This window comes from Lepisma saccharinum, chromosome 5 (genome assembly GCF_977018435.1).
Source record: "Lepisma saccharinum chromosome 5, izLepSacc3.1, whole genome shotgun sequence".
Classification (NCBI taxonomy): Eukaryota; Metazoa; Arthropoda; class Insecta; order Zygentoma; family Lepismatidae; genus Lepisma; species Lepisma saccharinum.
In genome coordinates, this window is record NC_139233.1 from 72,586,391 (window position 1) to 72,874,748 (window position 288,358).

A 288,358-nucleotide genomic window follows, 5' to 3' on the forward strand; every position below is an offset into this window, starting at 1 on the left:
TATGACCTTTAATCTCCTTTGGAAGATCTTTGCTTGTTTTGATTCACAATTATAAAAATAACCCATTACCCTAGAGATATATAGCTGTGGTAGGGATTTGCACCCCCAAAGGGAGATAGCAACGTTTCATTTAAATTTATTGAACATTGGATGAACCGGTTATTGTAGAATTTTTACTATTTTGCCTACTAGATTTGAAATTGAAAAATATATGTGATGCTTGAAACCCTGAATTGGGTTCTGCTTCCCCTGAAGAAAATCACTGTCAATTTGACCAGAAAGAGTTATATTTCTTTGAAGTTTAGGTTCCATTTGATTTGCAGTAACCTGCAAAATATTGAACAACTGTCAATAATTCATTTTTTCTACAATCCATATTGAATAGTGTTCGGAAGATATGCAGCTGGATGTTCTCACAAACAGTGACGTTTTTAAAGGTTTCTGGCCTGTGCGACATTACGGAGCAATTAGTAAGATGCTGGTATCCTTATATCTTGTTTTTCGCCAAGAATGAAAGGGCATGGGTTCATATTCCACTATCTCCCTCCACTTTTATTTACAGTATTTTTTTATTGTTAGTGAGCTGAATATAGACTATTGATAATTACAAAGTTAATGGAACAATGTAGGGCCTCCCGATGGCGCAATGGTAGCGTCGTCGCCTTGTAATCAAGGGGTCCCGGGTTCGATTCCCGGTGGAGGCACATAGTGGTTCGGATTCCACTTTAAACTGTAGGTCCAGTCCCGATTAGCCTTACTGTGCATAAAGTGGACTTAAAACAACAAATCAATCCAATCAATTAATGGAACAATGCAAAATTTAACACGAGGCTTGCTTTGAGGAATTCTTCTTCTGCACAGTTTTTTATTGTTAATGCAATACTCAGCAGAAGTTGAATGGTATTCAATCGATTGCAAGAATTTAAGGTAAAATCATTTTTTCGCCTTCAATTGTCCTTCGTAAATTGCATTAATACAGACATTAGAACCAATTCATATATTATGAGAAGCATGCATACTTCATTTTTGACGGAAACACAAAATGGGAAAAAATACGCTACTTAATGGTCATATTTCATGTTTTTGAAAGGTGTGAGGTGCATTTTCCTATCATGTTTTGTGGGAAAATGTATATTTCATGATCATTTCGCATGACATTACTTTTATATTTCTTTTTGCAAATAAATATTTTGATAATAACACAACACACCTTACGATTTTTGTTGGCACAACGAAATAATTTTTGGCACTAACTATTTCTTGCATTCCACATATAATTTTTCCCCTTTATTTTATACACATAAATATTCGGACTAAGCTTTAATTTTAATGTGAGACAATTCTTAAAAATGTAATTCAGTGTACATTATAAAGTCAGTAGTATTAAGAAAATTGCTAATTTATTTTTCACATTCCAGCAATTTTGACAAGAAGGAGTTTACCATGCTCTGCTACATTGATTGCATTGGGGATTGAACACTTCATTGAATGGTTTATTTTTGAAAGGATCAATATCCTCATGAATTCTGAAATGATGGATCAAGAGAGATTTTTGGGGGAAGGATCTTGGTGATTTGAGGAGTCTAGGGGAAGACATAGATGCCTATCCAGGAGCTGTGGAAGTAATTGAACAGAAAGTAATGGATTCAAAGGAAAGTATAGTAAATTCTACACATTTGAAAAAAATCAATGATGATTCAGCATCAGTCATCATGGAGATAAAACATTCGAACAGCAATTTTGGAAACCATGAAGATATTTGTTTATTTGAATATAACGGTTGAAATAAATCCTTCCCCCAAAAATCTCTCTTGATCCAACATTTCAGAATTCATGAGGATATTGATCCTTTCAAAAATAAACCATGCAATGAAGTGTTCGATCCCCAATGTAATCGATGTAGCAGAGCATGCAAAAGGAAGGGGCATTTGGATATTCATTTGAGAAATAACAGTGATGAGAGTCTTGTTTTCTCTAATTGCAGGAAGACTTCGGGAAAGAAAGGTCTATTGATTTCTCACTTATCAAGTCATGATGGTAGACAGCATTTCACGTGTACTCACTGCAACAAAGCATTCACAAGGAAAGGTAGTTTGGTTTCTCATTTACAAATTCACGATGGTATTCGTCCTTTTGTGTGTACTCACTGCAAGAAAGCATTCACACGAAAATGTAGTTTGATTTTCCATTTACGAATTCATGATGGTGTTCGTCCTTTTGTGTGTACTCACTGCAGCAAAGCATTCACACAAAAATGTTATTTGAATTCGCATTTACGAATTCATGATGGTGTTCGTCCTTTTGTGTGTCCTCACTGCAACAAAGCATTCACAAAAAAAGGTGATTTGACTTCCCATTTACGAATTCATGATGGTATTCGTCCTTTTGTGTGCACTCACTGCAACAAAGCATTCACAAAAAAATGTGCTTTGACTGAGCATTTACGAATTCATGATGGTATTCGTCCTTTTGTGTGTACTCACTGCAACAAAGCATTCACACAAAAATGTAGTTTGACTAAGCATTTACAAATTCATGATGCTGTTCAGCCTTTTGTGTGTTCTCACTGCAACAAAGCATTCCCACTCAAATGTAATTTAACTGAACACTTACACCTACATGATGGTATTCGTCCTTTTGTGTGTACTCACTGCAACAAAGCATTCACACGAAAAATTTATTTGACTTCCCATTTACGAATTCATGATGGTATTCGTCCTTTTGTGTGTACTCACTGCAACAAAGCATTCAAACAAAAATGTAGGTTGACTTCCCATTTACAAATTCATGATGGTATTCGTCCTTTTGTGTGCACTCGCTGCAACAAAGCATTCAGACAAAAACATATTTTGACTTCCCATTTACGAATTCATGATGGTATTCGTCCTTTTGTGTGTACTCACTGCAACAAAGCATTCACACGAAAAGGTGTTTTGACTTCCCATCTACGAATTCATGAAGGTATTCGTCCTTTCATTTGCTCTCACTGCAACAAAGCATTCACACAAAAACCTATTTTGACTGAGCATTTACGAATTCATGATGGTATTCGTCCTTTTGTGTGCACTCACTGCAACAAAGCATTCACACAAAAACATAATTTGACTTCCCATTTACGAATTCATGATGGTATTCGTCCTTTTGTGTGTACTCACTGCAAGAAAGCATTCAAACGAAGAAGTGATTTGACTTCCCATTTCCGAATTCATGATGGTATTCGTTCTTTTGTGTGTACTCACTGCAACAAAGCATTCAAACGAAGAAGTGATTTGATTTTCCATTTACGAATTCATGCTGATATTCATCCTTTTGTGTGCACTCACTGCAACAAAGCATTCACACAAGAACATATTTTGACTGAGCATTTACGAATTCATGATGGTGTTCGTCCTTTTGTGTGAACTCACTGCAACAATGCATTCACATGCAAAGGTGACTTAACTGGTCACTTACGAATACATGATGGTATTAAGCCTTTTGTGTGCACTCACTGCAACAAAGTATTCTCACACAGAGGTAGCTTAACTGCTCACTTACGCCTACATGATGGTATTCATCCTTTTGTGTGTACTCACTGCAACAAAGCATTCACATACAAAGGTAGCTTAACTTCTCACTTACGAATTCATTATGGCACTTGTACTCAACCTTTCCTGTGTACACAGTGCAACAAATCATTCAACACAAGAATGTAGTTTGACTGTGCATTTACGAATTCATGACGGTACTTGTCCTTTTGTGTGTACTCACTGCAACACAGAAAGGTAATTTGACTTCCCATTTACAAATTCTTGATGGAATTTTCCCTTTTGTGTGTACTCGCCTTCACACAAAAACATATTTTGACTGAGCATTTACGAATTCATGATGGTATTCGTCCTTTTGTGTGTACTCACTGCAACAAAGCATTCACACAAAAAGGTGTTTTAAGTTTACGAATTCATGATGGTATTCGTCCTTTCATGTGCAATCTGCAACAAAGCATTCACACAAAAACCTATTTTGATAGCATTTACAAATTCATGATGGTATTCGTCCTTTTGTGTGTACTTACTGCCACAAAGTATTCACACAAAGAAGTGATTTGAATTTGCATTTACGAATTCATGCTAATATTCATCCTTTCGTGTGCACTCACTGCAACAAAGCATTCACACAAAAACCTATTTTGACTGAGCATTTACGAATTCATGATTTTATTCGTCCTTTTGTGTGCACTCACTGCAACAAAGCATTCGCAGAAAAAACATATTTTGATATCCTATTGACGAATTCATGATGGTATTCATCCTTTTGTGTGTACTCACTGCAACAAAGCATTCACACAAAAAGGTGTTTTAACTTCCCATTTATGAATTCATGATGGTTTTCGTCCTTTTGTGTGCAATCTGCATCAAAACATTCACAAAAAACCTTTTTTGACTGAGCATTTACGATTTCATGATGGTATTCGTCCTTTTGTGTGAACTCACTGCAACAAAGCATTCACATGCAAAGGTGACTTAACTGGTCACTTACGCGTACATGATGGTATTCGGCCTTTCGTGTGCACTCACTGCAACAAAGTATTCTCACACAGAGGTAGCTTAACTGCTCACTTACGCCTACATGATGGTATTCGTCCTTTTGTGTGTACTCACTGCAACAAAGCATTCACATACAAAGGTAGCTTAATTTCTCACTTACGAATTCATGATGGCACTTGTATTCCACCTTTTCTGTGTAGTCAGTACAACAAATCATTCACACAAGAATGTAGTTTGACTGCATTTACGAATTCATGATGGTACATGTCCTTTTGTGTGTACTCATGCAACAGAGCATTCACATACAAATGTAGCTTAACTTCTCACTTACGAATTCATTACCTGTCAGTGATGGAGACCCATTAGTCAAGTGTCAACTTTAGAGAAATCTTCCAAGATAAGAACTGTCAAGGGGATGTGTTTTTGTGTGGCTAGTTACCCTTGCTCTGTGTATATACAGGGTGTTTTGAGGCTGATGATACATACTTTCAGGAATGATGGAGAAGGACACATGTATCAATTTGAGATAAGGAACCCTGGTCCAGAAACAACTTAGTCAAAAGTTATAAGTGAAAATCAGGTGTATGAAGATGTAATACTTTTATTCCCTGCATAAGTTTCACAAGCTGCTACATTCACAACAGTTGTTCAAAGTGGCATCCCCCAGCTTTGCTGCAGGCATGACTTCGTCACACAAAGTTCTGGCGTACCCACTGGAACAACCCCGGGGTCGTTCGAACAATGTCACAGGCAGCGAGAATTCTTGCCAGGAGATCCTCTTCAGTCTCAACAGGTGTCTCGTACACAAGACTTTTCACATGTCCCCTCAATAAGAAATGAAGTAGTGGTCAGACCAGGTTACTGAGCTGGCCACGGAACAGGAGCACCTCTTGCTATCCACCTTTCATGGAACGTCTGACACAGATGTTCACGTACAGTATGTTCAAAGTGAGTTGGGTCTCCATCATGTTGGAACCACATACGTTGACGAAGATCAAGTGGGATATGTTCCAACAACGTGGGGAGTATGTCTCGCATAAACACAAGGTACACTGGTGCAGTGAAGTGGGGAGGAAGAAGATACGGGCCTATTAGATAATAATTAAATATGCCTGCCCACAGGTTTACTTCAAATCTGTGTTGATGGCTCGTCACAACTGTAGCATGGGGATTCTCACCGGCCCATACATAACTGTTGCGAGTATTCAGTACTCTGTCTCTCGTGAAACAGGCTTCATCCGAGAAAAGAACATAGACAGGAAAGTTAGGATCGACCATACAGCGTTGCAGTAACCATTGGCTGAACTCGACGCGAGGTCCAAAGTCAGCAGGAGTCATAGCATGTACTTTCTGACGATGGTAGGGGTTGTAGCTGCTGTTCCCGTATTATTTTCCACACAGTACTCTGCACGACACCCATTTCACGTGCAACTGATTGGGTGCTGATTGCAGGCTCCTCATCCACACGTGCAAGCACTGCTTCTTCCAATTCGGGAGTCCGTACGTATCGTTGTCCTCCTCAATCCTGGTATTGTGGTTCCACAAGTCATGTTTTCTTTAACCGTTGGAACAGTCTTGGAAACATGGTGTGGGTCGGATGTCTCCTACGTGGGTACTTGGCCCGATACAACCTTTTGGCCTCCTCCCTACTGTTTTCATTTGCTTGTCCATACACGAAAATCATGTCTGCAAAGTCAGCTACCGTGTACTCCATTTCACTACGGCTGTTCGACTGTTACACTTCAACTTGTAAACACAGACTGCAGTCGACCGACCTTCACATCGGGACTGACCATGTCTGAGATGTACACACCACGCCATCTGCAGTGCAGTAGTGGAGTTTCTTGTCCCCACTCCTCATGATTGTGTACGAGACACCTGTAGTAGTCTGAAGAGGATCTCCTGGCAAGAATTCTTGCTGCCTGTGACATTGTTTGAACGACCCCGGGGTTGTTCCAGTGGGTACGCCAGAACTTTGTGCGATGATGTCATGCCTGCAGCAAAGCTGGGGGATGCCACTTTGAACAACTGTTGTGAATGTAGCAGCTTGTGAAACTTATGCAGGTAATAAAAGTATTACATCTTCATACATCGATTTTTGCTTATAACTTTTGACTAAGTCATTTCTGGACCAGGGTTCCTTATCTCAAGTTGATACAGGTGCCCTTGTCCATCATCCCTGAATGGTTGTATCATCAGCCCGAAAAAACCCTGTATACAGAGGCTGTTCAGCGTATATTTGACCAAACGCGATTCCTTTCCTCTGCACTCAGTATGAACTCGCCCAACCTTGGTCGGGCATGTTTGTCAGTGTAGTGTCCTTTATGGATGTGAAACTTGGAAAGTAACAAAGAAAATTACTAAAGACCTAGAGACATTCATAAACAGATGCCTAAGGAAACTTCTGGGAATATATTGGCCAGATATTATCTCAAATGAAGATCTATGGAAACGTACGCAAGAGGAACCGGTGGCAATACAGATCAAAAGAAGAAAGTGGAAGTGGATTGGCCACACATTGAGAAAAGATCCATCGGAAATAGAGAAACAAGCATTGAGCTGGAATTCACAAGGACAACGTTGGAGAGGAAGGCCAAGAATGAGTTTGAGAAGGACAATAGAGCAAGAAATATGGGAAGCAGGAAAGGCCTTTTACGAGATAAGGAAGATGGCTGGAAACAGAGTCCGTTGGCGATGCTTCGTTGAGGCCCTATGCTCCGTAGGGGAGTAACAGGAAATAAGTCAAGTCAATCAATTAAGATGTCACTTGATATTTCCGACCGCCATGCAGATAAGGCATTAGAGTTGGTCAAGCCATTCTACACCTCATATTTGTGTGAAAAGGGATTTTCATCTCTGATTCAAGTGAAAATCAAGTGCAAAAATAGACTTCACACGCATTCAGATTTTCGACTTAAGTTAACCACCATTGAACCCAACATACCCCAGCTTATGCAGAAAAGGCAGCCCCAACCATTACATTAGTTTGGTGAGAGAAAGAAATGTTTTCAATTTCAACATGTGTGTTTAGTTAGATGTCAGACTTGAGTAAATTAGTCTTTTAAATTACATATTTACTTTTCTAGAATGTAATATATGTAATTTGTTATGTTAGGAAAAATAGTATTACAAACTGGATGCACACCTATGGGTCCCATGAAGTGTACAATATCCTTCAAGGTGGGTCCCGGACTGAAAAAGATTGAGAACCATTGGTTTAGACCATTCATGCAATCATTGAAGGAAAGCATTCACAAGTATAGAAAACCAGTTTTTTTGTTTGCATCCGTGTAGATGTATCTCCAATGAAGCAAAATCGTGAAAGTCATTAAAGATTGTTATTACAAATCACTGTTAAATAGAAAAATTTATATTGATTTAATTTCTTATTGAAGGGTAACAGTGTGTATTGAAAAATAAAAAATAAAGTATTATTATTTTCTTTCCCAATCTATACCTTGTCCCAGCTATCTGTAGAGCAAGTCCGCACATAGCATCAGAGAAGCAAGGGAAATCGAATGCCCAGAGCAAAGCAGTACATGCTTCTGGGAAGGCTGGTAACTGCAGTCGCTTTCCCCCACTCCACGCAATTACATCTCTCTCACATCATGAAACCTGTGTCATGAGAAAAATTGAAATTAATTGAACAAGATATTTTTTTCCACAGATACGTTGCTAGTTTAATTTAATTTCACTTATCTAAAATTTAATTGGAAATCAGCACAAAATTATTAGATACTATGGTTGGTTGTAATTTATGTAAGTCACTGGTGTAGAAATTGTCATAAATCTTTTTTTGTATAATTGCAATGAAATAAATACATGAAAATATTTCACATCTCCTCCCTTCCTTCCTTTCTTGTGAGTCTTTGGCAAGTATTCACACACCATGCATAATTTTCTTTCAGCACAGAATAGAAATGAATAGCATTGTGCCCATCAGGAAATGTTGTTACGCTTCCCCCAGGAGACTCGAGCCCAAGGAATGATTCCTTAGACTTCACATCATGGTGCGGATCCATGAATGATGTTATTGTGGCTCAATTTTAGCTAATGTTCAAAATAAATTATAGAAAGTTCAATCACAATAGTTATTTCTATTGATTGCCTTATGCGATCTTAGCTTTGAATATTCATTGTATGAATTTATCTTCGATACACCTTTTACTGGTTAGCATTTATATTTGACAGGGCATGTAGATTTTCACTTCTTCAACTTGCTTAAGAGGTAGTGCTAAGCAATCTTATACCAAACAGGGTGAAAAATCAGCGTCTCCACTGAGTCAAGTTATTTCTTTGTAATGTCTTTAATTCTTAAGCATATCAGTGTTTAATTGTATGCAGGTTTTTTTTCAATGAAAACAGAATTTTTAAAAGCTTTGAAGTTTACTTTGAAATATGTTGATATTTCATGCGAGTCAAAAGTGTATAGAGTTGAGCCTGAGTTATAAGTATGTCAAGGTGAAGAGAAAGTACTTACAATCAGATTTAGATACATTCTCTACAGTCTTGCAGAATTCATGGAACAATACAATATAACTTAGAAACATGCTCAATGTGTGTACACTTCACAAACAAACCTCAAGATAGTTGAACTAAACTATGTATTCCAGCATAATAATAAATGTTTTAAAAAAATAAATCTTATTCTTATTTTGATGCAAAGCCAATGTACTGAACAATATCTATTTTATTTGTATTCTCATTTTAATGATTCAAGGCCAATGCACTAAACAATATGTATTTTAATTGCATTCTTATTTCAATGATGCAATGCTAATGTGTTTTTATTTTTATTGTAGTGTAATGAAGTATATTTTTCAATTTTTACTTTGGTGTAGTGATGTAATGTACTACACAATGTTTCTTCTTTTTTGTTACGATATACTAAACTAAATACTATTTAATTTTGTATCTTGTATCTTTTGTATCTTTTAATCAAGGGTCAATGGAAGAAAATAAAATTAATTTCAATTTAATGTCATGTCATTGTCAAAATACTGTAAATGTATCTATTTTGAATAACAAGATATATATGTACAGGGTGTCCCAAAAGTCTTTCCCTGATTACAAACTTTATTCATATCCGCTATATGCAAGGTAGAGATGTGAAAGTGGTGCCAAAATGTTGGAAAACTAACCAAGTTTATTTGTTGCAGGTTTGAGTAACGTGGCTGTAGTGTACCAGTGTCAGTGCCCAGAAAACCGGAAATATTCACAAATCAGGAAAAAGCTCAGCATGTCCTCTGGTATCATGAGACCCGGTCACCAATAACAGTGACGAGGAACTTTCAAATGTACAGAATTCTTTCGTCTAGAATATCTGCCATCAATAGGTTGGTATTTAAAAAATGGAATTTATCTTCATTCCCAAATCCTGTCAAGTTCAAGAAACATTGTATGGAAAAATGCCACCCGATGTCAAGAGCATTAATTCCAGTTCCTTGCCACTGACACTGCTACACTACAGCCACATTACTGAAACCTGCAACAAATAAACTTGGTTAGTTTTCCAACATTTTGGCACCACTTTCACATCTCTACATTGCATATAGCGGATATAAATAAAGTTTGTAATGAGGGAGAGACTTCTGGGACTCCCGGTATATACAGGTTATTTCTGCCATAAAGTGGAAATTAACGAATCTAAAAGTTTAATTCTTAAATACATTACATTTTCCACTTTATTAGTGAACACTTTGAATCTGAAATACTATTGTATACATAGGCGTAACTTGGAGTTTATCTTCGGGGGAGGGGGGGGGGGTCCAAGTCGATGAAAAGCATGCATTGTATGTATATGTCTAGACAAACATACATACATACATGCATTGTGTGTGTGTGTGTGTGTATGCATTCATGCATGTGTGTGCGCATGCATTCATGCATGTGTCTGTGTAATGCATGTGTAAATGTGTATGTGTGTAGCATTGCTGTGTATCAAAATTTTTAGGGAAGTTGTGAAATTGACATATGTATATTCAGATCCCTACCAAAAATAGATTTTGGCACCCCACCCCATGTTTGAGAAAAATATTATATTCCTAAGTTACACTTCTCCTTATTATTTGCGTGCAAATAATAACTCTAGTTTCATAAGATATCCATAAAATATTATGAATTTTGTCTCAAGTACCTCTCGTTCCTCTACAGTAATATCTGTTGTTTCTCAGCTGCAGCAAGGAAGACTTATTGATGCAACATCGTCCTTTGATTTCCAAATACGCATTTATTCTCTGTTTATTGAGTAGTTTACAGAGCATTATTATTCCGCATATCGAGTGCAGAATACAGAGATTTGGTAATACATGACTTACAAAGAATTGTTTTGAAGTAGCAATATTAAGCACAGATTGATGTGACACGTAAATAAAGTGTGTAGTGCAAGAATATTTTTAGAATTATTTCTTTGCGAACTGAAAATACATATTATTAATTAAACAGGGCACTATTTTTTTATTTCACGGGTCTCAGGATGTTCATCCTTTACATTTGTTTCTTCTTCAGTGGCTTTTTTTTTTACCTCTGTATCGGCTTTCTGCCTTAACTATAGCTCTCTCTGTGTAAATAATAATTCTAAATGGTCTACGTTGGGAGTGAAAACTTCAATTTCTTCTGACAATTCACAGATTGAGATTAAGAAACGAACTTGCACTAAATTTCAGACAACTGCGTAGTTTACAGTTTGTACATTAAGACTTGGAAATGTAGTGCATAGTTGGCTAGGGCCATGAGGACAAATATGGGACAAGTCATCTGATTTGGTTACTCCAACTGTCTTAAAATTATATTATTTTTTATTTGTAATTTTCACACCATTCAAGTCCCTGGCATTGCATTTGAACGAAATCAGCCAAGGCGATTTAGGGTGTCTATCAAAATTCTTGACATTTTCATGACTTTTTTGTTTTTCTTACCCTTTATTTTTTCGATACCTACTTAGGTAAAGTTGAAAATTAGCAATTAGGAAAATAAATATTTATTTGATGGAAAAAACCCTACCAAAAGGTCAGTTAAGATGACCACAGAAGCTGTATTTAAGAGGCCATATCATGGGCAGCGGAAAAACAGACCTTCATTCAGTACACTTTTACTCGAAAACTCTTTGAGACATTTGAATGAGCTTTGTGGTGAATTGCTTAGAAAGGATGAATCTTAATAGTGAATATTGAAAATTTTTTATCACTTCTACCAGGTGTGCCGGTTAATAATTCTTAATTGATCCAAAAGAAAGCAAGTGTTTCTGGGGAGAAAGTTAACAAATGCTTTGTTCAAAGTATGCGCCATCGCTAGCTATAACAGTTGGGCTGAAAAGTTCGTAGGCTAACATAGTAAAAAATATTTTTTTGACAAAATTCTATTTTATTATTCAATATAGTTGCCTTCGAGGGTGATACAACGATTATAGCGGTCATACAATTTTTCGATGCCATTTTTATAGTACGATTTCTCTTTAGCCTCAAAATAGGCCTCAGTTTCGGCGATTACCTCTTCATCAGTGCTAAATTTCTTTCCAGTGAGCATTCTTTTAAGGTCTGCAAACAGGAAAAAGTCACTGGGGGCCAGATCTGGAGAATATGGTGGATGGGGAAGCAATTCGTAGTCTAATTCATATAATTTTGCCATCGTTTTCATTGATTTGTGACATGGTGCATTGTCTTGATGAAACAGCACTTTTTTCTTCTTCAAATGGGGCCGTTTTTTCGTGATTTCATCCTTTAAACGCTCCAACAACGCTATGTAATAATCGCTGTTGATGGTCTGGCCCTTTTTGAGGTAATCGATGAATATAATACCATGCGCATCCCAGAATACTGATGCCATAACCTTGCCAGCCGACTGTTGCGTCATTCCACGCTTTGGATTCGGTTCATCACATGCAGTGACTGTCGATTGGACTCTGGACTGTAGTTATGGAGCCATGTTTCATCCATTGTAATATATCGACGGAAAAATTCGTGTTTATTACGGTTGAACATCGCTAAACATTGCTCCGAATCATCAAAACGTTGTTGCTTTTGATCGATTGTGAGCACGCGCGGCACCCATTTTGCACACAGCTTTCGCATGTTCAAATATTCATGCACAATATGTCCAACACATTCCTTTGATATTTTTAAAGTCTCAGCTATCTCGATCAACTTCACTTTACGATCATTTAAAATTATTTTGTGGACTTTTTTGATGTTTTCGTCAGTAACAGCCTCTTTGGGGCGCCCACTGCGTGCATCGTCTTCGATGCTCATTTCGCCTCGTTTAAATTTAGCAAACCACTTCTCAACGGTTTATTTTCCTGGTGCAGAGTCCGAATAATGTTTATCAAGCCAAGCCTTGGCTTCAACAGTATTTTTTTTCGCCAAAAAGCAATGCTTTATTAACACACGAAATTCTTTTTTATCCATTTTTTCACAATAACAAAAGCTGCTTCACTCACAATGCTATATCTCAGGAACTAATTATCCGGCAGCTGTGAAATTTATACACGTATCTTTTGAAGGTTAGTACTAAGTAAAAATCACATGGATTTAATTCTAGTAACACCATCTATGAGTCAGCCTACGAACTTTTCAGCCCAACTGTTACATTGTGCCCATCTGTCCGTCAAATTGTGGATGCCCTTCCAGAAAAATCGTTCACATTTTGAGGTGATCGTCAGGAAGCCATTGTTCGACATCTTCGTAATTGTTGAAGTGTTGCTGGGAAAGTGAGCGAGACATCGATGAGAACAAGTGGTAGTCCGAAAGGGCTAAGTCTGGTGCATATGGCGGGTGGGGCAAGAATTTCCAGCCAAGTGCAGAAATGGTGTCTCTGATGCCTTTTGCTGTGTGTGATGAGGCGTTGTCATGCTGGAAAATCACTTTTATGTGTCTTGTCGCCCAATCTGGGTGCTTTGCGATCAATGCATGTTCAAATTGATGAGTTGTTGACGGTAGCGAACAGCATTCACTGTTTCATCTGGTTTCAGAAGCTCATGGTACACCACACCCTTCTGATCCCACCAAATGCACAGCATTGTCTTCCTTCCGAAGCGATTCGGTTTTGTGGTCGATGTTGAAGGTTGTCCTGGGTCAACCCATGACTTTTTGCTTTTTGGGTTCTCGAAGTAGATCCATTTTTCATCCACAGTCACTATCCGATGCTAGAAAGACTTTCTTTCATGCTGAGAAAGCAACACTTCACACACCGTTTTTCGCTTTTCCATTTGTCTGTCGTTCAGATGATGTCGGACCCATTTTCCTGCCTTCTGGATCTTTCCCATGGCATGAAGACGATCAGATATGGTTTGGCGACCAACATTTAACTTCTATGTCAGTTCTTGTTGTGTTTGCGTATCGTCTTCTTCCAACAGTGCTTGCAATTTGGCATCTTGGAATTTTTTCATGTGGGCCGGGCGATCATTGTCTTTCAAGTCGAAATCACCAATTTTGAATTGTCGAAACCAACACACACACGCATCTTGCGTTAGGACATTGTCACGGTACGTTTCCACAAGGACACGATGGCTTTCACTCGCATTTTTCTTTTGATTGAAGAAGAAGAGTAGGACATGTCGCACGTGCTCCTAATTTGGTTTGAAGGTCAACATGTTTCCCACACAAACCCAATGTCACGATCACTCACACTCGGTTGCATATCCACGGCGTTTTGACAGGTACTATCCTAGCAACACACTGACGTAACAGTTGAGACTATGCACCAACCCTTGCTTCCAGCGACAAAATTAAGAATTATTAACCGGCACACCTGGTATATTTTAAAAGATATTAGCTGTCAAATATCTCAGTTTTTAGATCGGCGTATAGAGCCCGATTCTAAGTTACTGTAAAAATTTAACCTTGTAAGGCTTTCTTGCATCCTTCCTGAGTAAACTTTTTTCTTTTTTTTTGTCTCAAATTGAGAGGCCTATTCTGACAATACGTCATTGCAAACATTGATGTGCATTTTCAAACACCATGTTATTTCCTTTGAGAATGTCTTTATTTGAGCCATAGCGGGTTCTGGCGGGGTTATGGTCAAGTCCTACAAGTTCAGCCGTCTGCCGATAGGTGACTCTGACCAGGTTTTACTACAGTTTTACTACCCACTCTTAACTTTTGTTGGCATGATATCCTACATTAATTTTACGAGACAAAACAAGATGGGATGGGACAAAGCTCTTCGAGATGAGACACAGGATGAGACAGCCTTTCCACGAGACGAGACGAGACGAGACAAGCCAAATTCTCATCTCGTCTCGTTCCGTGGACAATACTGGATGCACAGTATGAAAAAGAACTCAGTCTGAGGGACACACAAGCAACAGACAACACAAGCTGAATGGTTGATTGCATTTATTACTGAGAGCCAGTTACCAAGAGACATGTGTCGCTTGTCCCTTGTTGCTTCAATATGAAGTCTCCCTGAAAGTAAGCACCTTTTATAGCACAGTATGAATAGTTAGTAGGTTTCATTCATATTCTTTATTTCCGTTGACCCATGTCCATAGGTATGGAAATCGCCATATAACAATACATACAGTTATAAAATATTAATACAAATTTAGACAAGGATTACAGTAGTTTAAGAACTACTACATGAAGGAAATCCAAATACACTAATAAAATATTAATACAATTATAGACAAGAATTACAGCAATGATTTGAAGAACTTCTACGTGAAGGAAATCCAAATAAAGGAAGAATACACTATGGGAGTGAAATTTATCAGACTTATCATTCATTCATATCCTCAATTATCTCATCTCAACTCGCTTGTATTTCCACCCTTCTACATAGGAATTGTAGCTTTCCTGGCGTCGATTTAATCTGGCTGGTACACCTGTTCAAACCCTTTTACATCCTAAATTGAAAGAACAATCTTTCGTAATCATTAAACAGGATGGAATAAATAGCAGGGAGGCTTTTATAATATTAATAATTTGAATTACATCCCCATTGAAAATTGAGCATCCTCGATGATACAGTGGTAGCGTCATCGCCTTTTAATCAAGGGATCCCAGGTTCCATGCCTGGCCCAGTCCCGATTAGCCTTACTGTGCATTAAGTGGACTTAAAACACCAAATCCATAAATCATTAGGAATTAATTTTATAATGAATTTTGGGTGAAAGATTCAATATGCTAACCTCCATTATTAATTCAATGACTAGACAATTATAAAAAATTGGGGAGGGGGGTCTTTATACACACGAACGCTCAGGAGCCAATAGAAGTTTACAACCTGCAAATCGGGTTTTCTATACTGATTCAACAAATTCAATATCTCCAATGTTGTTTGTGTTGCACCTGATTCAAAATCGGTCATAATTTAATTCGAAAATTATTTTTGGAAGGATAAAGACAGTCTATAGGAGAGCTTGACTGCCGTTCGATTCCCGGAGGAGAGGGAGAGGAAAGTGGGCTCTCCCACTGCATGGGGTGCATCTACATACAAGTGACTCTACTATATAACTACGTGGAAACATAGAGACGATTTGCATCGCCTCTATAAATAACCGAGTCTATGAATATGTTAAGAGCCACCACCACCCACCCACCAATATGCCTTCAAAACACATCGCAGATGGGTGGCTTTACCAATGTCTTTCAAATACAAGTGGTGCACTGAGGAGTAGCTAGTCTAGCAGAGATGGATCAATCACTATCACATCTCTAATTATTTTCAAATCACAATATTTATTGTCTTGTTAAAGCCACAATTCATATGCAACACTTCTTTTTTCACACGCTTCTCGTCCCTCGGTGCGATCCGCGGGCAAAGCTGGCTCTTCCTCCGCATCACCAGTTCCATGTATAGAAACGGCCACCCGAAGGAGAAGAAGATTTCTACCTCTACCTCCCTTGGCCCCCGCTGCAATGGTTGAAAGCACGTGCTTTCAGGTCCCCTAGTCTATCTCCTATAGGACAGATAAGGGATTGGTTTCTCTTCGATTCCTTTGTAAATTCTCTAAAGAACTCAGGTGAAAAATTTCTGTAGTACTCATGTAGTCTGTATGTAGCTAACCTTTTACATGTTGTATGTACAATATGTATGTATAATATAGGATGTTGTTGTATTGTTTATGAAATGGGAACGTGTTATGTGCAGACAATAATGTTATGCCCTTTTTCTTTTTTTCAAACATGGAATATATAATGATTAAATTACAAATATGTGCTCAGGCTCTCTCTTTCACTCTAATTTTAGTAGCGTTTTATTTAACTAACTAACTAACTATCTAGCCTTCTTAAACCCGAAGGTTCATGGCTGCAGCAACACAGGCCTTCCTTCTGTCCCTATCTTGATCAAGATCTATATACACTTTTCCATCCCTACCGATTTCCTTTAGGTCCATCTCAACGTTGTTCCTCCATCTTCGTCTTGGTCTTCCTACAGGTCTCTTACCATCAGGTTTCCCAACAAGAATCCTGTGAACTCCTCTTTCCCCTCCCATTCGTGCCACATGGCCTGCCCACCTAAGTCTTCTTGATTTAATTATTCTAATAATATCTGGACATGAATACAAATTATGTAGTTCTAAATTATGTAACCTTCTCCACTCACCTGTCTCCTCATCCCTTTTAGGTCCAAATATTTTCCTAAGGATCTTATTTTCAAATACTCTCAATTTATGTTCCTCTTTCAATGTAAGGGACCAAGTTTCACACCCATATAATACTACAGGCAAAATTACTGTTTTGTATATTTTAACTTTTAGTTTCTTAGATATTAAACGAGAAGACAAAAGTTTATGAAGAGAGAAGTAACATGCATTTCCTGAATTAAGCCTACTTTTTATTTCCTCTTTAATATAATTTTCATTTGTTAATATTACTCCTAAGTATTTGAATTTGGAAACTGGTTCAAACGAGTTGTTATCAATAATTAGATATTGATTATTACCTAACACTTGGTTTCGGCCTGTAAGCATATATTTAGTTTTCTCTTTGTTAACTTCCAAACCTATCTCTTTAGCAGTTTTGAAAAATATTTTATTGTTATTCTTAATTGTATTTATATCATCCCCTAATAAGTCTACATCATCTGCATATGCTAACAACTGAGTCATACCATTTAATTTTAGTCCTTCATTAGTTTCTTTTACCTTCCTAACAGCATATTCTAAGGTAAAATTAAAGAGCAATGGAGATAATGCATCTCCTTGTTTTAACCCATCATGAATTGTAAATTTGTCAGACACATTAATACCCACACGAATTTTACTTTCTGTTTCACTGGTGCATATTTTTATCATACTAACAAGCTTCTTAGGTATTCCAAACTCGACTATTATATTATATAATTTATCTCTTTTGACCGAATCATATGCTTTTTTGAAATCAATGAATAGCTGATGGACATTTTGGTTATATTCCCACTTTTTTTCAAGTGTCTGTCTGATGTGAAAAATTTGATCTGTAGTTGATCTGTTACATTTAAATCCACATTGATAATCACCTATAATTTCATTAGCATATGGGATTAGTCTTGTTAAGAGAATGTTAGATAATATTTTATATGTTGTTGAGAGTAGAGAAATTCGACGGTAATTATTGCAATTCATTTTATCACCTTTTTTAAACACAGGAACAATTATGGATTCTTTCCACTGTTGAGCGATTTCTTCTTTATTCCATATTAAACAAATTAATTTATGAATTTGACGTATTAACGAATTCCCACCATATTTAATTAACTCAGCTGGTATTAAATCAATGCCAGGTGCTTTGTTATTCTTTAGCCTTTTAATAGCATCTTTAACTTCGGTCAAGTTAGTTTCTGGAACTAAAGGTTCTGCTGTGTGTACTTCTTCTACTTCTGATTTATCTCCTACATGAACATTTAAAAGGTCATTAAAGTAGTTCTTCCATCTATTGAGAATATCGCTTGGGTCAGCTAGAAAATCACCGTCTTTATCTTTTATCAAGTTTACTTTAGGTTGCCACCCATTTCTAACTTCATTTACACCTTTACATAAATCTCTGATATTTTTGTTTTTGCTGTTTGTTTCAATTTCGTTAATTTTGCTTTTCAAGTAATCTCTTTTTTTACTTCTAAATGTGCGGTTAACTTCTCGCTTTATTCTATTATAATTGCTTAGATTTGTATCATCAGAGTTATTTAACCACCTAAGTCTAGCCTGATTTCTTATTTCTATTAGATTATGACATTCATTACCAAACCATGGCTTACTTTTTCTTGGTTTATGGTATCCTATACTTTCTTTAGCTGCTGATTCTATTGCATTACGTATGTGCTCCCAATTCTTATTTACATCTGTTTCATTTATATTTTCCTCATCGTTTATATCCTGCAAAACATCAAATCTATTTGACAGTTTAATTTGGTAATCTTTCTTAATTCTTTCATCAGTAAACTTTCCTGTATCAAATTTTAGAACTTTTAGATTTTGTTGCTTATGATTTATCACTGCGAGTATTTATCTTAATTTAGCAATTACTAAATAATGGTCACTGGCACAGTCAGCACCTCTATGTGTTCGAACATCAATTATACTATTATACTAGTATGTCTTCTCTTATCAATGAGAATATGATCTATCTGATTATGAGTTTTACCATCTGGAGTAGACCAGGTATATTTATGGATATCTTTATGTTTAAAAGTGGTACTTTTCACAATTAAATTTTTTGAGGTTGCAAAAGTAATCAATCTTATACCATTATCATTACTTAATTCATGAAGACTTTCTTTACCAATCGTGGGTTTAAATGTCTCTTCTTTGCCAATCTGTGCATTACAGTCACCTACCAGAATTTTCATATCATACTGAGAAAATTTATCAAAGACCTGTTCTAACTCTGCATAAAAATCATCTTTAGTATCATCATCTTTATCTTCCGTTGGTGCATGTATGTTTATTAAAATAATTTTACACCACCTACCCTGTAAAACTGAATATGATATCCTATCATTAATAAATTCTACTGTTTTAAGAGACAAGATAATTCTATTATTTATAAAAATATCCTAAACTTTGAATTTAGGTCAAAATCAATACGTTAAAAAAATACACGAAACATACAATGTAGCTTGAAATGTACTGACAACAATGTTTTTTACCCAAGCTATCATTTTTCTTAGATGAGTTATCAATTACCGCAACTGTCTACAAAGGCTAAGAAAGCCGCAAATCATAAGTCAAACATGGCAGCAATTTTTAAACTAAGTCAAGTTTAGGAAAATTCTACCCTTACATATGGGTTACAACAACAAAAATATATATAAATAGAAAAAATTTGAACTTTTTGTCAATTATTATCTTCTTGGACCACATGGTATTGAATAACCATATTTTGCTTTATACCTAATATTAATTAAAATATGCAAGTTTGATTAAATTAGTGCATATATTGCATATCAGTGAAAGTTTTATAAAAATAGACCAAATACATTCACAGAGGTTCGATTAACCCCAGAGTTGGTTTTATGCAAGGATAATGTTGGAAAAATTTCCGTGTGAAATCATTCACACTGAGAATCGAACCTTGGTTTACTACGTGGCGGTCCGATGTCATATTTTCTCTGTTTTTCTCATATATCAGTTTATACTCAGTTCCATATTTTTTCACATTCAGAACATAAACATCCATGTCTTACTTGGGATTTGAACCTGGGACCCCTGCTGTCGTAGCATGCTGTGCAAACTACCTCGGCCCGGAGGTCAAATGCTAGACTACTGGGACTCCTTATTCGTTGAAGAGAAGCTTTCAAAATTATGTATGTTACAAGCCACATATTGTTGCTGCAGGACTCTATATTATCGTTTGTCTGGAATTTTGACACGAAATGGTAAGATCAGCTTTTGACAATGAAGATGCCAATCGACCCGAACAGCAAAACCTAGGACATGTATCAGGAAAGAAATTCAAGAGTTTTACGACCTGTCAATCACTAACTGGCCGGGTACGGTAAGAGGAGTGTTCTTGAGTAGCCTCGCAAAGTGGGACTGGACCAAACATCTGGTGGTGTCAACTCTGTGCACGCTCACGTATGTCAAGCGGAAATTGTCACATATTAATAAATTATGAAATTATATCTCAGACGTTTGCACATCGTTAGCACATGAAAGCACACTATGTATTTTAATAAGCACACAAATATTAATCAAGATATTAATGAGTTTATTGTGGCGATTCTGGCTTGATATCAAGATAAAATCGCCACAAATAAAAAAAATATATTTTTGATCAACCAAATTGTACTATCTTTTAGGCATTCGTTAGCACATGAAAGCACACTATTTATTTTAATATGCACACAAAAATTAATCAAGATATTAATGAGTTTATTGTGGCTTGATATCAAGATAAAATCGCCACAAATAAAAAAAAATATTTTTGATCAACTAAATTGTACTATCTTCTAGGCATTCGTTAGCACACGAAAGCACACAAATATTAATCAAGATATTAGTGAGTTTATTGTGGCGATTCTGGCATGATATCAAGATAAAATCGCCACAAATAAAAAAAAATATATTTTTGAGCAACCAAATTGTACTATCTTTTAGGCATTCGTTAGCACACGAAAGCACACTATTTATTTTAATATGCACACAAAAATTAATAAAGATATTAATGAGTTTATTGTGTCTTGATATCAAGATAAAATCGCCACAAATCAAAAAAATATTTTTGAGCAACTAAATTGTACTATCTTCTAGGCATTTGTTAGCACACGAAAGCACACTATTTTTTTTAATAAGCACATTATGTGTTTCGAAACTAATAATCTCTTGCAAAATTACATGCTCACTCTAAGCTTAAAAATTAATTTGAAATATCAGCTTACAAAAATAATGTACGTGTTGATTTTTATTACTATTGATAATTTTAACAGTTCGTAGAAAACAATATTTGCATGGAAAAATTTAATACGAAATTATTACTTTGTAAAATTTGTAAGTAATTGCTCAATTTTTTAATATCATGTAGTATGTGATACATTATATATGCATCAAATTGGGAGTCTGTCATAAAGATGTCTAGTGAGAGTATAGTCTCGCAGCACACACATTACTGTATATATAGCTAACAAAGGTGTTAACATCGAGGATGTTTAGATAATATTTTAATTAATGGAATAGAAATGGTTTTATTATTTGTAATGTATTGTTTGAAATTTATCCAATGATCTTTATCTATTGTAATGTCTTTTCAAGGTAACCTATTTCCTTTATTTTTGTATTATATGAGCTGAACATTATCTATGTGCTTTATCTTTGTGAAGTATTTGAAACTTCTTTTGAAATCTTGTGTATGTGACATTTTTTTGCAATGTATTCCTTGAAGATTACCTACATGTTTCATCGCATCTAATTATTACTTTGTACAGTCACGGACACTTCTGGGTTGTAACGATTCCACTGACTTCCAATGGGATTGTTACAACCCAGAAGTGTCCGTGACTGTACATATCATCAATATATTTTATTTTGTCTAATGGATCATTTATAACTTTAACTAAACCATTTATTTTTTGTAATGTATTCCTTGAAGTTTAACTTCATGCTTCATCTTTAATAGTGTATGCATTCTGACCACACAGATCTGTGTGTGTGTGTGTGTGCAGTTTGTTTGCATTGCAGCTATATTTGAGGTTTATATATGAGTTCAACCTTGTGGTGGTTCTTTCTGGTGCAGTTGTGGTTGTTCATTCATTATGGTATCTTACTGTCACGGGATAACGGTGATTTTAAGTTAGATGAGCCTCTAAGCAATTGGTTAAAGACTCTTGAAGCTTGACTGATAACATCACATCCACTATGGCCGAGGCCGAGAATATGTAGGATCCTACCTCTATACACCTTTTTAATGACACGGTACAGTTTACAGGGAATAACTTTACTTCTTTATTCTTTTCTGTTGTGTACTTGCCTACTTCCTTCCTCAAAATTATTCATTGAAAATTGTGTCCTACCTGAAAAAGATCCTACGTGTGCCCGTAATGTAGGAAAATTTAAAGGATATATGACAAGAACCAACCAACACAAGTCAATTTCACTTTCGAATTCAACACTCCCAAATCCATAGAGAACGCCTCTTGTGTTTGCGTCAGAAGGGTAGTTTTCCAAAAAGTTTCAGCAGGTGCCCTGAGTCGGTGAGCCTATGCATGGATACGCCTTTGGCCTACTTGCTGCATCCTTTGTGTTTATTCTTCAAAAGCTCCCACGTGTCATACATTTAATTATTTGCAATGTAATCATTCTTTACATGCAGTCAGACACGTATCCAGGAATTCCTTTCGGGTGGGGGGGGGGCTGAACATCATATTTTTAAGGGGTATAGATAGAACCTCACAATTGTATGTTTAAGGCGATTGGGTTCCAAACCGGGGGGGGGGGGTGCAAGAAAAGTTTACTTTCTCATGGTAGACAAGGCCTAGGATTAAGAGGCAAAAAAATGGGGAGCAACTATCCCCTAAGTTGTTGCCACTGTTTAAGGCTGCCATTTTAATCAGAACATGAAATCGGAACGTTTTTTACCACTCGACTCCCCTCTTTCCATGCATTAACATTGTGTGCCAGAACCATCTGAGTGTGTGTGTTTGTCCATTTCTTCTCATCAGGCATCAACACATCTATGATGTCTGAGTGTTTTTACGAAGCCGTTACCATGCACGGGATGGACAATCCACTCGACAACGCAAGATTCAAACTGTCGGCTACGAGGTGGACGCAGACACTTCTCGAATATTTCTCTGATTCGAGCCTGAACACTACTACTGTGTCTTGTCCTCCCATGTTTGCAGCTCTTATAAAAGCCGAAACCCACTAAATTGTTCATATTCAGGCCTCTGAAAACCCTTCAGTTCCCAACACATCTAATGTTTCGTCTTCCAATATGATCAAATGCTTACTTATTTATTTCTAGTGACGTGCCCAAGGGAGTATTGGTGGGCTCATAACCCCATTTGATCCAGTATTCCTTAAAAAAGGAACGTCAAAGACAGGAAATGATGGCAAAATGAGGACTGACTACCAAAAATAGTATTTGTAACCCGTCTCCCTACCGATAATCCTGGGTACGCCATTCTTTATCTCGGACACATTTTTTAAAATCAACTCACCAGAAGTTTTTATCATTTTGTATTCTAGACTTAGGTAAAATGCATTCTTCCTGCAAGTTTGGATATATTAACCTTTAGGGTGCTTTCTCCTGCCTTCGCACCTAACCTTAACAAAGCCCTAATTTTCCATCCTTGTGACTTGGATCTTCAAGACTTAAGTAGATTTCAGACCGAAGGAATACGCGATACATGACGTATGGAAGGAGCCAATCAACAAAAACGTTTCACACCGTAGCGACACAAAAGGCCTCACAAACCAATGTTCGACTTGTGAAATCCTCAGGCAACATGGTGTGAAATCTCCCTTAGTAGGCCACTGTCATCGTCACCTCGAAGCGGTAGCTCGCATTGACCACCGAAGAAAAATGTCTCCTCAACCGATGGGAATGGCCTTCAGATTTCTTCTTTCTCCTTTATTTTCTGTGCTTGTTAATAAAACTGGTAAAATCTTACAATTTGACATACACAGAACATGTACTATGTAGCCTATACATTTTAGTGCAAACTCAGTCGAAGTCAGTGGTGGCTCGGTGGCTCAGTTGGTAGAGCAATGGCATGGTATGCCAGAGCCCTGATTCGGGTCCTGATAGAGCCTCCAATTTCCGTTAAAATAACTACACATGCAACATCTTCTTGCTTTTTCTTCTCGACTTTCATAAAATTTTCGGCTGTCCCTTCATGGTAGTTATGTATTTGTGTGTGTGCGAACCCAGTAGGCTTAAACAAAATTATTTCTTTTATGCCATGAAATTCTCGGACTGCATACATGAAATTTTGTTCGGGCACAACTAAATCATCACTCAAAACGTTGATTTTCAGTTGCTCTGTGAAGCTTATTTCTGTTTTAATAAACCGCTGAAATATTCACTTTAGAGAGAGAGAGAGAGACCTTCGATCTCTTTGGCTCTCGACCTAAACTAGATCCACTACACTGAGGCTCCGGAACTTCCGCTGTCGTCAATGTCTTCAGCTTTGAACACAAAATAGTAGACTTCGTTACTTTACGATATTCAGTCCTTTTTAATTTCGAATCACTAGATCTTACAAAGCAAGCAATGGACACTCACAGATCACTAATCGACTGTATGAATTGCCATACTCTGAAAATTCTGAAGTCTCATTAACCAATTCTGTTGTACAGATCAACCGGTAAATTGAAGCCGCATATTTATATCCTCATTATATTCTAGAACGTTCCACAGATAAAACAATTCGTTAATATTGCCAGTAGTTCAACTCCTTCTCTTATTCAAGAACGTTCCCTCTCGTGCTTTCCAGGGATTGAAAATTACAGCGAATCGTCCTACTTGTGGCGCTACCTTTGTTGTGCAGCTTACAAAAAGTTCGCTGCGACAACACCGAAAGCGCAAGAAAGGTTTACGTGCAATATTATCAACAACAGGGTTATATAGAACATTCTCCATCTTTATAATTACGAATTTCCTTAAATTATCGTCACAGTATTCAAGAAGACAAAAACATAATTTTCAGCAGTGTAAACTGAAAAATTTCCTAAAGGGGCGGTTCGAGCCATCTGATCCCTATTTTGGATACATGCTATTAACAATAATAAATTTATAGACCATTCTCCGTTTTGCCTCTGTAATTATTACTCTCAAATTAACATCATATTATTCAAGCACTGATTAAATTAAATTAAATTAATTAAAACTGCTGCATATGTTTGCTCACCGTGGGCTACCCGCAGTAAACTGGATGCTCAAAGCAGATGAGAAACGAGCTCTCTCTAAGTCATGACGTATTAACATGGCGGCGGCGTGTTTTCAGCGCAACGCTAGTCTCGCAACTTTGGAAGTCTCGTTTCTGCCTTAAAGTGGAAGCAGAGAAACGCGAGAACTTGCAGGGGTCATTTTTCCAAGGTGTAGTTTTTAAAATTGTTGTAAAAAAAATTGAGTGAAAATGTCCATTTGCACGGTAATACTCCTGGATCCCACTGTACATATCATTCTTCAAATAAAATTTTCGAAATGCATTTCGCTCTTGCAAACAGCTCGTAATAAATTTTTTGGGAACGGTCTACAATATCCAGTGTTGACCATGAAATTTTGTGCATTCATTTATTAATTCCTTTATTTTGGACCTAACAGCTTTTATGCCATTTTTTGTCCATTACAATATACATAGAAAAAATACATAATTGTTTTACATTAAAATTATCAGTATTTCCCCCCTATTTTACAGATATTAGATTAAAATAAAAGAACACTTTCCCTTTTACAATTGTATGTTACATTTCCTTGAAAATGTTAACAAAACTATAACCCATCCGCACATCTGAATTGACAAATTTATTGGAAACTGAACCTTTAGATTATATGAAGTTTTATATAACATATCTCTCTATTATATTTTGTAGATTCCAGTATAATTTGTTACACGTCTGCACTTTCCCAGCCACATTCACATCTCTTATTGTTCGTTATTCCAATTCTGGATAAATGTTGCCTAGTACACAAGTGACCTGATCTCAGTCTATTAATTAAAACAATTACATTTCTTGTACCACTGACAAGATGAAACCATGGTTTGTGTAGTTTGAATTCAGCAAATGGTCTGTATGATTCTCCAACTGTTACAAGTTCATTTCGACACCAATCAAACCATTCATTAAAAATTTTCTTCTTTACTCTAGGGAGATAAGTATGGTATAATGATATGTTAGTAATATTTGGAAGTTCTGAGATACATTTTCCATTCCAAATTATTTCATTATTCACTGCAGAGTACAACACATAGGACAAGAATGCGCACTCATCAAGAGTTCGAATCCTGGCCTGGATTGTTTATGTGAGGTCCTTTCATCATATCATCACTCATCCTCATTTTCTCGATAACCAAATGTGGCAGAAAAGTGAAGTAAAATAAACCAAACCAACAACAATATGAACATGTGTTCTCTTGCCCAAATATATACATCCGTATGATTGTTAGAGACTGACATGTCCTTCCCGGACGTATGAACAGACTGTTGAAGTACACCATTCCGCCTGATAGATATGAATCTTGTGGCTGAGAGTTAGGAGATTAATGGAAGTGCATGAGAGAAAGATTTTGCTGTTACTGTGATTTTTATTTTTTAGTTTTCGTTATGATGTACAACTTTGGTTCTTTTTAAATTGCATAATCAAGATAAATAGATCCTGAATTCATATGTTAAAACGTGAGTTCTGTGTTTTTGTTTCTATTTACTGCAAATCTTAATGTTTTCCCGTGCCCTGGGAGGTATCACGCGTATACCAACATACAGTCTCATGTTGCTCATTCTCAATTTGTATTGAGATAAATATATTCTTATGACTATTAATATCCTATGCTTGAACCTGGCACGACCATGTCAATAATTTGGCACACAGAACGTGGGGCCACGAACACATTGTGCATTAGCTACGTTAATCTTTGGTAACGTGTTTTAGATTTGCAGTTGACTCAGAACTTTTGATGCGCAACAATTGAAAAGAAAATATTAAGAAGTGGAAGCAAAGCTTCATGTGTTGATGAAAGCACAGTTCATGTGTTTTGCTGTGAGACTACATCAAGGCTTGATGATACGTTTGTTTGCACTGAGTGTCACAATACTTTTCATTTGAATTGTGCAAAGCTAAAGTCACCAGAGGAAAGTAATTCTCCTGGTGAATTAATATGCCTCGCATGCAAAGAAAAACTTGCAGTTCCTGTTGTTCCTGTTACTGCTGATTTGCTCGCGTCATTGCAGCAAATGCTGGAGGCAAATTCCAGCAACCTGGAAACTAGAATCCAGAAAAAAATGGCAGAAAATTCTAGTGATCTCGAACTTAGAATCCAGGAAAGGATTACTGAAGATACTAGTAATCTAGAACTTAGAATCCAGGAAAGAATTACTGAAAATTCTAGTAATCTAGAACTTAGAATCCAGGAAAGGATTACGGAAAATGCTAATAATCTAGAATCTAGAATGCGGGAACATTCTGATAGCTTGGAGGCTAAGTTACACGAGAACTCTAGGAGGTTAGAGGACCAACTCCTGGAAAATAAGTATATCTTGGAGCATAGTTTACAACTAAAACTAGAAGAAAGTAGTAGAACTCTTGAGTGCTGGCTAGAAAGCAAGGATGGAGGAGAAACTGTCCCAGAGTTGTTCACAACTGGCTGCGTCCAATTCAGAGATGGGACAGAGGACCAAAAAACTGACTCTGCAAATGTCTGAGGGACAGCAGAAATTGAACGAAAGCCTTGAAATTGAGATGATGAGCTTACGCCAAGCATGTGAGTCAAATTCTCAGCAGCTGGAATCTAAACTCCATGAAACAGTTGTTCTGTTGAGGGAAGAAGCTGAGCAGACCAAGGAGGACTTCCGAAAGGAAATCACTGAAAAGCAGAGCGGCTTCAGGGAAGAAATGTCCAGAGAGTTGGACAACCATGTGACTAGTATGGAATATCAGCTGAGAGAAAACCTGAATTTGCGAGTTGAAGAGACGGTGGCAGAAAAACTTAGAAGCACAGAGGGGCCTAGAGAGAATGCCGAAGAGTGGGAAAATTATATTGAATCCAAACAAGGGAAGCTTTCTTCAAACATGCGTAATCTTTGTGACGAATTGGCTCAAATTTCAACCACTTTAAGCAAGTTGCCACTCTCCGGTGAACCAGAGTTACCGCGGGTGGACCAGCTGGGCGCGCCATTTCGAAGGTTGCTGTCTCCTAGTCGTTCTGAGGTCTCTTTGGGGCAACAAAACCATACACATGTAAAAAAAAAAACGCCACAGAGAGATCGTTTTCAGTTCTTCAGGCAGCAAGTCGACTTTATCAGAAAAGAGGAAAGAAAGAAAATCTCGAACCAATGCTACGCATGGTGGGATGACTCCCTGGATGGCTGACCTGAATTCCATGTGGAAATATGACGTAAATATTATAGCCACTTCGGTTGAGATTTATCTGAAAGAATTAGATACCATCCTTGAGATCCTTCAGATCCCACATAGATACAGGCTGGAGATTATTCCTCGTTTGCTAACGGGCATGGCTTATCATTGGTTCTACTCTCATAAGAATGATTTCCACACATATTCAGATTTCCGTAGGTCGTTTAAGAGACGTTTTGCTTCTTCGGAGGCAAAAGAAAGGGAGTTGGCATCTGTTAGGGCAAAATGGTACAACAAAAACAATGACAATAGTTTGGAAGAATATGTTTGGTCAGTATACTACGGCACATCGCGCTGCGATGCCAAGGTTCCCGGGTTCGAATCCCGCTCAGGCTTGGTTGTTTGTGAATGTCCATTCATCAATTTCATGACTTCATCACTCATCCCCATCTTCGCAAATTAGCCAAGAGGCACAAAACGTGAAGTAAAATAAATTAAATCAATCAATCAGTATACTCCGATTACAGAAACCTGAGTAGCCACTACACAGAGCAGGAGGTGGTAAACCTCATAATCAGCCAATTGCCTTATAGAGTAAAGCAATTGTGTATGGCCCACGCTCCCGTAACTGTTGATTTGCTTGCAGATTTTGTTAAGAGATACGAGCAAGCGGAAGAGCAGGATGCTTGGCGAACTGCGTGGAGGAAGGAGAATCCTACTCACCAGAACAACCGAGATATTCCAGGCAACTCCCCAAACAGAAACCCAAGGGTTCATATGGTCCTGAGGCAGAATAATTACCGTGAAAATCACTCTGCAGGTCCATATAGAAACGGCAATCGTTATCGTCAACAAAGCCAAAATAGGCAGAGACGTGAGTATGCTGCTGCCAGATACGAACCTTGTGAGAGACCACGAACTGAGAACCGTTTATCTTCACCAGAGCACAGTGAACCTTTGAGGAAAGGTCGTAGCTCTCCACGATTGCAAGCGGCGAGCAGTGGCTTACAAACAGATGCTGCAGTGTCGTACCCTAGTAACGAGCAGCAACAGAGCATCGAGCTGACCAGAAATTTTTGCTGGGAGAATGTAGCAAATCTCGACCAGGTGCGGGATTTTACCCCACGCCTGTCATAGAAATGTCCCCTTCTGATGTCGGGCGGTCTCAGATAGAACTGGGGCCTGCAGAAAATAATTCCCAGTCTGTAAATAATGATCTGAAGCTGGTGTTTATTATTAATCATGAAGAGAGTGAGTTTCTTTGTGTCAGGCTAGTCAGTCTAAAAACTTTGGAAGAGCGCCTGAGTTCAAGGGACGTGTAGCAAATGTTGATAGCACTTGTATAGTGGACACTGCAGCTGAAATATCTGTTCTGAGTCTCGAGATTTGGAAGAAAATAAAGCAAAATTTGCCAAGGGCCATGTTACAAGCTACTCCAGAGGTACGACTTATTGATTTTGCTGGAAAAAGTCGAACTCGAGTTGTGGGAAAGCGCAGAATCGTGCTGGAAATTGCTGAGATCACAATACCTTTAGAAATTTTTGTTGTGAAGGATTTGCCTTCAGACTTATTATTGGCTTATTCGTTCCTGCAGAAATATGAAGCAGAGATCAATCTCATCTCAAGCATAAAAAGTTGTATCTAATGGTGGATGGAGAACCATTTGAGCAAAAGCTAGATGATGATGATTCCATTGATAAGCAGATGAGCGTCCGGAGGGTTGAAGTTAGCTACGATAAATGGGCTACACCGCTAGAGGATATAAGAGAGAAGATTGACTTCAGGGAATTATTGGCTAAGGAACAAAGAGCCGAATTGTTCGAGATATTTATTGCACATAGTAAGGTGTTTTCAGAGTGACCTGGCACGGAAAAGGGCTTAGTTTGTGACATTCATCTGTCCAGTGACGTTCCAGTGAGTCAAAGATTTTATCTAGTTGAGTTGCAGAAATTCTTACGTTTTCTTCACGTGTATTGCCAGTGTGTCTACCTGATATTGTTCAAAATACTCTTCAATATTGTCTCATTGGTTAATAACAATTGCAAAGTGTTTTTATATGTGCAGTTCTATCCAAGATTGTACTAAATTTCCAGCCCGAATCCGAAGATGGTGAAAAAGACTGGCAGAGTAAGGTTGTTCCAGTGCAGTTAAGGGAACGATATGCTGTGCAGAGGCGGAAAGTGAAGCAGAACTTCCATGCTTTGCAGTTGAAGAAGGATGACCTGGTGCTGCTAAGAAGTCATCGTCCAAGTTGTTTAATTTGTGGACAGGATCGTTCATAGCTACCCAAGTGAAATTCAACACGACAGTGTTATTGGATACAAAAACTAGCAAGGAAGTGTGCAAGGTGAATATCGACAATCTGAAGATTTTTAATTGTTCTCTAGACATGAGGAAGATACTTTTAGAAGGTTGAATCCAAAATCTCCTAGACTGTGAGTGCTTCCACGAATCGTCGTCGATTTTGTTTCTCAATGGTGGGGGCGATTGACATGTCCTTCCCGGACATATGAACAGACTTTTGAAGTACATCATCCCGCCTGATAGATATGAATCTTGTGGCTGAGAGTTAGGAGATTAATGGAAGTGCATGAGAGAAAGATTTTGCTGTTACTGTGATTTTTATTTTTTAGTTTTCGTTATGATGTACAACTTTGGTTCTTTTTAAATTGCATAATCAAGATAAATAGATCCTGAATTCATATGTTAAAACGTGAGTTCTGTGTTTTTTTTCTATTTACTGCAAATCTTAATGTTTTCCCATGCCCTGGGAGGTATCACGCGTATACCAATATACAGTCTCATGTTGCTCATTCTCAATTTGAATTGAGATAAATATATTCTTATGACTATTGATATCCTATGGTTGAACCTGGCACGACCGTGTCAATAAGTTGGCACACAGAACGTGGGGCCACGAACACATTGTGCATTAGCTACGTTAATCTTTGGTAACGTGTTTTAGATGTGCAGTTGACTCAGAACTTTTGATGCGCAACAATGGAAAAGAAAATATTAAGAAGTGGAAGTAAAGCTTCATTTGTTGATGAAAGCACAGTTCATGTGTTTTGCTGTGAGACTACATCAAGGCTTGATGATACGTTTGTTTGCACTGAGTGTCACAATACTTTTCATTTGAATTGTGCAAAGCAGTAGAACTCTTGTGTGCTGGCTAGAAGCAAGGATGGAGGAGAAACTGTCCCATAGTTGTTCACAACTGGCTGCGTCCAATTCAGAGATGGGTCGGAGGATCGAACAACTGACTCTGCAAATGTCTGAGGGACAGCAGTAATTGAACGAAAGCCTTGAAATTGAGATGATGAGCTTACGTCAAGCATGTGAGTCAAATTCTCAGCAGCTGGAATCTAAACTCCATGAAACAGTTGTTCTGTTGAGGGAAGAAGCTGAGCAGACCAAGGAGGACTTCCGAAAGGAAATCACTGAAAAGCAGAGCGGCTTCAGGGAAGAAATGTCCAGAGAGTTGGACAACCATGTGACTAGTATGGAATATCAGCTGAGAGAAAACCTGAATTTGCGTGTTGAAGAGACGGTGGCAGAAAAACTTAGAAGCACAGAGGGGCCTAGAGAGAATGCCGAAGAGTGGGAAAATTATATTGAATCCAAACAAGGAAAGCTTTCTTCAAACATGCGTAATCTTTGTGACGAATTGGCTCAAATTTCAACCACTTTAAGCAAGTTGCCACTCTCCGGTGAACCAGAGTTACCGCGGGTGGACCAGCTGGGCGCGCCATTTCGAAGGTTGCTGTCTCCTAGTCGTTCTGAGGTCTCTTTGGGGCAACAAAACCATACACATGTAAAAAAAAAAAAACGATATCATCTGCATATTGAAGATAGTTGACTGTTGGAATTAATTTCCTTTTCATCTCGAACATACGTATATATGTTAAATAACAGAGGACTTAAAGGGTTTCCCTAAGGTAATTCTTTGCAGGCAAATATGGTCCTCTACTTTCATTGAAAAAGTGGAAATATACAGATCATTTACTAAATAACATTCATAATATCAAAACATAGTTGTGAGGTAGTTTTAGCTGTTGTATTGTTTGTATTAGAATATTAATATCTACATTATCATATGTAGCGCTAACATCTGAGAATGCAGCTAATACAAGTCTGTTTCTTTTTACTGTGTCAAAAAGGTAAGAGGAAAGAGTGATTAATCCATCCTGACATCCTAATCCCCTTTCGAAATCCTTATTTGTTTGTACAAATTTGTCCGGGATTGACCAGGAATCATTTGCCTTGTCTCGGAAGAATTTTTTATCTTTCCGGTATGCAAAAAATCCCGGAATTACAGTAATTAGTAAACGAGATTTTTTAAATCTGAGCTTCAATGCAAACAAAATGATAAATTTTATTGCGGTGAAGCAAAAATAATGCTAAATAATATGAAAAATGAAGACAAAAGGAAGTTCGAAACAAGTGCAAATGTTTTTTTTGAAAAAGCGCTAATGTACATTTCAAAGTGGTATAATTTTGAAGATTCAATTTTTAAGTAAATGGCGGTTTTGTCTTTACGCAACCCACCCACATGGGAAGAAATTGAGGAGTTGATTAACTGCCTGCAGATCATCATAAATTTAGATCAACTGGACGAAGAATTTTGTGTTCTGAGAAGTACAATAGACTCCCTCAATAAAGAAACCATGTAAGAAAAGTGGATATCTTTCTTTGAAAAAGCTCCAGAATGCAAAGAACTTCTAAAATTAGTATCATTTGTGTTGTCAGTGCCTGTTGGAAATTCATTTTGTGAGCGAGTGTTTTGTGTAATGGGCTATATGTATACGGACACGAGAAACAGATTAAGTGAGAATCGACTAAAAGCTGAAATACAGGTAAAAATAAACTATAACATGACCTGCATGGAGTTATACGATTATGTGAAGGGTAGGCCTGACTTAGTGAAAAGAGCCAAATCTCAAGATAAATACAGGTTTAAAGTATCAGCTGTGAAGGCTGCCCCTGCCACATCCAGTACGAGTGATGCAACATGCAACTGAAGCATCGCTGTCCCTGCATTTTTTGTAAGTATCAGTATCAGATTATTAAATTAGCTTAAAAATGCATTCGGACTTTTTTTTTAATACTTCTAAGATTGGGGGGGGGGGGGTTGTTCTTGTCCCGGGATTGTTCAACTCAGAGTTGGGATTACTGAAAGATGTTTTGACTTTGTAAAAACCATTATATTCTTTTTGTACCAGTCTCTCAAATATCTTTCCTATAACTGATGTCAGAGCTATAGGTCTATATGATTTACCTACTTGAGGGTCTTTGCCTGTTTTTAAAATTGGAATAATCAACTGTTCGGACCAATCTTCTGGTACTTTTCCATTCCTTAAGAACTTGTTAAAAATTGCGCACATCGCCGTTAATGCTATATCTGCTAGGTGATTAATCATTGAATATGCAATTTCATCCATCCCTGCAGCAGAATCTTTACTGTTGCCGATGATTTCATAGATTTCCTCTTTTGAAATTGGCATTGTAAAACCTTTCGCCAAATGTTGTTTTGGTGTATAACTATATAATTCATTTGGTGTTTCAATTACTTCATCTAATACTGTAGGTATAACTTTTTAAAAGAAGATGATGCATGTAATCCTTCGACTCCTTGAATCCAGTCATCTGCACAGAGCAGTCTGAGATAGACACTTCAAAACGATGTATTAGTCTTCCTTATACGTCCCCTCCAGTCACTGGCTGATGTTGAAACCGATCGAGATGGAAATTGTAAATATGTTGAACAACACATAAGTCGTGGTTTACTGTATTGTGAGTACAATTGGCATTAAAATATCATAATACTGTCCAATATTGTGTACTTTCCCTAAAATGATAGAATATATGAAAAATAAACCTGCATTCTGAAGTCACAGACCAAAAATTGAATTTTGGCCAGGTTTTCCATGCATCTGGACCACTGTGGGTGAGAGCATTAACCATTTAGGCTACACAGAACCCTCTATGCACTGTAGTCAGTATTGTAGTAAATTACGTTCTTAATACATTGGTAATCCCTATTTAAAATATGAATTGCAGAATAGCTTACACGACCAACACATGGATGAATAAGCAATATAAGTGACTTTTTCACATACTTTATTGGTTGCATATGTATAAGTGTATCCCAATCTTTAAAATGAAATGTGAATGTTGAAGTGATGGTCTTTGGGGGGAAGGGGAGGTGTGTTGAATTATCCAAGGTGTAATTTACTTAAAGGTAAGCTCAAAAACCTTCAAATTAATAAGTGACCAACAAAAACAAATCACAGAGAAAGGTACAATTTCTTAATAAGTAAAGAAAATACAATTCAGCATGAATTCCTAAGATATGACAGTTGACAAAGATGAATTGACTAAGCTTTACTGCAGGGTTAATTCTTGTTGAAAGAACTACAGTGGTTCAGATCCAAGGTTACTGTATAGCTCTTTATTAACTTCAATGTCTGCTTACATTCAGAACCACTCAGATGGATCCATATTTTCTGGAGAGGAGGGGAGGGAGCACAGCATGTGTACACATTATGTAATGTGTGCATGCATGTATACAGGATGTCATCATACATCACTTTCACAAGGAATGGATAACATGAAGACAAACAACTTTTCTTGATGAAGTTTTACTCATTTCTGACCTTCCCAGTGGTGCAGTGGTAAAGCTGTCACCTTATAATAAAGGAGTCCCAGGTTCAATCCCTGGTGAAATTTACATAGTGCAAGAGTACATTGACACCGTAAGTGGCAGGAATAACAACAATAATAACAAAGTAGAACTGCCCTATCATTACTTTTTTATTTTTCCTTTTCTGTTCGATTCCATTTATCTATATGTAAGTATAGGTGACTATTTAATGCTCAATGTACGTTTTTGTGTGTGTGTGTGTGTGTGTGTGTGTGTGTGTGTGTGTGTGTGTGTGTGTGTGTGTGTGTGTGTGTGTGTGTACATAATGTCATAGCAGATGAAGCAAACATTGAATATAGGAAACAAATTTTTAGCCAATTTGTCTCAAGAAAATAACATTGAGCATGCATTTATTCTCTTTTATTTATACGATATCTTGTATCTCATACTATCTATTGTATTTTACATTATATTATGCCTATAATTTTATAGATGTATTCTAAATGCACACGTACAATGTGACAATTCCAAACTTTTGTAAAGTTGAATGGATGCTAATAAATCAATCAATCAATCAATCAGTGGCATGGTTTCCACTTTAAACCATGGGGAAAAGTAATAGGAAAGTATGGAGAAGAAGTTATAAATAACAATGGAGAGAGACTATTGGAACTCTGCATAATAAATGATCTGATTATCACCAACACTATGTATATACATAAAGACATACACAAATATACTAGAGAAGAACCAAGTAGAAATGAAAAATCTATAATAGATTACATCATTGTGCGGAGAGATATGAAAAAGTTCATAAGAGATGCAAGAGTTAAAAGAGGGCCAGAAGTAAACACTGATCATAAACTTCTCATATTAGATATGACCACAGGGGTTAAAAGTAAGACATCAAGGATGAATAGAAGGAAGAAAATGATAAATTACAACATAAGAGAGAAGATAAAGGTATACAAGTTGAAAGAGAAAAAGGTTCAAGAAGAATTTAGAAAGAAAGTGAAAGAAGAACTAGCGAATGAGCATGTAGAAGAAAGAGAAGAGGACTTAGAAAAACTCTGGAGTAAATGGAAAGGGGCAATAATATCTGCAGCTGAACAAGTATGTGGAACATCTAGAGTAGGAAGCAAGAAGAAGATAACAAATTGGTGGAATCCAGAAATAGAAGCAGAGGTAAAAGATAAGAAAGAAAAATGGAAGAAATACCTGTCTGTGGGTACTCTGGAGGCATTTGAAGAATATAGAAAGCAGAGGGATAAAGTGAAGAAAGTGGTTCAAGAGGCAAAGAAAGAAATGTGGGAGCAATTTGGAAGAAATATGGAGCAAAATTGTAAGGAAAATCAAAAACTTTTTTACAAAGTTTTGAAGAACATGAGGAAACAAAAAGATTGCCCTTTAAAATTTATATACGATGAAAATAAGAAATTATTAACAAATTCTGAAGAAATAATGAAAAGATGGAAAAACTACTTCCAAAAATTGTTAAGTGAAAACGAAAGAAACATACCAAATGAAGAGGAGGAGGAAGAGGAGAGAAGACGTGAAGAACCAGATATACTAGATGTAGAAGAAGAAGTAATCACACGGGAAGAGTTAAAGAAAGCGATTAGTAGAATGAAACTAGGAAAGGCAGCTGGTCATGATGGCATTGCACCAGAAATGATCAAGTATATGGGAAAGGAAGGAGAAGATCTGTTGCTCAGAATAATAAATGTGGCATGGAAGGAAAAGAAGATAGTGAAGGATTGGGAAATATCAATACTAATACCAATATATAAGAAAGGAGATAACAGGGAATGCGGAAATCATAGAGGTATTTCACTACTCAGTGTGCCTGGCAAAGTCTATTCAAGAATTTTGGAAACTAGACTAAGACAAGAAATAGAGGATAAATTAGAGGAGACACAAAGTGGATTCAGACCAGGTAGAGGTGTCCAAGATCACATATTTACAATAAGGCAAATAATAGAGAAAGTTATAGAATACAATAGAGAATTATACCTATGCTTTATAGATTTGGAAAAGGCTTTCGATAGGGTGCCATGGCAAGAGCTATGGAAAACCCTAAAGAAAAACAATGTAAACAAACAATTAGTAGATGCAATACAAAGTTTCTACAGAACAAATAGATGTTATGTCAGAACTGGCAATAACAGATCAGAGGAATTCATAACATCAACAGGAGTAAGACAAGGTGATATTTTATCCCCATACTTGTTTATCATTCTAATGGATGATGTTCTGAAAGAAATAAAACTAAAGATGAGAAAATTCAAAGTAGGAAATTGGAAACTGAAAACTGTAACTGTATCTGAACTTTTGTATGCAGATGATATTGTATTGTTTGCAAATTCACAAGCAAACCTACAAAGAAATTTAGAAATAATAAATTGTAATATGTCAAAGAAATATATGAAAATAAACAAAGATAAAACAACTGTGTTAAGGATAGGGAGAATAGATAAACCCTGCATAATAAGCCTTGAAGATTCAGAGCTAAAACAAGTACAAAGTTTTAAGTATCTAGGTGTTACAATCAATAGTAATGGAAAAATAGATGAAGAATTAAACACTCGAATAAAGAATACAAACAGATTATACTATGCCATAAACAAAGGATTTTTAGGGAAAAAGGAAATAAGCCAAAAAACAAAAATGATTGTGTACAAATCAACTTATGTACCAACATTGATATATGGAAGTGAATCCTGGATAATTAATGAAAAACAAAAACAAAACTTACAAACAGTAGAAATGAAATATTTGAGGAGAACAGTGGGAAAGACCAGAAGGGACAAAATCAGAAATCAAACAATCAGAATAACATTAAACACACAACCAATATATCAGGATGTTGAGCAAGCACAACTCAGATGGTTTGGACACCTCAGCAGAATGCCTGAACATCGAATACCTAAACAGGTATGGGAAGCAAGAATGGGAGGATTGGATGCAAAGAGACCGAAAGGAAGACCACGTAGGACATGGAATGAGGGAATGAAGGATATCCTGAGCAGGAGGAACATCACGTGGAGTGAAGGAAGGAAGTTGGCAGAAGATCGTGACAGATGGCGAGCTCTCTACAAAACCTCGACACCAATCGGTAGAAGAGGATCGGAATAAGTAAGTAAGTAATTATGCCTATAATTTTATAGATGTATTCTAAATGCACACGTACAATGTGACAATTCCAAACTTTTGTAAAGTTGAATGGATGCTAATAAATAAATCAATCAATCAATCAGTGGCATGGTTTCCACTTTAAACTGTTGGTTGATGATTGATGAAGGGACACTCACAAAGAACACACAGACAGTGGTCTGGATCCTACTTTAAACTGTAAGCCCAGTCCTGATTAGCCTATATGTGCATAAAGTGAACTTAAAGCAACAATTCAACAAAGAACACCCAAGACCAAGCCAGGATTCGAACATAGTACCCCTGGTATTGCAGCATACCGTGCTAACCAAACCGCCATAAAAGTCTGCTCCCGTTCAAGGAAATCAGTCAATATGGCATTATGCCTGTCCCAGATGATTGTCACCATCACTTTCCCTGAGGACTGACTGAGTTGTTTTCACCTTCTTCTGTAGAGGTGAAGAAGTGTAATGTCATTCCATTGCTACATGTTTTGTTTCTCTGCCATGCAGGAACACCCAAGTACCATCCTCTGTCACAACATTGGAGGTAAACACCTCACTCTCTCTATCATAACACTAGGAAACACAATTTTTGTCCCCACTAAGATAGTGACTATGTCTAATGTATTTTGGTGTGCTGAATGTGAAAATGACACTTAAAATTCTCCATCACTCAATAATTTTTCATAATTTCAATTTTTAAGAAGAAAATGTAGGTAAATTATACAAGCATTTTAAAATAAGTTAAATTCTTTTGCCCACAAAAGGGCCTCCCCCATGGCGCAGTGGTAGCGTCATTGCCTTGTAATCAAGGGGTCCCGGGTTCGATACCCGGTGGGGGCACAAGTGGTTCGGATCCCACTTTAAACTGTAGGTCCAGTCTCGATTAGCCTTACTGTGCATAAAGTGGACTTAAAAAACCAACTCAAACCAAGTTTTGCCCACAAAAACCTCCTAAGGCGAAAAAAATATATTATTTGAAAAATAATGCAGTAATTGATGGATAAACATGAAAAATGTCATTATTCCATTTCCAATGACTAGGGAAAACATGGAAAGTTTTCCATTACAGAAAATATTCTTTCGTATCATTCAATAAACTGTAGAATGTTTTCTTCTTTTTTTCTTTCCTTAGTTTCCACAAACAAATGTAGAGATTTTTAGCATTTCTGTAGGTATTTTTTGCTCATTGACTCTTCCAAATCAAGTTTAAAGTCTGTATTTCTTCACAAAGGAAATATTTACCATGAATTACTTTACTTCATGATGTGGGTTTCAAGAAAATGTATGAAACAATGTCTGCTTTCTTAAAAGCTATATGAATGAATATGGGCAGGTAATCTGCGCTGATCTTAAGGTTATCACATTGCTTTCAGGATTGCAAGGAGGATTTAGAAAATATGCTGCTTTAGTGTCTGTGGAAAGAGACAATCAATATGTTGTTAAAAATTGGAGAAAGAGGGAAGCATAAGAAATGTGAAATATGAGCTGCTGATAGACCCAAAGAACATTCTTCTCCCCCCCTCTTCACATTAAACTTGGGTTAATAAAACATTTTGTGAAAACCCTGGAGAAAGATGGAAGTAGGTTCCTTTATTTTCACGGAATTTTCCCGATTCTGACAATAGTGAAATTAAAGGAAGGTATTTTTGTAGGAGCTGAAATAAGAAAATTCCTTAAAGATAAAATCTTTAAGTCAAAGCACCAAACTGTTGAATTAGCTGCCTGGCATTCATTCAAAGCAGTGGTGAGTGGATTTCTGGGAAGTAGAAAAGAAGAGACCTATCAATTTCTAGTGTCAGATATACTGATGACGTGTTACAAAGAAATGGGTTGCCACATGTCTGTAAAGATTAATCCTCTTCTCATCTTGACATGTTTCCACGGAACCTGAGTAATGTGAGCGATGAATAATGAAAGCAGTTCCATGAGGACATTTCTGAAATACAGAGGTTGTTCAGCATATATTTGACCAAACCTGATTCCTCCCCCCTGCACTCAGAATGAACTCACCCAACCTTGGTCAGGCATGTTTGTCAGTGTAGTGTGTGAGCTGTAAAAGAGTGGTTGTGTTTTCTCACTGGGCCAAAAATCCCTCCCAAACTGAGCTGATTTTTGGGAGGAGTGCGTTGTATAACTTTCCAAGTGTTTGCATTTTCTCGCTTGGCTGAAAATGCTGCCAAAACAGTTGCTTTTGGGAAGGTTATGTTGTAGCCTTTTATGACGTAAAGTTCAGTGTGTCAATGATCAGGAAGTAGTGTAAGAGCAAGAATTGTGACGTTAGTTTGACTTTATTCAAGAATGTGATCGGCAAGTATAAGGATTGCATGGCCCCAGCTTTCGGTTCTCCAACAAAGGGGACGAGAACACGTCCGTGCACACAAGCCACCACCAGTATGCAGGTGCAAGGTGCAGTTAACAGTTTCCAAAGACATATTTACATGATTTTCCATTTGTCTTTGGGTCGGTTAATTCTCTTGCATGCCCATTCTGCGAAGTTTCGCCTGCATACTGGTGGTGGCTTGTGTGCACGGCCGTGTTCTCGACCCCTTTGTTGGAGAACCGAATGCTGGGGCCATGCAATCCTTATACTTCCCGATCACATTCTTGAATAAAGTCAAACTAACATCACAATTCTTGCTCTTACACTACTTCCTGATCATTGACACACTGAACTTTGCGTCATAAAAGGCTACAACATAACCTTCCCAAAAGCAACTGTTTTGGCAGCATTTTTGGCCAAGCGAGAAAACTCAAACACTTGGAAAGTTATACAACGCACTCCTCCCAAAAAGCGGCTCAGTTTGGGCGGGATTTTTGGCCCAGTGAGAAAACACAACCACTCTTTTACAGCTCACACACTACACTGACAAACATGCCCGACCAAGGTTGGGTGAGTTCATTCTGAGTGCAGGGGGGAGGAATCGCGTTTGGTCAAATATACGCTGAGCAACCTCTGTAGAATTCCGTTACCAGGGACGATGATACCCAGCCATGCTGGGGGTTATTGCTGATCTCTCAATCAATAAAGCAACAGTTAACATAAGAGACAGGGAGGTATTTGACATCTATTCAAGTATGCATATATATTTTTCTTTCATATTTATTATTTTATACTTAGATTATGAATTTTGATAAATATTGGGTTGATGCAGTAGTTTGTACTGCTTTTTCACAATTGCAAAAGTTTTTTATTTGATACTCATTTGAGATGTACAAAAGACAGAAATTAATGAGTAATATATTTTCCTTTATTGTCAATGACTATCTACCAATGCTGGGGCAGTTTTTCGATTCCATGGCTGACAAAATCAGCTGATTTGTAGTTAAAGAAGTTGTCAAGCCAAGTTCAAAGAACATTTTTGTTATTAAAGGAGTTTATTTTATGATTGTTGGATAGAGTGTGGAAAAGGTGGAAATGTGAGGGTGAAAGAGAGAGGCAGCAGGGGGCAATGTAGAATAACCTCCCAACCAAGCTCCTTAATGGCAGCTTTTGTCATGTTAGTAGAGTGTTGCATTATCATATTTGCTAATTCTCAGGTCGACTGACGAGGATCATCGTGGATTAAAGCATTTAAATGGTCTTCGTTAAAGCCTGATGGTCTTCCAGAATGTGGAGAATCACTCAAGTCAAAAATTCCCTCTTTCAAATGACAAAACTATTTTCTTGACCTGCTTTTCCCGTTGGCATTCTCCCTGTACACGAGTCACCTCCACTGCCTTTGCTTCTCTGTTAAACTCAAACAGAACAATATGTCGGAAGTGTTTGTTTTTTTCTATTTGCAACTCCATATTCTTGGTCCACAAATAAAACTAACTTCCTTCAAATCTGGAAAATTCAAGTCGTATTCATAAACACAACAATGCCCCTACAAATGACGGACATTAAATGATAAACAAACTCCTAACACTGCAGTGTTGCCATACCAAACACAAACGCTGTGAACTTATGCATCAATCCAATAGTTTACTGTTAATTTCATTTCAATGGTGTCACTGTTTATTTAAGTGAAGTCCGGTTTTTTGCACTGTATGTTAAATTTCCCTAAATTCTGAAATATACATGTAGCAACTAAACATTGCTTGTCAGAGCATTTTTTTTTGGCCATTTCCGAATTCAGCACTCCCGTTTTCATAGAGGGCTGCTAATTTCGCCATTGAGACATCAAAAAAAGTTATAATTTGTTTCCTAGCATAACAGTCCAAGAGGTTCTGGCACATGTTCATCCATTTCCTTACATTGTTCATGGGTTAGGTGTTTAGGTGACTCGGGATCTACTTTGAACAAATTTTTCTATAGCTCGGATGGCAAATTAATGTTTCCATAGGACTTTTAGTGTAGCAGCAAGAGTTTTATGGTACCATATTAATGTGATTTATCATTTAATCTTACCATTGGTATCATATGTACACACCATTGTCGTAATAAACCTAACAGCATAAATATGCTATGTAAAGCAAATATATATATATAATTGAGAATCATATCAGCACTGATAAAACCCTGAAAATGTGAAAAAAAAAAAGAAACCACAAATTGAGACGTTACAAAAACCAGTCTTGACACTTGGAAGAAGCGATGATCACCTGTATTGTCCTCCCCTTTGATCCACACCTGTAAAGATATGACTATTCTCAGGTGCAGCTCCTGCATTATTTTCCTGGAGATTCACTGGTCATGTGACACATAATTAGTTTCTGCAAATAGATTTCCTTTGCCAAACAAAAGGTGGGGAAAGGGGGGGGAGCTTAAAAGGTTTGTCCAGAATTTTTTCATCTGAGAGTATAAGGTCTCATAGAGGGCTGAAACTACAATAAATTGTGCTTTTATAATAATTACCATAAATTACAGTGACTGAAATGAAATTATATGCATGTAACATATAATTTTTGGTTGACATTCATTTTCTAGGGGGTGGGGACGTCCGGACGTCCATGATAACTAATCAGAAATGGTCCTACATTTGTTAAAGGGAAATAGCAACTTAGACATGTGCATACTAGAAATCAAACCTGAAACCCTTTCATTGATACTAGGGATGGCCAGATCCGGATTTGAAATCCAGATCCGGATCCAGAATTTTTGGATCCGGATCCATTTGGCCATCCCACATGAGTGTTTCTTTGGAAAGTAAGAATGAGTTTATAACATATTGTTACCTGATAATATACATATATATTATATATATTATATATATACACACACACACATACATACATTATATATATACTGTGTGTGGGCGCGTGCGCGATTTGTAATTAATACACTTAAAAAGGGAGGTTATCTAAGTGTCCTCCTCCGATTTCCATGAAACATGGCAGGTGTATAGAGGGGCCCAAAGGAAGAAATATTTTTTTTTCGGCTAAAAAACTGTTTTAGGGGGCAACCCCCCCACAAATGTCAAGATGAGGACAAATTGAAGTGGGAATTAACCCCTGTGTCCCCCTCCGATTTCCATGAAAGTTGGCAGGTTTATAGAGGGGCCCAAAGGAAGAAATACTTTTTTTCGGCTAAAAAATGGTTTTAGGGGGCAACCCCCCACAAATGTCAAGATGAGGACAAATTGAAGTGGGGGGGGGTACAAGGAAAGTTTACTTTCTCTTGGTAGACAAGGCTAGGATTGAGGCAAAAAAAAAAATGGGAGCAACTATCCCCTAAATCGTTTCCACTGTTTAAAGCTGCCATTTTAATCAGAACGTGAAATCGGAACGTTTTTCACAACTCAACTCCCCTGTTTCCATGCATTAACATTGTGTGCTAGAACCATCTGAGTGTGTGTGTGTTTGTCCATTTCTTCTCATCAGGCATCAACACATCTATGGTGTCTGAGTGTTTTTACGAAGCCGTTACACATGCACGGGATGGACAATCCACTCAACAACGCGAGATTCAAACTGTGGGCTGCGAGATGGATGCAGAAAGTTCTCAAATATTTCTATGATTCGAGCCTGAACACCACTACTGTGTCTTGTCCTCCCATGTTTGCAGCTCTTATAAAAGCCGAAACCCACTAAATTGTTCATATTCAGGCCTCTGAAAACCCTTCCGTTCCCAACACATCTAATGTTTCGTCTCCCAATATGATCAAATGCTTACTTATTTCTAGTGACGTGCCCAAGGGAGGATTGGTGGGGTCATAATTCCGTTTGATTCAGTATTCCTTTAAAAAGGAACGTCAAAGACAGGAAAAGATGGCAAAATGAGGACTGACTACCAAAAATAGTATTCGTAACCCTACCGATAATCCATGGGCACGCCATTCTTTATCTCAGACACATTTTTCTTTTAAATCAACTCACCAGAAGTTTTTATCATTTTGTATTCTAGACTTAGGTAAAATGCGTTCTTCCTGCAGGTTTGGATATTATCCTTTAGGGTTCTTTCGCCTGCCTTCGCACCTAACCTTAACAAAGCCCTAATTTTCCATCCTTGTGACTTGGATCTTCAAGACTTAAGTAGATTTCAGACTGAAGGAATATGCGATACATGACGTATGGAACGAGCCAATCAACAAAAACGTTTCACACCGTAGCGACACAAAAGGCCTCACAAACAACGTTCGACTTGTGAAATCCTCAGGCAATACAGTGTGAAATCTCCCTTAGTAGGTCACTGTCATCGTCACCTCGAAGCGGCAGCTCGTGTTGACCACCGAAGAAAAATGTCTCCTCAACCGGTGGGAATGCCCCTCAGTTTCCTTCTTTCTCCTTTATTTTCTGTGCTTGTTAATAAAACAGGTAACATCTTACAATTTGACATACACAAAACATGTACTATGTATCCTATATAATTAAGCGCAAGCTCTGTCGAAGTCAAGGGTGGCTCGGTGGCTCAGTTGGTAGAGCAATGGCATGGTATGCCAGAGCCCTGATTCGGGTCCTGGTAGAGCCTGCAATTTCCGTTAAAATAACTACATATGCAACATCTTCTTGCTTTCTCTTCTCAACATTTTCGGCTGTCCCTTCATGGTAACTAAGTATTTGTGTGTGTGCAAACCCAGTAGGCTTAAACAAATTTATTTATTTTATGCCATGAAATTCTCGGACTGCATACATGAAATTTTGTTCGGGCACAACTAAATCATCACTCAAAACTTTGATTTTCAGTTGATCTGTGAAGCTCATTTCTGTTTTAATAAACTGCTGAAATATTCACTTTAGAGAGAGAGACCTTCAATCTCTTCGGCCCTCGACCTGAACTAGCTGCACTACACTGAGGCTCCGGAAGTTCAGCTGTTGTCAATGTCTTCAGCTTTGGACCCGAACTAGTAAACTTCGTTACTTTACGATATTGTCCTTTTTTTCTTCTTCTTCGAATCACTAGCAATGGGCACTCACAGATCACTAATCGACTGTATGAATTGCCCTACTCTGAAAATTCTGAAGTCTCATTAACCGATTCTGCTGTACAGATCAACCGGTAAATTGAAGCTGCATATTTATATCCACATTATATTCTAGAACGTTCCACAGATAAAACAATTCGTTAATATTGCCAGTAGTTCAACTTCTTCTCTTATTCAAGATTCCCTTTAGTGCTTTCCAGAGATTAAAAATTACAACGAATCGCCCTACTTGTGGCGCTACCTTTGTTGAGCAGCTTCCAAAATGTTCGCTGCGACAACACCGAAAACGCAAGAAAAGTTTACGTGCAATATTATCAACAACAGGGTTATATAGAACATTCTCCGTCTTTATAATTATGAATCTTAAATTATCGTCACGGTATTCAAGAAGACAAAAAAAACATAATTTTCAGCAGTGTAAACTGAAAAATTTCCTGAAGGGGCAGTTCAAGCCCCCTGATTCCCACCTTGGATACATGCTATTAACAATAATAAGGTTATAGATGGTTATAGATGATCTCAGTCTTGCCTCTATAATTATTACTCTCAAATTATAATCATATTATTTAAGCACCAATAACCTAATTTTATCTAACGTAATCTGAAAAAATTCCTGAAGGGGGCTCGAGCCCCCTGATCCCCATCTTGGATACATGCTATTAACAATAACAAGGTTAAAGAACATTCTCCGTCTTGCCTTGATAATTATTTATCTCCTTAAATTATCGTCACATTATTCAAGAAGCCAATAACCTAATTTTATCTAGTGTAAACTGAAAAATTTCCTGAAGGGGGGGGGAGGGGCTCAAGCCCCTGATTCCCACCTTGGATACGCGATATTAACAATAACAGGGTTATAGAACATTCCCCGTCTTGCCTCGATAATTATTTCTCTTCTTAAATAATTGTCACATTATTCAAGAAGCCAAAAACCTAATTTTATCTAGTGTAAACTGAAAAATTTCCTGGGGGAGGTTTCTCGATCCCCCTGATTCCCAACTTGGAAACGTGCTATTATCAATAATAGGGTTACAGAACATTCTTCGTCTTTCCTCCATAATTATTTCTCTCCTTAAATTACCCTCATTTTATTTTATATCACACCACAAGGAACAAAATAAAATCATTTTATCTAGTGTAAACTGAAAACTTTCGGGGGGGGGGGGCTCGAGCCCCCTAAGCCCTCCCCTTGGATACGTGCCTGTGTGTTTCCATTTCTAATACATTCGAATGAATACATATTCATTTCAATGGCATTTGCAAAATCACCTCCGACATTTTATGTTAAACAAGTAAGTTTATTTTTGTGCATGAGTGTGTTAGCCAGTGCGTAGCAAAGTATTTTAGGAACAACACTTGGAAAAAAAATCTTGTAGGACTAACTAATGAAAAATTTCTTTGTAATCGAAGAAATATTATAATGGGATTGAGATACGAAACTCTCTGATCTGGATCCGGATTTTCGGATCCGGAACTTTCAGATCCGGATCCGTTTGGCCATCCCTAATTGATACACAAAAGCTTTGTTCAAATTTGGAGCTGGTCGACCACCACACGCTTTATCTCTAACTTTCTTTCAGCGAACAAGGAAGTTTGTTTATATTAATTATGAGCATTTCCAGCAGTAATTTCATACCTGTGCGGACAGCAACATCTACACTGCATCAAATGACGTATCCTATTCCCTGCTTCACTCACAGCATCATTTAATACTTTCCAACAAGTATCCAAGCACTTCAAAAACTAACAATCTTGAGACATTGACAGTTTGACACCGAGCAACAGCGAGTCACATCTTCGCGCCATTCTTTCACTTTTGCAAACCCGAAGTGTTTCCACCTTTAAGGAAAAAACCTCTGAATGCATGCACAAGCTATTTTGGTAATGTATCTATTTTATTTTAATTCATCGCATCTAATTCCAGATTTTATGCATTTCTACTCATCCTTCTCTGCCACAATCTTGCATTTATTCCAAGAAATTCGGCACAAAAATGATGCAAGGACAAGATTGAATATGTAATGTGTGCACTTCAAACTTGAACCCTACAGGGTAGCACTGGTAGGGAGGAAGCAGCAAGAACGGTGCCTTGTGCCGTGGCTTCTGTAAGAGAACGAACTGTGCATGACTATTTCTTGGAGCTGAAGGTCCTGCAGTATCCTCTCGTGGGGGTTCAACTGAGGAACTGCACCAGGACAGCCGACTCGCTGTGTCTTCCTTCTCAGCAAAAGAGTTTGCCATGTTACGGACACAAATACATTACTTATAGTGTAAAAATGTTAGTGAAATATCGTGAAAAGGTAAGTACATTGTTTATTGTTCATTCTCGAGGTGATTACCATATATTACTGGGGGTTCACTGCTCTGTGCACTATAGGGCCAACTGCATCTGCTATTCTATAAGGACATTTTACTATGCAAAATGGCACTCTGGAACAGAAGGTAATAGATCAGCCCCACCACATAAGGGTATAAGGTATGATATTTTTAACTGTCACTGGCTAACACGTGTCTTCTTCAAACTGCATAGATGTGACATTCATTGCCTTCTTTTTTGTTGTTAGAGGCTGTAACTTTCCATCTGCTGGTTCACAATGATTGTGCATAAACCTATAGTCTCTTACATGGGAACAGGCAGAAAAGATATATGAAAATTTAGTAAAGTAAGTTCACAAATAAATGAAGGTTGCTATAGTTTTTATACATTTATTATCTTTACTTTTTTTTTTAAGGAAGTCATGCCTTCAGCAAATTTGTTGCCTAACTATGGTGAAGAACATATGCATTCTTCTGTTGCTCTCATCTTTCTTTGGACTTGCTACCACGCTTCTTGTGCTTCTCAACACTTTCCCTGTTAGAGACTTTCAAGGATGTATGACTTTCTCTCTTCTTTGAAGCATGCCTCTTGCTATGAGCTGCTAAGCTTGATTTGCTTTCCTTTGTTCTTTTTACTGTCTTGCTTCTAGATACATGTTGCTGCTCATTCTTTTTCCTTGTCTTGGAGGATGCTTTTTTGCTTTTAGATCTAGATCTCCTTGAGCTCTCTCTATCTTTGCTAGATTTCTTGGCAATAAAGGAGTTATTCTTCTCCTTGCTTGCTTTTCCTTGCACAGAAGGTTTTCGCTCTTTGCTTCCCACGCCTGAGGTGCTAGCACCGATACTTGACTTCCTGACAATCGGCTCACTACGTTTACACTTCACTGACTTGTTTGAGCTGATTTTTCTCATTCTTTCTGTGGTGGGTGGAGAATCCTTGCCTGACTTTTCTCCGATTGTGGCTTTTGGCTCGATACTAGCTTGGGCTTGTTGCAAGAATTTTGGATCTTTGTTTGGAGAATTGTTTTTTTCAGCAAATATTCTATTCATAGCTGGAGGATTTGTCCAAATGCTTCCTGGCACCACTCTTGAGAAATAGGTCTTTGGATCTACAAACCGTGACGTATGTATAGGACAGGTCAAATGTCTTTTGCTATCTAGATCTATATTTTGTTGCTGTTTATTTGTTGCCGGTGGAGGCCCCTGTTGAATATTTGCATGTGCTGGAGATGGCTTTGTTGTGTCTACCTGATGCACTGGCTGTGAATTTTGAGTAATCTTTCCTTCTACTATTATATTCCCTCCTGTATAGATAGATGTTTGCGGTTGTTTGTAAGCAAGTTCAAAGTTTCCAGTGCTTGCATTTGGATCGTTACGTCTATCAACCACAACTGTAAATATACAATAATTGTACAATTAGTCTCGAATTACAATGCAGGGTTTCAGAGACTAGTGTTCACATAATTTCTTAAATGTTTGCATAACCACAGTTGGGTCATTCCACATCAAATCAACGCAAAAAACTAAGATTTTGACACCCATAAATTCCGATTTCGATTAAATTTGGTATACACCCTTCCTTTATGGTTGAAAGAAAACCCCTAAATTTTTTTCACTCTATCTCAAACGGTTTTCATTTTACATCACTTTGAAATGTCATCACATCAGTGTTGTCTGTCACTCTTGAGACCCTCAACACAAGATACCCTTGCTTACATTTTATTTCTTTTCTCCTTAACCAATCATCAGATCTCTTTGAAATTTTACACAAAGTTCAATGAAATAATGAGGATTTCAGGAAAAATACATCAGCACTCAGAAATTTTTACAAATGCCTATAAAAAGACTAATAATGGATTTGTAACCTAATTTTTGTGGTGGGAAAACTAGGTTAGGAAAATCTGTATTTTCATCATGTGGGTATGATGGAACCAAAAACTTTTGATGTTGAAAATCATTGCAAAGACATGGTCTTTCTCTACAGAATATAACATTTTTTTGTTTTTTTATTCCTTCTAACGAAAATTTTATGATTTTTGGAAATTGCCTAAAATTTCAGTGTCAATCCGTACCAAATTGTCCAGCACTGGTCGTTCGACCATTTTCAAATTTTTCACTTGTTTGTCGTTGTAACCCCTGTACAAGGGTAGTTCAAAACAGGCATAATTTTTCTAAAACTAGACTTCGTTTGAAAATGGCGGCAATTTTTGTTTCATGACTTGCAACATTTTTGGCCTATGCAGACAGTTGGGATAATTATGATAACTCAGTTAAGAAAAATTGTAGAAATGTGGGGTAAAAAACACTGTTTTCAGTACATTTCAGGCTACATTTTATGTTCCATATCTTTTTTCACCACATCTAATGCAAATGGCTGAAATTTAGGGTCAAAACTGACTGATATTCAATTTTGAAGGGAAATCAATGTATAGGATATATTTTTTTTAGTAAGTAAGAAATGAAATATCAGTTATAATTTTTTTTAGAGGAAACATTTACATCCAAAGTTTCAGCAGAAAATATTTTAGCTCTGTTACTGGTTTCCGCTCTTTGAAAATGCTCATTTTTCTCAAAGGTCTTCCCGATGGCATAGTGATTACGTCGACTTTTTGTAACCAAGGGGTCCCAGGTTCGATACTGAATGGAGGCACATACTGGTTTGGATCCCACTTTAATAAACTGTAGGTCCAGTCTCGATTAGCCTTCCGTGCATGAAGTTGGAACAAAACTGAAATCAAACCAATATCTGGTTAGGAACCTAATAAAATTTGATATTTACGGCATAAAGTGGTAGCTGTAAAAAATTTTGAGATTGATATTATATGATAACAAAGTTACAACAGGGGGAAGTTTGGCCAAAACAGACAAATTTACGTTATTAGTTACAATTATAATTATTTACTTTTAATTAACTATCATGCAATTACAATTATTGTACATATTAATTAATTGCAACATACGAATGGCATAGAAAGTCCAGTAGTAGCCATTATCAAAGAAAAGGCTTGTACAGCTGTGTGTCAAATATTTTCTGCTGAAACTTTGGATGTACATGTTTCCTCTAAAAAAAATTATAGCTCTGATATTTCATTGCTTACCTACTAAAAAAAATATATCCTATACATTGATTTCCCTTCAAAATTAAATATCAGTCAGTTTTGACCCTAAATTTCAGCCATTTGCATTAGATGTGGTGAAAAAAGATACGGAACATAAAATGTAGCCTTAAATGTACTGAAAACAGTGTTTTTTACCCCACATTTCTATAATTTTTCTTAGCTGAGTTATCATAATTATCGCAACTGTCTGCATAGACCAAAAATGTTGCAAGTCATGAAACAAAAATGGCCGCCATTTTCAAACGAAGTCTAGTTTTAGAAAAATAATGCCTGTTTTGAACTACCCTTGTACAGGGGTTACAACGACAAACAAGTGAAAAATTTGAAAATGGTCGAACGACCAGTGCTGGACAATTTGGTACGGATTGACACTGAAATTTTAGGCAATTTCCAAAACTCATAAAATTTTCGTTTGAAGGAATAAAAAAACAAAAAATGTTATTTTTTGTAGAGAAAGACCATGTCTTTGCAATGATTTTCAACATCAAAAGTTTTTGGTTCCATCATACCCATATGATGAAAATTCAGATTTTCGTAACCTAGTTTTCTTATTTGTAAAAATTTCTGAGTGCTGATGTATTTTTTCTGAAATCCTCATTATTTCATTGAACTTTGTGTAAAATTTCAAAGAGATCTGATGATTGGTTAAGGAGAAAAGAAATAAAATGTAAGCAAGGGTATCTTGTGTCGAGGGTCTCAAGAGTGACAGATAACACTGATTTGATGACATTCCAAAGTGATGTAAAATGAAAACCGTTTGAGATAGAGTGAAAAAAAATTAGGGGGTTTCTTTCAACCATAAAGGAAGGGTGTATACCAAATTTAATCGGAATCGGAGTTGGTGGGTGTCATGACATCGTTGATTGACCCAGTTGCTAATTATTAAAGATAAAATACGGATCTTGTGGCTTACCTTGTATGCCACACATAAGTAAGATCTGTATTTTATCTTTAATAATTAGTGATCACATATCTACAGGTGAATTTCCGATAAAGGCCCTTGTAGGTGACTTCAAAATGTTGAGAGAAAGTCATTGTATTATACACATGAGCAATTGCAAATAATTTTCAAACTGAATAATCTCCTACTTCAGGCTCACTTTCTCCAATGCATTCACATGTTGCTTTTGTTGATTATTATTTAAGAATTATCTGTGCAATGATTTACATTTAATGATACAAGACACTGTATTTTGTCTTGTATGACAGAATTCATGCTATTCCTAAGTTAATATAACAAAAAGAAAGAAAGAGAGAGAGAGAGAGAGATTTCTAAAATTATAGAAGTTATTTTATGATTTGGTTCAGACTGTCCACTAGAGGAGGTTCGTGAGTCGACTTTGGGTATCAGAAATTTCCGGGATGACTCGAACAGGTTAGGGTACAGGAGTGAGAGGTCAGCTGAAACAAAATAAGTGAGTTCTGTCCAGGCCCTATGAGGATTGTATAATATTTATATCTAAAAGGGGTACCAGATAATTAAAACCAATTGTTCGGAAGGAGTAGAAAACGTATTAAAGAGACTACAAGGTTTTTCTTGTTAGGAGTAATGGCATATAAAAGTTTGGTTTATTGTACTCAAGGGAGACGTGCGGGAGGGTTTTCAGTTTGGAATTTTTATGCAAAAAAAATTAATACATTGCTCATGAACCGCTTGTATAAGGTTAATATGGTTTTAATTGGATGTAGCCAGTTGGTTACGGGTATGGTAACAGTGGTAAATATCCCTTTAACCTCTTAACTGGGTATGACGTAATACTCCGTTCTGGCTCTACTGATTTATAATGGGCATGACGGGATACTACATTCTCATGTTCTTACTGCTGATGTCTGTTGTGTATGACGAGATACTTTGTCAAATTACTTTCTTCTTTGTTTCACCAGATGTCTCTGACTTCCAGACTGTTGTAACCGTTAGAGTTAGCGGGAAGCAACGAACACAGCTCGACGTTCAGTTCTATCGCGTATGCAATAATGGCTCAGGCAAATCGGAAGCGACGGCGTGTTTTTCCTGCCGAGGAAATCCGAGATATATTGTAGTTGTAAATCTCGCATATTGTAAAAAGTACAACAAGGACCAATAAAAGAATAAACAATACCTAAATGGTATGCCATGGAGCACAGAAATATTAACTAAAATATTGGTATACGAAATTCATCAATTTATCAACAAAAATTCCCAGGGCAGATTGGGCTTTCGACGAGGAAATTTCCCAGTTAAGAGGTTAGCACTGCATCCAAAAAAAATGAGAATAAAGACTGTTATTGGGAGGTTAGTAACTAAAACGTCATGCAGCGGAATTTCGCAGTCAAGTGATTTGTTCAATTCCTGTAGGGCCAAATCCATCTCAGTCCACTTGGGGAATACAATACGGGTGAAGTTAACAAACTCGTTAGTAAACATTTTAACTTCACGGGGTTTGATGTAGGCATTGACCATAGGTCGGGTATACATTATTTCATCGTCAAAAATGAGTTGATCAAATTGACTGTAATTTATAAAAACAGAGTGACCGGGAATCACTTGAATTGTGGTACGTGAATGGAGATTGCTGTTTATCAATTTAGCGGCAGCGAATTGACCAATGCCTGCTATGAGAATGCCATGACGGGTACGAGTTTTACGTAATTCTTGATGCGAGGTGGACTTAACCTCAAAGGCCAGGGGCAGTGCCAGGAGGGGTCGAGGGATTGCTTGTGCACCCCTTCATTTTCTTCAGCACCCCTTACGTTCAACTGAAAACACTAACCCTTAGAGTGTCATATTATGTCATGTCGTCATATTGAGCGCCGAATGTTAGGCACTGAAGTAAGACCCTTGTTATTGTATGCAACAGGCAAGCATTGATACTACTCTGAAGGAGATAATAATAATAAATTTCTTTATAATAATAAATTTTCTTTATTCAGGGGGCGAGGTTCAGCCAAGGGCTGCTCTGCCACCTAACCCTTGTCAATGCCGATATACATACTTTCCTGTACTGGCGGCAGCCTCTATAAAGATCAGCGGCCGTTTTCTTTCCTCCGTCAGCATTGTTGTTATGATTTTTTTCTTTTGTTTCTTTAGGTGGTCTGTTTGTGGTTCTCGATAATTGCCTATTTATTTATTTATTTATTATTTATTTATTAATGCCTTGTTTTAAATGGCGGAGTTAAGGCCGTACAAAGCCTTTTCTTCCACTCAACCATACATTTAAAATTATACATTATTATATTATACACAAAGTACACTAAGTCATTTCACATAGGTCCACACACACACATTATACTCATACACACAAGTCTTAAAGCCCTGAATATAACACACAAAATACAAAATATATAATACACAAAAAACTAAATATGGAATGAAAGAATGCAAAGTTTAAAATTGTATTTAAGTAACTGCAAGGTATTTTAAGAATTCGTTCACTTGCACATGCTTTTTAGTCTGCTTGACAGGGGAAGATCTAACGACTACTCTGAAGAGAGTGGCGAACACGTCTGCTAAAGGAACCGACGGAGCTTACTGCTCTAGTGCTTTCTGGCAACTGATTCCATAGTCTTACAGCCGATACAGAGAAAGAGTTGGAGAAGAAATTTGATCTGTGGATGGGAATAGAGAGAGACGAGGAGCTGCGTGATCTGGTGTCGCGATCGTGAAATTCGTGAAGAAATTGGAAGCGAGAGAGGAGATAGGAAGGTGACTTGAGGTTGAGAACTTTGTAAAGTAAAATCAGAGTGTGCAGCGTTCGTCTTTCTTGCATACGTAGCCACCCCAATTTGAGAAAATAAGGTGATAGGTGGTCCCAATATTTTAAATTAAAAATGTATCGTACGCAGGCATTTTGAACACTCTGCAGACGTCTAGCTGACTCACCTGTTAAGCCGGAATACGCTACGTCACAATAATCTAAATGGCATAAAACTAGGGACTGACATAGTTTGGCCTTGATAGAGGTGGGGAGGAACTTGCCCATGCGTCTTATAGAATACAGAGATGCGAAAGCTTTTCTACACGCCGAACTTGTGTGATGTGACCATGATAAATTTCCGTCTAATACAATTCCCAGATCTTTAACAGTTTGGTTAAATGGAATGTGAGTAGAATCTACAAGAATGGAAGGCAGAATGTTAAGATCTACGTAACGTTTCAGTTTATCGGAAGCAATCAAAATTGCTTGTGTTTTATTAGGGTTAATATACATGCCATTGTCTAGCGACCAGTTAACAATCCTCTCTATATCTTCATTAACCTTGGAAATACCATCGCTTAACATTACTGGGGGTGCAGAATAGTACAACTGGAGGTCATCGGCATACATGTGATAACGGCAGTGTTTCAAGATATTTGGCAGGTCATTAATGTATAAAGAAAATAATAAAGGGCCGAGTACACTTCCTTGCGGAACGCCACAAGTGATCTCAGATAGCGCCGAGCACTTGCCATCATAAACCACCCTTTGTTTACGTCCAGTTAAGTAGGATTTGACCCAGTCGGTTGCAGAGGTGGTGAAATTAAAAAATGATTTTAGCTTGGAAATGAGAATATCATGGTCGAGTGACTGGAAAGCTTTCGTGTAGTCCAATAAAACTAAAACTGTCGCCTGTCTGCAGTCCATAGCTTGTCTGACGTCGTCGGTTATGTGAGTCATGGCGGTGCTAGTGCCGTGATTAGGTCTAAATCCCGACTGAAACGGACTTCATTTGTATGTCGGCTGATTTGGTCGTGAGCAATGTATTCTAATGCTTTCGATAGCGCGGGAAGAATACTGATAGGTCGGAAGTTGTCAATGGAAGTGGCGGGGTCAGTCTTGGCGAGAGGAAGAACGTGTGCTATTTTCCACTTATCTGGAAAAATACCAGAGCGCAGAGAAAGATTAAAAATGTCAGTGATGTATGGCAATACATGAGGTAAAATCAGCTTTATTAGTCGCAATGGGAGGTTGTCGGCTCCTTCAGAACCAGATTTGATCCGACCGATTGCAGTTGCAACTTGGAACTCATAGACTGGGTTAAAATTGAACTCTATCATTTCTGTTTTGTGGTTTGCTATAGCTCTAATAGTAACATTTTTAGCATCGTTATTCATTGAATTAGAGAGAGAGAAATGTGTATTTAATTCATCAAGGGACGAAACACGAGTGGGATCTACGTTCCGTTTCTCTCCTAGCCCTAGATTTCTTAAGTTATTCCACAACATTCGGGGGTTGCCTTGCATATTTAATAATTTGTAAGAGAGCCTTCTCTTTGCGTTGCGCACGGCCTGATTACATCGATTTCTCAACACGCGGTAGTTATTAAAAGTATTTAAAGTATTTGGAGATTTGAGGCGCTTGTCAGATTTAAACCTGCGGTGAGCCGAATCGCGCTCCGCCATAAGTGCGAGAATGCTGTCGGTCATCCAGGGGGAAGCAGGCCGCGTGACGCGTTTTTTCTTTAGTGGAGCATGTTTGTCGAAAAGGTGTAAGATTAGACTATTTAATTCATTAAGCTTATCGTTAATATTAGTGAAGCTGTTTATTGAATTCCATGGGGTTCTTGTAGCATCTTCGTTTAGTGAAGCGGGGTTAATTTTCTTTAAATCGCGGTATTCAATTATGTTTGGCTTGGATTTCGGAACATTGAGCGAGTAAGCAACGTAAATAAGATCGTGGAACGAGAGACCGCAGGCGCTCGTTTGTCCATGTTTGGTGATTCGAGAGCAGTCTCGAGTTAAGATGACATCTAGCCAAGAATGCGATGTAGCCGTGTGGAAGGTAGGATCGAGCTTCAAAATATTTAGATTGTAAGAAGAGATAGCAGCGCGGAATTTATTTACTTCAGGTTTGTCAGTTTCTAAATGAAAGTTCAGATCGCCCAGTAATAATACATGCGAGTACATGGGAATGAGTTTAGCCAGTTCCTCTTCACAATTTACAAAGCACGTTCCAGGTGGACGGTACGCAACAGCCAGCAGTAGCTTCTGTTTGTTGATGGTAAGTTCCAGGAAAAGATATTCTGTCATTCGTGCGTAGTTACCGTCAGATTTAGCCACAACCACCGCAGTAATGTCTTCCCTTATCAGTGCCATCACCCCGCCACCTCGTTTCCCCAACCTGTCGTTTCGGAAGACGTTGTAGCCTCGCAAGGAGACCATGCTGGAGGGTGTGAGGGGATTAAGCCAAGTCTCCGATACAAGAATGCAGTGGAGATTCAGGGGGGAGAAAATAGCTTTGAAGCTGTCGAGGTGCGCTTCGATGCTCTGTGCATTCACGTGTGACACCAACAGTGAGTTCGGACAAGTCTTCAGCTCGTTTCCGAGAATTTCGGCTGTGCTGACCGCGGGGGGCGGAGTGCCAGGGCAATTAGCAGAGCGACGACCCTCTTCAGAATTTCGTCCACTGTCACCGAGATGCGTTGTTGCCAGATTAGCCATTTTTAGAATTGAGGTTTAACGAACAGAAACAAGATCGGAGAAGAAACATTAGCATAGCAAAATTAAATTTAGAATTATTACTTACCCTGTCAAGCAGAATAGCATGGAGGAAAGCATCAGGGAATGACACACACACACTCACATTAAAAAACGATAACATAAACAAGAACCCGGACAAAAAACTCACACTAAACACACATGATTTGAACACATCACACACACAATTATTCATACACAGCGTATCATAACGACAAAAGTCGCATATGGTCTTCATTACACTTCATACTCAGTTCGCGTTTCACCCCATCTCAAGGGAGAACGTCAAGATCCTCGGGGGAAGATATAAGGTAGCGACGACCTCCGTGAGATACGAAAATGCGCCCATCTTGGCTCCAGGCATTGCGTGTCCCTACGCGATCCTTTGCCACCCGCAAAACCCTCTGTCTGTTGGGAGTTAGCGACTCTGTAATTAATAGGGACGAGTTCTTTAGCATCTTCTTCGACTTCCACACCTCGTTCCTGGAGCGGTAGCTTACAAATTTCACTATAATGGGGCGTTTTCCCGATCTCAAAACTTCCGCAGACGATCTTTTCGGAGGGCCAAGCCTATGGCACCGGTCAACGTGCTCTAGCTTGATGTGCTGCAACTGAAGCTTATTTTGTAAAGTCTGGAGCACGATGCTGTCCACGTCTTCGTTGGTGGTTTCGGGGACCCCATGCAGCAAAATGCAGTTCCTCCTAGAGTACTGCGCTAGGTCATCTATTTCAATGGTGTTCTTGTGTATCTGCTTGTTCATGGTCTCTAGGTCTCGCCGCAGCTCTGTCATGGAGTCGCTCGTCGATCTCTTAAATTGCACAAACTCCTCTCTGAGGTTCAGGAGTGACTTGCGGAGGTCAGCATCTTCTTGCACCGATCCATGGTTGTCTAGTAACTCATCAAGCCGTTGCTGGAATGCTTCCATAGTTTTGCCTATTTCTTCCACTTTGGTCGAAACAATTGATAGTGTAGGCTTGGACATGATGACAACCCCGAAGATCCACACGGTGAAGCAATTGACCTGGCGGAAGATGTGGCAACGTACAGCGGTGGAGAATAGAATGCCAGGCTAGCTGAGGGGTGAAAGCGCGGAGCTCTATTCAAGCACGTCCATCCACTACAACAACTGAACATCTTATTGTTAGGTTGTTTTCTTTTTCCTTTATCTTCTTGGCATTGTTGATAAACAGTTTATTTTCCACCTACTTGATCTTCCTCACACTAGAGCAAAAATTTCAGCTTCTTTGAAGGTATCACCAAGTCGTGCTCAGGAAATTATTTATTGTAAGTTGTAACGTGAAGGGCAGTTTTGTTGTTAATACGTTCTATGTATTTGTTTCCAAGCAACATGTCTAGTAAATGTAACATTTCAGGCTTTTTCAAAAACTGTTAGGCAGTAGGCTTACCATATTTTTTTGGGTCCAACCCAGGACATATTCGCGATCAACTCGTTACTGCTGAATTTCAGTTGTTTTTTTTTTACAAAAATAAATTCATATTACTTAAAAGCCTTAACATTTTATTGGAACATTAAACTATAAATTGTACAAGAGAGAACACTAACATTATTTTCTAAAATCAATCAATTAATTTTCAAATATTTAATTGAATAATACATTTTCTGATGTTTAGGAAACCTCTCTGTTCTAGGTAGCATTATCTGTTAGTTGACTCAGTTTTGCTTTTCACTACATTATGATGTAATCAAGGGGTCCTGGGTTCGATTCCCGATGGAGGCACATAGTGGTTCGGAACCCACTTTAAACTGTAGGTCCAGTCTCGATTAGCCTTACTGTGCATAAAGTGGACTTAAAACACCAAATCATTTAATCACTAGATATGATTTTTTTTTTCAGAAATGGCTTTTTTTTTTAATACCATCATAAAATTCAATATTATATGAATATTCAATACCGGTAGCTATTTTCATGTTCAGATTCTTAAAACCCCGGATATTTTGCAATCCCTGACATCACCTCAGACAGCACTAAAAAACCAGGACTGTCTGGGCTATTCCCAGACATATGGTAAGCCTATTAGGAAGAGGACCAAGGGTCATGAAGAAGTTTTACAGTTTGATGTTGGCAATAGTGCGGCAGAAGGGATTTTAACGAAGACAAAGTTGCTGTGCACTTTGCATTTTGTGCTGAAGTGGCAGACGGAAGGTACAATGTGCTTTTGTATCTCCATGGGTTATATTGAAAAGGTTAAAAAATTGTGATTTTAGAGACAAGAATAATTTCATTTTGTATTTCACTACATAGTTTAATAACTGCAACGTGTATCTGAATGTTTAGGCTGTACGACCACCTTCTTGGAGTAAAAGACTTAATACATAGCATCATGGACGTCCAGGGAGAGGGCAAGGGAGCACAGCCTTCTTGGAAAATGAATGTCAATCTTAAGTTATTATATTTCACTGCAATATTAACTGCAATTAGAGAGCAGTTTATTCCTGCTTTTTGCTATTTTTGCCTCCGCATTATGCTAAACCTTATCTTCCAAGGGAAAGTAAACTGTCCTCCCCCCCCCCTTCCATTGTGGCACCTTGCTCCCTTAGTTTTGAAAGGTTGCATGCGTGTTTCATGTTTTCCTTATTGTCTGCATTGCACCCCCTAAATTTCTCTCCGCACCCCCTCAGCACTAGTGCCGCTGCTGTCAAAGGTGCAACCTTCGGTAGTGTTGCGGTCGACCAGATTTTGCAGACATGTGACGTGGGTATGTATAGAAAGCTCCGCATGGTGGCAAACATAAAGGAAGTTCGTGAATTTACAAGCACTGTCTATGATTTCCACGAAACGGGGCACACAGTTATGGATGACCTTATAGGTCAATTCTGGGACTTTAATGCGGGACCAATGGCTGGGCTCAAAGGTGCCCAAATTGATTGCATGGTACATAGGAGAAATCATGTCCAAGGGAAGCAGGGGAGTCTCGAATAGGAGATGGAAGGAGTGAGAGTCCACTTCATAGTTAATAAGGAAAACATTTGTTAGTAAATAAAACAAGCCAACATCGGTGGAATACAGTGTGTTCTTAAATAAGGGGTGCCCCTGAAAAAAAAAATACGAAGCCAAGTTGGGGCAAGCATATGATATGACAGTTTATTCAAGGAAAGTTCCATTATTAAAAAGTCTATACGTTCAAAAAGCTGTGAAGCTTGTAAAAGGGGCGAGAATGTGCCTTTCTTCGTTATAAATATTACAGAATTGAACTATAAGGTCCTCCTTTAATTCCAGGATGGAACATTTCAAAAAACAAGTTAAAATTGCTGAGACCAGCACTAGAAAGATTTAAAAGATTAAAAAGAATTGAACGCTTTCCTCTAGAATGTACGGACGAATTTGCCCGAGTTACACCCGAGCCGTGTTCCTGTACTAAAAAAGAGAAAATAATCAAGCTTGGTGGCAGCACTGTCCGGAATGTATTCTCCCCATACCCGAAACAGCCATGCTGCAGCTGCTTTAATATAAGAGTAGTCACTGTGTCACTATGGCATGTCGTACTGAGGTGGCATCCAACATTGAAGTGTGCTCCATTGTCTAATTTTTGTGGACACAAAGGCATAATTAGAGTGAAATACATCGCCAAATTGTCAAGGTGTATGGTGAGAATGCAATGTCCCCCCTTGATCAGGAAATGGTGCCAGATGTTCGAATAGGAAAGAACGAACATGAACGACGAAGAGTGTGTTTGGCAGTCAGCAACTGTGAACACTATCGACAAAACGGAGCATGTTAATGCAATCATCCTTGCCAACGGCAACATGAAAATTAAAAGAGATTGCAAGTGAACTGAACATATCATATGATAGTGTATCTGTGCTGATTCATGACTAGTTGGGTGTATAGTAAACTGTGCTCTCACTGGATGCTGTGATTGTTAACCGATGAGCACAAAAGTCAACTCAATTGAAATTGGATGGAATTTTTACACACAAGAAATAAAAAAACTGGTCACACGATTCAAAAAGTGTTTGGAATACCTTGGTGACTATGTCAAAAAAAATTAAATGTTCATACATTTTTGTCCAATAATAATTTTCTTTCTAATGTTTTTTTTTATACAGGGGGGGGGGGGTGTAACTTACTTTTTGATCTAGTAATAGGATATATAAAAAAAAAAGCCGTATCATGCTGAAGGCGTGACTCCAACCCACGACCCCAGGCATCATAAATCAATAAGCTAATCAATTCGTCAAGGGGTTCAGCCAAAGCGCTGGCAGTTAGCATCTTACAAGCAGATTACACCAGTGATTGTTAGTGGAGTTGTAAAACTCCGCTGTCACGGCATTAGGCCGGAAGAATATGAAAATAAGTAAACACAGCTTTATGCTAACAGCACCATTGGCGACAGATGCGGTCTCATCAATGGTTTTAATGATCAGAAGTTCAAATTCCATTTAAATAGTTCGCGTGAGAATATCTCACCCTCAGTTGTTTCAGTTTTACCTCAGATGTAATAATTGCAATAGAGTTCCGTAGTTGTTGCTAGAAAAGGAAAGAGTTGTCGGGACGTATAGTTAGAATACTGGGACTATGCTAGTGTTAGGAGCATAAAGTTGCACTCCCTAGAACGTTTTATATCAGGGTAGGACCTCGTCTACTAGAACCAGCGGAGAAGATCATCGCTACCAAACTACAGGCACGAACATTCCTTTATCATGTCCTCACCCTGCCTGTTCAGTCAGTAGAAGTGTTTTCTATTTAATGTTGTGAGTTTTCCATCATTTATCTGGGGTGTCACCCCATATGCTTTGCGTTCCTCTTGCTAAGCAAGCGAGTTGCCTTAAGTAACGATCCCCTAAAATCTACTTTAGATTTAGATGGTATAGGACAGGTCAAATGTCTTTTGATACCTAGATCTATATTTTGTTGATGTTTATTTGTTGCCAGTGGAGGCCCCTGTTGAATATTTGCATGTGCTGGAGAAGGCTTTGTTGTGTCTACCTGTGAATTTTGAGTAATCTTTCCTTCTACTATTATATTCCCTCCTGTATAGATAGATGTTTGCGGTTGTTTGTAAGCAAGTTCAAAGTTTCCAGTGCTTGCATTTGGATCCTTACGTCTATCAACCACAACTGTAAATATACAATAATTGTATAATTAGTCTCGAATTACAATGCAGGGTTTCAGAGACTAGTGTTCAATAATTTCTTAAATGTTTGCATAACCACAGTTGCTAATTATTAAAGATAAAATACAGATCTTGTGGCTTACCTTGTATGCCACACATAAGTAAGATCTGTATTTTATCTTTAATAACACTGTTCAACAATGGTTTTGTTAAAAGTAAAATTTCAGCGGTTCTTTATGTTTTGCCACCTGCTGATTCCGAAAATGAAGTCAGAAATTGTCAATCACCCACCATTTTTTTGTAACAATAAAAATATAATTCTGCATTATTATTGCAGCATGCAGTCCATAATTAGCTGATTGGTAGGCAATATTTAAAATACTTTTATGTCTTTGCTCCAACAATACACTAGTAACTATATGCCTTTGATGTCTGCATGAATGACAACAATTAAACTTGTTAAGCAATCCAACTGAAAAATTTGACAACGATTAACTTTTCAACACAATGCTGTGATTTAAATGTTATGTCTACTACTCATATTAGTAGCAAGTTGTCTGGAGGAAAGAAGCTTTTCCTGAGTGTTCTTCAGTTCCAGTGAGTGTTTCGAAGCAAAGACAGAATCATGTCAAGAAGTTGCGTAAACGACAGGAACATTTTTTGTTATATCTGTGGTGAGTTGACCTTAAAAGCAAATAGAAGAACATTTACTCCTCGTGTAAGAAGAGCTTTTGAGTGTTACTTTGACAATAAGATAGACGAAAACAAGAAATGGGCCCCTGATATATGTTGTGCGAACTGTGTAACGCTTTTGAATATTTGGCTGAAAGGATCTCGTTATATGCCTTTTGGAGTTCCTATGATATGGCGGGAACCTAAGGATCATATAACAGACTGCTATTTTTGCTGACAAATATATCTGGGATAAATTCGAAATCAAGGCATACAGTGAAATATCCATCACTAGAATCAGCAACAAGACCGGTGCCTCATGGACCTGGAGTTCCCATACCTGCTCCACCAGATGACATAAGTGTAATGGAAGAAAGTGAAAGTGTTCCTAACAATGTAGCGAATTGCATAATGATCCTGATTTTGTGGGGAGAGTTTCAACAGCTGAACCTCACTTAATAACTCAAGAGGATCTTAACGATTTAGTTCGAAATCTAGAGTTAAGTAATGGTAAAGCAGAACTGCTTGCATCGCGATTAAAAGGATGGCATTTGTTGGAGAGTGATACTAGAGTTACTTTTTCCGGCAACGCCAAAAAAACTTTGTAGATATGTATGCTGAAGATAAGGACCTTGTTTTCTGTTGTAAGATCGATGGTCTATTAGAGTCACTACGTGTTGTCCATAAAAGTGAAGAATGGCGTTTGTTTTTAGACTCTTCGAAAACAAGTTTGAAAGGAGTGCTACTGCACAATTGAAATAAATATCCAAGCATTCCCGTAGCATATTCCTGGGGCTTGAAGGAAAGTTATGAAAAAATGAAACTGTTATTAACAAATATCCAGTACTGTAAATACTCTTGGCAGATATGTGGAGATTTAAAAGTTATTGCTATCTTCTTAGGATTGCAACTAGGTTACAACAAATTTTGCTTTTCCTGTGTAAATGGGTCAGCAGAGATAGAAAAAATCATTATTTTAAAAAGAACTGGCCGAAGAGAGAGTCCCTCATCGCAGGACAGGAGAATTTTGTTCATCCACCACTTGTAAGTTCAGACAAAATACGTGTTGCTATTATTACTGCATCCTCTCCACATAAAGCTTGGTATGATGAAGAATTTTGCAAAAGGAATGGCCCGTGAGGGTGGTGGATTTATGTTCTTCAAAGAGATGTTTCCGCAAATTACTGAGGCAAAAACTAAAAGAGGGAATATTTGTTGGCCCTCAAATCACGAAACTAATGAAAGATAATGATTTTGAAAAGAACCTAAATGAGCTGGAATTGGCTGCTTGGCAATCTTTCAAGGAAGTTTGCATAAATTTCCTCAGAAACTACAAGTCAGAAAATTACAGAGAACTTATCAGTAATTTGATTCAGAACTATCATGCTATGGGGTGTAATATGTGTCTGAAAATACACTTCTTAAACTCCCACCTCGTTTCTTCCCGCAAAACATTGGGACAATGAGCGACGAACATTGAGAACATTTCCACCAGAAAATAGGTGAAATGGAAAGGCGATACCAGGAAAAATGGACTCCAAATATGTTGGCAGATTATTGCTGGACACTAAAAAGAAATGTTCCTCAGGCAAAGTACAGCCAAAAATCAAGTTCGAAGACATTCTAGATATGCCATTGTTAGGGGCATGCATATTTTTGCCGAAAAAACGAAATTTGAAAAAAACACATTGTAGTGTTAAATTTTCATGTTTTTGAAAGGTGTGAGATGCATTTTGTGACCATATTTTGTCACGAAATAATGCGAAATGAACTGCAAAAAGCGAAATTAACTCTTAAACACGAAATTTAGGGTTTATTCACCGACGCGACACCTTCTGAGGTCTGAATTATCCTGAGAGTTATGCAATTCCCGGAAAATTGATTAATTCTGCTGTTAATATTGGAGAAGCAAAAATGGACTCCTTTACACAGAAATAAACTTAATACTCTGATAACTACATAAATGTGCTATTAGAAGTGAAATGTTAATTCTGTAGAATAAGTGTAGTTTTTTTAAATCAAATTTAGGATTATATCCACAATTTTAAAACCAAAATGTCTTTTTATATACCACTTTTCATCCAATTTTTCACCGCTATAACACCGATATTTTATTTTATTTACCGCTTTTGAACCTGAAATTGACTCTGTTTTTGTACCGAAATTTTGCTTTTTTATTTACCAAAAATATGTGCCTCTAGCCATTGTAAATAATATTGCATCGTATCACTATAAAGCTATATAAGATTTGTATGTACCTGATATTTTGTATGTACCCTGTTACTCAAATTTCATGGGTGATAGATAAATTCTGTAATTAGATTTGAAATCAGCACATCAAATTCAATTATAATCACCCACAACTTCCCTTTTAACAGACAAAAACTTCAATTTTGTTGGACAGTGTAATTAGTGTTCACATATCTACAAGTGAATTTCCGATAAAGGCCCTTGTAGGTGACTTCAAAATGTTGAGAGAAAGTCATTGTATTATACACATGAACAATTGCAAATAATTTTGAAACTGAATAATCTCCTACTTCAGGCTCACTTTCTCCAATGCATTCACATGTTGTCTTTGTTGATTATTATTTAAGAATCTATCTGTGCAAGGATTTACATTTAATGATACTAGACACTGTATTTTGTCTTGTATGACAGAATTCATGCTATTCCTAAGTTAATATACAGTATAACAAAAAGAAAGAAAGAAAGAGAGAGAGAGAGAGATTTCTAAAATTATAGAAGTTATTTTATGATTTGGTTCAGAGTGTGGTGTGGAGTAGTTGGTTTGTTTGCACACAGGATTTGTAGTAAAATCACAGCTCTGTTGTAGGATCGATCCCCACCACCGACAAAAATAAATTGTTCAAGTGAACACAAGAGAAAAGGTCTTTTCTCGAAATGCAGTGTTAGAATTGATGTAAGCAGTAGAAGCAATCAGGGCCATTCCTCCATGTACGAAGTGAGGAACTTCCTACAGTTTAATTATACTTATTTCCAGTTCTGTACTTTTTAAGAGTTTAATGAGCATTATAAAATTACGATCGTGCAATGTAGGTTCGCTACTCAACTGTCAAGAGTCAATCTACTATCTTTCGCTATTCAACTGTCTAGAGTCAATCCACTATCACTTTCTCGCTCCAGATCTGTTGCTTGCCGATGAGGGGCTGAGGAAGCTTTCTCGAAATACTACAGTCAGAAGGGTGAGGGGCACAGCAAGGGAGGGAGGGGGTTGCCCAGTTATATGTTCTGCGAGGAAGCTCCAGTGGTTTCCTCAATCAGTGATGCCAACCCAGGCCCGTAACCAGGCAGGGGATGGGGGCTCAGCCCCCCCCCCCTCCTGGCACTGCCACCAGCCCCCTTGACATTAGGTATTTGGTATTCTAATTTCTTTGATGTGAAGAGTGAAAAATGTAGACAGCATATATTATTTTGTTCACAATTTCGCGAGGGATAAATTCACAGAACATGAACAGCGGCTATTAGATTTGTTCATCTTGTTTGTGAGCAGAAGTCCAAGTACTGGCAAGTGTTTAGAAGATTCTCTAGTCTTTAGAATTTTTTTTTAAAAAGAGAGCTTCTTTATCTGTAACTTCCCTGCCCCTGTTGCATCCTCTCGTTTGACAAATATCTGGGACTTTAACGTCATCATCCACTCAACGTCCCTTTCACAGCTGCATCAAATGGCAACAGATCCATAGTTTTGGGAACAAAGAGGAGTTTTATTGCTTCGGCCGGGGCACGGTAGGCACTATCATTGAAGTGAATATTGTACATTTTTACTTGTGTGATATAAATGCCTGTATCATAAATAGTATAATGTGTGTATTAAGGGATGATGTCAGTAGCAGTCAATTAACACTTCAATAGATGTTTTAGAAGATCTAGAAAAAACTGTAGTATTTGCATGATATTTCTAAATTTTGTGTTTTATAATAATATAATGCCCCCCCCCCCATTTACCTTAATTTAATACTGTTAAACTTTTGAAAACTGGACTTCGTTTACAAAGGCCCCCCATGATAACCCATGAGCCCCCCTGGAGATCAATTCTAGCTACGGGCCTGTTCCAACCCCAGCATAATAGTTCTAAAGCTAGCAAAATTTGAATTTTGTTGGCACCTAGCACTCTGTGTTTGGCATAATGGTAAAATGCAGCATCATCTCAAAAACAAGCATCCCAGGGAAACAGAGAAATTGTATTCTAATTAAGACATTTTGAGAAAATATATATATTTTAAAAATCTCCAGATCTTGTTTGTACTTCTCCAGCGGACTTGTTTCCAACAAAAGGAAGTATGCTGACCAAGGGATAAGTTTTTACAGGCCCTGGTGTATTGTGGAGCATAATTTTGTTGCATTTAGCATAATTTAACAGTTAAAACAGCACTTTTTCTTATTAGGTGGCTTTTATTGGCACAGCTGTCCTCAATCCACACATGATAGACAGGGAGGGCCTGAAGCTAACATTATAAATGACTATAATACAGTCAACGAAGTTAGTAATAAGTTGTGTTTTATACAGCATATATTGATGCAATTGTAGGTTGAATTGTATCTTCTACAAATATGCTGTATAAAGAAGCAAACTGCAGGAGTACTAAGTGAGATGAGTGTAGAAGGTACAAGCGATACGTGTGACTGTGTAATTGAATGCATTTTCAAAAACTTTCCTCAGTCTGTTTACCATAACTTCCTATACCAAAAAAAATCCACGAGTCGCCACTGGAAGCAATGGATGTCCAAATATCACTGCATGCTAATTAGTAATATTATCAGAAAATTTATTGAACTCTTACGTTTATATCACCTGATACCAGTTGTATATATGTAGCACACACATAATATGACACACACCTACTTAGAATAATTAACCTTTTTTTGGGCATTATGTAAAAACAAAAACAAAAAAAAGAAGCCCCTAGCCATTATATAATACCTTTAACAATATCTTCAAGACACTGTGGGCACATTTTTGCAGTAACCTTGGTGCTGTGAATCATGCTTGGATAATGATTTATCTCAAGGAGCCAAGGGTTGAAATCTTCGCTCAGCATGAAGTCGGCTCCGTACAATTCAAAGAAGTTGTGCCTCCGATCCAAATGCTCTTGTGAAGCCAAGAGAACGGCTATCAAGCTTCTCTTTATTTTCGGATACACACGGAATTTCCAAATTTCCGGCTTCCCTATTTTCCTTGGGTAACAAATGAAAACAGAAATTAAACTTCAGTGATGACTATTATCACATACATTGCTCATAGCTTTGTACAGGCATCATATATTTTGTTGTGGTTAGTAATCAATGTTTTTACCATATTGACTGTTTATGCAGTTCGTTATGTTTGGAAATTATACACTTTTAAATATGTAGGTCGGAAGTAATACCGATTATCCTGTATATATATATTTGTTATTTTAAGTTATTCAGGATATTTGTAATTGTTTATGACAACTACACCTTATCAATTAAGAGTTTTGCTTCAAAACATTGATACATTCACATATTAGATAATATTATAGCCAAGGCCCACCAAGCAGCTTTACTATGTCAGTGCATCAAGTACAATTGTTGCTGTTTTCTGGATTTCAAGACTAGAGTCCACTACTATTAATTTCAACTAGCTTCACCCATGATGCTCAGTCAACCCAGAGATTTTAGAGCACCCACTGGCGATTGAACCCAGGGCCGCTTGCAGCAAAAGTGAGAGAACTAATGATTTGACTATATGGCAGCTCATGTTTATTGCTCTATGTTCTTAATTTTTCAAATCCAATATTCCAAAGTTATGTATTATTGCCATTTGCTACAACATATTTAGTTTCATTTTACACAAAATATCAAGGATGTACGAGGTCTATCCTGAAAATTCACATACTTTTTAAATTACGGGCCAACTGATATAATTGAATCTGAATGCATCTTGGACAACCCTGTAGCGGCAAGTTTTGTGTACTGTCTGCTGAAATCAGTTTGATCTATCCTCATTTGTTGCATTACGTTCATTTGTGTAAACACATGTTGACTGCGTTTTGTGATTTTACTTTTGAGGCTGAAATGAGTGAGTCAGAGGAGCAGCAGATTTGTATGAAACTCGGAAAATCTTTTATCAAGACACTTCAGATGTTAATAATAGCATTTGCAGATTCATCTTTAGAAGAGACTGCAACACAGTGGTGGAAACGTTTTAAGGAATGGTACACTTCTGTTGAAGATAATGCCCGTTCAGGAAGACCATCAATGTCAAAAACTGATTCAATTGTTAAAAAAATATAATGAAGTGATTCGCTCCAACTGTAGCCTGACATTTCATGAAGTAGCTGAAGAGGTTAATATCTCAAAACTGTGTGTCATGAGATTCTGGTTGCTGACATTATGAAAATGCGACGCCTCAGGGCAAAATTTGTGCTACAGCTGTTGTCAGAGGATCAAAATCAGATATGACTATAAGAGAGTTTTCTTTTTCCCCAAGAACTCGATGCCGCTTGTTCCCCAACCTCCATATCCACCACACTTCTTATTGTTCCCCTAATTAAAATCCACTCTCCAAGGTTATTGTTTTGAAGCCACTGACACCATTAAGGAAAATTTGCTACAGGAGCTGCGCAGCATCCCAGAAGAATCATTCCTTTCATGGCAGAAATGCTGGATTTGGTGCATAGACTGAGAAAGGGACTACTTCGAAGATGACAAAACTGACTAGCTTACTCAAGATACTCCTGGAAAGTACTGATGTCCCACATATTCTGAGTTGGTAAAGCTGGATCTCGCTCACCATTCCTGTATTTGTGCTGGACACTGTTGTTGCACAGATGCACTGATTCATGAAAATCTTTCAGGCTAAACTGCTGAGAGCAGAAACGCAGGTAGCATTCCCTGAAAGAAATCATAGCTTTACGTACATGAACTTTGCTGAAATTCAAGCAGGTCTGCCAACACTGCATTATACATACACAAAACATTATCTTTGCATTATATACAAAAAAAACCATATCTGTTAACAACGTACAATCACAGCAATCGATACCTATACCAATGGTGATACTCACTTTTCACCGATACTGATATTGATGCTTGAAAAATTCAAAATATTAAAGAATTACAACAGAATATTAAAACACCTGTTATGGAATCACAAAATATAACTTTTCACACAATATTAGTGCAAAATAAATGGAAACTTCAAGTTATGCACAATTTACAGAATAATTTGACTCTGCAGAAATGTCACATGAGATTTTTACAGACCATGTGAAAGACAAGGACACCGGAAAAGCATCAGGTGGTATCAGTAAATAAAATCCAACCGATACTTGCCAATATTGATACCACTGGTTTCGGTTGATACCGTTTGTGATATATAAATCTCGACTCAGTCTTAGATATAATAGTTTACTGCATATATCAGCAATGTTCTGTTTCTATATTCTCCCATTTCTCAGTTAAACGTACACTACTACTATCAAAATCTAATTAATTTGTCTCCAGTGCATACACAGCACTTTTATCAAATGCCAGGGAAATCCAACGCCTGTGTTGGTGCAACAAGATCTTATAATGCAGATAATAATAATTAGGCACAGACTGATACGAAATTACCTTGACCAATAAACTACAAAATGCTTGGATCTCAATAAAGTATCATTAGAAAATCTGCTGGTGCTGGTAACTGTTTTATGAAGTGCTGCCACATAGGCATTCAAGGCTGTAAACTACCGGCACTGGGGCAGTACATTCTCCAACCCACAGCTGATTAACAGCTTATCTTTTTTTCCTCTTACCAACACGACAGTAACAATATTGCACCGATATGACACACACTTCATGAAAAATATTAACAGGGAGTTTTAACCATGGTGAATTCTACACATATTTATTCAAAGTACGGTTTTTATTTCATGTCACTGTACTACGAGGGTGAATCAAATATGAACGAGCCTTGTGCGGGAAAACAAAATTTATTGAAGGAAACGGAGACATTGCCACATCCTATTTTTCTACATAGTCTCCGCCCTTAGTGATACATTTTTCCCAACATTGTGGTAGGTTCTTGATGCCGTTGTCGTAGAATGAAGTTGGGCAGGTAGCCAACCAGTTGCGCACAAAGGTTTCCACCTGATCGTTGGTCGCAAATTGCTCGCCCCCAAGTGCTTCTTTGAGGGGTCCGAACAGGTGAAAATCACATGGTGAAAGGTCTGGGCTGTACAGTGGATGCGGAAGCGGTTCCCAGTGCATTTCCACCAGTTTCTGCTGCGTAACACCTGCTGTATGGGGTCTGGCATTGTCGTGGAGGAACAAGACCTGGCGGATGGGACAGCCTCGTCGTTTGCGTCGATACTGCACCTTAACTTGATCCAGGAGGCCGCAGTAGTAGGGTGCGTTGATGGTCCGACGTTCGTGTAAGAAATCCACCAGTAGGATCCCCCTCCAGTCCCAAAACACCGTGGCCAACACCTTCCCCGCAGACAACCAAACTTTGCCCTTCACGAGGTTTCCTTCGCCTTTCCTCCTCCACTCCATGCTGGCACGCTTGGATGCTGGGGTGTAATGATGCACCCATGTCTCGTCACAGATAACGATGCGATGCAAAAACACTTCCCCTTCCACATCAAAACGAGTGTGAAGCTGGCGAGCAATGCGAACTCGGTCATCTTTTTGAGCAACATTCAGCAGCTTGGGAACCCACCGAGCTGTGATTTTGAGGAAGCCCAAATGCTTTGTGATGATTGATTGGACACTTCCATAGCTCACACCAAGTTCTGCCCCAATTTGCTTCACAGTGACTCGGCGATCCTGTTCGACAAGCTCACGAACACGAGCCATGTTGTCATTCGTCACACTGGTGCAAGGACGACGGAGGTGCACTTCATTTGCAACACGTTCACGGCTTTGCTGGAATTAATTACACCACACTTCACTCTTGCCCACGAGAGGGTACCATTCCCAAAGTGAGCCTGCAGTCTTCGGTAAATTTTGGCCGGTTTGACGTTTTTCTGTGTGAGGAACTTGATGATTATGCTTTGTGCAACAGACACTGGCACACTCTGCTCACTCATCGTGAGAGATACTAAACGAAGCATGCGACACGCCGGCTGTTATGGTTCCTGTATCATGACAGCCCCACCTACCAGCCGCACATGCCCAATCACACCCTGCTACCCATTCTGATGCTTAGCCAATCAAGGCTCGTTCATATTTCATTCACCCTCGTACCTTTAGGTGAATTTTAACAATGAGGATGAATGACAAATTGTTGAAATAGATGAAAGTACAAGCAGCAATATTAAACATCCACATGAACAAAAACAAATCTCTGCGCAAGTAGTGGCGCGAGTTGGCACCACCAATGGACACGAGAGAGGGAATGGGATTGTGTGGAGGGGAGGGAAAGCAACTGCAGTTACCAGCCTTTGCAGCAGCTTGTAATGCTTCGCTCTGCCCACTCGATTCCACACTTCCCTTCTCCGCTGCAATGCATGGTCTTGCGACAGAGAATAGAAATTTATGCAAAAAATGACTTGAACCCAGTTCTCTGGCATACAGTGACTAGAAGATACTGATCACATCATCAGATACATAGTAATAGATAATAGGTCCTGTCAACATCATCAGTGTTTCAAAGGCAACACAACCCATTGGTAGGGACATGAAGTTTTAGTTTTATTTTCCCCTAAATTTCGATGTTATTTTTTACTGCAATTTGGTGTTATTTTTCACAGTTTAGGGCAAAACTCGGTGTTATTAATTTAAAATTTGTGTTATTTTTTTTCGTGCATTTTTACTATACCTTCTATGCTTAATATTTTCTTTTTTTAGTTCTGGAAAATTGAGACAAATTTTAGTTTTAAAGACAAAAGAATATATTCAAGGCTTACCTTTGAGAGAAATGACCAAATTTCTTCCATTTGGAAAAATATTTCATCTCATCAGAAAGTAAATATGTAATGTTTATTGAATGATATCACCCAAATCTTTGAACAAAGTCATATACAACACATTTCCCTAACAATACTAAAAAATCTGCGACCTCAAAATACCGTTTTGTGTACACACGCGTACATGCCCATAACCCCTAAAGCCCTCCCCTGCAACACAACTATGAAACTTCCCTTCTATTCCCAAATTCTATTTCAGGTCTGCGCCAAACTACAATAAATGAAGCATGACAATCTCTTTTGAATCAAACTTTCACTAGCTAGACTTGAAACGACAGATATAATCGCACTTCAGGTAGTTCTTTATGAACAGAAGAATTGTTATCCCCAGTTTATATTGCATTATTCGCGGCGTTTTTCATGTTAAAGTGAAACATTCAGTGTTATTCTGAAAAATGGCAAAATTCGCGTTATTTCACGATTCCAAAACACTGAAAACTTGCCTCCTTTACCTACCCAAATACATTTTAAACACTTTATTTTTGCTTTCCTCAACTTTTTGGTGTTATTGTTAAAATGAAAACTTCACGTCCCTACCCATTGGGTATCACACTGAGGCAATTCCACACAGGTAAAACAGAAGAAGTGAAAAAAAATCAGGTGAAACCAGGGCTGCATAATATGACGGAGAACCAAGGTTCAAGTCCTGGTTGACCCTGCATTTTTTTTATTTTTTTGCTTATGAGCCCATGACAACATGGGAAACAAAGGAAATTCTTGCCAATAAGAAATCTAAAATGAATTTTACGTTTCTGCACAATAAATTATTTTGAAATGTACTGCTTACTTGTATGTCCAGATAGTGAGAGGGTGTGTGTCTGTTAGAAGAAACCACTGGCGTACATCAAACTTGGTGTTGTAAACCAACAATGGCCGTTCTGAAACAAAAGTGCAATTTTTTTTTTTTAAATCATGATGGTATTATCAGAAAATATCAGTTTCTACCCATTATCTTATGATTTACATAAAATGACAACTTAGACTTTCACAGAGCCCAAATTATCCTAGGGAGTGCAACGAACACAAAATTTCATGAACGAATGACAATTATTTTCAGTTTTTATTTGGGTTTTGGTTATTTTAGGTCACTTTACTACCTCTTGAGCTCATCTTGGCAGGTTTTGTAGAGATTAAGTGTCAGTCCCTTACTGGAACTCTGACGTATGAAATCATATACTGTCTTCTTCTTGGCCATTGCAGTGTACAAGGCTCATTCAATATATAATCAGAAATATGTTGTAAACGGACATATGTTACAAGCACCAAAAGAACTACACTACTATGTTTCAATATAGTCCACCCTAGTTCAATCCACCTATCCCAGCACTTGATAAGGACACTGATTCCACAGGAAAAAATTCTTTTGGACGCGTGCGTAACCACTCATGCATCGCTGACTGGACTTTGCCATCATTCTGGAACCTCGATCCACTTAGTGCATCTTTCAGTGAGCCAAAGGTGTGGAAATCAGAAGGTGCGAGATCAGGCAAATATGGAGGGTGGGGTAAGCACTCAAACTTTAGGTTCTTGATGGTAGACAATGTGACATTGGCAGTTTGTGGTCTCGCATTGTCATGGAGCAAAAGCACACCAGTGGGCACCAGACCACATTGTCTCTGCAGAATGGCTGGTTTCAGTTTTTCACGCAAAAGGTTGGAGTAGGTGGTACTGTTTACATTATGACCTCTTGTAATGTTGTAATATTACCTCTAGTAATGTTCAGGAATTGGCCTCTTGTGATCCCAAAACATATTAACATGACCTTTCTGGCACTCTGTTGAGCACACACCTTCTTCGATCTGGGAGACGAAGGATGTCGCCATTCTATTTTTGTCTTCTCAACCCACTTGTACACTTGTGATCGACTCATACAGTTGTCACCATACTGAACTGTCATGTGGAGATGAATTTTTATCGGTTTCACACCTTCACTCAACAAAAATCTCACGACACTTCGCTGTTCCAGCTTGGAGCACTCTTGTAAGGGTGCCGCCATCTTGTGTAACTGTTTCCCAGCATCCCGTGCACGAGGCAGGTGTGCCAGCCCCAGCTGTGAATAGCTTACAGATGCCTTCACAAAATAACAAACATATAACCATCACGGTTGAATTTTAGATTTTTAATACTACTTTTACAGTTATTTATTGAATGCACCTTGTAGTTCCCATATTTGCTTGATGTCGTTCTTGCCACTGTTGCAGTAATAGGCCATGTTAATTGGTTTATACACTGAATCTTGCAGGGGGGATTCCTGATTGGCCAATGTTTGTTTCCTGCAATTCACCCATAATCTGTACCAGCAGGATGCTGCTCAACTTTCCTTTTCCGTTCTAATTCACTGTCCATATCATTTGCATTGTCACCCATCCATGTGCTGTCTGAAGGGGACTCTGCTTGACTTTCTTCGGCTTCTTTCTTTGTGCAAGGCTTATGCATCACTGGTTTTCTTGCTGTCTTTATGTTGTCCTATGAGATTTACTAGCTGGGAAGTTTGTATATGTTCCTTCCAGGATCACATTGTCCAAGTTAAGCAATTGTTGGATTCACATGATGCAGCTGGGCTGCCCAGAACTTAATCTTCTTCCTTTGCATAAAATGGTGGAGTCTCCTGATTTGTCCCATCATAGATCTCCACATTTGGTGTGATGCAGATTACATTTGGAACTGGTTCTGACATTTACCTGATTCCTGTATGTTATTATTTAGTAGATATAAGGTGCATTTTTTGCATGACAAAAATAAAAATGTTAATAGAAACGATTAGGATTGAGCCAATACCACTTTGAACAGATACCTATGCTGATATATACTTATCAATTTCCACCAATGCTTAAAAAATTGTAACAATTAGAAGTTGTTCAAAATATTGATTCATATTAGTGTGTGAGTATTGCATTCCAATCACATGCTTCAATTTACAAAGAGTTTTGCTTTAAAATATTCAAGAATTACAACATTATGTAATCACAAAATCCATTTTTTTTCACAATACTAGTGAAAAATATATGGAATATTCAAATTTTGCATAATTTCCAAGATAACCAAACTCCACAAAAGTGTTGTGTGGCATTTTGTGGACCCCATGGAAGATCAAGATTTCAGAAAAGTATCTGCCATTATTAGTAAATAAATTTTAAAAAAAACTTTCTGAATCCGATGCCAATACATGTGCATCATTTAATGGATCAGTTCTAATAAAATTCCATTTGATCATAAATATGTTGGGAGATTTCACTCGGATACAGAATCAGCTATGGTTTGAGATTAATTTGAAAACATTACAATAAAACAAATCTTCAAAACCACATTCTTAGGTTATTCTTATACAATATTGGTACATCACTGTATTGTGTTTAACAGTTATAACAATCTATGACCAAACTTTTCGGAATAAGATTTTAAGTATCAGAACTAATGCCAATATTATGGATTTTTTTACAGATTTTTATAGTATTCATTTTGGCCAATATTCATATATCAGAAATGAGCTTCTCATATCGTTAAATAAGTGTATCTATCAATCAAGCAGCAGTATTGGGTCGAATTAATCTTGGCTCACCTCTGTTCAGAATTTTTTTTAAATACAATTTTACAGTGGATTTAATTTTATGATGATTTTCTTATTCCGCACCATATTCAAGCTCTGGAAACAAATGGGTGGCACAAACTCTAGAGAAAAACAAATTTTGAATTTATACAAATTGTCTGAGGTTTTCATCTTATTTAATGGGTTTCCCCATGTGCTTTGTTTATCACATGGACATCTGAAATGGAATTTGATTTTATGAAAAATCTGCACGTCATATCCATAAAAAAAATTACATTCTATTGCCCCATTTCAACACATGAAACACTTTGGTATGTTGAATCTTCCTTGAATAGTATGATTATTTCATTCCCCCACATTTTATGACTTATTACACTTAATATGGTAGTTCTTATTATGTATGTATTACTTACAATGAAAAAAAAAATGTTTAATTTATACTAGTTACAAGCAAGTAAACATATCTTTTTATATAAAGTTTTGGAAGAATCCACTGTAACTCCAACACTGATAAACTACAAATATATTTCTGATGTAGGGAGCATGTGTTCTAAAACGTTACATCAACAAATGTGTTTACATGCATGCAACAACCACAAATTAAAAGAACCAAAAATCTTATTAGTAGTAACAATGTCCAAATACAAAATTTTATCAGGTATCCTAAGAGATTTTTTTTTACTTTACTGAAAAGAAAAATGTTATTACCCCAGGTCTCTATAAGTTACAGCAGCTAAGATAATCAAATTTCCAAAAAGCTATGAAGTAGCAAAAACTGACTCATATGATAGAAGAAAAGTGACTGCACCCACTCATAAATACAGAGCATTCCCTGACATTCGCTATGAGACTCGGCAGCAAGCGGCCTAGCGTCAGCGCTTTTGTTTCTCAGTGAATGGGGTCCGCGACAGTCACACGCTACAGTCTGTTTTTCCACTCTCTCTGTCTTCACTCTCTTTCCCTTTCTGTTGACATTGAAGACTGATGCCAGTATAATCCTCCCTCGGAAGTTGCGTTGTGTCGTGTCCGTGTGTTGAAGATTGTGGCTTAATATGGCACCACAAAAGTTTACATTACAACAAAGGATTTATTTTGTGGAGTGTTACTTCGGAAAGAGGAATTGTGGAGAAGTGCGACGATGTTTTGCAACAAAATTTGCTGGTGTTCCCGTTCCACATAGGACCACTATATTAAACCTCATAAAAAAGTTTAGAGTAACAGGGTCAGTTCTGAATAAAAGTGGAAAGAAAAACCAACGTGAACTTACTGAGGAAAAACTCGATGAGATAGAACAAAAGTTAGAACAGTCTCCTCGGAAATCTATCCGCCACCTCTCACAAGAAACGGGTGTTTCAAAAACCCTCTAGGTCCCCCGATTTGTCAGCCTGCGAATTTTATTTATGGGGAAATCTAAAAAATAAAGTATACAAAGACAATCCGCACACCAACTGTGAGTTAAAAGAGAGTATTGTACGAGAAATCGGGAGAATTACAGTAGACGAACTTTCACATGTAAATGCCAATTTCCTTCGGAGATGCCAGGAATGTGTTGCAGCAGAGGGACATCATTTTGAACACCTTCTGTAGTCAAGGTTACTACACAATATGAAAACTGTAATTTTAATAGCCGACTCTACCGACTGTCATGGACCCCGTTTGCCGGGAAAGACAAGCGCTATTGCCGGGCCGCTTGCCGCCGAGTCTCATAGCGAATGTCAGGGAATGCTCTGTAGAAACTACTAGAAATTAATATAGATGTATTTCAAACCATGCACATATCAGAGTAACACAGAAGAAACTGGAATTTATAAAAATAGTCGAGCAACATTTTTCTCTTTAACTGGACCACTTTGTATGGAATGACCCCATTAATTAAGTTGCTCCTACCTATATATTTCTGAACTACAAATCCTTGTTTTGGAAGTTGTGAACAATTAATAAGAATGTCCTCCAGTTTTGAATACAGGTGAATCCCACGTCCTTGGGTGCTGGCGTGAGGTTTCACTATCCAAATACTGAGCACCCCATCGATATTCCACTGGGTCCAGAAAGGCTTGGATTTATCCAGAATCACCTGAATGGCTTGTATGTGTTCCTGAAATAAGATGTAATATACAATCTATTCCAGACAAGGTAAAACAGGCTGCATCACACTTGATTTATATCATGTTTATATTATGTGCAGGGGAACTGAGTATCCAGGCACCCGAACCAAGTGTCTCCCACAAAAAAAAAGTTATATAAAAAAAGTTTATAGTTACACGATAATTATACTAAATTAAATAAATACTAATGAAAATATATGAATTAATTAATGAATATTATATTGTTATAATTACACAAATAGGTTAAAAGACAGTACAAGATAAGATATATATATATGAGGGTCATCCAGAAAATAAAGACCGTTTGGTTATACAAAATTAAAAAAACAATATTTATTGGAAAAAAACAATTCTGTTACATACCTGAAGTTTCCTTCACTTCTCTACATAATCACCTCCTACATTTAAACATTTGTTGTATCTGGGCACGAACTTCAGAATTCCCATGTTATACTCTTCTGCCACCAGTTCATTAAGCCAGGTGGTCACTGCATTCTCCAACTCTTCATCACTTCCAAAACGTTTACCGCCCAGAAACTCTTTCAGCTTAGGGAAAAGGTGGAAATCGCTTGGAGGAAGGTCCAGACTATAGGGTGGATGATCAAAAATTACCCCTCCCAATTGATCCAGCAATTCTTGAGTTGCACCAGCAGTGTGAGGGTGGGCATTGTCGTGCAGAAGCACAATTCCTCCAGAAAGCATTCCTCGCCTCCTGTTTTGGATGGCTCGCCGTACTTTTCTTAGAGTCTCACAATAACGATTTGCATTGATCATAGTGCTTTTTGAAGGAAATGCTCGAGCAGTCTTTTGTTTGAATGCAGTGACCACCTGGCTTAATGAACTGGTGGCAGAAGATTATAACATGGGAATTCTGAAGCTCGTGCCCAGATACGACAAATGTTTAAATGTAGGAGGTGATTATGTAGAGAAGTGAAGGAAGCTTCAGGTATGTAACAGATTTTTTTTTCCAATAAATATTGTGTTTTTCCTTTTGAATAACCAAACAGTCTTTATTTTCTGGATGACCCTCGTACTATATACGTATAACAGCATGTATTCATTAATTTACCTGTAGTTAAAACCGGTATAATTTGCATAAAAACAAGTGCCTTAGCAAAGAAATTAATGTCAAATAGTTGAGGAATTGAATATTTATTCAATTACAAAAAAGGTTGTTAGATCGAGTTGGCAAAAAGTAAAGTTGCAGATTAAAATTTTATGCATATATCATCAATAGTAGTGTGCAAGCATAAATCTTTAGTATTGTCCTTCAAAAGTCGTATGATCCCAATATAATCCTTGCCTTTTAATAAGTTTAGAGGAAATTAATAAGCTCGGTTATACAAGAAATGATAAACAAGTATATTTTCATTATTTCATTTTAGTACTTGGTAAATCTTTTAGGGATGAGTCCAGACTGTTCATAACAGTTGATAACAAAAAATATGAACATGCATTAATATAGCCCCTTACTCAATGTATCCCTAAGCTGTAACCTAGCAAAGCAATAATAACAACCCCATAATACATTAGAACTCAGTCTCACCAAATTGAAGTGTTTTTTTTTCTAATTCAAAGTCCTAATAAATCATTGAATTGAATTGAAGTTTTAAGTCCACTTTATGCACAGATAGGCTAATCGGGAATAGGCCTACAGTTTAAAGTGGGATCTGATCCACTGTGCAATGTGCCTCCACTGGGTATTGAACCCGGAACCCCTTGATTACAGGGCGATGACATTACCACTACACCATCAGGGAGACCATCATAATAATTCATCTTGCAGATTTCATTCTGAAGTCTGAGAAAAATAATATTCATGCTGTCTTCATGAGTGGAAATAAACGATACAGGCACATTTGGTGGAAAGCTTAAAAGGATAGAGATACAATTAATATATATATAAGGGTAGTGCAAATGAAATATAAACTGGGGTGTAGACGTTAACACTGTTCATATGCAAGAAAATACACAATATCACAAAGATAGTGTACTGGTATTACTTCGACAGAGGCTACAGATAAGCAGACCCACTATTCAGGTAACTGTCCCAACGCTGAACAAGTTTCTGGATACAGTCTGCAAAGAAGGATGCTGGTTTCATGTTGAACCACTCTTCCATAGCATGTTGAATCGCTTGATTGGAGACAACTTGCTTACCTTTCAGAGTCTTCTTCAGCGGACCAAAGATGTGAAAGTCACTAGGGGAAAGATCTGGGATGTACGGTGGGTGTTTCATAACATCCCACCGAAAATGGTGCAGAGTGTCCATTGTTGCATTGACAGTGTGTGGGCGTATGTTATCATGGAGCATGCTCACACCTCATGACAGTTTTCCTGGCCGTTTATTTTTGATGGCCCTTTGGAGTTTCTGTAAGGTGCCACAATAATGTGTGCATCTTTTCAAACATGCATCCGTGTACACGACTTGCTTTCACCGAAAGATTTCACTCGTAGACATGAACTTCTTTGGACATGAATTGAATGACACCCCATTGTACATTCTTGGATGTATCCATTAAACATGCCTTGTACTTTCACTTCCTCCTCTACTCAGCAGATTTATGCAACAGACTGTTCATGTTATGTTCTGATACTATGAACCACCAAGCCCTATAGTGCTACCACAATATAGCTTCCCTGTCAAATACTTGCAGTGTTGTCAGCTCTGTCTATGTTTCACTTGAACAACCCTTATCTCTATCTCTATATACTAGGGTTCATGGGCGTCCTGAAGGGGGGCAAGGGGGGGGGCACGGCCCCCCTGGAAAATGAATCTCTATTAAAAATTATATAATTCAGACATAATTTCATTTCAATCACAGTAATGTATGTAAATTATTATAAATTCGTTGATGAAACATGATAATTTCAGACTGAAACAGTGTTTTTTGAGGGTACATCACTATTTTTGAGGAAAATATGTGTCCTTTGCCCCCCCTGGAAAAAAATTACCTTGCTCGCCCCTCCCTCAAAAAAATCCTGCGGACGTCCATGCTAGGGTTATTTTTTAAGTAAGGTCCGTTTTGCAATAAAAACGAAGTAAGTACATGTTTTTTTTTAAAAAAACATTTATTTTCTGAATTTACATACACTTCTCTATTTTTCTACATAATTTCCTTGCTGGTTTAAACATTTATCATAACGAACTACGAGTTTTTGGATACCCTCCTCATAGAACTCTGCCGCCTGTGATGATAGCCAGTTACTCACAGTCGTTTTCACTTCTTCATCAGCGCCTAAATACTTGCCACCCAGGAAGGTCTTCAGAAGGCGAAGGAGGTGGTAGTCGCTAGGTGCAAGGTCTGGACTGTATGGCAGATGATCGAATACCTCCCAGCCAAAAGATTTGATCAGATCTTGAGTGTGAACCGCAGCTTGTGGCCTTGCATTGTCATGAACTGACACTGGCTGACAGCATTCCACACCGTTTGTTCTGGATTGCTCGACGAAGTTTCCTTAGGGTCTTACAGTAGGAAGTTGAGTTAATTGTTGTTCCTTGAGGCAAAAAGTCTACTAAGAAAACACCCTGCCTGTCCCAAAACACAATTGCCGTGATCTTGCTCTTTGAAAGTGTCTGTTTTGCTTTCACTTTGACCAGCGATGATGTGTGTCGTCACTCCATCGATTATTGTTTTGACTCAGGAGTCACGTGGGACACCCATGTCTCATCTGCTCTGACGATATGATTCAAAAACTAATCACCTTCCTCGTTGTAGAGGGTCAAAAATGTTAAAGCAGTTGCCAATCTTTTCTTTTTGTGTTCCTCACTCAGTAGTTTAGGAACCCATCGAGAGCACAATTTCTTGAACTGTAAGTTCTCAGACACAATTTTAAACAAAACTGACCTTGAAATTTGTGGGAATTCTGATGATAACTTGGAAATTGTGAATCTCCTGTCTGCGTGAATGTGGGTGTCAACTGCCTGCACCAACTCGTCAGTGATTACAGATGCCCGACCAGCGTGCGATTCGTCATGGATGTTTTCCCGACCTTCCTTGAACAATCTCACCCAGTTTTGCACTTTACTGTCACTCATTGCATGTCTCCATAAACTTCACATATCTGGCGATGAATATCCACAGGTTTCATGTTTCTTGCTGTTAAGAATCAGATGACTGACCGTATTTCACAGTTGGTGGAGTGCTCAATTTTCTTAAACATTTTAACGAAGCATACAGACTGACGTCGTGAATGCAAATGGTGCCGATGCTGCTCAACGAATGCCGGGAGCCTGCATGTTCACTCATTCCCACACACACGCACCTACACAATTTCAAATAGTATTCAAACAGACCTTGCGCCTATCGACTACTATTAACTGGCTATCATCATAGGCGGCAGACTTCTATCCAAAAACTCATAGTTCGTTACGATAAATGTTTAAACTGGCAAGGAAATTATGTAGTAAAATAGAGAAGTGTATGTAAATTCAGAAAATAAATGGCTTTTTGAAAAACATTTACTTACATTTATTGCAAAACGGACCTTACTTAAACATTAACCCACGTATATAAAAATGGATGTACATATATGTATGTATGTATGTGTGTTTGTTCCAGCATAACTCTCGAATGCCTGGAGCAATTTCAACCAAACTTGGAACACGTATTACTTGCAATCTCAAAAGAAATACTGTAGGGGTAAGACACCCCTGGCACCCATAGGGGTGGGGTGGGAGGGGGTGACATGTAAAAATAATAAAAAACTACCAATATTAGTGTGAAATCCATATTTTTCGGGGTCACTAAGATGAATAGTGACACTGCTAATGTCGTTCCACTTCAAGTTCATCACTTATCGGGATGGGGGTGAGAGGGGGTGAAAATTAAAATGTCAAAAATGACCAAGATTACTGTCGAATCTATAGTTTTTGGGACTCGCTAAGTTAATTGGTGACATTCACGATGACCAAACTTGGTACACACATGACTTATAATCTGTAAACAAATACTGTGGTGGCAAGACACCCCTCGCACCACTACGGGTGGGGGTGGGAAGGGGCTGACATGTAAAAATAATCGAAAACAACTGATATTAGTGTGGAATCTATAGTTTTCGGGGTCGCTAAGATGAATAGTGACACTCCTAAAACCATTCAACTCCAAGACACCTCTAGAGGTGGAGGTGACATGTAAAACGACCGATATTAGTGTGGAATCCATAGTTTTCGGGGTCACTAAAATTAATAGTCACTCCCAATGCCGTTCAATTTATTTATTCTTCCGATTGGAGGTGGAACTAAAAATGTTGTTCATAGATTGTTGTTAAATTTATATTATAGTGAATTTGTAAAAGATATTACTTTATAATTTGTATACTGTACTTATACTTTTAAATACCTGTAAATAAAATTTGTTACATTTTACACTATAGTTAGAATTCATTAAACACCGGGACAACGCCGGGTAATCAGCTAGTATATTATAAAGGTTACAACACAGGCATAAACAGCCCAAAACACATTACAAGTGGTATCATTTCACAAATATTTTGTTTGTTTTTCAGACCTAATGGTGCAATACCTACCAATTAGTTAGTTGAACAATATCCAAAACAGGAAAGACTGTAAACAAAGACATGTTACCTCAGAGTTGTCAATTATTACATTTTTCTGTGTGCTAAAAATCCTAATTTTCTCTTCTTACATGTACCAGTTAAAAGAATCACACTAGCTTTGAAATATGTAATCAGTTGATACTGTAAGTTTGTCAAATTTTGAAATTTTGATACGTCTATTCGTAGAATATAATTGCTGTAAAAGTGTCCAGAGATATGCAACTAGTGTTACTGCAGGTAACAGCAAAATGTGAAGAATTAAAAAGTTATTCAAATGAAAAAGCAACATTCTTAAATACGTTAACAAACAGCGTTCCCGTCCAACTATATTGCAGAGGGAATTTTTTCTGCAGCCAACAGAAGTGAAGAGGGAAGCCGGTTCAACTACCCTGGAGAGGTAACAGGAGGAGAGGGTGCCAATGCAAGGCAAGACTGTGGGTTATTTTGCTATACTCCAAAGCCAAGGCTGTATTTAACTACAACTGAGACCGGTTAGGTAATAGACAAAAAGATAGTTCCTTGGTGTGAATCGTGGTGTGGACAAACCTTGTACCAAAGAATTAAGTTGGCAACAGTAGTACGTACAGCTGGACTTCCCTTCTAAAATTTGACTGTCACTGGGGGAGTGAAATTCTGTCATCTGCTCACCCCAACAAACTTCAAACTAACCCGAGAAATTTGTGTTTTTTCTTCTTCTCCTTTCCACCTCAATTGCAAAGAGAAATAGAGATGAAGAATTAATAAGGTTCGACCACAATTCATTGGATTTTCGCGATAACTGTCTCATAACAGGTAGTTCTTTCTAGGACTATAAAACGTCTAAATCACTGAGCAGATTGAAAAAAGAAACAAAAACATACTGAACAAAAATCTAGATTGAAGGCATGTTTGTGTGTGTGTGGGGGGGGGGTTGAGATAAAGTAAAGTGCTCCCCTGTGCTTAGCACCATGTCATGAAGGCATATAGGGGGTGTGGATGATGATCCGGTCATGAGTGGGGGTGATGTGATCAGCATCATGCCCCTGACTGCCTTTACCCCCCAGGGTTTCCCCCAGGTACCCATGTCATTGGGTGCTGGGTGGGCGCCGGGGCCGCTTCCAAAGTTAGAAAAGTTCCCGGATTTGAACCGGCCGGGGATCGAACCCGGGACCTTGAGCATGGTGGTCAGATGCGTTACCGACTGAGCCACCATGGCTACTTGAGATGATAATGGATAATTTCTAGCAGGCATAATTGCCGTACTGATGGCCGATAACACAAGTCACGTCACACCACTGCCACTGGGTGTATGTAAATCAAACAATGAGGAGACAGATTAATTCAAATGCTGTGCACAATGTAAATTTGCAATTGTTCATTGCACATACATGTGGCTGTAATCCAGGAAGTCAAAATTATTCTAAACGAAAGTGTGAAATAAACACACAAATCTTGTGTTGCAGAACTGTTTTCTTGGTAGGAGCTAAAATATCTTAAATGTTTACCTCCGGCTTCTCGACTGCACAAACTTCCACTCCTTCATGAACAGCTAAATTATAATTCATAAGAAAAGTGGACCACTGCTCCTCTGGTACTTCTTGAACAGAACTTCCATCCAAATCCTCATTTCGTGCCGAACGCAGAAATTTATGAGCTTGCTTAAAAGCAAATTCTATAGTCTCCCATGGCACCTATTAATAAAAAATAAAGTGTCAACAGTTCATAACATTATGTAGAAGATAAAACACAAGGCATATTATTGAAATATTTTCAAGGAATTTCATTATAATGCAACTTTGTACATTACATGAACATTTATTTAGAAAAGCATGAGTGATCACATTCAGAAACTAAAATCTGTGTTACTCTGGCACTGCATCTTGAGGCATATACCAAATGATACAATTGGGTAACATATTACTATGCTAAATTCAATAAACACTTGCAATAGGGGTAAAAATATATAGAGGGAAAGATACATGAGCATCACCAGAAGTTGGATAGCCATTGATATAAAATTGAATGTTATTATAATAATTATTATTAAAATTAGGGCTGAACCTATACTGATACCGATGTATTGGTATTGGCCAATACCAACAGTATCGGTAGAAATTTTTCCACCAATACCAGCCGATACCATTGATTTTGAGTCACTAGAAGCGTGACCAAAACAAACATTTTCTTTTTCAAGGGTTCGTTCACCTTTTCCAACTTACCTTTGACTTTGAAGAAAAATGAAAAATAGGTATTTGTACATTTGTTAATTGAACGTGGACTCAAGTTGCATGAACAGCAAGTACGTAACAAAGATCCATACCCAGATAAGACTCGTGGTCAAATATCTTGCAAATCAAGGGTAACGTGAAATTATCCTCATTGGAGTTACTTCGAAGTCTATCAGGCTTTGTTCCTAGAGATGCGTTCTCGTGTAACAATAATCCCAATGAGGTCCCAGTAGCCAACAATGTACATGGTGTATTGTGGACATATCTCTCTTTAGATAGCTCCCACAGTCAAAACAGTCATGTCATCGCCCATGTGAATGGTGGACGTGTCTAAGACATAGTACATAGCATATTCAAATTCCAATACATGGGCTAATCCCTCTTCTCCTTTCCACCTTTAGACTTTTGTTTGTCCCGACCTAGATAACTTGGTTTCAATAGGCATGTTTCGGTACAGGGAACACGGAAAGGGAACAATTTTCCATGCAACAGTTGATGGCACTTACTTTCTTGAAAGTCTAGTGATGGGTTTGGATTTCTTTCCACGCCAAGGGAAGGATAGAATAGACCTATGCATTTACTTTTTTTTTTAGAAATCATTTGCCGAAAGTATATATGTCGGAAGCAAAGTCACGTTTGAATATCATTGTACTGAAGTCAATAGAAGCAAGAGACTGGTAAGTTTTCATTCTCTCCTTACATTATGTCTAATCTTTTTTATTCTCCTTGTTAAAGGCCAAAAAATAGACAAGGTAGGTTTTACATTACAGTTTTACTGTTAGATTTAGATGTCGTATCCATGGCTGGTAAATCGCCAATTATTCTTGTGTCCACGGATGATTTAATGCTAGTTTGGGAAGAGATATCCCTTAGTTGTAGAAGAGGATGAAGAGGCATGATTTCATTTTTCAACATTTGGGTGGGGGCAACATGATCGCCTCGATCTTAGCGTCTCATAATATTTCTCTCATATTTGAAACATCTGATCGTTTGTCACTGATCTATAGAAATCTGTAAAGTTGAGATTTATTGTTGCAAGGGGTGCAAAGGGGACAATTGCCTTTCCTAATACTCTTACTTAGAAATTTAGTGTAGAGAAATCTTATTACCATTATTAAACAATATTATTCTCTTCAAAAAATAAAGTATTTTCAAGCCGACGAAAGTTCCAAGCAAATACGGTGGGTTATTTGCTATGTAATTGGATTATCTCACTTCGTTCTCCAGCAAATTATTTATTGTTAAGACTCATGCATTTTATTTGTTTAGCCTAGTTGTGCTGGCAGAATAAATTGGTCACACATTGTAAGTGAATAAATTATGTGTAGTAGTTTTGATTCTGCTGTACAAGATCATCTTTATATGTAGTTTGAACCACAGGAAAGGAAAATAAAGGGGGAGGGGAACAGAGGCCATGGAGGCTGAAATTCTTCTAATAAAGTGATTTTCAGCAGGTTCGGACACACACTATGCACAACATGTTCCATACCCATCAATACAATAGAACAGTGAGATGTAATGGGGGGCTTTTCTTTCTCTGACTGAGGCTTTTGGCCCCCTTAAGCAGAGGGTCTGCACACGCCTTTGACCTCTGATAAAGGGGTAACAATATGCGAACTCTGAACAAAAATGTATCCGTCTGCTCAAGGTCTAGGGTTTGTTTTTGTGATGAAATAATGGAAAGGAATATGACAAGTTGGGCAGACGGCAGAGATTATATGCACCCAGTGAATTTGAGATACAAAATATCACTCACGAACCGATCACACAACACTTACCGTTCCAGTTGGAGTGAACTTGCTATCTTCTTGCTCAAACAACCACTTCAGAAGACTGAAGCAAGCAGTCAGACGGTAGTTATGAATGAAAGCATTGACTTCATTATCTTGAGTGTTCAAGTTGAAACATCTTGGGAAGAAAGTATCGACATTCCCAGAATCATGAAACCAGTGTGCACGTTGCAAGACTCTATTCAACCCAGACTGCAAATGTACAAAAATGTGTCATGAAGGTAGCACTATAGGCCAGAGGCAATACTGATTCTGATGTATTGGAAAGTATAGGTGCAAATTTAATCACCAATACTGACCAATACGTTTCAAGAGTTTCAATATCCTGTGGAGTTTGTATAAACACAGTGCAATGTTTTCGCAGATCTAAATAGTATCCTGAAAATTATATAATATGTACAATTTTAATTTTTTTGCAATAACATTGTGGGGAGAAATATGTTTTTTGATTAACTGATTATTTCATTAATATTTTAACAAAAAAAAAAAATCTGGGAGCTTGATATGATATAGTTCCAATTAAAAACTATATTTTAAAACTTACAGTGTTCTGCACCATTTATATTTATTTCAAGTTTCTAAGTATCCTTTTTTATTTTTTTAAGTATCGCCATCAGTATCTGTGGGAATTGATTAGAATATCAACTTTGGTATCAGTATTGGGTTGAAAAAGTAGTAGCTCAGTCCTATACCACTTCTATGAAGATATGCAATAATTCAGTATATTACAGACCATGTGTCCACCCTGGGACTGAGCGAGTTAAGTGATCAACTTTCGATTTTGCCACAAAAGTTCCTGGGTTTGAGTTGCAGCTTGGGCATGGGTATTCTTTATGAGTGCCTCTGCATCAATTTCGTCTTATCATCAATTCTCTGACATATTCATTTCTCCACACAATACTGGTGAAAAGTTAATGAAAATTATGCATTTTGTATTCTTTCAAGAATATTTAACTATGGAAAAGTGTTGTATGGCATTTTATTGACCCTGAGAGGCACCAGAATCAGTAATTAAATTCAAGCTGATACTGTGTGACACTGACAATAACACAAAGGTTTTAGTACCTGCTCAGTTCTAGTAAATTTCTAAATTCATAGTTTCTACTTGAGATATTTTCATAAGCAAAATAAAAACAACTTTTGTTGTAAGGTCAAAAAGAAAACAATGTGAGAGACAACTTACAATATACATATACATACATACATTGGTGCAGTAGCAGCTTCTGCCTATTTGCACATTCGCATGTGCACACCCAAATAAATCTGTAATGCTATTTATTTTTATTATACTTATCTAATTTTATTATACACTATCTAATTCAAAACATCAAATGTTCCCACACCCCATCACCAGCCATGCTTGAATTGTGACCAGTCAACATGTGAATTGTGATTTGGTAGTAACACGGGTTTTAACAGTTTTTATATGAGTTTTAAGGGATTTTAAAATGTGGGTATAGTCCTGTTTTAGTCATTTGTTATCCTAGCATTCAACCTTTCCACGTAAAAACCTATATCCTTTCTAAATGACGAAGCTTTGTGGATTTCCTTTGCTGTTTGAATACATAATTCTGCCATATAAAAGTATAATGTAAAATAAGAACTTTTGTTTTTTAATAGCTTAAATTACTTAATTTGCTCAGCGTTTCTATGTTCTAATTTCAAGAGCTAAGAATGCAATAAAATGTGTGTTACAAAAAATAATCAGTAACAATTTTATAACAATTAATGTAGAGTGAGATGCATAAATATTACCAAGCAAATTGTCCATCACCATGTTTGTTATACCCAATGAGAGTTGAAGAATTTGAAAAAAAAAACACCAAAGAAACTGCTGAAACAGCATACATAAAAATCCATTCATGAAAAAATGTAGGATGCAAGAGAAAAAATAATGAAAATAGTTATGGACAATTTGCCAAGCAATACTTATGCATCTCACTGTAAATGATTTTGAAAGCAACCAGCAAAGGAAATTAAAGAATTTAAGGCAATAAAGAAACAAAAGCTCTTATTTATAGTATTATTAGTAAATTTTACATCTAAGACAATTCCCATCAAAACAAATGAAGATCTATAAATTTTATATATCAGCACTTAATGAGTATTGGTCCATTCCTATTTTGCATTTATTCCAATAATTTGCAATCAATCTGCTTGACTTCATAATCTAATGTTAAATGTTTTGAAATAAAAATATACCTACCTTAGTTGCGAAGCATGATGATGGATACCGGCTGATCAGCTGAAATTTATCAGAACTAATCCATTGTCGAGGATCTTTCATTGTCCATATCAGATCAGGATATACATGATATGCCAGATGTGACATCACTAGATTCTCTAGTTGATCCTTGTTTTGCGCTTGACTATAGAATATATCTAAAAATATAAAATCAAATCATAACAGAAAACATGATATGATCCATATGTTGGTGACGTCATCACTTTAAAATATGTCACCGATAAATTTTTGTGAAAGAAAGCGTAATTTTTGTATTATTATATGTAAATTGCACCTTGTTTGTAATGTATATCATTTGTTTAATATTTATTGTATTTTATGCTCGATTATGAGTGATTCAATGTATCTTCATATTTGAGATAGAGCACTGTGTGAATTTGTATCTCTAAACTTGTGTAGATGTCAGTTGGGAGCATCTTTTTGTAAATAGTGAGTGATTCATCTGTACTTGATCTGTGATCTTGAAAGAGTATAAAAGCGAGGATATCACATAAGAAATGACACACATTGGTAGTTCAGGGTGCAAGCTAGGCCTGTGAGATCATAGATATGCCGATGGCCATACATTGATGCTATGCACAATACTACAACAACCATTCTACGCTAAGAAATAAAGCTAGCCTCAGGATTAATTTTGAATAAATGGCTAAGAGCAAACGTTAGCTCAGTTATTATTGCATATCTCTTGGTGTGGTAGTTTGGGTTGCAAGCTAAGCCTGTGTGATCATAGGCATGCCGATAGCCACGCATTGAGGTTATGCATTTTAGTTAAGTCAAGACATCGTCAAAGCAAAATCCTCACCTTCGTACTAAGCCTGTTTGCATTATAATTGCAATAAATAGAATAAATCCTTTCATTTTTGTCTACTGCAATAATGTGGATTTATTCCTCTGTGCTGTGAAGCATTGTCTTTGCCTAACACTATCCCTGTACCTGAGAGGAGTACTTCACCGAGTCTCGTCGCTGAGTAATACTGAGTTATTAATAATACGATTAATATAACGACATAATACCAATAATCTAATAATAATTGAAACATCTTGTGCTTTCACCTTGAACGTACATATCAAACATGCATATTGTAAAAACTAGGACTGAGTAAATACCACATTGAACCAACACCCATATCAATATCGATTTTCTTACTGATGAACTGATACCAATGCTTGAAAATTGTAACAATTAAAGGTTGTTCAAAAATATTGATTAATATTAGTTGGTGATTATTCCACTCCAATTATGAACATCAATTCACCACAGTTTTGCTTTAAAGTATTGAAAAATTACATCAGAATAGAAAAAAGTACCTGTCATCTAATCACAAAATACATTTATTTTATGCAATATTGGTACAAAATAAATGGAAACTTAGAATTTTGCATATAACTTCTAGGATAATTAGACTTTAATAGTGTCACATGGAATTTATGTGGACCTCACGAGTGATCAAAGCACCAGAAAAGTATCAGCCAGTACAGTTAAGTAAAATCCAACTGCTACCTTTCGATAGTGACACCACTGGCATCAGCCGATACTCATACAGTAGCATGAGCATCGGCTCAGGTGTAGTAAAAATAAATATGCCAATCTTTTTACTGTGCCCTTATATTCTTTATTGAAAAGTTAATTAATATTTGAGACTCAACGCATGATTAAACCTGAGATTTCAGCATTCCATGCCAATGCTATATCAAGCCAAACTCTAGCTACACCCCAAATATCTGGACATAGTATCTTCAGATTAATTGATTGATTGATTTGCTTTATTTCGACTCTCTGGACTGGTAAACAGCCTGAACGAAGATTGTGGTTTTATGGTCATTTTCTTGTGATGCTTTCAAATCTCCTACAGCTTACCCCTGGCTTGTACGTATGAATAGCCGTTTCTATACTCTGATCCAATATAAAATTGGAAATATTTTGTGAATAATCTGAAGGATTTCTTCCTCTCAGGCTCTAATGTACTTTCCCTTAGAAAAGAAACTGTATATTTGGGCATTTAAGTTATTAAGTTATGGCCTTATGTTGACAAGAAAAATAAAAAAGGGCAGAATTGATTACTCAAACACTGGAAATATTTCATTAGGGAATTATTTTCGAAACAGGACTGGACCAACAGTTTTAAGTGAAAAAAAAAAAACTGCACGATGTGCCTCCAATGGGAACGGAACCTGGAATCTCTTGATTACAAAGCAACAGTGTTATTATACTATCATAGAGGTCCTTAAAATTGACAATTCTACCCACAATCTCATACTGACAGCCTGTATCTGTATATCGAAGCAGCAAATTTGTTCCTGTGCTTACTCAACATATTACCTAAATAAAGTAAAGAAAACCATAAACTACTTAATAGTATGAGAAGTTATTTTTCAGTCACCTCTTACACAACATAAGGCACGGGAACAATCATGAACTCCATCTTGTCCATTGGTATTTGGCTGCAAAGAAACAGAAATTATTTTTTGAAAATCATAAGAACTATTTTAGCTTTTAAACTGAATTTTCTTTCTTGTATCATCTCCTGAAGACACCATATTAAGGCAATGAAAATCGGGAATTAAAGAAAAATAAGGCAAAGTTGCCACAAGGTGCCAGAGTTTAATTTTTCTAGCTATTGTATTTTCTGAAATAACAATGGTCTTTTCTTTCTTTATTGTGGTTATTTTACATCACTTTCTGCTACTTAATAGTATTAAACTTGTACTCACTTTACATGCGAAACTGTTTTTTCTTCTTTGTTCTATTAATTTCAGTGGTGACTACCACCATCCTCGTTGAAACTTATTGGCAGTGGCTACTGAAATTAATAGAACAAAGAAGGAAAAAACAGTTTCGCGGATTAAGTTAGTACTAGTTTCTCCGTCTTTATCTACTACCGCGTCTATTTTATCCTAATTATGAATTAATAGTATTGATAGTCAATAAAGTGCTTGCAGTAACATGTGTTGGATGAAGATGAAATACATTAAAATAAGTTAATTTTTAATATACGTTCCTCTTTGGCAAGTTTGATATTCCTGTATCCTATAGCTTCAACAATGAAACACACTTAACGTGACTAATATTATACCACTCTATCCCACAGTTTTCCTTTTCTCTGTTATTTAGCATTGCTTTTCTGCCACTTTTGGATAATAACGCTGATGAGAATGAGTGATAAATAGACAAAATTATGATATTATGAATACAAGGGCATGTTTAACATGCATGTATACATCAGTAATTTATTTTCCTAAGGTAAAATTTGTGTGACTTTTATTCATACAAAAATTTTCACTACTAACTATAGATGGGAGTAGGTGGAAGCTTAAAAAAAGTAAATGGAATATTTTTAATTCCCCATTACCACATTCCCTGCCTATATATATTTCTTCGAGTGGTAAGTAGTCCATGCTCTGAATAATAAAGTTGGAAGGTAATCGGAACATGTTACTTACCATGAAATCATTTGCAACTTATATCCTATGAACATATTTTAGGTCTTAATGTTTCTTACAAGTACCTTCAATGCAACAATACTCCACAGTAACACTGAAAATAGTCAATATGATTGAAGGTAAACAGTGGTCATGAAGAGAAGGTTGAAAAAAAATACATCTACAGTGTGCTCAGTCTAAAAGAATACTGGTAACTAAACTGTAATTATATTATAATCATTTCCCTGTTTTTAATTTATGCTGCGTTGCTTAAAGGGGGTGGGAGTGTCACTAGGTTGCTTTTGCTTTTGGTAGACTACGAATCAACTGGTTTGCTGGTTCAGTAGGTAAGTGTTAAGTGGCTGGCATAAACAAATGTCTGGTAGTACTCACTTTAAGTTTTCTTAGTGCAGGATTATGATGCATTTAAATACTCAGGATCATATATTTTGTAGAACATTACTTCAGGATGATGTTCTGTATGAAATGTCAACAGATGTCTAGGTCATAATGGTCCATTGACTACCATTTATAGCATGTTGACAACTCAAAATCTTTTATCAAAATCATTCTGCATCCCCAAAAAGATAAGGGTGCTGTGTCTATATACAGAGTAATGGGACAACTGTTTCTGGCACTCTGGATGCAAATGCATGGAAGGATTTTCCCACTGAATTAAGATTTGTAAACAGAAAAAGTTATTATGCATCGCATTTCTGCCACTTTTGTCTAATTATGATGAGGATGAGTGATGATCAGTTGAAAATAGTGAAAGGACACTTTCAAAGAGCACCCATGCCCAGACCAAGATTTGAACCTGAGAACTTTGGCAGTGAGATTGAAAGTTGACCACTTAACATACTCGGGAGCTGAGCCAGCATACTGAAGGGAAATAGCCTGCCACAATCAGATAAGCATTACTGAAGTTTTGGAGAAATCATATTTTGAAGGTTTGTCACAAATTTATCTGTATCACTCAATGGAAACTAGAGACATGGTTGCAATATTGCATTGTAAGTAAACATATGTAAAGTAGCTCAAAATATGTGAAAACATACAACATGAAATTTACGTCATTCCTAACACTGCAATTTGCTGACATTTTCCATTTTCACTTGGTTACATACAAAGGAAGTGGCCACGGTGGCTCAGTCGGTAACGTGTCTGACTACCATGCTAAAGGTCCCAGGTTTGATCCCTGGCTGGTTCAAATTTGGAAACTTTTCTAACGTTGGAAGAGGCCCCGGTGCCCACCCAGCATCGAATGACATTGGTCCCTGGGGGAAACTCTGGGGGGTAATGGCAGTCAGGGGCATGATGCTGATCACATCACCCCCAATCATGACAGGATCAAGAAAGTGTTGGGCGTTACCCCCACACCTCCTATACACCTTCATGGCATGGTGCTAAGCACAGGGGAGCACTTTACCTTTTTTTACATACAAAGGAAAAAATATGTAATTACATAAAAATTTGGGTCCTAGCTATAACAGTTATGAAAATGTAAATGATATTTATTGTGCTAACTTTAAAACTTGGTGAAATAATTTATTTATTGTATTATACTTGCCGTGAGAACAAACTGGCTTGCCACCAAGATAATATACCTGTTGATTATTTAATTTCTCGATCCACCCTCTTTCTTTTAATGCCCTTCGCACAGCAGGATATGATGTAGGCATAACAAAAATCTTGTTAGCCTGAAAGTAAGAAAGAATCTTATGTGTGCAAGAAGTATGACATTTTGGAAATAGTTACTCTAATTTCAAAACACAGTCACATGCAAATTAAATCACTGGTAAAAAGATACTTCTTTAATTTGAAATTAATATTATATGAGTACACAAAAGTTGTTGTACACTAAGGTCTTATATACAGTTGAGCCAATCCCACTTTGAACAGATACCCATACAATGCCGATACTCTTATCGAAACCCACAGATACAGATGCAATAATTGTAACAATTAAAAGTTGTACAAAATACTGATTAATTTTCATATGTAAGTATTCCACTCCAATTATATGCATCAATTTATCAGTTTATTGCTTTTAAATATTCAAGAAATTCATTAGAATATTAAAATATTTGGTAAGGTCAATAAATAACCAGATTAATGCCATGAAAAAGCGAGAAAAAAAAAGTGACAGAGTGATGAAACTTATGGGATATGTAGGCCAGGCTTGGGTACGCCACATGTTGGGGAGACAAGTTCCAGACCATATTGCTAGGTGACAGCACTGGCAGGGAAGGGAGGTTGTGTATGTGCAATTTACCTCCAAGGCACCAGTCAGTCATTCAGTGAGGTGAGTCATGGCGTGCACAGTGCCATGTACAGGGTTCCCACGCAAACTCCAAATCCATTTTCCCTGAAATTTCCCTGAGTTTTCCAGTATCCTCATATTTTTCCAGAGTATTGAATGCACAGTAAATGACTACTATAATTTTATAATGGCCTCCTCCATTTCCCCTCATAGCCATACCATCCTCACCTTCTTTATTACTTTTGTTTTCTGATGCAAATAACAAAACTAGTTCAATAAAAAAGAAAAATTACGCTTCTTTGCATGTAATTAAGAACAAAGATGACCAGTTTTCTAGAACTTTAAAGAACTCTGAAACAATTTCTAACATATCTGATATAGAACATTCAAATATTTTCACACTTTTCATAGATGTTCATAAATGGATACAATATCAATTAATCTGTAATGCGTACAACAATAGTTAAGACAAACAAATTATTGGAATTTTTAAAACATATAAAAATGAAGTGACAGTTATTAGTACCGATTTAAAAAGGAATAATAAGTTACTGAGACTGAAATATAAAACAAGAAATGTACATAATGTCTGACACAGCAAATTAAGAAACTTTACTTCTCAGAAGCTTCAAGTTTCTTTAATTGTTCTGCAATAGCCTTCCCTTCTTCTTGCATCTTTTGTTGTTTGGCTTGTAAAGCACGGATCTCACTTGCTTTATATTTCATTTCTTTCCTTTTGTCTTCCTTGTGATCACATTTCTTTTTCATCTTCTGTAATGCTTCTTTGTATCTAATATGTGCACCTTTAACACTCTGGATCATATCTTTGCTTGCTTCTACATTTGACACTCCTCCTACCAGTTTCACTGCATCTTAAACTTTCCGAATAGCCACAACAGATTCTTCTTTCAAGTTTTCTATTAAAACCTGCTTATTTACAGAAAACAAACTTTCCACAAATGCATTGCCATGTGATAAAATCAAAACCAACTTAACAGTGCTCCATAACTCAGAGAAGTCATCCTTGCCCTTCATGACACCTGTAAAAAAGAATCTAGTGCATCAATTTTGATTCAAAAGTTACAAAACTTCTCTTTCAATTCCTTTCCACTACTGACATTGTGCACCAATGTCTTAAACTGGCGAATTACTTTATCACCAGTTACAGCCTTCATTCTCTTTCTCCTGAGAAGTTCCTGTATCAGGTCTTCCATGCACTGAGCACATCGCTTTGGAAACTGAGTCATTTGCTTCGGAACTAAACAACTAGTGGCTCTCACCAACCTGAACTTAAGGGGACTACGTTCCACAATCTTCTCTGTTGTTGACTGCAAAAAATTCTGCAGCTAGTAAAAAACATAAGCTTCTCCTTTTCATTCACCTCTTTAGCTTCCAAAGCAGCTTTGGCACCAATTCCAATATAAATCTTTGTCAAAGGAATCAAGTTGTCAGAATTCCTGACATCAATTTGCATTAATTTAAAACTATTTTTTGCATTGTTCAAGATGTCACTTTTTATGAATCTCCCCATTACATCTCTAACAACACTTTCTAGGGAATCATGAAGAAATGGGAACATAGGTTTGGTGGTTTGGAACATTGTCAAAAAAGGCTCAAATGAGCTAGCTAGAGTCATGAAGAAATTGAGCCTTGCAAGCATAAAACGATCATTAAGCCCAGCCATAATTCTTGACAAACAGTATGATCCCTTGAAACGTTTACTCTGGTGAAAATACTTTTTCAAGTCAGAGAAAATGGCTATAGCTCTTTCAGCAACAGCTACATTTTCAACCCACCGAGAAGCACAGAATTTTCGAGGCAGATCAGTCTTGCCAGTAATTTTTGTGTAATCTGCACGCCGAGATGGAGAATCTTAAAAGAAATAATATATGCATCTAAGAAATTCATGGACACTCCACCCAGATTTCTTGTGACCATGCTGAAAGGCACCATGTATTACATGAAGACCACAGCTACCAACTCATAGTAGCTCTGGATCTTCTTCATCTGAAACCAGATGTTTAGACCAGTAGCGAAGCGTGGTCTTAAGAGGAAGGAAAGCAATGCAGTACTCCGAAAAATGAGGGGGGTATATAAATTATACAGCCCATTGCCCCAGTTTTTCTAGGAAAGAAAGGACATTTTAAATAATAATAATATATCCATGAACTCCTCTCTCAACGGCCATACTGCTAAGTTCAAAATATCTTGTCACTTTATTGATAATAAAATACTTGCTATTACTTACAGCTTCCTGTACGCAATTTGAAATATCCATGTTTGTTTTGGTAAATTCACAACACACCAAACAAAAGCGAACACTCACTTCAACCACTCGTTCTTCCCACACAAATGGAAAATATTCCGAAAAGCTCAGAAGCTAACAGAAAAGTGATGTCAACCTCGTTGTAAAAATTAATGTTCACGGGGGAGTAAAAGAACTGACTTGAAGCTTAAAATTAATTAAGCTTTCGAATAATAGGAAGAACATGCGCTGGTTCTTCTTTTTAATAATGTATTATATTAATAAAAATAATATTTCGAGTTGGATAGCATTTATGACTTAACGTTTTTGTTATTTGCAGGTCTCGGGAGAGAGTTTCATTGCTTTTTTTGTTTTACATACGTTTTATCGAAAAAAACATCAGTTCATTGTTTTTATGAAAACTTACGATAAATATAGTGTAAATTATTTGGTAGTTGTCAACACTGGCGTGTGTTGTAATTTGAGACAAGAGAAGTGTGAAGCGGACAACAGCCAGCTGTTCTGTAGATTCCAGCGCTCCCCAGTGCCGGAACACCATGTTTGTCTTAATCCCTGAACGTTGACATTATTGACACGTTTTACAAATCTTGAAACTCAAAGTAATGCTTTAAAGTTTATCTACATGGAATTTGGAACAGTTATAATAATTTATTTCAATAATTCTGTGTTTATAATGAAGCAAATATACATCTTTGAGATCATGTTAACACTTATATGTTTTCTGATAGTAGTGTCTGCTTTCTGCTTGGCTCGGGTGTTTTCGAGAAGCCGAAAAGCTCCGAAAAACAGAGCTTTTATTAGTGGTTTGGGGACCGTACCTTCACCAGCATCTACCCTTCGCCATATGATACTTGAGAAGCGTTGGTTTCCCGCACAGTGGCTGCAAGCAGAGAGGTTGCTGCTTGCCAACGGGCTGCGGAGAGAATTTGCGGCCGTAAAATTTCGCGAAATCGAGTGCGATAGAAAATAAATAATGCACTCAACGTTAAGTACATTAAATAATATTTTAATAGTGCAAGCAGTGCTTGCTTTGCTTGTACTATATCTTCGCCACTGGTTTAGACAATTCATGGAGAAAAGCCCAATTTACATTTGGTCCATCCATTGACACTTCAACCATTTTTTGAACAGGCAGAGACGACAAAGCTTCTAGAAACTTCCCGAGAAGATCTTTGGCATTTGCATGATCCAAAAATACTGAGGTGAGGTACCGGGTGGACACTTTATTATCAACTATGTTCCAGTACCTCAAAACAATGTCCATCTGTTCACGTTGAACAATCTTATTCAAAGATTCATCAAAGCACACAACAAAGGAGGAACTCAACAAAATCTCATCTTTAAGAAAATTGGTGAAATATGGTGCTAATCCATACAAAATTAAATATGAGACTTTCGTAGGACCAAGTGTAAACTGCTGAGCAATCTTGCTATCTTTAAACATCTTCTAAAAAATGTCTCCTAAGCCTGCCTGAAAATTAAAGGAACAATGGCCAATGACCATTTTTAGAAACCACATAATTTCTGCTGCTCTTAAATCTTCATTCACAACAAAATTTTCCAAAGTAGATTTTGGTTCGCTTGGTGAAGGAACTGAAAGTGTTGACTCTTCTAACTCACTTTTTACTGCAGCACTAGAAGGTTTATTTTGGTCATCAAACTTTGTGCTTGGTAGGAAATAATTTTTCACAGATCGATGCAACTGAGCTTCAGTATTTCTTTTGTGTGCAGCACTTTTTGAATGACTTACTATAGCTTCACGTCCCATGTTACTAAGTTCAAACACTTTTTTACAAGTTTTACACTTTGCTTGTGTCCGACTGTCCTTTACGTCCTCTAGCCACTTAGACCACTCTGGGTTGACACATGGATCAATCCACCGGGGATTAAAACTAGTGTGAAAAGTAGACATACTTTTCCTGAGCCTTTAAATACCAACTCTACAAATATCCTGCAAGAAAAACATGCTTTAGAATTGGTAATATTATGAGTGACAGTGATAATGACAGGAACAAAACAAGCCCAATCTAAGATGAAAAAGTGAGGAATGTTAGTACGTAATGGTAAGTTAGTGACAGTTGCAAGTGCAAGTGTGATGGGAGGATAAGTATACACCGCTCGACTGCCCTTCACCTCATGATATTCAATTTCTGGCATATCTGTTGAGAAAACTATTTCACTACATGATATTAATGTAGATCTGCTGGTACTACAAGTAATTCCATTTTACTCATATGTGAGCTTTTGAGGCATGTAAAAATTCACATGTCATGTCATGACTATAACAATAGTTGAACATGATCAAAAACTTAAAATATGAACAAGTATTTATGAACAGTACATAATTCATATGGCACTAGTAAGTAAATATTTAAAATTCTGTTCTAAATGCAGTAAATACACAATCAACAATATTGTACACAAAAGATGGCAGAAAATAAATATTTCCCTAAACAGGATACTCCATTTTTTATTATTTTGTAAAAAATAAAAGGAAGAAAAACTTACTCCCTAATAAGCAAAATCAGATGAACACTGGTTAACTTTAGACAACAGGCTATCTTTATTATGCGTTTCCCACATCTTGAAATATATTTTACGTCATGTAAAAGATCGAAATCTGCTAATTAAATTTTAAAAAGTGCAAAATTTATGAGGGTATACACTTGGTCACCAGCCCTGGAATCACATTTAAAAATAAGAAACAGACAAACAAATAGATATGAGTTCCTTGCTGAAAGAGAAATGCTACAACAGCCTGGATTATCCACAGACAGGAGCATATTATAATCCCTCAGTTTTGCTTCATTGTGAACCATTAATCAATTACAAGATTTTCCCTGAGATTTGTATTTTTTCAAATTCCCTGAGATTTTTTTTTTTTCAAATTCCCTGAGTTTTCCAGGTTTTCCAGGTGTCTGGAAACCCTGCATGTAGCATTTTTGCAGACCAACTCAAACTCCAGAAAAGTATCAGCCGATGCCAATACATCAGCATTGGTGCTGGCTCATCCACATTATTTTTGATAAATAAATGAAATAAACATCCAGGTATTATACCTGACAATTTTGTTCACATTAATCAGAAGACACCTCTTTCTGAAGCTGAATGATAAAAAAGATAACACAAATGTATTGTAAAATGGTACAAATATTTTACAAACATCCTGAAGAATGGCTCGGCTTGACTGTCATGCAGAAGACCTGTGTACACAATCTTTGGTTGGAATATTTCTGACAATTTTCCTGCTCTGAGGCTCAACCAGCCACAAATCAATGGGTACCTGGTGGCAATCCTGGGGGCCAGAGCATGCGACATCACTTAAGCTATGTCCAAGATAGAGAAACTGGGGAAATGTCCCCCCACCCCTCCCATGTGACTTTATGACAAGGTGCAAAACACAAGGGGCACTTTACCTTTTCTTTTTACCATCGTGCTCAAAACAGAGCATATAAAACATGGTAAGTGACATTTTGGTCATTTTTGAGTTACAAAGTAAAATGTGCCATCCTTCAATTTTCAAGTGAAATTGCAATGTCATACAATTTGCATTGGAATCAGTCTTCTGAAATTGGTAAACACAACACGAAAACAATTTTTCTACAGTATAGCTTGTGATATCATTTTTACTTAATGAACTCAGAAATAACCAAAATGTCACTTACAATGTTTTACACCCGAGTCCTTCAAAGAGTAAAACATATTCTTAAGTATGAATAAATATTAATTGCAAACATACCTTAATGGCATCATCGACTTTATGCTTCAGTTCCATATATCTTTCATAGTTCAATCCTCCAAAATGAGAAAATATGTTCGGATAACACCCTGGAAACTCAAACTTTGATGGCTGACTCATGCTACTTCTTACTGCCTTTTGTTGCTGTGTAGTGAGGTTTACTGAAGCGTTCTGTGTAGCAAATGTTGGTACTGTTGGCAAGATATTCTGTTGAGGTTTCTGCATTTGATTTGCATCTGGAGGCCTTGCTGCAAGGTTTGGAGCTTGAGGTTTCGGAGGAACCGCTGTAGCAGATTTCACTGTGACACTTGTATTCTGGCCATGCATTTGAGGATGTATTACCGGAGGTTTTGAGGAAGGATCTGAACCCTTCCCCTGCTTGCTGGGGTCCATTTTCTGTTGAATCTGGTCAGCTTCTATTTGTAGTTGTATCTTGCGTCATTGACCTTGTATTTCATGAAGTTGTTCCTTTATAATTTGTTTCCTCTTCTTGATGGCAGACCTCACAAGCCATTGCCTTTGGTTGGTTTTTCCAGTTATTTCTATTATGAGAAAATGTAAGTTTACATACTAGTAAATTTTCCGTTTCTTCATTTTTTAAATCTTATATAAATTTTATGTAGTGAATGGCCATATCTGAAGCCATAGAAAGTTGCTGTGGCAACTGAAGTGCTACCCTTTTGAATTGATTGTATGGAGCTTAATTGTTGTGAATAGCTTAATTTATTCTTCTACTTGGCAACAGCACACATACCAAATGGATTATAATTTCAGGCCAGAGAGCAAGCAGAACAGTTTGCAATGCAATATGGCATGACAAGTTTAGAGATGAAATTATTGAACAAGAGTATCCATCCTTAACTACAGCACAGGAAATTGCTGCCGTACTTAAAAAAAAAATTCGACAGAAAAGACTCCAGGAATAGATAAAATAACAACGCAGGATCTAAAAAAATATGGCACAAGAAAGCTAGTGGTGTACATAACAAACATATTCAACTCTATAATTTAAAAAAATATTTTCCAAATCAATGGAAAACAGTGCTAGTGATTCCTATATTGAAGGCTGAAAAAAAAACCTGTTTCCCGTTAACTACGGACCGATTAGCTCAAAGAGTCTCAAAAGTACTTGAAAAGTACTTGAAAAAATACTACATGCCAGAATTAAAGCATTTACCAATGAAAGGAATGTTATACCAGACTTTCAACGTGGATTCAGATCACAGCATGGCACTATCACGCAGCTGATGAGAGTGGTTGATCACGTAACTACCACTGCCTGCTGGATCCCGTTGTCTCATCACTGTCTCTCATGCCTGGTCATTCAGGTGGAAATCGCATATACGGGGTTGCAAGGTTCTGCTGCTAGATGGCAGGCCTTATCCACCTTCCCCACTTGGCTGCTTACGTTTGAGACATAGTAATTTAAAGGGAAATTGCACTTTTGAACATGAAAAATGTGGGTTTAAAAAAAAAGTAATAATAGTATATGTGAAATGAAATACTTCTTTAATTTCAATAGAAAGGAAACAGTGATCAATTCAAGAATAAAATTAGGTGTACCCTTAAATACATAAAAGAAAGTAACGCAGGATTTCGAAGTAGGGAGCTCACAGTTGATATGTTTGTAGCATTTTCAACAATTATTCATCACAGTATGCCATTCATGTAATCTTATCTTTGTTTACAATACTTGGAACAATATCGGAACCTTTCTTCCTAGAAAAACACAAAGATAACATAATAATTATTGTTATTAATTGACCTGTTAAATGACAACAATAGTAATATTAATAGAATATTAATCTTCTTAAGCTATTAGTTATAAAAGTTATTATTATTATTATATGTGAAACACTTGGTTCGAATTCCTCTCAATATATATTTCTAGATATGTACCTGAGCATGAATGCTTCCAATAACCAGACTTGAGATGGTGAGTTCGTGTGTGGACGTAATCATGTAGTTATGATTATAATGAGAGATTTAGCTGTGCTGTATCAAGATTTCTTTCCTCATCGGTTTCTGAGCATGTCGAATGTTCCTTTATCAATTTCATGTAATCATCATTCACTTCATTGTCACAATTTGTTCTACAACACCAGGGGTCCTAAGTTCGAATCCATGGATTTCTATTCGCTCTTCATCTATTTTATCGGTTCATTATCATTGTCGTGATTAACCTGAAATCAGCGTAAAATATCTAAAATAGAAATAAAAGATACATGAAAGAACAATGTAAGATAATAACAAAACATTTATATAAGTGAGGTTGGAATCCAACATGGTTTAGGAACGAGTTATAAGCTCACGACTAGTTCATGATGAAAGTGAAATACACCTCTAGGTAGGATTATGGGAGGGTCACTGGCAGTCGGGAGATAGTCCTAGGCCCTTACGGGCTGTAGAGCCACGGGTAATTTATTATTATTTTAATTTACACTAGAATTGTATAAAATACATTTGAAATTTATGTATTTACCAATTTCTGTATTGAAATTGGGAAATGATTTGCCATCAATGGAGGCCGATTTCAATTCTCTTCTGGATTTCTTCCACGAAGGTTGCTTGTATGATGGATATATTGAGGGAAAACACTTGGTACAGAACCAACCTTGAGTTTCTTTATTTTACAATCTTCCCTAAGTCCCCACTGGTGAAATGCAAGCTGCTAACGACAGAGTGGTCAGAAGGAATCCATTCTGTTCCTCTCTTTCTTCCTTCTCTGGATATGACTTTCAACAACAATCTTTTTGCACACTTCAATGCTCGATGGTGTTTATGAAAAGATATACTACTGTAGTCTGGTTCTCCACGCTGTGCCCTACACAAAGGCACACAACAATATACCATTTTCAGCACTATAAATTAATAAAACAAGACTTCTTGCACCTCACTTCCCATTGTTTACAATGCTATCCACTGCCTAACCATGGGGATCTTGTGCGGCCGAATTTGGCCCTACCCGTATATGCTCTGGACAATTAAATTCGGCGAGAACGACCAGGCATGTTAGAGGGAGCGAGCGACCGGAATCCAGCAGGCGGTGATAACTACGAACCACAACAGGACAGTTGTTTTCCTGGACATAGAGAAAGGGTTTGCCAAAGCATGGACAGAGGGATTATTATATAAAATGCATCAATGGCAGTACCCATGTTTTTTAATCCAAATCCTGGATTTATTCCTTCATGGGCACATGTTAACAACAATGTTCAATAACTGCATGTCAATGGCTAAAAACATCACAGCTGGAGTTCCACAGGGTTCCATTTTATCACTAATACAGGACATACCACTCTCGGTCTTTGCCGATAACACAGCAATTTTTAGCAACAGTGTAAATTTCCGAATGTGTATTTCCAAACTACAAAGAAACTTGCGAGACTTCCAGAGATGGACAGAAAAATGGAGAATCAAAACCAATCCCAATATGAGTCTCTCTGTTTTGTTCACAAAGAAAAGAAAATGTGAGCCAATAAATTTAAGACTGGGAAAGAACAATATTTCCCAGGAAAGCAAAGCTAAATACCTTGGAGCAATTTTGGACGAAAGTTTAACCTTTAAGGAACACCTGATAAAAAACACAAACAAAAGAAATGCAAGAATAGGGCAATTGTATCCACTTTGGAAAAACATAACACTAACGGTTAAAAACAGAATTACATTGTTCAATGTCTTGATAAGATCTATGCTGACATATGCTTGTGTAGTGTGGCAACATTGATATAAGTTCTAGAGCAAAGTGTGCGGAACAAGACCTTACGAATAATAACAGGTGCAGATAGATGTTTCAAATATACAGATACGAGACATGCTCGACAAAGAGTCTCTATTCAACTTTATGCAGAGAAAAAAAAAATTCTGGATGAAACAACTTCACTATCCAAACCCTACAATCCACAATATAGGTCAAAGGGAACCAAGAAGACATATCCACAAAATACCGCATCTTGATCCATAAGAATATGCAACTAAATGTAACTTCACATACTATCAATTAATTAAGTACTCCATCTAAATGTAGAATAAATTGATCTGGTCTACACCTGTGCATATCTGACTCTGTCATGCAATGCGTATATTAGAGATTGTCTAATATACATGTTGCTTAATATCCTGGCCATGCATCATAGGGAAAAATTTTCTAGTAGCATGACAGTTGTGTGAAAGAAGCGTTTCATCAAGAATTTCTATGTAGCAAGCATAAAAAAAGGCCAAAATTCATAACTCGAAGGCAGAGCATAAAATTTGCTGAAACTCTAATTTAAACAAAACCTCCATGTTAGTTTTGATCTTCATCTGAAGTAGCTTGAAATTTACAATTTTTGGAACGAATAGTTAAAATTTACATATAAGATCACAATATATAAGAATAATATTATATCTACATAAATTGTAAAGTCTCTGGAGAGTTCTTGTGGGGCACCATGAGACGATTCAAACCATATCTTTATGAGTGTCGAAATTGTGAAAAAACAAAGAGAACTTCTTGAAATCATTACCAATAAGCCAGGGTGACAAAAGACGAATGCCACAATGAAGCATGCCAGGGTGGAGATAGAGAGGAGAGGTCTTTGGTTCAAATCCTGAAATTGATACACAAGAGAACTAGAATATACCCACACTACCGACATGACTACCAGGCCCGTAGCCAGGAGGGCCTCAGCCCCCCTGGACCTGCCATCAGCCCCCCTTGACATTGGGTAAACTATTTTGTGTAATTTGTTTCCAGTGAAGAGTGATAATGTAGACAGCTCACAACTTTAAGGATAAATCCACAGAACATGAACAGCAGCTATTACATTCGCTCATCTTGTTTATGAGCTGAAGCCTAAGTAGCTGCAAGTATTTAGATTATTTGGACTTAGTAAGTTATTTCATAGGGGGGTTTATTTATCTGTACCTTCACTGTTTCTGTTGTGACCTCCAGTTTAAACAGAAATCTGCGACTTTCATGTCATCATGGAAATTCCCTTCGCATCTGCTTCAAAGGTCAAAAGCTGCCTAGTTTCGGGAATGAAGGGGAGTGTCATTGCTTCGGCCGGGGGTGAAATGTACTGTAGGCAATGTGATTGGATATTGTGCATTTTTTTGTGTGTGATATACATATCTGTATCATCTAACGTAGTATTGAGTGTGCAGTGGTTCCCAAAGTGTGCACCGTGGTGCCCTGGTGCACCATGGCTGGGTTTTAGGGGCACCGTGAAATGTTACATTATTTTCACTGAAATGATTATATTGTTCCAAATATTTGCTTATTTAGTACTTTTTACATGTAAAATGTTTCTGAATTTGAAATATGTGTATATTTTTTTTAATGAAGGCAAGCGACTTGGGCATTGCAAGTGCAAGATATGTCCACATTCTGAGTAGGGTGCCGTGGAAAAATCTTGAAACAATAGGGGTGCCGTGAAACAAAAAAGTTTGGGAACTTCTATTGTAAGGGATGATTTCAGTATCAATCAATTAACACTTCAAGAGATGGTTTAAAAGATGTAGAAAAATGTAGTATCTGTATGATATTTATAAATTTTATATAAGTTAATGACCCCCCCCCCACACACACACACATCTTCAATTAATAATGTTATGGACTTGGTTTACAAAGCCCTCCTGATAACCCATGCCCCCCCCCCCACCCTAGAGATGAATTCTAGCTACGGGCCTGATGACAACACAAGGTAGTGAAATTAACTTGATCATCGTTACGTGTAGAAACTGAAATAATGCAAAAAGAGCCAATAACCAAATTGTCAATTTCTCTTTCAATATCAATTCCCTGTCACCTTACCGATTCAAGAATCATAGTGAATTCTTAAGACAAGTAAAATTCAAATTACAAAATAATAACAATAATATATCAACATACAGGGTGAGTTTATAAGTTCAGAACAGGTTAATAGTTTCAAAGTGGATAACAAATTGCACACATAAACAATGTCACCTCACTAAACTGCAGAGGGCAATTTGAATGGTGGTATTTTGAAAATTTGTTGTGCAGGTCGACGGGCACCATTTTTCATATTCTGCTAATTTCAAATATTTTTTTTAATTTTCCCAATGAGGTGACATAATTTTATGGTTTCAACAAGTCTCTAATTTCATAACAGGTTAATATGTTTAAAAACTAAACAAAACTCCATGGTGCAACAGTCTTCTAACAGCCAAGACCTGTCAAGTTTTTCGTTAGTCAGAACATTGAGTCACATCACCACTGTTTTCTGGCTTTTCAGACTGAAACCTGCTACTTTTTTGCAAGTAGCTCCTCAATTGTCGTCACGATGCTGGTTCAACATCGATTTTTATTAGCTCCCATCAGGAATCAAATCTGGGACTGCTTGCACCAAAGGCGAGTGTGCTAACCAATTGGTTACATGCAAGACCATTATGTGAAAAACATTACAAAATAATAAAAATAATAATTATTATTATTTCCATGTCATCATATGCAGCACGTTGATTGGTGGTGATATGAAAATTCCTGGTGCTCCCATAACTAGCATTAATCCTGAGATTATTCTTGTCTCGGATTAATTAAATGATGAAAGGTGCACACAAATCTACACTTCCTGCGATTCAATGCAAGGCCCTTCCAACAGAGACAAATTCTGGGATCTTGGGCTTGAATCTCAGATAAGCCATCTCCATTCCAATTTAGCTCAATGTAGAAAAACAATATATAACAAAAAATAATAAAAAATCAATCCTATATTTATGTGAAGATACTAAATAGAGTTTCATAAATAAAAAAAAATTTATTATTTATTACACTATCAGGTTCAAATATTTTGTCCCCAAAATTTCTATGATGCCTCCCCCCTTTTTTGAGCATCGCTGTGCTCTATAATACTTTAACATAATAATACTAAATATTTCCACTTTGCATACTATTTGAATAAACCAGACACATTCAGATTTGTTGAAAAATAAATTATAAATAAAAAATGAGAACCTTTTTATATAATGTTGAATCAAGAAGGATGTTGCAGGAAAAATGAAATTGTTCTTAGTATCTAATCATAGTAAGTAAATATATATACAGGGGATGGACAAAAATATGGAAACACCTGCAGAAATGCACATTACCTTTATTAATATCGAGTAGGACCACCTTTGGCACGCAGAACGGTCTGCAGTCGACGTGGAATGGACAAATACAGGTTGCGTATGGTTGTCAGAGGGATGTTGTACCATTCTGCCTCCACAGCAGCTGCAAGTTGTTGTAGAGACGATGGTGGTGGGTAGCGGGCTCGCACCTTGGTCTCCAAGACAGACCACAGGGGCTCAATAATATTGAGGTCTGGTGATTGTGGAGGCCATGGCAGATGTGACACTTCATCTTCGTGCTCATCAAACCAGTCCTGGATGATGTGAGCTGTATGAACAGGGGCTCTGTCATGTTGAAACACGGCATCACCATCTGGGAACAAAGTTTGCACCATGGGATGCAGCTGGTCACTCAAAATGGTTACGTAGTCCCTGGCAGTGATATGTCCATGCAGGATGATGATGGGTCTGGTAGAATACCAGGAGATGGCTGCCCAAATCATCACTGAACCACCACGATGCTTCACTCTCAGTAACAGACAGTCTGTATCCTATGCTTTTGCTGGTGTTCTCCACACGTACACTCAGCCAGCAGTTGGAAACAATGTAAAGGAAGACTCATCCGACCAGATTACAGTCTTCCACTGCTCCATTGTCCAGTTTTTATGGGCGTTGCACCACTGTCTTCGTCTAGCAGCATGGTCAAGAGTCACGAGTGGTTTGGGAATTGCAGATCTGCCATGAATACCCTTCTTGTGGAGTTCTCTTCTGACTCTTTTGATGCTAACAGGGTTTGTAAGCACTGTATTCTACTCAACAGTGACTTTTGGAGCCGTGGTGATCTGCTTGGTCACAATCCTACCCAATGTGCATCTGTCTCTGTCACGCAACACACACTTGCGTCCCCGCTGGTGCTTCGCTGATGCAGTTTTTCCGGAAGTCTCGTAGGCAGTCATGATCTTCGAGACTGTGCCTCTTGATACACCAAACATTTCCGATACTTTCATCACAGAAGCTCAAACCATACGTGCACCCACAATTTGCCCTCTTTGAAACTCTGTCATCTCAGGCATGATTCACGATAACCTGCACGGACCAGTCGATGAACTGTAACTGGCCCATCTGTCAGGTTGGCCAGGGTGCATACCTCGCAGGAAGTGCCAGTGACCACAGCGCCACCTACCATTCAGACGCAAATCGTGTTTGAAATGATGACCTGTTCTATACCAGGTGTTTCCATATTTTTGGCCATCCCCTGTATATATATCTCATATATATATATATATATATATATATATATATATATATATATATATATATATATATATACTGTATTTATTTAATTACCACAATATGACAACTAGGTACATCATTATATCAAAAAAGGAGATACAAAATTACACAATTGACTAATTAATTATAAAATAATACAATGTATCCTACAATCTTATGCATCATCGTAAGTTCATATTGTAGCTTTCCACAAGTTCAGCTTTTAAACCTCTGGCCTCTTTGAGAGATATTAGAATGAAGATATTTCTTGCATTCCATCTGAGAATTTTATAAAATATTTTATTCAAAATGAATTCATTATATAATAATAATAATGATAATAATTTCCATGACTTTCTCCAGGTTTGAAAATTATAAAGAAATTTCATGATTTTTTAAACTCCTAAGTTGATTTCCAGTACTCCATGCAGTGGTTTATCAACATACTCACCTAGCAGCCTCTCCCTTGACAAAAAAATCTTCATAAATTCCTGATTTATGGTATTTATCATGCTAAATTTACCATTACACCCTTCTAAAATCATCCCTTCCCCACTAGATTTGCAAATTCTACATAAACCCAAGATTTCAAGGCCATGCAAACCACCTTTTAAGACTTCTTGCACACACAAGCATATTCCTAATAGTATGAATATATTAATTATTGTAATATAGCTAATTAAATATACTTTAGAACCAATTTGACTACCAAAATTTACAGCAGTGGAACCTTGATTTTATGCTTTTTTCATATTATCTGTCCAAAATAGAAAAAAAATTCCCAGATTTTACATTTTTTACTGAAATCTGCCTTCAGTGCTAGGCATGCAGTGAAGGTAAGATTTGTAGACATGTATAATTGAAGTGTTAAATGATATTGTGTTGTGTGTTATATATTGGCAGTTTTATTTATAATAAATAATGCAAACAGATAAGCAAGCACTTCTACACTTCGCATCACCTCCATTTCAAGTTTGTTTCCTATTGGATCTGTGAAAAATGTAAAATCGAGGTTTCACTGTACTATATAACCAAAGCAGACTGACTGACTACATTTTTAGTATACAAATGTCTAATTTATCTGTTAGTAACAAATGTATTGGTACTTCCAAACAAATATTCATTCTTGTATATCCTGAGCTTATGCTTACAATATTTACTATTTATTTTCTGGGAATATTTGGATCTTTGTACCATATCTTGTATCTTGTCTTTATGCATCCATTTACATGTGTTCCCTGCTTTTCCTGATCCTGGTTTTAGATCTTTTATCCATTCTGTTTTCCTCTTGATCACTATTCAATAACTCCCCTACCACTCGCAATTCTTACTTTTGGCATTGGTTACAAATCATAGTCTATCCACAATGTATCATTGTTAAAATGTGTGAAAATTTTAGACCATAGTTGGTTATTGTTTTTCAGGCTCATTTCGTCAGGTGTCACCTTTGTTGTTACAATCCATTTGTCAGGTTTCTTATTTTTATTATTTTCTTTAAAAATTAGATGTCAAAATTAATGTGCTTGTCCTTGGTCTGTGTTGAATGCTGGATTTTTGTGAAGGGTCTCGTGAAATTCCATAACACATTAGAATTCAATATTCCATTAATGTGTAATGTATGAACTCAGCAGAATGGAATTTAGTACAAATTGATTAAGTTGGTGTCTTAAGTCCGCTATATGCACAGCAGGGGCGGTCCGTGACTTTTACAGCAAGGGAAGCACATGTCGTAAGAAATTTTAAAAAAGCATTATTATTATTATAATTATAATTATTATTGTTTTTGTTATTAATTATTATTATTATTATTATTATTATTATTATTATTATTAACACCTCCTTTATGAATTCTTATATCAATAGATTGTAGAATTTATCTTCTGCATTTTCACTTCAGTTTTAGCAGCTTCTTCTCAAATACTGTCCTTAGGTATTTCTACCTAGGTACATTAACTGTAAATTTGGTGATATTATGAAAAGATCGTTCAGCTAGCAGCAGAACCGGGAATTGTTTAACCAAGGAACTTAACTTGAACAATTTAAAAAAGCTTTTCTTCAAGTAAAACAAAGGTTTTTGTGCTCCCATCGAGATATATTAATGTGAGGATTAAGTGACACTTAGTTCACTTCTGTGATGAGCCATGTTAAATGTTGATCATAACTCAATTTCAAAGAATAGAAACTGTCTTCAGGAACACTTTTTTTGCGTTCTTTTTATCAACTAATTGTACAAACTTTAATTTCTATTTTTGATTCATTATCACTAGTTTCCTCTGTTGATCTTGTTGCAAGTTTATTCTCATAGTTGCAAATGTTGTCAGGTGAATTTCAGCGAGGATTTGAGTTTGCCGATGACGCTGTGATGTTTAAGTAAATTGTTCATGTCATTTAAACCTGAACTGCTCCACCCATCCTTTTCATTTGAAAATAGGTCCTCTCAGATGGTAGAGTGGTAACATTGTCGCCATGCAATGAAGGGATGCAGAGTTTGATACCCTGAGGAGGCACATTGAGGTTCGGATCCCACTTTAAACTGTAGGTCCAGCCCCGATTAGCCTGTCTGTGCATGAAGAGGGCTTAGGAGCAGAACTCATTTGAATGGGACACAAAGTCAACAGTAGATGTTTTAATGCTCTTCTGCAACCACCTATTATTCCACATTGGTCTGGAATAAAATATCGCACCCATTTTTTTTTCTTTATTATAACCGCAATATTAGCTAGCTGTTGCAAGACCCGGAATGATTTTTAAACCTGTTTTTCATACAAATTCCAGAAATAACACTCATGAAATTCACTGGGAAAACTGACAACACAAAATTTGCTGAAAAGAAAGTAAAAATTTTGCAAAATATCTTTTTTAGGCCGATTTAGTTTTGAAAGAAACTGTGAAGCTGGAATGAGTAGCGGTCATGCGTTCTCTATGCCAAAGACAGAACCAAAGATCTACGAAGAATGGCGAATGCTCCCTTCCTTTTGCTGAGGGTGAGCGACACGGACACTGATGGTCATCTGCTGGCTACCTAGTAGGACCACGGTGAGGACACATGCCTCGCAGTCTTCACAACAGCCCTTAGAAGTAGATATAATAATAGTTTCAAACTAAAAATAAAGTGACCGACCACATAAACACACTTAATACTTCTACTTTGTAAGGGAATGACCCATTCCCTTCATTTCATGGAATAACCGCCCTTGATGCACAGTAAGGCTAATTGGGACTGGACTTACAGTTTCAAGTGGGATCTGAACCACTATGTGCCTCCACCAAGTATCGAAACCTTGATTACAATACTTTATAGCCCTTCCCATAATAGACCAAAAGAGGTAAGATAAGGACTTATAGGGGCAACGATGCTACCTGAAATTTAGTACAGAAAAGAATGAAGCCAGAAATGTAGACAGAGTAAAATTGGGGAGGAAGAGTTGAGGATTGGAGTGTTTCAAATATCATACTGTTGACATTTACACTATTTCAAAAACACCTCAAGCATTTTGCCTTTGACATATAATATCATTTCAATTTTACTTTTCTTTTCTGATAACACTATCACTCTCAAATAATGAATTCATTAGAAAATAAAAGCAGGTTTCTAAAATCATATTTATTTTGCCATTACATTTGTGAGTCTTGCAAATTTTTGTATGCAGTCAAACTATAAATTTTTCAGAAGCACATTAATTTCTGTTTTGTACATACTTTTATATATTTTAATCAGATCGACCTTCATTGTTCTAATTACTCCTGTGGTTACTTTTCAACTGAAAATCCCCTCACTAATAAGTCTGTTCCTTTAAAAGGAGGCACTAATGCAGGCTCCTGTTTGTAAATCAACCCAAATCTGCCAGTGTCCGCATCTCTATGCCTGGTCTTATCTATCACAACTGCAAAGTAACCATAATATGTTAGTGTCAACTTTGATCCTAATACACTACTAATATCATGCGTAACTGCTGCACAGAGATTACGATTAGAATTCTTCAATGTCTTTTGAACCAAATACAGGCTGATAATGAAAGTTACATTGAAATGCACCTTTCAGAAAAATACACGAATGTGTAGTCTAAAAATTATGGATTTTTTAAAAAAATTTCTTACTGAGTGTCACTGCCACTTGTGGCTAATAATAAAATATACACCACCAATATATGTGGTGATGAGAATGAATGACAATTAGATGAAATTGATGAAGGAACACCCATGGACTCGAACCTGGGACTGTCGGTGGCGAGACAGTCCAGCATTAACAAGCTTGGTCACTGAGGTAACATATTTCAGACGTGACCGATTAGAAGCTAATAATGGTTCATCGACAAAACTTGATAATTTAACTGCTCTTCATTCCTATAAACAGTCTGTAATCATGGTGGTGTTTGTAGATGGAGATGAGGGGAAATTAGCATCTCTGGGTGCTTGCATCCCCTGGGGAACCATATTTTTTGTGGGGGGAGCATATAAAGTAGTCCTTATGGATGAAAAGCAATTAAAATATTACATATTGAATGTATATTCACTGGAACCTCAATTTAATGTTTTTCAGGGGACCACAATTTTAACAATGTAAGTCAGTATAATTCAAACTCAGTATCAGCACAATAGGTAGTAGCTATGGTGCTATATTGAAAAGGAAATTTAAATTTGCATATACTAATGAATAATGTTTATGTTCAAACAATAATAAATAACTTTATAATTATTAAATTGATAAAAGAAAACTAGAAACAAGAAAATTACAAGAGCATTTATAACATATCAATGTTATGCTTGAGAAGAAAATATCTCCTTCCGGGATAAAGCAAGTCCTTGTATTCACAATTCTGAGCTTCAGTTTTCAAGATTCATCATCTGACCAAACCACATCCAAACGTAGAACATATAAGTGTCACTCTATGCAACCATCCTCCAAGCACTCATTTGAGGAACTGTAACCTTTACAAGCATGCTCGTTAAGCCAGATGAAAAGAGATACCTATTCACTGCTTCAAAATCAACATGGCATCTTTTATACATATCAGTGTCATTCCATAACTTTCGAATCTTTATAAGATTATATCATGATCAAAGTTCATTCAAGTCATAAAAGGCTTCTATCTCACTTAAACATCCAAGTTATTATAACGTTGCCAAGTTTAATCTTTAAAAGCAACAATTATTATACAAATATATCACCATCCCATATTGATATATCTGTCCTTCATTCATTCATTCCTTTATTTGGAACCTAACAGCTTTTATGCCGTTTTTTGTCCATAACAATACACATATAAAATGTACACAATTGTTTTACATTAAAATTATCAGTCCATCCCCCCCCTATTTTACAGATATTAGATTTTTTTTTTTTTTTTAAAGAACACTTTGCCTTTTACAATTGTATGTTACACTTCCTTAAAAATGATAACAAACTATACCCAATTCTCACATCTGGATTAACAACTAAACTTAACAAATTTGTTGGAAATTGAACCTTTAGATTATTTAAAGTTTTATACAAGATATTTCTCTCTCTATTATATTTTGAGCATTCCAGTATTATATGTTGTGCATCTGCACTTTCCCAGCCACATTCACATTTCTTACTGTTCGTTATTCCAATTTTGGATAAATGTTGCCTAGTACACAAATGGCCCGTTCTCAGTCTATTAATTAATACAATTACATTTCTTGTAGCACTTACATGATGAAACCATGGTTTTTGTGTTTTGAATTCAGCAAATGGTCTGTATGATTCTCCAACTGTTGCGAGTTCATTTCGACACCAATCAAACCATTCATTCAGAATTTTCTTCTTTACTCTAGGGAGAAGATCCGTATAGTATAATGATAAGTTCGTAATATTTGGAAGACGCACTGCTTTCTTTGCACATTCATCTACATGAGAATTACCTGTAATATTACTATGTGCTTTAACCCAAGAAAACTCAATGGTTTTTCCAGATTTTTGTATTGTTTGAACTAATTGTATGCAATTTATAATATAAGGGGATAATTTGTAAAGACTCTTGTAAGAAGATTTAAGAGCCTGTAATACACTTTGCGAGTCAGTAAGTATTAAGAACTTTCGTAAATTTAATTTTTGGACATATATTAAAGCTTGGTAAATTGCGTAAGATTCTGCTGTAAATATTGAACAGTCTTGTGGAAGCCGAAATAATAGGTCTGTTTTATGTTGTGGATCGTACACTGCACATCCAACTCCTGACTCACTTTTAGATCCATCTGTGTATATGAAATAAAAACTTGGCCATTGAGTAAAATATTCCGATATGTGCGAATAACTAGGGAAATGAATATTATCCAGAGACTGTTGAGGATAATCTAATGAAAAAACAGGCCGGGAACGCATCTGTAGAACATCCTGGTATTCTTGACAAAACGAATTATACAATTCTATCCACATAGCAGATTTTCTGTTTGTTATTTTTCCCGTTTCATATAAGTGTATCATATTTGTTAGTATATTGTTGAAAGGATGCTCACAATATGATTTCACTTTGAACAGCATATTTGCTGATAACATCTTCTGTCTACATGAAATGGAACATTCACCCGCTTCCATGTATACTACTACGTTTGGAGTGCTGTTCATAACGCCTAAACATCTTCTCAAGAATTTCCTCTGTATGACATCAATGGAATTCAATTTTCCTTCTGTCAAGTTACACATTGCCAGTAGAGAATAATCTATCATAGGCCGAAAATAATTCTTGTAAAATAAAAGCATAACTCGAGGATGACATCCCCACTGAGTATTTGCTATTGCTTTGAACAAATTAAACACTTTTTCTGATTTGACTTGTATTGCTTTAATTTGGTCCTTCCAAGTTAGTTTTTCATCCAAGATGACACCTAAATATTTTACTCTGGATGTAATGGGAATTCTTGTTTTTCGGGACATTGAGTGAACTATTGGAGGTGTTCCCTTTTTACTAAAAATTGTAATATTAGATTTTTCCATTGAAATGGAGAGTTTTTTACTTTCAAGCCACTTTTGCACTTCCAATATTTGTTCCTCTAAAACAGGAAAATCAGTATGAATTTGTGTCGTGGACATATAGATACAGATATCATCTGCATATTGAAGATAATTGACTGTTGGAATTAATTTCCTTTTCATCCCGATCATATATATGTTGAATAACAAAGGACTTAAAGGACTTCCTTGAGGTAACCCTTTGCAGGCTGAATACGGTCATCTACTTTCACTGAAAAAGTGGAAATATACAGATCTTTTAGTGAGTAACTTCCATAGTATCAAAACATAGTTGTGAGGTATTTTTAGCTGTTGTATTGTTTGGATTAGGATATTAATATCTACATTATCATAAGCTGCGCTTACATCTAAGAATGCAGCTAGTACAATTCTGTTTCTTTTCAGTGAGTCGAAAATATACGAGGAAAGAGTGATTAATCCGTCTTGGCATCCTAATCCCTTTCGAAATCCTATTTGTTCAAACTGAAATATATTTTGGCTTTCTAAAAACCATTCTATTCTTTTTTGTATCAGTTTCTCAAATATCTTTCCTATAACTGACGTCAAAGCTATAGGCCTATATGATTTACCTACTTGAGGGTCCTTGCCTGTTTTTAAAATTGGAATAATCAACTGTTTGGACCAATCTTCTGGTACTTTTCCATTATTTAAGAATTTATTAAAAATTGTGCACATCGCCGTTAACGCTACATCTGGAAGGTGATTAATCATCGAATAAGTAATTCCATCCATCCCTGGAGCAGATTCTTTACTGTTGCTGATGATTTCATAGATTTCCTCTTTTGAAATTGGAGTTGCAAAACCTTTCGCCGAACGTAGTTTTGATGTGTAACTACATAATTCATTTGGTGTTTCAATTACTCCGTCTGACACTGTAGGTATGAGTTTCTGAATAAATTCAGTCTTCCAATTTGATTTCAAAGGGACCACATTTGCTGTACGAGGATTTTTGAGCGACCTAAACTTATTCCACACATATCCTAATTTCATGGTTGGGTGTAAATTTTCACAAAATAATTTCCATGATTTTCTTTTTGCTTTTATGCATAATCTCTTTGATTTGGCCACAGAGCGTCTGAATGCTATCCAGTTCTCCGGATTTGGTTGACGTGAGTATATTCTTGCTAATTCGACTCTATGTAGTTTTGCTTCAGCACACTCCTCTGTCCACCAGTATATCTTTGGGAAGTGTTGCTGACTACTTTTTATCACCCTGGGACAACTCAAGTCCATCGCAGCCGAAATGATTTTTACAAACTCCTCATATGTAATATTATCAGGTTTTAATCCATCATTCTCTGAGAAATAAATATTTAAAAGTTTAGTATAATTAGACCAATTAGCTTTGAATACTTTCCATTTGCGAATAGTTACTATTCTTTCATTTGTTGCATGGCAATAAGCCAGATAAAAATAACATGGATAATGATCGCTTGTTCTCAAGTCCACATCGGCCTCCCATGTAAAGTCTGCACAATACTTTTCTGAAATTAATGTTAAATCTATAGATGATGGATTACTTCCATTTCTAGGCATATGAGTAGGTGAACCATCATTTATTATAGTTAACTGTTCCGCCTCCATCCATTCAACAAGAGTTCGACCCAACTTATCTGCTTCCTGTCGACCCCACAATGGGTGGTGGCAATTGAAATCTCCAGTTATGATTAATGGAGTCTTGAATGAACTAATCATAGACCTTAAATGTTTCACTGCAATTTTTTGCGATGTATAGGAAGATGGTATATAGATCGAGATAACGGTAAATATTTTATTCAAAATTTGCACTTGTATTCCCACTACTTCCACCCGATATTCTCGAAGAATCACTAAATTGGGATTAAATGATATGGGTTTGAATGCCAGACTTTCATGTACAAATATACCCACTCATTTTCCGCCTTTTTGATTAATTACTGCGTGATAATTTTTTATTTCAATTGAAACTCTTCCATCCCCCCATACTTCACATACACATATAATGAGAGGATGATGCTCTTCTATCAGTTTCATGAGTTCAAGTTTTCTTGAAGGAAACGAGCATAAATTCCATTGCACAAACAAAAACATATTTTGCATGTAATAACTTACTGATTATTATATTTAATGTTGAGCATCTTCATATGATTCAAGCTCTTCAATAAGTTTCAATAACTGTGAAGTTATATTTGCACAATCGACTAGAATATTTTTAATTCTCTGAAGATTATCATCCACAGTTATGTTCGACGTTAGTTTTGCCATAACTTGTAACAAACTAATCATTATTTGCTTTTGAGAGTCATAATGTGGGATGCTAGTCCGTAATTTTCGTTTTTCCGTTGTTGTCACTGACGTTGGACTGCTTTGGGAATTTAGTAAAATATAATCTGGTCTTTCTTGTTCGTTTTGGGTTTGAGGATTGTCACACGACTTTAGATTTTGCATACCTTTATTTTTCATAACTTCTTTACTTTTAAATATCTTCCCAAGTCTTCGATCAGCATAACTATTGTTCATGTTGTAAAGATGAGGTTGAGAAGATTTCCACGAATATAAGTTTCTTGATGTCCCTGATTCCTCATCTCTTAGAGTGGCCAGCACCTCATATCTGTTACCTGTTGTAATTGCTGAACTTGGAGCTTGTACAAAGGAAGACTCTGCTTTAGTTGTTTTTAACTCTGGGAAATCTTGTAGTATGTTTGCATAAGAATAATCGTCTCTTTCGGTCATAAATGAACTACTAGAACTAACTTTTCTCTTTGCTTCTTGATATGAACAGCCCTCATATGCTATCACCTTCTGAATTTCTCTTTCCTCTTCCCACTTACTGCACGACCTCTCAGTTGCAAGATGATTTCCTGAGCAATTTATGCATTTAGGTACTGCAGCACATATATCATCATGTTCATAATCACCGCACCTTGGACATATCGCTTTGGACTTACAAACATCCTTTGTGTGAGAGAAACGGAAACAATTCCTGCACTGCATCACAGATTTTATTTTAGGTTGTACCTGAAATATGTTACTGAGTAGCTTTACATGCGAGGGCAACCTTTGTGATTGAAACGTTACGCTGATCAATTTGGTCGGTTTGAACTCAAATTCCCCATTTTCTTGATAAATCTTTTTTTTCATTCTTTCCATTTTGATTATTGGAATATTTCTCTCAGCCTCTGCTTCATCTTGTACTTCTTCTAAATTTATATGTAACGGTAACCCATATATTAGTCCCATTCTGTGTAAAAGACTCTTCGGGATTTTGACATTTACCTTATATTTCTTCTGAAACTCTTTGTTTAAGTAAAAGTCATTTGCATCATTGGATGTTAAAAAGTAAACCTTTGCACGATTAGGACCCGATGCCTTAACAAAATTCACCTTAATTCTAGCTTCTCTTAAGTGACTACCTAACATAATAGCACTAAAGCTACCAACATTGTGTTCCACGCCTTCAACAAGAACAATATATGGGCCATCGTGCCCAGGATAGAATAAGTCATTTTTATTCACATTGTCCTTTGATTGCATTGTACGCTCTAATACGTTTGCTTTGAAAATTTTTGGAGCATTTATAGATTCCTCCTTTCCACTAACTTTTGCTCGATTTCGTTTTGAGTTCTGACTTTTTGGTTGCTTAGCAACCAATTCAACATCCATATTTTCTCCGTCTTTATTTGAAGACTTGACCTTTTTTACTTCCACTACTTCATTCATCTCCATTTGGACGTCCTCTCTGCTTTGATTAATAATTTCCTCGCTAGACATTTTCCCTCACTTGAATGAAATTTGTTGAATTTCTTACAAGCAGAAAACTTTATCTGGATGGCTCAGAGCCTTCCATGCTATCCAGATTTAACACTGATTTATCTTCTAAATCACAAGATTATTTAATATTAACTTACGTTTCAATAAATGTACTGTCTTGTAATAACACAGAACACTTTTACAATAAAAACGATGATTAAATCCACAATTTAAGCTTGAATTTGTCTGTAACTATATATTACGTAACTAGCTAATATTTCACCACAGACTATTCTCATATCTGTCCTTATCTTTGTTCCATCCTCAGCTCCTTTCAAAGTCACAGACAACTAGTATCAGAGCAACTAGTTCAAGCCACATTTTTTAGTATGTGCAATCTTCAATTGTTTTTGTTTTATATTTTTGTCCATAAGTGCTTAACAGCTTGAATGTTTGTGTTGTAAATGTACATATTTGCTCTGTTACAGCTATTTTACTATGTATATTACAATATACTTATCTAATGATTACAATTACCATTTTTTTGAATGTTGATACAAAATACCAAGTATGACATCATATTATACATTGAACAATTTTAAAGAGTTGACCTTTGTATATACACCTTGAAGCCAATGCAAATGTACACAATTTGAATAAATTTAATTATAAATTTGAATATATCATATCTTTGTTGTCTGAAAGAACACATATGATTGAAGATATTTGTTTTTCATATTGCCAGTCAAAAATAACTGTTATGACTAACATATTATAAATATTGCACAAATGTAGAACTTTGAACTTAGCCTAACCTTTTTGAAATGTTGTTATGACAATGTATTATTTATATTGTCATACAATGAAGAAACTTACAATGAAGGAAAATTTAAACTCAGGGTGGCCAATCTAGGACCATGATAACATTCAAGTAAAATTCTCGGAATTCAAGGAATTTCCGGTAAGTAGCAACCCTGGAAATCCAGGAAAACTTTAAGCATGTTGCATCATTTGGACCATGAAGTTTGAATGTATAATGCAGGAAAATATAAAATCGAGCTACACAAAATCAGGGTTCTGCTGTATTTATCATGGTGAAATCTGAATTACCTTAAAAGGTCACAGCATGAAACAAATGTAAAATATTGAAAATGAAGCTCTAAGCATTTGACCCTTTCTCAGGAAGGGAGAGGAAGCAAGTTTGATGGCATCTGCTGAATATTTGGTTAGTTCTACAGCTAGATGTGGCAATAGCCCGGGGAGGGAGGGAGAGGGGAGAGAGAGAGAGAGAGAGAGAGAGAGAGAGGGGAGAGAGAGAGAGAGAGAGAGAGAGAAGAAAGAGAGAGAGAGAGAGAGAGAGTGAGTGAGTGTGAGTGAGTGAGTGAGTGTGTTTCTTTTTTTGCTTTTATTGTGAGGTGCCTAGTAGATAATTTTTGCTTAAAGCTATTCTTACCTCTTCCTTAAAATCTCTTTCCGATAACCTGTGAAAGTATGTTGGCGTTGTACAGCTATACTCTTTATAAATAAAATATCTCAAATATGGTGTAGTCTAAGACATCATGCCTTGGGCTCCGGCTATGGGATGTGCGCAGGTTTGTCTTTCTTGGAGGAACTGCAGCAACATTTGCTGAGATTTCAGCCTGTGTACAGGATCAGTGGCTACCCACCATGGTGAGGGAATTGGGAAGCTACAAATGAGTAGCGTAACCTGGTCACAGAAACTAACAACAATGACTGGGAGATCGTCACTCTGACCACATATCACCCTGTAACTGATTGGATGATCTCCCACCTCGGCAGGGAAGTTTGAGGCTGGTAGTCCGTAGGTAGGCCCTGGCCCTCGCGGGCTGTTGCAACATGTGTTATTACTGCACACACAGAAACTGATGTGAATTTACATTACTGAGTGCTTCCACATACTGTTAATTCAAGAACCTTACCCATTATGAAATAATATTTTCAAGGAATATTTCAATTCTTACCTTTAAAAACATCTTCCAGGCATCTTTCATATAATGTACTAGTTACGGTACAAGCTTCTGTCATTAACGGATTGCTATTAATTTCAATAAGCCATGGATGAAAATCGTAACTTAAAACAAAATTGGCTTCATATAGTTGAAAGCAGTGCTTCCTGTTTCGACAAATATGTTCTTGAGAAGTCAAGAGAGCTCCAATAATTGCAGTTTTTATCCCAGGAAATGTCACACTCCTCCACAAGCCAATTTCATGGGATTCACTGCAACGGAATTAAAGTAAGGTACATTTAGAATAGCATCAGCAGCCATACATGAATAGCAGAGTTGATCCAATATTACATTGCACTTCAAACTGATACTTGAAAATTGTAACAATTCAAAGTATTTCAGAATATTTATAATTTTAATATGTAAGCTGCATATGAATGATTGTTCTCAAATATTAATAATTTAATGAGCTAATTTAATTATAATAGCCATTTCTCCATGCAATTATTTTGCAAATAAATAATAAATAAAATTATGCATTTTGCACAATTATCAGGATATTTAGACTTCATGGAAGTGTCACATGGCATTTCCAAGGACTCTGCATGACACCCAAGCTGTAGAAAGTACCAGCTGGTATCAATTATTACATTTCAATCAATACTTTTCGATTCCAATACTATTGGTATTGGTTGATACCAGTACATGTGCAGGAGTAATTGTACATTGAGACATGGCAGACCAACTTTGGGGGGTACAATGTACTCCTGTACCTCACCCATATTTTTTATAACTTTGTAAGAGGGTGTTCGGAAAAACTATACTTAAACCTATATATTAAGTTTATAATTCAGATATCCAGATAACTAACTGACATATATGAATATATTCCAGCTTGCAGCTACGTTTTTTTCAGCTGCATCGCTATTTTGGGGAGAAACATGCTTCATTTGCTGCACCGCTGGAAAAAAGTGCCTCGTTTGCCTCACCCCCGGAACAAATCCTATGGATATCCATGGTGTAAAAGACACTAAAATGTCATTAATTGCTGTGTAAAAAACAACTTGCAATGCAAAACGAGCGATGTTTATTCTGCTGCACTGACAAAGGAATAGTGCCAGCAATAAATGGTTCAGTACGTTAACAGCATTGACCATTGTCAGTATATATGATCTCACCAGCAAGAAATTATTGTTACAAGAATGATAGAGTTTTTGGAATTACAATTATTTTCGCGATAATATTTGTTCACAAATTTTAAAATACAATACGTTTAGAACACTCGGGTTTACATGACAGTTTCCTCAATATATTGTATCATATTGTAAAAAGTACGTATGAGTTATTGACTTTCCTGCAGAAATGACAATTTTCTTTAGGTAAAATACATAGTTTTCAAATTTATGTATTTTTCCTACTTTTGCTTAACTTTTCTGTAACTTTTACTAATCATGACATCATCATCCTTCGCCGTTTCCTGCCTTTGGCTGGGTCGGCATAGAAGTCAAGCCTCTCCATTATTTCCTGGTCTTCCACCACTCCTCTCTTTTCACGGTGTTATAATCTTGTCCTCTTCTCCTAACATTCTCTGCTATCTGCTCTTTCCACTGACATCTTGGTCTCCCCCTTGGCCTTATTCCCACTCCTTGTGCAATATAATCTTACTGGTAGTTTTTCTGCATCCATTCTCTTCATGTGCCCGAACCATCTCATCCGTGCCTGATCTATCCTGTCCTGAAGCTTCACCACACCCACCATCTGCTGGATCTCCTCATTCCTTATTCTATCCCTTCTAGTCTTCTCCCATAGACTCCTTAAAAATTTCATATCCATTGCCTGCATCTTTTTCTTATCTCTCTATGTCACGTAATTATTGGCACATAGTATGTGTTATATATTACCTTCTTGCATTTCATAGGTACATCCCTGTTCTATATTAATCTTCGAATGCTTTGATATAGTCCACCACCCATTTGTGCTCGTCTGTTTACCTCCTCATCTATTCTTCAACTCTTCTCAATCATGACAATGAGGATGAATGGTTTATTTAATTATTCTCTTATCTATGGTCGCTTTCTGCCACTTTCGGCTAATTGTGAGAACGAGGAAGAATGTTGAATGATGAGCAGTGTGGGGAATGGAGGAGCAGGAGGATCTCATCCTCCCAACTTGGCGTATTTCCTAGTTTTTGTTTTGAGTCCATTTTATGCATAGATAAGCTGATCGAGACTGAATCCGAGCCACTATGTGCCTCCGCCTTTGTAAACAAAGAGCCCCAGGTACTTTTCATTTAAAATGCTGCCTTCATATCAGTCTATTAAAAAATGAAATATTTATTCTCAAGAAAAATATGTTGATGTGAACATAAATACGTAATTATACCAAATTTCATTGGTGTATAGTTGTAATCATTAATTTAGGTAACACCCTATTTGCAATATTCATATATCAAATTTGAATTGAAATGCCACTTGCATAGGTATGTTATTCTCAAAAACTATAGTAAAAATAAGTAACTGAAGTAACACTGCTATCAAAATTATCGAATGACGGGAATCATGATAATAAATAACAGAATCTATTTACAAGTAGTAGGGGATTTTTTTAATATCCACATGGTTATTTTTTAATTTTTTTATGCAGAAGTAGCGCAAAAAGTAGGGAAGTAGCAAGTAGCGAACAGGAGTAGCGTAGCGAGCTACTTTTTGGTAAATGTAGCGGTAGCTGTAGCGAAGCTACATTTTGGAAGAATGGCTGTAGCTGTAGTGAAGCTACTTTTAAAATGTAGTGTTCTGATCACTGTATATATGTTGGTGTGTGTGTGTGAGAGAGAGAGGCTGAATTTTTTACTCCCCATATGAAAAACGTTCCTGCGCCACTGATATGTACTCAGCCCTATTTGAAAATCTTTGAATGTCATGACATACAGCTTACTTAACAAATCTACATACAATACATGAATAAGAAACAAAATCACTTAAATATATTTTATGGCATATGGCTGGTTAAAGCATGTTCTTGCTTTTGAAAATCAGCATAATAAAAGGAACCCAAATAATACCATTGAAAAACAACAACAAATATTTCAAATATTTTGTCAAGAAGGAAGGAGAAGAAGACTAAAACGAAGTTACACAGGAGAAGAACAGTTGATGCCTCAACTGTGTACCGTTTTGCCCTTCTAACCCATGAAACATTCTCCAAGATTTTAACAAGTAAAAGCTATATTTTCATCATAACATCAGCCCAATTTACAATATAAAATTAACTAACACAAATACCCAATTGTGTACTGATCAAGTATTGATTATCAAACAGTTTTTATCAAATGACACTATAAACTACTAAAACAGCAACATTTTATTTTGCTTTCTTGAACATTTAATCATGCCAAATTCAATAAAATTTGAATTGAATTGAATTGTTGTTTTAAGTCTACTTTATGCTCAGAAAGGCTAATCAGGACTGGACCTATAGTTTAAAGTGGGATCCGAAACACTATGTGCCTCCACCGGGTATCAAACCCGGGACCCCTTGATTAGAAGGCAACAACGCTACCACTGCCAAATCCAATGAAAACTCTGTGAGAAAGAGTTGAAGCACTTCCATATCATGCACTACAAAGCAGTTTAATAATATAAAATATAAACATTAAAATTTGAGGACTAAGATGATATGCAATTACCCACCTTGAAATTGATTCAACGAACTATGCATTAACAAGTGTTTTTCTTCCTACTCTGGTTCTGATGATGCAAACGAGAAATTTGTGAAATGTTATTGGTTACAGAACAGAAAAATATAGTTCTTTAAGTACTGTCACTCATACAATGCTGAACATGAATCTAAGAAAAGCAAGTGATTTTGTGAACTTGGATCGGCATATGAAACACTGTTAATTGTGTTGTATAACTTTTCTATATTCCATAAAAACAGAATATGGAAAAGTTATACCAAACAAGATACTGCTTATATATGCAAATCAAAGTGCACTGCATGAACACTGTGGTGTTCACAAAGAATTTTGAACAGTAACCAAGCTTAACTAATTTTAATTCTTACATGAGCTTTGATAGAAATATATAACCTTCCCAGATTGCTTGTTCTTCTGACAGGTTGTTTTCACTGATGAGTTTGTGATGAACTACAAGCTTTGAAAGATCTACAGATTTATATACATCTTCAAGATCATATGGTTTTGAGCAAAACTCAATGTAGAAGTCACTGTAAGAAGAGAGGGGATAGTAAATTCACATGTTAAAATTAAGCCTGAAATTACAAATCAAGAGTTCTTAGTCATTTTTCCAAAGCAAATTCCCTGCCTTTTGCAGGTGTCCATGGATTTTTAAATTAATTTTCAGACCACGTGTACTTGTTTTAACTTAATTCTGTTTGCATAATATTTTTGGAGTTAAATAATAATAATAATAATAATTTGGCTCCAGTTGCAAGAAACATTTTCCTAATCAAGGCTACAAGTATGCTAAATTTCATGAAGAGTCATGTGGGTGGGTGACATTTCAATACATAATTCGGTGAACTGATATGGAAGGACTCGTACAAGTTTTCCACTAGAACTATATCTTAGTAATAAACCAGGATTTTGCTGTAAAACATTTTCACATGAGATAATTATTTAATTACAAAATTAATTCTTCCCTACGACGTTGTTGCAAAAATAATTAAAATTATGCATTTTACATATTTCTAGGATATTTAGACTTTGCAAAAACTGTGCATGATATTTTCGCAGGCTCTGGAAAAGTATCAGTTGGTACTGGTAATTAAATTCCAAATAATACCGTGCGTCCATTTCGATCTGCAGCCGAGAGATCGGGAGAAGCGTGGCGGGCGGCGCTGACGGAGAAGCCGACATTTGCGGCCTGTAATGCCCGCTTATTTTTATAGACATATGCAGACATTTATATAAATATTGCAAAACGATCACTAACCTGTGTTATAACACGCAAAAGTTCTTCTGTAATTCATCCAAGTTCTGCTCTTATATACACAAATAAATACGCTATAGAAACGATGTTAAGAGCCACAGATAAAAAAGCATTTTAATCATGGTTTTGATCAGTAACGTCCTGCTTAAGTTTATATCCTTGAAAGAGTTTTGTGGCGATGGGAATCGTTTGGAGGTTTCAAATGTGCAACACTGTATCAGGATTACACTGCAGACGAAACCGATAAAAGTGAATGGTTTTCGTGAGCTTCCTCGCAATCCGAAATATCCGAGCTCGAGTTTTTTGTTCCTTCGCGACTAGATGAAGACAGAGTTGTAAATATAGTGGCGAGCAATGTAAACCAAGAGCGTGTTAATTTCGTACTGTGCGCAAGAGTGTTATTCTTGGTTACTTGCAGTTACTTGTTTGTGTTATTGTAGTGTGTATGTGTGACGTGTCAGTGAGACGATTGGAATGCCAGCCGCAAGATTCACGTTAGAACAAAGATTTTTTATGTATGACACATACCTACGTGAAAACAAACTCGTGTAGAGACGTGTGTAGGTAATTTGTACAGAAATTCCCATGCGTTTCAACTCCACACAGAGATACGGTTAGATATCTTGTCCTTAAATTACGAGAAACTGTATCGTTAAATTTTAAAACACCTAAGCAAAAACGACGGATTCTAACCGAAGCAAAACTCGATGATATTGGTGCAGCGTTAGAACGTTCTCCAAACAAACCTCTACGCCGTGTTCCACAAGAGGTGGGCGTGTCAAAATCATCGGCACATACAGTCACTAAGCTACTAAAATTAAAACCATACTCTTATAACACAGGTTAGTGCTCGTTTTGCAATATTTATATAAATGTCTGCATATGTCCATAAAAATAAGCGGGCATTTCAGGCCGCAAATGTCGGCATCTCCGTCAGTGCCGCCCGCCACGCTTCTCCCGATCTCTCGGCTGCAGATCGAAATGGACGCACGGTACTTTCTGTTACTGACACTACTTGTATCAGCCAATATTGATGTATTGGTATCGACACAGTCCTAATAATTTCCTAATTTCATTCAGCTAATTTCAAAAATATTTGAAGGAATTACAATGAGACAAGTTCTACAAGTGTTGTAGAACTGATTATATCTTTGTTAATTGGATAAATATACATACTTGTATATCCAAATGGTAACCGACTCCATGTTTGTGACCAGGAACCATATCCAAATATTGAATTTTCTGCCACATATCAGATAAGGCCTTTCTGCAATATAAAAATATACTGCACTGAATACTCAGAATGTGACAAAGATATGGTAAGCACCAGTACTAAAAGTCTTACCAAGTCTAGCCAATATTTGAACATTGTAACAGTTCATTATAGCAATTTTGCTTTGAAATTCATTTATATGCCAATAAAAATATGAATATCGTTAATTTAATTTTGAAGCAGCCTTCAGCACATAATTGTGGAGTGGAATTAATGAAATACGATAAAAATCGAGATATTCTCAGATGTTTAAAGTTACAGAGAATAAGAAGGATTAGATGCAAGAAAAGGATGGCGAAGGAAAGGTTGCCAGAGGATTTTAAGTGCAAGAATACATTTGTCTAGGAGAAATGGAAGATGCAAGCAGATATTTCAGTGAAAAATTCAGGCTCAACCAGGACTCAGAACCTGGGTCTCTGACATACACTAGCAATTGAGCTACCGAGCCAACCCTGGTTTGGAATCACTAAACTGAGAAGGTTGGATGAAGTGAGGAAAGATTTGAAAAAAAAAGAAAAAAAAAGAAAAGAAAATCAGAGAATGGCAAGAGAAGACTGGAGGTTAACAAAGCCCACATAGGGCTGTACGACCACATGGTAAGTAAGGTAAGATATTAACAATTTTGCATAGGTGCAAGAATAGTTGTAAACCAGAAGTTTATTGGTCAGGATTAGGGATGAGCCAATACCCATGTTGAACATGTTCCTTAGCAAGTCCAACTGATACAGATACCAATGCTTGAAAATTGTAACAATTAAAAGTTCAAAATATTGCTTAATATAAGTGTTAAGTATTCTACTCCAATTTTGTGTATCAATTTACTAAGAGTTTCGCTTTAAAACATTCAAGAATTACAACACAATTTTAAATCACATGTTATGGAAACACAAAATCCGGTCTTTTCATACAAAACTGGTGCAATATAAAAATAAACTTCACATTTTGCATAGTTTCCAGGACAAGTGTTGCATGGCATTTTTGCAGAACCTGTGGAAGACCAAAATGCTTGAAAAGTATCAGCCAGGATCTGTAAATAACTTTGAACCGATACCATGGGTATCGGCCAATACTGATACACTGGCATTGGTATCAGCTCAGCCCTAGCCATGAGTCGCGAGTGGTGATCAAATTTGAACAATAATTTCCAATACGCGTGATGCTGGCTGACTTTGATTTCAGTGTAAAAAACATATCATACTATATGATTTATTTTACTTCATTGTCCTAAAAAGTTTTGACTAATATCTGTAACATGTTATTATGGGGTGCAGTGAACCTATACACAAGTTATTAATAGAGTAGAACCAAGATTAACACTCTTCAGGGGTCTGAAAAATGAAATGTGGAAAACTGTAAAATGTGGGGGAGTATTTTTAATAATTTGTTGTATTGGAACATTGAAAATGAAATTTGAAATGCAGGAGAATGTAAAATACAGGACCATAAAAATTGGGGTACACTGTACATAGTTGCTAACACCAAGTTTTATGATTCTCTTTATGTATACTTCTCTTTTATTTTGACACATTGATAACTTGTTTAACTGGTCAAAATTCATAGAATAAGAGTTTAAATCAGGGTTCCCTAACTTAAAGATCTTATAGAAGTCTCAGAAACAGAAAACATGGTGAGAAGTTAACATAAAACAATTATTTATCCACAAATCTATTAGTTTTATTCTCCTAATTTTGGTGACCATCATCGTCAACAACCTTGGAACTTGTTGGTTAAGCATCTTGGGTTTCCCATGTGTTTCTGCTGAGGGGCAGTGGTAATGTCATCACCTTGTAATGAAAGAATCCTGGGTTTAATACATGGCGGAGATATATAGTGTTTCGGGACCCACTTTAAACTATAGGTACACTGGAAATCTAAAGAAACACACTCCCTTATGGTTATGCAACCAGTAATTTAATATCATGTAGTTTCGCCTTGAAGAGCAGCTCGCGAGAAGTGTAGTGTTTCCAACTCTTGAATCTAGCTACAGATTCACATGAGCAGGTGGGGATCTAGCTTTCCTCTTGATTTGATTTCAACGGACAACACGTTTATTTTGAGAATGTCTCTGGTAATAATAACATGTGTTATTAACCTTTATGCATGAGTTTCTTATTATTATTTTACCACTTCCAAACGAATATTTGAAGAAAGGAGGTATCACGGATTTTGTTATCGCTCGGATACTTGACACCTCCCATGAGAGTCATGCAGACGAAAATTTAGCATTATGACTAATTCTGTTATCTATTTCAGAAAAAAAAGCCCCTTCCAATAACCTAAATTCGCCTTGTAATCAAGTGGATCTAGATACAATTACCACTGGTGGTCCACCACTCTAGATCTAAGTTCAGTTTCCATTAATGTATCTGTGTATAAATTGAAATAAAAAAAATTCTTAAAAATTTACGTGTGCTCGGAACAACACTTGAAAGGCAAAAGTAAAATGAAGTGGAAGTTGTGATTGGTTTTTTAGATCACTCGCGCTAATGCGGACCCCCGAACTCCATTGCTGCAGTTATTCTTTTCAAGATCTTTTTCTCGTTGGTCCTGCCACCATAGGTAAGTCCAAAGAGAGGATTCTGACCCGATAACCAGCCCCTCCCCATTCAGTGTACCTATGGATGTCACGCTTGTCTTTTCCCACTGTATCCTATTTGCACCCATTACACTTTTTTTTTCATTTTGCAATAACGCGTTTGGCATTTATTTTGCCTTCTCTTTCACATTCCTTCGTGCATATTTTCGTTATATGGAGGACAGAATAACGAAAATATGCACGAAGGAATGTGAAAAAGAAGGCAAAATAAATAGCCTATGGAAACAGCTGGAAAAGAATGGCTATGAGAAGCAGGATAGACTGGACATAAACAGAAGAAGGAAGAAAAGAGGGAGAGGAGAATTGGAAGAGAAAGAAAAAGAGAGGTGGTTTGGAATAAGGAGTATGGGGGAGACCACAGAAAAGATATGCAAAGTGCTTAGGAAAGTGGGCATTAAAACTGGATTATCTACGAAGTAAAATGTAAAGAATGTCAGAGTGTGTACATAGGAGAAACGAAAAAGAGGCTGAAAGATAGGTTGAAATAACATAGGGATGATGTACGACTTAAGAGAGAGAGAAATGCGATATTTAAACATACAAGAGAAACAGGACATGACATAGAGTGGGATGAGGCTAAGCAGATAGGAAGGGAGAAGAGAATGCTAGTGAGAAAATGGAAGGAAGCCAAGGAAATAGAGAAGAAAGGTGAAGAAGACACAATGAACTGGAATGGGGGACTGAAGTTAAACGAAGAATGGAAGAAAGTGTTAGAAAGAGTGGAAAGGACAAGAGAGAAAGAGGAGAGGAGAAGGAAGAAAATGAAGGAAAAAGAGCGTGAGATATAAAGCCCAATCCACATTCTATATGAAAGTATATATTTTTCGCCTTTTAGGTGAAAGTACAGTTCAATAGTGAAAGCCACCTGCTAGAAAGTTCCAAAACAACTTTCTAATAGTCTGGAGGGAGTAATGTTTTGTGTATATATAATGCCCTGTTTTTGGTATCTTGTTACTTTTGTACTTGATACAGAGTCTGATGAAGACCTTGCTAGAAGGTTGAAACGTTACGTTTAGTTTATGTTTTTAATAAAATAAATTACTGCCTTGGTCAGCATATTTTTATTTTTTCATAATAATGGAAACAAGGCTTAATGGTGTTATAATATCTCCATATGCAACTTATCTTTCCAATTCTTTCTTATTGATACAATACCTTGGTTTTCATGGTGACTTTTTCACACACCTGCACCATTATATTATATTCTATAATATTAATATCCACATTATTGACAGATTTGATTCACATAAAATTCAAATGCGCAGCACACATGCACCCATTTATAATATTTAACTATTAGTTACATTACACCCCTCATGTTCTAAATTAGGGGTGCCCAGGGGAGCGGCATTATGGCGCAGACTGTGATGGAAATTTGACTGAGTAAACAGGGCACATGTTGAATTACGTTATCAATTAGCCATTGCTGTTATACAAATAGTAATTTGTAGATTGTCAGGGGAATTGTTACGGGTAATAAGTAATATTTGGGGGGGGGGGGGGGCGATATCCAACTCTTACATATTAGGCTTAGATTGATAGGGAAATTATGGTGGGCGATTAATGAATTTAGAGGGAATTTCAGGTAGCGGGATTGATAATGATTTTGAGAGGCAAGGAATCCAACTCTTGTGTATTACTATTACGCCTTAGATTGATTTTTTTGGAGGGAGCAATATCAACAAGAAGTCTAAAATTGGCATTGAAAATTTTGTTAGGAAGATTGAGTATTAAATTTGAGGTTGAGGGAAGGGGAATGAAGTTTTGATAAAGTGTTATGTCTTAGATTGTGAAGGGATTTTTGAAGATTAAGAAATAGACAAAGGTCCAGGTGGGACTCAAACCTGGAACATTCGGTGGCTGGATTGTTAGTCCACCACTAACCGTGCTTGGCGGCAGAGCCGGTTCTCTTTGGTGGCCAAGCGCATTAAGTGGTCCATTTCCGATACCACAAAATTTCCAGGTTCGAGCCACGGCTTCAGTTTGGTATCATGGTATCAATTTAATCTAATCGTCACTCATCCTCATTAGCCAAAAGTGGCAGAAGAGCGACTTAAAATAACAAAAGATACAAAAACAACTTTAACACTCTAGTAATTTCTGATCAATAGATGCATATTAGCTTTGATTGTTGACTCATTAATGATAAGCTTATAATTATTATTCTTAATATGAATTGCCGTCCATCAACAGAAGGAAGGACCAATCGATCATTTAATTCATGTCGCTCTTTTTTGTATTTGTTGTCCCTTCGGATCAGCTTCGAAACCTAAGCAAATTCTTAGATGTTTGTCTGAAGTTAGTGACAATGGTTCTTTAAATTCCTGTCGCTCTTTCAGCCAGCGTGGGAACCACCGCGTTTACTTATGAAGGAACTCGTGGTCAATCAACCAATTAGGCCTACCGCTTGGGCAAGAAACAATAACTTTACAAAGCCCCCTTCCCCGAAGCAGCCAGCAGGGAAACAGGATTTTGTCAAAATAACTCTTCTGCTCTGTGAATGAACACCGGTTCTAACAGTGTTTCTACTTAATTGGACAGTATCCATTGTTTTTCTTTTTGATCGAGTATATATTCCATCTATATATTTCGAGACATTTCAAGAGAACACCTCTTCTCTCATCTTGAGGCGAACAAATTTTGCTCTGTCTGTAGGGTGATTGGAACTATGACAGTCCATGATTTTGATCCAAATCCGGTCCGCTAAGCAACAAGTCTTAGATGCCCATTCGAAATCGACAGCTATAGAGCAAAATATGTTTGGAGTGAAGAGTCTTATTGAATGAAACATAGCTCGACTCACCCTCACATTTGAAATTTTTCAGATAACTTGCGTGCAATTTCGTATAGAAGGCACCACGAGACTGAAAATTCACACTATTTGGCATGACAAATAGACCTTATTCCAGCTTTGCTGAAAGTTTGATGTATATAATAATTGTCACTCATTAAGTTCAACGCCCTCTGCACATATGTTGTGATGGGTTACAGTGTTCCAATTTTCATTTAATTCCATTTCATGCTCAGAAAGGCTACCGGAAGTGGGGCCTACAGTTGAAAGTGGGATCCGAACCACTAGGCAGTTGTGTCTTTACCAGGAATCGAACGGGACTCCGTGATCATAGGGGGTTAACATGTTCATGGCTTTAGAGTTTGTGTGTGTGTAAAACTTTCTAGCACATCCATCTTCCTACCTTCATTTTATCATCATTACTTTGAATTTTGCACCAGTGATTTTTCACTACGTTCTAGGTCACGTGACTTTGAGTTGTAAAGTATTGTCTGTAATTCAGTTTTAGTATAGTTTGTAGCCTCTCACCCAAGAATTTTTAAGGTGGGAGAAGGGAGTGGGGCTCAACTTCTGAAAAACAAGTGTGTGTTCAATTGAGAATAAGAAAATTTATCATAATGGTTATATTGCTACAATATCTTCAGGAAAGTAAAATGTAAAATTGAATTCTGCCTCATACATCACCTCTGAGTGAACCCATGATATTGTTTATGTTTGAAGGTAATATATTGTACATGACTATCAGCATAACCGAATGCATATAATGAGATGATTTATTAGTGTTACCAGGCTAAAGGTGTGGTGTGCTGCCTGTTGTTTCTTTCATTACGGAATTCCACATGTAAAAATTGATCAGCTGTTATTGCGAGTAACCATTATAGGCTTCAGTGACGTGCGGTGACGTCTACACTTGGGGTAGCAGTCAGTGGCGTGCTCAAGGGGGGGGGGTGTTGGTGTGGGTCACACCCCTTCTCCCTTTAGGGCCCAGTATTCCTAAAAAAAGTGCACGTAACCCCCACCCATACGAAAATAAAAAACGATTTGATTTTACTCTAAGCCAGAGATCCTGGGTTCGAATCTCGGCTTGGCCATGGATATTCTTTGTGTGTGTCCCTTTATCAATTTTATCATACCAAAAGTGACGAAAAAGCAAAGTAAAATAAACCAAATCATACAATCAATCAATGATTTGATTTCATTTTTGTTCCTTAGCGTCGCTTTTTTGTCACATTTGCTTAATTGCGAAGATGATACGATAAAATTAATGCCCAGGTCTGGGTTCGAACCCGGAACTCCTGGTGTCGTAGCGCGCTGTGATAACAACTCCCCGACGGTTGGTTGATTTGGTGTTTTAAGTGCACTTTGTGCACAGAAACAAAATAGGTAAGAAAACACAACACACTTTTTTGTAGTTTCTTCAATGATATTCATTTGACTTTTTGAGTTCTGAGATACATTTTTCATTCCAAATTATTTCATTATTCACTGCAACACATAGGACAAGAATGCGCACTCATCACGGGTTCGAATCCTGGCCTGGATTGTTCATATGAGGTCCCTTCATCAATTTCATCATATCATCACTCATCCTCATTTTCGCGATAACCAAATGTGGCAGAAAAGCAAAGTAAAATAAACCAAACCAACAACAATATGAAAGCGCTTTCTCTTGCCCAAATAAATACATCCGTATTTATGACTGTTAGAGGCCAAGATTAGTATATTTAAATGAAAAACTACTACAGAGAGCCTGAGCACACATTTGTAATTTAATCATTATATGTTCCATATTTGAAAAAAAAGAAAGACAGCATAACATTATTGTCTGCACATAACACGTTCTCATTTCATAAATAATAAAACTACATCCCATATTATACATACATATTGTACAACGTGTAAAAGGTTGTGTAAATATAGAGAACATAAGTACTGCAGAAAATTTTACCCTGAGTTCTTTAGAGGATTTACAAAAAATCTATGAGAAACCAATCCCCTATCTGTCCTATAGGAGATAGACTGGGCGACCTGAAAGCCTGGGCTTTCAACCATTGCAGCGGGGGGCGAGGGGACAAGAGAGGTAGAGGTAGAAATCTTCCTTTTCCTTGGGCCGGCCGTTTCTACCTGGTCAGGCGGAAGAAGAGCGAGCTAGGGTATCCAGCCAGCTTTGCCCGCGGAGAACACCGATGGACGAGAAGAGGGTGGAAAAAAAGGTGTTGCATATGAGCTGTGGTGGCTTTAACAAGACAATAAATATTGTGATTTGAATATAATTCGAGATGTGAGATTGATTGATCTATCTCTGCTAGACTAGCTACTCCTCAGTGAACGTCACTGATAGGCTTAGACCAAACTCTGGCGTTTATATTTCAATTCACTTCCTCAACAAATCCTTTCTCAATTGACTAGATTTCAAGAGGAGCGTCATTCAGTTGTGTGTGAATGTTCTTTTTGCAGCAACAGCAGCTCACTCGCACCCACAGGGCCCCGCCCACTCATCGAGATACGTTGTCTCTGTGCAGACAATGATGTTCTCTAACAGTGTTGCTTCTTTATTCGACCTTTGTATTCTCTGTTGCCTGCCACTACACACACATTTCAGACAATTCTTCCCATACAACAAATAATGGAAAAGCAGGCAGGCAACTGTTAATTGGCTCTTTTCTAGATTTTGTATTACCACTTTTCATGGTCAAGATATGTTAACTTGGTTCTGTTTCGTATTCCCACCATTTGGCTTCGTGCAGTAGGGGTTTATATTGCAAGCTAAAGAAAAAAAAACGTAGGCAGGTATTTTAACATTTTAATTTTCATCCGTTTCATGATTGTATGAAAGAATATGGTGGTAAAATACACTACTTGAGACAATATCACTAATAGTAATTGGCAGCTGCTGTGCCTGAGTGTGGAGCGTGGTAAGCCGTCGGCTTTTGATCTTGCTGTCGAAATTCCCGGGTTTGAGTCCCGGCCTGGGTATGATTGTTTATGAGTGTCCCTTCATTAATTTTATCATACACTAATCCTCACCGTTGCGATTAGCTAAAAGTAGCATAACTGCAAAGTAAAAGAAAGAAATATAATAATAATAATAATAATAATAATATGAATCTAGTCCCCCATTTTTCCTTTTTTACTGTCAGTTTATCAATTTCGTTGAGTCATTATTCATCCTCATTGTTGCGATTAGCCAATAAATGGTAGAGAAGCTGCGAAATATAAGATGTAAAATAATAACAGAATTGTCTTACACATGGAAAAATAAATGCTCCAGAAAACATGCAATACAGGAAATGAGTGTCCTGTAATGTGAGTCTGTAAACAAAATATAACTCACGAATGAAGAAGTTTACGTGAAGGTTTCGTCCTCTACGAAGCAATACAGGCTTCAATGGCGCAGCGGTAGCGTCGTCGCCTTGTAATCAAGGGATCCCGGTGGAGGCACAAAGTGGTTCGGATCCCACTTTAAACTGTAGGTCCAGTCCAGATTGGTCATACTGTGCATTGTGGACTTAAAACACCAAATCAACAACCAACCAAGCAATGCAGGGTTGGAAAAACTACGGTTATAGGGTTGGAAACACTGCTCCTCTCAGGAACTACTCTACCAGGCAAAACTATATATAATAAAATTTCGGATTTCATAACCGTAATAATCTCATAGCATAATCTCAATCTCATAATCTCTTTAGATTTCCTGTGTAGAATCCCGATTAGACGTTCTGTTCATAAAGTGGACTTAAAACAAAAATTCAAATTCATATTTTGCTGTTAGCTGCTCATGGGTTGAGTGGAGAAGGGGGGGGGGAGTGGTGTCAACAACTGTTTGTGTTTTAGTTGTTGCAGCAATGGTATCAAAATATGTAGATCCCACTTATTTTGGTGAAGCAAGTTCCCAGACTTTTCCTCGTCTTCCAGGTGATTTTGTGATTTTAAAATAAATTCCAGACCATTCTACAGTGCTAATAAACGAATTTTAGGTGTTGACCTGCATTCGGACTTCAAGAGAATCAAATTTATTCAATATTGTTGAAGATTAATAAGCAAGAATAAATTATAAAAACATTTTTACATAGAATAATCTTTGGTCAACAGGCTAGTTTCAAGAAAAAGGTTAAATTTGTTTTCATTCTCACAAGAACCCCCCCCCCCCAAATCGTAACTTTCCAGGTTTTTAGATGTATTTTCAAAATTCCCTGAGTCTGAGTCATAGTCTGATATCCCTCTAGGTCAATGGGAAATATAAAATATAGTGTGTTTATCCATAATGGACTTTCCTCATGAATTAAAACATTTACAATGAACAAGTGTAATATATCTGAATACTGTTGTTATAACAAAACCCAACAGCTGTAGGCAACCCATCGAACTAGTCACAGCAGTACACCCGGTTGTTCTCAACAAGACATTTCAATCCAAAAGCCTACGTAGATGTGAATCACATTCCAAATGGAGCTGAGCCGATATTAATGTTGATGTATCAATACAGGAAAGTATGAGATGGAATTTATTTACCAATACCGGCAGTTTTGATCCTTAGTGAAGTCTGCAAAAATGCAGCATGACACTTACATGAAGTCTAATTATCCTGAGTGTTATGCAATCAAAGAGGTTAGTTCATTACTGCTAACACTAAAGATATTTTGTAGCACACATTTCAATTGGTTTTGTACCAATAGTATGTGAAAACTCTGGTAAATTGATGCTTATAATTTGAGCAGAATACTCACCCACTAATATTCATCAATATTGGTATCAGTATTGGTGAGAATCGGAAAGAGTATCGATATCAGTATGAGTATCAACTCAGCCATAGTGATATTATTCACATTTGTGAATAAAGTAGGCAGTTGTTTTGGGTCTAAGTGCTATCAATTAAATATATTAAACAAGTTCATAAGGTGGACTCACCTATATATTTCTGTATCACCATTCGTGGTCCATGTCGATTTTCAGCAACTGCAAGGATGTCATTAAGTTTGGTACAGATGGTTACATTACATTGTTTCTTTGGAAAAACAGGCTTCAAAATCCAAAGATTCAAACTTCCTTCCATCTCTAACTGAGGCCAGAATATTTTCAGCTTTTCCAATGTGTTGATTGCAGTGTGAACACAATCCTGAAATATATATATATATATATTAAACGATTTAACATACAAATTACCAGCATTTTAAAATTAAACTGCAACGTTCTCTTAGCACAAATAAAAATTCAAATTTTTGCTATTCATAGATGAAAAACATGTATTCATGATTGATGCGATAAATGCGGTTTAAATATTACCTATGTGAATCAATTGTGCAATGTGGAAACATAAAACTTCGCGTAGGTAATAACATACACATTGAAGTAATATTGTGTTTTCATGCTTTACACAAATATGCAGCCAGCAATAACTGAGTAATGAAGTTAATGTATTTGAATTTTTGTTATTTTACATTGCTTTTTGACCGCTTTTGGTTAATTGCAATGGTAAGATAAAATTGACAAAAGGACACTTGCAAATAAGACTTTGAACACTTTAGAGCAGTGAGTCCCAACTGGAGTGCCATAGCATGTTATGGTGCTGCGATATATTTGAAGAAAATATTATTAGGAAGTAGACAAAAGAAATATAAAGTCGAATTACAAAACAATGGACGTAGTTTTGCCCTTTTCAACTTCATATTTATGCGAGCATGCTATCTCTGCTATGGCGACAATAAAATCCAAAGCAAGCAATAGACCACATAAGCTTGAGGATGATATGTGTGTTTCGTTGTCAACTGTAAGGTTTGACATCAAACATTTGTGCTCTAAGAATCAATCGTCTCACATTAATAAAACAAAACTCTTTTGAGTGATTTCCATTGTAGTAAACTGTATTCTATTCTGATGTTTTTTTCAATAAATGAATATTATTGGTACTGGAGTAGGTATTTATTTGACAATAAATTTAACTTGCTCCTGATAACATATTCCACTTAGATTTAAGATTAAAAATTGGGAAAACATTCTAACAAGGGTACCTCAAGTTTTTAATGTCATTCTCAAGGGTGCCACGAAAGTTAAGAGGTTGGGAATCCCTGCTTTAGAGTAACAAGGTTAAGTTTGATTTTCTAGCATAATAATATACACACTCCAGAAACAGCTGGCCTGTAGTATTTAGCTAATTGGGAACCAACAACCAAGGTAATTGGTTCCCAACCATATTTAACTCCCCGTTCTAAACCATGGTCTCCCATTTATACACCCCAATTATCAAATATACATTTTACAAATTTGTTATAAAAGGTATTTCCAATATTTGGGTGCACCATAATAACCTTTCAAAATGCATATAATTCAATTTTTTTAAAGTTTTTGTCTACTAATGTTTTCAAATAGCTGAATTTTATTGCATAATAAACTTCAATGTTAAAGTGCATTCATGATTTAAAATGTGGTTTTAGTTGAGAAAGGGATATATAGGGAGGGAGGAAGAATAGTCATATCTATGTACAGGCATGTATTGGTTTATGTGATACGCTTATCACAAACAAACTGAAGTACAATAATACAACAATTTCATACACAATGATTGGTGTTTCTGGTGAATTTGGATGATTTCCAATTAATTTCAAAGGTGCATTGCCTTCATTAACTGAGGATGCAGCAGTTTGAGGAGTTAGAGATGTCAGTTAATGAAGGAGTGGGCCTTCGAAATTAATCTGAAATCATCCATATTCGAAATGCAGAAACACCAATGTTTGTGTATGAAATACTAAAACTAAAAAAAAACTGCACTTGATTGGCCCAGCACCTACACCATACTGCTCCCAAATCAAACACCCATGTAACCATACCCCAACTATTCTCTCCACTTCAGTCCTTGAAGATGAGAGTGGCTTTAGCTCTCGAAAGCTCAGAAGCATATCTGGAAATCACCTGGCTGATATTCTGAGAAAACTTCATCATTCGCCACCAGGAAAGCTTCAAGAATTACATACTACTAAAACCTTGTTGGCCTTGTCCACCATGAATACATCAATTATTTAAAATCAATTCTTTACTGGGTCCGTTTCAAAAGCAGACAGTCATATACTTTTAACCCGTGGTGGCGATTGGGTTCCAAAACTGGAGGGAGAGGGGGCAAGGACAGTTTACTATCCCTTGGTAGATAAGGTTTAGTATAGTGTGTGGGGGCAAAAGTGGCAAACAGGGAGGGGGCAAGTGCCCCCCCCCTAATCGCTGCCACTGCTTTTAACTGTTGTAACACTGTCGCCAATTATCTATTTTAACTGACATTAGACTTCATTGTATTCTTGACTCTTGGATAATTTGTGTTAATAATAGAATTTATACATGAATTCTATCTAAGAATACTAAACATGCATGCCAAAGGCAGACTCTCTGTTAGTGTAAAAGTACCATTTAAAAGAAAAATAAAGTGCTCCCCTGTGCTTAGCACCACACCATGAAAGCGTATAGGGGGTGTGGGGGTAACGCCCCACACTTTCTTGATCCGGTCCTGATCAGCATCATGCCCCTGACTGCCTTTATCCCCCAGAGTTTCCCCCAGGTACCAATGTCATTCGATGCTGGTTGGGTGTCGGGGTCACTTCCAAATGTTAGAAAAGTTCCCGGATTTGAACTGGCCGGGGATCGAACCCAGGACCTTTAGCATGGTAGTCAGATGGGTTACCGACTTTTTAATATATATTATTATTATTATTATTATTATTGAAGGAAGCTAATACTTTCACAGATTTTACATTTGGACGTGTATTTCAAAGGATCACATGTAGGAAATTTGAATACAAGGCTTTACAGGTTATCTGATCATTGATAATATTGTTCACTGGCATAGAATTTGAATGGCAGTTTTTGTACATGAGGTTGGTTGCCAAGCACATAATAGACATAATGTCCTATGAGAAATTGCACTGCACGTGTTCATGTAAGAGGAAAATACTGAAACTCTGGAGTTAATATATGGTTCACCGTGAAGTCGTTCAGGGAGCGGCGGCATATGATTCCAAGTCACTTCTTAAGGTGTTTCCAATGTTCCACGACTGTCACACATGTCGTCATTCGATGCACTAAGGTGTTGACTTGTGCACATTTGGTACAATGGGAGTTGTCTGCCATAAGGTATCTCTGCAATCGTACTCTAGTGACGATACCATCGTGTACAGTTAAGTACCATATGGAGCACACTCGATTGGGGAGGTGGGTTGCGCTATGTTTCTCCACACGATGTTCCAGTGCACATTGGGGAATAATGGGACAATACGCGGAATATGTTTCATCCGGGTTTGCAGCATTTTTGATTGAGATTTGACTGTTATATCAGAAGGATCCACACTTGGAAAGAGCATCAACATGTAACAAATTTCCACTATGGTTGTTCATAAATAGAGAAATTTAGTGGGTATAACACCTGGGTAAATTGGGACACATAGTTCCACTTCATCCAGCATGGAGTGTAGCACTGGACTATCATGGTGATATGGCGGTCCAAAATAAGGCTTGCAATTGTCGGTCGATACTCAGCAGGTTTAGTCCTCCAAGGCGAGTTGGTAGGCATAGTGTGTTATGAGCTACATGGAACAGGTGACCGTGCCAGAGAAAGCGTGTGATCATTCTCCGGATTCACGCAGCCGTTTGGGTAGGCACGGGTAGTATTTGTGTCACATACCATAGTTTCGAGAGTGCATAAGTGTTGACATATTTGATTCTAGCGCTTAGTGACAGTTGGCGGAGTCGGATGAAGTGTAATACTGCTTGTATTTTGGGCACTATGGCTTGAAATGTGTGGTTGGAAGTCTTGACCAGGTTTCTCAAGAAGTAGATCCCGAGTATTTTCACTACGTCCATCACGGTCATTGGGACAGATTCTGTCCAGTTTCATGCCATTGTCCACAAGGGTAGTATTTTTGATTTTATCAGGTTGAGACACAAGCCTGTATTTACTCGTAATTGTTCCAAGATTTCCATTAGGTTAACATAATCCTGGTGATCACGCACCACCACCGTGACATCGTCGGTGTATGCTAAAACTCGGTAGGTCATGCCATATGCTTGTATTCCTCGTAGTCGTTGATTTATTTGGTGTAGGAAGGGTCTAAGAGCTGTACAGAAGGCAAAGAGTGAAAAGGGGCAACCTTGCCTAACAGAGCGTTCAAGAACAAACGGCGAGGATAATGTTCCATTTACACAGAAATGTACCCGAGCCTGGATGTATAGGCTCTTTATCACTTCTACGAAGGATTCTCCGCATCCAACATGAGTTAAATGCTGAAGTAGATAATGATGGTACAATGAGTCAAATGTTCCTTTGAAGTCCAGGGCCACTAGAGCTGCTTCCGAGTCAGGGGCTTCATTCATTACAGTAACGATGTCTCATATGCTAGCGAGAACGGTAGTTATATTACCATTAGTTCCGTGCACAAATTGATGGGGGCCTAGTAATGTAGCTGCATAGTGTTGTAGTCTGTGTGTTAATACTCGTGCCAATAATTTATAATCGGCACATAACAAAGTGATGGGGCGATAATGTACAGGTGTTAAGGGATGTATCACTTTCGGGATTAAGACCATGACACCTGTCAAGATTGTACAACCTATCTTCTTCTGTGCAAAACAGGCATTCAGGCACCGCATAAGCAAGTCTGCCATGTTAGGCCAAAATGTTTGAAATAATTCAATTGGTAATCCTTCTATGCCCGGGTTTTTTTCTTTTTGAGCTTTTTGGATGGCCGCTTCCACTTCTTCCTTAGTGAACGGTTGGTTTAAGATGGCTTCATCTTCCCCTGATAGCATGGGGATATCGGGGTATGACACCTGTTCTTCTTTCACCTGGGATGCCTTAAATTGTGCTGCAAAGTGTTCATATAGGCATGCACGAATGTCTGAGGGTTGTGTGAGCCATTCGTCCCCTTGTTGCAATCTCGTTATGAGTTTCCTTTTCCCACTTCGCTGTTCTGCGCTTACATGTGCAATACTGGCTTGTTCTTGGGGGTCAATTGTTGGAAGACGACTTCTCACCATGAAACCTGCCATTCGCTCATGGTGCATCCTCAGTAGAACCGAATGTATGCATTTCAGTTCCTGCAGGACTGGTAGCCCTGTATGAGTTGTGTCGTCAACTCGTGCAGTACGCGATAATAGAAGTTGTATTTCTTATAGAAATCCGTGTGCATCATACATGTGTATGCTATACATAAATGCTTGATTGACGGCTTCAGGAACATGTCCCACCATGTATGTAATGATGTCAGTTTGGCACCTGCTCATATTTTCCCATTCCTTCCTTTTTTGTTTGAAGGCTGTTCGAAATTGTTCATCTTGAAGAATCCGACTATTAAGTTTCCAGTATCCCCATCCCCGAACTGCAGTTTTGGTGTCAATTGCCATGTCTAGTTGCACACTGAGGTGGTCAGTGAAGCAAGTGGGAAAAATCTTTATAGATGACACTTTGGGTAATAAGTTCGCACTTACATAGAAACGGTCTAATCGACTGGCTGAGTTTGGACGTATGAAGGTGAATCCTTCCAGTTGTGGGTGCTTGGTTTCCCAGACATCTATTAGGTGAAAGGCCTTGACCAGGGTAGAGAGACTGAGGGATGAGTTAAACCCTGGATATTGATCTTGTCGTCGTAACACACAGTTAAAATCCCCAGCAAGGACAATATGTTGGTGGTTGGCCCCTAAAGCTGTCGTCACTTCTGTTGCATAGAAAGTGTTTTGGTCCTCGCGGGCCACTGATCCTGAAATCGCATAGATATTACAAAAACAGATTTTACCTATTTCGACATACGTAATTCGCCCAGAGGGATGCAGGAAAGTTTTGTTAACAGGTATACCTTGTCGTACCAAAATGGCAGTACCTGTGGCGTTACGTGAAATTATTATATATAGGGTAGTCGTGGCCACATGTAAAATCAGCTGTACCAACCTCTTGAAGGAAAACAAGATCGAGAGCACTTTGCTTTATATAATCAGTTTAGGCATGGTGTTTGACTGTAGAGGATAGTTTGTTCAGATTTAGTGTGGCAAAATGATACACATGAGCCGTCATATAACACACTAATGATATAAACAACCAAAACATTGCATGTACTTACAGGTTTTCTAAAGAATCAGTATTTAGAGCCTTCGTCATCATTGGGTTGGCGGGTGTTTCCAAAGGGTTGGGCACACTTGGGGTTAGGGTATACTTCACTGGCGATGGTGAACGCTGTTCGTTCGTTTTCTTTGCCGGGTGGGTGTGATTCTGGTCTGTGCTACGTGGCTTCTTCCTCTTCTTTTTTCCCAGTATGGGTGAAGATGGGGTCGGCAATGATGGGGGTTCTAGAGCCAGGTCCGTGTTTGTCGTCTGCGAAGAAACTGCATCTACTGGTGGTGAGTTCCCGATGGTTTTCACAGGACTCATCTGCGTAGTATGGATACTTAGCGGCATGATTGTAGTCTCGTCATTGGGAGATACTGGAACCGCCATGGGATCGACAGAATTTCTGACACTAGGCAGGGTGCTGTTTTCTTCGGTCAGCATTAAAGGGACATCCTGTATTGTATCGGAACTGGCGGCTACAGTTGATTCAGTTTGCATCTTGGTTATTGTAACTGGAAGTACTGTCTTATCATTGTGTATCACTTCTTCAGCGCTGTTGAGGTTGAATGGGGCGGGTCGCACTCTCCCTGTGTACGAGTTAGCACTTGTGCATGATGTTAACCTCTGGCGACTAGGGCATTGGTTAAAGAAATGATCGACCGCATAACAGTAGGAACACGTATGTTCTTGACCATTGTACGTGACCCAATAACGGCCGCCACTGATCGTAACGTATGAAGGTATCGCATGCGACAAGTTCATCTTTACTAATTTTCTTCCGGTTCTCACTGGGTATATGTGGTCTTTTGAGTACATTTCGTCATTAAGGAAGATCGCCTGTCCATAGTTAGTTAGTATAGAATATATTTTTTCATCTGCCCACGTCATTATCATTTCATGTTCGCCATCATCATCATTATACATATACACTCCTTTCGACTCATGTAATAACTGTTCACTCATTACTTTGGACAATAATTTCACAAAAACACATTTTCTATAATAGTCTACTTCTATACTTACAACCTGTTCTGGTTTCAGTTTCAATTTCGTATTTATCCAGAAATGTAGTTCATTTGATGTGGGCTTATTTCTCACTTCTCTAAAGTTCAATTTCAATGATTTCACTCGCTTTATGGCCATTTTCAAGACTCCAGTTTTGTTCGACTGGACAATTACGTAATGCACGCGTGCTGTCTCAACTACACGCTACGGGAGAGAGCACCGATCCAACTTCCTCCTTCCGCGGTTCGCGGGAGACTGACCCACTGAGCCACCATGGCCGGTACCATCTATTTTCTATAATTCTAGAATTACAATTCATCAAATTTCAGGAGACAGAACTTACTGAATGAGACCCATACATATATAGAATGTGTTTTTCAGCACACACTGTGACGTGAGAATGTGCCACACACATTTAAAACATTATTTGAACTCATCAATATGCTTACCTCCATTAAATTTGCTTCACACTTCACAGTCGCACCATTACAAACAATCTGTTTAAACCAAAAATGAAATTTCTGCCAATCCTTCATTGAAACATTCAGAAGATCTCTATCTATGTCATCATGCTCTTGAATTTGTATATAGTTCAGAACATGTTCCACAGAAAACTTTATCGTATCAGCTGGGACCTGAAATATGTATATACAGTGATCAGAACGCTACATTTTAAAAGTAGCTTCGCTACAGCTACAGCTACTCTTCCAAAATGTAGCTTCGCTACAGCTACAGCTACATTTTCCAAAAAGTAGCTCGCTACGCTACTCCTGTTCGCTACTCGCTACTTCGCTACTTTTTACGCTACTTCTGCATAAAAAAATGAAAACAACCATATTGGTATTATATTAAAAAAATCCCCTACTACTGGTAAATAGATTCTGTTATTTATTATCATGATTCCAGTCATTCGATAATTTTGATAGCAGTGTTACTTCAGTTCCTTATTTTTACTATAGTTTTTCAGAATACCATACCTATGCAAGTGGTATATCAATTCAAATTTGATATATGAATATTGCAATTAGGGTGTTACCCAAATTAATGATTACAACTATACACAAATAAAATTTGGTAGGATTACGTATTTATGTTCACATCAACATATTTTTCTTGAGAATAAATATTTCATTTTTTATAGACTAATATCAAGTCAGCATTTTGAATGAAAAGTACCTGGAGCCCTTTACTACAAAAGGGCCCCAGGTTCAATACCCAGTGGAGGCACATAGTGGTTAGGATCCAATCTCAATCAGCTTATCTATGCATAAAATGGACTCAAAACAAAAACTAGGAAAGACGCCAAGTTGGGAGGATGAGATCCTCCTGCTCCTCAATCCCCCACACTGCTGATCATTCATCATTCTTCCTCGTTCTCACAATTAGCTGAAAGTTGCAGAAAGCGACTATAGATAAGAGAATAATTAAGTAAACCATTCATCCTCATTGTCATGATTGATAGAACTGGAAGAATAGATGAGGAGGTAAACAGAAGAGGACAAATGGGTGGTGGACTATATCAATGCGTTCGAAGATTAATATGGAACAGGGATGTACAGTACCTATGAAATGCAAGAAGGTAATATATAACACATACTATATGCCAATAATTACGTACGGAGCAGAGACTTGGACAATGACACAGAGAGACAAAGAAAGATGCAGGCAGTGGAGATGATTTTTTAAGGAGTATATTGGGGAAGACTAGAAGGGATAGAATAAGGAATGAGGAGATCCGACAGACAGTGGGTGTGGTGAAGCTTCAGGACATGATAGATCAGGCACAGATGAGATGGTTTGAAAGAGGATGGGTGCATAAAGACTGCCAGTAAGAGCTTACAATGAACAAGGAGTGGGAATAAGGCCAAGGGGGAGACCAAGATGTCGGTGGAAAGAGCAGATAGTGGAGAGTGTTAGGAGAAGAGGACAAGATTGGAACACGTGGAAAAAGAGGAGTGGTGGAAGACCAGGAAAATATGGAGAGGCTTGACTTCTATGCCGACCCAGCCAAAGGCAGGAAACAGCGAAGGATGATGATTTATTTATTTATTTATTTATTTATTTATTTACAACTTTGTTTACATGGCGAAGTTAAGGCATTAATGCCTTCTCTTCCACTTAACCATTTATTACGGGGATCATTTTTTTCTTTGCAGTAAATTGTATACATGATGTCATGATTGGCAAAAGTTACAGAAAAGTGACGCAAAAGTAGGAGAAATACATAAATTTGAAAACTATGTAAATTAACTAAAGAAAATTGTCCTTTCTGCAGGAAAGTCAATAACTCGTACATACTTTTTGCAATATGATAATTATTGAGGAAACTGTCGTGTAAACCTGAGTGTTCTAATCATATTGTAATTTTAAAATTTGTGAACAAATACTATCGCGAAAATAATTGTAATTCCAGAAACTCTATCATTCTTGTAACAATAATTTCTTGCTGATGAGATCCTATACCCGTGCGGGGTTGCTAGTCCTCCATCGGGCGCCTCCCTAGGTGGCGGATATGGGAACGCCCTCCAGATATGGAGGGTACCGGGAAACCGGGGCGGACCAAAACTAGCAAAAGAAGGGCGGACCAGGCTCAAGAGCTGTAGTGAAAGCAACTGATCTAAGGGACGGAAACCCGAATCAAATGACATGGGGAGATGGCCCCGTAGCCCTGGTAGGCGACCATCTAGGGGAGTAAACCCCAACAGAAAAACCCCTCCAAGGGTTAAAATGGTTGAGCGTTAGGCTGACAACCTCACCTCGTAAAAAAGCAACTTGTTAAGAAACCTGCACATCAGCCTCGGATAAGGATGGGAAACACAGATGACGAACCAGGCAAGAACAAGGTACATGATTGGTCCATAGCAACATGGAACGTCCGAACAATGTTAATACCAGGTAAAATGCAATAAATAGCCAATGTAATCACACAACGCAAAATTGATATTGTAGCACTACAAGAGATCAGATGGCAAGGACATGGTAAAATAGACAAAAAAGATTACAGCGTATACTATAGCGGAACAAAAGAAAAAACAGGACAATATGGAACAGGGTTTATAATAACAAAAAACCTAAGAGAAAGAGCTCTATCATTCGAACCAATCAATGAGAGGATATGCAAAATAAGAATCATGGGTAAATTCCAAAATATTAGTATACTGTCGGTACATGCTCCAACCAATGAAAAAGAAGATCTAGAAAAAGAACAATTCTATGATCAACTAGAAAGAACAATAGAAAAAATAGCAAGATATGACATCATAATAATTGCAGGTGATTACAACGCAAAAATAGGAGTGAGAAATAGTGACACAGACATAATTGGTAACCATTCCCTACACAAAAACAGTAATGAAAATGGCCTACTTCTAACACAATTCGCAATAAGAAATAGGTTGGTAATTAAAAGCACCTTCTTTCCACATAAGAAGATACATTTGGGCACATGGAAATCACCAGACGATGAAACAGTAAATCAAATGGATCATGTATTAATAGATAAGAGACACTCCTCAACAATTATAGATGTAATAAGCCAAAGAGGACCAAACTGTGATTCAGACCATTTTCTGGTAAAAATTAAACTAAGAGCAAGATTAAGCAATAACCCTATCAAACAGAACATACGAAGAACAAAATGGAATTATACAAAACTTCACAACCAAGAAAACAAGGTGAATTACCAAACAGCAATTAAAAATAAGTTACAACAAAATACTCAAGAAGAAACAATAGAAGGGAAGTGGAAAATAATTAAGAAAGTGTTAACAGAAGCTGCAGAAGAAGTAATAGGCAAAGAGAAAACATCAAGGAAGAAAGAGTGGTTTGATGGAGAATGTCAGCAAATAATTAACCAAAAAAATGTTGCAAGAATGAAGATGCTGCAAAGAGAAACAAGAAGCAGTTGTAACAAATACAAAGAACTAAGGCAACAGGCAAATAATTTATGTAAGAAAAAGAAAAAAGAATGGATAAGAAAGAATATCCAAGAAATAGAACAACTTAGTCAACAGTCAGAGATTAGAAAGTACTATGCACCAATAAAGAGAATAAATAAATGATATCAACCTAAAGAGATAGGATGTAAAAGGAGAGACGGGGAGATAATAGGAGACAAAGAAAGTGTACTAGAAAGATGGACAGAACACTTCCAAGAACAATTATACAATGAAACATATAGAGAAGAACAAATAGAAAATAACGATGAACAAAACACAGAAGGAACACCAACACGAGAAGAAGTTGAGAAGATAATAAAAAATCTAAAAAACAATAAATCACCAGGAGAAGATGAAATAACAGCAGAAATATTAAAATATTCTGGACCAAATATGATAGAAAAAATATACAAAATGATAAAACAAATCTGGCAAGAAGAACACATACCAGAAGCATGGAATAATGGAATATTGTGCCCAATACACAAGAAAGGTGACAAAACAGAATGTAGTAATTATAGAGGCATCATGTTACTTAATACAACTTACAAAATATTGACCAGCATCATACATACAAGATTAACAGCAATAATAGAAAACATAATAGGAGAATACCAAGCAGGCTTTAGACAAGGAAGAAGCACAATAGATCAATTATTCACAATAAGACAAATAATGGAAAAATATTATGAATATAATATAAATCTCTACATGTTATTCATAGACTTTCGTAGGGCTTTTGATAGTATTAAAAGACATAAATTAATACAAATTATGGAAGAATTACAAATACCTAATAAATTGATTAGATTAACAAACATGACACTGCAACGCACATATTTTAAAGTCAAAATATGGAGCGATATGGGTGAACTAACAGAATATAACACAGGCGTAAAACAAGGAGATGGACTATCTGCATGCTTATTTAACATAGCACTACATGCAATAATAAGCAAAATAGACAAAAGAGGAATAATATTTACGAAACTCAGCCAAATTAACGCATATGCCGACGACGTAGTTATAATATCCAGAACAGAAGAAGAATTAAAGAGAATATACAGGATATTAGAAGAAGAAGCAAATAAAATTGGGCTACAGACAAACATGAATAAAACCAAATTCCTACTGCTGACTCCAAAGCAAGATGGAAAACGTTACCACCAACTTACAATAGATGACAAGAAATTTGAAGCGGTAACAAACTTCAAGTATCTTGGAATGACGATAAATGACCAAAATAACATGCACGATGTAATTAGAGAAAGAATAAATGCAGGGAACAAAGCATATTATGCCAACATACAATTACTAAAAAGCAAGTTAATTAGCAGATATACCAAACTATTGATTTACAAACACTTATTAGACCGGTAATAACTTACAGTGCTGAGGTATGGACAATGAGTGTAGAAGACGAACAGCAATTAAGGAAAACTGAAAGAAGAAGAATCAGAAAAATATATGGACCAATCAGGGATGGAGATTTCTGGAGAAGTCGAAACAATGAAGAGATAAATTCCATCTTAAACCAAAAGGATATAGTAAGATTTATTAAAGCCAGAAGAATTAGTTGGATGGGTCATATAGAACATATGAATAAGGATAGAATGCCGCGAAGAATCATGTACGAGAGAATGTACTCCACAAGAAGAAGAGGCAGACCCAAACTAAGATGGCGGGATAGTGTCGTACAAGATCTACAAAGAATGGGAGTCCATGGATGGAGGGAGAAGATATTAGACCGAAATACTTGGAGGCTGATAGTGCACGAGGCCAAAGCTCACCCAGAGCTGTAGAGCCAATTGGTAAGGTAAGGTGAGATCCTATATACTGATGATGATCAATGCTGTTAACGTGCTGAGCCATTTATTGCTGGCACTATTCCCTTGTCAGTGCCGTGGAAAATCCATCGCTCGTTTTTGCACTGCAAGTTGTGTCTTACACAGCAATTAATGACATTTTGGTGTCTCTTACACCATGAATATCCACAGGATTTGTTCCGGGGGTGACGCAAATGAGGCACTTTTTTCCAGTGGTGCAGCAAACGAGGCATGTTTCTCCCCAAAATAGCGGTGCAGCTAAAAAAACGTAGCTGTTAGCAAGAATATATTCATATATGTCAGTTATCTGGATAACTGAATTATTCAGATACTAATTAAATAAATTGCGCAGATATCTATAATCTACAATCTAGATAATCTGTATGTCCATGTAATAGACTTTCTTTATGAACCTCCTGCAAAATGAAGGGTTCTTGTCGATTTTTTCTGATGCTGTTGCCACATTCAAAATTCACCTGAAAATGCTGAGAAAAATATAGCTGTAGCGAAATTATCACTACAACTACAGGAATTTTGTAGCTTCGCTACCGCTACAACTACAATTTTAAAAATGTAGCGTCGCTACAGCTACAAATTTTGTAGCTAGCTACAGTAGCGACGCTACAAGTAGCTCGCTACTTTTGACCACTGTGTATATATTTATACTTATGTCCATAGAGTTATTTCAGCAAGAATGACTTGTAATATAATTAAGCCTTGTTTCCATATTTAAAAACACTAAGTTGCTGACCAAGGCAATTTATTATTAAGATAAAAACACTTAACATGTAACGTTTCGACCCTGTATCAGGGTCTTCCTCAGAGGAAGAACTAAACTAAAATATTGAAATATACTACACACAGAAAGATTACATACACATAGCAGGGTCACTAGCCACACAACAACAAATTAGGTTGACAGTCCTTATCTAGGAAGATTTCTCCAAAGGAATTAAACATATCACCTCCTGACAGTTGTTGACTAATTGGTCTACTAAACTGACAGGTGATTGACAGGTCAAGATTAGCAAGAGTCTAGAACCACCTGCTTACCACTCCCCCACCCCTCCTGCCTTTTTGGTATGGATGAATACCTCCTCCTCTGGTCTTCTTCTTTTCTCTTCTTTCTTCCTTGTTCATACTTCTTTTTTCTTCATCCTTTCAACTTTCTCTAACACACTCTTCCATTCCTTGTTTATCTTGAGTCCTCCATTTCAATTCATGATGTCTTCTCCTTTCTTTTCTATTTCTTTGGCCTCCTTCCATTTTCTCACTAGTTCTCTCTTCTCTTTTCCTATTCGCCTAGCTGAATCCCATTCAACTTCATGTCCTGTTTCTCTAGTGTGTTTGAATATGGCATTCCTGTCTCTCTTAAATCTCACATTATCCATATGTTGCTTTAACCTGTCTTTAAGTCTCTTCTTCGTTTCCCCTATATATACACTTTCACATCCTCTGCACTTCACCTCGTAGATAACCCCTTCCTCTTCTTCCTCTCTCTTTTCTTCTTTCTTCTTGCTGGCTATACTTAAAATAGTGCATCCTCCCTTCCTGTAAGTTCTTATACCCACTTTCCTCAGCACTTTGCATATCTTCTCTGTGGCATCGCCCATACTTCTTATACCAAACCATCTCTCTTTTCTTTTTCTTCCTTCTCTTCCAGTCCTCTCTCTTTTATCTCTTTTCTTCTTCTGTTGATGTTGTGTCTGTCTTTCTTTTCATAGCCATTCTCTTCTAGTTGTTCCCACAGGCTATTAATCTTGGTTTCTTCTTCCCCTTTCTCTGTGCATATCTTCTTTATTCGGTCTTCCATGTTCCTTATAAAATTATGTTTAGTTCCATCACCCACATCACTTCTTTTGTGGCAGAACACTCCTTTTGATACCATGTAGCCACAATCCCCATTCTCTTCTTTTTCATCTCAATATCCAAGAAATTTAATGTTCCTTCCTGTTCCGTTTCGAGCTCAAGGAATATCCCTGCATTCTCATCTTATACATCTTTAACAAGCTTACTTAGCTGCCTTTTCGTTCCCTTCCATATCCCAAAACAATCATCCACATATCTACAAAACAGACTTAACTTATCTCCTCCTTTCACTATCACTTCCTGCTCCCATTCATTCATAACTAATTCCGCCCACACAGGGCTCAAACAAGAGCCTATATTCAGACCTTCACTAATCTTGATGATTTTACTCCCAACTCTGCTGTAGCCATTTCCCAAATGGTTTCCAGCACTTGTACCACTCTCTCACTATCCCATTCTCCTATAATGCTTTTCCCCACTTTCTTCCTCACTATATCCACTACATGTCCCCTTTTGATGCTCGGTAACATGCTTCTCACATCTAGGCTAAACATTGTGATTTTATCCCCAGACTCCATCAGACCTTTTATAAGGTCCACCACCTGCTGACTGTTTTTCACGGCTCTGCTTCCTTGTTCTCTCACTAACACTTCAATTACCTTTTTTAACTTCTTCTCCAATGGTTCCAAAATATTGTCCCTGCAATTCATCACTGGTCTCAACTTTATCTCTTCTTTATGTATTTTGGGAAAGCCTTTTAAACTAGGCAGTCTTCCTGCCTCCTTTGTGAGCTTTTTAAACCCCCTCCTTCCTCCTTCCAGGAAGGGGTTATCTACAAGGTGAAGTGCAGAGGATGTGAAAGTGTATATATATAGGGGAAACGAAGAAGAGACTTAAAGACAGGTTAAAGCAACATATGGATGATGTGAGATTGAAGAGAGACAGGAATGCCATATTCAAACACACTAGAGAAACAGGACATGAAGTTGAATGGGATTCGGCTAGGCGAATAGGAAAAGAGAAGAGAGAACTAGTGAGAAAATGGAAGGAGGCCAAAGAAATAGAAAAGAAAGGAGAAGACATCATGAATTGAAATGGAGGACTCAAGATAAACAAGGAATGGAAGAGTGTGTTAGAGAAAGTTGAAAGGATGAAGAAAAAAGAAGTATGAACAAGGAAGAAAGAAGAGAAAAGAAGAAGACCAGAGGAGGAGGTATTCATCCATACCAAAAAGGCAGGAGGGGTGGGGGAGTGGTAAGCAGGTGGTTCTAGACTCTTGCTAATCTTGACCTGTCAATCACCTTCAGTTTAGTAGACCAATTAGTCAACAACTGTCAGGAGGTGATATGTTTAATTCCTTTGGAGAAATCTTCCTAGATAAGGACTGTCAACTTGATTTGTTGTTGTGTGGCTAGTGACCCTGCTATGTGTATGTAATCTTTCTGTGTGTAGTATATTTCAATATTTTAGTTTAGTTTTTCCTCTGAGGAAGACCCTGATACAGGGTCGAAACGTTACCTGTTAAGTGTTTTTATCTTAATAATACATTGCCTTGGTCAGCAAGTTAGTGTTTTTAAGAATGACTTGTAAAATGCAGGAAGATAACAAGGTAATTACTTGGCTTCTCTTCACACGAGAGAAAATTGTGTCTTGATTCAGTGGTGCAAAAAGCTATCGATGAAAGCAAAATCACCTTACTTGTATGCCTTGATTTCTCAAAAGCATTCGATTGCGTGAACCATGAAGTTCTACTCGCTAAATTACACAGCATTGGGGTAAACGGCATATCCCATGATTGGTTTGCATCGTACCTTTCTGGCAGGAAGCAGCGTGTACAAATCAGAGGCAAAAATAACTGTTCCTCTGGGTGGTTAAACATTCGAAATGGAGTTCCCCAAGGAAGCATTCTTGGACCTCTCCTTTTCTCCATTTATGTAATGGACTTACACAAGAGCCTCTCACATGCGCAGTATCACCAATATGCTGATGATGTTCAGATATACATACATACAAGGATAGAAGAGTTCTCAAATGCAGCATCACAACTACAAAAAGACCTGAACGCCGTAAGTGAATGGGCACAAACTAACTTACTAAAATTAAACCCAACCAAGTCAAAGTTTGTCTTAATGGGAAAGAAATTTCTGGTTATAAAGCTTAGCCAAAACACAGATAACATGATTCTCCCCAAATTGAATAGCCACCCATTAAATTTAGAAAATACTGTAAATAACCTTGCCGTTGTCATGGATTCCCACATAGAATGGTCAGGTCATATTTCAGAGCAGATGAAAAAAGCCAACAAATCTCTTCGAGCATTACATCACTTGAAAAATATTGCAGGCATTGAGGTTAAAAAAAAAATTGTGCAAGAGTCTAGTTTTATCACGATTAATCTACAGAGCCACAGTTGCTTACAATGCAAGCAGCTCCATAACTAATAAGCTACAAAAGCTACAAAATGCATGCATAAGATTCATTTACAAGCTGAAAAAAAAGGGACCACATTTCAAAATACTTATTCAATTTGAATTGGCTTAACACCAAGAATCTCGTGAAATACCAATTATTAACTTTAACACACAAAGTACTAGGCTACAAACAGCCTGCATATCTCTTTGAAAAACTGAACACAAATTCGAGCAGACATGAACATGTAACACGACGAAAAAAATTATTGTCAGTCCCAGTACATAATACGACTACCTACGGAAAATCATTTACCGTAACTGCCACTAAAGAATGGAATTCCCTCCCAACCTCCCTAACATCCATCAAAAACCATAAGCTATTTAGAAAGAATCTCAAACAGTATCTACTGGCAAGGCAGCAAAATACTTAATCATGAGCAACTTTTCATTCATAAAAATACTCACTGTAACATTTGGCAACTGTGTGCATATAAATCTTATAATTTCATTATTTTATTTCACTTCATTATTATTATTATATTTTTCATTGTTCCAGATTACTGTATTATATGTATATGTACTAAAACAAAAGCAACAAACATTAGATACCTATGTTCAACAATTTATAGGTAAATCTGTTTTTCTTTTTCATTATCTATACATGTATGCGTATATACCTATATATTTAATTGTTCTTATTTGTATTGATATGTAATCCTTTTCATGTTTTAATTTTATTTTTTTCTCAATGTATACTCTTTAATCCATTGTATTAATCTCCCAGACAAGGGTCTGTTGTAAGAACGGCCCTAGAGGCTGAAACACGCCCGTTCCAATAAAGGCGATTTTATTATTATTATTATTATTAATGACATTAATATTATACTCTCAAAAATGTAGTATAGATTTTGTACATTTCTTGCTCTGCATGGTTATTCTGTCATTTTTGCCTAATTTAAGGCTGAGCCAATACCAATACCAAGCTGATATAAGTGATATCAGTATCTGAAAGTATTAGTTGGAATTAATCTCAATATTAGCTGATACTTTCCAGAGTCTGGGTGTTTTGCAGGGTTTACAATAATGTCCAGTGACACTTTTGCAGAGTCTAAATATCCTAGAAATTATGCAAAATTCATAATTTTCATTATTTTTGCAACCTTGTGTGAGGGAGGAATGAAATTGATTAAGCTATTACCTCATGTGAAATTAGATTGATGTAGTATAGTTACAATCAAAAACTTATAGATTAAAATTTATAAACAGTCAGAATTCTTTTGAACTGTTACAAGTTTCAAGTGTTGATATCGGTGGAAATTGGTAAGAATATTGTCTCTCTTACCGATATTGGTTCAAATTGGTATTGGCTCAGCCCTAGCCTAATTCTGAGGATGAGCATGAAGGATGAAACTGATGAGGAAGCTCAGAAACGAACACCTACGACCAGTTGAGTGCTTAATGTGTCTGGTCACAAGAAGAAAATAATTATTATTAGGGTGGATCAAATGAAAATGGAAGAGGGGCCACAGAATGAAATCAACAAAGTTTATTTAAAATGTAATCTCCAAAGTTACACAAGCACTTGTCCCACTGTTTCACCAAGTGGTGAATACCCTGCTCGTAGAACTCCTTTGGCTGAGATCGGAACCAGTTGCAAACATTGTCCAAGAATTCATTGTCCGAGTGGAAGCACCAACCCTTCAATGCCCTTTTCAGTGGACCAAAGATATGAAGCCGCATGGCAATAGATCAAGGCTATATGGTGGGTGTTCCAACACTGTCCACCCAAACGTCGCCAATGTGTTCTTTGTGACAGCTGACGTATGTGGCCATGCGTTGTCATGCAGCAAAACCACTCCAGAGGACAACAGACCAGGCCGATTGACCTTGATTGCTGTGTGCAAACAGAGGAGGGTACTGCAGTAACAAGCAGCGTTGATCGTTTGATCATGGTCCAGGAGCTTAAGGAGAAAGGGTCATTCAAGATCAAAAAAACATGTCAGCCTCACTTTGCCACTACTCTGCACCATTTTGAACATCTTCGGCAGTGGACAGCTCAGATGTCTCCAATGTTGGCTTTGTCGTTTGCTTTCAGGTTGGAAGTGGTGGCACCAACATTCATCACCTGCCACAACCCGTTCCAGGAAATTGTCCTCGGCACGATATCTCAGAAGATGCTGCATAGACAATCCCATACGGAGGCTCTTCTGATCATGTGTGAGATGGTGTGGCACCCACTGTGCACTCACTTTCCTGTACTGCAGTCTGTCTGTAATGACGGTACGTACGGAACCGAAACTCACTCCCACATCCATGCTGATGTCCCTGATGTTGACTCGTCTGTTTGCCCGGATTATCCGATCAACTTGTTCCACCAGAACATACATGATGACAACATGAGCTTGACCAGGTTGCTAATCATCCTTCACAGATTCCCGTCCCTCTCGGAAAAGCTTGTGCCAGTCCTGCACACGAGTCAATGACAGAGCATGTTGTACATAGACTGCCTTCATTCGCTGCTGCATTCGCGAACTCCAACTCCTTCAGCCACTAAAAAATTAATAACACCACGTTGCTCTTCCTTGCTGGCAAACATTCCGCCACCACAGGTGAAGCAAGCACTGACTGCTTGCCTGCTTGCCTTCTCCGATGATACTGCTGCCCGACCACCTACGCATATCACATGCTCACGTGCGACTATCTAGGGCAAGTCCCTTATGCAGTAGAGGTTTCTTTCGTTACCTCCTGCTCTACCTCTACACATTGTTGTCACCACACACATACATAAATATAACTCAATACATCCACTATTCCATTTTTATTTGATCCGCCCTCATAGTAACATCCAGGCATAAATTGATCACAGAGAAAAAGTTGTAAGTAAAATAAGCAAGACATTGCGTTACATACTGATATTTTGGTGGTTGAGCACAGTTTTGCCACCGAAATTCCAGCTAGGACATGTAAGTTCTATTGTGTTTGATCTCTCATCAATTTTTTACCTTACAATCATATATTACCATCATTACAATTAATGTAAAAAGGCAGAGAAGCTGTATTAAATAATCAAATAGAACATTTCTCTAATGACTTTACTGTGAAGTTCAATAAACTGTACATTGTCACTTATTTCACAAAGATTTTGTACCTGTAGACATGAGAAACTTTCCACTAAGATGAGCCATTTTCTCTATAACAATTATATCAGTATTTGAATTTATTGATTGAATTGTTGTTTTAAGTCCACTTTATGCACAGATAGGCTAATCGTGACTGGACCTACAGTTTAAAATGGGATCCGAAACACTGTGCCTAAACTGGGTATCAAACCCAGGACCCCTTGATTACAAGGCTATATCAGGATTTATATGCATATCAAATGTACTGGCTGACAGAATCATGCTATTGCATTGGTGATGGATTAGCAACCTTCTCTCCTGGGAGGGGGACAGAGGCATGACCCTATTAGAATTTGTCATTTTTAGACATTGTCTATGGAGGTATTCATTTATAGATTTTAATGAGTGATTGCCTTAACTCTCATGTTCATTGGCTACTTATTGTTATTTATGGGGGAGCAGGGCCGGGAGGTGGGTTGCTCCTCTACCCTGGTGCTAGCGTGGAATGTTAAGAATAGATGTAAAGAACTTCCCCAACCATCTGCTGTTAAAGTGGAATTGCCGTACTAAATAATTGGTGTTTTACGTGGGGGAAAATAGAGGTGGAATAAAAAATGGCAACAATGAAGTGGGTGGATGTGTCAGATAGTGTTGAGGCAGTGGTGATAGCCATGTGAATTTGCGTAAAAATAGACATTGTCACAAAGTGAGGAAGGAAAATGTAACCACCATCAAGACATGCTTACTAAAGTGGAGTAATGCTCCTGGATGGAGATTGTGGTTGCCTGAAGTCACAATGCAGAATGTTTCCAGGAATTTTATGAAGCATGTGATAATGCAGCATTGCCTCATCAGTGGGTGGAATTGTTCTGTAAAGGCAAGAAAATCATTCAGGATGCATCACACTTTCTTTTTTCATGACAACGCACAGTGCCACAGTACAATCACTTTCAAGAATCCCTTTCACTACAGGAAGTGGGGGATCTGGAACACCCTCCATATTCTTCTAAAAATGTCAGCCGATACAATTACGATTTCTTCATAAAGACGAGAGATATCGCAAAAAAGATTATCCATGCTGTAGGGCGATCCCCACAGGACATAAACAACAATGGCTATGATAATTCCCACAAGCACAGTGCAGGATGTGGTCTCACCACCGAGGTTCCAGCATTCGAGTCCCTGCTTGGGAATGGGTGCTTTTGTGAGTGTCCCTTCATAAATTTAATCCAATAATCACTAATCATCATCATGGCGATTAGCCAAAGCAACACAAAATACACATGTGGAGCTGAAGGCTGTAGATATGGTGGGAGATAATATTGAAAAAAATGTAAGTGGTATCAGTATTGGCAATTGTGTTATTTGTAAGCTGTAGACATGTCACTTTTTATCCAACCCTTTCATATTTCTTTTCTAGATTTCTTGTCACAAGGGGCCACACTGGCATGTATCAGATCAACAGAATGGTTTCTACTGAACAAATACTGTACTGTACTGATTGTGGCAATTAACAACAGTTGTTATTTCCATGTAGTATTGTACCATGTCCATACCTCTCCATCTTCTGACAGGGTCTGGCTATTTGATATCAACTTCAAGAAGCTAACACATGCTGATAAATGATAATTTAACAAAAAGGCTTCCAATTCATGAGGATCCTTTATGGCAAAGCATCGAGGTAAAAAAGCATCCTGTGAGCCAATCTCTTGAAACCACTGAACATTCTGAAGTGTTTTGTAAAGTTTATCCTGAAACAAATAGCATGTTAAATTATACTTAATGAACCAAAAATATGAGATGTGCTCTTAAATATCAACTATTTCTTACATTATGCATTAATACAATTGAAAATTATTTGTTGTAACAGAAAGGTACAAAGTAAGATTGAACTTACGTACAGAATCCTAAAGCAATTCTTAATTCTTTGAACTGTCAGGTGTTTCAAAGGTCAAACAATCCTAACTTCGATCACTTGCAACATGAAAACCGTACGATATATTTACACCAAGTTTTCTGCAAAGCCCTATGGATTAAGATATTTTCATTTGTGATTTATGGCTTTTATCTTACAACTGCAGATAATAAAATCATTGCTCAAGAGCAATTTTTACAACCCAGCAATGGGGATCCTATATGAACAAAGGTATGCACTGACTCCAGAGGTTTCATTTGGAAGCACTGACTGCGAGATTTTGAATCACTTCAAGAGATCGTTATCTACCCGTATTGGTAAGAGAAGGCCGTAAATGGAGTAGAGTGCAGGAAGTGAAATTAGAAATGCTCTGGTTGTACCAGCATGGTCATCACAGTGAGAAGGTTGATTGGGTTGACGTTATTCATTAGAAGAGGCAAATTTCTTCATCAGACACTGAACTAGGCTTTTGTCTAAAGACATTCTTCCCCTTCATGACAAGGTACACACTTTCCCATACAACTGCTGCTGTCATTCAGAAATTGACTTTTAAGACAGTTTCCCCCTCTGATTGTCATGCATTTGGAATTCTTGAGGGCAATCTGAAGTGATGAAGATTTTGGAATGATCATGAGGCCAAAGAAGCAGCGTGAATTTCTGCCTGAAGGCAGAATCAGAGAAAAATTGCCTGGTAGAACAGAGAAGTTGGTGCACTGGTGTAAGAAGTGTATTGGAAAAGAGGGCAATTATGTAGGAAAATAACATCATTTGTATCCGTAGCTGAATCATACCTGAATTAATTTTCAATTTGTTGTTACTTTTTTGAATAATCTTCATACAAATATTGTTAAGTTTTAAAAATGCTGCTGTTTTCACCTTAACTGAAGAAAAATAAAAGCTTTAAGACAAATTGGGAACATAATAAAAGTTTTCCAGAATATCTAATTGATTCACCTTTATTATGATGTACCATGATGATGGAAATTTGCTAACAAGTTGTTCTTCTGCCAGTTCCTTCCAGTCCAACTTTTCACTTGTTACCCACACCAAATCAGGTGATATGCTCACAAGAAGCCTTGTCACAAGGAGATTGAATAACAAATCCTTTGCTGCTGGTTGCTGCATGTTGGTATAATTGAAGAACAATTCATCTGCAAATTAAACTTTTATTGCAAAAAATAAAATAAAATAAAGAAACAAGGTTCCAAGAAAAATTATTCAGTGCTAAATTAAGCATACTGCTAACTTATGTATTAGTGATAGTGTATGAATGAACTAATGAGCTGCATTAAAATCTTAAAAAAAAAATCTTCAACCATTAATAAAATCTAGCACTACTTACTTCTCAACGTTTTTGGAGCATGTGCTCCATTTTGTATGGATAAAAGGGCTGAGAATCTGCACTCACAAGGAGCACTTACCCCTTTGATGCATATCTGCTCCCATTTTGATATGAACGAAATCTTGCAAGCTGCTTTATACACACACACACACACACAAGGTAGGAGTAGGTACGTGTATCGCCTGGTCATAAAAATGTTGACATATCTAAGAAAAGATTCTAGGTTGGACACTATGTGAAGGTGGACTGTATTCATTTGGAAACTGAGACATGCGCACTTCTTGAGCACTTACTCTCATTGCAGGATATCATCATGAGTACCTATTCACTTTTTTAATACAGCCCATCATCATAGGTACATGAAGTGATACAGTGAAACTCCCATTTTATGTTTTCCCACATTACACATTCAATCCAAAATGCCACAAAAGTTTTCTCCTAATTTACGTTTTTCTACATGTTAAATTTATCACCATGGATCGCTGAAAAACATAAAATCAAGATGAAGATAATTCAAGGTATTGTAAGCTAGTCAAAATAAAACATTTCATTCATTCATATGATGCACTTGAAATGGGTAAAATGTCTATTGCCTTCAATATTTCAATATGGTTTACATATTTTTCACACTAAAGAATTATTATATCAATGAAATATTATGTTAGTCGCATTTGACAAGGATACAAGTGAAGTGTGTCAAAATGTTGAGAGAAATAAACAATCACAACTCTTACATAAAAACATTTTGACAAATATTTTGATGGTGATTAATAATATCTTAATGCTTTCAAGAATTACCCTGATAATTCCAACTCGTCAAACTGCTAGGAAGAATTCTTAAAAATATTTCCAAAGGAATATATTTCGTCAACTGAGAATGCAAATGTTGGATTCCAAAATTGTAAGCAATAGGATTTTATTTTTTCTGTGGCCCATTTAGGGTTCAACTGCTTCATGTACACTATCGCCTGATACTTAAAAAAAAAAAAAGGTAAAGTGTTCCCCTGTGCATAGCACCACGCCATGAAGGCCTGATACTTACATGCAACAAATATTTATATTTGGAGGGTATTTTGGGTTTATCCCCAAAAATATTTGGAAGTAAGTATTTTGTCAAACTTGAAAACTATGTGTCACTCTCATTTATTTTAATTTACAGGGTGGGTCATAAGTGTGGAGACACCGGAATAAAAGTTGAATGACATAATATTCTGCAAAACAAACATTGTGGGTTTGTAATAGGCGTGGGGGAAAATGTTATAGGGCATATGACGATGATTGCCGCCATCTTGAAACCTGCCAAATTGAATTCAACTTCAGAATTTTAAATGGGAAGGGGGTGATAAGATATGATATATCAAATCAGGCTAGAATTTCACGAGAAGGTTTTTTCGACGTATCTTTAACCAGTAAAAAGGTATGACTGAATTTTTGTACAAATTTGCTCCTTTTCGAGGTGTCAGAAAAATACATTAAAAATGTGTTTAGCGCATTGGTTCACAAGATCACAGTGACGTCTAGGGAGAGAAGTACACATGCCATTGAACACGATTTTAATCAGATACATCCAGGAGAGCTGTGCATTATGAATAGTTGTCGCGAACAATTACACTTCCATTAAATGAAAAGTCCTTCACAGTGACGAGGCTAATGTCCATTTGGTAACATTATCGTATGGGTAAAACGGATTCCTTCAAATTTCCTTCAAATTTACAGGAGAAAGTACGATAATAGTACCGTCCATTTTCTATCAACTGAATCTAAAATGCTTAGAACTACTTGGATTTGTTAAATGAACAGGTTTTTTCATCCTTGCTTATGGAAGAAGGTACTTTTTACAGAGTTCTTTTCAGTAGGAAGGAACACCAGAACACTATGAGAATGTTGTGAGACAGTTTCTGTCCAAAGTTAGTTATCGGATGACAAGGGTCGCATATTCTGTTTATTAAGTTGCACCATGAACATAAACATTAGTCTCCTCACTGTGAAGGACTTTACATTCAATTATTTTTCTGGGTGTTTAAATATCTCTTCCATGTATCAACTGTGCCATGTTAAGTGTCATATTGAATTGACTTAAATGATTTTATTCCTATTCTCCAAAATGACTATTTGTTATGAAAATTTCAGGTCAAATATCTGCTTTTACGGCAGTTCTCATTGTCCAAACATTGGTGACCCCTCCCCAACCACTGACTATATTTCAGCTTTATATTGTCAAACTATGGCTTAGTGATGGCCTAAAATTCCAAAAATGTAGTTTACACATAGATTTGAAAATATTGTCAGGATCTGGAGCTACCTCAACATATGAAATATCGTTTCTTGAATTTGTCATCTTGAAATGTTTTGAGCAATTTTACTCAAATGAAAAACCAAATCATTTACCGGATGTATCTAGTTGTTACAAATGCAGTCCAGGGTGCATACTACATGGAAGAGAGGTTGTGATTTGCATGCCTTCACAGAAGGTCACCCCTTACAGCTGCCCACTCTTCCTAAACCACACACTATATTACAGAGTTTTTATTAAAAACTTACAGCTCAAGTAACACCCTAATGTTGCTGAGACATGTGTTCCTTAATCTATGAAAATGTGGCCAAGTCCAAAATGACTATAACTTAAAAAAAGTTTTGCAAAATAGGAAAAATCAGTCTTTTGTCTGCCATCTTAAAATGGAATGGGCAATCTCTCTAACGTAATGAGAGACCAATCCTTCAAAGTGTCTTTTAACCAGGGGTTGAAAAATACAAGGTTCAAATTTATTTTTTTAATATTCACTTACGATTATTTCCAACATGAGTAGAGTATGTGTTTCTTAATATTTGTGTTTTCTGTATCACGTGTATCATTAAATCAGAATAATAAATATGGTGCTATAAATGTTTACACTGTTGCTAGCCAAATTTTAAAATACGGTTCAGTAGGCCTAATAGAATTTATTGCATAGTTATTCATGCCGTCACCAGCTGAGCCTTATTTAGGATAGCCACTCTAGGTCCATGCTAAAGTTCAAGTATAATTCCCAGTTTTCAAGGTGAACTTTTCAAAAATTCAAGCGTACAAGCAGATGCTTTCTCTCTTTCAACCAAGTGTTTCTCTCGACACAGAAATATATTAACAATATTTGGTCTGTGTGATTCCATTGTATCCAAAAATTTTAATTCAATTCAATTAAACGGTATATACATTTGAAGGGCTCGGGTGTAAAACATGGTAAGTGACATTTTGGTCATTTTTGAGTTACAAAGTAAAATGTGCCATCCTTCAAATATTCAAGTGTAATTGCCATGCCATATAATTTGCATTGGACTCAGTGAAGCCTTCTTAAAATTGGTAAACACAACACAAGAACAATCTATCTACAGAATAGCTTCCAATAACCTTTTTTCCTTAATGAACTCAACTTAATCACTTACCATGTTTTACACCCGAGCCCTTCATTTAATTTAAGGTGCAGAGTTTGCATTTGCCATTTCATATACACAGATTCGAAATACATCTACAAACAAATCACAAATATTATGGGATATATTAATCTACGAAAAATTGGAATTGTTTAAAAATTTCAAACTGAAATTTACCTAATCAACTTCAAGATATCTTATTTGGCAATAATGTCCTGCAAAGGACACTAAGAAAGTAAACGGATTGAGAGAGAGAATTATGTTTTATTTTCCATGCATCTTCCTTTTCCTTCCTAGATAAAAATAAAAGCTAAAGTGTGAAAAACTTACCTCAGAACATTTACGAGGGGCATTTACAAATGATTTAGACTGGGGCTGGTATTCGAACCCCGGTATAGGCAAGCTGGCGACAATACAGTAGTCTGAAAGAGTCGACCTTGAAGAGTGAATAATAATGCAGGAGGCTGGTAGATGTCAGGAGTAGTGTTACCATTTTACGGGCATCCTGTGTGCCATCACTGACAGATCATGGAGTGTGTTTATCATGGGCAGAGGTGGACTGCGTGGTTCCGGTGGAAAGAAGGGAACAGGCCAGCAACCATTTACAGCAGATTGCGTGCAGTGTGTGGTGACAGTGCTCCGTCACGAGTGACAGTGTTTAACCGGGTGAGTGAATTTGATACAGCAGTATCGCAAGGGAAAGTGGGCCAAGAACGTCCTGTTGCTTCATGACAATGCTCGTCCACATACCAGCCACCGCATTGAGGATAAGCTGAGATCACTGGGGTTCACTGTGTTGGCACATCCTCCTTACTCACCAGACCTCACACAGAGCGACTATGCCCTCTTCAATGAAATTAAGAAGCCCCTACGTGCTGTCAGATTTCCGGACAATGATGTCCTCCAAGCAGCTGTCAGAGACTGGGTACGTGACACCCCAAGTGATTGGTACCGTGCGGTCATACGAAAGCTACCGGAGAGGTGGCAACGTTGCATTGCTCTTCAGGGAGAATACGTGGAAAGGGCTGAAGCCTAACCTGGGATCCCGGACCATCCATGACATGGTATGTGTCAATAGTCTAAATCATTTGTAAATGCCCCTCGTACAGATATGTATAAATTCAATTGGATTTGGATTCATAAAAGTTGTAATTTTTTACGTAACCGGAAAAAATTCAAGCATAATTCCCAGAATTCAAGGAATTTCTGGTGGGTGGCCACCCAGTAATTGCTTTTAATGAAATTTTGTATTAAACACTAAATTAAATGTTTTAAGATCACATTTCATAGCTTAACTTAGTTGGATTCATGGCTTTGTTGGTCTGTAATTGAGAAAAAAATGTCTCCCGAGGAAATGGGGCTGGCACCTGAATGATATTTAGTTTTGTCTACCCCTGCTTATAACTAAAAATTGCAACTCACAAGGTCAATGTGGGATTTGCTACTTGCGGTGGCAAAGCTTACCATCATTGTGACCTAATCCAGCTAGATTTCTAGCCTTCACATGTTGATCAGGAGTAAATTTCTGAAGCCATCCTCGCCTCTCAAGGACTTGATGAAGTGCTTTGCATTCATTGTAAACAATGAAAATTTTATGCTCCTGAAATGAAAAAATAAAAAATGAATTCTCAGTACCGCACTGTGGCGTTGCAGACTAAGATGTCAAGCTTTGGGCTTGAGCTCCGGGATGCATGCTGGTTTGAGTCTCCTGGGGAGAAGTGTAACAACATCTCTCCTGAGATTTTGGCCTGAGTATGGGAACGGTGGCCACCCACCATCTTGAGGAATTTTGGCAGCTATGTATGAGTGGCATACATAGCTGCTGGAAATTTCTCCTGTTTATAGTAGACAGAATCTACTGTTATCAACTGTATTTACTGTGTTCTCGGATATCTAATGAAAGCCAATGGTTTCCTACTAAACACCTTCAGCAGGTCTAATGTGCATTACAAGTGAAAATCCTCGTCAGTATTACATGTAATATTGCATGCAGTGTCTAGATTAACATGTTGGCTGTAAATAGAACTTTTTATTCCTCTTGATCCTAACAATTTGTTTCTACAAGGTGGTTATAATTAATGTGACGGTGTTCAGAGTGGTACAGCACGGGCTGTAATGAGAGTAGCAGTCTGAAACTTCGTAGATATGCTAATGAAGCAATGCGCTCGCGAATTATGCAAAAAAAAAAAAAAAAAAATAGTTCCAATTCTCGCCACCAGGGTAAAAATGGCGCTGTAAGCAGTCAAAACGTGGTATAGTTACAGGAAAAAGGCAGGAAAGATCAAACACATGAGAACAATGGCTCTGGCATGTTTATTAGGAACTATGGTTACAAGAACTGTTCAATATGGCCTCCCAATTCAGCAACATGCTGCATTCGTAACACGGCATGGTCGACGGTTGCTCGCAGCATGTCTGGTGAAATCTGAGCGACATGTCGTTGTATGCTAGCCTTCAGATCAGGCAGAGACCGGACATGTCCCTGATAGACACGATCTTTTAAATATCCCCACAGCCAGAAGTCACATGGATTAAGGTCGGGGGATCTGGAAGGCCAATCATCTGGAAACTGCCTAGAGATGATGCGGTCATTAGTGAAGGTTTCTCACAGCAAATCTTTCACGTGGCGACCGACATGTGGTGTTGCCCCATCTTGCATGAAAATGGTGGTGTGTTCACAGTTCCGTTCTTGCAAAGCTGGAATCACGTGTTGCACAAGGAGGTCCCTATAATGTGCAGATGTCACTGTACACCTAACAGGCCCTCGAGGTGTCATCTCCTCAAAGAAAAACGGACCAAGAATGAAGGAGCTAGTGAACCCACACCATGCAGTCACGTAAACTGAGTGCAATGGTTGTTCCTGCACAACATGTGGACGAGTGGAACCCCATATGCGACAGTTCTGAGTATTCACTGTACCGACCAGAGTAAAATGCACCTCGTCAGTCCACAGAATATTCCCCGGCCACATGTCATCCACTTCCATGCGTGCCAAAAACCGATGGGCAAACTCACGGCGTTGTGGAATATCTTGGGGTTTCAATTGGTGCACAATTTGAATCTTGTAGGGATACCAGTGTAAAATGCACCGCAATACCTTGCGAACTGTTGACCAGGGGAGTGACAATTCACGTGCCACAGCTCTAGCACTGGTTGCAGAAGTTGAGGCATGTGCTGCACGGTCAGCTACAGCTACAGCAACTTCGTCCACAACTTCCACGGGGATGGGCCACCTTCCTCTCCCTGGTGCAACACCCAATTCACCTGTTTCCTCGAATTTCTTCATCATCTTCTTCAGCCCATTAATTGACATGGGCCCTCTTCTCAGCCCTTTCTGTTGGCGATATTTCCGCAGTGCAGCGTTACTATTGCTCCCATTCTGGTAAAACAACTTCACTAGCAGTGCACGGTCTTTCTTCGCAATAGCCATTGCTTTTTACACGGGAAAAATCAAACTTTTAATGTTCGGCGAACATTCACATCACTAAAGGAAAAAAAAAGCAACAAGCGTCACCAACAACAACCAGGGAGCTCACACAATGGTTAGGCAATGTCACCGACTTTGAAGTCAGAGTTACGGAAAATTCCACGTTTTGACTGCTTACAGCGCCATTTTTTACCCTGGTGGCGAGAATTGGAACTATTTTTTTTTTTTTTTTTTGCATAATTCGCGAGCGCATTGCTTCATTATCATATCTACGAAGTTTCAGACTGCTACTCTCATTACAGCCCGTGCTGTACCACTCTGAACACCGTCACTTTAATTATAACCACCTTGTACATCTATTTGAAAATCTAGTAGATGATTTTTTAGTTTCTTTTAAAGTGCTTTTGACACTGGATGGATGTTAGAGAGGTTAGAAGGGAATTCCCCTACATTTATTTTAATACCATTTTCTTACATTTGTACTTGTCATTGCTCCCTCCTTACTTTGGATATAGTTTTTGTTCATACTGTCTTAAAGAGGGGAATCTGAACCTGAGTGCCTAACTTATCAACACAGTTACAAGTAGTTTTTGCATAGCTACTGACGTTAAAAAATATAACCGTAAGTGTGTACATTTGATTCAGATATCTTGGAGATAACCATATTTTAAATATGCATTGTTGTTGTATTCCTAAATTACACAGGCAGCAAGGTAATGTTGCAAAAACGTTGTGGCAACATTAGCCCCTTACATACCTAACATTGCTACATAAAGTTCAGTATATGTTGCCACAAAGTTGTCAATCTACGTTGCAGCAACATTTAAATAAATGACCCTTAAACGTTGACACAACGTTGTTTCAACATACACTGAACATTGTAGCAACGTTAGGTATGTTATAGGGGCTAACATTGCCACAACGTTTTGGCAACATTAGCTTGTTGACTGGGATAATTCAAACTGTGCAAAGCCATACAAAATATGATTAAATTCTAACCAAATAATAATTTTAAATGCCCGAATTTCCCTTTGGAAAAAATACCTTGCTTGCCCCTCTTTGAAAAAAATATTCTGTGGGTGTCTATTCTATGACATCGGCCCTCCTCACCCACTATCAGCAAAGTTTATCCCAATATTTCTACACATCATTGAAGTTATGGAAATAATGTATCCTCTAACTTTATTGAAAGGGATTTTGCCTTCCCTTATGAGAGTTGAACGTGGTTGTGGAAAAGGCATACTTTTTAACCAAGGATAGAAAAAAAACTCTGATACAAATTCAACAGTTATCTGGTAGTCAAACAACATACGTACGTTTCATACGTTCTTTTGCGAACGGTGTGAAAGATAAGTTAACTTCGGAAACATAATTTTTAAGATATTACTTACTCGAAGTTGCTGACACACGCACAAAACTGGTTGAAAGTTCGCGCCAAACTGAAGGAAAAGTTGACAGGAATCCGGAATTCCAAGATGACTAATATGCAGTGACGTGCACTGAGGAGTAGCTAGTCCAGCAGAGATAGATCAATCAATCTCACATCTCGAATTGTATTCAAATCACAATATTTATTATCTTGTTAAAGCCACAGTTCATATGCAGCACTTTGTTTTCCACGCGCTTCTCGTCCATCGGTGGGATCCGGGGGCAAAGCTGGCTGGATACCCTAGCTCGCTCTTCTTCCGCCTGACCAGTTAACAGGTAGAAACGGTCGCCCTAAGGAAAAGGGAAGATTTTTACCTCTACCTCCCTTGCCCCCTCGCCCCCCGCTGCAATGGTTGAAAGCCCAGGCTTTCAGGTCCCCCAGTCTATCTCCTATAGGACAGATAGGGGATTGCTTTCTCATAGATTTTTTTGTAAAACCTCTAAAGAACTAAGGATACATTTTTCTGTATTTACACAATCATTTACACGTTGTACAATATGTATGTATAATATGGGATGTACGTAGTTTTATTATTTATGAAATGGGAAAGTGTTATGTGCAGATAATAATGTTATGCTTTCTTTTTTTAAAAAATATGGAATATATCATGATTAAATTACAGATATGTGCTCAGGCTCTCTCTCACTCTCGTTTTAGTAGTGTTTTATTTAAATATATACTCTTGGCCTCTAACAGTCATAAATACGGATGTAGTTATTTGGGCAAGAGAACGCGTCTTCATATTGTTGTTGGTTTGGTTTATTTTACTTCTCTTTTCTGCCACATTTGGTTGTCGCGAAAATGAGGATGAGTGATGATATGATGAAATTGATGAAGGGACCTCATATGAACAATCCAGGCCAGGATTCGAACCCGTGATGAGTGTCCTATGTGTTGTACTCTACAGTGAATAATGAAATAATTTGGAATGAAAAATGTATCTCAGAACTCAAAAAGCCAAATGAATATTATTGAAGAAACTACAAAAAAGTGTATTTTGTTACCTGTTTTGTTTCTGTGCATAAAGTGTACTTAAAACACCAAATCAACCAACCGTGGGGGAGTGGTTATCACAGTGCGCTACGACACCAGAAGTTCCGGGTTCGAACCCCGACCTGGGCATGAGTGTTCTTTGTGTTTGTCCCTTCATTAATTTTATCGTATCATCTTCGCAATTAACCAAATGTGACAAAAAATCGATGCTAAGTAACAAAAATGAAATCAAATCATTGATTGATTGCTTGATTTGGTTTATTTTACTTCACTTTTCCGCCACTTTTGGCTAATCGCGAAGATGATACGATAAAATTTATGAATGGACACACACAAAGAATACCCATGGCCAAGCCGAGATTTGAACCCAGGATCTCTGGCTTAGTACTCAAATCAAATCGTTTTTTTTTATTTTCGAATGAGGGTGGGGTTACGTGTACTTTTTTTTAGTACTCATTCATCATTTTGCAATCTTTTCCTGTTATTGACATTCTTTTTTTTAGGAATACTGGGGCCTAAAGGGGGGAGGGGTGTGACCCACACCAACCCCTCCTATTGAGCATGCCACTGAATGTTACCCCAAGTGTCGACGTCACCGCACGTCACTGCTAATATGCAATACAAACTTTACAGTTAAAACTGTATAGCTATAGAATAAAGTTGACATATATTATTTCAGGATCAACCAACATTTTTTTTCACACACAGACTGGTCAAGTAGTGTGCAAGGCAACAAACGGTCAATCGTACCCCGTTGCCACCAAGGTTGCCTTGCCACGATAGATCATGGTTGCCAACTTGCTACACAAATCTGACGGGACAATCAGGCGTAAAATTTCCCCTTGGCGTCAATTTTTTTCCTTCAACTTTAGAACTTTATATCCACAATAAAAAAATAACAATAATAATTTCCTATTACGTGTGGAAAACGTCAACAGGATGAGTCTGTAAGCGCGAAATAGGTAATTAATGTTTTCGAAGCAGTCTCTGGCTGGTAATACTAATAAGTAATAGCCAGTGGCGTCGCCGTCGCGTGGAGAAAACAGCCAACACAAATTCATACACAAAGTTTTGCCCTCCCCCTTTTCTCAACAAACACACAGCACAGATACATTAATTATAATATTATATAAATTAATATAACATTAATAATAATAATTTATATTGATGATCACTATATCACGCAGAAAACGCCCAGCGAGAGCAGGACGATTCCACCTCTGCTTCCCCATCCATTTCGCTCTCCTTCTCCTTCCCACTCACCCACATTATGTCCCGTCTCCAATGGAACCTTAACGGATTCCTGACGCATATTGATGAACTGCAAATGCTAATATCTGACTTTGCCCTGCCCTAATTTGTCTCCAAGAGACACATTTTCGTAGGGTGACCAGACACATACATTCAAAAAAGAGGACAGAGCATGGTGAAAAAGGAGGGCAAAGTCATAAAAAAGAGGACACCCCAAAAAAATGGCAACTCATTTTGCCATTACTCATAATGTAATCAATGTAAAAAAAAACTACCAATACTTTGCTCACATATAATTCTCATGATTTTTTCAATAATTTCTTCTTACCTCTAAGCAACGAGAGCAATCTCCTAATCTACTAATTAACACATGATAATCATAACTAAGAATATCTATATTTTGGAGCACAGAATTTTAATATTTTTCCAATTCTTGGATATTAGATATCCCCATAAGTGAAAGCAAATGTAAGAGTAATCTTCGTTTTAACTTATTTCCAAAACCGAATTTAAAGTTTAGGTAGTTTAGATTGGGTCAAGAAATATGATTTTAATGCCACGAACATTTCTATCACTCTTTCAACAGCAATTTAGCTCATATTAGTTTCTTCCATCCTTTTAAAACTGGATATTTTCTTGTAACATGATTGATGAATTTACACTTTCGCTTCGTTATTTCATAAAAATAAACTTAATAGTCAAAATTCTCACAACCCGTTTCTCTATCGCCTATGTATGACTCGAAATTGAACTGACCGACGAGCCAGAACGCCAGAGGTTTCAGGTTCGAATCCAGACTGGGCATGGCTGTTCTTTGTGAGTATCCCTTCATGAAAATCATGATATCATCACTCATCCTCATCTTCGCGATTAGCCAAAAGTGGCTGAAAAGTGAATTAAAATAAACCATATCAACCAATCGAAAAGAACTGTTCAGACTACATGTGTTTCGCAAGTCTCAGATTGCGAAGCAACGAGTTGGAATAATACGTACTAATGACTAGGGATGTGCAGGACAGAACATTTTTTGGTTGGGACGGGAAATTCTTTTCAATCCCGACCTTCGGGACGGGAAAAATTCGCAATTTTCCGACCAAGCCGGGAAATTTTCGGGACGGGAAATGTTAAAAATTTCCCGATGCTGGGGAAATCATGAATTTTACACGTCATTGTCTCTAAAGATTTTTTTCTGAAATTTCTTAAATAAAAGCTAACAATTTCTGAGAAGTGTCAAGACACTTACAATGCAAAAACCATCAAGAATTAACCATTTTCAAAAATGACCATTTGGAAGTTCCCGACTTTTCGGGATCCCGAGCACTCGGAAAATACCGAATGGTCATTTTAAAAAGTCGTTAATTCTCGAAGTTTTCTGCATTGTAAGCGTCTGAAACTTCTCGTTAGTTTTTATTCCAGAAATGCAAAAACAATCACTTAAGGTGAAAACGACGTGTAGAATTCGAGATTTCCAGAGCTTCGGGAAATTTCGAACATTTCCGGAAAATTGAGAGTTTCTCTCGTCCCGAATGTCGGGATTTGAAAAATTTCCAGTCCAGATCCCGTCCCTACCAAAAAAAAAATTGTACCGCACACCTCTACCTACTGCTGATGACTCCGTCGGAAAAGTGATCTTGTTCAGTTCCCAGATGCTAGCTGAGCATTGCTTAAGTACTTAACGCGCCTCAAGTGACATGATGATCCTTATGTGTGGAAGTATTCTCTATGCAGCATATTTGCTACGGTCGATGCTATACTCTTACCAAAAAAAGGAGGATATTTACCGATTTCAAAGAAATCCGTCCGGACGACGAACAGACACCTAAAAAGGAGGACATGTCTGGATAAAAGAGGACATCTGGTCACCCTACATTTTCGTCCGAACGAACAAGTAATTTTAAATGGCTACACTCTTTACGCACGGAAAAACTTATTGAGGGTCGTCGTGCTATCGGTGTTCCCATCACCCCCCTCCCTCTGTGCGAGTTAATTTTCCGCAACCAATATCCATCTGCTGGTTGTATACAAAGAGGGAGGGCGTTTCTCTCTTGAGGAATTTTGCTCCTTATACGTCCAACTTCCCACTTCTGTAGTACATTTCACTGATTTCAATTCCTACTACCGTCTTTGGGGATCTATCCGTACAGAGACTCAAGGTCAAATACTGGATAAGGAATCAGGCTTAGCAGTCCTGAATGCTGGCACACCCACTTACTTCAGTCTGTCTTCTGGTACATACTCTGCATTAGACCTGTCCGTTTGCAGTCCCGGTCTTGCTCCTAACATCTCTTGGATCGATATACAGATCTCTGAGGGAGTGATCACTTCCCTTTACTTTTACATTTCCGTCACCTTCAGGGCTCACATGAGCAACTTCCTCACTGGCACCTTAGTCCAGCTGATTGGGATGTTTTCGAACGTACAGTGGGTGGAACTCAATGTTCAACTCTGCGTTGACCTTACCACTTCTTGACGCCTTTGTGTCACGTGTCATTAACAGAGGTGGTCACCCTCCGGAGGGCGACCCTCATGAGGGCAGACCTCACCCTCACCCTCACCCTCCGAAGACTTGTGAGGGTGAGGGTGTGTGAGGGTGAGGGCCAGATGGATCCGTGAGGGTGAGGGCGTGTGAGGGTGAGGGTGAAAGGCTAGTCGTGAGGGTGAGGGCGTGTGAGGGTGAGGGCGAAGTCGAGTCGTGAGGGTGAGGGTGAGGGTGTGTGAGGGCGAGGGCGAAAGGCGAGTCGTGAGGGTGAGGTCGTGTGAGGGTGAGGGCGACTGGTGACTCGTGTTGGTGAGGGCGTGTGAGGGTGAGGGCGAAGTCGAGTCGTGAGGGTGAGGGCGTGTGAGGGTGAGGGCGACTGGTGAGTCGTGAGGGTGAGGGCGTGTGAGGGTGAGGGCGAAAGGCTAGTCGTCAGGCTGAGGGCGTGTGAGGGTGAGGGCGAAAGGAGAATTGTGAGGGTGAGGGCGTGTGAGGGCGAGGTCGAAAGGCAAATCGTGAGGGTGAGGGTGTGTGAGGGTGAGGGCCAGATGGATCCGTAAGGGTGAGAGCGAGTGAGGGTGAGGGTGAAAGGCTAGTCGTGAGGGTGAGGGCGTGTGAGGGTGAGGGCGAAGTCGAGTCGTGAGAGTGAGGGCGTGTGAGGGCGAAAGGCGAGTCGTGAGGGCGTGTGAGGGTGAGGGCGTGTGAGGGTGAGGGCGAGGGCAAGGAAAATCCATGAGGGTGAAAGGCGAGCGTGAGGCCATGTGAGGGTGATCCGTGAGGGTGAAGGCGTGTGAGGGCGAGGCATGAAGGTGAGGGAGATTTAACGAAAATTACCACCTCTTGTTTAAAGTTGGATCCGAACTACAATGTGCCTCCTCCACCGGGTCTAGTAAGAAATAGGCTTTAATATTTTTAATTCGTTTCATGGTGTTTCTAGTCCAAAAACGCATTTTTATATTACCTATAACTGCCTATTAGGTGAGTGCCTATTTTGCTTAATCGTCCCTAAAATGCCTTTTCTGCAATTTTTGCTTACTTTATCTTTGTTATGGGCCTTTGGCTTTCCCTATGTTGAATGTAAGCCTTCGTTGACGTTGAACTGACTGAAAGCCTCAATCGGGGTAAGCAAACTGGACAACCTGTTGGTGACTCATCATATATGTGGACGTAACGACGCCAGCCAGCCCCTTCTTTTATTTCCCCTGAAAGATTTGTGGGAATCAATCAGTACTCATTTGCTTTGTTGTGAAAAAATGTTGTTGTATGAGGAGGTATCATGTGTTTCAAAATGACAAGGGATATGACAGCCAGAAATGTATTAATCAGTGGCGTGCCAAGAGGGGATCGGTGGGGGTCATAACCACTCCCCTTTGCTCCAGTATTATTTTAAAAAAGTGAAAGGCAGTAAATGATAGACATTACTGCGAAAATCCTGGACACGCCACTGGTATTAATTAATAATTCATCTTCGCAGGGAGTTGTGAATTAAAGTAATTCTGATATAAAGAACTTGCACTAACCATTTGGCCAATTTGAACAAATACCCCAATTTCGGATGGCATCCCATTTCGCCTAACCGCCTAAACCGGTCGGAAGGGGGAATGAGGGAAATTTTGATCCAAGTAAACACCAAACAATTCCCAACATGTGCCCATGCCAAATAGTCAGGTGTTGCTCCTAAAAAGGAGCATTGTCACACAATCCAGCAGCCGGGGGTGTTTGTTATATTTTCTATAAGATAAAGGAAAATATGACTCCATTTCTTGGTCTATCTTTTAGTAGGCAGAAACAATCCTCCACTCGTCCCCCTTCAATCTCTGACTTTAGTCGGATTAGAAACTCTAAGCTGCTTCATTGACGTAAATGTTCTGCTTGTTCTTGTTTTATCTAACCTAACCAGGTGTGTGATATCAAGGATAACTAAGAATTACTTTCATAACTTGCACCGGAGTTCGGGCATTTATTTTGGTTAGAATAGGCAGACAAAAAGGCATTTATAATGTGGAAAATAGGCACCAAATTAAAAAATAGGCACAATAAACAAAAATAAAGTGGGAAAGTTCCAAATAATTTATCTCTATAATTTCATTTTAAAATCAACATGTAAACAACACATTTACTTTTATTTGTTGCCTTGATTACACACAACCACTAGTTTTTTTCTTTTTTGCTTTCTTGAACATTCATTGATAGCCGTCTGTCAGAAAGAATGATTTTCATAACGAGAAAATGATCTCATTTGACCACCCACGAAATAGGCTATCGTAAGAACTGGATTCATATCGTGAATAAAATATTTTTTCTCGTTTAACAATATCACAAATCGTTTTCAAGTTTTCCAGTTCTACATTTTTACTCATTACACCTTTCTGCAACAGCTAACTTTTTCTCCTGACACTTCAATTAGTAGCTGCACCGATTCCTCCAAGACTTTAATGGATAAGAGTTTCACCTCTTTTTCCCAGCTTTGTAATTGTTTCTGGCAACTGGCAACATCGTAATGTGCTAATAAATAATGTTTTTGAAAGAAAACTAAGTTATGTAGAATTTTTTAAAAACACATTCTAAAAATGTCATTGAAAATTAAAAAAAACAGGCGTAAAAATTAAAGATATAAAGTATGTAAAAAGTAGGTAAAACGAAAAAGTTTCTAAAACATTATCACCAACATAAAAATGTACAGGGGATGGACAAAAATATGGAAACACCACGACATCGGAACGGGTGATATCGACACACTTTTTCCACTTGAAATCGGACACGTTGCGACATTCTTTTGGTTTTTTGCGCCGTGAGATAGGACCCTCTCGGACTGGTAGGAGTCGACATGTGCACTGTAGATAGCGTGCAGCGCAGTTGATACTGAATCATGTCGGAGATGACAGTGTTTCAAGGAGAGCAAATTGTTGGTGCCCGCCTTGCAGGGGCCTCTGTTATCAAAGTAGCCATGTTATTTGGCGTATAGAGAGGGACTCTATCAAAAATCATGACAACATAATAGTGTGTCCGGAAAGACATCATCAGATTAACAGCTGCGTGGAAGAAAATTACACTCCGTGACAGAGACAGACGGACACTGAGGAGGATTGTGACCCTAGTTTCCTCGAAGAATGGTGCTAGATCCTATTATCCCCATCCAGGACTTGTATTTGTCCATTCCTCGGAGACTGCAGGTCGTTTTGGAAGCTAAAGGTGGTCCTGCACCTTATCAGCTACAGCATACAGGCGGTCAGGGGCGTGATGCTGATCACATCACCCCCACTCATGACCGGATCAAGTAAGTGTGGGGCGTTACCCCCACACCCCTATACGCCTTCATGGCGTGGTGCTAAGCACAGGGGAGCACTTCTGGTGGAACTGTATTTTGTTTGTAAAAGAATTAAATACAAATGACGTATTAAGTACAAAAATGTATTGAATTTAATTGTACAGGGTGGCTCAAAAAGTCACTTAACACCCTCGGTACTAGGCCAATGCAGTGCGCAACATGGAAATGGTGATGACCAATCGTTATCAGGCCAAAGGGGAACCACATTGACGCCACCCGCACGGTCGGCGGCCATCTTGATGTCAGCCATCTTGAATTCAACTTCAGAATTTTAAATGGGAAGGGGGTGATATGATATATCAAATCAGACTAGAATTACACGAGAAATGAAATGGTGAAGGTTTTTTTCGAAGTATCTTTAACCAGTAAAAAGTTATAACTGAATTCTTGTACCAATTTGCTCCTTTTCGAGGTGTTAGAAAAATGCCTTAAAATTTGTTTAGAGCATCGGTAATGCGTCGAGATCAAAGCGATGTCTAGGGACAGAAGTTCGCATGCCATTGCACACGATTTTAATCGGATACATCCACGAAGAGCTGCGCATTATGAATGGTTGTCGCGAACGATTTACAGTGTGACGCTTCCATTGAATTAAAAGTCCTTCACAGTGACAAAACTAATGTTTATGTCCATAAGGAAGTTCATAAACAGAATATGCGACCCTTGTCATCTGATAACTAACTCTGGACAGAAACTGCTTCACAACGTTCCCATAGTGTTCTGGTGTTCATACATATTATACAACGTCACGTGCATAAAGTTGTGGTGTAAATACAGAGACCATAAGTAAAGCAGAAATTTCTTCTTTGAGTTCTTCAGAGGATTTCTTAATGAATCGAGGGGAAACAAATCCCCTTTATCTGTTCCGGTACTATAAATAAAGCACAACCTTTCAACCATTGCAGTGGGGACGAGTGGGCAAGGGAGGTACAGGAAAAAATATTCCCTTTTCCTTCTGGCGGCCGTTTTCGTTTCTACCTGGAACTGGTGATGGTGAGTGGTGAGGCGGTGGAAAAACGTATGTCAAGTGGAAATCACCACATATTAATAAATTATATCTCAAACGTTTGCACATAGTTAGCACATGAAATCACACTATTTATTTTTATAAGCACACGAATATTAATCAAGATATTAATGAGTTTATTGTGGCGATTCTGGCTTGATATCACGATAAAATCGCCACAAATAAAAAAATATTTGTCAGCAACAAAATTGTACTATCTTTTAGGCATTCGCTAGCACTTGAAAGCACACTATTTATTTAAACTAGAATACAAATAGTAATCAAGATATTAATGACATTATTGGCAATTCTGGCTTGATATCAAGATCGCCACAAATGAAAAAATATTTTTCAGCAACAAAATTGTACTATCTTTTAGGCATTCGTTAGCACACGGAAGCACACTATTCATTGCCAGCTGATCTCACCGAGAGACGGTAAGCATGTGAAAAAAAAGTGTTGTATGTGAACTGTGGCTTCAACAGGACAATAAATATTGTGATTTGAAAATTAGATATGTGAGATTGATTACCAATTACACCTGAATGTAGTCAGTTAAGTGATCAGAGTGAGATTAAATTTGCTCGGATCATAGAATGCATCACCGTAAATCAATTTCGGTTCAGTGGCGGCGATTGGATTCCAAAACCGGAAGGGGCAAGGTGCCAAAACTGGAGGGGGGGGGCAAAGGCAGTACATTTTCCTTTGTAGATAAGGTTTAGCAAAGTACGGGGGTAGAAGTGGCGAAAAGTTGAGGGACAATTGCCCACCTCGACCTCTAATCGCCGCCACTGCCTCGCTCTTGTATTTCCTTTTTCATGACATTGGAGCTCCAATAATTATTTTAAACTTTCGTTTCAGAAGTAACTCAAAGAAAAAAATGGTTGCTGGAGGGTAATTTAAAGGGAAGTTTTCCCAACTTCTTTAGATTTTCTTAGTGTCAAGAAATTTCGGGGAGGGGTTGTAGCCCCTTATTCCCCCTCCTCCGCGTACGCCAGTGGGGTAAGCAAATTGTGTCTCTGCTAGTAGTGGATTCCCGAGATGCTTGGATTTCATAGCGACAGCGTGGAACACAGTACTATTGTACTTGTACTTTGATTGTTGTTCTGTCTCATTCATTTTCTCTTTTCACAAACTTCCACCTAGTACATTATATTTCCATTTCCACTCTGTCTTCAAAACTCTTCATTCACCAAGCTATAGTAAATGCTCCTGTTCCTTCTGTGAGATTGGCATCATGGTTTCCAAGAATGAATGTCTTTCTTCAAATCGAAACTGTCCCTCTTACAACAAAGGATGGGGTGGAGGTAGGGGTTTTGAACACGTGCGGGGCAAGTCTTCCTTTTCCATGGAATTCCAGTAATTGTCACGTAGTGAGATCAAGTTCAACATATTTGTGCAGAGGATGAAGTGATCCCACAACTTAGATGTTTACATATTATCAATAGCTTGCGGATTTTTTGCAAATTTGCCTTTTTCATTCTTTCGTAGTAAAACACAGTGGCGGCTGGCCAAGTGCAACAAGTGCAGATGTTTTCACCTAATTTTCAAATTAATATTGACATTTTTCATTTGCTTATTAAATTAAACTATTTCCCAGCAGAACGCACACGATAATACTCAAATAACACGCCGCTCGGCGCTACACACGTATTGAGTTCGTCCCAACCCAAGAGCAAACACCGCTAGGTTGCGGAAGACTTAGCCGGTTGTCATGGCAACGGTGACGTCACCTAGCGTTGGCCTTGAACATGGTGTCGCCCTCTACGTGAATCAGTTCTCTCGTCGGAGAAAACATCGCATCCAGTGCTTGTGGCAAAATCTTCGCGTTCTCGCGAGATCTTGTTCCGCGTGTGTGTTTCGCGTTTCCTATCGTGTGTTGTGTTCATGTGTTGAGCTGTGGTTTCTACAATGAACCCAGTAAATGACTTAGTGTGTAATTTGTTGCAGACACCATTTTCCAGATGGACGGATGAAGACAAAAAAGGCGTTTTAAATTGGGGTGGGGGGCACTGGCACTTACTATTTGTTTTCATTGCCTATAAATATACTTCTTCACCTGTTATTTTAGGCACGAGCCGCTACTGGTAAAACATAGGCTTTTAATGTTCTAAGTTCTGCTTCAAGGTGTTTGTAGTCCAAAAACGCATTTTTATATAGTTCCTATAAATGCATATTTGGTAGGTTAGTGCCTATTTTGCTTAATCGTGCCTAAAATGCCTATTCTGCCATTTTTGCTTATTTCAGCTTTGTTATGCGCCTTTGGCTTTCCCTATGTAGAATGTAAGCCTTCGTTGACGTTGAACTGACTGAAAGCCTCAATCGGGTTAAGCAAACTGGACAACCTGTTGGTGACTCATCAGTCATCACCCTGGACATAACGACACCTACCGCCTAACTACCCTTTCTTTTTTTCCACCTGAAATCTTGTATCAGTCAATCCCTACTCATTTGCTTTGTTGTGTGTGTGTGTGAAAGGAAGTAGTCAGTTATCTGTGGAGATATCATGTTCATATGTTTAAAAATGCCAAAAGCACAAGACTGCCAGATGTGTATTAATTTAAAAATGGATTTCTGCAAAATTTTGTTTAACCAGCGACGGAAAATTTGATTTTTGTTATTCAGCATCGCTTTTCTTCCACTTTTGGCTAATCGCGAGGATTCGGATGAGGGATGACATGATGACATTTATGAAGGAACACTCGCAAAGAACATCCATTCCCAGGCCAGGATTCGAACCTGGAACCCCTGCTGTGCTATCCACTTCCCCACGGAGATCGGCCCCACTGAGAGAAAAGTAATTTTCTGTCAAGCTTGTGTTAAATTACTATACAAATAAATATTCTATCCCACATACACATACCTATATAGTTTTACAAAATATTGTGCAAAACTCAGGTTCTCTGTACGTGATTTTAGGCTCCTCTGAAAATGTTTTTCTACCTATCGCGTTATTAGGAAACAAGAATAAATGGTGAACAATACACACCGAGATAAACCCTCTTACATTGCCTGAGTTCTGAATGAAACAATGCTAAGTTATGTGAAAAACTTAGTGTAGTGTCTTTGTGTTGCATAAGTCAAACGGTGCTATTTATTCTAAAATGTAATGCCATACAAATTAACAGCTCACGTATTGGTGTAATGTTCGCAATCAGCGCAATGAGTAACGCCAGTTCATTTCTTCAGATACATTTTATTGTGAACATTTACAATTTATTTTAAGGGTGCAATTTTTTTTCATAACTTGCAAACAATTGGGCATGAAACTGGTGGAATTTACGTAAAAATGGCAAAGGTAATAGTGGCAACGGAAAAAGTGGCAAATTGAAAATGGCAAGCGGATAAAATGGCAACGATAAAAATGGTGAGAATAAAATTATAAAATACAATTATTATGATTTTACTTGAAAATTGAGAAATTTCTCGCATTTCACAGTTTGAAATTACAATTTAATATAATGGTATATTTTTGCAGATATATTTACAAGAAGTATAACTTGCACATGTAGCTCAATATCGGACACACTGGACGGAGCAGAACTAAGCCTGAAATCTTCTTCATTAAGTTTTAGCTTAATGTACGAATTTCCATTGATTGATTTTGTTTATTTTACTTAAATTTTCTTGGATGATCGCGAAGATGAGGATGTGTGATGATTAGGGTGCGGATTTATAGGCACTGAAAACCTCTGAAATAGGCAGGCAATAGGCACCAAAATTATGCAAATAGGCACTTAAAAAGGGGGTCTAAAATATGCAACTAAAATAAAAATACATTAAAATAGGCATTTTTTTACTTCCAATGCACATGCATACTGTATTAGCATTCCAGTTTACATATAAAAGTGCGCTAACAATTCACAAATTTCAGAGAATCGTCAGTTAAAGTAATTCTCGCAGAAATAACTTGAGCTAACGATTGGTACGTGAATAATTGTTCTGAAGTGATTAAAAAACGATTTGCACCATTTTAACAAAAAAATATTTTAAAGGATGTTCCGATTAAAATATCTCCGGAGAAATGATTTTCTGTTACCCACTGTACTAATTGCGCACATATGTTTCACAAACAATTGACAATAGTTTGAATCAAATCATCATTTGCAGGGAAGCTAGGATAACACAACCTGGTTAATTTATTTATTTGAATGTATTTTACTTGCACTTTTTGCACGAGTAGATGAGCTGTTCATCTGTGTATGCGCATAACATTTTAGAATAAATAATATCGTTTGACTTAGTGTCAGTGCTCGAAGTGAGTCGGGGGGTGTAAGGGGTACCTTCCACGTAGGCACCCAAAAGTCAACCTCACTTCCACGTAGTGCACCCTGGACTAAAGACTAACGAGGCTTTGGCGACTGGCACTATGGCCAGTATAATTTTGTGTGTGTTGTCCTGTTTTTTGTCCTTGTGTGTGCTGAGTGCCCGTTTGCGGCCTCAGAAGTCAGAACATTTTAGGATTTTTAGTTACGCAACGTTCGAGTTGTTATTTGTAATGATAAGGGGCTGGCCCCCGTATAATGTGACGGGAGCAAAATAGCCTAAGTGCTGACGCTCCCAAAATTTTAAATTCAAATTCAAAAATTAGAAGTGAGTCGGCACGCGAGCGGATGGCATCATCGCAACTAGCGCCAAGACACGCTATTAGTGTAATTCTCCATATTCAACACAAAGCCACTAAACGAAGTTTGTCACATAACATAGCATTGTTACATTTAGAACTGAGGTAATGTAAGCTGAAGGCTCGTCACAGTGTGCATTGTTCACCATTTATCCTTGTTCCCAAACAACACGAGAGGTAGAAAAACATTTTCTGAGGAGTGGAAATTTATACGTGAGCAGCTCAGAGTTTTGAACAAGTGCAATACATAAAACTATACATATGTACGTAGTACCTAGGTAGCTACATGTGATATTTCCCATGTGAAAGAAAATGTTTATTTGGAAGTAATTTAACAGTTGAAGATGTCTGCTTCATACAAGCTTGAGAGAAAATTACTTTTCCGTGTGGGGACGACCTCCGTGGCGGAGTTGTTAGTAGAACAAGGCTACAACTCAGGGGTCCCGGGTTGGAATCCCGGCCTGTGCATGGGTGTTCCTTGTGAGCAGTGTCGTGCCCAGGATTTTCAATAGGGAGGAGTTATGTATATTTTTTCTTGGTAGTCAGCCCTCATTTTGTCATATTTTCCTACCTTTGACGTTCTTTTTTTTTAGGAATACTGGGCGAAAGGGGGGTTATATCAAGCCCATCAAGCCCTTCTTGTGCACGCCACTGCTTCTGAGTGTCTCTTCATCAGTTTCATCACATCACTCATCCTCATCGATGCGATTAGCCAAACGTGGAGAAAAGCGGCGCTAAATAACAAAAATTAAGTTTTGAGCCGTAAAACAACCTTCTGCATCAATCCATTTTTGATTAATACACTTCTGACTGCCTTGTGCTTTGGCATTTTTAAACATATGAACACGATATCTCCACACATAACTGCCTATCTCCTATCACACGCTCAACAAAGAAGATGAGCACTGGTTGACACCAGAGGCTTTCTGGTGGAAAAAAGGAAGTAGTGGGTTCAAATTTGGCGAATACCATATTTCAGTCAGTTCAATGTAACCAATGGCTTACTTTCTTCAATGTAGGGAAAGCCAAAGACGCATAAAACAAGCTGAAGTTATCAAAAAAGGCAGAATAGGCATGTTTAGGCACGTTTAAGCAAAATAGACACTAACCCTCAAAATAGGCATTTATCCGCACCCTAGTGATGATATTTTAAAACTGAAGAAGGGACACTCACAAAGAACACCTATCCAGGCCAGGATTCCAACCCGAGCTCTGTGCCATCGTAGCGCGCAGTGCTAACTACTCCGCCGCGGAGTAGTTCTCTTAGAAGAAGATGAAAAACGGTTGTAGCAGCAATACCGACCTAGTTTAACTTTAATGTGGTGACATGATGACAGTGTGGCAGCGGGTGGGATGATCTGTGAAAATGTTGCTAACTCGGGGAAACCATGCCCCCTCACTTCGAGCACTGCTTATCCTCTTTTTTTAAAAGTGATAGGTAGAAAAACAAACCCTGGAGTGGATACGTTTTCGGAGTAGCCGAAAATCACGTAACCAGCTAATAGTTTTAAACAAGGCCATTACATAAAATTACATATTTTTCTCATATGGGAAATAAATATTAATCTGTCTTTTGATTTTAGGGTGTTTTTGAAGTGCTTATTTTTCTTTATTTTTGTGCCCATATGTCTGCCTATTTGAGGGCTTTTTAGTGCTTTTAAATCCGCGCCCTCATTGTTAGACATTATACACGTACACATTAATATCTACTGTTTTCCGGGCTCGGTTTAAAAACTGAAAAGTGGAGTTTGATCTTTCCAATTTCCCTTCAATTATGTCCATGGAATGATAACTACCAATTTTATTGTATTGTCTTCACACATGCATATTTCTCAACACTTATCCCTTAATAATCAAGTAATGTGATTTTATCATAAATCGATTGTGTTTTAAATAAAAATGAGAACTTAGCAATATTCCAGTGGTTTCGAGGCCAAATATGTGACGCATACATAATACATAAAAACTTTCACTGTCAAACGGGAGGAAAGCAAAGTAACAAGAGGAGAAAAAATAACGGATCCTGGTGTGTATTACAGTACCAAGTTTAGTTTTAAGGAACATATGTATCCACTATGTCGTAAACCAAGGGTACGAAAAGTTCTGTTTTTGTCAGATGTCGTGGATAAGATCTGACAAGCGTAAAAATATTAGAAGTTGTTGATTGATGTGATGAATAAAGATAGAACTCTAAAAGTAGTCTGCCAATGTTTTCGACATTGTGAAACAAAACATGCCAATCGTATATTTCTTTAACTTTCCTATTGTTTTTTTGGCACTTGACAATTAATTAATTAAATATTTCCTCAATATAGTATCAGTTACATTTCTTATATATATATATATATATATATATATATATATATATATGTGTGTGTGTGTGTGTGTGTGTGTGTGTGTGTGTGTGTGTGTGTGTATTTGCATGCATTCTTTTACAACATACTTGTTTCTCTTAACATATTGCCCTCTCACCCCACATCAGTCCTTTATATTCCTCTTCTTATCTATGTTCCTCGTTTTTTAATTTACTTGTTGTTGCTATCCCCTCATACTACCCAGGTCTTGTGAAATATATGCCGTCAAATATTTCTCAGTGTTCACATTATGTACAGATACGTATGTAGACAGAGGCAAAGGAATTGAGAATGGGAAAGAAATAATTTAATAATTCCCATTCAGTATCGATGCCTCATATGTAAACAGGTAGGAGCAAGCGAGTACTCGACTGTTTCCCCTTTTGACAATGACGTTACTGTAACCACATTCGTTAAAAGAACAGCATTCATATCATGACGATCAGATTTCCATTTACCTGGTAGAGGTTAAATCAACAAATTTTCTTGACAAAAAATAAACTAAACTAAATGTTTGGTAATTGCAACGTTGTGTTCTCTTAAAATCGAGACAAATTACATGGGGTGTAGGCAGCAGTAGCATATGATATTCGTAGTATCTTTGCCATAACCCACTCTGTTAAACGCAGGAAGGAACCATGTGGTTATTTATTAATCGAAACACTGACCGTGTATTATGACGGATTTCTTCCGAAAAAAGTTGAAGTGAAATAGTTTTTTGGGGAGAGAAAATTAAATGAAAAGTTTCATGTGCCCAGATATGGGTTTTTCTTTGTGTTCCCTCGCCTATTCCTTATTCATGTATCTTTATCGTTGCTATTCTAGAGAAGTATAATTGGAACGTGAAGAAACCAAAATACGATTTGATTGATTGATTGATTTGCTTTATTGTACTCCGCTTTTGTGCCAATTTTGGCTAATTGCGAAGATGGGATGAGTGATGAGATGATATGATGAAATTAATGAATGGTGACTCACAAACATCCATGCACAAGCCGACAGTCGAACCCGGGACCCCTTGCGTCGTAACGCGATGTGCTAACCACTCCGAATCAGGGACCGGTTCAAAATAAGAAGAAAAAGAAGCAATGTACATTGCCCATCAACAAGGTAGTAATATTTTATATTCGTTATCAAGGGATGTAGTTTGTTAGACGTAAACTTTATGCTCAAATAAGCTAATATCTACTGCACCTACAATTACAATGGGAGAAGTACTAAATTGTACACCAGCTAGAAGTGGAATCCTTGGATTCCAAAACGCAGAGGAGCAACAACAAATTTTTGTCGGGGGGGCAAGTACCAGGGTAAAAGTACCAATAGTAGTAGTAGTAAAAAATTGACATTATTATTATTATTATTATTATTAGTAGTAGTAGTAGTAGTAGTAGTAGTAGTAGTAGTAGTAGTAGCAGCTTCAAAAACGTTATTATCCTCTTAAATTACGCATAAAGGGGGTAGAAGTCGGTGCTAAAGTATTTGTTTGGTCAAACGATTTGAAATATCTTTTCAACACGTTCAATTTCACATTAGCTAATAATGGAAAACAATCACACAAACTGTATTTTTGAATGGCAGAAAATGCACGATAAATGCATTCCGATTATAATTCTTTTCGTACACATGGCATGTATAACTTTCATGTACATCATATTTGTACACATATGCAACATGGAGCGACATAAAATAAGAAAATACATATGCAACATGCTGCCACTAAATTGTGTACAAATTCAAAATTTATTCAATACATATATGTACAACAGATGTATACTGCCTAAATATATTACATTACAGAAAACAATTGTATTGCGAGCAAAGCGTATATGAAAATTTTTAGATCCAATTTTTCCAAACTGAAAAGAATATTGATTTAATATGGCGCAAATAATTTCACGGGGCTTCATGGCATTCTCTCTTTTATAGCTTTTTTTTAAATTTAGATCGCTCAGCGTCCATGGCCGACTCCCGCCGCCCCCTAACTACGGCTCTGAACTTGACGAGATTGAGAAAACCAGACAGTGCGAGCGAAGCGTGCAAGAAAATTTTACGAAATGTATTTTTATTTGCACAAAATTTGAAATCAAGGGGGGGGCAATTGCTCCTATGTGCCCCCTGGAAATGCCCTTGGCCGTCAACGTTTGCCCCCTTAGAATTGACTTCCGTCGAAGGTTTGGGGGGCAATGCCTCCCTGCTCCCCTGTAGTTGCGCCACTGTCAAAACGACAGCGTGGGCACTAGTCTGTTTGACAAGGGAAAGTTTATTTAACCACGACACGATACAATCAGCGATTCACGAATCAATGAAAAATATTTTTTGAAATTGACTGACATATTCAAAATTGTAGCACAGTACTATTGTACTTTGATTGTTCTGTCTTCATAATCACGAAATTTATGCCTCGTCAATATATTTCCCCCTTTTAAAAGCTTCTACCTTCTATTTAGTGAACATATTTCCATTTCCAAGCTGACTTCAAGCTACTCTAAATACTCCTGTTCGTGGTGCAGATTTCCATCACGGTTTCCAAGAAGATCAGTGAATGGAATGTAGTTTTCCAAATCCAAACTGTCCTTGCAGACAAGAGGGTGGGGGTAGGGGCTTTGAACGCCTGCGGGGCAAGTCTTTTTCATCTATGGAATTCCGGTAATTGTGACGTAGTGAGATCGAGTCCAACATCTCTGGGCAGAGAATGAATTGATACAACTCAGATGCTTGTTTTATCATTGTTATAGTGTGATAAACAACAGGAAATAAAGACGGAGCAGTTGCATCTTCCATTGATAAGGTGTTTATAAAGTGAACGCTACTGTCAGTGGCCCACCCACAATACTGTATATGACACGATTTTTGTGACAACGTATAGTTAAAAATAATAAATATATTAAAAATAATAATTATAATCAGGGACGTAGCTAGGTTCATCAGTTTGGGGGGGCCCAAATGTCAGAAATTTATCGATCAAACCATTAAGAAATTTAACAACAACCAACATTATATGTATGTGGGTATATATATATATATATATGTCGGACCCTGTGGCTGAGTGGTTAGCACATCACGCTGCGACGCCAGGGGTCCTGGGTTCGAATCCCGCTAGGGCATGGTTGTTTGTGAATGTCCATTCATCAATTTCATCACTCATCCCCATCTTCGCAATATCAATATATATATATGACAGAGTGAGATAGAGAGAATGAGAGACAGACAGACGGTGTTAAATTAAAATCAACTCTTATATACACACGCATGCCACTCACCATCGTACGCAGGATGTATTTCTGGCAGGGGAGGGGGTGGCGGTAGAATTGTAAAATTATACTAAGAAGAAATAATAATCGTGGCTAATTTTAATGGGGGGTTGCTTGATTGAGTTGGCATTTTAAGACCACTTTATGCACAGGAAGGTTAATCGGGACTGGACCTATAGTTTAAAGTGGGATCCGAACCACTGTGTGCCTCCGCTGAGATCCGAAACCGGGAACCCTTGATTACAAGCAGCGAAGCTACCACTGCTCCATCGGCGAGGCCAGTAATGGGGGTTTGCTTGCTTGATTGATTTGGTTGATCTTACTTCGCTTTTCTGCCACTATTGGCTAATTGCGAAGATCAGGATGAGTGGTGACATGATGAAATTGATGAATGGACACTCAACAAACAACCATGCTCAGACCGGAATTCGAACCCGGGACCCCTGGCGTCCCTAACCACTCCATCACGGGGGCGGCTAATGGGGGTTCGCATTTGCCACTTTTTCTTTCTTTCTTAGGTTACCAGTCCAAATTCTCTGACAGACAGACAGCGAACAGGGGCATATTTATTTTATTTGTGAAACAATGTTTCTACTGATTTCCCGTCATAAACTATTTCTGAAAAGAGTACATTCGTGATTCTATTGTATTCAAGCTGACAGAGACAAATTTGAGGGTACTGCCCCGCACACTTGCATTTAGGGCGTGACCAAATTGAGGAAGGATGAAAAGGAACGGACAGACTGTCGACCAAAGAGAATTCTCTTTGTCGTCGGCATTCAGGGCCAGAAGCCAGAAGGTCCACTGGGCTCTTTTCTACTCTCTTGTGTTTACAACCGCGGGAGGGTTTCTCTGACGTCAAGGTGAAACTGCCTTCCGAGTATCTCATACTTCAGTACTACAAAGCACGTAGTGCTGTTGTTTCTTAGAGAAATGAGCAGGGGTGTAGATTTATAGACGCTAAAAAATTTAAAACGGCAGGGAAATAGGAACCCAACATGATGAAAGTACACGTACGCACTTGATGGCACAAGTGTTGACCTGATTGTTTTGGTATTTTTTTGTATTTTTCTTATATTTGCGACACTTTATTTACAGTCAGTTAATCGCAACGAATATGATGAATAGTAGCTAGATGAAATTGATGGTAGGGAAAATGCTTTATTCAAAGGAAATAATAATAATAATAATAAGAAGAAATGTGAATTTGAGCACATTGGAGGGAAGAACTTGGAAATTGTGGATACATTTACTGCTTTGCTTCATTGTTATCCTCCCCTTTTATTCCTACGATAATATCTAGTTCTCAAAACTGGCTTTAATCGCGGCGTTGAGGACGAATGATGATAAGATGAAAGGACAATCACGAAGGAACATTGACAAGACAAAACAGAACCCGTCATAGGATTATACTGGCTGTGAGTCCACATACCAGAGCCTCATTAATCTGCAGCAATGTGGTCCACGGTATACTACGTGGAAGAAAGCTTGATGCTTGAGCGCCCTCCGTAAACATCACTCCCTATCATCAATAATATTGGTGTTTACTGGGATACCGCAAGTGCACGTGTGTGTGTGTGCGTGTAACAAAAAGTAATCATTACGCAATATTAATAACCATGTTGGTTTTGATTTTATATAAGTGGATGTTGTCTTGTCTGTTATTTCAGTTTTCATAATGTAACATAAACGCCGACATAAGCCTTGAGCGGTGTATACTTGCGCGAAGATAACTGAAACATCGGAACTACAGACTTTCCTTCCTCTTTCTTTCACCCTGTCTCTTGTATGCTAGGGTTTTAAACGCGGTGATGGATCTGTAATATGGGAATATAACTCCAATAAATCCTCAGCTTGACATCTCATATATATAGTTTATACCAGAATCGAACCTAGCACCTTTAATTTCGAGGTGATCGTGTTACCCACTACTTTCGGGGAGGTCCCTGTCTGTTTTCCAACTGGTTGTGAACTTCAAGAATGATGACGCTGAATAATAAATTTTACATACGTTTATGGTATAATTTCTTAAAAATAATCTTTTCTGTGACTGCAGAACTAAATATTTGATGGCACTGGATATAACAGATTTCGCACAGTTATTGACTAATTTTATTTTTATGCGTGAGCTGAACGTGGTTTTTTTATGCACCCAGGGATGCTACTTTCCTTCAGCCCACTTCTACAGTTTTTACAAAATTCCGCTTCTGACATGTAAGCGTAATACGTTATGAAACCAGATGCCCCAGGCTCTAACTCTGGTCAGGCATGGGTGTACTATGCTTGTCCCATCACCATTTCTTCAGTTCATCATTCATCCTCACCGCCGCAATTAACGAAAAGCAACGAAAAATAACCAACCTAGAAATGGAATTAGAAAACGTTCTCTCGAAATTGCACATGTTGAGTACACTACCCCATGGAAAGAAGATTTCTGCTTCTGTGAGTAATGATTCATTGACTTGCTTTATTTCACTTTTTGTGCCACTCTTGGCTAATTTGCTAATGAGGATGAGTGATGATGATATGATGAAATTGATGAATGAACACTCACAAACATCCATGCTCAGGCCAGGATTCGGACGCAGGACCCCTGGCGTCGTATCGCAATGTGCTAACCACTCTGCCATCTTCCTTGTGTAATTATACAAATGATAACAAAAACCGCTTTAGAATTTTAAAAGTTAATGTATCTAAAGCGTGTAGATCATTGTTAATAATTTAGTACATACCTCGTTATCTTTCATAAATGAGGGTTGACTTATTCTTCATTATAACCATGTGTTAGCGGCAATCCCCCTCCCCCTGAAGTTTTATCTTGCAACATCTATCACGCACCGCACTATGACTGTCTCCGTAATATGAGACAGGAATGAAAATTGTTTCCAAAGAGCTCCGGAAGGAGTAACGTCGATCCCGAGGGACATTTGTTACCGCTTACCAGTCAATCGGCCGAATTTTGACCTGGCAAGGATGAAAAGTACATTTTCAAAAGACCTCCGAATTCCCTTAACGCGACGGGCTATAAAATCATTAGCGGCAGCTCCTGCGTTGCATCTGTTTTCGACAGGTAAGAAGTAGAAAAATGAGTGCAAGTCTTGCTTTGGCGTTCATGCCGCAGAAAATTTGGGACCAGTGTTTCAAACTGTAAGCAAAATTTACTGAAGAACAATTTTACAATATTTGCCATCAAATCAAAATTTCCAGTAAAATACAGAAACATTTGCCGGGACCACATGGGCGTTTGCGGGGGCCAGTGCCCCCCGTGCCCCCTCTAACGACGTCCCTGATTATACTTGATGTAAATTAATTATGCAATATATAACTCAAATAATCTTAGACCAAAATGATACTCATTGTTAAACCTTATTGCTTAATAAAGAAAATTTATTATTATTATCATTATTATTAACTTCCTTCACATGAATGAGTTAACAATTTCGTGTCATTTTAATGTATGAAATGCACGTGGTAAAGAAACTAGTTTTTTCTTCAAACATCGCAACCCTCATGAGGGCAGACCTCACCCTCACCCTCACCCTCCGAAGACTTGTGAGGGTGAGGGTGTGTGAGGGCGAGAGCGAGATCGATCCGTGAGGGTGAGGGCGTGTGAGGGTGAGGGCGAGAGGCAAGTCGTGAGGGTGAGGGCGAGAGGCAAGTCGTGAGGGTGAGGGCGTGTGAGGGTGAAGGCGAAAGGCGAGTCGTGAGGGTGAGGGCGTGTGAGGGTGAGGGCGAAAGGCAAATCGTGAGGGTGAGGGCGTGTGAGGGTGAGGGCGAAGCCGAGCCGTGAGGGTAAGGGCGTGTGAGGGTGAGGGCGACTGGTGAGTCGTGAGGGTGAGGGCGTGTGAGGGTGAGGGCGACTGGTGAGTCGTGAGGGTGAGGGCGTGTGAGGGTGAGGGCGACTGGTGAGTCGTGAGGGTGAGGGCCTGTGAGGGTGAGGGAGACTGGTGAGTCGTGAGGGTGAGGGCGTGTGAGGGTGAGGGCGAAAGGCAAATCGTGAGGGTGAGGGCGTGTGAGAGTGAGGGCGAAGCCGAGCCGTGAGGGTGAGGGCGTGTGAGGGTGAGGGCGATAGTCAAATCGTGAGGGTGAGGGCGAAGCCGAGCCGTGAGGGTGAGGGTGAGGGTGAGGGAGGTTGAACGAAAATGACCACCTCTGGTCATTAATGCTGTACACGCTTCCATTCCACATCCCATTCGACCTGCGAAGCGTCGCTCAGTACCCTGGTGGTCTGCTGAAATCAGTGAAATAATTAAGAAACGCAATCGCCCGGCCCATCGGCTCGACACGAACCCCACTGCCGTCAATCTTTAGCAGTCCCACCTGATGCGTGCCCATGCCTGTCGGATAATTCGGTTAAGAAAGAAGGCGTGCTGGGTCTAATACGTGTCTTCTCTGACGAAGCAGGCCATGCCCAAAGACGATAGGCTGAAGTACGTCGCTTCCAGGGAGATGTATCCAGGGCTGGCGGAAGGGGAGGGGGAGGGGCGAACCGTGCCACCGCCCAGAGCGGCAAATTTTCGGGGTGGCAAAATTTGAAGAGAAAAAAAATATGCCTATTGGAAACTTGAAAGTTATAATATTATATTATATTATATAACTTGGAAGTTAATATATGCCAACCCACCATTTTGAAGGAACATATCAGTAGTCTTGCTTAAAACCACTGAGTGCCACAAGGTGGGAAAGCAGATTCGATGCCTTAACTCCGTTGAGATATCAAGTGAGAGAGGTCTATGATGTGCTCCTTCAAGTAATTGGCGGCAATAAAACTGTCCAAATGGTCGCACATGAGGCTCAGTGTATTTCAAACCAGTTGTGTGGCTTTGCTCACTAGTTGTCTGGTATGACTTTTTACTCCACGTAATGTAATGAACTAATGTCTTCAAAACATTAATCTACGATTTGTTAGATGATATCTTGCAAACATATCAGCGCTTTGAAAAAAGCAGGAGTAATGAGAAATTTCAAAGTTTCTTAGACTCCACTTGGCAACCTGGCAGGGCCTCCCTTCCTCCACTTGTGGAGGCATCGGGGTGTGCCGACCTGTGAGTCCCGGTTGATGAGAGAGAATTGGCATCGAATTTAGAGATGATCCAAAGATAGTAAAGACTGTACAGGGCCGAAATCGAAAGAAGAAGCATTTTCAGTATGATAAAACTGTTGAAGATCCACTAAAACGGTACAAAGTTGATTTTTATTACCAGGTACTAGACGATTATTTTAGCTCTAAGATAAAGATTTGAGCAGCTTAAACACCATAGTGAATTTTCAATTATTTTTTAATGATATTAGTAAGCATAAAGACGTATCTGATCTTTTGTCTAAAAAGTGTAGAAAACTTGCCGAAATGTTAACACATGAAGGCTACTGAATTAAAAGATGAACTAAAAGTGCTTTCGTTTCGGCTATAGTAATAAAACAATTACACCAAAGGAGACCTTAAACTGAAAAAGGGTCATGATTTTGCATCTAATGTGAGTGTAGAACTTCGAATTTATTAACTTTGTCTTTAACAACCGTGGCGAACAAAGTTTTTTTTGGAAAATATACTATCTTCGGGTCGATCATATCTAAAACACGCTTTTTTCCATTTTATGCAAGATAGCATTATACGAAAAATAATATTACATACAAAGGTAAAGGTAAATTCCCTGTGCATATAGCACCATGTCATGAAGGAACATTTAGGGGATGTGGGGGTAGGGCCACACACATTTTCGATCTCTTCCATTTTGGAGGTGATGTAATCAGCACCACTCTTCGGCAGCCTTTACCTCCCAGGGTTGCACGGTACCCATAAATTTGAGGTTGGGTGAATCCCAGAGCCGCTTTATGCGGGGACAACGCAGGAAAGAATTCAGTCAGACCTTTGATCAAACACGAGGGAGATCTGGGAATATTACATGTAATTCTTTTAAAAATCCAATCATATATCACAAACCTACAACGTAAACATATGAAGTCAAGACTTCATTTCTTTCCTAACAAGTCATAAGACCGAACTGTACAACTCTCCATTCAGTGAGTGGGAGTCTGACAACACGGACTCAAAGAATACTGCTCCTGGGCTAGATACAGGGAGGTTATTTCAGTCGTTTACCGTCAGACCGTCGGCCGCCGAGCGCCCCCTTCATGCAACAGTTCCCGGCAAATTGACTTACAGGAAGTCCGTAACAGAAACCGCTTGCTTTGTAATGTTTCCACTTTTCACAATTACAGTTACAATTACAATTGAAATAAGCACGTACCTTGTCGCAAGGATGCTGGAAAAGGTGTCCTCCCAAATACAAATATTTCTGGCACCTTATTTCTGACATCTAATCTTAGATTAGACATCGCTACTTTATCCTCAGTTGACAGAAAGGGAAGACAGCATCCCGGCGCATAAAGCAAACCGAAAGCGTAAAATTATATTTAAAAGTAATAATAATGATGATCACTAACCTCCTGTGTTATAAGAGACGTTGAAAATGACTTCCTTCAACAGCAATACATCACGTTTCTTAGGTTCAAGAGATCCTGTCTCTCGTAATTGCCTGACCACTTTTCTGCAAGAATTCGTTCTCACGTAATTATCGTACATAAAAACTCTTTGTTCAAGACTATATTTGTTTAGCGGCATAACTAACGAATGAATAACAATTAACACACAATAAAGCACTAGCACTGAATAGCACAAACTCAATAACACAGTATAAAAAACACGCGTACTGATACGAAAACAGAAGTGTGTATGAGGGTACGGTACACTCACTACGTCTGGTAGCCGACAGTGTTGCTAACCATTTTTCGGCAATGTCCCTACAACTGACCAAATGTCCCTACGCCAAGTAAAGCGACTAAAAAAAACAACACCTCATGAGCATGCAAAACAGAAGATAAAATATACACATTTACTTACCAAATCTTTCTGCTCGGTGCTTCCACAATTAATGAAGGAGCGAATTTACAATACAAGACCCCTCCCCGTTTTTTGTAATATTTCGCATACTCACTAATTGAGGCCTCCTAATCACGAATTTGAAGTTAAAATTTGGGGGTCACGTGTAGACATTGCAAAATAAGTTAAATTGAGTGGTCCGCGATCGACACGATTGCTCATTATTTACTGCAAGATTTTGTGTTTCCAATAATTAAAAAACGAAATATACATTTCTGATACGAGGGTCACTATTTATATTTTGAGCCTAACAATGAAAAAACAGGAATTTTGCATTGAAAACTGCTTTATTGTTTTTCGAAGTATTCTCCTTTATGGTCAATACACTTTTGCATTCGTTCGAACCATTTGTCAAAGCAGTTTTTCCGATCTTTTTGAGACACCTCCATAATATGGTTTTTGAACGCATCAACGGCGTCTTCCGCCGACGAAAATCGTTGTCCACGCAATTTATTCTTGACATTCTGGACAAGAAGAAGTCATTGGGTGCCAAATCAGGACTGTACGGCGGATGACCCATCAATTCGATTTTTTGACTGTTCATAAAGTCGGTTGTTAGACGAGATGTGTGACAGCTGGCATTGTCTTGATGAAGAATGATCCGACGGCGTTTGTTTGTTTTCCGTATTTGACCGAAGACCTCTGGCAAACAAATTGTTGTGTACCATTCAGAGTTGACCGTTCTACGTTCCTCAAAAGGCACAGTTGCCACATGACCAGTTTTCCCGAAAAAACAGGTGACCATTTGTTTCGATGTGCTTCGAGCGCGAACAACTTTTGTTGGATTGAGTTCATCTTGAAACACCCATACAGTCGACTGCTGTTTACGTTCCGGCTCATATGCATATATCCATGATTCGTCACCTGTTACAATCTTATATACGTCTTTTGAAGCACCACGATTGTATTTATTGAGCATTTGTTTGCACCAATTGACGCGAGCGTCTGAGTATTTGTCAAATTGTGTGGGATCCAACGAGAACATACCTTTCTCACAGCTAAATGATCATGTAATATTTTATATATGCTGGTGGAACTAATGCCTATGGTTGCCTCAATCTCACAGTATGTCACATGACGATCTTGCAGTATTAGGTTTTGCACAGCATCAATGTTTTCTTGAACAACAACTGATTTTGGACGACCTTCGCGAATCTCGTCGGTGAGCGAATGGCGGCCACGATTAAATTCGTTATACCAGCGTTTCACAGTGGCAAAGGATGGGGCTTCATCGCCAAATGTGGAAGTAAGTTGATCGATGCACTCTTGTCTTGATAATCCACGTCGAAAATCGTAAAAAATCATCGCACGAAAATGTTCACGAGTTAATTCCATTTTATTGTTGTCGCGCAATCTCCAAGGCAACATAAACAACACATATGAAGCTATTGACAAAACATTTGAAGTACGTTATGGTCAATAATGCCAGACGATGCCGTGCAAACGTCAAATCGCGCCTAACTTCAATCAGTGTTGCCAAGGCTCAAAATATAAATAGTGAGCCTCGTATTACTACGACCCCAAAATTTTAACTATGTTTGCCTATCCTATCCTAACCTAACCTAACCTTACCTGAATGGTTCGTGGGGCTATTCGTCAATGGTTTGTGGGGTTACCCGTGCATGGTTTTTCGACCCCAAATTTTAACTATGTTTTCCTTGCCTAACCTAACTTAACCTAACCTTACCTAGAATGGTCAGTGGGGCTATACGTGAAAAGTTTTGCGTTAATTGTGATTACGAACCGATAAAAAATCTTATTTTCGTTAGACTTTAACGGCAAACGTTCATCATCTAAGACGCCATTTTCGTATCCTGCACTTTTACGATCGATGCACTGTTGCCAAACTTACCTGTAATCAAATCAGTCCACACCCCACATGTTCTTCTACATCGTGATTATCGCTGTCACATGTAAGCACCTTCTTTGGGCAATATACCGAAATCCATAAGTTTATTAATTATCCCACGGCCATCCTCCTGCACACTCCACCTAACAATCTGTACAACATTAACAACATTTTTACTGTTCTCTTCCGCCATTCTTACACGATCCATGCTCTCCAAGTATGAAATCAACAGTGTGGCAACGCTGTAGACAGCGTAACTAATTGCGAACGCCGTCAATTGTTCATATCAACAAATATGGCTACCATACTTGTATACTGAGAATCATTGCGAGAATTGAAAAGATTATTTTACAACTTCTACACGTTAATGGACAATCTTTTCACCTCACCCCAACATGTTAACTTGAGATAAATCATCACGACTAATTATTTCGTGAGTATAAATCATCACGACTAATTATTTCGTGAGTATAAGACGTAGCATACAGAATGGTCCGTTATTGTAAATTCTTGCCTTAATGAATAATAGGGGTGTGCGGGACAGAATTTTTTGGGTCGGGAAGGGAAATTTTGTAAATCCCGACATTCGGAACGAAAAAATTTGCTTTTCACTTTAAGTGATTGTTTTTGCATTTCTAGAATAAAAAATTACAATTTCCTATAAGTTCCAGAAACTTACAATGTAGAAAACGTCGAGAATTAACGACTTTTTAAAGTGACCATTCGGTATTTCCCGACTGTTTGGGATCCCGAAAAGTCGGGAAGTCATTTCCCGAAGTCGGGATCGGGACGGGAAATTTTTTTCCAGATCCCGATCCTGACTTTTCGGGATCCCGCACACCCCTAATGAATAACGTTGAGTCATTTACTGTTGATTATGCTACTTGAAGTCATACATGCCGCTGCTGTGAAGAGATAGATATTGGTTGGTGATGCTGTATTTCCTGCAGTCTTGAACAATTCTGGTCCCATTTTGTTTATCTTTTTTCGTTTTTGTATCATTTAACATTGAAAATATTCTTTCCGTTTCCGCGTTAGAATGTGGCAATGTTAGCACTATTTTCGCAGAGTGGAAATGTTTTCAAAAAAGAACTTGCCTTGAAAGTTCTTGGTAACCGGTAACATGTTTCAAAATTCTGATGGAGATTTGTTGGTTAGTTCTTTTTTCTCCTCCTCGCTAAAGTATCCAGATAAACTAATCCATTCATTCCAAACCGAGCACGAAGAAAGTGCAACTGACTGGCGAGTAAGCTTTGCACCTTTGTACAATAAAATGTTGTTTTCCAAGATTGAAAAAAGTCCCTACGTTTTCCCTTATTTGGTAAAATCTGTCCCTACGCGGGCGAATTCGTTCCGTATGAAGCGCCCTCTCCCGGCTGACAACTCCCCCGACCCCCGATAAGCTGCCGGCGCTCTCGCGACAACTGAGGATAAAGTAGTGATGTCTAATCTAAGATTAGATGTCAGAAATAAGGCGCCAGAAAGATTTGTATTTGGGAGGACACCTTTTCCAGCATCCTTGCGACAAGGTACGTGCTTATTTCAATTGTAATTGTAACTGTAATTGTGAAATGTGGAAACATTACAAAGCAAGCGGTTTCTGTTACGGGCTTCCTGTAAGTCAATTTGCCGGGAACTGTTGCATGAAGGGGCGCTCGGCGGCCGACGGTCTGACGGTCTGACGGTAAACGACTGAAATAACCTCCCTGTAGTTACTACTATCAGATGCTACGTCATCTGCCCAACACCCAGGTAAGCTGTTCCACTTATCTATATTTAACAAGATCTGGTTGGAGAATTCCTTCCCTATATCTTGGAAGGAGGGTATTATTGTTACCATCCTGAAAACGGGTAAATATCGTACCATCGCCTGTGTGTGCAAGCTGATGGAGAGCATAGTCAACAAGCGTCTCACTTGGTTCTTGAAGACGAACTCCTTGATTAGGAATTTTCAATGTGGGTTTCGCCCCAATCGTTCCACGCTGGATCATCTGGTTCAGCTGGAAACGCATAGGATTCTTTCTTGCGGAAGGAACACTTAATGGAAGTTTTCTCCTGTGTCATTTAAAAGGCCTATGATACAACGTGGTGATTTGGTATCATCAAGCAGCTCTACTCGTAGGGTGCTCGTGGCCACCTGCTCACCGCGTACATGTTTCTGGAACCTCAACTACAAGAGAACAACGTCCCTCAGGGCAACGTTCTGAGTGTGACTCTTGCCATAGCAGTCAACAGTGTTATGGTGAATATTCTCGCCGTTGTACAATGTGATCCACAAGTATTGCTCGGCAAATTGTCCATGACTGGTTTCATTAATTTCTCTCTTGTATCCTGTTTTTACTTATGCTAATGCAGAGGTTGCCAGCAGCCTATTTGGCGTTTTGTTAAAATTCTTGAAGCTCTCATTGCGTAAAATAAAGACAATTTGCTTGGCAATACTCATGGATCCCACTGTACATGGTCTCTTCTAAGTGAACGACTTAACGATATTTCTCTGCTCAAGGAATCTCGCGTCAGCTTCCTGTCGGCTCCAACAGACCATGTATCATTGGTTGAGTGGTCCTTCAAAAACGGTTTCAGCTTCTCATCAGAGAAATCCGTGTACGTTCACTTTCTCGTCGAACCTGCCACTTTTACCTTGACCTGTACATGGGGAGAATGTCCCTGAGTTTCGTGAATGAGGTTGGATTTCAATGCCTCATTTTCGATAAGAAATTAACCTGGCAATCTCACCTTCGCCAGCTCAAGTTTCCTTGTTTAAGGGCTTTCACCTTCTACGCGTTTTAAGTCATGTGTCTTAGGTGCTGATAGAACGATACTGTTGCGCCTGTACCGATCACTTGTCAGGTCGAAGCTCGATTATGGATGAGTTGTCTATTCGTCCGCCCATCCTTCTCGGCTTCGTAGCCTCGACATCGTTCAGTATTCTGGTACTCGTTCATGTTTTCGTTTATGTATTTCGTCCCAGTTTTGTCATCAGTTTGTACGTGGAGGCATCGGAGCCGTCGCTGTCTCTACGTAGACAGCAACTTCCTCTTGACTATTTCACCATTTACGCTCGATGCCTTCACACCCATCATGCCACACCGTCTCAGACGAGGGATGATTGACTATGTCCCGGCTACCTCCTCGTGCCACAGAGCTTCGATCCCAGAACCATATTTTAATGTACTCGTATTTTATACGGATGGGCCCAAGTCAGGTGAATCAGTTGTTTCTCGTACCTTTGTCTTGGACTCCCAATTACTCTTTACACCCTGCCTGTTCCATACGGCACAGCTGCACGCAGTTCGAAAGGGTGCTGACGTTCACGCTCTGAAGAAAGTCCTTGTTGGCACTGATTCGACCAGTGCTCTCCAGACTCTGGAATCGCTAACTTCTAGGCATTCTGTAGTGCAGCGCATCATTCGACGGCTCGTGTCTTATCTGCCAATGCTGGAGTCCGCTTCTGCTGGGTCACTAGTCACGTGGTCATCGATAGGAACGAAGCAGCCGACGCTGCCGCCAATTCTGCTGATGCAGACGGCGATGTTCTTGTCCAACTTCTGCTATTGCAGAATGTGTTTCGTTGTTCCCTTCTTGAAACTTGGCAGGAAGATTGGGATGAGGTAAAGAAGGAACAAGCTTCGCGCTATTAAGCTCACCATTGGTGCATGCTGCTCCTCGTACCGTCTCTCCCGCCTAGAAGTAATTATAACTCTCCTCCGCATTGGACACAGCCGTCTCACCTATGGCCACTTGCTGCAAGGGCTAGACCCTACAATGTGTCGCGTATGTAATGTTATTTTAAGTTTTCGATATATTCTTATTGAATGTGCTGATCTTACTTTCCTCAGGCAGACTTAATATTCCCAACTGTTTATCATTCCTGTTGGGAGATGACGACAGTGTTTAATAAAAGTTTTTAGCTTTTTGAGAAGAGCGGATCTCTTTCACTGTCTTTAAAACGTTTTTACTGTATTCTCACCTTTTTAATGTGTTGTGTTTGTTCTGTGCAGATCCCTTTAAAACAGACAGTGCTGGCCACATGAGCAATTTCAATGACGCTCGCGGTCCACGAAGTTATACTAATTTCGAATGTTGTTAAATTTTTTGACAACGAAGCGAGAGAAGGATGTTACACGTTTCCGATCAATCAAGCTACAAAGCGTGCGGCGGCTGCAGTTAGAATGTCAGACACTTTCATAAAGAAAATTAGAAAGGAAGGAAATTCAGGGGGAAAATTTACGACACCAGGTAAGCACAGGTCTGCCGAAAAGCGTAGAATTTGTTGTAGACGACTTTTACAAGTGTTTGATTCAAAGAACTATTGGTAATTTTTATACGATTTGACATGAACATTAATTTTGGGGGTAGTCGTGAAACTCTTCGCAACATTATTTGCAATGACTTAGGATTTGGTTTCCGAAAGTGTAAAACCGTGAGAAGTGCTTTGGTGGAAAGGAGTGACATCGTGTCCAATCGAACAAGTTTTCTGAGGGCATTGAGGCGAAATGAGAAGAGTGACGTGAAAAGGCCAGGTGTATACTTAGATGAAACATGAATCCATGAGAACTACACGGTGAAAAAGTGTTGGCAGGGTGAAGGCAGTGTACAGTGGTGGAAAAAAGTTCTTCCCCCCTAAGACTTTAATGGCAGTAAATAATGCAGGATGGTAGGCAACACACATTGCACCTTTAGGTGATCGGGTGATTCTGTCTGTCTCAAGAGCAACTCGTCTTTCATGCAAAAGCCAACAGGCACAGGAAATGTAGGAAAGTCACGTGACTTGTCAGGTGGAATGTTGTTCGTCAGAAAATCGCCTCTTGTCAAGCCAAGTCGCAGAACCGAGAAGAGATGCACTTTATATGTCAGAAAATGATTCGCCTCAATACGTAGAACGAAACGCTAAAATAACTCTCCTTAATTACAAAGGCTATTATACTATATGTGCCGCGGTAGCTCAGTCGTTAGGGCGGGTGTTTGATGCCATGCGAGAGATCTGGGTTCGATCCCGACGAGGGAGAATCGGGAATTTGTTCACCTGTTCAAGCTGTTCCGGCGCTCACCGGCGCTCACCGGCGCTCACCGGCGCTCACCAAAGTGAGTAACTTTGTAACGCACTCTAGAAATGTAGTTTTTTCTTACAATTTGAACTGACATTCATAATATTCATTAACGATCCCAATGTTGACTAAAGAATAATTAGTTGTTCTGCTACTTTCAATTCTTCATTAGCATAGTCACCGTAACTCTCTCTCTTTCTTAGACTTCCCGATGACTCAGTAGTGTCGGCGTCGCCTTGAAATCAAGGAGTCCCGGGTTCGATACCCGGTGGAGGCACATAATGGTTCAGGTCCCCTTTAAACTGTAGATGCAGTCCCGATTAGCGTTACTGTGCATAAAGTGGTCTTAAAACACCAAATAAAAATAAAAACAGAAATCCCCGTAACTCTCTACAAAGCAAGAGGTTCCAGGTTCGAAACCTGTCGATGCTTAAATGTAGTATAGCGACGCAAAATAACCCAAACAGAAACTTGAAATCAGCACATATGGAGGACGAAGTTTGAGCTTATTATCTAAAAGTCGCAGAGAGGCGTTACCTTGCTCCGCGGATTTTGACATCTTATTGTGTTCTTATTAAGCTCGCACAATTGGAAATTTTTCGCTCACATAATTGCACATGTATAGCACATATGGCACGCAAAGTCTCGACTCATTCGGCGATGGTCACGAAAGGGGGTAAAGAAGCTATTTTCTTCCCCTCAATGGGAATATATCTTTCTTGCACAGACGCGATTGTCCTGAGGTAACTTCAAGGCCACGACGAGAAAGTGTTCTACGGGACCAAAACATACGTCTCTTAGTTTGATATGAAAGCTGCGTTCCTCCTCATTGATAACAGGAACACGTGACATCGTCTGCTAGTTTAGGTAGAACAGAGGCCTCCTTGCCACGCTTTAGTTCAGTGACCTTCGCCCGTAGTTAGCAAGAGTGAATGACTCACCAGATACCTGTTGCTTGTGAACCTATACAAGAATAGTACCTGTAAGTATTGTTTCATCTGCAGTTATATCAGTTAACGTTCGAATAGTTTCCTAATGGTTATATTATTTATAAATTGGTTCTCGAGAGTGAGCCTTCTATCTATTTGCACGGAGGGATTTTTATACAGCCTGCATATATTATTTTTTCCTGAAACAAGAAGAAATTCGAATGCAAATGTTGAAATACATTATGGTAAGAATCGAGTGAATAAAATTTTGTCACGGGGCCTCCTCGATGGCGTAGTGATAACGTCGTCGCCTTGTAATCGAGGATCCCGGGTTCGATACATCGTGGAGGCACGTAGTGGTTCGTATCCTGCTTTAAACGGAAGGTCCAGTACAGATTATCTTATGTGTGCACAAAACAAAAACTAAAAAAAAAGAAATTGTCACAGTGTAAAAAATTTCATGTTCAACCACATATGAAGCATGTTATTCCAGGTTGAAGTTCGCATCTGTAGCATGTAACCAACACTAATATGAATCGCTACATATTTTCTCAGATTCATTTTAATTATACATGTATGATAAAATAACAGAAGTAGAGGAAAGAGAAAGCCACGCGAAACACGGATTCATTCTCCAGAATTTCAAATCTTTTAAAATAAGGTTCTGGGATGGAGTCCCGGGCAGGCATGACTTTCTTATTTTCGCCTTTTTATCTGCTTTATTTGATCATAAATCGTTGTTATGATTTACCTACAGAGGAAGAATAATGATAATAATTGCTAATAACAAACAGAACAACTCGATTAGGGAGGTGTCAAGAAGAAACGAGACTTGTCAGTGTCTCGGTCTCTCGGTTTCTCGAATTGAAAATTCTCTCCCGTTCTCGGTCTCGACTAGTTAAATATAGAAATAAAAAAACGTGTGTTAAGATACATATATTTCATATATTCCGGTTTTGTAGGAGATTTCGTGAGAGATGAAGTAAGTACTCTTCCATCATGTTTACATTTATAATTTTTGTTACGTAAGATCACTTTTCTTTCCCGTTCGCTGATGGCGACGGTAAGGACGAGCCTGCTTAATTATGATTGTGTCAGGTAATTCGTAATAACTGGCAAAATCCCACATTCATGATCATTTGTTTCATAATTTATTCTATTGTTGTGATTAACATAAAGTCAAGGAATTAGTTGAAAGGAAAAATAGCACGAGTGATTGTCTCTAATGTTACTTCCTGCCAAATAATATGACGTGATATAATGATATGAATATGTATTAAAAATAATATGCCTGGTCATTCCATTGATTGATCCCAATTTATCACGCAAAGTATGGTATAATATTCACTAGTATCAGACCTCCGTGGTGGAGTGGTTAGCACACCACGTTACGACGGCTTGGGCCCCTGGTTCGAATCTCAGCTTAGGCATGGGTTTTCTTGGTGAGTGTCCCTTCATCAATTTAATGATATCATCACTCAAGTTCATCGTCACGATTTGCCAAAATTGAAAGAATAGCAACACCAAATAACAAAAATCGAACACCCACACCGATTTAGTTCTATACCATACCAAAATCCCACCTTATTACTGCATCTTACTTCATTTTACAGCATCTAAATTGTTTTCCGATTCGACAACAATTTGAATGTTGTTTGGTGCAGTTGATTGATTGATTGATTGATTTGGTGTTTTAAGTCCACTTTATGCACAGAAAGGCTAATCGGGACTGGACCTAGAGTTTAAAGTGGGCTCAAACCACTATGTGCCTCCACCGGGTATCGAACCCGGAACCCGTTGATTACAAGGCGACGACGTGGTGCAGTTGATTGTGTATTGTTTCGTTGTTTGGATGTTGTAATTAACATTGCATTTATTAGTATTAGACCAATCGTGACAGAGGAAGCGAGACCACAAAGGAAGGGAAAAGACAAGGGAGCGACTGAAGTGACTGCAGAATATTAAGGATAAAAGCTGTCTCACTTTTTCCGTTTATTTATGTTTCAGTTATATTTCTTCGCTTTTCTTCTACCACTCGCGGTAATTCTGTCGGTGAGGAGGAATTATAAACTCGTGAAATGAACGATGGGACAAAAAAATCTATGCCTCTCCCACATTTCGAAACTGTGACCACAAAATATTGTCTTATCTTAAAATTTACGGCCAAATATGGTAAACATTTACGGCGAAATATGGTTTGTCACGTCGCAATTTTTGCTCGTCTCTTTTTCAAGGCGTTCTATTGCCTCTCCGAAAGCGTAATCGTAACGTCTTCGCCATGTAATCAAAGGCTTCCGAGTTCAATACCAGATAGAGGAACATATGATTCGGATCCCACTTTAATCTGTAGGTCCAGTGCATAAATTGGACTTAAACAACTCACTTTTTTATTAGCGTCTGGTCTGTGGTGAGAACCCGATGTGAACCATCATTTCAGTGAACCTTCTTGACATCGACTCTAATATCAGTCAGTATATTTCGTTATGATTAGCTATTGTTAAGAAACCAAGTTCTTGACATTTTCTTCTGGAGGCCTCGTAGCACCCAGCTGTTTGTTGTAACTGGCGCATGAATCATGTGACTCATGCTATCAAAGCTCCATCCTTCCCGAGAACTCATCTCCACCAGGCAAAGTTAAGCGAATATTTTGTTATTTGGGTTGCATACACAACAGGCTTTAAGACGTTACGAGATTCTAGGTCCTGTGGCCCAGGTAATTCTTTCTCCGACTGTACATGGTGCTTTATCAAATACCAATGCTGGAAGAAGGGTGATCATCCTTCACGCCGAGAGTGAAAACGGTTTCGTATCAAACTGTCTACTTATGTTCAAAGCTAAACAGAAAACCGGAGATTATCATGGGGAAATGAATGCTGAATATTTTTAACGATGGTGTGAAAGTCAATTGTTACCGAATATTCCCTCCAACAGCATTATTGTCATGAACAATGCGCCTTACCATTCTGTGCAAGTCAACAAACCTCCCACAATAGGTAGCACTAAAGCTGCAATGCAGGACTGGTTGAAAGACAATTCATTTGAATTTTCAGATAACCACCGAAAGGCTGAATTATATCAGCTAATCGAAACCAACAAGAAGCCCACGCAATATCGGGTCGACACTCTTGCAGTAGAAAACGGCCACACCGTACTTCGTCTTCCACCTTATCATTGCGATCTAAACCCTATTGAGTATGTTTGGGGTATCATAAAGGGTCGTATTGCATCGCAAAATGTGGATCGTAATTTGGGCAGAGTACTGGAAGTTGCAAGAGAAGAATATCAGAACTTCCCCAAAGAAGAATGGAAAATATCTTGCGAAAAGGTAAAGGGGAAACAACAGGAATATTGGGTCCAGGACGGAATTATTGAAGTAGAAGTTGACAAGTTGATAATCGAAGACTGCTCGGAGGATGAAAGTCACATGAGCGGTGAGGATTCGGATTGAAACGAGAATGGTTCGGATTCCGACGAGAGTGGAAGTGCGATAATGGCAGTCAGGTGAATGTTAGTGATTAGTGGGATTTGGGTTGCACTGTAAATGGTAAGTTTACAAAAAAATATTCTTTAATAATTCTTGATGCTTTCCTGGCGGCGAATATTGAAAAGGTTTTCTCTGGCAATCAGCCAGGTGATTTGCGGATAGGCTTTCGAGAGCTAACGTCACTCACATCTTGAGGGATTCACTTCAATCCCTGAAGATGAGAGTGACGTTAGCTCTCGAAAGCCTATCCGGAAATCACCTGGCTGATTGCCCGAGAAAACCTCTTCAAATCATTCTTTCTTTTAAAATGCAAGCTGTGTGTATATTTGACGGGGTTATTTATTTACATAAACATTGTTTACGAGAACCTTGTCCCCCCCAAATTTATCTTAAGTTAGCGCCTCTGGCATGGTACCCCAAATCGCCGCCACTGTCTCTAAGGATATAATTATAATTAATAATTAAATTGAAGATAAATTCTGTTTCATAGATGGTAATATTTACTATCGCATAGTAAGAATCACAACCATGACAGTAGATTTTATTGTTATTAATTATTTAAATCGTTCGTCACGAACGCTATCCATTCTTCTTCAACCACTGACCGCGCCACCCTGAACATCGCGTTTGTAGCAGGTCCGCTAGAATTCCATGTGTCAGAGAACAGCTGTGAGACAACGTGACAACAGCGTGCTATTTTAGAGCAGAGGAAAAGAAGGATTTCCCCAAGATTCTCGTCTGCTGCCGTTCACCGGTACAGAAACAAGTGGGGGTGGATTTTAGTTCGCATATTTTCCGGGGGTTTTCTCTTCTTTGCTGAGCAGTGCTGATATTTTGAAGCCGTCAAGAAAAATTACGTCGTTTCGATCTGAACTTAACCAACCTTCAGGGTGTGGTAACGGATGGTGACCCTGCCATGGTGGGAAGGAAGGAACGTTTTGTAGCGCTGCTACGCAAAGAGCCGGAACTTGAAGGAAAAGATTTTGTTTCTTACCATTGTTTAATCCACCAGGAGAATTTGTGTGCAAAAACTATTGGATTTGAAAATGTAATAAAAGTTATTGTGACTGTTGTCAACTTTATTAGGGCAAGAAGGATTGAATCATCGTTAGTTCCAAGAGTTTTTGACCCAAGATCAACGTTGGTTGAGCAGAGGGAAGGTTCTTAATAGAGTGTTTGGTTTAAGGGCCGAGATACAGCATTTCATGCAAAGCAAGGGGAAGCCGATTGTTGAATGCAACGATCCGGAATGGATGGCAGACTTTGCCTTTGTGACTGACTTCTCGCTGCATATGAATGATTTAAATACGCCGCTACAATCCAAAGATCAACTGGTGCACACTCTGTTTGATCACATCAAAACTTTTGTGGCCAAGCTCAAACTTTGGGAGTCACAACTCCAGTGGCGAAGCGTCCTATGAGGCCCTAATATTACTACGACCCAAAATTTTAACTATGTTTCCTAACCGAACCTAACCTAACCTTGTCGGAAATGGTTCGTGGGGCTATCCGTGAATGGTTTTTGGGGCTATCCGTGAATTGTTTTTGGGGCTATCTGTGAATGGTTTTCGGGGCTATGCGTGAATTGTATTTGGGGCTATCCGTCAATGGTGTGTGGGGCATTTTTCGGTTAAGAAGGTTGGAAACACTGTACACCCACTGATTCACGACGCTGTGCTCGCCATATTGTGTGTTACAGAAACAAAAAAAAAAGGACGAACAATAATTACTGTTATGGTCATTATTTTCGTGAGAAAAGCAAAATGACACACTACACAATGTTCCGCAATGCACAATCGGTAAGTACGAGAGTAAAAAAATGACCAAATAAACGAGTGAGAGGTGTTGTTCGGAGATGTAATTGATACGTCAATAGTCTAATGGTTAGAAAAGACTAGTGTTTGCTTTTGGTATTTCTAAATATGTGGACATAACACGGTTTCCATTCTTTGAAGTAATGTACTAAGTACTTTAAATTAAGTTCGTTTTAAGAAGAAAATAATATGTAGGCTTATATTTTATGAACGAAGTTCAGTATGTTAAAGCGTGGAGGTAGTATTATTTGAATTGCTCTAAATAAAAGTTCCAATACAGTAGAGAAGATGCGCATTTCACGATTTATTACGTTTTTTATTGGAAAAGTAAGATATTTTGTACGTTTAAGATGCTGTCTCATATGTGGATATCATGAACAGATAAGCCCTATTATTTTGACATCTTTCGAAATAACAGTTTTCAAGTTACCGGAAGAACTTCATAGCTATATATTTTACACTTACCTCAATGACTTTTTCCACCTCTTTGTTCAACGTCGTAAATATTCCATAATCCAATTTACCCTTTCTTAGTAAATAATTTGCCATTTTTCACAATCACAGAAGTTGGAGGAATGGTTTCTAATATGCAAGCTAATATGGTAGCAGGGTGCTGCCACCTGTGGTCAGGTTTGAATTAACTATTTCTACAGATGTTAATACTCCAGCTCGCTTTCTAACAGACCAATTTGTGTGTTCAGTTTAGCTGTTTTATCTATGGTTAAGTTACTGGTGATTTAAAATCTAATCTGGTTTCACTTTTGTCGTCAATTTATTATTGCTGCTATTTTCGGTTTTCATCTATTTTACAAATACTATTTGAAGCTTTAATGCCAAAATACAGGGTGGCGCACAAAACTCTTCAACTAATGACGCCGTACATGCTTTCACTTATCTTAGTGTTCAACTTTTCACATACTGTAAACGAGCGATTGACATGTCACCATAAAGCACATGTTCACATTCATTTGAAGAAATTTAAGTCTTCAAACCGGCTATTCATATTGCCCACCAAAGATTGAAAAAAAATCTTTGAAACGTAGGATTTTCTTGAACTACTGTTCTCATACACGGTGAATCAATCGTTTTCAATGTTACAAGATTTCTTCTAGTCATGTCAATTTTTTTGCTTTGCTCTAAGAACTCAATGATTTTAGTTTTGCATATACATACATGGGCGTATATATAGTTCACGTAAGGGGGGGTTAACTGTTGGTATTATTAGGGCTGCTATATTTCATAAGCGAAAATCCGGGACACAGCTGACCTGAAACTTGTTGGGGAGAGGGGGGAGGTGCTGGACCCGACAAAGTTGTGTGTATGTACATATCCATTATCATATTCTTTACACTTCTTAAAAAGAAACAGAAATCTATTTCGAAGTATATCATTGACATTGGCGATGTCTGATTAAGGGGGGGGGGGGGTTATAAAAGCCTTGATGAAAGTTCAGTCTGGAAAGAAAAACCTCATTTTATCTCGCTCTTTTAGTTTTATTGCATTGAGGGTGGGTATGTATAGATTATTATACATATTATTTAAATACATTACATAATCAATTCATCCTCCCCATAACAAATGAACAGCAAAAATGATATAAATTGTCTCTGAAATGTGCGCGCACCTTTACCTCCGAACAATTGATTGATTGATTTGTTTTATTTTACTTCGCTTTTTGTGCCACTTTTGGCTGCTTTGCGAAGATGGAGATGAGTGATGATATGATGAAATTGATGAATGGACACTCATAAACATACATGCCCAGGCCAGGATTCGAACCCGGGACCCCTGGCGTTGTAGCTCTCTGCCATGGGGGCCGGCTTCCGAACAATTGTTCCTGCATTTAAGACAAAACTGTTTAGCAGCAACAGTCTGAAGTTCTTAGTTGTTATTATTTCTGTCTCTCTTTTTCTAGTAATTTACAATGCAGTACAGAAAAGAAGGAAAACGCGAGCGAAGCGAGCAAGAAAAAATTCTGATCCAAATTTTTGCAAACTGAAAACTACGTATATTGATTTAATAGGACACAAAATTTTTAGGGGCGTCATGTTGAAAAACATTCATAAACAGAGGTTAGGATGATTCAAGATCGAGTGTGGGTAAATCCCCCATCCCGCTTCAAATTGCACCCTGCATTAAAATGAATAGATGTATGCACAGACTAGGCAGCAGTTACTTTTTAAATCAAGCGGTCGTTACATGGTTTGTTCGCGACTTACATGTTACGAACTTCTGGTTTTCGGTTCTGAATTTTTTATACCCTCCCCCCCCCCCTCCCAAATGAAAAACATTACTGCGCCACTGCATGAAACACTGTTGCAAGTTGGGCTCAAAATTCTCTGTGCTAAAATTGCCCAGTATTTGGTAGAAGTATCATGTTATATTAGTCTCCTGAAAGTCTGCTAAACAAGAGAACCGGCCGAAGCTTAAATTACACCATAAAACTGTGATTTAATTATCTAGCGTACTCGCTATCCGGAAACATCACGTGCAAGATTCGACGGAAAGGAAAAATAATGCTCTCACGCAAGTCGGCAGCCAGTGAATCGAGGACAATTTCAGTCCCGTCGCCAGGTGTCGTGGCCATCAACTAAATTACTTCCTCCACGATAATCCTAAAAATAGCACGATTTCACAGGGAATCCACGATCAATTCCAGGATACGGTGCAACCAACAAAGTTCTTATCATAAGAGAACAAGTGTTCATTTATTTTGCCTGCTATTAACTTCAGTCAATCTTGGACAGTTTCAAAATAAGTGAGAGATGAAACTGAAAGTTTTTTCATCCATAAACTTACTAGGCTAGTGGCTGATTATAACGTACCAAGGAATTTTCTTAAGCGGGCGGGGGTCTCTCTCAACTACTGAAAATAAGCATCTTGATGCAATTTAGAATATAAAAAAAAATTAAGTTAATTCGGATTTTAAGAAAATGAATCCAGGTTTGTGACATGAAAGTATGTTATTAACAAATCTATCTTATTTTCCCTTGGAAAAACCTCATGCAAAATAAAATGAAAGCATCATATGCCATTTTTGTAGCATAGATGTCTTCCCAGGAGTTTTATGGCGATATATAATGGCGAAATAAACATCACGAGGCCAATAGCGAAAGACCCTGTAACCGAGTCGTAGCATTTGGTACAAGCTGCCCCGTCAAGGGTCAGAAGTGTCCTGCAACTGCAAAATTGCTTCGGAGCGAAACAGATGTGCTTTTAGAAGATTGAACTAGGGTTTGAGTAGGAAGTCATTTCCCAGATTTCTAATCCTTTGAATTCTTCTTTCGAAGTAGATCTCTGACTCCCTCATCACTGAATGTGTTGGGGGAAAGGTCAGGACTCCTGACCCCCGGTCTATGTTGTCCAAATTCCTTCATTTCGTCTCTAATCCCTTATAAACTACATATTATAATAAGACATGTAAGCAGAGTACCATTGGTCTCCTGAGGGAAGCGCAACAACTTTTCTCCTGAGATTTCGGTTAGTGAATGTGACCAGTGGCCACCCACCATCGTGAGGAAGAGAAAATAAACTCGGTCATGGAAAACCCACAGCAACGACTGGTGGTTTGTCGTGCTGACCACACGTCACCCCGTAACTGGTTGGACAATCACCCACATCTGCTGAGGCATGTGGGAGTGAGACCGACAGTCGGTAGGTAGACCCTGGACCTCAAGCGTTGTTGCGCCACGCCACAATTTATGTTTTGTATATGCAAAAAGATGTTAAGGTCCCGGGAAAACATAAAAATCAGACATCTGACTTTTCACAAGATAGCTTTGTGACTGTGTAAACAAGCATCTATCCTAAGAAAATACCAACTATGTGTTAAGAGTACAAAGGTGGCTAAATGGTCTAGGCCGAATTTGACCTAACAGTCTATATTTTGTGACTTTGTGGTTATGGATTATGATGTAATGGTTTACATGTTGTACAGTTGAAAGAAATTATTATTTTAAGTGTTTTATTCAAGAACGTGTAGTTTAAATTTAACAATTCTAAATATTCTGAAACATTTTTTTCCCACTTAATTACTACACCTCTTTCTCAATGTATCTCAATGCCATTTAGCCATCTTTCTACTCTTAAAGTGAAGAGAAATAATAAATTAGACGGCCCCTTTTACCCTCCCTCCAATGATACTCTTTGACACGTCACTATACTTCCGTCATTATTCGAAATGCTGATGTTACACAGCTTGGAGTGTAAGCGACAACACTACACCTGTGTGGTATTTCCAAGTTGTTAAAGAGAGAAAGGAGTTATCATTTAAATTGTACGCATTGCTGGCCTTAATTCTTAATGCAATCTTTTTGAAGAAAAAATCACTACGAAAACAAACAAAATTGGAAACTTGACTTTTTTGTTATATAAAAAATCTATAAGAGGGAGAGAAAGGACGATCGCACGAGAGGAAGAAAATAAAGATTTCACACTTGGGCAGCTTGAAGCTCTCCAGCCACTAATGGTACTCCGCTTACGTGTCTCAACCTGTTCAGACAAGCCTTTGTGTTACACACCTTCTCATTCATAATAGCTACTAACGGGCTTAGTATGCCATTTCTATGATGTAGCTAATTAATAAATGCAATATTTTAATTGCATGCTAGCTTGTTAAAATATAATATAAAATATAATTCTAATAACCTTGGTTAGAAGCAGATATTTATTTGTAACTAATAACGTAAATTTGCCTGTTTTTGTGCAACTTCTCCCCGTTGTAACTTTGTTATCCATGAAATATTAATCTCGAATTTTTATAACATGTACTTCTCATATGCTGTAAATATCCAATATGGGTCTAAATTTAAAAAAAAAATGAAAAACGAGCATTAGAGCTACAACTCAAAGAGGAAACCAAAACAGAGCTCAAATATTTTCTGCTAAAAACTTTGCATTTATATGTTTCCTCTCAAAATATAGCTTTGATATTACATTAGCTACGCTTTTTACCCCAGCTTTCTGTCAATTTTCTTAGCTGAGTTATCATAATTATCGTAACTGTCTGCAAAGGCCAAAAGTCATGAAACAAAAATGGTCGCAATTTTCAAAAGATGTCACGTTTTAGGAAAGTAATGCCTGTTTTGAACTACCCTTGCCATAATTATCGTAACTGTCTGCAAAGGCCAAAAGTCATGAAACAAAAATGGTAGCAATTTTCAAAAGATGTCACGTTTTAGGAAAATAATGCCTGTTTTGAACTACCTTTGCAAAGGAGTTACAACAAAAAATGATTTTTTTTAAAAAAAAATGTATGATTGATTGATTTGGTGTTTCAAATTCACTTTATGCACAGTAAAGCTAATGGAGACTGGACCTAGAGTTTAAAGTGGGATCCGAACCACTATGTGCCACCACCGGGTATCGAACCCGGGATCCCTTGATTACAAGGCAACGACGCAACCACTGCGCCATCGGTGAGGCCCTAAAAATGGTATGGATTCATCCATTAGTTATTCAGAAAGATATGGCTTGTTTACATGGCAAACGAGTTCATTATTTATGTCTCATGATCTATGGTCAAATGCATAGTTACTTCATTCGATACCTAAAAAGTAGATGTATTGATAAAAGTGAACAGAACACTTGGAGTTCTTTGTTTAGGTGGCATAGTGGATGTCTATCCCGGAGTGGCCCGGCAAATTCAAGGTAAATTACGATTTCAAAAGAACCTCTTAATGTAATGAAAGGATCTGAAGATCGTGATAATATTTATTGTGTTATAGCCAGTGCCGGATCTACAGATTTTGGGCCCTTCCGGAAAATATTATTAAACGCCCCTTCTACATAAAATTCACGTATGTGTGAAAAGAAATGATCAAGCTTTTGATGTTATTGAGTTTCTTCAGTGCATGTATGTACACACACACACACACACCTCTGGAAAAAGTTGATTTGTTTTTTTGTTATTTAGCGTTGCTTCTCTTCCACTTTTGGCTAATCGCGACGATGAGGATGAGCGATGGCGGGATGAAATTGATGAAGGAACAATCACAAAATCACCTACGCCCAATTTGGGATTACAACCCCTGGCGTCGTAGCGAGCTAAGATAACCACTTCACCACACGGAGGTCGGCATACCTCTGGCAGGAGGGTATATTCCAGGCTAGCTAGGCTATCTGCGAAGCTTGAAGCCTAGAAAGTAAAATACTGAAGATAATGGCAATATTGAAGTTCGCAATCTGAATTCTTAGGAGTTGGCAACCTAAATTCTTAGAAGTTTACAACCTGAATTCTTATGAGTTGGCAACCTGAATTCTTAGAAGTTCGCAACCTGAATTCTTAGGAGTTGGCAATCTGAATTCTTAGGAGTTGGCAACCTGACTACCGTTGGAATGGAAACGTGGCTGCCTTGGAGTCGTCAAGAATGAGCCTATTAGTCTTCTCCCTTCCTCCATAGCCTAGGACCAGGTGTCATAGTGAGCTAGTTCAGGTTTTAGACTCGGCATACGCCACTGACCTCTGGAGAGACAAGTTTATTTTTTGTTTTTTTTAACATTGTACAGATGAAGCTTACATAACTTACAGATTTCATTTGTACATGATGTAGCCTTTCACCTTACAATATTTAGGTGGTTTTCTCTGCTCTGCGCTGCTCGACAAATTACTGCATTTATTGTTTTGATTACACATATTTGAGTATGTAAAGGATATGACAAGGGATTATTATTATCATATTATTTCCTTCAGATGGTTATTTTGTATTCCACTCAAAATCTATTTATTTTGATTATTTTAGTTCTGTTTTGTGCCTCTAGGAGTAAGTACGACGATGAGGGAGAATGAATTGATGAAATGGCCTATGGGATGGGACAAAAGCAAATACACGTCCATGTCTTACCAAGAGGGACGGCGCCAGAGGGGTGCGAAGAGATTTTTGTCCGCGCCCCCTTTAGCACCCCCTTCCTTTCAAAATTCATTTTCAACAGAAAATACTGTTAACTCTTCATGGAGGAAAAAGTTTGGAAACCAAAAGTAGTTTCTGGCAATCACACGCTTGTTTAAACAAGCGGCAAACAAATGATTTATTCACCAGTACTAAATGTTCTTTAGTAATCGTGCACATGTGCTTGCAGATACCAAATAATTTGTTCAAAATTTAGCAACTTGTGAATGGTACTATGTTTATTGATTACAGTTTCCAAATAACCAAACGTGTTTTGTTAATTTAACAAAATAAGTTTTTCTGCGTTGAAGCGTCAGTTACGTTATGACTTACGAAAACCTGTCGTCACATTGAGCGTATAATATTAAGTATTGAAGAGAGTATTATTGTATACTATAGGCAAGCCATTGTTACTAACATCGCAAACCCTACATTTCATCCCCCCCACCCACCCGCAGCCCCCTAGATGGTTAATCCTGACGCCGCTGGTGCTTACCAAGGTCGAATAGGGCCTCTGGTTTCGTAGCGTGGGGTGTAACTTTCCCTAGCTCATGGTGAGGGGGAGGATGACACGCCAACAGGGTCGTTACCTTTTAATTATTGAAGAGCGCATGCTGTATAATTAACCAATATATTGCATGTATGTACATACTGTATTCTTTTGTATTATGGGGCAGGACGCGTTAACCCATGTCCACCCTTTTAACGACACTCTAGCATTCACCCCTCTCCACTTAAATCACTGCTTTCGTTAGGGTAGGGTGGCACATTTTCGATATAGGTACTATTTCGATCACCCGTTCTAAAAAGTCGAATATTTTGCTTCCTGTTACTGGCAGAGAACCAGACGTAATTTTGTATGGCAAGGTGAGTACGTTGTAGATAGAATAGGTGCTTTGTATATAAACATCTGCCTGTCATTTTGCGTGCCCCGTGTTAATGCTTGAACGTAGGACAGTGAAATTCAGGTCAAACATGAACAAGCATGTGGTGGCTGTAACATGTGACATGTGTAGCCATCTGGTAAGAGGTAAGGGAACTACAGAAATATTTTTTTCCATGCACAAAGTGGTACATATTCGATCGGTGGAAATGGTACAATTTCAATCAGCGAGGTATACAGTTTGAGTTCCATTACCATAACGCGTGCAACACATTATTTCACAAAGTAAATGCGTTGTTCAATTTATTGTTACAGATGCCTCGCAAACGAACACCGAAGAAGGTATATCAACAGTATTCGTCCCGAGTTCTCGAAAATGCCGTGCAGAGTATTCTAGAGAGACACTTATCTATACGCGGAGCATCGCAACTTTATCATGTTCCATTTGCCACCCTCCAAAACAAAGTAATGATGGCACGTCAAGAAGCAGCGGGTGTTCCTTCCCCTTCCAGGATTGATGTTGGCCATCCAACAGTTTTCTCCAAGCAGATGGAAGACGCAATTGTGGAGAGACTAATGTATTTGGAAGGGCTAGGATTTGGATTGACACCGAAGGTAGTGTGGGTAGCTGCGTACCTTTTTGCAGTAGGAAATAATGTGTCCCACCCTTGGGGTGAGAACGATATTGCTGGAATAGATTGGTTTCGGACATTCATGAGAAGACATCCCACACTGACGTTAAGAAAACCGCAAGGCTTATCAAGATCTCGTGCTCAGGGATTAGACAGAACAGACAGTGAATGATATTTGACATTACTTTACAATGTTATGGAAGAGAGTGGAGTGTCACATAAGCCAGTGTGTGTTTATAACATGGACTCGCGTACTATCGACGTGGCCTTTGGCCACGTCTCGTACGCTCGCCGACGTGCTTCGCTTATTTGGAAAGTTTTGAACGTAACTTTACATGTGTACGGGCTCTAATATGGTACAAATATTCAAAATAGTATTGCCAATTTTCTTAATAATAAAGAGAGTAAGCAATAATCGTTTCAAGATAGTTATATTTCTTTTATAAACGAATTCAATAGCAACATTAAATTGAAAAAGCAATATTTACGTCTTTTATCGTTTTCACATTTGTAAACGTAATTGCAAAATAACTGTTTTCCGTCTTTTCCCATCAAATTCCTACCTCTCCTCTGTAATAAATTCTGATGCTCACTCATGTTTTGAAATTCGAAAAGTCTAGCACAATTCTCTTACAGTAGTTTTCCGGTTGAAAATAAACTTTCTTTAAGTTCCCTAGCAACGTCCGTTTCCATGGACAACAACAAGCACGGCTAGCTCTAAGGAATTGCATGTCATTATACCCCTAAACATTTAGTTAAAACATGCACGATGTAGATATTTTCGCATTGAGTATAATAATATATGCCTAATTGTGTTTGGACTGAATCATCTTCTTATGTAGATGTCATCCTTGTTTGAGGCACCTTTTCAAAACCAGGAGTTGATTCATCTGTGTGTGATCTGTGAGAAATATAATGTAGCTAGACAATTAAGAATTGAAGGAAACAATGTGAGCAAAAAAGAAAAGCCTTGGAAACTGTTGCTAAGGACGTGAAAAGGGGGCATTTTCACCCTTCAAGAAGGGCTAATTGAGCGAGTTTTAATTTTCTCGGCCTTTTGGGACGATTTCATGGGGGGTCGTAATCGGGCATTTTTTGCCTCCGGGGCTTCCTTCATGGAGAACATTTATGTCAGTGAGTCAGTCAGTGGTGGGATTGGGGCTTTATATATATTGGACTCGCGCACTTTCGACGTGGCCTTTGGCCACGTCTCGTGCGCTCGCCGACGTGGTTCTCTTATTTGGAAAGTTTTGAACGTAAATTTATGTGTGTTTGCGCTGTAATATGTACAAATAATCAAAATATTATTGTTTCTTTCTTAATAATAAGCTGGGTAAGTAATAACAGTTACAAGATAGTTAGTTATATGTTTTATGTAAACGAATTCAATAGCGACACTAAATTGGAAAAGCAACATTTTACTTCTGTAGTGAGTTTTACATTTTTAAACATAATTGAAATAAATAAATGTTTTCCTTCATTCTTCGCAAATTTCTATCTCTCCTCTGCTATGAATTCTGATGCTCACATTTTAAAATTCGAAAACTCTAATACTGTGCACAAAGTGGACTTAAAACACCAAATCAATCAATCGAAAACTCTAGCATAATTCCCTTACAGTAGCATTCGGGGTGAAAATAAACTTTCTTTAAGTTCCCTAGCAACGTCCGTTTCCATGGTGAACAACAAGCACGGCAAGCTCTAAGGAATTGCATGTCATTATACCCCCTAAACATTTAGTTGAAACAAGCACGATGCAGATATTTACGCATTGAGTTTACCAATATATACGTAATTGTATCTGGGCTGAAACTCCTTATTATGTAGATGTCACCCTTGTTTCAGCCACCTTTTCAAAGCCAGGAGTTGATTCATCTGTGTGCTATTGATCTGTGAGAAATATAATGTATCTCGACAATTAAGAATTGAAGGAAACAATGTGTGCGAAAGAAATGCCCGTGGCAACGGTTGCTAAGGACGTGAAAAAAGGGCATTTTCACCCTTAAGGAAGGGCAAAGTGAGCGATTTCTTAATTTTCTCGGCCTTTCGGGACGATTTCATGGGGGGGTCGTAATCGGGCATTTTTCGCCTCCGGGGCTTCCTTCATGGAGAACATTTATGTCAGTGAGTCAGTGAGTGAGTGGTGGGATTGGGGCTTTATATATATTGGAAGTTTACCAATATATACGTAATTGTATCTGGGCTGAAACTCCTTATTATGTAGATGTCACCCTTGTTTCAGCCACCTTTTCAAAGCCAGGAGTTGATTCATCTGTGTGCTATTGATCTGTGAGAAATATAATGTATCTCGACAATTAAGAATTGAAGGAAACAATGTGTGCGAAAGAAATGCCCGTGGCAACGGTTGCTAAGGACGTGAAAAAAGGGCATTTTCACCCTTAAGGAAGGGCAAAGTGAGCGATTTCTTAATTTTCTCGGCCTTTCGGGACGATTTCATGGGGGGGTCGTAATCGGGCATTTTTCGCCTCCGGGGCTTCCTTCATGGAGAACATTTATGTCAGTGAGTCAGTGAGTGAGTGGTGGGATTGGGGCTTTATATATATTGGATGAATGTGGCTTCCCATTGAACAACAGGCCTCCTAAAATTGTGTCCAAAAAGCGAGAAGTTGTATCACTGACAAGAGAAGTTGTATCACTGACAAACGTGGAACGAGGAGAAAATGTCACTCTGTAGAAGCTTTGTCTGTTGGTTCCATTGTGGCTATGAGCAACAAAGGGTAGATCAATGACAAGGTATTTGTTCAATGGTGTCAACATTTTTTTCCTATATTTTGAATTATGTAACGACGAGTAGTCATACAGAGTTATTAAAGTAAGAGAACATGCAGTTTGTTTTTATTTTGCTCCTGTAGGCCTACGCCATAGAAGAAGTTGCACTTGTAGTATATATTAAGTATATAAAGGGTGACTTGTGAGAAACGGACGGTTTGCGAGTGGCTAGTACACAGCCGGTAGTGGTGGGAGGGAGCTCCGGGAGAGGCCATTCGGTTCGGGGCAGCCTGCCTTTTCAGTTCCAATGGAGCAGTGAACGATACAGCACCGCTTTATGGCAGTTTTGAGGAACATGTTCCCTGGACGCCTCATTTCGCGCTTCGGTGATGTGCCGTGGCCACCCAGGTCACCGGACCTGTCCACCTGTGACTTTTTCCTATACTTGAAAGAACGTGTTTATTGTCACACACCCCGTACATTACGGGAGATGCAAGCTGCCATTACCCACGAGGTGCATTTGATTGACCGCGAGCTGTTGGCCCGCGTCATGGCAGACTTCTGGCGGAGAATGGAACTCTGCATTCAAGAGGATGGCCGCCACCTGTGTGACGCCATTTTCCATACCTGACTATGTCAACTCAACTCAAATGGTAACTGTTGACCTTACGTTTCGTACAAATAAACACATTTTCTCTTGCACAGTAACTGTATACTCTTCATTTGATAAACATACTTCTCTGATAAACGTCCGTTTCCCACATGTCACCCTTTATTAAAGATACTGTTTCTTCACTCAATGTTGATCCAAATTGCACCGCACGGTACCTACCTATGTACAATTCTAATCAAATTTTATCAGACTAAAAATGTCATGTTATGCCAGAGTCTTTAGTAAAAGGTAAGTATTTCATTGGCACAAAAACTGTAATTTTGCTGCCTATTTTTTTCAAGTTACCGGAACCTGTGGCCGAGTGGTTAGCACATCGCGCTGCGACGCCAAGGGTCCCAGGTTCGAATCCCGCTCGGGCTTGGTTGTTTGTGAATGTCCATTCAACAATTTCATCATTTCATCACTCATCCCAATCTTCGCAAATTAGCCAAGAGGCACAAAACGCGAAGTAAAATAAACTAAATCAATCAATCAATCAATTTTGTCAAGTTATATTGGATTTAATTTTTTGTGATCGAACTTACCCTACTTTTGTTTACAACTTTCAAATGCTCATACAATACTTTTCGATATAAACTAACAGCTTATCCATTTTTCACATAGAAAAAGAAAAAAAGCTACTCACCACGAACAAATATGAACTGCACACGAAATCTTGACTTGTACACACAAAATAGTTTCGTTTCCAAGCAAGTGATACTTTGTATTAATACTCATGTTTAGAAATTCTTCCAAATATATTAAAAAAAGTAAAAAAAAGTAAAGTAAAGTAAAGTGCTCCCCTGTGCTTAGCACCACGCCATGAAGGCGTATAGGGGGTGTGGGGGTAACGCCCCACACTTTCTTGATCCGGTCGTGAGTGGGGGTGATTTGATCAGCACCACGCCCCTGACCGCCTTTACCCCCCAGGTTTCCCCAGGTACCCATGTTATTCGACTTCGACGCTGGGTGGGCGCCGGGGCCCGCTTCCAACGTTAGAAAAGTTCCCGGCCGGGGATCGAACCCGGGACCTTTAGCATGGTAGTCAGACGCGTTACCGACTGAGCCACCGCGGCCACTTCCAAATACACACACGCACACACACAAACACAAACAATATATGTATATCGTATTAGCTATCTTTTCAAAGGCGCAACCACGAATTTTTGTCTGGGGGGGTCAAGTACCAGGAAAAACGTACCAGTAATAATAATAATAATAATAATAATTTTAATAATAATAATGTTATTATAATAACATTATTATTGTTGTTGTTATTGATTTGCTTTATTTTAGTTCCCTTATTGCGCCACTTTTGGCTAATTTGCGAAGATGGGGATGAGTGATGATGTGATGAAAGTGATGAATAGACACTCACAAACATACATGCCCAAGCCGGGATTCGAACCCGAGACCAACATTATTATTATTATTATTATTATTATTATTAGTAGTAGTAGTAGTAGTAGTAGTAGTAGTAACAGCAGTAGTAGTAGTATCAAATACGTTATTGCCCTCGTAAATTATTCAAAAAGGGAGTAGAAGTTGGTGCTAAAGCATTTGTTTGGAACAAAATATTTGAAATATTTTTTCAACACGTTCAATATCACATTAATGATGGAAATGGAAAACAAGCATACAAATTATTTTTGAAAGACAGAAAATGCTTGATAAATGCATTCCAAATATAATTCTTTTTTACATTAACATGTATGACTTTCATGCATGATATATGTTTCACATTATTCAAAATGGAGCGACGTGGACACTAAATTGTGTGCGTATTCAAAGTTTATTTAATGCATATATATACAACATATATTATTTAAATACATTACCCAACCAATTCAACCATCTCACAATAAACCAACAGCAAAAATTACATAAATTTTCTCCCAAATGTGCACGCTCCCTTTCCTCCAAAGAATATTGTTCATGCATTTAAAACAAAATCAATTAAGGCAAGTCTTATTTCTCTGTCTGGTAATTTACAATGCATAACAGAAAACAATGAATGACAGATTGCGAGCAAAGCGAGCAAGAAAATCTTTGGATCCAATTTTTTTGCAGGCTGAAATCAATATTGATTTAATAGGGCGCAAATAATTTCACGGGACGCCAATGTATTCTCTCTCTTACAACTTTTGTTGGTGTAGTGGTAACATCGTCGCCTTGTGATCAAGGGATCCCGGGTTCGATACCCGGTGGAGGCACATGGCACAGTGGTTCGGATCCCACTTTAAACTGTAGGTCCAGTCCCTATTAGTCTTTCTGTGCGTAAAGTGGACTTAAAACCACAAATCAGTCAATCAATTTTACAACTTATTTTAATTTAGAACGTTCGGCACCCAGGGCCGACTCCCACCGCCCCCTAGCTACTGTTCTGAACTTGATAAGACTAAGAAAAGCGGTATTGCAAGCGAAGCAAGCAAGAAAATTTTACGAAAAGTATTTTTATTTGCATAAAATTTGAAGTTGTGGACGGTAATTTCTCCCTGCAGGCACACTTGCCGTCAATGTTTGTCCCGGAAGCAACGGCTTCCGAAATGGCAAGATGCGGACCGAATCGAACACCGGCAGAAGACAAATTTTGCTAACATTCGACTGAAAGATTGTCAAAATTCGTCGACAACGAAGGGCGACACATTAGCTTTATTTGAGAACCCAGCTTTCTACGATTACCTGTCATAAATATTCCTCTCGAAAATAAGGCACCGCAAATTGCTCAGGCTAACCCCTTGTGTCGGTGCTGAGAAAGGACAAACTTGAGGGTGGCCGCTCCCACCCTCTTCTACAATTTTACGACAGGAAGATGCTGAAGCGATTAAAGACGTTGGTGGGAGTAGTAATGCACCGGCGTTGAAGTCGATAAATCAATTGATTGGAAAAGATCGATCAAAGATCAATTGATGATGTAGTTGTGTGGGCAAGCAAGGGTTATTGTTGTTCGCGATGACGTCATAAAATGGGCGGGGCTTAATTGTGAGGATGATTCTGATTGGTGGGCTGTTTTAAAATGGGCGGGGCTTAATTTTGTGAGGAGCGTTTTGATTGGTTGTTGGGTAGGAGGAAAAGTATTCGGGTTTTTCCCGTTTTGCCAACGTCTGAAAACAGATGGCGTTGATGATTCTGATATTCTGGGAATGTGGGTTGGGGAGGAGGAAAAGTATCGACGATTATCCGGTGACGGTTGGTTTTCTCGGAATTTCCGGCGTCTGAAAACAGATGGCGTTGATGAGGCTTTTAAGGCGTGCCGTGAAGGTTAAGTGCCTGTTCTTGGAAAATGTGGTTTGTCGAGTGTTGGTTCGAGGAAATGTTGTGAGAATTAATGGATGTGGTTTGTGTAATGGGTCTGGAATGGTAATTGCTTTTGCGTGTTTGAGTCAAGTGTTTTAAGGTCTGTTTTTCAAGGAATTTTGCCGGGAGATTATTGCAGGGTCTGGTGAATGTTCGAGCAGATGACGTTGAAGTGTTGAGTGTTCGAGTTCTAGGAATTGTGTGGGATGAGAGTAGGGTTTCGGGGAATGAGTAATGTTTGATGTCTGGTGTTAATTGGTTTGGTGTTGCGAGAAAGATTATCGTTAAGTGGTTCCAGGAATTGGTGAGCGATATGTGTGTGTGTGTGGGGTTGAGAGTGATATGCATGGACCGGATGAATGATGTGCGGAATGGTTGAATGCTGTGCTGGAAGGAGGGTTCTCTGCAAAGCATGTGGGATAGCACGTGATGGAGAAAGAGCATAAGGAGAAAAAAGTGCCGGAGAAGACGGATGTAGATAAATTTTACAGAGTAAAAAAAGTACGATTCTCGGAAGAGTTGAGTGTGTACACTGTACCAGGACAGGAAGAAGATAGGAGAGGCACGTGGGCGTTGGATGCTCTGCGCGAGAGATTACGTATCGAATATGACTGTGTTGATCGTCGGGAGGAAGGTATATAAAATGGAACGAACCAGATATGCATCATAAGAGGTACAACTGTCCGCCGGATAACTGTCCACAGCTCAGCCAGCACAATCGCCTGTCAGGTTGCAGATACTATAGTGAGAAAAGTGATCAGTTTCAACGGATCAATCCTACCTGGTATATATATATATATATAGCGGGTTATCTTGAGGTAAGTAGAAGTGTAAAATGGGTATAGGGGGCTGGATATTGCAATTTGTCGGCAGTGTAATGGGGATGAAACCTGCTGCTCCAGATTTGTTGCCAGCGACGACGACATCACGAAGTAGTCGTCTACTGCCGTCTCCTCCACGGACACCACGGTCGTCGGTACAGCCTGAAATGTTTAAGGATGACAGCCCGTACGTGAGCGTTCCTAAGTATTTTACGGAACAGCAATTTCGTAGATCGTGGGAAGCAAAGAATGCTGCACAACACAAATATGAGAAGTTGAGACGCTGTGGAAAGAAAAGTAGTGGTGGTAGGGGTGAAACGTTGAGGAAAAGAAAACATGATGCTGATAAAAATATGCAGTATAATCCTTTGTACGGTTACATAGAGCGTTCTCCGAGGAAGGCAATGTGTTTTGCATACCCTGTAACAGTCTCCGATTCGAAAAGACTGCATGGTGTTAAATCGAAAATATTTGAGAGTAATAGTCCCAAAGTGTTGGTTTTTGATAGTCCGGTAAGGTACAGGGAATCTCTTTTAATAACATTTTACAATAGAGATCTAGTGAATGAGAATTTTATGGAACTTGAAAGTAATGGTTTTCCGATCAGCATGCAGTACATCAAGAGTCGTAGAACAGGATTATGTGAGACACATTACCTTTTCGAGAGAGCACCTGTATACGGTCATTTGCCGTACCATGTGTGGACCAATCGTGTAGCCGGTGAGATAGCATCTCACGGATATAATGCAGGACCTTTTACTGTAGTATCGGGAATTTCCTCAAAAGATTGCATCTGTATGGAGACAGAATCGGAACTAAATTCGGAACATGTAGATATATCCGATCTGCATGTTCCTCCACGTTGTCTGGTTACAAAATATATTATGATGACGGATGAGAGTTTAAATTGTGGGCGTGCCGCTGTCGAATTGACACGGTACGAAAATTTGGAACATTCACTGAATGAGGAGATTCCCCTGCTGTACCGAGTGGGGTGTCACAAAAAATACATGATAGTGGATTATAGTGATGTTGCAACTCTGATGCAGATATTTAGAAAACAATATCGGGAGTCTATGTTATCACTGGGTGAAATATTTCAGTGGTTTAACAGTAGTGTACCCCTACAGGAGTCGGTAAGCGATACATTAGGTGTAAAAGGTACTGCATTAGATTTAGAAGAGTTAGCCGACTATTGTTACAACCCGTTACGGCGTAACGATCTAAGATCAAAATATGCTTTTATTTCCAGTGTCCATAAAGTTGAAGAGCAGTTTTCAAGAGGTACAGGCCCACATCGTGAGTTCCCCGAAATAATAGAGGAGACTGACACGTCGGAAGCAGAAAACGATACAGCTTGAAAGGTGAGAAAATAAAAATCATTACCTGTGGTAGCAGAGGTTTATTTTGGAGATGTACATACAGCCTATGGTGGGGGGGTTGGCTGTTCCCGGTCCTCTGGTGGATGTAATGGAGGCGTACGATGTCCGTCCTCCTCCTCCCGCTGCACCAAATCAATGAGGGGTGGATCTTCCTCCTCTTCCGGAGCAGGAGAAGGAGGACGAACGTAGCCTCTGAGGACCGCAGGAGGTATCAGTTGAAGCAGGTTATCGGCTCTACGAGCATTGCTTCGACCCATTCTGAAAAACAATATATAATAATTAAAGAAATATATTCGGTTCCATGTAGATATTGGCTATAAAAGAAAAAGTGGTATGTGACATATATAATCGGAAAATGGTGAACATGCATGTGAAACCAGGCCGCAACTGAGGACATTTTGAAACGTGAGGTCTGGGAGAAACAGGACCGTGACTGAGGGTCTTTTATTTCAATTTTGTTCAAAAACGTTTTAAACTTGTTTAAAACATTTTAAACTTTTACGATTTTTTCGATTTTAAATTTTCGATTTTATTTTTCAGATTTAAATTTCCGTCTGCCCATAATTGAGCTACAAGGATAGTCGATAGGTTGTCGGACCATGTCAAAATATACAATGTTATAAGAAATAAATTAAAATAATTACCTTTGACGATAATAACGGAAAGTGTCGGCCATTCTTTCCCGATTGAGTCGACGCCGAAGTGCGGTTACGGCCAACGTCTGCTCGTATTGCCGTTGGATGTCAGCCTGCTCCTCCAGACACCTCCTAACATCCCTGGTGAGCTCTGCGAAGTGCTCTTGTTCTTCTATTCCTATTTGATATTGATCAAAAGCATTCCGCAGAGCCTCCCCCTCCTGCATGTTACGTTCCTGAAAATATGTGTGAATTAATATATAACAGTGATTACAGTTTGTGTAAAAAAATATATATATTGATTGATTGATTGATTAGTTGTTTGAAGTCCACTTTATGCACAGTAAGGCTAATTGGGACTGGACCTACAGTTTAAAGTGGGATCCGAACCACTTGTGCCTCCACCGGGTATCGAACCCGGGACCCCTTGATTACAATGCGACTACGCTACCACTGCGCCATCGGGGAGGCCGAAATATATATATATATATATATAATATATATATATATATATATATAACTAATATATTTTCTGTCTATTTCAGATGACTACACTTCCGCTAGGGTTCAGTCTGTTGTATGGAGACGTAAAAGAGGAGACGGGGACTACAACAGAAGAGAGAAGAAATTTGTGGAGCAAAGTTCACGCACGACAAGTAGAAAAGCATGTAGGCAGCTACGTCAATTTCTGCGAAGAAAACGGGTTGGCCGAAGATTTATTGCACCGACTAGAAGAAACGTGTAAAGATTTTGAAGTGAAGGTGGACACATTGGTGAAAATATTCAGCTTCATTATTGAAAAAAAAAGAAACGCGGCAGTGTTTGGTGATTTTGTAGAAAACATACAGCGAGTCCAATATGTACCCTCGCATTTATCGTTAAGAATCTGTTTCGAGTTAATGGAACTATTTAAAAGTGTAAGGAATGAAAGAGCAGAAAATAAGAAAACAGGGGGAACGGGGAAAGAGCTAGAGGAACGGATGGTGGAGATGTTAAAAAAGAGAAAACTGAACGAATAAACATTACTAATCTTACTAATACACTAACACGTTTCGTTCAGTTGTGGGATAATTAAACAATCTAGCTGATGTTAAATTTACTTTATGCACAGAACCATAGGTTTCCATCGGGAATCGAACCCGAGATTGTACATATAACGTCTACATTGAGAGGTATTTCATTTAATGGGTATAATAACATGTGTATAACAGTTTCTTGTAATAAAAATATATGGTGTATACAGAAAATATGTTATTTTTAATATGAATATGAAATAGGTACTTACGAAATTTCCATCAGCCATCGCACGTTCTGCTTGACCCAACACGAAGTAACAGAATGAGTGGAGGAAAATCTGTTTCAGAAGATCTGCAGACTTCCTTACATGCTTAAGTCATTAGCAAGTGTGTTACGCGGAAATCTGTAGAAGAGATTAAACTGCGGTGACTGGAGTTCTTTATCACATCATGACAGATTTACAAGGAGGAAATTGCGGGACTGAGGCCTGCAGTTCTGAGATGAGTTTCACAGCAGTTCCTTGTTGCATCCGGTCGACTCTGATAACGTTATGTACATAGTACTTCCTTGTTTCATCCAGACAGATAAAAAAGTATGGAGATATAATTACAAAACCAACTTCCTTGTTACGTCCTCGCAGAACGTCTGAGAAAGAACATCGTGAAATAGATGATGTTGAAAATGTAGCGTTATTGTAATTGTGTTTGTTTCTTAAATAAACAGAATCAGAGTCGACCTACACATATGGAAAATTCGTTTTTACAGGGTTTGAGTGGACTCGTTGCAAAATACAAAATTAAAGCAATCAGTTTGTTTTTTGTTTTTAGAACACACAGGGGGGGGGAGTCGAACCCCCTTGAAAATGCAAAGTTATTTCTATTATTTCTTCCCGGGGCCAAACCGAGTCGGAATCGCCCTTTGAAAATGCACAGATATGGCAAATCAATTTTATGTTAAATCACACAGGGCCGGACAATAGGGTCCCCCATGTTGACGGCAATGTAGGGTTTCTGTATTTCAGATCGTAGACCCCTTCCATATACTTTTGACATACAGATTCCGAATCTACAATTGCCTTCACTCTAGTCCAGTTAGGGGCCTCCTGAACGGCCCTTCGAAATTTTCCGGACATGTTTTTCGAGTTTGAGTTTTTCAATTTACCTACAACAGATAGGTGCCAGTAAACATCGCCGACGGTTACTACGTAATATTATACAATTAATTGTCATCTCAGCTCGTCATGACAATGGGGGCCGCCATCTTGGCCGCCATCTCGGTTTTTGTTATTTTGACCGTAGACCCCCGTCCATATACTCTATTTAAAGGTGTTGACGTACAGATTCCGAATCTACAATTGCTATCACTCTAGTCCAATTAGGGACGGCTGGACGGCCCTTCGAAACTTTCCGGACATGTTTTTCGAGTTTTTCAATTTACCTACAACAGATAGGTGCCAGTAAACATCACCGACGGTTACTACGTAATATTATACAATTAATTGTCATCTCAGCTCGTCATGACAATGGGGGCCGCCATCTTGGCCGCCATCTTGGTTTTTGTTATTTTGACCGTAGACCTCCGTCCATATACTCTATTTAAAGGTGTTGACGTACAGATTCCGAATCTACAATTGCTTTCACTCTAGACCAATTAGGGACGACTGGACGGCCCTTCGAAATTTTCCGGACATGTTTTTCGAGTTTTTCAATTTACCTACAACAGATAGGTGCCAGTAAACATCACCGACGGTTACTACGTAATATTATACAATTAATTGTCATCTCAGCTCGTCATGACAATGGGGGCCGCCATCTTGGCCGCCATCTTGGTTTTTGTTATTTTTGACCGTAGACCTCCGTCCATATACTCTATTTAAAGGTGTTGACGTACAGATTCCGAATCTACAATTGCCTTCACTCTAGTCCAATTAGGGTCGACTGGACGGCCCTTCGAAACTTTCCGGACATGTTTTTCGAGTTTTTCAATTTACCTACAACAGATAGGTGCCAGTAAACATCGCCGACGGTTACTACGTAATATTATACAATTAATTGTCATTCAGCTCGTCATGACAATGGGGGCCGCCATCTTGGCCGCCATCTTGGTTTTTGTTATTTTGACCGTAGACCCCCGTCCATATACTCTATTTAAAGGTGTTGACGTACAGATGCCGAATCTACAATTGCCTTCACTCTAGTCCAATTAGGCTTGGTTGGAAAAGAGTGTTAAGTAGTTCCGAGAATTTTAGAGGGTTTCATAGCTGTCAGGAAAACATCTGGTGTGGACCGTTCGCTATTTCCGAGAATTGTACAAGGGTTTGATATCAGCCAGGAAAACATCTGGTGAAGACAGTTAGCTTTTCCGAGAATTTTACATCAGCATTCATATCAGCCAGAAAGGGCGAAGACGGTTAGCAGAGGACTGTTACAGATTTCCGGAGAGTTTGCAGATCAGACAGCAAAACCGTTAGGAACGGAAATAACTGGTTTGGTATGCTTACGTATATAAAGTACGGTGTTCTCTCCACATGGCAGTCTTCGTGACACAGACATCGTACGATCATGGACGTACAGTTATCCGCTGACGATCTGTTATTGCTATATCGTGATGGATATTACACAACACCTAGACAGTTACGGGAAGTGTTGGTGCAAATTGCGCAAAAAATCATCGCAGGAGAAAGAATCTCCTTGCTCGAGGAGTATGACCGCTTACTACGGACAGTGACAACATCCGTACCCGATCTTTATGGAGCAGGTATTTCCGAAGAATCACCAGGCCCTTCATCAACACCCGATCCTGTATCCCCAGGTACCGAGGAAAAGCAGACAACCGCATTTGACCCTGTTACATCACCAGGACCTTCAAGGAACGTCGCACCTGGATCAGGCTTGGAACCTGTGCCAGGACCGTCATGGAGACCGGATCCCTTACCCTCAGCACAACCGTCATCCCAAAGTGCTTCTGTATCAGATAGAAGAGGTAAGAAAAGAAAACGTGATACAGTGCCTCGTGAACAAATAGGGAACATAATATTACATAACATTCAAGAACGTGAATATCCCAAATTCCGTTCCAAAGGACGTCGTGTGGAATTCAGTTTCTCGCACCCTCCAGAAAATGTCGATCCTCACACATGGATCCGTGAAGGTGTTGAAAATCTTCTCACCTATGTTAAGAAAGACACCAAGGATGAAGACAAGATAGGTTTAACTCTCTCTAACATATCTGACCCAACCGTGAAAGATATTTATGTCGGGTGGCACAGAAGCGACCAGTTACACAGTGATATGGTGTGGAACATCATGTATAAAATATTGCAGAGTGCGAAAACATTCACGGCTACAGATCGGTTAATTTTGCGAGCCGACCATGTCAATATTCCTGTCGGAGGTGGTGGAGGTAAACGAACATATTGTTTACCTAATTACATGTTAAGCACGCAAAAAAGGAGTATCGTCGGTGTGCCGAATAGGAAAAAACCACTCTGTTTAGCTGAAGCTTTGGTAATAGGAAAAGCCTATGCTGATAATGATCCGTCCTATTCACAGTATCGAAGAAATAGAAATCTTCTTAAACCTGTTTTCGAACTTATGCGGAAAGCAGATGTAGATCTGACAGACAATGCGTGTGCCGGAAGTGGAATTCCTGAACTGAAAAAATTTCAGCAAGTTCTCACAGATCATAAAATTATTGTATACAACAATCTTCGTGATGCTAAAGATGTTCTGTTTGAAGGGCAGGTTGAACATGTTTCAAAAATTATATACCTTCTGTATGATAATGTCAGACAACATTATGATGTGATAGTGAACCGTGTTGGAGCATTTGCAGCAAACAAAGAATGTCATGGGTGTAACCAGCTCATATTTGGTAAACCTCATAGTCACATGTGTAAGCAATTATGTTGTATGTGCCGTTCAACTCCACCATGTGTACCTGAACCGGGTGTCCGTAGAACATGTCAGACATGTCACCGAAATTTCAGAAATGAACAGTGTTTCACAAATCATGTTTCTACACCGTTCCGAAACGGTACTGTCTGTAGCGAAATCCAACAGTGTCCCCGATGTTTCAGAATTATTCTCACAAACAATAGATATGAAAAAGTACATGGATGCAACATGAAATATTGTACTGTGTGTAATTGTGTGAAACCTGTAAATCATTTATGCTACATGCCTATACCGAAACCTAAACAGTATTCAAAATTTCTATTTGTGTTTTACGATTTCGAATGCTACACTGATATTCCTTATTCTGACAAAGAAAAAACTTTTCTTCATGTTCCGAATCTTATCGTGGTGCAGACAGCCTGTCACGCATGTCACAAAAGAGAGGATTTAACAGCTTCGTGTTCTGTTTGTGGAACAAGACAGTTTATATTCTGGGATGACCCTGTAGATACATTTCTGTCGTATCTCGAATTGCAACATAAGTTTACCAATATAACCATCTGTGCACACAATGCACGAGGTTACGATTGTACATTTCTATTACGGAGAATGCTGGAAAGAGAAATGAAACCTCGTGTTATCTTAGATGGTACCAAAATTGTCAGCATGACATACCAAAATCTCCATTTTGTGGACAGTCTCAACTATGTTCAGTCAAATCTTGCAGGATTTTCAAAACTGTTTGGTTTACCTGTGCAGAAAGGATATTATCCGCATTTGTGGAACACTTACAAGAATAGAAATTACATAGGACCGCCACCTCCTCCTTCTGCATATGGATATGAATATATGAAAACAGTTGAAGATCAACACCGTTTTATGTCCTGGTACAACAATGAATGTGAAAATAATATACCTTTTAACAACAAAAACGAACTTCTCCAATATTGCATCAAGGATGTGACCCTGTTGAGACAAGGATGTCTAAAGTTGAGACAGAATTTTCTAGACATATGCAAAATAGACATTTTCAGGGACTGCATCACAATAGCATCTGTCTGTTCACTAATTTACAGGCAGAAATTTATGCCGGCTAACACTATAGGAATAATACCTAAAGGAGGTTACCATCATGCAGATCAGATGTCCAAGTTCGCATTGAAATGGTTAACCTACGTGGAAGAACAAAATGATGTAATACTTCTTCACGGTGGACGTACTCGTGAAAAATATGTCATAGGAGGGCGTTACAGAGTGGACGGTTATCACGAGGAGACGCAGACGGTGTACGAGGCGCTGGGGTGCTACTGGCATGGTTGTCAACGCTGCATATCAATTAACAGGGATATGTATCCGAAAGGTGACGAAGAAGATGAAACCGATCAGGATAGTAACAGTGATAAACATAGTGACTTGTTGAACACTGCAGCCTTCAGATACGAGACAACGTGTCGTAAACTTGCGGCTCTACGTTCTGAAGGATACCATGTTGTCACAATGTGGGAATGCGATTTCAAAAAAATATTGCGAGCAGATCCTGAACTCGATAGACATCTATCGACACATGCTATCGTTTGCTGCATTCCTTTAAATCCACGAGACGCCTTATATGGAGGAAGAGTTGAAACAGTCAGGACGTATTACAAAATCAAGGAAAATGAAAAATTACAGTACTATGATTTTACAAGTTTGTACCCTTATGTAAACAAATACTGTGCCTATCCTGTCGGACATCCTACCATATTTCTAGGAACTTCTATTCCTTCGGTAAATGAGGTTTTGAACATGGAGGGGCTCATAAAATGTACTGTTCTGCCACCAAAAGCCCTTTTACATCCTGTTCTACCTACAAAAATGCATGGAAAACTGATGTTTGTCTTGTGTAACGAATGTGCTATCAGATTAAAATGTGAAGGTGCATGCAGCCATTCCGATGAACAACGCGCAGTTTCGGGGACTTGGGTCATCGCAGAGGTGCGTAAAGCTTACAGTTTAGGCTACAGAGTACTGTCAGTGTCGGAAGTGTGGAAGTATGAAACATCGATGTACAACCCTGTCACAAAAACTGGAGGACTCTTTGCTGGTTATGTCAACACCTTCTTGAAAATAAAACAGGAAGCGAGCGGTTGGCCTTCATGGTGTCAGAACGACGAGGATAAGAAGAAGTACATACAGAAATATTTCGATAAGGAGGGTATTCTATTGGAAGAAAACAGTATCGAAGTCAATCCTGGTAAACATACTCTGGCTAAACTTTGCCTTAATTCTTTATGGGGCAAGTTCTGTCAACGGGACAACCTTTCCCAGACGTCCATCATCAAGGAATCGAAAGATTTTCTCGATAAAATGACTGATCCAAATATAATGATTGGAGGAGTCGTATTCATCAATCAGGACACCGTTTTAGTGAACTGGAAATATGTTGAAGAGGCTGTCAGTCTGAACAGGAAAGTAAATGTTCCTATCGGAGCCTTCACAACATGCCATGCTCGTCTGAAACTGTACGAACTCCTCGAAAAGTTGGGTGACAGGATATGTTACTGTGATACAGATTCTGTAATTTACGTAGATAGTTCTGAAATGGAATATCATCCCCAGACGGGTGACGCACTAGGAGAACTCACGGATGAATTGACAGATTTCGGACCCGGTGCAGTTTGTGAACAGTTTGTTTCAACGGGACCGAAAAGTTACAGCATGAAAATAACAAAACCGTTCTCCGAACCGCAGTATATCTGTAAAGTGAAAGGAATCACATTGAATACCTCCACATCGGAATTGGTCAATTTTGATACCATGTGCGACATGATAAACAGTGAGCAGCCTGAAGTTATGGTCGAAAATATTTTCAGGATCAGAAGAACAAAACAGTTCCAAGTAATCAGTACATATGAAAAAAAGCTGTTTCAGCCGGTACTGTTGAAACGGTGTTTCGACGATAAACATTTATCGTATCCCTTCGGATACTGTGCAGACTAAAATATGTCTGTAGCGGTCCAGAGTTTGAACCCTTCTTCGGCCAGTCAGTGTATAAAATGTGTTTACAATGTGCCAGATCTTCATTTTTCTTCAAATCTCCAGTATAAAACATGTTTCCTAAACTTTCCCATCCTTTCACCATGATGGTCTGCGGAGCATCAGGAAGTGGAAAAACTACTTTTGTGACAAATATGGTTGACTCCATCGTTCATCTTGTCGAAGGACCCGTCAAGAAAATTGTATGGTGTTACGATCAGGAAAACAGTATTCCGCAAAATCTTCGAGATGTGCAATATCATAAAGGGATCGTCGATTGGCAGTCGTGGAACGGAAAAACCCCTACTCTCATAATCCTGGATGATCTTATGATGGTTGCTCAAGGACAAAAAGTCGCCGACCTTTTCACAAAAGGCAGTCATCACAAAAACATTTCGGTGGTGTTCATAACACAGAATCTTTTTCATCAAGGGAAAAATTGCAGAGACATTTCGCTGAACGTAAAACATTTTGTTATTTTTAAAAATCCTCGAGATATGAACCAATTTACTGTGTTTGCACGACAACTTCATCCTCACCGCATGAAGGAACTCGAAAAAGTATATATAGATGCTACTACTCAACCTTTCAGTTATTTGTATATTGATCTTTCACAGTCAACACCGGATCCTTTACGTTATCAGACAGACATTTTTAACCAGAATTACTCAACTGCATATCTTCCTCAGGAATGTTTAAAACATCGAGATGAGGAGAACGAGGAAGACACGTACCAAATCACGTTCTAACAGGAATAGACATTCGTCGTCTTTCAAGAAACATTCACCTTTTTTGCACGTGTTGAAAAATTCACCGACCAAAATCCGTAAATCATTATTGAAAACTGCTCCGAAAAAGACAATTCGTTTCATCAGCGAATGCTGCCTGAACGTTTTAAAAGGAAACGTGAAAATTAAACCGTCCACAAAACGTCGTCTGACACCTTACAAGTCGGTCTTACGCAATCTCGTGAAACCGAAAGTGAACATCGAAAAACGAAGAAAACTTCTTGTGCAAAAAGGTGGATTTCTACCCTTACTTCTAGGTTCTTTGTTATCGGGTCTTCTCGGTACTCTCATTCCTCATTGAGAAATGACATCTTCCTACAAAAAGATGACCGTCCTTTCACCGGAACAGCTAGCACGTATTCGTGTTTCCGACTCGTCTGTAACTCAGAAATTATCCGTTCTGGATAAAAAAATGAATGATATTCTGAAAATGAAAAATATATCAGACGATCAGAAATGGCGTCTTTACAGAAAGGAACTGGACGAGTATTTATGGCTGAGTCGAAAATCCAAAGAACCATTACAAATTCCTATTGTTCAAGATAACGACGGTTCTTCTACTATTTCGCCAGGATCGACGTATTTTCCTACGAACCTAGCAGAGACGTTACCCCGTAATACACGTCATCAGTTACAAAATATCATCCACGAGTACCAATCTACGGCTCAACATTTGATAGACGAACGTCAGGAAAAAACACTTCCTGATCCGAAGACGTTGAACTTCTCAGCATCGTCAACGGAAAGCCCTGGACCGTCTCATCGACAGAAACAGAAAAAGAAGAAGAAAGCGGCTGTCCGTGTTTCCAGAAAAACTACACCGTTTCTGAGAACACCTGACGCATACAAGCTGGTTCCTCTGAGAAAAAGCCGTAGACAGAGAGATCAGTCATGGGAGTCCCTAAGTTAAAACACGATAAAATCCTCACCAAAATATATTACGATCCCCGACACCGTGCTTCATTCTCATCTGTAGATCGTTTATGGAACGCGGTACGGGATAAAAATATATCCCGCAATACGGTGAAAAAATGGTTGATGCACCAGGAAACGTACACTCTCCACAAACCTGCAAGGAAAAGGTTCCCCCGAAATCATTACAATGTGTGGAACATAGACATGCTTTGGGAAGCTGATCTCAACGACATGACATCGATACAAAAACATAACGATGGATACAGATATCTTCTGACAGTGATCGATGTATTCTCAAAATATGCCTTTGCATTACCACTAAGAAATAAAACAAGCAATTCGGTAACCGAAGCTTTCAAAAATATTTTCGAACAAAGCAGACGAAAACCTGTCACACTACAGACCGACCAAGGAACGGAGTTCACAAATTCTACATTCCAGAAGTTTTTAAAAAATGAAAATGTAAATTTTTCGATCGCTTCAAATTATCCTGTGAAAGCAAGTGTAGTGGAACGTTTCAACAGAACATTGAAAGAACGAATGTGGAAATATTTCACATCGAAACAAACAAGACGTTACGTAGACAATTTACCGCAACTTCTCGAAGGTTACAATACAACTATCCACAGTTCCATAGGAATGGCACCTCGAGATGTGAACGAGTCTAACGTTTACATCGTGTGGAAACGTCTCAACAAACCTGACAGACATATTTCACAACCGTCTTCAGATCTGAATGTTGGTGATTTCGTACGAATCTCTGTCGTGAAAGGACATTTTAAGAAGGGATACGAACAATCGTGGTCACGAGAACTTTTCAAAATCCACTCCCTTGTTCAGCGATCACCTGTACCTGTATACATATTAGACGATTTAAATGAAGAACCTGTAAAAGGCACATTTTACAAACATGAACTGCAAAAAGTTTATTCGGATCCTGACGAAGAGTATAAAATTGATAAGATTTTGAACAGCCGGGGAAAAGGTAAAAATTTGGAATACCTGGTTCGCTGGCTCGGATATCCACCTAGTTTCGATTCGTGGATCAAGGCATCTTCCGTAAAACAGTTATCAGAAAAATAATTTCCAAAACATATTTATATCAAAATATATCGTCACCACGATCCAGTGAATTCTTTGTGTTCGGCGAGAATGGACGATAATTTCTATGTTTACCTTCCGTCATCTGCATCGGAGAAGTATTTTCCGAACAACACGCTGACCCATTTCAACGTAAAACTTGCAAAACGGATCGATCTGTCTCCAGAATTGTGGGAAGTCGGATTAGCAGAACTGCATTATTCAACTCTATACGACAATGTTTTGGAAACAGATTACGGAACGGTAACCTTTCCTGTTCGGACGTATGCAAATGCTGAGGACCTGATCTCTACCATCGAAGAATCCCTCCCCAACGACCTGGAAATACGGAGAAATGTTCTTAAGCAATTCTGGCATTTTCTGTTGGAAGCGCAATGGGACGCATCGGGATCTTCTGTTTCTACGGATAATACACTCTATATTAACGAGCAGCCATTTTATTTTCCTGCAGCAACATATACAATAGAGGAGTTCATCCAGTTCCTGAAAACAAACCCTGCTAATGCCGTTGTTCCTACTCATCTCAGATTTTTCTTTAAAGAGGCTGTGAACAAACATCTGTCCGTGATAGGGGTTCCCGATCCTGAATCGGAAGGTGTTCCAACAAATACTGTTACACCCATAGACGAAACTGATGACTACGCTAAATTTCGATATGACGTATTGAAATCTATTTATTCTACGCACGCAGTGTCCAATAACGTCGTGGATAAAAACCCCTACATATTCATTTATTCCGATCTCGTGAAACAGCAATTGGTCGGAGGAGAAATGCTACGTCTTTTACGTCTTGCCCGAAAACAGTATTCGGAAACAGAATCATCTTGCACAGTACCCGTAGCCCATCATACATTTAATCCGATTCATTACGTTTCTCTGGATAAAGGTTCTTTCGAAACAATAGAAATTGCGATGTATGATAGACAAGGATATTTCCTTCCTTTGAGAAACGGCTCCGTACCTACAATAGCTGTTTTACATTTTCGTAGGAAAGCAAAGTCCTTTTAAAAAACAGTAAGGAATCATTTTGCTCAGTCTATGTCGAAAAGCTGATGAATCACCATGAATTCGCAGACCGAATATTACAGTAATCAGATCCGTGGGGGAATTGGACCCATCTATCGTTCAACTAGAATTCAAAAAGGGAGAGGATTGGGGTCTCTCTTTGCAGGACTCTTTAGAATGGTGAAACCTCTACTCTGGAGTGGTGCAAAAGCGATCGGAAAAGAAGCTTTGAAAACAGGCGCTAACATTATCACCGACATTGCAACAAGTCAGCAAACTCCGAGAACTATCGTTCGTCAACGTGTACGTGAAGCGGGTCAAAATCTTCAGAGTAAAGCACAACGGAAAATCGACTCTCTGGTAGGTTCCGGTATAAGAACAAAACCTGCAACAAAAATTGCTCAGTCGATGTTAAAACGTTCAGCCACCCGTATTAGAACATCTACGATCCGTAAAAAAAGCGCATCCAAAAAGCGGAGAAAAACATCCACAAAATCTAGGACGACACGCAAAAGGAAAATTAAACAGAAGGCGGCAGGAAAAGATATTTTTGGATAATGATGGAGAATAACACTTGCATGATCTCGCAGTTCGATCTTTTCAGTAAAAAACCTATTCAGCAAAATGTCGACAAAACTTACACGGTCGCCTACAAGCCTATCGCTTCCATCGATAATCAGAACATACTTCAGTTTGCCGTTCCGCCGGCAGGAACAGATTTTCTAGATCTTTCATCTGCCTATCTTCGTCTGCTAACGCAGATGGTCAATCAAGATGGGTCTCCCATGAGTGCTACCGAACCTTCCAACGCCCTCACAAAAAACTGCGGGGTCGTAAATTATCCTCTCCATTCACTTTTTTCACAAGTTACAGTGGCTCTCAACGGTATCGCTGTAACAGTTGCCGATAACAATTACGCATATAAATCAATCTTCGAAGCAGAAATCAATTACGGCAGCGATGCTGCGAACACGCATCTCACAAATGCCTTGTGGTACTTGGACACACCTGGACATCAAGATCAAATCACCGCCGACAACAAAGGTTTTACCGCCAGAAAATACTTTTTCCAGCACGTTCCGACAACCGGAAATCCTACGGAAGTGTCTGCCGTAGTCGATCTTATGGGAAAACTGCACATAGATTTTTTCCACCAGCCTAAATACCTGGTCAACGGCGTTGAAGTACGTATCGATCTAGCCAGGTCACGTGATGCTTTTTACATCTGGGGAGATCAGACTTCACCAACCACCAGAAAAAAAAATTTAAAGGCTGTTCTCGAAATAAATCACATCATTCCTACTCCTACCACCAGTTTGGCCATAGACAGAGCACTCTCTTACGCTCCAGCCCATTATCCGTTCACCAGAAGCGTCATCAAAGCTTATTCTTACGTTGCCGGAACGCAGCAGATTTCGATCGATAATGCTTTTCAAGGTGCTTTTCCGAATGTTGTTCTTTTTGCTATGGTATCCACCGCCAGCTTTCTCGGAGACTCTAAGAAAAATCCGTTCGACTTTAGAAGTTTCAATCTATCTTCTTTCCATCTTGTGAAAAATGGAGAACTCGTACCTTACGAACCCTTGCGGGTCACCACAGGAGGGAACGGCGGATTGATAACACGTGCCTATCAAACTCTATTTTCCGGTACAGGCATTCACCACGCCAATTACGGACACCAGATCACAAGGAAAATGTTCGAGAACGGATCCTTTTTCCTGATTTTCGACATAACGCCTGACTCTTCAGGAAACGACACGCACACCAGTCTCCAGGAACAAGGTATCATCGGTGCCGAGATGCAATTTTCTCCCCAGCTGTCGGAAAATATAACATGCCTTCTGTATGCTGAATTCGAATGTGCAGAAATATAACAAAAGACAGAAGTGTTATCCTCCATCAGTGAGACCGACTTGTCTATAAATATGTGTGCTCGTGTTTCTGGCTCGCAGTGTTATCGAGACAGTTCTGATGTAGACATTATACTACCTGTGATGGAAAAACCTACCAAAGTGATAACCCGTACTATTAAGAATAGCAGTGTTTCTTCGAAAGTGACAACTTCAAAACCTGTGAACATACAATCGTTTCCCGAACTACTTGACAACAGCCCTGGGAGCATAGAAATAACCAAAGACAGAAATATTATTATAAACATATGAAAACATATGTAACGTGAGATGGGAAAACTCATCGAACTGATAACCTGTGATGATATTTATAATAGTGATTCTTTGGAAGTACTGTCTGCCAAACCTGTTGACACGCAACCGTCCCCCCAAATATTAGAAGAATATCATCTTGAGAGTATAGAGATAACAGAACGCTGTACTCTCATTTTCCGTTTTCGAAAACATAGGCAGCATGAACACGTCGCAGATCAAGGAGATTCTATCTCGAAACTGTTCCACCAAGAACATTTTCTACGGTGTTTACTCGAGAGATCTTTTACCTCGGACGTTTCCTACCCCTGCCTTGATAATCGCAAACACCGATACTTCCAACTTCCAGGGTACACACTGGGTGGCCTTCTATTTTGGCAAAAACAATATGGCTGAATATTTCGATTCATACGGATTTCATCCTTTCTATCCAGAATTCGTAACTTTCCTGAACCGTCATCCTCGGTCTGGACTTACAACAACATTCCCTTACAGGGGGTGTTGGCCACGACGTGCGGACATTACTGTTGCGTGTATGCTTATTACAAAGCACGCCATGTTACGACCAAGGATTTCATTCAAGCATTTCCGCCCGGTGTCAGTAAAGATGGATATATCCTACACCGTTTTCGTCAGATATTCGAATGTTTACCCCATTGCAAGTGTCCGAGAGGGGATCAATCGTGTTGCTCTATCCACGCGATCCGGTGTCGTGTTATGCAAAAAGCTATATAAATGTGTGCTGCTGCATCTTTCTCTCAGTGCCGTCGAGACAGCTCCAGTGAAAACATCATGAAGGCTGTTAGGGATTCTACAATGGAAAAACACGACAAACTAGTGAAACGTATGACCCGTCAGGATGATGCTTCCAAACGTAAAACTCGCAAACGTGTGCAACCCCTCAAAATCGAAACTGTCCCTATCAAGAACGAACCGATGGACGAGGGAATAGATGTGACTACAGACTGTGATTTCATAAAACGGCGTAGGGAGATCGGCTTTTCTCCAGATACAATCGAATGTCCTGGACTACACAACGTAGAGGCATGTTTAGATCTCTATCTTGCTAACACATATTTTCTGAACAAGGAAAAAAACAAGTTCGTAGCAATAGGATTCGAAAAGCGATCCCCTTTCAATTTGGTGTGGGAGTTTTCGCAACAGGGGAGATCACCCGTACGCATCGATTCTAAGCAGATTAGAGAACTGTGGGCTTTGAAATCTGACTTACTGAATTACGTCGAAACAGGTCGTCGATTCAATTACTTGGTTACGGGAAATATCACAGTCAGTGGTGTAAATTTTTTCGGGAAACGTTGTATCTCGATGTATCAGCATCATTCATCCGATGCTTTTATTTTCACAGCCTCTGAACTACACTTATTTTTGTGTAACCTTTTTTGGCCTCTGCACAAATTAAAGAACGAACGTTATCATAAATTGCAACCCGAAATGGAGGCTTTTGTATATTGTATCAAGAACAATATGGTTTCAGAAAAAAAAGAAGTGCCCAATTTAGTGAACTATTTTTATATTCTTTGGTACAACGAACTGATGATTGAAATATATCTTGAGAACAATCATGGACAGACATTGACATTGTAAATAAGTTCTGTTACTTTCATGTATCTGATGTTGTAAATGAACCATTGTTCTTTCTCTGTATTGTTATTTTATGTATTGTAATATAACCCTTCAGGTATTGTAAACCTTTCATATTCAATTGTAAATACAACATTTGCATTATTCTATGTATTGTAAACCTATATCCATATTATCGATTGTAAATAAAACATTTGTATATTTTAAAAAACCTCTTTTATTTCTTGTACTTATTACAATAGAAACTGTACATCTTCCAGACATTTTCAACTGCACAGGTTTTTTTTACATTTTTACATTTGCTATGTTCTTTGCATCTTCCTGAAGTGTTTTTCACACTATTCAATTTTGGACATTCAAGTTCTTCGATGTTACGTACGGATATTTTACCCATACCTTTTTCTCCAAGTAATTTTTCAAACCATTTCACTTTCTCCGTACCTTTGACGTACACTGTTTGATTCACAAGCACAACATATAACAAATCTCCTAATTTCTCATACGGTAGCCATCCATCTCCCCAGTTGAGGCCGTGTTTGTTGTTACAGAGCCAGTAATTCACTCGGCGATACTTTTCACTCAAAAAGCGTAAACCATATGGAGATTTCACTAAACAGTCAAATGCATTGTCAAAAGGAAATTTTAAAATTCCGACTTCTTTCCACACAAATTCTCCTCCTGCTCCTCGAAGACCTTGAACGTCCAAAAAACAGACATCCATTTTGGGCATCAGGTGAAAACTGTGAACGTATCTTCAATGCTACCCCGGCATACGGCGCACTTGTCCAATTGGGAAGCACAGGATCCGCAGGAAACAAAATGTCGACACGGGAGAATTACAACACTGCTAGGATTCTGAAAACATATTTTGCACACAGAATCCACACTAGGTTTATCGGACGTTTTCTCAGGAGTCTCTATACTGTCGCAATACTTGCAGCTCTTGGAGTTACGGTGTAACGCCGCAACACTCTGTATAAAAGGACACTGGGGTACCAACATGTAATGTCCTAGAATCGGGCAATCTTTGGATGTCCAATCGCAGAGTCCGTACGAACAATGAAAACATAATACTCTGTCGCTAAAGCCTGAATAGTAAAATCCTGCAGTCACTAATTCTTCCGGAGTCTGACGTAATCCTATAGGCCACTTTCTGTATGTTCTGTATCTCGAATTCACTGATACGTAATTGATAACATACGGCTCGGCGTGAGTCCAGCAGACGTGGTGAGTAAACACTCTCATACGTCATAAAAGGTAAAGTAATCGGATACTGTAGGTGACGGCGTCCCAGGTATCGGCGATAAAGGAACAACCTGAAGATCGTCGGGGAACAGACGTTTGCGGACGCCGAAACCTTCTGCAGGAACCACAGGGAAACAGGGATGTCCTTCTAATTTACGTAACAAAGGACGATCACAGCCAGAACACCACAAGGAATTTCTGTCTGCCAGCAATGAAAGCCACTCTTTCACTCTCTGCTTCAAAGCTTCACCGATCTTGTCCTCTTCCTTCCTGCGACGTAGTTCGCACATACACCTGTGACCTGGAAATCCTGTTCTCTCGTCCGCTCTTCTTTTCCTCTCCTTCAACGTCTCGCAGTGATGATGGACTCCTTTTCCTAATCCGTCGAACAGGTAACATCCACACCAGGGAGATTCAGGTATCGCTACATACATAAACGGGAAATAACTCAACACCCGATGCAGGGCCGTTGGATCGTTGTCCAGGTCGCCGCAAGATCGAACAAGTTCCCAGAACTCCTCGTAGCTAACCTCGTAGAAATTCACACCATTATCAGACAGTCTTGTATCGCACACATCCATCCTCACATGATACTATTATCCTGTATCCCTTCTATTTATACCTTCTTTTTTCTACGTCACGATTTCAGTTAAACATACTTCAAACAGTCACCCCGGAAGGTTAAACCTAAAACATGCCAGGACATGTTTTTCAGACCACACCCAATTCCAGGAATTTCAAACTCATCAACGGCCGCCCGAGAAAAACACCACCTTCCCCGGAATGACTCATCAACGCCATCTCTCTTCAAACAACAAAAACACGTACCCGATTTCCCAGAATTTCAGAATCATCAACGCCATCTGTCTTCAGACAACAGAAACACGTACCCAAATTCTCAGAATTTCAGGAATGCAAAAGCAATTACCATTCCAAACCCATTACCCAAACCACATCCATTAATTCTCACAAAATTTCCTCGAAACAACACTCAACAAACCCCATTTTCCAAGAAAAGGCACTTAACATTCACCGCACCACTTAAAAGCCTCATCAACGCCATCTGAAAATTCCGAGAATCTCCCCAACCCAAATTCCCAGAATTTCAGAATCATCAACGCCATCTGTTTTCAGACGCCGCGGGAAAAACCCGAATACTTTTCCAACCAATCAAAACGCTCCTCGCAAAATTAAGCCCCGCCCATTTTATGACGTCATCGCGAACAACAATAACCCTTGCTTGCCCACACAACTACATCATCAATTGATCTTTGATCGATCTTTTCCAATCAATTGATTTATCGACTTCAACGCCGGTGCATTACTACTGTGGGTTTATTCTCTTTTGTTGGAAACATGTCCACTCCTGAAATAGAGATTACTTCTTCAGAGTTCTCTCCTTTGAGTTCAAAGTCTAACGTTCAGAGCGGTTGCTGATTATGCTAGATTTGGCTGTTATGCCAAACACAGTGTGCTAGGTGCACTGACGGCTAAATTATATTTAGGTTTAGCACCATTATGCTAGGGTTGGCATCGCTTGAAGGCAAGGTCCGTCGATCGCTAGGTTCCCCCTCTCTTGAGGCAAGCGTTTTAGTACGAAAGGATCAAATATTTATATTATATATAATATATATATTGATTAATAATAATTACTATTATGGCAGAGAAGTGCATTGAATTTAGAATTCAAAAATGAAGATGTCGATGGACCTTGGCTTGAAGGTACGGTCTCCAACCCACAAATAAAGGCTCCGCCGGCCGGTCCCCCCTGAACTTCCGGTTTAGGCCAGTCCCCGTTGTTGCCAGTGCAGATTCACCAGCATACGAAGTAAGTAATGGACGCTTGTTTTCATCAGTTGTGCGACGAAAGTCAAGAAAGGTATTTGTTGAAGTTCTACTATGAAGGAGTGGACGTCTAGAATCCGTCGGATGATCAACTGCAGAGCAGATTATTAAAATATGACGTATCTTTGTGGCCGCCAGTTGTATAGCACACTACGTACATTCAAGTAATTATCTCATGTACACGAACGACGAACGTTTAGATATATTCAATTATTTTGTAAATGGAAAAGTGAGGGAAATATAATTCTATAAAACTAGTGATATTATTATATTATAAAGTATGCTTAAGTGAATCTTGCCAACAAATCTGCAGAAGTAATGACACATAACAAATGCTAGTAAATATTTGTGCTTTAAACGTCGCCTGTCCGCCTGAGTGATTTAGGGAAAACCTATGATATTGCATGCCACTTTCACTTGCACGAATTTACTTCAAGCAACAAGGGAGTTTTCAGACTGAAGCGACAAGCGATATCGGGATTTCACACAGAATCATTCGATCTAAAGCAAACCATTTTCCAGTCACGTTTGCGCAAATAACAGGCCGGGGCAACACAATGCACGGTATTGATAAAACGGCCCATTCCGAGCCACAAGCGACACCTGCAATTTGTGGTTCGGAAGGTGTTGTTTATTTATTAATATTGGTTTACAAGAGATACGTATCGCTGCAGTCTGAAAGTTTCCATTCGAACCAATTCACCACGAGAAAATGCACGTGTCGCTTGGACTGGACTGTTGTTTTCTCAGTACCATACATCGTGTCGCCTCGGTCTGTTGTACTCGTATGCAAGGTGAATTGTGTCCTTTAGAGTAAAGGGGCTGTTGCTTGTCGCTTCGGTTTGTAATCTCCGTGCCACTTAAAATAAAGTGAATCCTCAGTGATCAATGAAATTTTTCGAACCGAAGCGACACGACAAGCTGCACGTGTCGCTCAGATTCCCAATGGCGTGTGTTGTGCCGCCTGAGACTTGATTTCCCATGAGCGGTAAATGCTTATTTATAGACTAAATGGGCCTGTGTCGCTTGTCACTTCGGTACGAACCACTGCTGTCGCGTGTCGCTTCAGTTTGAAACCTCACTAAGAGGCGTGCTTTTCACCACAACACAATACGCAGTTAAACGATCAACATGCTTGTAACAAAATGCAAGTCGTAAAAATCCTTTCCGGGTACCAATCCTTTCTCGTTCTGTTTATATCAACAGGTTGCGTCTCTCTACGTCCTTGTGATACTTGACTTAATAAATTTGTTCCCTATTGAACATATGCTACACAGCTGACACCCTATTTCCTTGTAAAATAATCTCCACTTTGCCCTTTCATATTAACGTCCATAGCATCGTAAGCGTAACCGGATGTTCGAGGGGGACCAGACGAGTGCGCATGCTCCGCAGTAGCTCCGCCTTTACACCGTCTGTGTTAAAACGATCTCGAAGTTGAACATTTGCTACATTAAAAACACATAATTATTGAAATAAATTATTATATCTGTTCCAAATTCCATGTAGACAAACATGGAAACATTACTTTAAGTTTAACGATTGCCGGGTCCGATACCTAATGGAGGGACAAAGTGGTTCGGATCCCACTTTAAACTGTAGGTCCAGTCCCGATTATCCTTACTGTGCATAAAGTGGACTTAAATCACCAACTCAAAACTCGAAAGTTTAACGATTTGTAAAACGTGTCAATAATGTCGACGTTCATGTGCCCGGCACTGGAGAGAGCTGGAATTTGCAGAATTCCAGAACAGCTGGCTGTTGTCCGCCTCGCTCATCTCAAATTACAAACCCAGTGTTGACAACTACCAAATAATTTACACAACATTTATCGTGAGTTTCCATGTAAAGAAATTCAATAAACTGATGGTTTTTTAATAAAACTTGGATATGAAGAGTGCAATGAAACTCTCTGCTGAGACCTGCAAATAGCAAAAACGTTAAGTCCTGAATGCTATCAAATTCGATATACTATTTTTATCAGTGTAATACATTATTAGAAAATGAACAGGTACATTTTCTTCCTGTTGTAATGACCTACGATTCCAAAGCTTAATTTAATTTTAAGCCTCAAGTCAGTTCTATTACTATCTCATGAACAATAATTTTTACAACGAGGTTGGTATCTCTTTTATGTTAGTTTCGGAGCTCTTCGGAACATTCTTCCACATGATTGAAGTGAGTGTTCTCTTTCCTTTGGTGTGTTGCGAATTTACCAAAAAAACATGGATATTGTATACGGGAAGTTGCAAGTAATGGCAAGTATTTTATTATATCAATAACGTGATCAAAATTTTGAAATAAGATGCATGGCCGTTAAGAGAGAAGTTGAGGCATATTATTATTATTATTTGATATGTCCTTTCTTTCCTAGGAAAACCGGGGTAATGGGCTGTATAATTTACTTTACCCCCCCCCCCCACCTCTCCGCCAGGTTCTTCCCCCCTCGGCATTGTTACCAACTTAGCTCTTTTGGAGCCAGATCTGGCTCTTTCGTGTACTCGTTTGGCTGTGAACTTGTGCACCCGCCACCATGCCCCACGATGATGCCATGCTTGGCTCGGGCCTACATAGACCAACTTTTGCCATTAGTATACATTTTGCACGTGACGTGATATTGTTATAATGGCTGCGTCGCCCCACACCCTCTTACCTGCGCACCAACTTTTTTATAGTGCCGTGACTAACGTGATGGGTGATGCCGCAGGATCTAGACGGTGAAAACTAAGAATAAATTGTCATCACTTTAAAGTTGACGATAATAACAGCGCCCTCACCCCTTTTACACCTAACATTACCGTAGAAGGCACTTTATCCAGCCTTCGTAAATCTAGCTCTTTGAAAGTCGGTTCTAACTCCATTTAAGGTGAAATTTAGCTCTTTTATGCGCATCAGGTTTGGCAACACTGCCAGGATGGACGTAGGAGGCAAGGAGAAATGCATTGCGCTTATAGGAGTATTATTTTATTTGTTATCTTGGGAATATCAAACTTCCAATGGCAAAGAAAAATATGTCAACGGATAGAGGACAGAGTGAAGCTGTGATTGACAAGCGGAAATGTCGGAACTTCCATTTGATTAGCCGTAACTTGAATATGAAGTTGATTCCCCATAAGGAATACATGGGATTCTGAAAATGCTTATTCATCATATTTTTAAAACATCGTGCCTAGCTTAATAATCATTAAAAAAAAAAAGGAAACGCTTCCACTTGCAACATGGCGAGAAATGTGTACTCTTGCATACTCTGTTGTTTTCTTCAGTAGCACGATATTGAAATAAATGCACAACTGGAGCGAGACTGTAACTCTTCCCCCTGAAACCACGCTTCGCCACTGCTTGGAGTGATTGCTAACTTTTGGATGTCAAGGAAGCGTGATCGCCATCTTAGACTTCTCGGGGGGAGGAGGGGAAGGCAGAAGCGCATTAAGTACAGGAATTTTGATCTCTCCCCGTCATTTGAAAAGCCACTTTGCAGCCCTTGAACTCAAAGAGATATTGACCAAAGGATTTTTAGTTTAATAGTGTAACCGAAGTAGGGAGATATCGAATTAAAGTACCGTGAAAAGTTGAAGTTATTAATCGCAAAAATGAAAATGGTTAACGAAAATTAATTGAAGAAAATTTATTAGAAATGAGGGGTGCCCACAGGGGATGATTATGGCACAGGTTGCGCCATCGAGCTTTTTGGGGTGATTTTTTCCCTTAAAATAATGTAAAATTCAACATTTATATATTTACCCAACATATATATAAACATTTTACACCTTACATGCACCATATTTAATCCATTAGATGTAGAAAAGAAAGGCTTTAAGGGCATTATCGAAGGAGGGGGGGGGGGTGAAATATCTAACTCTTATATATTAGGCCTTAATTGACACGTGGGTTCTGGTGGGGGATTATGAATTTAATTTGGGGGGACAGTATCCAACTCTAGGTCTTATATTATGGTGGGTATTTTAGTTAGAGAGGGATTGAGCATTAAATTGAGGGGGTATCCAATTCTTGTGTATTATTACTATTGTCTTAGACTCTTGCGGAAATTCTGGTGTGGGAGGAGGCAATATCCACTCTTCAGTATATAAAATTGACATGGAAATTTTGGTGGTAGGATTGGGTACTAAGATATGAAGCTCTTCATAAAGTGTTAAATCTTAGATTGTCAAGGGATTTCTGTAGTGAATAGAGAGTTCGAACATTAAATTTTCGAGCCTGTATTTAGCGATATGGTATCCACACATTTTCAACCCCGAACGTGCCAAAAGAGAAGCTGGAAAAGACTACATATCTCTGTATCCTAAGAAAGTATTAATACCCCATTAAATTAATATTCTTGAAAGTCTGGAAAGAAATGGATGTAAAAATTTTCTTGCTCGCTTCGCTCGCAAGTTATGTTTTACAAGAATGCGTGTTTGGCGTTTTACTAAGGCGAATCTGCATTACAAGATATTCTTGATATTCATTAATACCATCACTTCTTAAAATATAATGCTTAGTGTTGGTGTACTGCTTAATTTAAAGCAGGTGCAACATTTGTGACAAAAAGCTAAGGAAAAAGTTACTTTCGGTAGACACGCTGTCGTAATTAAATACTTTGTGGGGTTTACGATATGGTTTGAGAGCGTAAAACATATGATTTGGGAGGGGAGACGCATGGCATGATTTTGGGGGGATGCGCCATTGGCCTTGGGGGGGGGGATGGGCACCCCTGCAAGAAATAACTGGAAAGGGTAATAAATGCGAAACCAACATTATAATAAAGAAGAAAATAATAAAGCGAGTATTGGGCTCAAGATTTCGTACCCGAAAATTTTTGATTAGAGGCTCAACTACAAAAGCAAAAAGGAATAAACTGGGACCTAACTATGAATAGCGAAATGAGAGAGGAAAAATGACATAAGAAAGCAATATATACAACTGGAATAGGCAGTAATCGCGAATCGGAACGGAAAAAGTGCGGAATTTCGTGGTTTATCTAATTTGCATAGTCTGGTGACCTATTCGCATTTAGAATGGTTCAAGTTCTTGGATTGCACTCTCCAAAACGAACAGATAAAGTTCTAGAAAAATATAAAATACACAATTACAATTACAAAGAAAAATAATAAACAATGCATTTCAATTAATGCAGCCAACTGTAATACCAAAAGTATAATAAGTTGTTTCTTTCTTAAAATTTCTTATTTTGTTTCCATTATCCAAAAATTACATTTCATTGTGTTGCAAAAAGTAGATCCAATTTTCTTAACGTTTCAATTTGGAAACACGCTTTCAGATTCTTTCAGCTTCAATAAATTGTGTTGTCTCTCTTCACCTCCTCCAGTGCATTTGCTTATTAACATTTTAAGTGTTTCTTAAACAACAGGTACGTTTAATGTCTAATCGAATTTGGAAGCACGTAAATTGTAATGGTTCATGAGAATTTCCAAACTTTTGTGTTGCAATACTTTACGATCACGCTATAACTGACATGGAAAGTTATATGAATCGATCGATATAGCTTTTCCATGGTTCAATGACACTACAACCTATTTTGCGAGTAACGTTACAAATCAGTTTTGTCTCTTTTGTAATTTTACCTCCGTCGGTGCATATCGTGCATTTGCAAGGAGACTTTTCGGTGGGAACTGTACAATCTCACCCACATACGACCCAAAGGTCGTACCAAGCTGTGCGACTCTAGCTTTGAATAACCATGGCAACAAGAGTTGCGCTCAATTCCGTGAACGATTACTAGCAGCGTTGCCAGTACTTACAAGATTTTCGACTAAATTATAATCAATGACAAGAAACCAACATGAAATAAAAGGTGCCATGGTTTACTCCAGCATGTAGCGTAGCTAATTATATTGATTAGTGCATGTGTTGATTGCATTACAGGGTGCTATTTCCAAAAATATTTTAAAATGCAAATTAGAGAGGAAACACAATGAGTGTTAACGTGCAATAGGAAACGAATTTATAGGCAATAAATATGTCTAATAGGCGTTAAAATATGCATTTAACCCTGCGTTGGTTGCGCACGGTCTCTAATTCCGGGTGTGTGGATTTAACGTCGTAATTTATCAATGGTTGTTTTGTCAACACCCTCTCTCTGTCTAGCTGAATTTCTGACCTTCCTCTTTTTACATCACAATTTTGTTTTCAGTGTTAGTCAGATTTTCGAGCCGATGGGAGGGGTTCATTGAAGCGCCTTGCCCTCTGAGTCCATGCGCGACTATAGGCGTATCTAGTTTTTACTGAAAATCCGGTCTGCCGTTTCGTACCCGACTAACGAAGAGCGCCTTTTTTATACTTTTATAGAATTTCAATTTTTATAGTTTTCGAGAATCTCAATTGTTGCAAGAAAAGATCTAATGGTAATAATTGAGGGTTTGGCGTCTCATACCATTAATTGAACATATTTTAAGAACCCGACCTCTGACACCGTGCGCGACCATAGGCATAATTTTCCTAGCGCGACAAACGAAGAAAATGAAAAAAGGCACCAAAATAGGCATTGAACATGAACTATTCTCAATTCTCTTTTACAGTTGCACACTTACCGATTTGAATAGTTTGTGCTGTGTTTCATTTTACTTATTTTATGCCGCATTTCTGCTAATTTTTTTTGGGTTACTCGCGATGACGACTCTGAACCACGAATTTGGGAGCGACTGCTTGAACACAGTAAAGGGGCCAGAAAGAATTGATGGGTAGGTTAGGGAGTGACGTCCCTCTGATATCATCCATGCTTGACCATCGGGAAGATTACTCAAGAAGCACTCTCCTTGCAACTCTGTTTTCCACTTGCTGTCTAAACTCTTCGCCCTTAGGCATTACGCAGCTTGAAAACTCCGGAATAACATGATATCTCGACCGAGTTAGCCTAACCGTACTCACTTCGTTTTTTCGTACACATAACAAAACAAGTGAGACTCCTACGAACTCGCTGCAGGAAAGAAGAAGAAAGTATGAATCTGCAAGATCCGACATCTTTTGCAATTTTGAAAACTGGTGATTCTCCGTTTTCATTTCAACTTAAACAAGAGGTTATTGTTTTAAGTACACTTTATGCACATATAGGCTAATCGGGACTAAACTTACAGTTTAAAGTGGGATCCAAACCACTGTGCAATGTGCCCCCGCCGGGAATCTAACCCGGGACCCCTTGATTACAAGGCGACGACCCATCTACGAGGCCTAACTTAAACAAGAACATGACACTTTTGTAGAGGTGGTCAGACTGTGAGTGATAGTAATAATTATTATTATTATTATAAACTAATAATAAACAATCGTATTTTTGCCACTTGAGTATTATTATTGAAACCTTGGGAGAGACTTATACTCCAGAAACCACTACACGAATGAAAATCCGTGTTTTCTTTATTTTTGTTTCTTTTAAAAATATATACTGAAATACATCTATGTATTTTAATTACCTCTAGGTATTTAATTTTGTTATTTACTTTTACCACAGATAAGTAACTTGTCTGTGCTTTTACACACCTTGTTGAAGAAAAAAGGCATTTAATCTGTTATTTCTATACTAGAATCCAAAAATCTTTGAAACTAGGGAATAAATTTTAATCTTAAAGTTTACGTTTGGTAACCTCTTACATCAAAATCTTATATTTTGAATTGTGAAATCACATGGATCCGTTTAGTACGTGGATTAAGTAGTGTAATATGGAAGCATGAAGTTCTGATCTGGTTCATGCATTTTATGCTCAATTTTATCGCCAAATATTTTTTACTTTCATAATAGATAGTACTGATCAAATACTAATTAACTAAACTACGTATAATCATAATAAGCTTTTTTTCTCGTTTTCTTCTAATTTGAAATGAAAGATGACAATTTCCAGGGAGCCATAGTCGCGAATGAAATCGGAAATAAGCAAAAAAAAAAAAAAAGGCATTTTTAGTGATGCAAAATACGTGCTATAAAAATGAGTTATCAAACTCGAAAAAAAACAACAACAAGAAACCAATTTAATGCAAAGGGATAGAAAAAGAAATTACGCAAAACACATCTATTAATAGTACACTTATAAATAACCTGTTGAACAAATGGATAACTTTTTTGGTGTTTAATATTCATATTGTACTGGCAACCCTTGCACATAGTTTCCTATTCCAGTCAAGGAAGCGATTTGGTGACGTGATGGTAGAGTGCAAGGTAGGAGTTATCGGACTCCCAAGTGCTACTTCTTCTGAAAGCTTCAGATCCTTTTGAAAATGGAACGGAATTTCACAGACAGAGCTTTCACTAAACAACTTACGTAAGTATCTTATCACAATTTGATAGGAAACAGGTACATACCTGTAACTATTCTTTATATGTTTATCATATCGAAATGGAAAGCGAAGTGGAAAAAATCTGAACGGTACTGAAAGAGTGCAAGTGAAGAGTAAATAAAAAAATAATTTTGGACTTATGCACTGGCGTTCGCTGAGGGTGGGGGCGGGGGCTGAAAGGAGGAAAGTTTTTAATATACGAAATATATTATGAATATATTATTGTGTATGCCGCCCCCCTAGAAAGCTGCGATGCACTATCCACCTTTACAATTCCAAACCGTCCTGAAAAAAAATCCAGTGGACTTCTGCCTCCCTAGGGAAGGGAATGTATGCATGTCATCTAATATAATATTGTACTGGAAAAGGGGAAATTATCAAGTGACTCCTTGCCTCCCCGATAGCGTAGTGGTAACGTTGTCGCCTTGAAATCATAGGGTCCCGGGTTCGATACCAGGTGGAGGCATATAGTGGTTGCTGTATAGGGTCAATCCATATAAAGTGGTACAAGTCTGGTTGCTTGACCATTTTTTAAAAAATATATATATTTTGTGTGGTGTGAGCCTCATATGTTGACAGTTCAGAACCACTGTTATTTTCGCCATTCGTAAGCACAGCGGTAACTTTTATATCTCAGCTGTGGTAAGTCCTAGGACAAAGAGACAAAATCTGTGATGTTGAGCACATTATAGGCTACAATTATATTTGTGTATAATATTCAAAATATTATTCCTTCATAGTAAATTTTAAGGTCAACATTGTGTATCCTAATCGCTCAAAATGTCATTTTCGGATATATTTTTTTCGAGGGAAGGCATCTCAATTTGTTTTTTACAACCTAAGTACCAATAGTGTATAATGTCAAAACTATTTGAAGCTTGAGACTTTAAACATTTTTTTTTCTACAGGGTCATAAACATGCTCTTTTTGATAAACAATTCCATGTTCAGGGTTGATATCTCTGGTGGGAAGTTTTAAAAATCTGAAATTTGTTCGCAATACAGTACTCTATGATAACTAACTTCAGTAAAAATTTTGAGTTTGAGATTCAATTGGTTTAAGAGATACGGAGATGCAAAACTCATGAAAAAATCAATAATTCGCATTAAATAAGGTATGCCTAATTTCATTTCTTATTAACTAACATACTTTGTGATAAAATTCTGCAAACTGTAATTTGGAATGTAAATGAAAAACATTACAATCCTGAAATGGATCTGCAATAAAGTATATATACGAGGGCGAGCTGAAAAGTAATGGCATTCTATTTTTTGTTACTGTGTAAACGCATTTTGGATTTTGAGCAACCTTGCATTGTACTTATCAGATTTTCCCGCTTCCCTATTCAAGGTTTCAAACTTCTATCGCCAGGGGGTTCTGTACTATAGAGAGGAAAATAGCAGCACGTAACCATGCAATGTGGGTGGAGATTCTGAAGCACTGACCGTGTCCGAAAGGTGCAAGAGCGTACTTGAAGCGAGCATCCTCCGAGTATGGTCTTGGAGTTCGCTCTTCAAGTCATGGACTGGAAGTGAATGTCTTTCGAATTGCACTTCGACTGCAGCGCCAAATACGATCAGTAGATAAAATTGAGGACTCGTTGTTTTCCCCACATTTTAAACACTTGTTTTTAACCATAGAAATCACATAGCAATTTCAAATCTTCGTACACATACATTTCCACATATTAGAAGAACTTTAACCAACAACTTGCTGGCCCATAACGTATATTTAACCTGTGTTGCGGGCTTTCTACCTCCGTGAATTTAAACAAATGAACAACGAGTGCGAAAATCACTTGACCTAGTCAGCAATCATCTGTACTGCGAGCGGTACACTTGCGTGATTCTTCTCTTGACGCTTTAGAACTGTACTAGGTGACGTCACTTCCGTCAAGACCATACTTCAAGTCTGTACTTTGTACCTTTCGGACAGAGTCACTGTGCGATGATCGAGTTTGTAACCCCAATTGACATTCATCTGAAAATTAAGGCTTTTTATGCGGATGGATGTGTAGACGTCAGTACTGTGCGACGTTGGGCTGTTCATGCTTCGTGATGAAAACCCCAACTGAAGAATTCTCAACGTATGTGACTCTTATTAAGTGATCTTTAAGCTTTGGAACGCATCATATTCAGTGAAGCAACTGTTGGCTAATGTCCAATCTCTTGTCTTTCATGTCAGGAGTGAGCTTCCGACGCACTTACCGTGCACGAAGTTTTCGGTATCCCAGATCTGCGATTATCGCCTACACTCGCTCCCGTGATATGCCACAATTGAATTCAAGCTCTGCCTGGGTTATAAGACGGTTCTCTCTAATGAATTCTTCGACACAATTCCTATAACCTCCATCAGTCGCAAAACGCGGTCTTCCACCCCGTCCTGTCACATACGTTGAGAATTCTTGAGCTGCTGTTTTCATTACGAGCATGAACAGCCCAACGTCGCACAGTACTGATGTCTACACATCCATCCCCACAAAAAAATAATTTTCAGATGATACCAATTGGGGGCACATTTTCTGCGGTTAGAAACTCGATCACCGCAAAGTACTTCAGGCGCTCCACCGACATTGCATGGTTACGTGCTGCCATTTTCCTCTCTATAGTACAGCACCCCCTGGCAATAGACGTTTGAAACCTTCAATAGAGAAGCGGGAAAGTCTGATAAGTACAATGCATAGTTGCTCAAAATCCAAAATGCCTTTACACAGTAACAAAAAAATAGGATGCATTACTTTTCAGCACGCCCTCGTATATATACTTTATTGCAGATCCATTTCAGTATTGTAGTGTTGTTCATTTACATTCCAAATTACAGTTTGCAATATTTTATCACAAAATATGTTAGTTAATAAGAATGAAATTAGGCATACCTTATTTAATGCGAATTATTGAATTTTTCATGAGTTTTGCATCTCCATATCTCTTAAACCAATTGAATCTCAAACTCAAAATCTTTATTGAAGTTACTTATCATAGAGTACTGTATTACGTACAAATTTCAGATTTTTAAACAACTTCCCACCAGAGATATTTAACCCTGAACATGGAATTGTTTATCAAAAAGAGCATGTTTATGACCCTGTAGAAAAGAAAATATTAAAGTAAAAAAAAGGTAAAGTGCTCCCCTTTGCTTGGCACCACGTCATGAAGGCGTATAGGGGGTGTGGGGGTAACGCCCCACACTTTCTTCATCCGGTCTGAGTGGGGGTGATGTGATCAACATCACGCCCCTGACCGCCTTTACCCCCCAGGGTTTCTCCCAGGTACCCATGTTATTCGACGCTGGGTGCGCGCCGGGACCGCTTCCAACGTTAGAAAAGTTCCCGGATTTGAACCGGCCGGGGATCGAACCCGGGACCTTTAGCATGGTAGTCAGACGCATTACCGACTTTTTTTTATTATTTAAAAGGAAAGCTCCTAAGCGGAAGCTTCCCCCATCACACTACATGCACTCATATCATTTCACTCAAATTTCTATTTCAGGACTTTCCAGGACAGACAATCACAAACATCCATGTCCTAGCCGGGATTCGAACCCGGGGACCCCTGGCGTCGTAGCGCGATGTGCTAACCACTCCGCCACAGGGGCCAACACTGAGCCACCGTTCTTCTTACAGTCTCAAGCTTCAAATAATTTTGACATACACCATTGGTACAGTGTCTCTCAAAAGTTTTAGGACAACGACATTTTAAACTAGGCAACCCAATTTACACAAGGTGTTGGTGGGTTGCGTGTAGAGTTAGGCTCAATTTCAGGGTTGCCACATGCACAATAAATATTTATAAAATACGCGAAAGAAATAAAAACAAGTATTAGTGTATAAAAAGTATTAAAAATATCAATATTATATCGCAAGTGACAAAATTCTTACTGAAAGAAAAATAATAGGTTTTCTAGCATTTCATCGCTGATGAGTCTACAGAAAGGAGAAGAGGTGAGAGAAAACGAGAGGTGACAAATGACAGGAGAAAGAGAAAGCGAGAGGAGAAGAGGAAAAGTAGAGGAGAGAAGAAAGATAGGATAGACGAGGAGAGGAGATGTAGTGAGGAGAATGAAAAATATTCTAGGAGAGATGAGGAAAATGGAGAAAAAAAGAAGAGAAAAGAGAAGGTAAAATCTTCCATGTAAGATCTTTGATTTTACCTGCGATTATACCACTAAAAACATGAATGTAATTTTAATATTTATCCAATTTTTGTCCAATTCTCGGTTCGTTGAAATGGAGATTTTGTAATTTAATATTTCCCCTCCCCCCATCGTTAATCCAAAGCGATTCATTCCGTTTCACACGGGGTGAACAATGAACACAATGGGATAGGTCTAAAACTTACGAAAATTTTCTGCCACCGGAAGGGTTTGAACCTACGACCATCAGATTGACAGTCCTGAACGTTAAACACTACACTACAAGCTTTTGCTCCTGAAAGTAAGTAGAAGGAGCTGACCAATGTGAAATGTAGATGCAACTCTCCTCCTACATGTAATGTGCAAACAATACTTGTTTGTAACAAAGAAAACGAAGGTAGTACGACTCGGAGAAAACATTTAATGGAGAATTGCACATCATGAGAACTTTTCATTCGATATTTGCGGAGGTATCCTTGCATTGAACTCGAGTGGGAAAAGGGGTAAAATTAGTATGTCCTGAATTGCCACAAATATAAATAGTTATTTCATTAATATTTGTCAATGTCTTTGAAGCAGTACACAATTATCGTTAAAGTATTATAATTCACGATCTTATACATGAAAATATCCCTTTGAACGTGTGTCAATTTATTTATTTGTTTATTTTTTTTTATAAATTCCATTTGCAGAACAATGTAGCTAATATACACTGCTATTACAATTAATGTTACCATGCTCTTGTTTGTAATAGAAGGAGAATTAAAAAAAGAACACCTCCTAAGGAGGATCGAACCTGGGACCACAATCAATGCTTTCAAGAACTCTAACCACTACATCACGCCCTTACTTTCGATTGAAACAACAATTTTTAAGTATTCTGTCTCTCCAATATTGTAAATGAAGTTTGGTATACATGTGGTTGAACTTTTACTTTAATTTTGGATTGCTTTCTTGTAGTATAGCAGATATCTTCGAGAAATAATTTTCGAAGTTATGAAGAAAAACGAGAATATTGGTAGTTGTGAAAATGCGAGTTATTTCTTCTAACTTATTATTGTGATTAGACATTATTAATGAAAAATATCTAGAGGCTTGAACATTGCAGGACGATATTCTTTTCCTGTGATACTGCAACAGACGAAATGCTTGTTTACTGACGCAAGTCTGGTGTTCAGAACAGTCTTATGAAATGTATTTGCTGTTGCGTAAGGTAACACGAAATAATTACACCGTTTGCGAACTACCAAATCTGCGCAACGTTAGACGTAAACAGGCGGAAAATTTTATTCTTCACACTTGACAGTATTAGTCAAGAGAGACTCGTGGGACACTGTGTTAAGGTGCTGGAGTAAATCCTTCTTATTTTTCTTCCTCGAAGGACAACAATTTTTATAGTAGACCAACAGTAGTTCCGCTCTTTCTTATTTCTTTTAAATTCTTCCACATTCCTTTCATTGGGTTAAATATAAATAAAAGTATTGTTTGCATTTCTGTCATTGACGTAAACCAGGCCAGTACGCAGGATTTCTTTGAGGGAGTGGCCAGACCCTAATGTGTGTGTGTGTGTGTGTGTGTGTGTGTGTTTATATATATATATATATATATATATATATATATATATATATATATATATATATATGAGAGAGAGACAGATATTACAAAATAGTTCAAATAGTGCGAGCGCGATTCAAAAGTCATGATAATTCTATGTTTAGAAAATAATATATTTATAAATTAAATGTTGCGTACTAGGAATTATTATTACAATAAAGAACATGTCTAATTGTGAGTTAAGAATACAACAATAACAAAGAGACATTGTCGCATCACGATTGCAGTTCGAAAAAGTCGGGTCAGGGATTGAAAGTACCGCACTGTCCTGACTAAATCTTTGAATCGGACGTCTGCTAGCCTTATATTATAAAACTAAAACCATCCAATATGCAGCCTGAAGACTTTTGCGCAAGAAACAGATTCATTTATGTAAGAACAAAATTGAAATGTTTACACATTTCTAAAATCGACGATGTTATTTTCGTAGTTATTGATAGGTTCACATTTAAATATTTCAGGGTTCGAGGGGGGCATGGCCCCCATGCCCCCCTCGATACTTGCCTGACGTTAGTGACGTAGACAGTGGGAGAGAAATTTTGGAGAATCTTGTATTAAATTTATTATTTACATCCACCTTATGCTCAGATAGGTTTATTGACAATCGTGAACTTTTCGTTTAATAGATAATATTTGGTTTTAAACGACGGGAGAACATTGGTCTAATTTCCTTTCTTGCTCTTTTGAGAGAATATATACTTCTACAATCGCGTTCGGAAACGGTGAAAAAAAATGACTTGGTTTTCAAAGGCAGACAACCTTGGTAGCGTAGCTTGCTCGCGTTCAAAGTGACTCACTCACGCTATTCAAGGCCGCTTCTTATCGCAAAACATTGTCCGTCGATGCACCCAGATAGTTACGAGTGACCAGAGTCGAATTTTAAAGAGAATCTGAAGAATGATAGATTTCATCAGAGGCGGCTAGGTGGGTACTAGCTCAACATGCAATAGTTTAAGTGATAATTTCTGACAACCAAGAAACCTTATTGAATAAGTACTGGGATAGTAATACGCGTACCCGCTACTTTTTAACAATGTAAGCTCGAAGACAATCTGTATTCCATTTGTTTGTATTGGCAACTTGGTCAACCTGAGGTTATTATAAGGAACTATTTCCTAGAAGTTCATGTAACCGTTATAAAATTACAAATAAAATATATTCACAAGCTTAGATATACTAACAACGAAGAAATGAATTCAGAGTTAATTTTCAAATGCATGTGTATAGAGTAATTCTAGAAGTACAGAGCTATATCAGAGTATTGAACTTCTTTTTGCAGGATAACGTTTACAATATTGACGCGACAGAATAATTAAGAACTGTTTCTCCAAGGGAAGCAAAGGGCGTAGTGTATTGGTTAGAGTTCTTGAAAGCATTGATTGTGGTCCCAGGTTCGATCCTCCTTAGGAGGTGTTCTTTCTTTAATTCTCCTTTTATTACAAACAAGAGCATGGTAACATTAATTGTAATAGCAGTGTATAGTAGCTACATTGTTCTGCAAATGGAATTTATAAAAAAAATAAACAAATAAATGAATTGACACACGTTCAAAGGGATATTTTCATGTATAAGATCGTGAATTATAATACTTTAACGATAATTGTGTACTGCTTCAAAGACATTGACAAATATTAATGAAATAACTATTTATATTTGTGGCAATTCAGGACATACTAATTTTACCCCTTTTCCCACTCGAGTTCAATGCAAGGATACCTCCGCAAATATCGAATGAAAAGTTCTCATGATGTGCAATTCTCCATTAAATGTTTTCTCCGAGTCGTACTACCTTCGTTTTCTTTGTTACAAACAAGTATTGTTTGCACATTACATGTAGGAGGAGAGTTGCATCTACATTTCACATTGGTCAGCTCCTTCTACTTACTTTCAGGAGCAAAAGCTTGTAGTGTAGTGTTTAACGTTCAGGACTGTCAATCTGATGGTCGTAGGTTCAAACCCTTCCGGTGGCAGAAAATTTTCGTAAGTTTTAGACCTATCCCATTGTGTTCATTGTTCACCCCGTGTGAAACGGAATGAATCGCTTTGGATTAACGATGGGGGGAGGGGAAATATTAAATTACAAAATCTCCATTTCAACGAACCGAGAATTGGACAAAAATTGGATAAATATTAAAATTACATTCATGTTTTTAGTGGTATAATCGCAGGTAAAATCAAAGATCTTACATGGAAGATTTTACCTTGCTCTGAACTAAGCCAAAAGGCATTTCGCACCGATTTAATACATTCTCCAATACATTTCAAAATGTTATTGAATGTTTCATGTCGATAATTTGACCAATGCATCAATTCTTGACGCTGAGACGATATTTTCTGCAACTACCTCTTCTCTTCTGTCCCTTCTGTTCTTCTCTTCTCCTTCTCCTTCTTCTCTCCCCTCCTTCTGCTCTGCTTTTATCTCATATCGCCTTCCCTACTTTTCTCGCATCTTATCTCCATCCCACTCATCTCCACTCCTCGTATCTCCTTCCCTGTCTTAGATTTCCGACTCCACGCACTTTTCTCCTCTTCTTTTCGTTCTTATCTTTTTCTCTCCTTTACTCTACTCTCCACTCTTCTCTCATCTCGTTTTCCTTCTCTTTTCTCTTCTTTGCTCCATTTTCCTCATCTCTCCTAGAATATTTTTCCATTCTCCTCACTACATCTCCTCTCCTCGTCTATCCTATCTTTCTTCTCTCCTCTACTTTTCCTCTTCTCCTCTCGCTTTCTCTATCTCCTGTCATTTGTCACCTCTCGTTTTCTCTCACCTCTTCTCCTTTCTGTAGACTCATCAGCGATGAAATGCTAGAAAACCTATTATTTTTCTTTCAGAAAGAATTTTGTCACTTGCGATATAATATTGATATTTTTAATACTTTTTATACACTAATACTTGTTTTTATTTCTTTCGCGTATTTTATAAATATTTATTGTGCATGTGGCAACCCTGAAATTGAGCCTAACTCTACACGCAACCCACCAACACCTTGTGTAAATTGGGTTGCCTAGTTTAAAATGTCGTTGTCCTAAAACTTTTGAGAGACACTGTACAAAGGTAATAAAAAATGAAGTGTTAAAGAAGCTGCCTTCACCCGAAAAATATATCCGAAAATGACATTTTGAGCGATTAGGATACACAATTTTGATCTTAAAATTTACTATGATGGAATAATATTTTGAATATTATACACAAATATAACTGGAGCCTATAATGTGCTCAACATAACAGATTTTGCCTCTTTGACCTAGGACTTACCAGAGCTGAGATATAAAAGTTACCGCTGTGCATACGAATGGCGAAAATAACAGTGGTTCTGAACTGTCAACATATGAGGCTCACACCACGCAAAATATATATTTTCTTAAAAAATGGTGAAGCAACCAATGTTTTCTTTTCTGTAGGCTACCACTTGATATGGATTGACCCTATAACAAAAATACAAATATACCGGGCTTGATTCTGGTGTTTACCAACCATAGTTGATACGATTGAGAAGCTTCTTGAAATTGCGTACTAGCTGATTCCGCTCTAGTAAGCCAAAAGACAGCGGCAATGAGACTCGATAAGCTGATCACACGTTGACAAATTAAATGACACTTGGCAGGCATTGAATATCAAACGACGGCCCGGCCAAGCCGCGGAGGTTTTTTCGTTTTGATATATAACCCAAAATTTATACATGGACAAACAAAAAAGAAGAAAGAGAGAGAGAGAGAGAGAGAGAGAGAGAGAGAGAGAGAGAGAGAGAGACGACATCTAGTTTCCACACGATCAGGATGTTCTCGATATATTTTAAAAACCAAATTGACAACTTTCGTTATCCTAAAGTGCATGAAACCCAAATTACGTCAATATGTTGAGGGTTGCATACATTTCTTCATGCTCCTTGCTTTCCTGTTTCCGTTTAATTTCACAAGAGTATTTTGGTATACTGGATTCGAGTATTATCGACTACTGCCGGCACCCGTGGCGGAGTGGTTAGCACATCGCGCTAAGACGCAAGGGGTCCCGGGTTCGAATCCCTGCCAGGGCATGGATGTTTGTGAGTGTCCATTCATCAATTTCATCATATCATCACTCATCCCCATCTTCGCAAATTAGCCAAAAGTGGCACAAAAGGCGAAGTAAAATAAATCAAATCAATCAATCAATATTATCTACTACTTTTTCTTATTTTTCGTCACTTTTCTGCTTCCTTAGGATAATCTCGATGATAAGGATGATGACGGAAGATCACACAAAGGAACACCCTGGGTTGAACGAACTCTACCACCTAACGCGCTCGGTCAGAGTATTCCTTTGATTGATTGATTGGGTTCATTTTACTTCGCTTTTCTGCAGTGGCGTAGCGTTATTGAACGCCAGTACGCCCGGCGTTCCAAGATTTGAAATGGGTAAATAATGCGTGTAAGCTGTAAATAAAAGTAAAACATTACTGATTATATATGTGTTTGAGCTATTTATCTCGGTACGCCTACAATGCTCCACTAAACAGCTCTTGTTATAGCATTTTTTTAATGCCTTTGCTGGCCGGACATCGGGGAGGTTTGGTGTACAGGACTCTGCCTGCCTGGAGGGACAGCTTGGATCTCTACAGTACGCGCGAAATGCTCTCTCGCAAGGAATACAGGCTCCCTTGTACGCTCGCGTACGGAGCACCTTATTGGTTGTAGGGCTCATGTGACCCTTCCTGCTTTCCGATGCAGACGAAAAACCTATCTGGTTCTTCGCGTTCGTGCTCTGTGATGCTAATACGCAATATGACTCACGCAACTTTACCAAACTCGAATGTATATAACTTCTTTGTATAATTTATCGCACGAACAGCGATGTGCCTTAAAAAGTAAAAAAAGACACAGTTCTCCTCAGAGTTTTCAGTCCTCGTGGTATGAAAGGTTCGAATTTTTTTATTCATGAGTGAAGTTCAGCCTATGGCTGCGCTACCACTTAACCCGCAAATTTAATGTATCATTATGAAAGTTTATTTGTTCGTTACTGTCTAAATCCTTTATATTTTGTCAATGGAAATGTTTAGCGTTCGTTGCAAAACTCTTAACATCGAATGATCTCTGGACGGAATAATTTTAAAATGTTTATCGCGTTTTGTATGTCGCAACGTGATGTATATCAGACAGTAGTCTGAATTACTAATCTGCACTGTTACGTCAGTAGAGTGTACTATAGGTGGATCACCCGACGACCTCTCTGGCGGAGTGGTTAGCATGGGTATTTTTTGTAAGTGTCCCTTCAACTTTAAATATCACTTATAATATTCATCTTCGGGATTAGCCAAAAGTGGCAGAAAAAAGAAGTAAAATAAATCAAATCAATCAATAGTTAGATCATAACTAGTTAGACATTTTCCACTGCGCCAATAAAAAATCCGCACATTTTATTCGACAATTTATTTTTTTAAGGACATATTTTTAAAAATATTGCCAAATTTTCAGCACCACCATGAGCAGTGACAACTGCATAGTAGTGTCGATTTTTTTTGTAACAAATCTTTCGATTTTACGGCATGATTTAACGTTTTGAATAGAAAAGATGTTCAAAATTTGGTTTCAATGAAAACTTGCATTTTAATTATTTTAAAATAATATGAAATAAAGTTAACAATTTTCATCTTCGCCATTATGTTCTACATAAAATTTTCTACCTTACTTTAATTTTTTTTCTACTTCAAGTAAATTTCAAAATCGACATATTTGGCAATAGCGCGCTTTATATTCCCATAAGAAAAGCATTGCCCTTAAGAGCCCATTGTGCCTTCACGATGTGAAAACCACTATAGACACAATGTTTGAATATTATTATGAATAATTTGCAGAATCCCATGAATTCCTTTTGGGAGAAAAACCTCAACAAGTTACGGCTTTATTTATCGTCTTTTCGGACGACAAATAAAATCTTCAATGTGTCCTCTTTCTGTTCATGTGTTTTTATACACATTCGGAAGTTTGATATTCCAAAGAGAACAAGTGGAATAATACTCCCATAAGCATAATGCTACATTTTCTCCCCTTCCTAAACCCATCCAGCGCACATACCTCTCTTTCTCCAGCTGGCTGCGGGGAATTGTCGGTGGGGAGGAGCGGTTTAGGGTTTGGAAGACTGGCCTCTTATAGCTTTTTTTTTAAATTAGGTTGTTCAACTCAGAACACCTTACGCCATTCGGAGTCTTTCGCCCAAAACATAGTACATGTGTAGCAAAACTATATTTTGTTTCTCTCAGCACACCCAGCTAACCAAGTAAACGTTTTTACATGACGCAAGTCATTAAAAAATCTATCAGAATCATTAGCGCTTCTAGAACAATAGTAGACGCATTATTATAGTGGACACTACTATGCAGTTGTCACTGCTCATGGTGGTGCTGAAAATTTGGCAATATTTTTAAAAATATGTCCTTAAAAAAATAAATTGTCGAATAAAATGTGCGGATTTTTTATTGGCGCAGTGGAAAATGTCGCCTCTGGCCAAATTTCGTTTCATAAGTCTACGTAAAAACTCTCAGCGACAAAGTTGTAAAGATAATAATGAAATTATTTTTTGTCCCCACTCAAAGGTCCCCAGAGGCATTACTTCCTGTAAATGCAGTTTGTTTTCAAGTCGGCGCGAAGTAAGGCGACGCGCTGGCTTGAGTCTTAGTCACACTCAGGTGTTATGAGTTCGTACGTCATCAACAGTTCAGTGACGTTTTAACACTCTTGCTGGTCTGGTGAAGTGCTGTGTGTCGACATTTCGGTGATTTTTACAAGTGGTTCATGAAGTGATTAATAGCGTCCTAATCTGTAAGTCTTCAGTCATCACAATGGATCGCAGGAAAAAGGGTGAGAGAATTAGAAGTAGGGAGAGAAAAACTATTTTAAGAATGTTCGAATATTTAAAGGAAAAGAACCCTGGACGTAGTCAATCGTTCATTGTTAGTGAACTTTGTGAGGTGGCTGGTGTCAGTAGGCGTACATTCTTTAGATTAAGAAATGAAAGTAAGGAAGGCTCAATCGTTACACCCCGGAAAGAAAGAGTAACTGGACTAAAATACAAATCGAGCAGGGAAGTGAAATATAATGATTTCATTCGCAGTGCCATAAGACGCAAATTTCATGCATTTCTGTTTAGAAATGTTCCCGCAACAATTCAGTCTGTGATGAAGGAAGTTAACGACGATAAAGATTTGCCAAATTTTACATATTCGACTTTCTACCGTTTGCTGCAAGAAATGGGGTTTGAATTCGAAAAGCGAGGAAATAAGGTTTTATTGATTGAAAGAAACGATATTATACTTTGGTGACATTCATATTTACGAAAAATGAGACAATTTAGGAATGAGGGACGGAACATTGTTTACTTAGATGAAAGTTGGGTAAATGTAGGGCATACTTTGTCTAAAGTTTGGAAGGACAAAACAATAGCAACACCCAAGGATGCTTTTCTGGCCGGGTTGTCTACAGGTCTGAAGGGCCCTACCGCTCGGGGGCCACGGTTTGTTTTGTTGCACGCCGGTGGTAAGATGGGGTTTGTACAGGGAGCGAAACAACAAAAAAATTCTGCCGACTACCATGACGAAATGGACAGTGTTAGGTTTGAACAGTGGTTCAAACATCAACTATTACCTAACATTGAACCAGGAACAGTAATTGTTATGGACACTGCATCCTATCACTGTAGGAAAAAATAAAGTATTCCCACCTCAAAAAACCATAAGGAAGATATTAAGTCATGGCTAACGTCAAAAAATGTACCCTATTCTGACGATTCTCTTAAAAGAGAATTACTGAGTATTGTAAATTCTGTGCGAGAGAGATTCAATGTTAATACAGGGTGATTCTTTATGTAGTTTACAACTTCAATAATTTATAATTATTTATTGGAACCACATACAGACTTGGTTTATATGTCATAATGCAGCAAAACACTTCAAGTTTTGACTCACGTAGTGTGTAGTTGCGGAGTTGATCACATGCGGCACCACCGGTCTATCGTTCAAAATGGCGACTTTCACTGGTGCGGAAAGAGCTAAGTGTATGTTCTGGTTCGAAGATATGCTCCAGAACTTCCTTCTTCCACAGTTGGATGAAGATGACCATGATGGGCGCATATGGTGGCAACAAAATGGCGCCCCGCCGCACTACCTGACAGAGATAAGGGAATTCTTTGATCATCGTTTCCCAGACAAGTGGATAGGTCGTGGTAGACCAATTGCCTGGTCTCCAGATTACACTCCACTCGACTTTTTTGTGGGGGTTTGTGGAAGATAGGGTGTACACCCCTCCCCCACCTCATAATCTTCATGAACTTCAAGATTGCATCACAACAGCCATCGCTAATGTTACCCCTGAAATGCTGGTTAATGTTTGGCAGGAAATTGACTTTCGTTGAAATGTGTCCAGGATGACCAACGGTGCACACATTGAACCATAACAGATTTCTAATAAAAAAACTTGAAGTGTTTTGCTGCATAATGACATATAAACCAAGTCTGTATGTGGTTCCAATAAATAATTATAAATTATTGAAGTTGTAAACTACATAAAGAATCACCCTGTATTGTGGACTCGATTGCAGAAGAGCATGGGGCAGTTGTTTGTAGGTTGCCTCCATACCATTGTGAAATTAATCCAATTGAAATGGTTTGGAGTCAGATAAAAGGACATGTTGGACGACATAACATTAGTTTTAAGGTGAAGGAAATTGAACGTTTGATAGACAGCGCATTTGAATCAGTCACCCAGGAGCAATGGTGTAATTACTGTAGGCACGTCGAAGGGGTTGAAAATAATATGTGGAAAGCGGATCAACTGCAGGATGACATTCAACCTCTAATCGTTAGGTTAAAGAGCAGTTCTTCCAGCAGTGACGAGACAAGTTCTGATGACGGCAGCAGTGAACAGTCCGAAGACTCACCGATGGAGGGTGTTGAACAACTGTCCGATTAAGGTAACACTTATTATATAACATTTGCGTTAAAAACTGTATTACTGTATTAACACATTAGATAAATGAATGTTAATTTATGAAATAGATTAATTATGCTTGCATTTCATAAGCGTCTCCCCATACTTTGTTAACTCCGGTTCATAATAATAATAATAATCATGGAAAATTAACAACTATAACAAATGTAACAACAACTGTAACAATATACAATACATACAACATGTTTATTGTGAAAGGAAGCAAGAGCGGTAATCCCGGCCGGCGATAAGAGCTAGCGCACCTTAAATGGCAACACCGCGCGGTTTCTCCATAAGAGCCATTGTGCCTTCACGATGTGGAAACGACAATAGTTTAAATCAACTTGAGAAACAGCTTCCACTTGCAATATGGGGAAAAAATTCATACTCTCTTGTACAGTCGGGGTTATTTTTTTTAGTAGCATTGCCCATTCCTACGATATTGAAAGAAATGCACACCTGGTGCGAAACTGTCACCATCTTAGAGTATAGAAGGTATAGAGAGAGCGTGTGTGACGTCAGCTGAAGCCAAAATAGCTTGCGGCGGCCGCCATGTTGGGATGTTCCACACGGCTGTTGCGTCTATTTGTTAACATTCAGCGAGAGGGAATTTCGTCGGGAAAATTAAGGCTGATTGTTATGTTTCTTTATGTTTAAATCGTCAGAAACAATAACACGAAGTTCTTAGTAGCTAGTTTTGACGAAAAAACAACATCTAGACCTTTTAAGTACTGGGAAGTGTTCATTTGCCATATGTAATGCTACGTTAGTATACCAGAAAGAGTTTAATGAAATAACAATAGAATCAAAATAGGAGTTGCATTATCACTCCTACTCTCGTAAATGCATCACAAAACATTATTATATAAAAATATGAGCTATGTACAAAGGTTTAACACGATTTAATAACATTTACGCCACCTCAATAAGTAAGCCTAAGTCGAGATTATAGGTAGATTTCGGACCGAAACATCAGGCGATACGCGACACTCGATAGGCGACAAAAGACAGGAGCCCGTTTATTCGATGGAAGCATTCAGACCGAAGCGATAGGTGACAAACGATAAGTGTCTCTTGGCAACCGACTCTCAGAAATGAATGCAATTTTTTAAACCGAAGCGACACGCCAGCTGCACGTGTCGCTCGGACTGGGCCGTTTTCTTAATACAGTCCATCGTGTCGCATGCACGGTTAATTTTTTTGCGTCAGACTGAAGGGGCTCGTGTCGCTTGTCTCCTCAAATAATAGAGTTTTCAGATCTAATGTACACGCGATTCGTGTCGCGTCGGAATGAGCAAGCCAACATTTACACCTGCCTTAGCTGCAAGACAGACCGCACAAGGCTGCATTGGTGAAATCCTCCAGCACCACATCGTGTCGCCTGTCGCTTTGGTAGAATTCTCCTTTAGACTGAAGGGGCCCTTGTAGCTTGCCACTCCGGTGTGAATTCTCAGGTGCTCGCGCGACACCACTTGGTATCGAGCCAATCAACAGCAACGTTTCAGACCATAGAGACGTGACAGGTCGCACTAGGCTGCCTTCGATTGGTGAAATCCTTAAGCTACACATGCCACATGTCACATTTCGGTGTAAAATCTCCCTAAAAGCAAGCATTCACCGCGCATGCGCTACAAAGAGACCGAGGCGACGCGATAAACTCTATTGGAAAAACGGACCAGTCTGAGTGACACATGCAGCTTTTTGTGTTGCTTCGCTTCGAAAAGTTGCATTGATTTCTGAGGGTTCTCTTCCAAGCAGCACGTGTTGCTTGTCGCTTCGGTCTGAATAGAGAGATTTCATACCCAAACAACAAGCAGGCTTGTGCGGCCTGTCTTGCCGCTAAGGCAGGTGTAAACGTTGGCTTGCTCGTTCTGACGCGACATGAGTCGCGTGTGCATTAGATCTGAAAACTATATTAACTGAGGCGACAAGCGACACGGGCTCCTTCACTCTGAAGCAAAAAATTAACCTTGCATGCGCCACCAACAGACCGAGGCGACACGATGGGCAGTATTAAGAAAACGGCCCAGTCCGAGCGACACGTCGTGCAGCTTGGAGTGTCGCTTCGGTTCGGAAGGTCTCATTTATTTCTGATGGTTGGTTTCCAAGCGACCCGTATCTCTTTGTTCGTTCAATGAATTTACATTCCACAAAGTTCTCAACACGTATAAACATTTGTAATAGTTACCTTTATGAAACGTCCGAACTATTTTCGCTATTCCGATATGTCACAATTTTGAATTTAAAAATTTATACATACCGTTAGTAATAATACCACTAATAAAATCACAACAGAAATGCGTGTATAAATAAACGTAAATATGCTGTAAGCATGTTTATCTGGAGACCTCTCAATTCCTTCTTTCTTTAAAAACAATCTTGCCACTCTTATTGTTGCATCCGAAAGCTGCGCACAGAGGCATAGCTTCTTTATTATCTACTCGCAGTGTCACTGAAATGTATAGATATTATGCACTATAAACGAACATTCCACGCTCAAATCTCTACTTCCACCACTGTATCAGCTGTAACTGTGGCGCATCCCAAGATGGCGGCCTTGCCTCACCCCCTCCCCTCACGGCTTCATTCCCCTCGCCCAGAAAACACGCTTGCGCTCTCTCTATTCCCCCTACTCTAAGCTGCCCACCTTGGCCCCATCACTGACTCCGGCCCTCACAGACCAAGAATGAATTGATAATTCAATGAACTTTTTGGTACTTGGGTGTGTCTCCATACACCCTGTCAGTTTGCATCATCATCACGGAAACTCCCTGTACATACCGGGTGGTCCAAAAGTCCCGGAACGGTCACATATCGTGAGAAATACACATCGAATCCGAAAACGATAAAATACGTGTTCAATAAGTGAAAGAGAGCTATTCAATGATATCACACTTGATTCCCCACCTCCGCTCCCTGGGGGTGGGGAACTGTGAAATTTTAAATGGAAACCACCATTTTGTAATGTAGAATCGGAAAGAGGACTTCCTTCCGAGTCCAACGAGCTATCAACCATCCTCCTTCCTAGCTCAATTAGGAACAGAGATATGGTGATTTTAAATTTTCGAAAGAAAGGAGGAAAAAAATAATTTAAAAAAATCATAAAACCCCAAAAAATTCAAAGGGACGCTCTGTCCCTAATTGAGCTAGAGTAAAAGCGATTGCAGATTCGGAATCTGCACGTCAAGACCTTTCAATAGAGTATATGGAAAGGGGGGGGGGGTGTCTACCATACCATAAAATCGCCATATCTCTGTTCCTAATTGAGCTAGGAGGATGGTTGATAGCTCGTTGGACTCGGAATGAAGTCCTCTTTCCGATTCTACAATGCAAAATGGGGGTTTCCATTTAAAATTATATATATATATATATACACACACACGCATATACAGGCGCAGTTCTACCCTTAGGTCACACGGTCACCTGCCTCTCCATCCTTTATGTATCTAAAAAGAACTACAATTATAATGATTTATACTTGTTTGCAACTCTTTATCGGAGCGAGAACGGCCACAGTGGTTGGACGAAACTTGGCAACATAGCAAGGGTCACATTCTGGCTGTGGACTTCCTGCCTTACTGCTTTAACATCATCCCTGCATTCTGAGCTGTGGGGGAGGTCCGAGGGTTTATGGGTGTTTTCATTGCGAATGGTCACAATATCGCTGAGACCCAAGACCCACGCTTGGGGCGTTGTTTTCCGGTTTCCCGCTAGATGGTGGCTGGGTCCATTTACCATAGCTTCCATTTACCATAGCTTACCGAAGGAAAGGAATGGGGGGAACTTTGGAAGAAGGAGGTGGGGAAGTATTGTCGAGGTTCGTTATGCTTTGAAAAGTTTTCATAAACTGGTGTTATGAGTTCTTTTCTGGCGTGTTACCGTGCACGTGAAAATAAAGTGAAATTAATCAGGTGAGATATTACAAAGTCAAATTTTAAATCACCAAGACCGATTGTTGGCCAAAGAATTAGGCTTGCCAAAACCACAGCTTTGCGTAAATCAAGTGTTCATTGTTCAAAGATAAAAACAGAGAAGAACATAACAACAAAAAAATAGCTAATTCCCCCTTTTTTTCTCGTGATATACAAGAAATGAAATAACAAAGTAAATTTTTCTAAAGTACTACATATTTTTAATTTGATATATTAAATGCCGCTGGTATGACTTCCATTAGTTCTAAGATGTAACCTATATTTTGAATGTGCCCTACACCTTGCAGACCCCACGAGCCGCCACTGTATATATATATATCATATGTTTACTTTATTTTCTTTAGGTTTGGCAATAATGCTGAAGGCACAAACCCAGCTATGAAATATATATGAGGAGTATTTAGATTAAATGCAAGTATAACAAAATATCTAAATTTGTATGCAGAAAATATGATAAATCAACTTCAGATCACCACCAATATATCTGCAGATATTCTAGAACAATTGCAAACACCACAAACATACTCACAGTTAATGTGATGTACTCCTAACTTTAGAATTTGAAAAGATGAATACTTGGAGGGCCAAGTGCTTTAAAAGAAACAATACACCAGAATATACTAACAATGGATAAAGTTTCTACAGATTTGACCTGCTTTGTTGGCACTGGAGCAAGAAATGGTGGGATTAAAATGATTAACCAGAATGCTACTCCCATTTCAAAAATTGACGGAAGTGACAAATCTCAGGTCCAAATCAACGGAAATGAAGAAAATGACAATTCTAGGCAGGACAATGACACTGGCAAAGGAGGTAGCATTGAGTTATTTTCGGACAGTGATGTACACAGACTCACCAGCCAACAAAAATTACCAAGAAGTTCTAGCATATCAAATATAAACAGGAGATCCAGGAAGAATCAAAGTGTGTCTTATGAAAAATTGAAAAAGATTAAAGCCACAGTAGACAAAGCTATTCAGGTAAGTGTCTTTCTTTTTTGTTTTCTATGGTAATGACATGTTGCAGATCATATGCAGGCCATGTATATAGTCATATAAATGAAACTCAATTAAACACTGTGAAACAACAACTTTTTCAAGGGCAAAGCCTGCCAAGCAGCTTTTTTATTGGATGATGCGTGATCATGAGTGTATAGAGTTCGATTGCTGCTATTATCTGGCTTTTGATATCAAGTCTGCTACATTGCTCTCAAGTAGCTCACCAATTTTCTTTGTGGTGCTGGGTCAATGCCAAAATTTTGGAGCTCCCACAGCCACAGGAAATTGAACCTGAAACTGCTTGCACCAAAGGCAAGATTATTAACCACTTTACTGCACAGGAGTTTCATCCAGCTATAATATATTTAACATATTTGCTAAAAGATTGGACTTTTAGCTCAATGCTCAAAATAAAAATGAATGACTCTTTATTGAATTTTCAATTATTGTTATTATTGTAGTCTTACAGAATATAATAATACTCAGATCTTATTTTCTGGTAGTACGCAATGGTACTCCATACCTGCACTTTTTTTGTAGGTGAGACTAAAACTAATGAAATTTTCCATTACATTAGGCACACACAGAAATTTCCAGCGAAAAATGCAAATGCAATAATGCATTTTTTGCTGAAAATTCATTGTACATCTCTTGTGTGTGTCTAATCTAATGGATTTACACATCTACGCTGGGAGGAACCAGGCAACGATGTCTACAGTGTTCCAAAGGCAACAAATCCCCTTGAGGTAGCACTAGCAGAGACGATTCAACACAGATAAAACAGTGGCAGCGAAAAATCAGGCGAAGCCAGGCCGGCTCGGTAGCTCAGTGGTAGAGCAATGGCACAGTATGCTGAGTTTTAGTCCTGGTCGGGCCTGCATTTTTTGCTTGAAATTCTACGTAACAAAATTTTATTTTAACAAAGGAAATATGTGTGTACCTACGGTACATAGATGCATGATCATTTATGAACATATAGATAATATTTTGAGTAATTCTTATAATGAACAGAGTGATAATAATAAATCAAATTGAAGAGTACCGGAACATTTTTTTCCAGAAAAAAAGCACTGTTAATGCTCAAATAAAGTGATTGAATTGTTGATTATATCTGTATTAAATATATTAAAAGAGAATGAAACTCCTGTAGCTGAATGGTTACTCCTGCTTTTGATGCGAGTGGTTATGTGGGTGGGATTTTCAAATTTTCTCAGTGCTGACTTAGCATTAAGAGGACAATTGGGGTACTACTTGAAATCAATATTAGCAGACTCCAGTCTTGAAAAACAAAAAAACAGCAGTAGTGGAACTTAATATGGTGTAAAATCACTTGGGTAATGCACTGTTCCAACATGGAGTTCATTAAAACTAGATGAGATGTAATGATCTAAGATATAAATATGATGCATAAGAATCCAGTCTATCCACAGTTTGTGTACACCTTAATCAGTGAAGTACCCAATAAGAGTTGGTGAGCCCCCCCCCCCCCATTTGGCCCAGTACGTATTCATAAAAGAAAAGATTGTCAAAGGCAGGAAAATATAACAAAATGAGGGCTGACTACAAACAAAGTTTATAAAACCCCTTACCTCTTTTGAAAATCCTGGGCATGCACTGACCCTAATATTATATACTTTGTTCAAAGCCTGTTACAAAGTCATTGTGTGAAAAATTAAGTACTACAAAGAACATAGCAATAATTATACCATTGGTGTCTATTATGACTGACCTATGGTTACTCGTTGCGACGTATAATTGTATCCTCCATGAAAAATGTATACCGGTGCAAGAAATGGACAAATTCCTGCTGCAAGTGTTAAACCATAAAACACCCAAGCTTATGCTAAGAGTATTATTTATATTAATTACTTTGTTTATTAGATTTTTATGCTTTATTTCTCAGAGGAGGCATTTATTACTAAGTTTACTAAGACTTGAATTTATTGTATTGTCTTTATATTTATATAACTTATTGTTTTGTTAGTAATCAAGAAGAGTCCTATTTTTGCTTACTATTTCTTTCATTTTGTGTATGTGAAGGAGCTCTTGGTTTTTCTATTATAGCATCAGTTACACGTATTGATATACGTATTTTGGGAAGAAAATAATGCTTGCTTTGCTGAATAATGTTGAACCCAATAAGCCTCTTAAATTTACTGTATTAATCATTAACCAAAGTATTTCCTTACAATCTCTGTGAAGAATAATTCAATTAACTATTACAACAAAATATTTCAGAGCTCCTGCATAGCTGATTGGTTAATACTCTCCCTTTTGTTGCAAGTTGCCAAAGATTAGAAATGGTGGCCTTCAGTCTAAGAAGTCCAGAATGTGGTTATGTTGGGGCACAATGCACTGATCACATATTACGCAATGAAAAGCCGCTTGGCAGGTTTTTGTCTTCATGCCTTGTTGTGCTACAAAATTTATTTTAGTATGAATATTTCAAGAGCATATAAAAGATCAATATTTGCAGATCCCGACTATACAGAACATCAAACCACATGAACTGACCACTGAAGTTAGTGTGATAATTGTTGATGGGCTTCTGATAGTCTAACATAGATAACTTAAGATTGTGATAAGACATTCAGCTTGATCAAATACCACAAAGATCACTAGAAACATAGATTTCCATAGGTTTGGCAATTCCACTTTACAAGCTTTGAATTGCAGGTAATAATATATAACCTACAGCCAGTGGTGGCAATTAGGAGGGCAGTCGCCCCCCACCTTCTTGCCACTTTTGCCTCCGCACTATGCTAAACCTTATCTGCAAAGGGAAATATACTGTCTTTGCCCCACCCCCAATTTTGGAACCCAATTGCCGCCATTGCCTACAGCATTGAATCAATGACTCATGACTCATGATCTTGCCTCTGAAGGTTCAGGGTTTGTCACAGGATATTATTTTTTATGCTATGATTATAGTACTAAAGAAATAGAAAGGAGATGTTAAATAACCAAATACAATTTAAAAAAGAAGCTATCTAGTAATATGGTACCGGTCTGTACTAGCAAAGTCGTTTTTAAAAAATTCCACTGATTTTGAAAAACACTTTAAAATTCTGAATTCTGAAAAACTGCACCTGCTTAGAATCCCTTCTGGAGCATTGAAATCAATCTTCATGTGATTTCCTTTCACTAATGTTTGGATATGTGTGATAATTTTGTGGTACCATAAGCCTATTCTCTGTCACAAATATCTAGATACCAAAAGCAAACCACACGAAGATTCATTTGAGTGCTCTAAACATATGAATTTTTTTCAGAATTTGTAATATTACCACATTTTGTTTTGAAGGGAGAGGAATTTTTTAAAACAATTTTGCTCATGCATTTCAAAGGTCAAGCATGCTCTCAAAGCATGGCAGTTCTTATCTTAAATTAAAATCAGCTGAACAGTGAACTTGCAGCTCATAGTCCACTTTACACAGACACTTTCAATATCTCCAGTAACTTGTTCACTTTGTGTTAACATAGTATTAGAACTATCATCTTTTAAGCATCTGTGTAGATCAGACTTAGGTCTGCAATTGTAAATTTCTGTTTTCTCATAGGAACATAAGGTCTTCATAGTGTATGGGCGATTTAAGTCTGTGAGAGCTGCTCTAAAAGAACGTGGATGGATTGAGAAATGCAACTCTCGCAAATACAAGAGGGCCAGGACAGTAGCTGCTTTGCAAGTTGATGAAGGTAGCTTGACTCATGAAAATATTTTACATACTAATGCTACTTATTTTCTAAAATAATATCGGTAACACCATGGAATATTATACAGGGTGGCCCAAATTATGAAGACAGATATTCCCAGAGGAATATCTCAATTCTAGTATCACTAAAAAAGGCCAGAGGTTTAAGAGCTGAACCTGTGGGAAGGTACAATATGAATTTATGATGGTGTATAAAATTAGAGGATCCATTGTATTATTATATAATTATACGTGTATTCAATTTTGTAATTTTTTATCTCTATTTTGACATAGTAGTGTACCTGGTTGTCAAATCATGCTCATCACTTAAATAAATATTATTTTTATACCATTGGGAGATTCTTCCACTTAATCGAAAACTGGTTTTCATTATCTTTTTTACATTTCAAAAAGTTAGTGTACTGTATAATGTATAGTTGTTCTATTTTATATATTACTAACTTTTGCACACAAAAGTTAGTGGAATTTTGAAAATCGTGGAATTCTGTGAATTGAATGATTGCATATGAAAACATAACCTGGTTCCTGTATTTTACACATTATTTTTCAATCTAACGTAGTTTTTACTTTCGTTCTTTTGTTTCACTAACTAACTGAACTTTATTTATGTTATTAACAATAAAAATAAGCTTTCTGCTTTTTTGTAACTTGAAATGAATGATACCAATTTCCAGGGGGGAGGGAACAACAGATCTGTTCCACCTCCCTCTCAACACCCTTCCTGCTCTCCTTGGTTACTTACTTTTTCTAATAAATCGAAAATATCAAATCCAATACAACAGTCATTTTTGCAGTTCATGCCAAAGAAGGTATTTCAGAAGTGCTTCCAGCAATGGCAAAGCCATTGGAGTGAATTTGCACAGAGTAATAGTACATAGAGGGTGACTTAATTTCCAATGTGAACATTTAATTTGGATACTTCTTGCAAACAAATTCTTTGAACTTTTTCATAGTACCTTATATTTTCATGTAGATTTTGATCACTATAAGGTGGAAAACCTATTCTAGTTATCAGACTCATATCTCACTCCACATCACAAATGATGGGATGAAAACTGTTCCTTCAGCTTTTGTATGTTTACTTTTCATCATCATCATTAGATTGACAGTAGCAGATGAATACTTCCTGCTAAGCAGGAAGTGGCCGTGTGGTCTAAGGTGTCATGCTTTGGGCTCTGGCTATGGGACGCATGCAGGTTTGAGTCTCCTCCGGAGAAGTGTAACAGCTTTTCTCTGAGATTCTGGCTTGTGTACGGAACCAGAGGCCACCCACCATCATGAGGAAATTGGGGAGCTACAAATAAGTTGCATAACCCTGTCACGGAAATGTACAACGACTGGGGGTTCATCCTGGTAACCACACATCATCCTGTAACTGATTGGATGATCTCCCACCTCGGCAGGTGGGAGTGAGTAAGGCTGGCAGTCGGCAGGTAGGCTTTAGCCCTTATGGGCTGTTGCATCATGGGTCATTATTATTAAGCATATAATTTCTTAGTATTCTTTCTACCTTTAATTGCATGACACATAATCCTTCATCAATGGCTTTTTTAAAAAAAATATCTACGTTGCATACATTTTGTATTTAAAATTTTACTTCCAGACGATTCACCATACAATTTCATCGATACGCCTGATAGTTCTGATGAAGACCTAACAGAAAGTTTGTTGATTTCCCGACTTCTTCGACACAAACAACCAGACCTGATATGGACGATGAGGCATGAGGCTCTGGAATGGAGGCTTCTAACAAAAGACCAACTAATCAGCAGATATCCCAATTCATATTTCACTACCAAGGTGAGTTCAGTACCAACTGGATGTGTTTTTTCTTTTACATACAGACACTGTTGAGGTTGATTGCAAAGTATTAACTTTGGGAAGATCGATCATTTGCTATATGCTAAAATAATTTTAATTAATGAACATACATACTACAACAAATATGGAGCAATGTATCTAATTATAAACCCTTACACCAATTGGCTATTAACAGCAAAACTTACGAATTAATTACTTGTAATAATAGTGAGCTTTAATAAAGATGTTGTAAATTGTTAGTACCAGTTAAAAAACCAGAGATGTCTTCTATGTAGTATGCCATCTTGCTACAAACAACAGTGCATAGCATCGATTTCAAAACACTTCTTCTGGTTGACACTTAAAAGACTGTGTTCTAACCTCATTTCTCAGGTTGCCAAAGACTATACACAAAAATACAAAATATCTTTGTGTTCTGAACGTAAACAAACTTAAGATATGGCAAATTTCCAATTTATTTGTACAGAATGCTGTCAATAACAGAAAAAATGAAATTATGTATTTTGTATGCATACTTGTGTATTTTCATATGTTCATTTAATGGAAACATATCATGCAACTGGCATGAGTATTCCATAATTAAGGTTACCAATAAAGTTGGTATAACATCACTCACCACTCCTCATTCTTATAGTCAGTTTATTTCATGATATTTTTCTTACTTTAAGTTGTGTTTCTGCCTCTTTAGGATAATAGCGATGATAAGGAATGAATGAGGCACACTCATGAATCAACATTCATACCAGACAAGCTTTTGTGGTGAGATTGAGAGTCAGTCCATCACTATATGCACTCAGTCACTAATGTGGAAGTATGTATTGTTTGCAAAGACTTAACACCAACTTTGCAACTTGTGTCCAGCCAGCAGTGAGGACCTTAAACTGTCCTTCCTCCATCAACCTTTCTCTGCGGCGAGCTATGGAAAAAGAGGTCTGTGAGCTGGATGGTCATAGGAGGAGAAAACTTAGCATTATGCATATGGGAATATTATTTTATTTGTTCTCTTGGGAATATCAAACTACCAATGGTGCAGGAAAATGTATCAATGGAAAGAACTGACCTTGAAGATTTCAGTTCTCAGAGAAAAAGTTGAGATTCCCATTTGATTGAAGTTGATTCTCCATAAGGAATACACGAGATTCTGTAAACACTTATTGATCATATTTTTGCAGATCGTATCTCACTTAATAATCAACTTTAAAAAATCGCTTCCACTTATAACATGGGAAAAAATTCATACTCTCTTACACAGTCAGAGTTTTTTAAAGTAGCAGTGCCCATTCCGACGACAATATTGAAATATATTCACAATGGTGTGAAACTGTCACTCTTCCCCTTCACACAGTAATTATAAAATGAATAATTAATTCCTTGCCAGTAATTACAACTATTAGTAACAACAAATTCCTACTTATTATATATTTCAGGTTGGTCTGTGCACTTTCCTCCAGCAGTTGCATTGGTTTTGTGAAGCTAAGGTGTCAGAGACTTTCTTTCCTCGATGCTTCAACGTGGGCCAACCAGATGAATTAACTGCTTTTGTAGAAAACTATCGCCTGACGGCATGCATCAGCCTGCTGAAGTGGTTGGTTGATCATGGGGAGAAAGTTTACTCGGAAGAAGGAAAGGTAGGTATGCATCACATTTGCTTTGATTGTCCTAATTATAATTTCAAGTTTGCCCCTTTTCTTCCTAATTTTGCAGATGCAGTCGCCTCCTCCTAAAGAAAACCTAGGTCTGCTCCTCTGCAGAATATTGGATTTTAGAAAACAGTTATTACATATGAATAATATAAATTATTCCTTCAATGCAACAGCACGTGAATAATAATAATCCTAAAACTATATCAAAATTAAAATATGTTACTTCTTATATAAATAAATGCTAGTTCTACATTACTTTTTGGCAACAAAAAATATATTCACCTGTCAAAAAGTAGGTAAAAAAACTGCTTTCTGTGATTTTTGACAGTGCATTACAGGAATTGATAGATGAATAAAAATATTTGCACTAATATGGAATTAATATTTATTTATCTAGGTGGATTTTAACCATGTTTGTGGTATGAATATATATGTATGGATAATATTTCCATCAATAAATAAAAAAAATCAAATTAATTTCTCTCACACACACAAAATATGAATATATTAACAGTTACAAAAATATGAATTCAAATGTATGAGCTAGGATTACTTACAGAAATTTTGGGGCCCATTTAGAAGTTATATTGCTGCCACCTCCATCACCCTTGGAGCAGCACATCCCATTCACATTCCTTTTATAATTTCACCTGTTAAATGTCGCTGGCTTGTTTTAAAGGTGCCATAATATATTTTTAAAAATAGCATCATAAAAGAGCTGCAGTGTTCCAATCTCTACTGCATGTCCCCAGTGACTCTGGCTTCACCATCTTCTAATAAATGGATACCTGAGGGAAGGTAAAGGTGGCCAGTGTGTGGTGCAAAATGGCCAAGATGGTGAATGGAATGTTGCAATGTAAAGAGGATAGCCTCATGAGATGCTTATAATTAGGGCTCGGAAGTTGAGGAAAAATCCTTTTTTCTTCCTAGTGTCCGAAGACGAGGCCCAACATAATATATGTTCATTTTGGGTCATTGTAGGCCAGAAAAAGGTGGGTTTTATTTGTCCTTTTTCAGAGTTTTTTGGCTTATTGGTCCTTTTTTTAGCCTTTTTTTAGGTCTTAACGGCTTCTTTTTGCAACTTCACCTTCTTTCGACTATGTTTTTACTGCCCATTCTCAATTCGAATCATCATCAGTTCATCACCTCTTAAACATCCTTTCTGTGGTAAAGAAATAAAATAAATATATTTGAACCATCCCTGAAACGAGATAAAAATATTTTTGGACGACTGAAGCAGGTACGGTACAAGGTCCTTTCCGTAACTTCTCTGGAAGGTTGTGCTGTAAGTGGCAACTTTCTCTTGTTTGAAGCTTTCAACATGGTGTATATGACCAGACAGCACGTGCCTGCAAAGATCTCAAGTCAGATAAGGAGGTGCCATGCAGAGGGAGGGGTTGGGGAGGTTAAAACTGAAGTTATTAATTAATTTGGATCACATTGATACATCCTTTTTCAGTTTTTAGGTCCTATTTTTATATTTTTAGGTCTTTTTATAGGTATTTTTGGCAATTTATAATTTCCGAGCCCTACTTATAATGAATACATAAAAAAGTAAGGGTTTGTATAATTCTTTTAACACCGCAGTGGTTTGCAGTGTGCTAACGCCATTTGGTAACACTGTAGACCATTGCTTCCAGTGTACCTTCCTGGAACAGTCTAGGAACTCTGATTGTTCAGCATTTATTTGAAAAAGATCTGTTGTTGACTTGCTATAGAGCTCACATTTCAATGGAGCACAATAGTGATCCGCGTGACCATTGACAGGAATGTTCTTGGACACACAGTTTTTCCATGGATTACAACACTGTATTTTTTTCCACACGAGCACTGCAGTGTTAAAAATGCCTTGAAGTGATCTTTGAAAATCACAGTAATCAACTGTCTGAAAGATTTAGGTAGTGGCGCACGTACGCATGAACACAAACACACACACACAGATAGAGATATAAATAGAGAGAGCGAGAGAGAGAGAGAGAGAGAGAGATTTTGGGTAATGGCATGGTATATTAATTTGAAAAACCATAAAAGTTCTGGGCGTTTGTGAGCATTCCCTCCTCTTCTATTCCTGGCACCTAATGTTATTTGGAAAAATGGATGGAGACTTATTAAAGTTCAATTTTCTCTACAGGGGTCCCAGGTTCAAATCCTGGCCTGGACATGGATGTTTGCGAGTGTCCATTCATCAATTTCATCACATCATCACTCATCCCCATCTTCGCAAATTAGCCAAAAGTGGCACAAAAGCAAAGTAAAATAAAGCAAATCAATCAATCAATTTTCTCCACTCAGTCCTCCTCTATTGTTTGCAGGTTCCATGGAAAGCAGTGGAATTTGCCATGAAGCGAGTAAGTGAATACATCAGGTTCCAGAAACATGAAGACATAGATATGCGAGACACCACACGTGTGTGGGAACACCAATGGAGTCAATTCCTTTTATGGTACACCATGGCTGTGCATGAAGGTGCTGGCATAACTGGAAGCAAATACCTATCTGTCAAGGTGAGCCCAACAAGAAATGCATAAATCTATGGTTACGTTTGATCTAGTCTATATTTGCATATGCTCTTTATATATTACAAATTCTTATTGGCAGTATTAAGTCATTACAATGATAACAAAATTTGTTCCAAGACATTTAATATTTCTCTCAGCATTCTTGAAATACTTATTTTTTACATCCTATGATGCCAGATGTCATGGGTTCAAATCCCATACTGGGTATGGGTATTCTTTGTGAGCGTTCCTGTATCAATTTCATCATATCATCATTCATCTTTGCAATTAGCCAAAAGTGTCAGAAAAGCAACGTAAAATAAACTAAATCAAACAATTAATCAATTAGTTTTTTACATCATGAAAATATATACATGCAAGGGATTTTTGACCTGGTGTAAAATGGAATTGAGAAAAGATCTACAATTTAGAGTGGCAACCAAATCACTGGCTAATGTGCCTCGAGCAGAAATTGAACCCACACACATTAAATTACAAGGGAACAATGTTAGGCATTCAGTAGCTATTGGAGATACCCAGATTACACTAACTAGATTTATATTCATAACAGAACTTTACACAGCACATGAAATTTACTTCTTCATTTTAAAGAACAGTAAAAAATATATGTATGAAATTCTGAAAGCAAATTACACACTATTATAGAATAGAAATAGAATAATGATGTTTTTTGGGAAGTGTCAATTTTCAACCCCTGCTCTCTCCAGAAAATTCTGTCATTCCAAAACAATATTTATTATAGTTATCACTTGAGACTGTAAACCATTTACTAAAATCTATATTTTTTTATTTACTAAAGCACTATAATAAAAATAATAATAATAATAATAATAAAAATAATTTGAATCTTATTTTTTGCAACTGTTAAAGTACACTAGAAAACTAACATCTGTGGCAAGGTCAGAAAAGGAAAATTTATGCACTTTAGAAATAAATCATAAATACTCTATTGATCCTATTAAAAAATATACAAATATTTCAAATTTACTACCAAATCAGTCAAACCCACACCTAGATTATTGTCTTATAACTGCTACATATGATTACTAATTTACTTTATATTTAAGGACACTCTTCAGACAATACGGCTCACAATTGAAAAAGTGAAACAATTTTGGCCACAACTGAATATAGATGGTGTTCTGAACATTTGGATTATGAAGCCTGCAGCAAGGTCAAGGGGCCGTGGAATAAGTCTGGTATCAAGCATTGACAATGTAATGTGCAAGATCAATTCTTCTCTGCAACACACATCAAAATTTGTAGTGCAAAAATATCTAGGTTAGTACTGAAAGACTTTACTCTGCAAGTATGACATACTAAGGTGCATTATTCCATAATATAACAATTTTTTATCACTATTGGTGTTAAATATAAATGAATGAGGTAAAAATGGGCAATATTAGGGCAACACCTTATGGTCTGGCACACCCAGGAGAGGCTTTATAGAAATGAAAGTGAACTGACAGACATTTCCCCAGGCAAAACAGCAGACGAGAAAAAATGAAGCAAAACAAGGGCTGGCTCAGTAGATTAGTTGGTATAGCAATGGTATCGCATGCCAAAGACCCTGGGAGCGAGTTCTAGTCTAGTCTGCATTTTTTCACTGAAATTTCTATGAATTTGAACTACTGATTGAAAAATGTCCAGTACATTGGTATTTGCTTACTCCTAAAATTCATACTACATACCACTAAATAAACTTTAAGTATCACCATATGAAAAGACATGGATCAATCCGAAGGAAGTATTTTGTATTTTACGTGTACAATACTAAATGGGCACTCACAAATTTTAATGTGAAAAGCTAACAAGTCACAACTTTTGAACATACCTACAGCGCAGAAGGAATAACTTGGCAGTGAAGTCATCTCCCACCTTCACCTCTCCTTCCAGAAGCGATGGCTCATTCGCTAGAGCAGACGACAAGGTGACGTGCAAACCAATCGAAATCATTCCGAGAGGGGTGATGCAGGCATGCAAACCCCCACACTGCTACGAGGGACACTATTTATATTTTGAGAATTGGCAACACTGATTGAAGTTAGGCGCGATTTGACGTTTGCACGGAATCGTCTGGCATTATTGACCATAACGTACTTCAAATGTTTTGTCTATAGCTTCATTTGTGTTGTTTATGTTGCCTTGGAGATTGCGCGACAACAATAAAATGAAATTAACTCGTGAACATTTTCGTGCAATGCTTTTTTACGATTTTCGACATGGATTATCAAAACAAGAGTGCATCGATCAACTTACTTCCACATTTGGCGATGAAGCCCCATTCTTTGCCACTGTGAAACGCTGGTATAACGAATTTAATCGTGGCCGCCATTCGCTCACCGACGAGATTCGCGAAGGTCGTCCAAAATCAGTTGTTGTTCAAGAAAACATTGATGCTGTGCAAAACCTAATACTGCAAGATCGTCATGTGACATACTGTGAGATTGAGGCAACCATAGGCATTAGTTCCACCAGCATATATAAAATATTACATGATCATTGAGCTGTGAGAAAGGTATGTTCTCGTTGGATCCCACACAATTTGACAAAAACTCAAAAAGACGCTCGCGTCAATTGGTGCAAACAAATGCTCAATAAATACAATCGTGGTGCTTCAAAAGACGTATATAAGATTGTAACAGGTGACGAATCATGGATATATGCATATGAGCCGGAACGTAAACAGCAGTCGACTGTATGGGTGTTTCAAGATGAACCCAATCCAACAAATGTTGTTCGCGCTCGAAGCACATCGAAACAAGTGGTCGCCTGTTTTTTCGGGAAAACTGGTCATGTGGTAACTGTGCCTTTAGAGGAACGTAGAACGGTCAACTCTGAATGGTACACAACAATTTGTTTGCCAGAGGTCTTCAGTCAAATACGGAAAACAAACAAACGCCGTCGGATCATTCTTCATCAAGCTGTCACACATCTAGTCTAACAACCGACTTTATGAACAGTCAAAAAATCGAATTGATGGGTCATCCACCGTACAGTCTTGATTTGGCACCCAATGACTTCTTCTTGTTCCCGAATGTCAAGAATAAATTGCGTGGACAACGATTTTCATCGGCGGAAAAACAATAAAGCAGGTTTCAATGCCAAATTCCTGTTTTTTCATTGTTAAGCTTAAAATATAAATAGTGACCCTCGTACATTAGTCTAACAAACCTCAGCTATGAGCGAGGAATTGTAGGCTATTTTGTTTCTTTGTTAGGGAGGTTTCTTTTGCTGGTTTTGTCATTGTTGTACAATGAGCAGTGGCATAAAGAAAG

The 288,358-nt window shown here is 38.2% G+C and overlaps 4 protein-coding genes across 14 annotated transcripts in view; 2 read left to right on the top strand and 2 right to left on the bottom strand.

Annotated features, from left to right (window-relative positions):
- Window positions 1–9,055, top strand: part of LOC145987877 (uncharacterized) — a 366,758-nt gene extending 357,703 nt beyond the window's left edge. For 7 of the 8 annotated variants that reach the window (XM_083122656.1, XM_083122657.1, XM_083122660.1 and 4 more), the window contains one exon: window positions 1,985–7,672. In XM_083122656.1, coding sequence (XP_082978782.1) covers window positions 1,985–3,401 — 1,417 coding nt within the window. In that variant the 3' untranslated portion in view covers window positions 3,402–7,672. Of the gene's footprint in view, window positions 1–1,984; window positions 7,673–8,434 lie in introns of those variants that run through there. The other variant, XM_083122663.1, reaches the window with a different exon arrangement.
- Window positions 9,056–48,314: 39,259 nt separating this feature from the next.
- Window positions 48,315–111,932, bottom strand: LOC145988392 (tubulin glycylase 3A-like). The gene is made up of 12 exons (XM_083123271.1): window positions 111,804–111,932; window positions 102,288–102,829; window positions 95,627–95,719; window positions 92,981–93,041; window positions 90,561–90,736; window positions 88,343–88,546; window positions 85,842–86,027; window positions 78,581–78,788; window positions 73,934–74,024; window positions 69,920–70,087; window positions 68,154–68,407; window positions 48,315–49,301 (listed from the first exon to the last, which is right to left on the bottom strand). Exons 2-12 carry the CDS (start codon window positions 102,678–102,680, stop codon window positions 48,394–48,396), a joined length of 2,742 nt encoding a protein of 913 aa, XP_082979397.1. The 5' UTR covers window positions 102,681–102,829; window positions 111,804–111,932; the 3' UTR covers window positions 48,315–48,393.
- A 2,355-nt stretch (window positions 111,933–114,287) lies between these two features.
- On the bottom strand, window positions 114,288–211,527 carry LOC145988393 (tubulin glycylase 3A-like). Of its 4 annotated transcripts, XM_083123272.1 has the most exons (10): window positions 211,421–211,527; window positions 168,220–168,355; window positions 162,960–163,156; window positions 161,647–161,841; window positions 147,437–147,622; window positions 139,817–140,024; window positions 129,425–129,515; window positions 127,362–127,523; window positions 123,315–123,571; window positions 114,288–114,493 (listed from the first exon to the last, which is right to left on the bottom strand). In XM_083123272.1, the coding sequence occupies exons 1-10, from the start codon at window positions 211,502–211,504 to the stop codon at window positions 114,360–114,362; spliced, it is 1,650 nt and encodes a 549-aa protein (XP_082979398.1). In that variant the 5' UTR covers window positions 211,505–211,527; the 3' UTR covers window positions 114,288–114,359. The 4 variants fall into 4 exon arrangements, with proteins under 4 accessions (XP_082979398.1, XP_082979400.1, XP_082979399.1 ...); XM_083123274.1 differs by lacking the exon at window positions 161,647–161,841; XM_083123273.1 differs by lacking the exon at window positions 147,437–147,622.
- Window positions 211,528–255,625: 44,098 nt separating this feature from the next.
- The window catches only part of LOC145987879 (tubulin monoglycylase TTLL3-like), a 47,094-nt gene continuing 14,361 nt past the window's right edge, over window positions 255,626–288,358 (top strand). The window contains exons 1-7 of the mRNA XM_083122664.1: window positions 255,626–255,735; window positions 274,731–275,366; window positions 278,945–279,080; window positions 280,701–280,897; window positions 282,346–282,546; window positions 284,874–285,065; window positions 286,148–286,361. Of these exons, the coding sequence (XP_082978790.1) occupies window positions 275,013–275,366; window positions 278,945–279,080; window positions 280,701–280,897; window positions 282,346–282,546; window positions 284,874–285,065; window positions 286,148–286,361 (1,294 nt within the window). The 5' untranslated portion in view covers window positions 255,626–255,735; window positions 274,731–275,012. The remainder of the gene's footprint in view (window positions 255,736–274,730; window positions 275,367–278,944; window positions 279,081–280,700; window positions 280,898–282,345; window positions 282,547–284,873; window positions 285,066–286,147; window positions 286,362–288,358) is intronic.

Excerpts from the sequence above, each read along its gene's own strand:
- LOC145988392 (XM_083123271.1), bottom strand. The coding sequence starts at position 102,680 with ATGGACCCCAGCAAGCAGGGGAAGGGTTCAGATCCTTCCTCAAAACCT. Across the intron at positions 90,737-92,980 it reads TGCCTTATGTTGTGTAAGAG|ATATATTCTATAGTCAAGCG; the intron begins GTGACTGAAAAA and ends TTATATTTTTAG. Across the intron at positions 49,302-68,153 it reads TCTTGAAGATATTGTTAAAG|TTGTGGTTGATAGACGTAAC; the intron begins GTATTATATAAT and ends GTATATTTACAG.
- LOC145988393 (XM_083123272.1), bottom strand. The coding sequence starts at position 211,504 with ATGGCAAATTATTTACTAAGAAAGGGTAAATTGGATTATGGAATATTT. Across the intron at positions 163,157-168,219 it reads TGGATTAGGTCACAATGATG|ATGAATTGTTCTTCAATTAT; the intron begins GTAAGCTTTGCC and ends TTTAATTTGCAG. Across the intron at positions 114,494-123,314 it reads CCTGGAAGATGTTTTTAAAG|TTGTGATAGATAAGACCAGG; the intron begins GTAAGAATTGAA and ends GTTACTTTGCAG.